At 36.3% G+C, this 288,358-nt stretch overlaps 15 protein-coding genes, 2 long non-coding RNA genes and 3 other non-coding genes across 37 annotated transcripts; 11 read left to right on the forward strand and 9 right to left on the reverse strand.

Moving 5' to 3' along the window:
• Window positions 1–311: 311 nt before the first annotated feature.
• Window positions 312–35,518, forward strand: LOC122526379. Its single transcript, XM_043649758.1, has 17 exons — window positions 312–393; window positions 3,211–3,240; window positions 5,109–5,211; window positions 6,973–7,192; window positions 16,985–17,108; window positions 20,373–20,462; window positions 25,378–25,497; window positions 26,897–27,066; window positions 27,200–27,393; window positions 27,577–27,609; window positions 28,059–28,177; window positions 28,262–28,452; window positions 28,532–28,719; window positions 28,798–30,885; window positions 30,983–31,086; window positions 31,178–31,386; window positions 34,781–35,518. The coding sequence occupies exons 1-17, from the start codon at window positions 327–329 to the stop codon at window positions 35,516–35,518; spliced, it is 4,788 nt and encodes a 1,595-aa protein (XP_043505693.1). The 5' UTR covers window positions 312–326.
• Window positions 35,519–57,356: 21,838 nt separating this feature from the next.
• LOC122526486 lies at window positions 57,357–133,269 on the forward strand. Of its 6 annotated transcripts, none has more exons than XM_043649916.1 (21): window positions 57,357–57,938; window positions 86,631–92,987; window positions 103,912–103,955; window positions 106,186–106,276; window positions 108,336–108,344; window positions 111,329–111,406; window positions 114,134–114,353; window positions 115,482–115,602; window positions 117,800–117,906; window positions 125,546–125,687; window positions 125,956–126,402; window positions 126,548–126,698; window positions 126,811–127,545; window positions 127,660–127,881; window positions 127,954–128,406; window positions 128,512–128,643; window positions 128,766–128,991; window positions 129,317–129,466; window positions 130,410–130,514; window positions 130,626–130,788; window positions 130,873–133,269. In XM_043649916.1, exons 2-21 carry the CDS (start codon window positions 87,189–87,191, stop codon window positions 131,168–131,170), a joined length of 9,693 nt encoding a protein of 3,230 aa, XP_043505851.1. In that variant the 5' UTR covers window positions 57,357–57,938; window positions 86,631–87,188; the 3' UTR covers window positions 131,171–133,269. The 6 variants fall into 6 exon arrangements, with proteins under 6 accessions (XP_043505851.1, XP_043505850.1, XP_043505853.1 ...); XM_043649915.1 differs by lacking the exon at window positions 117,800–117,906 and adding an exon at window positions 120,710–120,816; XM_043649918.1 differs by lacking the exon at window positions 117,800–117,906 and adding an exon at window positions 120,710–120,816 and having other exon boundaries at window positions 114,137–114,353.
• A 6,868-nt stretch (window positions 133,270–140,137) lies between these two features.
• Window positions 140,138–141,323, reverse strand: LOC122526487. The gene is made up of 2 exons (XR_006306076.1): window positions 140,504–141,323; window positions 140,138–140,299 (listed from the first exon to the last, which is right to left on the reverse strand). It is a non-coding gene; the product is annotated as an uncharacterized LOC122526487 (long non-coding RNA).
• An 805-nt stretch (window positions 141,324–142,128) lies between these two features.
• LOC122526490 (RNA polymerase II elongation factor Ell-like) lies at window positions 142,129–184,262 on the forward strand. The gene is made up of 10 exons (XM_043649922.1): window positions 142,129–142,471; window positions 155,826–155,873; window positions 180,328–180,452; window positions 180,650–180,766; window positions 181,313–181,564; window positions 181,660–181,730; window positions 181,846–182,055; window positions 182,131–183,268; window positions 183,353–183,530; window positions 183,650–184,262. The coding sequence occupies exons 1-10, from the start codon at window positions 142,337–142,339 to the stop codon at window positions 183,875–183,877; spliced, it is 2,502 nt and encodes an 833-aa protein (XP_043505857.1). The 5' UTR covers window positions 142,129–142,336; the 3' UTR covers window positions 183,878–184,262.
• Window positions 184,263–195,549: 11,287 nt separating this feature from the next.
• On the forward strand, window positions 195,550–197,007 carry LOC122526508 (hsp70-Hsp90 organizing protein 3-like). 3 transcript variants are annotated; one of them, XM_043649947.1, is made up of 6 exons: window positions 195,551–195,678; window positions 195,825–195,877; window positions 195,990–196,199; window positions 196,275–196,428; window positions 196,508–196,608; window positions 196,706–197,007. In XM_043649947.1, exons 2-6 carry the CDS (start codon window positions 195,854–195,856, stop codon window positions 196,949–196,951), a joined length of 735 nt encoding a protein of 244 aa, XP_043505882.1. In that variant the 5' UTR covers window positions 195,551–195,678; window positions 195,825–195,853; the 3' UTR covers window positions 196,952–197,007. The 3 variants fall into 3 exon arrangements, with proteins under 3 accessions (XP_043505883.1, XP_043505882.1, XP_043505881.1); XM_043649946.1 differs by having other exon boundaries at window positions 195,552–195,678; window positions 195,748–195,877; XM_043649948.1 differs by lacking the exon at window positions 195,825–195,877 and having other exon boundaries at window positions 195,550–195,678.
• Window positions 197,008–200,739: 3,732 nt separating this feature from the next.
• On the reverse strand, window positions 200,740–210,104 carry LOC122526510 (phosphofurin acidic cluster sorting protein 1). Of its 2 annotated transcripts, XM_043649949.1 has the most exons (12): window positions 209,804–210,104; window positions 207,424–207,727; window positions 207,040–207,327; window positions 206,773–206,872; window positions 206,485–206,640; window positions 204,928–205,035; window positions 202,864–203,132; window positions 202,571–202,776; window positions 202,145–202,492; window positions 201,648–202,051; window positions 201,306–201,422; window positions 200,740–201,212 (listed from the first exon to the last, which is right to left on the reverse strand). In XM_043649949.1, exons 1-12 carry the CDS (start codon window positions 209,905–209,907, stop codon window positions 201,079–201,081), a joined length of 2,538 nt encoding a protein of 845 aa, XP_043505884.1. In that variant the 5' UTR covers window positions 209,908–210,104; the 3' UTR covers window positions 200,740–201,078. The 2 variants fall into 2 exon arrangements, with proteins under 2 accessions (XP_043505884.1, XP_043505885.1); XM_043649950.1 differs by lacking the exon at window positions 204,928–205,035.
• An 82-nt stretch (window positions 210,105–210,186) lies between these two features.
• On the forward strand, window positions 210,187–210,787 carry LOC122526512. Its single transcript, XR_006306092.1, has 2 exons — window positions 210,187–210,595; window positions 210,701–210,787. It is a non-coding gene; the product is annotated as an uncharacterized LOC122526512 (long non-coding RNA).
• LOC122526511 (protein YIF1B) lies at window positions 210,688–212,347 on the reverse strand. 2 transcript variants are annotated; one of them, XM_043649953.1, is made up of 4 exons: window positions 212,073–212,347; window positions 211,764–211,852; window positions 211,354–211,647; window positions 210,688–211,258 (listed from the first exon to the last, which is right to left on the reverse strand). In XM_043649953.1, the coding sequence occupies exons 1-4, from the start codon at window positions 212,101–212,103 to the stop codon at window positions 210,728–210,730; spliced, it is 945 nt and encodes a 314-aa protein (XP_043505888.1). In that variant the 5' UTR covers window positions 212,104–212,347; the 3' UTR covers window positions 210,688–210,727. The 2 variants fall into 2 exon arrangements, with proteins under 2 accessions (XP_043505888.1, XP_043505886.1); XM_043649951.1 differs by having other exon boundaries at window positions 211,354–211,695; window positions 212,073–212,328.
• A 479-nt stretch (window positions 212,348–212,826) lies between these two features.
• Trnac-gca lies at window positions 212,827–212,898 on the reverse strand. The gene has a single exon. It is a non-coding gene; the product is annotated as a tRNA-Cys (tRNA).
• Window positions 212,899–214,895: 1,997 nt separating this feature from the next.
• LOC122526357 (ankycorbin) lies at window positions 214,896–222,802 on the forward strand. The gene is made up of 14 exons (XM_043649729.1): window positions 214,896–215,352; window positions 215,483–215,817; window positions 216,376–216,652; window positions 216,814–217,062; window positions 217,120–217,544; window positions 217,639–217,900; window positions 218,105–219,165; window positions 219,403–220,179; window positions 220,266–220,654; window positions 220,724–221,068; window positions 221,163–221,239; window positions 221,326–221,480; window positions 221,613–221,683; window positions 221,762–222,802. Exons 1-14 carry the CDS (start codon window positions 215,147–215,149, stop codon window positions 221,918–221,920), a joined length of 4,788 nt encoding a protein of 1,595 aa, XP_043505664.1. The 5' UTR covers window positions 214,896–215,146; the 3' UTR covers window positions 221,921–222,802.
• A 168-nt stretch (window positions 222,803–222,970) lies between these two features.
• LOC122526358 (cyclin-dependent kinase-like 4) lies at window positions 222,971–228,553 on the forward strand. Of its 5 annotated transcripts, none has more exons than XM_043649731.1 (6): window positions 222,971–223,334; window positions 225,744–225,933; window positions 226,598–226,945; window positions 227,079–227,345; window positions 227,474–227,853; window positions 228,037–228,553. In XM_043649731.1, the coding sequence occupies exons 1-5, from the start codon at window positions 223,267–223,269 to the stop codon at window positions 227,828–227,830; spliced, it is 1,230 nt and encodes a 409-aa protein (XP_043505666.1). In that variant the 5' UTR covers window positions 222,971–223,266; the 3' UTR covers window positions 227,831–227,853; window positions 228,037–228,553. The 5 variants fall into 5 exon arrangements, with proteins under 5 accessions (XP_043505666.1, XP_043505667.1, XP_043505665.1 ...); XM_043649732.1 differs by having other exon boundaries at window positions 228,042–228,553; XM_043649730.1 differs by having other exon boundaries at window positions 227,474–228,553.
• A 398-nt stretch (window positions 228,554–228,951) lies between these two features.
• On the forward strand, window positions 228,952–229,142 carry LOC122526623. The gene has a single exon (XR_006306128.1). It is a non-coding gene; the product is annotated as a U2 spliceosomal RNA (small nuclear RNA).
• A 1,172-nt stretch (window positions 229,143–230,314) lies between these two features.
• On the forward strand, window positions 230,315–230,505 carry LOC122526624. Its single transcript, XR_006306129.1, has one exon. It is a non-coding gene; the product is annotated as a U2 spliceosomal RNA (small nuclear RNA).
• Window positions 230,506–244,018: 13,513 nt separating this feature from the next.
• Window positions 244,019–249,367, reverse strand: LOC122526356 (cytosolic 10-formyltetrahydrofolate dehydrogenase). Its single transcript, XM_043649728.1, has 8 exons — window positions 249,125–249,367; window positions 248,219–248,277; window positions 247,645–247,786; window positions 247,250–247,484; window positions 246,028–246,704; window positions 245,452–245,866; window positions 244,710–245,368; window positions 244,019–244,628 (listed from the first exon to the last, which is right to left on the reverse strand). Exons 3-8 carry the CDS (start codon window positions 247,778–247,780, stop codon window positions 244,051–244,053), a joined length of 2,700 nt encoding a protein of 899 aa, XP_043505663.1. The 5' UTR covers window positions 247,781–247,786; window positions 248,219–248,277; window positions 249,125–249,367; the 3' UTR covers window positions 244,019–244,050.
• Window positions 249,368–250,654: 1,287 nt separating this feature from the next.
• LOC122526250 (protein Red) lies at window positions 250,655–252,711 on the reverse strand. 2 transcript variants are annotated; one of them, XM_043649541.1, is made up of 3 exons: window positions 252,620–252,711; window positions 252,006–252,519; window positions 250,655–251,916 (listed from the first exon to the last, which is right to left on the reverse strand). In XM_043649541.1, the coding sequence occupies exons 2-3, from the start codon at window positions 252,495–252,497 to the stop codon at window positions 250,855–250,857; spliced, it is 1,554 nt and encodes a 517-aa protein (XP_043505476.1). In that variant the 5' UTR covers window positions 252,498–252,519; window positions 252,620–252,711; the 3' UTR covers window positions 250,655–250,854. The 2 variants fall into 2 exon arrangements, with proteins under 2 accessions (XP_043505476.1, XP_043505478.1); XM_043649543.1 differs by having other exon boundaries at window positions 252,006–252,522; window positions 252,621–252,707.
• A 395-nt stretch (window positions 252,712–253,106) lies between these two features.
• On the reverse strand, window positions 253,107–255,025 carry LOC122526251 (N(4)-(Beta-N-acetylglucosaminyl)-L-asparaginase-like). The gene is made up of 5 exons (XM_043649544.1): window positions 254,616–255,025; window positions 254,377–254,533; window positions 254,066–254,291; window positions 253,639–253,949; window positions 253,107–253,539 (listed from the first exon to the last, which is right to left on the reverse strand). The coding sequence occupies exons 1-5, from the start codon at window positions 254,746–254,748 to the stop codon at window positions 253,272–253,274; spliced, it is 1,095 nt and encodes a 364-aa protein (XP_043505479.1). The 5' UTR covers window positions 254,749–255,025; the 3' UTR covers window positions 253,107–253,271.
• Window positions 255,026–255,461: 436 nt separating this feature from the next.
• LOC122526252 (thioredoxin-related transmembrane protein 2 homolog) lies at window positions 255,462–257,107 on the forward strand. Its single transcript, XM_043649545.1, has 5 exons — window positions 255,462–255,843; window positions 255,930–256,110; window positions 256,194–256,380; window positions 256,452–256,647; window positions 256,772–257,107. The coding sequence occupies exons 1-5, from the start codon at window positions 255,700–255,702 to the stop codon at window positions 256,868–256,870; spliced, it is 807 nt and encodes a 268-aa protein (XP_043505480.1). The 5' UTR covers window positions 255,462–255,699; the 3' UTR covers window positions 256,871–257,107.
• Window positions 256,886–262,277, reverse strand: LOC122526249 (probable ATP-dependent RNA helicase kurz). Of its 2 annotated transcripts, XM_043649540.1 has the most exons (17): window positions 262,026–262,276; window positions 261,757–261,936; window positions 261,391–261,678; window positions 260,909–261,332; window positions 260,587–260,822; window positions 260,161–260,512; window positions 259,824–260,055; window positions 259,554–259,743; window positions 259,249–259,481; window positions 258,933–259,156; window positions 258,624–258,869; window positions 258,325–258,514; window positions 258,118–258,255; window positions 257,852–258,055; window positions 257,521–257,739; window positions 257,342–257,439; window positions 256,886–257,267 (listed from the first exon to the last, which is right to left on the reverse strand). In XM_043649540.1, the coding sequence occupies exons 1-17, from the start codon at window positions 262,176–262,178 to the stop codon at window positions 257,191–257,193; spliced, it is 3,684 nt and encodes a 1,227-aa protein (XP_043505475.1). In that variant the 5' UTR covers window positions 262,179–262,276; the 3' UTR covers window positions 256,886–257,190. The 2 variants fall into 2 exon arrangements, with proteins under 2 accessions (XP_043505475.1, XP_043505474.1); XM_043649539.1 differs by having other exon boundaries at window positions 258,624–259,156; window positions 262,026–262,277.
• A 1,829-nt stretch (window positions 262,278–264,106) lies between these two features.
• Window positions 264,107–269,194, forward strand: LOC122526354 (bifunctional 3'-phosphoadenosine 5'-phosphosulfate synthase 2-like). Of its 3 annotated transcripts, XM_043649727.1 has the most exons (7): window positions 266,574–266,696; window positions 266,865–267,035; window positions 267,112–267,747; window positions 267,856–268,290; window positions 268,383–268,586; window positions 268,699–268,981; window positions 269,097–269,194. In XM_043649727.1, exons 1-7 carry the CDS (start codon window positions 266,649–266,651, stop codon window positions 269,192–269,194), a joined length of 1,875 nt encoding a protein of 624 aa, XP_043505662.1. In that variant the 5' UTR covers window positions 266,574–266,648. The 3 variants fall into 3 exon arrangements, with proteins under 3 accessions (XP_043505661.1, XP_043505660.1, XP_043505662.1); XM_043649726.1 differs by lacking the exons at window positions 266,574–266,696; window positions 269,097–269,194 and adding an exon at window positions 264,107–264,249 and having other exon boundaries at window positions 268,383–268,728; XM_043649725.1 differs by lacking the exons at window positions 266,574–266,696; window positions 269,097–269,194 and adding an exon at window positions 264,107–264,249 and having other exon boundaries at window positions 267,112–268,290; window positions 268,383–268,728.
• A 606-nt stretch (window positions 269,195–269,800) lies between these two features.
• On the reverse strand, window positions 269,801–279,189 carry LOC122526380 (NACHT domain- and WD repeat-containing protein 1). The gene is made up of 16 exons (XM_043649759.1): window positions 278,240–279,189; window positions 277,422–277,501; window positions 277,193–277,239; window positions 277,090–277,092; window positions 276,188–276,378; window positions 275,666–276,070; window positions 274,830–275,587; window positions 274,190–274,723; window positions 273,858–274,098; window positions 273,097–273,755; window positions 272,717–273,023; window positions 272,399–272,624; window positions 272,123–272,318; window positions 271,521–272,037; window positions 271,046–271,309; window positions 269,801–270,016 (listed from the first exon to the last, which is right to left on the reverse strand). Exons 1-16 carry the CDS (start codon window positions 278,346–278,348, stop codon window positions 270,003–270,005), a joined length of 4,551 nt encoding a protein of 1,516 aa, XP_043505694.1. The 5' UTR covers window positions 278,349–279,189; the 3' UTR covers window positions 269,801–270,002.
• Between the last annotated feature and the right edge of the window lie 9,169 nt (window positions 279,190–288,358).

Here is a 288,358-nt window from a genome sequence, read left to right on the forward strand (position 1 = left end):
ACGTCGACTGTATATGGCACTGCTGCTTTCTCGATTTTCCTTCGCTCTCTCATATTCTCGACTTTTCCATAACGTCAATTTTCTCTCCCCCTCTCTCTCTCTCTCTCTCTCTCCTTCTATCTCTTTCTTTCTTTCGTTTTCTCCCTCTTGGCTGAAACGTTAGTAGAAGAAAACTCGAGAGTGGAAAGTGAAAATCCCTCTCATTTTCTCGCAAAAGCAAAAGAGGGAGAGGGAGCAGAGTTCCTCGACAACATCTACTAGCATGCATTCGCGTAAAAACGTTGAGAAACAGGGTACAATGCAGAGCGTGTACGGTGGTAGGGTACATGCAAGGACAAGAAGTTCTCAGCTCGTATTCACACGTAGACGTCCATTGTCTCGACTTGTTCGAAGGTAAGAGAACGCAACTGAAGCGTTAAGGCTGACATCATTGTCATGTTTTTTTTTTTTCACCACCACCAACGCCACCACCACCACCACCACCACCTCTCTACTTTAGATGACGCCCATTTATTTATGTAACGCTTTCTCGCGAATTTCAAAGTGTATACTCTCGCAAAGTATTCTCGTTTTTCCATCGTATTATTTCTTTTCGAATCCATCCACGTTTCTTTTCTATCCGGAGTCGCAGGTACCGTTGACGTCACCACTTTGATTTTCAATCCCCATTCGCATGGCGGTCCCTTTTGTCTCCATATTCGACAACATCTCGCACTACGTTTCTCATTATTGTCTTTTGTACTTGACATTTTGAAGAAACACTTCTCAAAGTTATTCATCGAGCTCGTTTGCTATACTTTTTACTAGACGAATTGGAGAGAACGGCGCATTTGCTAGGTATCGTTAGATCAATAGGAGAATATAAACGACGCGTCTCCTATTCGATTTGTTAACTCGGCTGTATAACGATCGAGAGTTAAAAAAGAGATGAAATTTTTTTCTTACCTTTCTCGTTGGTGGTTGCATATTGGGTTTGAGTCGCGACTGGCCCACTGCCAAGGCCATAGATACCGAATGGCTTCTCATAAACATATACCTGTGTCTGTGGCCTTTCCCCCCTTCCTCCTGCGCGCGTAAATTCAAATTATTTTTAAGCGACCGATGTGAGCGTAATTAATTTGTAAAGAGCGAGGATAATGAAGTCGCGTTCACCTGTTGGCTCACCCTTCCTCTTTTCCTTAGGTCCGCTCGAATAGGAGTGCAAAATACATATTTGCGTTGCCAACGGGACCGAGTTACGTTCCTTTCGGTATGATTGTTGCTTTAACTCGGGTCTGGGTCAGTGACGTCATCGTTTTTAGGCCGTGTACTTAAAGTTTCGCAGCAGTTTCGTCCTTTTAAATATTTACACGGCGCCTGTGACCGAGTCGCAACCGTTTACAAGAAGATACCTTTCATCTTTATGCCTGTTGAAACTGCAGTTAAAACAATCGCTTAGAATCCTTATTTCCTCTTACAAGGGAAATGAATTTAGCTCGCAATAGAGAAACGGTTGCGATCTGCAATTTTTTTTCTTTTATTTTCACTCGCGCAAACTCGACTTTCATTCGATACGTATTTATTTTCTATAGGTAAAACTCTTCCGTCTATTTCTCGATCGTACCTTGAGAATTTTCATCATATCATAGTTGTGCCACGTGTAATTAAAAGACTATTTTAAGTTGCATACCATCCACCCACGGTAAAGTCAAGCTCGGGGCGAAGCCATTCCCGTGTCTCTTGCACTTAACCTTAGAGCCGAGCTATACTACTCCTTTTCACGTAGGGGACTTTTTCATATATCGAGTGGCATTTATTAGCACAGGTCATTGCTTCGGATCGCAGTCGGCCGTCGTTTAAAGAGATAGGTGTGCGCGCGCGCACGATTAAACTCCACCGTAACGGATTACGGTGTGTACGCTTGCTCCCGTATAGGGTGATACGCTACCATGACCTTTTCATTAATAAGAGAACGTTAAAAAAGAAAAAAATAATCCAAATAGCGTGTCGATTGATCCGTTTATTCGCGCTTTTACATCAAATCTTTATCAACTAAATTATTATCGACGATGCTCGTAGTTTACGTGATTACTAAAGATCAATTTAGAAATTTCTTTTTACTGACGGATCAACAAACGAACAAGAACAGATACTAGTTCGGTAAACATAAATCGTGTAAGGCGTGGATATACGAGGAACTACAACTTAACGTTCTCGACAAAGTCCGTTGGTTTCGTGAACGAAGACAAAATGCGCTCACCCCTAAGATACGGGAGCTTGTTTCACGTTGGATGAAAGTGTAGTACGTACCGCACAGTATGTTAATCGATAAGCTAAAGCTTGCAAATCCTTTCTACCCAGTTCGTATACAACGCGAACGAGAGTTCGTCATTGTTTGCGGTTTTTGACGTTTTTTTATACGTTCGGTCTACTGGGAGACATCGTTGAAGGAAAGTTGACTAACGTAATAATTGTAATTATGTGAAATGAGACGGTGATTCGGTTACGTGACACTTTGTTTGACTGTTCTACATTATCGGACATTATCTAATTAATCGTCTCCGAGGCACGTAGTGGTCGTATATTTTCCATCGTTGTCCGTTCTATAACTTCATTTGAATATTATCGGTCTTTAATCATGTTATTGCGTTCATACAGGTTACGCAGTCTTTGTAATTCGACGCAAAACGCTAGTATAAATCTCGACGTAAACGTAAATTCGTGCAGAATATATCGACGTTATCGTCTCTGTACTAATTCTCTTGTCTACATATACAGAATGGATTAGTAGTCAACATTTACCGTCTAAATTGAATGAAGTTGGTTGACTTTTAGTACGTTTACATCCGCGATCGAGGGAACAAGACGGTGGCGTTTCTCGATAAAATCTGTTAATTCCATCAAATCAATCGTCCCGTGCAAATAGACGGTGCTAACGGTTTATCGACATCGTCCGTTCAATCTATTATCAGAACGGTGCTGTTCTTTGACCGGCACCTATTCGACCTCTCAAAGAATACGATAATAATTGGGAGATCCTTTTTAAAAAAAAAAAAAAAAAACATAAAAGATACGATTTACTTTAAATAAAGACAAACTCGTCGTATCCTTGGAGCGAAGAATTGAATCGCGTTAGAAAATTTAGCGGCTTTTCTGATCATTAGTAAGATTTTGATTTGAAATATTTCTCCGGCCCCTCACCTCTATTTAACGTTTCGTTTTCTGTTGTAGTGAAGAAGGCGCGGTTTATCTGCGAGGAAGGTTCGTATCAACTGGTATAGAAGAGGAAGGCGAACACGCGAAGAAGAGAAAAAAAAAGAAAAGAAGAAGAAAGGGAGAAAAGGGTCGAACGTCAGATCTACCGACTCGTCGGCGGGGATCCTTTCCTCCTACCATTTAAACTTTCACGAGGGAAACGCAAATGTAAATCCAACCGAGCGTATTGGCGACCGACGATTGTCCCATAGAATTGGAATCGAAATGATACCTTCGTCAAGAAAAGTCCTTAGTTACGCTCCAATTCTGAGATCCGCGCAAAATTTGTTGCGCTCGGATTGGAATGCTTCCAAGTTAAAGGTTATGCGACTTCTCGAGCGGAATATCGCGATGTATAAACGCGTTTCCAGCAAAAAGAATTTGTCATTATTCGGCCAATGACGTGTGCCGACGAGTGGAGTCGCGATGGCGTCGCCAATTTTCAAAAATGTATTTTAAGATAACAAATATGTAGGTACGTTAAAATGTTCTTTACGAGTACGCGATTCGATTTTTATTTCCCTCGAGGCTCCTACGACGCTTTTCAATTTTCCATATCGACGCGTACAAACCTTGAGTCCTTTTTTATACTCTTTCATTCTTCTTTCTCATATTGTGTTTACCATCCGTTAACTCGAGCTTTAACAACGCATCTGCTCGTACGCGTCTATGTTAAGAGAACATTATTTCATCGCGCATAAAAGCACTACTGCATACAGGATTCGTTTTACTTATCGCGCTTTATCTTCTTTCTTGTTCGAAGAAACATACGCAAAAAAAAAGAAACATACGCGTATTATACTTTTATTCGATACACCTGACGAATCATTCTTTCCTAGATTAATGTCATACGTGGAATATATTATTGTCCGTTAGTTGATTAGAAATTAGAATTAATTATCATACATCTTAGCCGATGGTTCTTAATATTTCTCACTTATCTTATCATTTTAAAGCTTATGTGATAGAGATGATTTTTCGCGATCGTGCTTGCACATTAATTTTATCGATATACATATGTACATGTGCAATATATAAAAAAATAAAATTCTTAGAGGAGGACAGTAGATATTCGTTGATGAATTCGCGAAGAAGGTAAATTTGATTTTGTTCTTATTGAATCGAATTGAACGAGATATTGCCGTAACGTGTATTAGTGATTAAATTGCGTTCAAGAAAGTAAAGAGCTGAAGTGAAAGAGGAAAAAGGTCCTTTCAATAAATTACGTCTTTCTTGCGATGACAATTTCAGCGAAAAAAGGAAATAAATAAGTAATATTGCTAAGCGAAAACACATTTTTGTAAGCTTCTGATTTCGCTACAGTCAAAAGATCGTTTTACTCGAACATTTGTCGATTTAGTCGCGCGCACAATTCTTTCTTATTCATCATTCAGATTAAAGAAAGAGGATATAAAGAGATTTAAAAGAATATTTAAATTAGTAAAGAGGAACATATATCTCCTATGATGAAAACAAGAAATTACTCGTGCTTGCGTTTATAGAAAAAGTAGGCAAAGTTGTAAGTAAAGTTATAAAGTTATAAGAGATTAACTTTTTCGAGAGTTTGCCACCAAATAAAAACAGGAATAAGGAGATAAATCTTGGATGCATTTAGCGTATTTATGTATGAGTTCGTATTTATGATAGAACGAAACGAAAAAAGGGCCTACGATGGGGCTTGCGATGGGGCCTCGAGGGTGAGCATTTTTCGTGAGGGTAATCGAGGCAAATATTCTGCGTTTATCGAGCATGTAACCTTTAGCAAAGAAAGCATCTCTCGTGAAAGTGTAGCTACCGTTTGCTTACTCGTATCCTTATTGGCTTACGATGCGTCGGTGAATCATTGAACGGACGATTATCATTAACGATTACAGCGGAGGACTTCAATTCGTACGTAACGCTGAAACTGCAAAATGTAAAGTCAACGACAGTCACCGTGAAGGGGGCCAATCCAAGCTGGGAGCAAGATTTCTTATTGTGAGTACCATTTTGATTCTACGGATACTAGATACCTACTTCTATTACTATACTCTAATAGATATCGTTTCGTACGTAAAACGAAGTAGATGAATGCGAACGAAAGATGGTGGAGAAAAGCTGCGAATCGAGGTCAGACAGTGAGTTTAAGAGGGTTCGATTATTTTTAAACTTTCAATGAGGTCGTAGGCGAAGCGCGGAACCTCGCAAGAAAATCAATTTAAATTTAAAACGGTTGCTCGCGACCATTGTTGTAACTTTTTTCCACTTCCTTCCAAAACGTACCTACTTTTTTGCTCGATTATTTGTAAAATGTGGCTATTTCTTCGGTTATACATCAGTTTTTTTCCAGTATTATTGAGTTAAATCATTGACTGGGCGAAGCATTGGTATATATTAAGGTACCTATCGAAAAACAGAATGTTACTCGGCTATAAATATTATCGGTTTTTCAGGCGTTATTGAGTTCTCGTCTACAGGCTTGAAAAACGCCGTAAAATCGGGAATTTCGCGATCGACTAACGAGCCCCCTTAAGGGGTAAGCCGATTCAGTGCATCGATATATAAATAGATGCTTAGCTTCGTGCGACGAGATAGAGAGTACTTAGAATAGGTCGATTAGCAAGCACGATCTTGTCAGGTGCGTTTAAAGTATCTATTTCTTTCTTTCTTTTTTTTTCTTTTTTTTTACTTTTATTCACTTTTTTCACTTTTTCTCGCTTTTTTCGCTTACATGGTTTCAATGGGTTCGATTTAAAACGATCCGCTCGTTTCTATGCATCGTTAGCGTGATTCGAGCACGATCTACTTAACGTTTACAACGTTAAAACGCCAAAAAAAAGAGAGTGGATTAATTTCTTTCGCTTATTCGTAATTACCGAAATAACGCATAATCGTTCGTTAGTTTAAGCGTCGAAAAAAAGAATGTCCCAGGATCTATCCTGTTTGTGATCCGTTCTGATCTGTTATGTTCTGGATCTGTTATGGATTATGTTCTACATCTGTTCTACATCTGTTTTGCATCTTACCCGCTTCTGCTATGAATCGACTTCGCTCGAAAGGCCACCTGGAACAAGTGGCGAATGACGTCATCGATATTTCTACTCAGCTATAGTTCAAAATGTAACGGGTTGCCTTGTTACAAACTTTTAACCAATCGATCGATCGATACCCGTTTTTTCGTCAACGTTTTTCTTTATTTGTATTGCGCGCAGCAAATGAAATTCTTGCATCGAGAAATTCATTAGATTTTGAAATCATATTCGTAATAGTTATTTGTAGTATGTAGTAGTAGATCACTTAAATAGCCAATTCCGTCCATATCGACCAAATGCAAGTTCCCACGGGAACGTTTTTATCGTAAGGACTTGCGAAAGGGTTGCAGATCGTGTCGCTAAGAGATGAAAGACATTACAATCTCGAATCTTTTGGATAGCATGCTTTTGGCGCCACGCAAATCCTTAGATAGGAGCCAACAGATCTTTAACCTACTTTTCGTTCGATGCCACGCTTTTTATTCATTGGTTACATATATTTAACGTCTACCTATTTGTCTTAGTCGCGGAGAAAAAACATGATGCTTCTAACAACAAGGTGATCGATATAACGAAATGATTAATAATTTACGTTTACTCATAACTTCATTAAATAAAATGGTATATCTATAGATACACTTGTCTTCTTACGAGAACTCGTGTTTCTTTGCGAAAACGTGATTAGCCATTAAAATTTAATCTTGCAAAAATCCGTTTTGTTTTTCAGCGAAACAAACGATATGCACGCTGGCCTGCTAGTAGAAGTTTGGTGCAAGGGATTTCTCTGGGATCGTTTTCTCGGTTACTACTTCATCCCACTTTCAGAAGTGACCTACATGAACGAGGTAACGTCAAATAAGACTTTCGAGACATCGACGTTAAAGCAAGAGCAACGTGTATCGTCAGATAACAACAGCAACACACAACCACTCGACGACACTCCGACGGTACACTCAACACGATACATACACCATTCTTAATAAAGCATCCTTTTTCAATCGAACGTGCATGCGCGTAGGTGCTTTTACTTAAATTCAACATATTTTCACCTCTGAAAACATTCTCCCTTGATTATTAAACAATTAACGTTTGCTAAAAGGACTCAAAATCGAAATCGGCCAGTCGCTGTAGCATCAAATTTTCGCAACAATTTTCATCTCTTTGTAGAAAATGTTTGAGAAAATTTAAGATCACGACCATTATTTTAAGGAAACTTCTAAATCAGTCTTAATCTCTTTATCATTCGCTTTATCTAAGATTACGAAATATTTAAATCTTTTGCTTTCGTAAGTTCGATCGATCGTAGTAACGTAGCTATAAAAACTTGAAACTTGCGTAGACTTTCAACCGGTGCACGTACATTATCTGAATTAAAGGTGAGCCGTCTTTTCCAGCATGCAGTTTCATTTCACGCTTAAGACACGATTCTATTAAAAGCTTGAGAGTTGAAAAGCTTTTAAATAAATTCTCCTTAGTTCCATCGACCCTTTATTATCTCTCTCGAATATCTCTTTTAATAAGCCAATTATTTCTCGGTAAATTTTAACCGATATTCTTTTCGTACCGGTCCTATTATAATCAATAATTCAACTTTTATGTTGGCCTTTTTCTCGTATCATATGCATAGATTTTTTTCACGTCGATTTCGTTAAAATATACGCTAAATTATTATCGCGGTAAAGCTTTTCCTGTCAAACTTTTCAATCTCGCTTTTTAAACTCACTTTACAACGAGTAACATCGAAGCTTTGAAAAATTTCGGATAGACAGAAGAAACGCTAATTATTTGAGGAATACCTCGAAGAAGATTTTTCGCGAACATTTTTCTCTTCTCTTTTTTTTCTATTCCCGATTCCTGCACTGTTGTAAAATAAGGTAAGATATTCAAGTCGTACCACCGTCTGAATCGTACCTTCGACTAACGATCCTGATTTTTCAATCGTGCGATATTCATTGATTACGTTTGATTAATTTTATTTAAAAACTTGTAGATATTTCTAATTTGATTAAAATCAATGAAATCAAAAAGTTAAATGAAGTCATGAAAAATACGAAAGATTATTTCTTTATATATTAAATTACACATTTTATACGATCTTTTTTCTTACGGGGGTACGACTTGAGAAAGCTTACAATACACATTTTCCTATTTTCTCGATCATCTGGCCGGAGTTGGTAAACTAAAGAAAATTCGGCTAGTGTTTGCACGTCGAACGAACCGAAGCCAATTACCGTCCCGCTCGTTGACCGAAAGTGTCGTGGTTTTTGGGAATAGGAATTCGTTTGATAGACGCCTAGGTCGATCCAAGTCGGGAAACTATTTTTCCGATTAATTGTATTTTCCCCGAGCGTCGTTGTCCGGTGGAACGATCTATTACGCGCATATTTCGATCGATTTTCTCGACACCACCGGTCGAGTAACGAATGAAACAATTTCTCTGCACGTAGATCGTTGGTCGAAGATACCAATGGGGATAACGAATAATAAAACGAAAGAAAGAGAGAGAGAGAAAGGGAGAAGAAGAGGGGAAAGAGAATGAGAGAGATTGCAAAAGTAATTCGGCTAAGTGTTGCTTTTGTCACCAGGAATTGAAGTTTCCTCGATAAACGATACCGAAAAGTACTACAAGATGAAAGAATAAAGTACTACGTTCGTTGCTAGTACTTGTGACACCGTGAAAGACGAACGAAAGAGTATCATCGTACGAGGCTCTTTACCTCGAAACTCTTACGCGATAGTCCTTTAGATTATATCTTTCCGAAGTCGACCTTTCTTCCAGGCATTATCGACAAAACCTTCAACTTTTAGAAGCTCGGAAGATTCACGCGATCCGTACGACAAGTTACGATTTAACGCAATACCTTACGAGTTACGAGTTTTGACGAGGATGATCGATAACGCGATTATCGCAAATTCCTTTTTTCTTTTCATTTTCAAATTTTAATTTCATTCGAAAAGTAATACGACTCTGCTTATTTCCGATCGAAGAAAAACCGTGCGATCTCGTTTCTTTTTCTCGTTTTACTTTTTTTTTTCTCTCTGTTTCTCTTTCTCTTGGTTTCTTCTTTAGATGCAGCATATCATTTGAAGGTTCAACATTTCACGAATATTCCAAATCGTTTTAGACGCACATCGTTATCGATGTCCTAACGACATCTTTGACCTTCTCTTTTCACAATTCTCCAAGAAGTTTATCCGTTTAGACAATTTCATAATGACGTTACTTCACCCTCTTCCTCCTCTCCGGACTCCATCTTTATTCGTTTTACAATGCGTTAACGTTATATAGCACGAGCCGAACGTGAAACGCATCCCCCATCGTCTCTGATCCTTTTACGGATCGACGAGAATTTGCAGCCGCGTGACGGAAACAGAAGAATCCCGGTAATCTCAAGCTTACAAGATTGCCCATAATCGATTCTCGAGTTAGCTTCAGTTCTTGTTAATATCAAACTTTTATATCTTCCTTCTCCCTTTCGCATTTTTCGCCCTTTCGTATTATTAACCGTTCAAAATCTTGATCTAAATCGATCGTTTTCTCTAAACGATCAAGAACAAGCGATTTATAATTTATGCGAACGGATTTGCGAAAGATTAAATCATGGCTAAGATATATTTCATACTATTATTCTTTTCTTTTGCATATTTACATTTCGTAATAGGAGTCCGATGCCGTTTCGATGGCGGCCCAAATTACTTCCCTAATTTTCCCTTTTAATTCTTAATATTCTCATCGCGTGAGAGAGTGAAAAGATTGGAAGAGATTGAAAATAATATTTGTAGATCGCGTTGAAGGGGAGAAAAAAATGTGAAGATGGATCTCGATTTAATCGATAACTCGGTTCGTAAAGAAAAAAAAAAAAAACAAAAATAAAACGTAAGAAAAGTCTGTCCGCTCTTTTTCCCTTAACTTTTGCTCACTCCGCTCGCTTATAAAATGCCAATGTCGGGGAGAGGGAAGCGCAAATAAAAGTCCCTCGAAAAGTCAATATCGTTTCTTCGTAGAAGTTTGACGATTCCAAAGCTCGAACGGAGAGAGATGTCCAATACAAAAGGTGAGGGAATACATAAATCTATAAGTAACATGAAACTTGCCACCGCGGCCTCACCGTTCTTTCTTATACTTTATCTATGATATCATACGTTTCCATCTACTTCTTTTTATTAAAAAATGAGCCAAGGCTAAAGATAGAAAAGCTTTCCTGCTTATATTAAGCGAATTCCTCTTTTAGGTCTTTTTACAATTACAGACTTGAAATAACTTTGAGAAATATCGTTCGAGCTATCCAAGAACTCGATATCATAGTTTTTAATATCGAAAATAGAAACATATCTGGATATTTATTTAGGACTGCTAAGAGACTTCTTCAAAGAAGAAAGAAATGGGACGATAGGGTCAAAGTCTCTCTGTCTCTCTCTCTCTCTCTTTTTTCATCATTCCAAAGGTCCTCGAACCATCACAAACTGCCATAAATTCCTAAAAAGGATTTTGAAGCAGGTATTTTTGCATATTCTTTTTTTCGAACGTAGAAAGAAGATGTATTCGGCTGCATCGGCAAAATCTACCGATAAAAGTGACTGTTAGTTTGCAAAGGAGTTTAAAAATGATGACAAATTATGAGCACCTTTGTCGATGAATATCAAAAAATCGTCATAAACGTATTCCTTATAAACGGTCTGGTTCGATTGGATATGGATAAGAAACAAGTTTTGGTGTGAGAAAGAGGGAGAGAGAGAAAAGAACAGTAGTCGGTTTTTTTCTGCACGAATTGTAACAAGTAGGTACATCTTATCTTTTGACGAAGGGTCGTAGAAATTAAATAAGAGGGTGGTCTTTCTTCGTAGGGGTGAAATTCAGTCACGTCCGAGGGGCTAACCTTCTTTTTCTACACACACGAACATTCGTCCCCTCCTGCAGCCGTTCCGTTCCGTTCTCGTTTAACGTGTCCGAAAATTCCTCGCAATGAATTCATTCTAATCTTTCCTTTCCATCCGTTGGAAAAAAAAAAATCATAGTCATTAAGTATAGGTAAGAAGGTTTGCTTCATTAAAGTAAGATTACTTCTATAATTCTTTTCTGAACGAGTTTAAGCAAATATCGAAGAAATTTTCCGACGAGACAAATTGACGAGCAACGACGCTTTGAAATTTCCAATTCATCATCAACGATCCTAAATTTGCTCGATATAAAACTTCAATTTCGGAATAAAGTTAAAAACTATATAAGGATTTATCGGTAGGATCCTCTTATATAGTTTTAACTTCGTCCACGATATTCAGGTTGGTTGCATCGCCATCACTAGCAACAATCCCCCGATCTCTTTTCTGCTCGTGACGTCAGCTGGCACGCGGCCAACTCGGAACGCTCAATGAAACGGTCGTCGGGGAAGAAGCCAAGGCGACGCGGACGTAGTCGACGTGCTTTTACGATGCTATTATTTTGCGTGCGCACACGCGAACGGTCACCCGATCTTGTGGCAACGACCTTGATAGAGGACTTGGACGATATCGCATTTCTTCCGTCTATCGTTCCAAATGACTACCACCACCAACCATCAACCACCACCACTATCCTAGTTTTTCCTAGACAACAACGTAACATCCCTTTCTAGCATTCTTCCGACAAATAACTTTTTCACGAGCATGCATCGCTTGCTTTTGTTTTTCTTCGCATTTGCGCTTGAAACTATGCGATGCGAAGGATTGGTAGAAGAGTGCCCAAGAGAGAGAGGAAGGAAGGAAGAGTAGAACGATGAATCACGAGGCAAGCCATTCTTTCACGCTTCCAGACGGATCGATCGACCAATAGCGCGCACCAACATTGGGACGTATAAGCGGAGAGAATGAGACAAAGAGATAGAAATAAAAAAAGAAAAGAAATACATACATGGAATAGAGGAAGCCAAGTTACCCAGGAGGGAGCTAGCTAGCTTTCGTGCGCTGAGAAATTAAATAAAGTCCAAAAATATAATGGATAAAGTTATAGTAATCTTGATGAAATGGGTGTGGCGGAGTAGGTGCAAAAAAAAAAAAAACAAAAAAAAAAGAAAAATCAAAGAAAGGAAAATGGGAACGAGATCAGGTCGCTTTTCCTGTTGCGAGAACAATCTGGGTCAGGTCTGGCTTAAAATATTCACAAAGCCAACCGCGAGAGATCTACGCGAGTGGTTCGATTCACATTAGAAATACGCTGACTGTGATATGTCAAGTAACTCGAGTGGGGAATAACGCTGGGGTATCACCGTGAACTAACAGCACCGACAACGTACGCCAGTGTATTCCTCTCTTTCGGAATTTACGTGTGTCGAGAGATACACCGAAAGAAACAGTCATCCCTAATAGTAACACGCCTTGCCGTAGATTTTAGCAATTCCCTCTTCCACCCCCTCCGCCCTCCCTAAAATGTCAACAATTTTCCCTACGTTCCCTCCTACGACGTTTGCCGCAATCGTACGAATTTGAATTGAATTCGCCGTAACAACGATATGAATATCCTTGATTTCGGAAGAACGTCTTTCTAACCAAAATGAAAATCCTGCTTCCTCTGCGCTTTAATTCTATACATACTTCTCGATCTATTTTTTTTTTCTTTTCTTGACTTTTCATTTTGTCGACTTTTTCAAAGAACCACGATTTTTTTTTGTAAATCCTACTTTATTATATATACTTGGAACGAATTTTCTTTTCTAAACAAACTCGGTCACGATAATATTAGCAAAGTTGCATTTAATATTCGTTAATAATTCGGTAGTTTTGTTATCGAAAGTATAATATGTGTCGATCGACGATATAACTTTTTATTATTATTATATTATTTTCGTCGACTTTTTTCTCTTAAAAATAAGAAACGTCTCGAGAGAGAGAAAAAGCGAGAAAGAGAAAGAGAGAGAGAGAGCGTCACGTACGGAAGAGATCGACCTTCTTCTCGCCGTTTTAACACCGTCGAGAAGACTTACCTACCTAAATTTGCATTTTCATTACCGACTTAAAGCTCGCTCTCGAGAGTGGTCTTTCAATGGCTGCCGTCCTTTCTTTTGCTCGGCCAAAGATTTTGCCTACCCATTCTCTCGTCGTTAATCAGACAGGAATCGAGATTTAGCGAGGAAAAGCTCTTTAATTTTGGAAGTTGAAAGAAAGAAGAAGAAGAAGAAGAAAAAAGGACCATTGCGTAATGTTTCACGAATATCGATTTATTTTTGTTCCCGTTGACGATCTTCGAGGTAGTAGTTTTGGTGATAGCTTCGGTGGCAGGTTCGATCGAAAAATCATTTCTAACGCTAGACGAAAAGTTCTCTCTCCGTTCTGCTGACGATTCTGCTGACTACTATTCTAGTCGCGCATCACGGAGACTATAAAAAAGGTCCCGTCAGGATTGCACTCTTCGATCGATCCTACTCTACCATTTCCGTTCTATTATTTATCTTCCCCTTTTCTAGCGACTTCTCCGAAGTAAATCGTTGTTCGTTTGCCTTCCCTAACGTTGCGAATAGATGAAGAAAAATGAGAAAACGGGTGTAAGTATTATTTCTTCCATGAATAATCTGCAAGTGCGTCATTAGGTGCTTCGTTCTTTTGATATCGCGAATTCTCTCGTACGTAATCGTTATCCCCTTTTAGAAAAGCTTGCAATGCTATGATTTTTATAAGAGAAGAGTCTATTCGTTGTTCTAAGAAATTGATGAACGACCACGATATTTTGTTTCATCGAGAGCGAGAGAGAGAGAGAGAGAGGAAAGGGGGAAGATAGGCTGCTTTTATGACGACCTTCTTCTTCTTATAATTATATTCTCTCTCGTCATAGAAGGAAATAATCGCCATAGCACTCGTCCTTTTCGCGTGACAAATCCACGAGATATTCGTAATTATTTGCGAAGAGTATGACGAAGAATCATTGTGTTGTCGGATGTTTAATTGCGGGGGCGTCTTGCCTCATTCGCGAGTATTCAGCTTTTCCTTTTCTCTCTCTTTTCTTCGCTCTCTCTTTTCTTCGCTCTCTTGTTTGCTCTCTCTCTCTTTCTCTTTCTCTGCAAGTTTTCGTCTATCTCGTATTTCTTTTTTTGTCCTCGTACAATTTTATGAGATGGCGTGAGAAAGCCGAGCCAGCACGCGCTGCCTACGAGGAAGTTGTTGGAAAAAATCTTGAAAAGGGGTCGAAACGCGCGTGCGACAGAATGAAAGGCTGGGATTTATAGAGATGTTAATAATTGTGTCGTCTCGTGACTCGGTCGGATATTATCGACGTTTAACGTTTCTCACGCTAAAATGTCTATCGATCGGCACAATTTTTACCTTTCAATTCTTTACGTTATTTTCAACGAAAATATATACTCGAATTTGTTATATATATATCGAATTATATCAAATAAACACCCGAATTTGTTATATATATATAAAACAGAATACATATACTCTGACGCAAAGTAGGTTGAAAATATAAAATGAATTTGTTGATTAGTAAAAAAAGAAAAAATCAAGATTCATAGAAAAATGGTATATTTCGATGTACGAGATAGAAATGCAAATGACTTTCGTTTCGTTTATTTTCTTACGATGCATATCAAACGAGAGGGTAGTTGAAATTCTTGTTTTCTCTTGTTCTCTTTCCTATTCTTTCGTTCTTTCATCGATTCGCTTAGACTTTTCTATATATCTCTCTCTTTCTCTTTCTCTCTCTCTCTCTATCTCTCTCTCTCTCTTGTATGATGGAGACGATAATTGGGCTCGGTTGCATGGAGACGGATTGAAATCAGATGGGGGAGACCACACGTCACACCTATATCGCTAACTCAATTCACCTAGCTTGTAATAGGCTAGAATTAATTCCAACTCGAGCGGATCGACGAACATCCTCGATCGAATATTGCGAGTCCTCTTTAATTAGCGTTGCGCGTGTGATAAGAAAAACTTGAAATTGATAGTTTGGAAAAGTAATCGATCGATCAGAAACGTGGTTCTTTCCAATTGCGATTAATCGAAACTATTACGGATAATTTATCGTTTATTAGAAGGAAAAAACGAACGTGAGTTATCCTAGGAAGAAGCAATGAAGTTTTTCAGCGGTCTATTCGATTGTTAATCGTGTAAATAATTTCTTCTAATTTTCAATTCGGTCGTTTGCATCATCGTGCGCAAAACCCCTTTGTCGAAGTAAATATATATAATCCTATTGCCGTCTCTTCTTGGCACAGTGGTTCAATACGAAATTGGACGATCTTCGATAGCGAGGATGTAGTTAAAATCTTGATCTCCGTGTATCTCCAAGCTCGTTATTTTCTTCTTTCCATCTTATCGATCGTTGGAAACCATCGAGGATGTTACGATGCGATACCGCACCGACTAAAATTAAGGAAATTCCTTTTCAGAAGAAAATCCTTTGATTTATCCTAATTATCGTTATTCGCGGCTTAACTCCTATTTAAGCTTTTAACGTTTACGAGGTTGTTTTCAGTTTTTACGATTCGCCGTCTCTCTAACGAGCACGTCGTGGTCTATTTTCGTGATGGAATCGGATTAGTGGGGCAGAAATAATTGAAAGGAATTCATTAAGACGTCGAGTGCCCTCGTCGACGTACGATCGCGTGTTACGTCCGTCGGAAATAGTGAAAAGAGAGAAAATATTTTCTCTAGACGCCAGGGGGGGCTTTAGTACAGGGTACAACAGGTGCAAGCAGGCTCCTTAAAACGAAGGAAAAGCCTCGATCAACCTGATCTCGAGTTCCTCGCTTCGAGTTCTTTCAAGGACATCTATCTTTGACACTTTATACCACATCGTGGAATTATAATTTAGCGACCCTGACGCCCCTTCTACGATTTCTCATACGTGATCTCTCGACAGACGGAAATACGGGTCGAGTTCGTTTGAAGGTGCGACTTTGTTAATACCGTAAATAAAATAGTATCACTTTAATTGCGAATAAACTTAATGACGTATTAACGGGTTTTTACGCTTGTTCGATTATTCCTTACTTTTTACACTTTTCGAATGAAAAGCTATGCCTGCATGGTTGAGTTCTACATCGCACGAGATAATTTTTCTTTTTCATAGTTTTACATGAATTATCGCTCGAAGTTACTAGTAATATAGTAACAACTCATCCAAACTCGATCATTTTTTCGGAAGGAAAAGATCGCGTCGGACGACAGTAGGTAACGCGCTGACCTCCGATGCTAATGCAATAAGAGGAATTTTCGTCGAATGAATTACGGTGCGTTCCGAATAACTACTCCTCCGTTTACTCCTCCGCATCCAATTATTTACTCCTTTGTCGTATACGAATTAACTCGGCGAACACACGATGGTCGAAAAATGATGACGAACAAAATTAGGTACTCTAGTACTCTAAATATCTACATATGTATGAAAGGTCAACAGTATCGTAAATCAACAAGACGTTCTCTATTGTATTTGATCGGCTCGATGAATTATACTCGACGTAAAGCAAACAGTACGGTTATTCGCCACTCTGCATTGCGATCTACTGTAATCTCTTTAATTTTAAATAATAAGTTTTAAAGCTAGATTTCAGGATTAAAATATATATCTTTAAATATATCTGGCACGAATTGGATCATATATTTTTGGTCAAATTCCCATTGGAGTCACTTTAATCTAGTTTATTTTAAGATAAATTTAGTAACGCTTTCTAGCTTTTATATAATGGCGATAAGTTTATTCGTTATTTAGTAATCGTTGTTAATCGAATCTTGAATTTCTATCACTTTATACGTTCATTTTTCAGGAGGGCTCTGGACAGTGGGTCGCCTTGGATTCCGAGCTCGAAATGAGGGGTGCCGAAATCGTTGGCACAAAAAAGCCGACCGGTCACTCTCTTCTAATAGACTGTCGATTGGAGCGACCTTTCGGTGAGTCGAGTGTTTATCGTTGCTCTATAAAAAAGAAAAAGAAAAAGAAAAAAAAAAGAAAATAAAAGAAAAAAACTATCTCATTATACCTAATCACATAAGAGCGTGCTTTTATAATTGTATAATTTTATAGTTTCTTTTTTATCGCGAGATACACGTACGCGATTACACTCATAAACGTAACAAAATGATAATAATGATAAATAAAAACTCGAACGATTTCATTTATTCATTTGCGCGTGACAAACGACCCTTTGCAAATATGGTTGCCAAAAGTGTTCAACGAGACTTTGGAAAACGAGTCTCGGTTTTTACATATATATATGTATATCAGTTTAATTTCACGACCGTCAGACACGGGGATTTACTGAAATCGAAAGAGCGTAAAGATAATAAAAAATCAAATGGAGTAGATCTATCCAAGTTTGGAGAGTAAAGCTCGTAAATTCTAAGGATCATACGAAATTGGCTGGGAGATCGAAGACGGTTATAAGCTTCGAAGATTTCTATAATCGAAGCTATGATGAAAATACTAGCCATTTGATTCGTTTAAAAGATGGGGGAAAACATGCGTTAGAGGTTCGTAGTAGTCGATCGTGCGAAAGCCATCGGAGGAAGGAGAAAACACGGACTCCTCTTGCACGGGGACGAACTTTTAATTGAGTACGTCTAGAAACTTGTCGAGCTTTTGGCTCGACGCCTGACGGTGGTTCGTAGATTTCAAGCCGATGTACCTAGCATCCGCATGCCGCGTAGCTAGCTACGTGCTTCGAGAATTATTTCGACGTTTGGTACTTTGGAACCTGGCCGACAACGACCGAACCTTGCAAGCGAGACAGAGAAAGAGAGAATCCCGAGAAATAAGGAATGAATGAACCGGCAAGCTTTCTCGGTTAAACTTTTGATTCTGGCAGTAGACGTAACGGGAAGGGAAGCCTTCAAATCTGTTGAAGCGATTTCAAAGCACGTGCGATAAAAAAAGAAAGAAAGAGAAAACTATGTTTCTCAAGTAGGTTTTCTCTTATTCTTTTAATGATTACTTCATTTTTTCTCAAGCAGACATCCGCGCGATGATACACAGCCAGCACGGCGACAGGCTTTTCATGCGTTTATTCGAGGCTAGTATACGCGTTTTAGCGTTAGATCGTATACATGGGCGCGTTGTAGATGCATTATTCATGAACAACCGCGTATAACTGGCGAAATGTGCTAACTCATCGTTTTCCCTTCCGTTATCGATCGTTAATAACTTTTGCGTAATCGCTTCGAAGGCAGCAGGTTAAAATAAAGGATTTTCATAAATGCTTAGATTGCGATCGAATTAGTATATGGCAGCTCTAAACAGTTATTCAAAATTTGTCTTATTGGAAATAAAAACGACTGCCGTTTTCCTGGAATAAAAAGTTAAGAACTCAACGTTAGGCTCGAAAAAGTTATACTTTCGAGGAAGTACGACTTTTACCTTTTACCTACTAGCCGGTCATCGACACGACGATCGATATGTTATCGACCCTCTCGCTTCTCAGTTACAATCGAGCATGTTTCCGATAATTTCGTGATAAAAATGGACAAAATTTTCTTTCTTAGGACAACGTGACAGATTGACGTTAAACAAAAAATCCGGAGGGAGGTGGTAAACTGAACAGTAACGGGAATAAATATCGGAGCATCGATCGTGGGCTAGGTCGATGGGCTGGGAGGGGAGGGGTGGGAAGGGAACGGGATAAAACGGAACACGAAACCGTTTAAAGCACGGGCCGATTAGCCGAACGCGTTGACGCGAAAACTGTCCTTTTATCGCGAACGATTTTTCTCGATTCCCTTATATTTAAATCGTGCGCATAGTCTACGCGAGTTCCTTTTAAAGCAACGGTGCAAATTATTTTGTATCACGCGATGCTCCACTTGACCGTGTTGCGAAATGAGGGAAAAAAGGAGGCCGTTTATAATAAACCTAGGTGCAGGCTGCATCGCTCAATTCACCCCTCTCTACCTCCACCTCGCATTCCTTTCCCCTTCCCTTTCTTTTCAACTTCACCCTCGTTTTCTTTCTCTTTCTCTTTCTCTTCCTCTTTTCGTTTTTCCTTTTCCACTTTTGTCTTTCTCCCTTTTTCCCCTTTTCCTCGTTCCTTCCTCCTAACCCCCCTGTCTTTTTCTTCCAACCGCGTGTACTTTCATTTCACGTACACTTCCGGTTTCTCCATTACAAGCCGACGAGCAGCCTGCGTTTAATGGATTTTCATCGAGCGCTCCTCCCTTTCTTCGCCCGGTTTACTTTTCATTGACTTTGTTTTTAGGCCAACGTGTAAATAGAACATACCTCTTAAATTATATTTAAAGACCGTGCCCTTTGACCCTCGTCGGGCGTATAATATAATTTTCATATTGGTCGAACATGTTCCTTCGCGATATAAAAAGAAGATCGGATTTGGACTGAAAATGAAACGTAGTTGATGATGATCTATCCGAAGCCGATGTATTCCTATAGAATCAATATTTTCCTAGATACACGTGGAAAAGATTTATGACGTTCATCGGACGGCGAGCCGGTATTTTGAAGAAATCTCGATGGATTCATAAATATAAGTCAGATTTATCGAGCTGCATAACATTACGTCGACACGGGAACGCTTTATTTTCATGGCTATTTCTGAGTGCCGCGACAAGAAAAAAGGTCTTATTCCGACAGCTTTAAACATAAATCACAGCTCGGTAAATCAGAAAATTCTAAGGGAGCTCTTTCTCTCTCTCTTGTTCATCTCTATACGTGTGTCAGATAAGGTCTTTTGTCACGAAACTACTGACCGTCCTCGCGACGAGCCTCGTCTCGACCGCCTTTCCTTCCGATATACATACATGCATATGTAAGAAAAGAGACAAGAGCGCGAAAGTATACAAGATGTGTACCTATAGTCAAGATAAAGCTAGAGATAAGAAGATTTTAAAGATAATATCGCGAGATAGTTGGAACGTTTCGACTCGTCGTTTCGTCTCGTTAATGCGACCAGATCGACCGATCTGTATTTCTAAAAATGCATTTGCATCCTTTATTCGAACTTTAATCCAAACCTCGCGAGAAAAAGTCAGCTAAAACACTTTTGGCAATCGTTTAAACGCGAAAACCTACCAACATATACATACACATACGCACACGTAGAGTCGCGGAAAAGAAAATAATTGAAAAGAGATAGAAAACAAACACGATCGTTGAACGGATGAGAAAGATCGGGTCGTACCGTTTCTGATCAATATCTGACCAATCAGGAAGGTGCGATCGACGAACTGGATGGAAAGCCCTGCTAACGAGCGAAACAGCAATGCAGTTGCGAGCAGCTCGGCCCATGTGTGGCTCAGGTACCCTCGTCAAAATCCGCATTGATCTTGATCCATAGGATCTCTTCTGAATTTTTGGTTTTTGGGATTCCCCGTTGAATCGCAGGAACGCCGCGTGCGCTATTAAAAGCACCTCACGTTTTTCTTTCATCGTTCGTCGGATGCTTCGTTTTTTTCGTGAACTCGCGTCGATCGTATTTATATTATATTTATCATCCTCTTTTATCGAGAAATGCGAACGCTGAAGAGAAAAGAGCAAAATTCATCCAAAAAAAAAAAGAAAAAAACAAGAGAGAGAATATTTCGTGGAGACGCGATTTCACGATTGACGAAAGTATCCGCGCGTTGTTTGAACGTAATTAGCGATAATAACCCTCTTCTTGCTCGTCAGCCACTGCACCATAGTCTTTACATGTCGGTTTTCGTTTCTCTTTCTTTTATCCTCTCTTTCTCTTTGCGCCGTCGTCTTTAAGACGATGCAATAGGAGGAAGCTCGTGAACGACGAGGATCGATCGATTCGACGAATTATTACTTTTAGATAATAGACCCGAGATTTGTCATTTCGAGGTAATTAAGAAAATGGCTTTGAACTTAATTGACTCGAATGCTTTGTTCTAAGCTTTTCGGAGAGACTCGCGTTTCTTTTTTTTTTTTTTGCTATTTTCTTCGTTAAGCTAATTCGTTCGATCTTTTTTGGGTCGATTTGCGCGTGTTTCACGGCAGGTAAAGTGTAAAGTCACGCGAAGAAAACCTCTTTTCGATCCTATGCGATGGATTTAGCCACGATAAAAAAGATATTCTCAAATGTTTTCTCTTCTCGTCTAATCGATCGGTCCTCGTCATTTCGTGACCAAAAAAAAAAGTACATACAGAAAAAAGAAAAAGAAAAAGAAAAAAAAAACACAGAAATTGCATTGCATTATCACGAGAGCACGGGGGCGGCACCTCTTTCTCGGAATTCCGCTTTTTCGTTATCTTTCATTTGGATATTTTTAGAGAGAAAAAAAAAAGGAATGCGTCGATCGTTTGTAAATCAATGGCAAAAGGTGAGACGTTTTAACCTTTCGATGCCCTTCCATTCATATTTCCTCAAAGTACTTGAAAAGCAAGCGCGTAAGCTTCACCCAAGGACTTTCCTCGTGTTTTGTCCGTAAAAGAAAAAGTTCTTCCTCTATTGGACCTCGAGGGATAAAGAGGGGAGCATCGAATGCGCCAATAATCAGGTTTGCCGAGAGATTTTAGCGCTCGATAGCTAAAATGAAAGAAACGTTGGTGGAAGCCTTCGAAGCGGGGACACTGAGTGTTGCGTATAGAGAGAATTTTCCTTGTCTAACGAAAAGCACGTTATTCCGGTATGTTATCTCTTTCCTATAAATAATTCCATGTGTTATACTTCACATTCACGCCTGTATTTTTCGTCGAGTTACGTTATCTTCTATTTAACACGACAAATTTCTTCTATTCGTCACAATTTTTTCTTCCACCTTTTTCTTATTCAATCTCCAAACGCATCGTTCACACTTCCACATTCTCGTTTTTGACACAACTGCTATCGCCATTCTGGAATTCACTCGATTGGTTGTTATTAATTCGATACAATCGACCGAGGAGGAAAATTTCTCGAGTTTCTTATGTTTCGTCCTCGTCCGCTAATCTCCTTGCTCTCTCTCTCTCTCTCTCTCTCTTTCTCTCTTTCTCTCTCTCTCTCTTTTCTATTTGTCTATCTCTCTTATATTAAGCATACATTTTCCTCTTACAAGCGCACACATTATTCACTTTCGCAGCATACCACCATCGCACGTGCACGCAGTGGCGCGGCGATAGCATAAGAGGGGTGGGCTTTGCTGATTAAATCGCAAGCGAGAGATTCCTTTTGTTTTCTTTGTTCGAGGCTTATGACCATGATGATATTGCGTTAGAATGATGCGAGAGGGTACCTGCGGATATACATACAACCGAGCTATGGCTGCGACACTGTTATTTAAATGACTTATCTTGTCCGTAGTCGTCTCCTCTCCCCTCTCCCCCCCCAACCCTTCTATCAACCTCTTCTCCTTTTCGTCTTCTTTTATTTCGCATCAGACTGTGTGCTTTTCAATTATGATCTGTCATCATTAACGGCCGATAGTAAACGCCAATGATGTGTAATCGGTTAAATCGTCTTTACGTTAAAAGAAAAATGTCTTTCGCGATTTAGTTTTTGCTCTAATCGATTGCACCGACGTTGACAAACGTTGATGATTTTATTTTCCTTTTTCGGCGAATGAATGGGGATAGTATTTACGTTAGTTAGATCATTCATTTTATTTCTCAAAGCATGCGAAACGCATCGTGGAGTGTGTATTTCTGTTTTTCTATTTTTCTTTATTCCTTTCCGTTCACTTATGTATTTTATCTCACGCACCAGGAAAACTTTCGAAAAACAAATATAGTATATTACGAAACGATAACGCCGAAATATAGAAAATTGGTCGTACACGTTGATCGAAATCTTTCGACCATCTTTCATGGTCGATTAATCTTGTCGGAGGAAAAAATGTGTCGTCATAACCGTCAATAAATTTAGATATTTTTGATCGAAACAGATTATATATTACGCGTGTGTGGTATTAAAGATAAAACCTTTGTTACGTTGTTACGCAAAACGGAAGAGTTTCTTATGACAGAACCGCGAGTGGCAAGAAAATGAAAAGATTTCGCACCGAAATCGTTCGAGATAAGCGTTCCCTTTTCGCAGTTGGTCGTTTCCAATAAAATTGATCGCTTTTTTGCGACTAGCGAATGGAGAGTTGGAAGAATTTTCTTATTTTTAGCATTCGTTTCGATTCGAGAAAAAGCAAAGAAGTAGTAAATGATGACACTCGTTCGGAAAGATACGTCTCGTAGCGTTATTCGCGAATCGTAAAAATTGAACTTTGGGTAAAATTCGCCGCGGGCGAAATAGTTGGATATAAGAGACAAAGAGACAAAGAAAAAAGGGGCAAAATCGCGCGAAAACTCGTAGAAAGGGGCCGTCTTTCTTTTTCTATCTATCGTCTATAGAGTTGCTCGGTTTAGGTTCAAAAAAAGAACCACTATCGGGGTTCTGGCGGGCTTCCACTCAAGCTCGCCGTTACTCGTAACGATGTTTGTCAATATATCGATGAGCAGATGTTACCCGTTTGAGCATTATCGACGCGAGCAACGTTTATATATCGCATATATATATAAAACGTTTATATATCGGTCGAACGATTGTCGAATAGCAACGAATAGCGTCGAAAGACCAACGGGATTAGTGCTTACAAAATAATCTGAAGAAGAGAACAAAAAAAATAATAAAAAAAAAAAGAAGGGCTCGCGCGAAAAAGCACTAACCGATATTCCATCCCCCGAGTCGCGTTAGAGAGAAGAATTTAAGGGGGGGGAGAAGGGGGCGAACGAACGAGCTCGCGCGTGCGTGATACTTCGAGTGCAGCCGGCAGGTTTCTCTATCTCCTTAAAAAGACGTCACTGTTCGAGGGTTCCTACGTTCCAGCGGGGGAGAAACGGAAGAGAAACGGGAAGAAGAGAGAGAGAGAGAGCTTTGGAGAGGTAGTCGTGGAAGGGTTGAAACTCTCGTAGTCTCGCTCGAGAGTGGGGGAAAGCTCAAAGAAAAGAGCTACTCGTTTTCTTTCTGCTACCGAGACGATGATGAAGACGACGACGACGACGACGACGACGACTACGACGACGAAGGAGAAGACGTAGACATTGACTTGCTCTCTCTCCTCCGGGGGCTTGACCCTTTTTAGGTACGACCGCAGGGAGTTCCTTATTTTAATTGCATCCGAACCAAAGTTAGAAGCAACTACCGACAACGGGCAAGCACTCTCTCTCTCTCTCTCTCTCTCTTATTATGTGGGAGAACATGTGTGGGAGTAAGGGACAATCGCAGAAGGAGAACAACTAGACGAAAAGACGATGGTACGTGTCTTTGCGGCAAGGAGTCGTCGCTTCAGGCCGGAATGTAAAATATGTGGGTCAGGGTCGAACGACGAAAACGCTCCGAGTTCTTTTCCTTCTTTCCGGATCTAGCTTTTTAGATCGGACCGTAGAATGAGATATTACTTTTTGCTCTCACCGACGTTTCAAATTTTTGTTTACCTTCTTTTTTTTTTTTTACAAGTACACATCTTTATCGTATCGTAAACGAGAACAACAAGAAGCCGAATGCTTTTGCTCGTTCGCAATACGCGAATAGCGAATACGAATAAGATATAAGTTCCAGGTCGACAAATTTCTAGTCATTCATTCCGTGGGTTTTCTCGCAAATAATATCAAAGTACCAACGTCGAAATGGCAAATGCAACTTTCGCGGATTTTATGGATATTTTACCAACGACCCGTCGCGTCGTTGCATACGCATATCTATGCATATGTGTCCTTTCGACGAATCGACTAGTCGCGATTTTATCGAGGTCCGAACCCGACAGACGATGGCCCGCGATTCGAACGAGCGTCTGCCCTTTCCTTTGAACCCGAATTTGAAAATATATAGGCATATATACATATATATGTATATGTATATACATATACCTATGCTCGAGTTCAAAGTCGAGAATTCGTATCCTCGATCAATCTGTACGACCAATTTCGTTGGCGATATCGTTCGCAAGTAGCCATGAATAAATAACGAAAGAAAAAATCAATTGAAGAAAAAAGAAGGATCGATAAACGGTCCTCCCTCCTATCGCTAGCTCATTATCTAGAAGAGTAGATGCGGATTATGTGGTAGAGGAGTAGCGAATATCGATTACTTGACTTTTTTCTTCTTTCCTCTCGTTGTACGTACATATGTGTACTTGTATAGAGGACGTATGTACGACGTGTAAGACGGTACGGATGAAAGAGAAATTAGATATCGAGGCTCGCGCGATTAAACGTATCCCCAACCGATCTCTATCTTTTCGAAAGACCCGGAGAACACGGAAGCGGCCGATCTGCAGAGGAAACTGGAGATGCTGAACAACATGATGGACCAGGAAGCACGGGTCGAACAGGCACGCCGACAGATATTGTACAATATAGGCCACTGTAAGTATTCCCTGCCATTTCCCATCCAAAATTACATTTTAAGCAATCGCTCTCTTCTCTACGATGAGAGACTTTGTTCCGATCAATAGCTTCTTTCTCTTCTTCTTCTTCTTCTTCATCTTCATCTTCTTCTTCTTCTTTTTCTTCTTCTTCCTTGCATTCTTTCTCTTCTCGTCCGTTTGGCCCCCTTTTTTGAATGCTTTCGCGTCCGGAGCAGCACCCTTTGATTTTTGTCGCGACTTGATGGTCGTTGTTATCGCGTCTTGTAAATTTATTTTTAGAATCTAAAAACGCGCCGCCTAGGTTTAAGCCGTTAAAGTTTTACGTCGGTGCACTTCCAAAGCGAAAAATCAATTTGCCGTAGTCGAACGACGATTCGTTATTTTGCATTAACGCGCGTTATCAGCAGTCAGTGTTGACTCTCGACTAGTCTCGATATGATGGCTAGCCATCGTACACGAGTATGTAGAAACGAGTTATCGACCATGGAACGTGTTCGGAATCGTCGGTAACTTACCACTCCAAGCATCCTTTTTCCTTTACGTTCAAACATAAGGAAACGGATGGTAGAGGAATGAAACATTCATCTTCATTATTACCGTCCTAATTAACGTTTCTTCCATTTATCCGTTCGTCCGTCTAAATTAACGTTTTCCTTGGCGCCCATTCGAACTTAACGCATTCGTACATAAGTAACTAAGTACGTATTCCTGTCCGGTCGCTTGCTTATCTTCAATCATTTACCTAACGTAAGAGACAGAAGAAACGTTGTCATGTTCTCGCATGAATGTTCGCTATATTTACCTACTTCCTCCCCACTGCACGGCTTCACTTCTCGGACTCGTTCAATATTGACCAATTTCACTTGTGGAAAGTTGCAAATTATTGCGGCCAACTGCACCACCGACAAAGTTCTAATTACACTCGTGATTCGCTTAGGAAGCAAAGGGAGCACGAAATTACGATGGAGTTTGTTCTAATTATTGATTTAACGAAAATTCTATAATTTTATATTTTTTCTGACGCTAATGGCCATCAACCCGACGCCCAAATCGAGACGCGTTTCTTCGAACCAACGATTAACGCCACTCTTCCGTACAACGCGATTCATTGTCTTTATTCTTACCGAAATCGATCTGATTATCAGAAAAAAGTATTTGTGGGATTTTACGCGAACATATGCGAATCTATTCGCTCTAATAATTCTAACGAAAGGGAAGTATACGAACTCTTTCCACGTTTCGAAACATAAAAGACGAAACGCGAAAAGAGTCAAAAATCCTAGCAGTAAGGTGTGACACCTTTATCGAGTACACGTGTTTCATTGAGCGTTCAAAGGTACACTAAACCTCCATTCTATTCATTAGAATTCGTTGAATGACGTTTGTTTCGCTTTCAGCCGGTTATTCGGAGGATTCCGACTACACGTCGGACCTGAATTATCCAGTTGGCGGACAAGGGCCCAACAGCTCGGCCTCCCAGTTTCGTAGCGCTGCGAATCAATTGACTACTCCTCAGAGGTCTCTCGAAACCTCCAGAGAAAACAGTTACGAGAGGGACGATCATCAGGTAGCCATTGATCCGATTGATACGATACAAGTTACAAGTTGGCCAAACTACTCTCTATTCTATAAATTATTTCCAACGTTCTTTCAATATAGCACTTGGAAATATTTACTAGGAGGATATTCTTTATTGGCAGATTCCAACGACGGTTGGTGGACGATTAGCTAGCGGTAGTTATGGCGGTGGTTATGGGAGTCAAAGTCATAGTCCGAGATACGACGAGCCTTATCCCGAGGAAGGTCCGCCTCAGCGATATGCTCAACAGCATACTTCAGAATCTTCCGAGCCACTCTTCTACAATAGTAGACCGAGACATTATAAAGAATACAGGTATTTATAGCGCTTATATTTAATGTCTAACAAGTATTGAACTATTCGCAAAATACATTAATGAATAGGAATATCGACTGATCGATTTTAACACTATTCTATGCTACACTATAGATTTGGAATTAAGAATACTTATGTGCGTGTTTACAAAAATATCGTTTCTTATTTTTTTTCCTGATTCAGAAGACGGAAGCACACATGGGATTACGAGGACAGGTACGAAACGTATAAAGTCTGAAAAGTTCGTGAAAATCGTAGCGATCCCTCGAGTCATTTAGTCTATCTCATACCATCCAAGCGCGCATCTTCGTCGATCGAAATAACGGCCTCGGCAAATCAAATTCATCTCGTGACTCGGTTCATTACTACTCGGTTTGGATTATGCCTCGTGCCTCGTAGACCCGATTAGTTTGCATCTGCGATCGTTTATTTTGCTTTACCATATACCGATAGTTTGTTCCTTACCTCAACATTTCCTTCTACCTTAAGTAGAGCGAGGCGGGATTACAAAAAATTGCATGTGTTCCGATGAACGCACATACACGCGCGCGTCTACACCACGCCACACCACACCACATCCTTTTCAGCATCCGTCCGTCACGATCTACTCATCTATCGATTATACTTATGAATCAGTAGTTTATACTTTTGCTTGGTAATTTCAGTCAAGATGGTTGGTACAGCGAGGGCTACGATTATTATGGTACGCGGTTCGACGATACGAGAATCTATAGCGATACCGAGTACTATCCAAGTTCAACGACAACTACGTCGAGAAGAAGAGGTAAATTGATGCCCGAAACGAACCCTTAAGAAATACAAATAAAAAATGGCACTCGTTAAAATGTAATTATTCTATCCTACGCAGGTCCTCACAGACGGCCGTCGTTGGAAAGACAAACGACTCTCTATGACGATCATTCTTACTTTACCGATGGCTATAGCAGTGACGGTAGGACGAGCAAAATGAACGCCACTTATCCGGAATCTCAAACGGACATAAGGTATAGCGAGTACTACGACACTATCACGGGATACGTGTATCAAGACGAAAGGTGGGTCATTAGCAAACTCTCTTGGAATAAAGATTTTTAATCCTATTCATCTCTGGCTTCCTTCCTCTTTCAGATATGGTCAGGATGACGAGGACAGACAATGGGATAGCGGAGGGAAGTGGTACTTGGGCACGAGCACTTATTACGAGAATAAACGAAATAGGAAAACGCTCCCGCAAAGGCCTGCGTCGAGCATTGGCATTCATCGACCCGATTACAAGCCAACAGTCATCAGGCAACGTAGTTACGATTCGGATGAGGTGGAACATAGGTACTCAGCTAAACAGAGGGAGAGAAATAAAGCAAAAACGTCACGCTAATGTTTGTCCTTTTTCTTATTTTTCCAAAGCGGTCACATTCGTCGTAGAAAAGCACTGCAGCCGCAACAACGTCCAATGTCTCGGCAGGAAGGAACTGGTAAGAAACTACCTCCGACACCGACCAAACCGAGCAACGTCGTCGTTGGCCGTAAACTCGTCTCTCTACCTGCTACCCCGAGCAGGCAACTGCCAAAGACTAGAACGTCCTCCGAGGAAAGCTACTACAAGTATGACTACAACGAGGACTACAATTACGCTTATCGCAGTCAGGATAACTTGCCGCAAGACACTTCTTACTCCGTGAATTTGTACGCCACGCAGCAGGATGTTCTCGATCAGGCGCATATTTCTGGCAAAAATCGCTATACCGATATCAGCCAGGACAATCAATACGTGACCAGTTACGAGAGCCAGCTCGACGATCCGTACGCGTATCAGCAAGATTCGCAGACGCAAGATATCTACGATCAATCCTACGTGCAAAACTCGTATAAGGACGAGTATCAAGAATCGTACGTGCAAGACAAAAATGTAGATATTTATCAGAAAACGTACGAGGACACGATATATCCTGATGCGAGCCAAGCGAACGACCAATACACAGTTTTACCTAACGATCAGTATACGAATTTGTCGAACGATCAGTACGACAAGGGCCAGCAAGATATGATAATCGAAAATAATTATCCGGTTGAGAATTATGATCGGAATAACGTACAATATCAAGAGACATTTAGTCAAGATGAAATTTATCAAAAACAGTACGGCGATTACGTTCCTTCGAGCGTCTACGACCAGAATAACGTATCGAATACTTACAGTCAATATCAGCAGTACGACTCCGATTCTAATATCAACACATCTACAGATTATCAAAACACTTATCAAGATAATACACACAATGAAGTGCCTGTTACGAGTCAAAATAATTATCAGGATGCTTATATTAAGCAAGAACAAGACAATTATAGAAGTTACGATATTCCTTACACCAAAGAGGACACTGTATCGTCGACCTATCAGAATGATTATCAAAATCAATACGAAAATTATCAGGAGGAGCGATACGATGAAACATCTTATCCAGATTCTTACCAAGAATCCTATCAGGATTCTTATCACGACTCTTATGAGGAACGTTATAAAGAAAGTCCAGCGACTGTTACGGAAAGGAGGCAAAGCGAAGTACCCGAAGTTTCCGTAACTACGCCTAAGGGTCAGACTAAAACAAACGGTTATCCGTCTAGCGAATCGGAATATTTGTATTCTAATCAAGAAACCGAGCAAGTTTCGCAAGTAGGTGCGTCGAGGAGAAAGAAACTCGGTAAGCGCGAGGCCAGTCCACTTTTGCAACAAAACACGGATTCGCTGGAATCGAGGGATGACGAATTAAAGGATTCATTTGAAACAGCAATAAGTTCCGTCGAAAGTAGTCAACCTAGAAAAGCTTACAGCGAGTATTCAACCGCGGGAGATTCTAGTCCTGCGGCAGCCACTTTAGTTGATTCGCCTCAGAGTACGACGCAGCCACCTACAAGCATGGTCAATCACGTAGCGAGTGTAGAAAATCATGTTAGCAGTAGTAGTATTATCACAGTTACAGCGACAGTTCATTCAAGTTCAGCCACGGTAAACGGCAAACGATTTTCTCGAACGGAATCGTATCAGGAAGAAACGATCGAGGACGAGGAGCATCCTGAAATCATTCCTTCGGAACTTCAGAGAAAGGATTCTCAATTATCTTATCAGAGTCAAGTCAGTCAACATTCGAGTACTCATTCGCAGAAACCAAAACTCACGAGAGGCGATTCTTACGCCTCCGATCATTTCCCCGAAGAGTCATACGATAGAAGAGGATCTTACACTCAACCTGCCAGGAAAGATTCCGTTTCTTCGACCACGCAAGAAGCTTTCAAACCGCCCCTAACCAGAACCGATTCGTATCAAAGCAGAGGGTCTGGCTACGCGCAAAATTTCAGCGCTCCTCAGGCAATTTCCAGAGCTGAGAGTTATCAGAGAGGTTATTTCAAGGATCAAGCAACGATAGACGAGACCGAAATTACTTTGAGCAACCAGTTGAACGGAGAGTACAAAATGAGGGACGAAACCCTTGACAGGTTAATATTATTTACATATTTATTCGTTTAGTCTTTCTCAAAAACTGTCGTCGTCGTCGTCGTCGTCGTCATTTATTTTGACACACTTGTCATTCAGGTACGAACGCGGAGAGGAAGCAATGATTCGTAGCTCTCGAGAAAATTCATTGGTCGACACATACAAGACGACTCCACCATTGTCGCAAACGGAGAGTCCGCGCGGTTAGTAAGCCACGTAATAGGCTGATGGATTTCTATCCGTCATCTATCGGTTATCCATCAAGATTTCTATAAAAAGCTTATTTTATTCTAGGTAGTATAACGAAGCAAGCATCGTTGGAGGAGAGCGTTCAAATGGATACTCCGCCGCGAAGTCCACCAGAGCCACCACCGGACGAGGAACTTTTAGAGATGGTCGGTGCCGCGCCCGTTCCAACGCAACTCAAAGAACGACCGGAAATAAAGATGACGCCCCGACAACGCTGGCACTGGGCCTACAACAAGATCATCATACAATTGAACGTGAGTATTCGTTCCACCCTATGCGATCGCTCACCTGTGACCATCGACAAAATTTTGTTTAGAAAAATAATCTGGCCGTGAAGAATTTTTCAAAGGCCGTGTTAACGCTCGAGTTACACGTCAAAGTAACGCTTAACTTTAACGATGCGCGCACAGTTATCGAGTTATTTTTCAAAAGAATCGAACCAAAGTTTTTCTTCTTATTCGACGATAAGTCAAAGACGTTGCTTCAGCTCCTACTATGGTAATATTAATAGTATCAGAAATTTGTATCTCGTTAAAATACTTTCGCTTTTGATCGAACACCTCACGAGTACATCGACCTACGTGAGTCGACCTTCCGAAAAAGATGCGCTGCTGCTCGATATCGCCACCTCGTCGTCGGTAACCCGCATCTCTTTGACAGTCCTTCGCAGCCGCACAAAAGCAGCCTTGCCAATTGTTACCTTTCGAGAGAACTCATCAATTTGTCACGTATTCGCAGCCATAGGAATGGCGCATTCACTCTTTCTCTCTTTTTCTCTTCTCTCTCCTTGTGATTTATCGTTCGTGTACCTTTTCGTTCAAGGATGGAAGTTCACATCACGACTGTCGACCGGAATCTAACCGAACCGAGTCACGACCAATTGCTTGATTCGTGGTGCAACTATTGATCTAACATCCGTCTTAATAAATCTTCGAAAATTTCTTTCGTAAACAACCGAGTAGCCATTTTGTTATCTCAGTAGATTTATAAAAGTGGATCTACGATGGCCGACTGACTGTTTTAAGACGACCTTGAAGCTTTTATCGTATCAGACTGACTTTCGTTACTCGCACGGCGAATGAATAAAAAACGAACGAAGCGTTAAAAGGTCGAAGTCGTGTTAGTATATCGCAAAGAAGGGAGAAATAGGGTGGAGAGGAAGCGTCGGAGTTGCGTTGGTGACTCGTCACCTTGAAAATCTCTTGCGCTGGTTGAAGTCGCAGCTGTAGATTATATATAACGTTAGCTTACACGAAACTTCCATTAACGCAAGCATGTCGCCCGATTCTCCTCGCCCAATCGTGTCACCCAATACTATCACCCAATCTTCTCGCCCAATCGCGGTTCCCCCAGTACGCACCTGCTGCACTTTTGGATGCCGTAGCAGACAATGTACGTTTAAGAAACGCTATTGCTCGAGGGAAAATTTAAATGAACGAATTAAGGAGACAGGAATCGAAAGTGGCGAAGTAAATTAAGCTTAAGTTGCGCTTGCATGCCAAGGAGAAAGGAAGAAGGAGTAGGAGAAAGAAACAGGAAGCATCGCCAATTCTGTTTGTTTATCCGTTGTACCGGGAAATTGCGATGGCGAGGCAATTTTGTCAAATAATTACAATAACCGGACAATTTTCCCATCGACCCAGGACATCTATTTGAAATATGTAATTGGAAATTAATTTTATCGAATTTTCCAACATAATTATATCTTTTATATCGGTTATCACTAGATAATGATTTAACGAATCACTTCGCGATCAATATTAATCGATAATCCATTCGTTGCGATAGTCGTCGAAAGACCCATAACGATTAACATAAATCTCCATTAGCAATTAAATATTAAACCAAATTGTTAGGAAAGACTGTACGAAATAATTTATTCTCGAAATAATTTACAAGTTCTACCATTCGTTATATCGCTTACGTCCAACAACTTCCTTTAGTAGCTACGATATGAGATTTTATTGTACCTTTATCGCTATGATTCATTGCATTTCTGCGATATCGATACTTTTACAAAGTTTATAAATAATACTTCCCTTATTATATTAATTAAAAATTACCTTTACAATTATTAAATATTTGAAGAAATACGATAGGAGTTTTTAATTGAAAGTTTTTAATTGAATTATTGTTATTCTTCCGTTATTGCATCAGCTCAGAATCTTACTTCGCGTTTCTGAGTATCGCGTAGCTAAACGCCTTCCATTCTTTCCTCCGCATTTTTATTATTTCTGCAAAACGGCCGTTCGTATGCTTGACCGTGTCCCACTTTGCATTTTATTCAAATTCTCGAACGGTTCGTTCGTCGGTCCCTCCTCTCTTTCGAGATTCCGTTGAGAAAATGATAATTTACGTGCGTTCTCGATGGATCCATCATTTTTTTCGTACTTGGTACTCGCCGAAAAATACTCTCGAATTAAATAGCAATTTAACCTTGAAAAATTCTTTCTTCGTATTGTCCTTCCTCTTGTACATTTTTCCTCGGTGTGCCGATAAAAAGACCTCGTAAAAATATAATCTATGTAGGGCAAACGGTTCGTTCATATCATGCGTAATCGGAAGCCCGTATGATGATTGCGAGCTTGCGATTGCGATTGCTACGACGACGACGACGACGACGACGACGACGACGACGACGACGACGACGACTAGAAGAGAGCGACGACCAAACGAAGAGGATGACGAGTAGGATGACGATTACGAGCGATATCACCTTCACCGCAAGGTCTTCGCTTACCGTCATTCGGTTATCACGGCTAGCTCGTTCGCGCTTAGGGCAAAGCAAATCCGGTCTTCCTTCCAGTATCGAATCGTTTCTCCATACGTCGAGTTCGCAAGCGTAACATAGATCGGTCCATAAACATTCTAACAGTACTTTCCGCTCTGAAATGGATAGCAAAGCTTTCCCTTCTCGCGATCCTTCGACTTGATTAAGCACGAAAGGAGGCTAGGCGTTTCTATCGATCGTTATTAGGCTTTTATTAGACGGAAGTGTCGTCGACGGGCTGCAAAGAGTACATCTTCGCAGGGGGTCGTGTTAACTTAAGTGAAAATACCACTGAGAGGTCCATCACAGGCTAGTACCACCCTCCTTACCATTACGATACGATATCCTAAGCTCGCACACCGATCTATCAGCCTCATCGAGTCTCGTCGAAGTTCCCGACCAAGAAGGATCTCTTTAGTCTCGTCGCATCGAGGATTATTATCCTTTCGACCGAGAAACTCGAGCACCTAGTACTTTCAAACCTCTACGAGGCAACAAGTTGGCGTGGCTGAGAACGTTAACAACGGAACACGGAAACGTCGGCATTTAGAAACACTGCACTGTTTTTCAAGGAACTAAAGTATTTCCCTTTAAAGATGTCACTCGAAGAAACATTCTTAAGAAAGAGACATGTCAAAGGAAGCAAGGTAAAGAGAACGTTTTCTTGAAAAGAGCTTCGTCGAATCGAAATAAACAAAAGACTTTAGTTTGCTGGAAGAAAATAAAATTTGTCTCGTTAGATTTTCCGTCGTTTCTTCTCTGTTATATGATCGACGACAAATTCCTCCAGTTGCCATTGGAAGAACGATAACGACCGACCGGAAGGTCTGCGATTCGCGACTGGATGGCTCTTTATCGTTAAAAAGTAACGCTTAAAGGAAGAAAAAGAACAAGTCAAATCAGTGAAAATGGAGACTCGCGAGAAATCGACCGAGTGGGCATTGCTCTTTCCTTTGAAAGCGGGTCTCTTTGCCATGAAGTCTTCCTTATCCTCCAAGAGCGTTAATCGCGAGAAAGAGAAAATTGTGAAAGAAACAATATCATTGCCAAGAGCTAGGATTCGTCGTGGATCGTCCCTTTCCGATTTGGACAAACTTCAGAGCAAGTCGATTTTACCGGACGTCGTCAGATCAACGGAGAAGTGTTCAGAATCTCTCCCACATTCCCCGGCTCTCTCGAGAACGAATCTTCAGCTGTGCACCAGTCAGGTCAGAGGTAGCATCGGTGACCTGATGAACCTGAAAAAATATGGTGGCTCCAATTGGAGTGTTAGAAGCGAGAGTCTTGTCGCCAAAGCTGTACCGCTGAGTACCGTTACGCTCAGACATAGTCCTCAGTTCGAAGATGATGCGAACGATTTCGAGGACGAGCTCAAGGATGATTTTCAATTGAACGGGCAACCGCTTACTTGCGCTCAAAGGACTCAACGACTCAGCAAACTTATCAAGAAGCAACGTCAAATGATGGTCTTTAGTCCTAACGCTATCAAAAGGATGATCGTAAGTTTCGAAGAATTACATTTCTACGCGTGTCATTCGACGCTCGATGTCGATTATCTTACAATTTCTAATTTGCCCGTTAAATCCTTCCTCAATGGCTTTTTATCCTTCGCTTAACGCCTACTGTAATAATGATGCATCTCGTAAAGACGATTTGATATCTAATGAAATATGTCTGGTGAACAAGAGATGTGAATATACATTTACGTAATACCTGTTGTTTAGGGACCGAGCTTGACGTTTATACGAAGTTTATACCTACGGTCTTTTTATTGTCAGAAAATCTGCCAGCTTACGAGAGTAATCTTGTAAAATTAAAAAGCACACGAGCGATGATTTATCCTTTCTTTTTCTCTCTTTCGCGCTCATTTTGTAACCGCACTGAATAAATGGCAGATAGTATCAGCTATGCCCGAGTTGCGCTAAAAATCGTGCCCTTCGAGGAAAATGTAATTTCGCTCGGGAAAATAGGGATATTTGTAATATACCAGAAGAAAAATAAAACACAAGCGTTAACATATTTTCTAATTACGATAACGAGCCTCGTGCGATATTTCGAAATAATCTAATCTCGGTATTATAGGAAGGACATTACGTATCTTTCGCGTTAAACATTCACATGAAAGATAAGCGTGAAAATTCATGGAAATTTAATCATTTCGAATTGTTCCCAACGCAACTTAGACGAGCGTTTTTCGTCGTTGGCAAAATTCCTTTTATAATCGATTTCTCCCCGCACTTATGCTTCGATAACATCGACGTATTCGTTCTTTCCAATTATTATTTTCTTCTCGATCGGACCCCTCCCCCCTCCCCAAATGTTCGTACGTGCAAATAAACGATAAACGGTGTTACATCGATCTTATGATTTTCTCACGTGTTATTTCGAACGAGGAATATGTCGGAAAACTTGTCGTTGGCAGAATATGGTAGATAGTTCCGTACTTAACGAGACAAAAATAGTATTATCGACTGTCGTGAACTAGAGTCGAAGAAATGCCGAAAGACAAGTAGGAGTACAAGATATTATAGACTTTTGCTGTTTCCAACATCTCGTTAAACTTCAAATAAACTCCATATTTGCGGCAGTAGACACTTAGACTCGAGTTTAAATATTCATAGTATATTCAGTCAGCTTGCTTATTACTGTATAGAAGGTATTGTGTTTTATGATTAGTCTATCAACGCCTCACGTTCTCTCTCGGCAACATCACGCGTTTCTCAAACAATTTCATTTTCTGAAATTGTGTTTCCAAGGAGTTCGAATATTTTTCTCGCAATAATATATTTTTGTCTTTCTACAATAAATTCAAACTAACTTATTGATCTCCGCTCGTGTCATCGAGGTTGGAGCAAAAGAAACAAAGCGAAGCTTTTTTATTTTCCGAACTTTCGATATTTTTTCGATTCTTAAGAGATTCTCGGACTTATCTCTCGAGATAGTTACTTCTTTTTCTTGAACGATGAAAGCGATTGAGTATATCGTTTGAGTCTGTCGTCAGAGAAAAACCGTAAGAAAGTTGAAGAGAAAAAGAGTGTCGAATCTCGTGAAGCTTCCTTTCGAGCTCGAGTCTTCTAAGTACGCGGTTCATAAATGATTCGTTGGACACATCTCAGCTCGTAAAAGGTTGTCTCTCTCTTTTTCTCTCTCTCTCTCTCCCTCTCTCTCACTAAAATTTTCTATCGATCCAGCTTTGCAGAAAGTGATTTTTCTTTTTCTTTTTTCATGCTTCTCGAACATGAACAAATAATACAAAGTGTCTATGGTTTACGCATGATTTCTCGTATAAGAGATATAGAGCAAATCGTCGTATGCTCGGATTTTAGATGATCGTCTATGTTGAAGGATTTATAACGGTACGTTGATTTTTCTGCTCCGTTCTTCCTTCTTCTGGAAGCTATATATTTTTCAAACGACCAACCGTTCTTTCCTTTCATTTCCACTTTCCGCCTAGAGTTCCACTCGAAACGCCGTGAAAGTTCATAGTTAAATTCTTCCCCGATCGTAAAATGAAAACTGGAAAAGAAAAAATAGAGGAAAAGTCAGTGTGCCAAGAAAACGCCACTAGAATTACATTCTTCCAAATGCGAGTACTCCAGAGAAGAATTCCCTAAGTTACATCCGCTATACTTGCTACAGGATACCATTACAAATTTGCATATTTTTTTCAGGATCGTTTCTCCCGCTAAAATCATTTTTCATATTCTTTTTAGGAGATAAAAGGTATCTAAAATATTTGCTCGGTTTCACCGGTTTAACAGTATTCCGAGATTCCATAGCAACGTACATTTATAAATTTTCTCTATAAAAAAAAAAAAACACTGGATATGTTTTATTTATAGAGAATATTATTTTACTCGAACTTTACGTTCTCGTCATCCTCTACCTTATAAAGTGTTATTCCAATGTAAGAAAGCTACTCTGTAAGATATCCACGAAATAAGATACATCTATTTTCCTCAAAGAACATATCGGTTTTCGTGAGATGAAAGAAATCATACTTTATTTTTGGCTCCCAACGTACTTTTCTCCAAACATTTTGCTCTAGGTCTCCTTCGAGTCGTGATTTATCACAGTGAAACTGGTTGCGAGTAAACGCAAATACGGGTTGCGAGTAAAGCAAGATAAGAGAACCATGAAATATTATAACAACGAAGAAGGTGTTCGCCCTACGGTCTTTTCTATTTTTATTTTTTTTTTTTACTTGCATCCATTTTTGGTCTTTTTAGATAGATACTTTCACGAGACCCTCGTACCTATTTCTCGTCGATATTTTACGCTTTACAATTTTAATGTTTCCAATTTTAATGGTTAATCGAAAACTTGCTACATTTTCGTCATTCATTAACGGTCATATTAATTTATGACATTAACGCGAGAATTCAATGAAATGATACGAATTTTTATCCAATACATCACGACTTTTATGTCTTAGATCTTTTTATTTAAATCTATCTCGAAGAATATTTGTTTATTTAAATGAATTGTTACGAACGCGTATGCTCTCGTTTAATCTTTCTCCCTATTAAAAGAACATTTTCTCGTAGAAATTCAACGGAATCTCGAAACAAGGATAAAAATTAATTTCTCGTTGGGCAGGTTGGCCCGAATAATTTGTAACTATGACACCATTTTAAACGGTTGTGCATACTTACGCGACATTACTACACGTCCTTTTCGCTTTGCGACACCGGCGAAAGGTTTTTTTGCGTTTGGGCTTGCTTTTCCGCGATTAAAACGTCGAGTCAACGGCTACGAAACGCTACTTCCAGTGTCGTAAATACAAAAAAGAAAGGAAAAAAGAAAGGAAAAACGTTAAAGTGACGTTTCTCCATAGTCATGCATTTCTTTTCCGAATGTTGCGTGCAATTAACGGTTGCCATCTAGGAACAACGTGTGAAAAGAAAATAACATGAAAAGGGAAAGAGGAAGGGAATATTCGAATAGCAAGTTTTTTTGATTTCTATGTCAAGGATATTAAACAAAATAGTAAAAAGCATATAACCGCTGTAGAAATCATACGAATAAATCTGGACGATTCGTTCAACGTTCTACGATCGAAAATTGGATCTCAGAAAAATAGAGTTGAACGTTGATAATAGAGAGAAGACGTAATAGGTTCGCAGATAGTTTCCAAGAACCCCATTCTCATTGTCGCTATCTTAGTTTTCCGTGTGTTTATAGATACTCGGCATTCTCTCGCAAATATCTCTGTAGATTTTCTGCTCTTTCCGCGATTTTAGCCCTGAGGGATTAAACGCAGCTAGGCGAAACCCGAAAACGTTTGCTTTACCAAAGATTATGCGAGCTTGGAACGGAGCCAATCATACGGCCGTTCTAGGTTAAAGGAAAACGGTGTACATAAGGAAATTCATTGGATTTCCTTGCATTTCGCTTACGACCGTTTCCTTTTCCTCCTCTTCCTCTTCCTAACAGACGAACATTGTCTACCCCTTTCTGCATGCTACGGGCATTTCTTTTTGTTTCGAACGATTACGAAAACGACCCAATGTTAACTGCTACAGCGTGACCGTTCTAATTGCTAACCGTTCATTTTGGAAAGTATCTAAAAATAGTTGAGAAAAGGTAACCCGACGACGTGACGTTTTAAATAAAATGAGACCCCTCGACTCTAACTTTTTTTCTTCTACCATTACCTTCAATTCGTTCGTGCAGTTTTTCCCTTTACGAACATATCGATAAAATTAATAATTACTGCCCGTTCGATTTGTGTTTCTTCTTTTCTATCTAATCTTTTCTATTCTCGATAATCATACATTTCGAATAGATCGCGGATTGTATTTTAAAGATGAATAAGCAATGCTAGAACGTTTGCAATGGTATATAACGATGCAGCGATGCACCGATGCAGGATTGGTAATGAAATAAAAATACTTTCTCTGTCTATCTTTCCCTCTTTCTCCGTGTCTCTTTTTGTTGGTGTTCATGGAGCATTGTCTCGAATGCTCTATTCGCAGCATAACCGTAGCCTCGTCTCACGCTCCTGCAGACATTTTTGGCGTCACACTCAGGACTCATATTTATTCATGAGAAGCGACGAAATAATTAAACTCTTCAGCAGGCTTTTCTCTTGGCCGTCTTGTTTCTCCCTCTCTCGCACACATTGGCGCGCATTTACGAGCGCGTATTGTTGCACGCATGGCAGCACGTCTGAACGCGACTAATTGCAAATAATAGCCGGGCAGGTTCTTCCTGTCCATTCTACTATTCCTTCTCGTTCAACGCGCTCTCATTTTCTTCAAGACACCACTACGCGGCTTCCGACGGCCATAACTACTCTCCTTACATTTTACAACCATTCTATTTTTGTCTTTTTTATCCGAAACACGTTATACCGTGTTACATATTTTCTTAATGTATTTGTTTTTATTTGTTTCAGGTGAGTACTAAATCTTTCCATCGTCGACTCTATTTGTTTCTTTTTTTTTTATACGCGCATCGTAACCTTCGGCGAACGAGGACGTTGATCGCAGGTGAGTCTTATCGTTTATTTTTAATGCGCACGATGCTTCGTCTCTTAACTATAATTGCATAGGTAGAACACAATAGATTCGATGGCTTGGCGGCAAACAAAGTTTAACCGCCACGTGATATGCCACTCAACGTGCGACCTTCATCGATCGTAGCCTATCCAAATGAAGATAGCACGACGTACGTCGCCTTGCTCTCAGTTATCGCGATCGAGCATAATGTAAAGCAAAGCTTGACTCGAAACGTTCACGCGTTTCAATGAATACTTATACGTATACATAATACTTACTCACACGTGATTGGATACATATGTACATAGATTTAAGAGAATCGTAATTTCAAGTTAGTATAAGTAAGATATTCATCATTTCAGTTATTTATATATTCGTCGATAGAATAAGTATAAACAGCGTTAAATTAATCCTTGTTTACTTTTTTCTTCATAAACATGAGAAAAAAAGATGTAAGAAGGTAATGTTTCCATAAACACCTAGTAACCGAGCTATTTCATTTTTACGAGTTTACTTTTTATCTACGTAGAAAGACTGAATTCTCGAGCAACAATGGTAGCAACGAAGGCACCAATGAAGGTAGCGATAATGGCAGTCGAACGGGTGCGAAACACCTAACGACTGGAGATTTACATTTAACGCGCTTGTTGCGGTATTCCTGCTGCTAAATCGCCGTTAAATCGTGACCGGCTCGATTTACCCCCCGTTACGAATACCAAATACTCGATTCACATACCACGCACAACTAGGACGTATTTAGGTTAGTTGCTTTCTACCCTGTTTGTCTTACCACAGTTTACTTCCTCTTCTTCCTCTTATGAAATCTATTTTTTGTACCCTTATTTATCGGCTTGATTTAAAACGACCATCTTCCAACGATCCCTTTTCCTCTATTCGTAGTCCTGCTATGCGTAACCCTAAAGCGTCGAAGAATTTCGGTGGCACTCTCCATCCCAATGGATTTAACTCGCACCAAGGAAATCCAATTTCCGTTTTATCTAGCCACGTTTACGGCTGCGTTTCCGTTTCCGAAAGACAAATTACGACGACACATGGGATGTAGGTAGTTACGCTCTACACTCATATAAGCAAACATGCATGTCGATAACACTAAACCTACCGACACTCCGTGTATACCTATTCCTACCGTGAACGGTCGAATGACCGTTTTAGAAAAAGCATATATTTTCATATAGAATGAAATTTTAGTTAATTGAATAACGAATAATATACTTTCTTTTATTTACATATGAATAATGTACATTTTATGCGTTTTCACCGAATTTTTTACAAATTACAGGATGCAGTCATTTGACCGCACCTAGTGAGTTTAGTGATAAAAACATTCACGAATTTCTACGAATCGTTCGTTATCATAGTTATCGTCGTTGTCGTTATCGTTTCACTTTAAAATTAGTAATCCACGGACGTGAGATTAATTGGAACCCATTTAGAGTGAAACGCTTAATGTAATAAAGAGAAATAATATAAAAGAGTTTGCACAATGTCGTGAAGAGTCTAACGAGCTAGAAGAAATACGTAATATCGTTCGATCGAACGCTATTCGTTCTCGAGCCGAATCGTGCGGCTTTTTAAATTAACGAGGAAACCGCGAACCCTTTTTATTCGCTCGTTGCTGATTTGATAATCGCTATTCATTAGGTTAATTCGTTAATTCATAGCCATAAATCTGCCATTTCGTATACGTATACTCCTACACGCGTATACCTTTTGCTTGAGATATTTAACATTCGTGTCGCGAAGAACAAATATATTGGGTCGCAAGTCTGCGCTTTCAAGAGATCATTGCATTCGAACGAATTGAATCGGAAAACGAGCCGCGTTTCGAAATTCTCTACCCTCGATAATCGAGTTTTGCCGTAAAACGATTGATTGTGAGCCAATCTTTGAGAAGCGAATTTTCTCACCTCGCTTTCAAATTTACACAAAGAGTAACCGCGAGCTCGCTGTTTAATTCCTCCGGTTAAAATTTTTAAAACAAACTGCCGAATGATATTCTTTGGGATTTTTCAATCCAAATTTTGTGTTGATTAAATTCGCTCGATAAAGTTCGGTCTGCAAAAATCGACTCGATCGGACCGCGCGAAGGAAATGTTCATGACTCGAGCTAACCCAAGCTTATCCTCTAATTCGGCCCAAGTTTCTTCGGTGTTTCACGCTTCGTCGAAGAATCGGAATAGTTATAATGCGGAGACAAAGACGATAGACCGAAGAAAGTCCAACTCAGCGGAAACTCGTACGTTTAAACGTCTTTGTAAATTGTAACCAAGCGTGACTCGTACTTTATATAAATGATACGGTTGAATCATTGATCCTAATCGATGAGCTGTAAATTATGCAAATTCCTTTAAAGATATTCCATTGTATACGTATAGAAAATTGTATGAACGCAGATTCCTTCGCAACATAAGCTTGGATTAATTAAATAAAATTGAGCTAATAGAAATAGAAAAACTTTAATTGCTCGACAGGAAAAAGTCTTTCGGCATAAGAACCCTTTCTTTAAATATGATTACATGTAGTCAATGTGAATGTGATAGTATTACAGTGTTATTTAGAAATAAACAGAGATACTTATTCGCTGAGTAATCTTCGTCTCGATCGCGTCGACAAGACGTTTTTACGATGCAACAATGCTGATTCGTTATTCTTTCCAAAGAAAATGTATCCCCGAGGTCGTTTGGCAAGAGAGTAGAAAAAGAATGCTTTCAAAAACTGACCTAGTAAGAAGCTCACAACAACGGCGCTAAGACGGCTGGGGGTGTGGACGAAAAATTCCAGAAGAATTGACGCGAATATTTAGAATGAAAATGAAATGAATCCCCGTTAACAAATTTACTTAAAAACTAACTCGATGACAAAATTAAGAGTACGACAATCAAGAGAAAATTTGAATTTGTATTTAGTATCGCATTCATTTTGCTCATTTTTAAACCGTATCTCTCTCTTCTCTCTTCTGTTTTTCTTTGTACATATATTATATTTATCTATCCATCTCTATTCACTGGCACTCTTAGCGAGGCCACTTTTTTTTTGCTCGGTATTAATATTAATGCATCGTTTGGGGAAAGCGTAGTTTAATGCAGGCATCGCTGCATTTGCAAGTTTTCCACTGTATAATGGCCCCTTCGTCCTAACACGACGCGAACGGAACGCGATGCAAACGAAACGCAATGCAAATTCATGAATTTCGATTTCCATTTCGATCCCGTGCTTCGTTCGACGTTATTAGCCAAATTGTAGTTTTCATAATTTAATTTAGTTTTAGCGCGGACTTTAAAATGAGATCAAAATTCCTCCTTTATGTTTTTTCTTTTTTATTTAAAGTTTACATTTTTAGAACACCTTAAACGAGAAAGTCCACGGCGCGAACGGTGATTCCGCGTCAGGAAAAGAAAGTGATGAAAAATATAGAGATACCTGCTTCGTTGTTTTTTTTTCAGCGATCACGTCATCTTGCACTGTTTTTTTTTCTTTTTTTTCAAGCTGACGTCTCATATATCGCCGGTGTCGGGGCAGGTCCGTTATGACAAGTGGAAGTAACTTTGTCGGCTCTCACACTCGTGACAGAACGACGAGATTAGTTTCACGAACATAAGGTTTTCCGGTGACGGTCCGTTGAATTCCAAGAGATTTCAAAATTTTCGAAGAAAGAAAGAGAAGATGCACGACAAAATACAAAAAAAAGAAGAAAACTTTCGTGTCTAGGAATTATCATTCTTACATTTTTTTCCTTCTATTATTTTTCTCTTCATTTCTTTTATCGTTCTTGCACAAATACTTTTCATCTCGAAGACGATTAATTTAACTTGCCAACTGCCAATACGATTTATCAATACATTTCGTGATTCTGCTTATTTACGTGATTTATTTTCTTCTTGTAGACTTGTACCTTTGAAGAAATCGATAACTTCTTCTATTCCTGCCTTAATCAAAGACAGACCTCGAACAAGTTAAAGAGAAAAATGACAGAGATTTCTGATTGTATTTCGAAGAAAACGAAGACTAAAGAAAAATTCGTCTTCTTTAAAGCAGAAACAACCAATTGCTATAGAATTCCGTGTAGACTAAACGACGATGAAAAATTATTGGTTTTTCTTGTTGGAATGTTGTGGCAAACTTCCAACATTCCCAGATACGATTCGAAATTAAACTCGACGGAAAACAATGTAGTAAAGCTTTGATTTTTCTAAGGAATATCTAAAAAAAAACCGATTAATCTGACAAGAAGGAAGAAAGAAAGAAGATAACAATCGATATTGGAGTTTCAATTTTATATTTCTAATTCCTTCTTTCCTTTTACGTTAGATATTTTTCGCATAAGTACGCATAGAGAAAACGGTTCACCGTGCCGCGCACCGACAAAATTCTTTCCTCGAGAGACATCGTAGCAATCTGCCGCTGGTGGGTCGTCCAAGTTTAACCGAACGAAATGATGCTGCGTTTTTTTTCAAACGAATTCACAGGAACGTTTTTCGATAGAGATTCGCATTCAATCGAGGTCTTCTTCGACGGCATTTTTTTTAGAATACCCTTTGGTCTACGGCAATAATAATTGGTTCGGACGATTAGATGTGAAATTGGTTACACCATCTCTTGAGCAATGCGTCACTTACGTGCATTTTTCGTGCTCGTAGATAATTATCGCTTAAACTCATTATTTTGAATAGTGTTTCTTCCGTTCTGGATAGGCGCTGAAAAACAGGCATTGGAAGAAAGTGCAAGAAAAATCAAAGTTGCACATTCTCAATAACAATCAATGAAGCAAAGGACAGAGAGTTTCGTATTATCGATCTTCTCATCTAAGGAGAGCGCAACTGTGCTTTAAATTTTACACGTTCTCGCTCGTACACTTGTCGTTTTTCCATTGTTCGCCTCCTGTTCCTTCGCAAGTACTCATGTTGTCGCTTTTCCTCATTCTCTCTCTCTCTCTCTCTCTCTTTTGCTCTCCCTCTATTTCTTGCATTTCTCCTTCTTCCATCGGTGCGTCCTTTTTTTAGTATATTCTTTCGTACTCCTTCCTTTCTTACCCATCCCGCGTCTCACTTTCAACGAGGGCGAGAGATACTCCGCTTTCAAACGCTTTTAAGTGCTTTCCGTTGTAGGTCGAAATTCCCGAAAGTCTAGCCTAACGTATCTATCATACGTACATATGTGTATTGGCGTCTCCTTCAAGATTTTGATCCTTATATGTGACCGAAACTCTATATCGAACCGGATGTAACTTTTACTCGAGATAAAAGGCGAAAAGTATCACAAAAGCGTATCTCCGCTTCTTCGATTTATCCTTCTTACCCTTATCGAAAAAGCTCAAGAGTTGGCCATTTTCTCGTTTAACGTGATTCAAATGATACTCGATTTTGTTCCACTCGGGAATAATTATTGTCTATTTCTTCGTGTGTATGATTAATGGTGGAAGCAATGCGTTCGCAAAACGATACGACACAGTGCGCCGTACGATTTGTAGAAGCCCGATAACGACGCACGCTACAGTCTCGTATACATGTTGCTCCGTGACCTTTTGGCAAAGTTCCAAGCCACGAGTCGCCGGCCGGTCGTCGGCCAATCGAACCTCCCTCGAAAATCGATCCTGAGTTCACGAGTCGAGGATACATGCTCTAGACGTTTGTCTTCTTCCTCTCTTCTTCTCTCTAATCTCTATTCGGGAATTTTCATAGAAAATACAATCATCTTTGTAATGAGATTAAACGAGAAAATAATTTCATAATAATAATCGTTTTATAAATTCTTATGGATTCGTGTTCGAGAATAAACATTATTCTGGGATGCGAGTCCACTCCAAGTCAAACACTTAAATAGGCATTCGTGACGAGATTGGACGGTGGGCCCTGGATAGCTCAATGGTTAAAGAGCAGTCATTCGGAAAGAGGAAAATTCGTGTTCGAGTCCCGGTCCAGTCAGTAGTCCAACGGCCCCCAATTTTTTCACGAATCCTACATTATGTTCTATGTTATTTTACTCTTCTCTTTAAGAAAAAGGAAAACTATATAGCAATAAAAGTCTCACGAGCAATTATCGTCGTATTTTATTGATAGTTTATTATGTGTATAATGGAGACACAGCGGTGGACAAAATCGATCGATTTGGACCCTCGAGGAAAACCGTCCCATTCTTACTAATTGCTAGCGATTATTCTCCCAGTAGCTTGTTGCTTAATCGAATTATTGCTTGATTAAGCCGAGAAGGTCGAGAAGTTGCGATCGCAAGAGAACAACGAAGAGGTGTTGGTGCACATTCTCAGTTGTAACGATACAGATGCCAACTATCTAACGCGGGACAATTAGAATCGTCTCTCGTCTTTCCTCGTATCGCTGACAATTACGGAATTTAACGAGACTATACGTTCGCAATTTCATTTTCTCTACGACTGTTACTAATTCCTAAACGATCATCCTACTCTTTCACAGAACAACCGACGACGTCGCACACAGCTTTCTAATTTCACTTTAATCGTTTCTACTCAACGAAATTTGTTCTATCGCAATAAAATGTCGTTTTTAGGGGAGAAAACCAAATATTCGTCAATACTATCTCGAACTACTCTTAATACTTTAATGGATTCCTTTTATCAGAGAAAAGCTTAAATGGATATACTGGGTTGAATCGAGGATGAATTGCAAATCTCGTTCGTTTTTCGAAATAGTCTGCTTCTTTATTGATCCAAATTCCATTTATATTCTACTGTATTTTTAACGTACGAACTCTGATATAATATGATATAATAAAGGTTGAATATCGAAACGAGATAGAGAGAGAGAGAAAGAAAGAGAAATAGAATAATGAAAAAGGTCGAGAAGCATGCACGTCTCTGCGAGATACGCTAGAAAAACTTTTCGCATTTTCTCCTGGGGAACAAGACTTTCTTCTACCTTCTTTTTTTTTTTTTTTTCCATTTTAAGAACAGTTAATTCGCCTTCTACCATAATACACTGGCGCATACGTGCATCACGTGGCAAGAAACGCAGGGGCTCTCCCTTGCTGCTATCCAAACTCATGTCACCTCGAACTTAACTTTGTCTCCCATCCTCTTTTTTTCTTCTTTTTTTTTTCCTTTCCTCTCCTCTATTCCATATTCCCAGCTCTCAAACACAGACACACTTTTCTTTCTTACCAGCTACCTTCCACCCGTTCTTCTACTTTTTCTTCTTCTTTTTCTTCTTCTAAAATCTAGGCCGGCGAGGTTTATGCGCCAACCATCGTCCGATTCTTTCCTACCCCCGTTGCTGATATTCAAATGTTGTTTGCTCAAACCGCCAACAACGACGACGCCGACGACGACGACGAAAACGAACCATCGACGACTTTAATTTCGAATCCTTAATACTCTTAGCGACGAGAAACTACCGTTTTATTCCTCCATTTATTTTCCTTTCAACGAAAACAGCAGCTGCTTTTTTTTTATCCTCGTTGATCAAATTGACTCACATGATAACTTTAATTCAAAAGTAATTCAACTAGTTTTATACTTTACAACCGAGTAAAACGTTATTCTTATCTTTCCTTTATTTAATTTTAGTCTCCTTAAGGGAGACTAACGTTCCATGAGGGAATGCAACTGCATAAGGTAGTAGAAACTAATTATACCAATATCAGAGAGTGCATTAGTATAAAATTTCAGTTCATGGAATATGATACACCTACATCCTCCAAGGATTTTCTTTGAAACTAGGCAACTCCGTTGAGCCATTGATTATATTTTTTATTCATCTATGTTTCGCGTTCATCATCTGTAAAATGTTTTCAATTTTCTAACGAATCCTTGATAGTACTTTCACGAACGGATAAACGATTATATTGAACCACTGATAACGGATAACAGGCGTCGGCTGTTACTGACAGAGGCGGCTTGTCATTTGCTCGTAAATTAACCCTTTTGACCTACACACACGCACATACATTCTCTCTCTCTCTCTCTCTCTCTCTTTCTCTCTCTTTCTCTCTTTCTCTTTCTCATGCGCGCGCGCGCCCTATTCGATTGATCGAGCCAAACTTTCGTGAAAATGTCTGGTTATTACGGTGAATGTACTAAAGTCCAAAATTGTGATATGACGGAAATGATCGTTTGTTGATAAAAATTATTTAAAAGATTAGATTTCGGTCGTGATTTGTAACGTTGTTTGTTAATATTTACCAAGACAAACATAAGCGACTTCGGTTGGTCAAATTTACCAAAAAATAGTTTCATTCAGTTTCAATCGTATATTCGGTCAGTCGAACAAGCGTCAGTCGGTTGGTTGAAAAGGGTACGTACGTACGCTCGACGTAGCTACGCAAACAGTCCAGCTCAATACAAAGGAACATTTGAACATTTGAATATTTCAGGTGTAACGACACTTGAAAATGCAAACTTGGTAAACTATGATTCATAATAGATGTTGGACACAAAGAACATTGATAACGTTCACTCATGAATGAATAAAATAGGTAGTCAACCATTTACATTTGTCGGAGATCTTTCATTTTGAATTCACGGACGAAAACATACTTAGAAATCGAATTATGGCTTTAATTTTCTACGACAAGTATGCGTAAACGTTATCATCGTTCTCCGTTGCTTATTATAACGAGACTTATACGTGCGAAACACTAATGAGAAAGCTTTCGTATTTCGTTCAACTACTATTCGGGCATGAAAAATTACACGACTACTAAAAATTTCCTTCACAATATTCATTTCTTCTCGATTCTGTACGCGGGGTATACATATATATTATAATACTTTTAGCACGTTGCACATTATTAATTTTTTAATTAATAAGGATCGCGAATATAATATTATCTCCCATAAAATGTGATATTAATTAATATTTATAAATACTGATAAGCAGATTTTACTAATAATAAATAAGAGTATATCAACACACACACACACACACACCGTATATTCTACGATTTTCATGTGAAATAAAGAAAGTGGAAATGATAATTTGATATCCGGAAAAAATAAGGACAAATCAGTAATATCATCTTAATAGTAAAGAGTACTTGCTCGTATGCTTAATCATAGTTATCGTAGAACCAAACCACATGATAAGCCGCTACGCGTCGACCCTTCGTCATACTTTTCTCGATAAGAATCACCCTTCGCATTTATACGACACATCGCTCCTTCGTTGCTTCATGAAGAGTCAAGAGCTTTTTCTCTCTCACCTTCTCCCTCTTTTCATATCTTGTCGGCTTACAGTTTTCACGGAATGACGTTCCATAAATTTTTACAAGCAGTAAAACCTGAACTCGTTGTGACCTTCTTTCCTTCCCGCGATCCCACTAGGTCATTGCACGAACTTTTTCATCGATCAACGCGTTTTTCCTTTTATTCTTTTACATTGCTATACAAGTTAGATGCAACAATCCTTTACGTTCAAAGCTTTTTTTTCTTTTTTTTTTTCTCTCAAAACAACGCAAAAGTGTTTGTATTCGAAACAATCTTAGAAAAACTTTTACGAATCACGTAATTTTATCTATGAAATAAATATCTCATAAAAAAAAGATTGATAGATAGAGATAAAGATAAAGGAAAATAAACTACGAGTGTTTACTAAGAGAAGTACACGTAGAACAACGAAGACGCATCGTTTTCCCTTCGGATTATAACTTTAAACCTATTATCTTTAACTCGCTTCTGAAATCAGAACGAGACTCGACTCTAACCGTTTCTGGTTATATCCTCTGATACGAACAGTGGATCGCGCTTTAATTACAGAAACTTTCGGAACTCACGGACCATTGCACTCGTTTCTCTCTCTCTCTCTCTCTCTCTCTCTTTCTTTTTATTTTTTCCTTTCTCTCTTTCTCTCTAAAGCACCAGTAACTCTTTTGATTTTATCCGACTCTTTGGCCGTTCGTGGTGAAATGTATCGTAACGTAATGCTTTCTTTTATGCGTTGCTTTAAATCATATCAAGAAAGCCAAGGATTTTCTGAAAACGTTTGGATAATCGATAAATTCATAATTAACAATTTGCTTTCGACAAAATGGATTTTAAACAATGACTTTATGAAAGAATTTCGCGAGAAAAGCGGCGGGTGCTCTCGACTTGTAGAAGAGTAGAAAGTAAATAGATAAAAAAATTTGTTATAATTGAGAAAGTTGAAAAGACGGGAGAATAATGGGGATAAAGCAAAAGGGAAGAGAATTATAGGGAGTAAAATTATTCAAAATTGTTTAGAGAAAATTTAATTACTTTTCTACTGGTAGTGGGAGTTGGGACTTTAAACGATAATATAACAATAAATCGAAACCGAGTAGATTTAATACAAGAATATCGAAGACGCGAGGAAAAAAAGGTATGCGCGTCGTCGAGGGTTAATTTCGTAGTTTTGTCGCGGTTTCTCATAATGCGATCGAAATATTTTTACCCGTGAAAGAATTCGAAAATCGGCTTTAAAGTTTTATAATGCGATAATGCATCTTCCGCGGAGGAAGAACTTCAACTTTTCGGGTTTGTATTATTTCTTGCGGAGAGTGGAAAGTTTCCCCGTGCGTACCGTTACTCCAATGCGTACATCAAAATGTGAATAAAAATAAGAACGTCTCTGACTCGTACAGAATTTATATTTTCCATGTTGGAAAAGTGACAGGTGCGATTGCTAATATTAGTCGAACTTTAAGTTACATTCTCTCTTAACACGGATTATCGAGTAATGAGTTATCGAAGAGAAATTCTCGTCATGACGTTATAATTACACGCATCGAATCCCTTTGATCAAAATTTCCTTCCACGATCTTTGCTATCGTAACTTTACTTTATCCTCCAGGATTATTATTACCTCCGGACGAGAAAGAAAGAGAAAAAGTTTGTAAGAAACGGGCGAGTACTTATTTCTTAGACTCTTTTTAGACTAATAAGAAAAAAGTGTGGCTGTGGCCCAGGGGGGAGGGGGTGGGATGGGGAAGGGGTCGTTATTCTAATTTCGGTAACGATCCGTGCATGCACGCATGTGCAACGCGCATCCTGCTCGCTTAAACGAACATCTCCTTCGTGTCTCGTGCTTTCTACATCGTGCATCGTGCACCGTGCATCGTGCATCGTAGATCGTGCACGAACGAGTTTGCTACCATTTGCCATGCAACGTGTTCGCGATAGAGACTCGAGCACGCTGCGGGATGTCGCGGTAGTTGGGACAAATACGAACAAACAAAACAAATAAAAAGAGAGAAAAATATTAACCTACACAGTCCATTGTTTATTCTCCTTTCATCAATATCGTTTCATCGAGCAACTATATCGATCCAATCGCTTAAAAAAGATAAAGCTCTCCCTTCGTCCTATAGAAAAGTAAAATATTCTCAGCATTAATCGAACGATGCCTATATCTTTTTATTATATATCCTCTTCCATTTCTTTGGACAATCTACCACGCTCTCGTACGACCTTCTTTGTATTTTATTCTTCCTGAGCGTCATTCGGACCGATCCACGGGGAAGAAAAAAAATGAGCCCTTTCTCGGTTGTTCTATTGCTTCCGATTACGATCCCTGGCGTAATCGACGGATGGTCGTTCGAGGGTCACACCGAAAATAAATCGAAACGATAAATAGTTGTCTCTTCTCCATCAAGACGATTTGCGCGCGTTGCTTTTTCTTTCAAACAAATGACTTAGCATTACGGTGCATTAGTTATTTAATAGCTAACTCATTTAAACTGTATAAAATACATGCAAATATGATTAAAAATAAACAAACAACAAAAGCGTGAGATATTTGTCGTAGATATCATCCTTTGGCGGATCCGTGAGTAGAGAAGAAAGATAGGACATTTGATAGGACATCCGATAGGACATTCGATAGGACATTCTATAGGACACTCGATAGGGACATTCAGATTTGTGGAAGGAATTTTCATGAACTCACGTGCATCTCTTTTTGTCATGTAAATCTGATCGGGCAAAATAGTTAGAGGCGGCAACGCACCCCTTTTGCGATAGTCGTTCATGCGCGCACACATTCGCACCTTGGAAATAAATAGATATACAAAGAAGAGTAGCCGGGATGTACATATGTACACACATTGAGAGCGGCATAAAAAGTAGGCCAGCTCGAACAACCGTATGGAACCACTTTTAAAGATCTCAGCAAATAGAGATATTTCTAGTTGCATATGCCGATAATTCTCCGAGCATATAGATTAGTATGTTTTTTCATCAATACCATGGAAACACGATTTTACGCGATAGAGAGGCACGTTGTTTCTTCCGTATCTCACCTTCCAATGTTATCGCAGATCTCCCTACCGAGTAAGTAATTATTTTCCGATCGTGTGTAGGTTGTTTATTTCGAAAAAAAGAAAAAAAAAGAAAAAGATTATAGCAAAACGATTCGTTTGAAGAAAAATTACAACATTAACGTAATATGTACTCATACGAAGAAACTCGAGACCCGTAAGTCGACCGTTTAGAATAGCAAATAGGATATACTATAGTAATAGAGGCGGTCGAAGCACGTGCTAGAAAAACGTTTAGTTTCGGTAACACGGAAATACGATGCGTTCGAGTAATTGCAGTATATTTTTCAAATCGCATTATCGATATTTATGCAAATTGCTTTTATTTTATACTTCTATCTTATCCCGTATGGTTCTCAAAGCATTTTATAATGTTTAAAGGCTTTACCCTTGACGTTTTATAAATTCCTTCATAGAATTTATCCTTACACTGTAGTATTTATACCGACCGATATGCAATGCTTGCTCCGCCATCTTCCTTGAACTCAACCTCAAAGGTTACCTTCGGTGGCTAAGAGCGAGGAACGCTTCCACTTCCACTACTATCTGTCCCTTTCTCTGTCTCTCTCTCTCTCTCCTTCTCTCTGCCTGATTTTCTCGTTTCTTCGTCTACACCATCCTCCAGGAAAATCAATATAGAGTGCCGGGGGTATACGATGTGGTAGTTACTACCACTCTTTCCCTCCGATACGCTCAGATATACACGGTCCAACCAGCTCTCTTTTCCAACGACCTTCTACGTTCATATATTCCGTTTTCGTTTTCATTCTGGCGCTCGTTTCTTTCCCAACACAAATGATACTTTTCTTCGAAAAACGTGTATCCTCGAGAGAACGTGGAATATAGTCGTGTCGGTTTATCACGTGGAACCTAATCGGCCATCAACGGTGACCAGGCGATACTATGATTCGTTCATTCACAGTTTACGCTCTTGCCAATATCATTGAATGGATTATATACGTGACGAAAGCTACTAAGCTTTCTCTATCATTTTTGCGATCTCCAATCGGAGGGGAAAAGAGAGAGGGAGAGAGAGAGAGAGAGAGAGAGAAAAGACTCGTATTTCTCAAGAGACTCTTTTTATAGTGAGAAAACTTTTCTCTATAGCTGGAAAAGAAAATAGAAAAAAATATCTTCTTTTTTAATTATATTTAATAACTCTCGGACACAAGGAGTACTTTTTTATTATTATTAATGACAACCAAAATGTACAAATAGAAATGGGAAGATTATAAATGCTATTAATGGATTAATATAATAGATGTTTTCATATTTTCAACTATTCAAATTCGTCAAGCACGCGGTAGAATAGGTTGTCAGGAAAAGATTGTTTTTTTCTTTTTTTTTTACTATCATGAAAAGAACATTCTGCCTACTTAGCGCAGCTAGTACCGTCTACTATTAGTGGCAGCATCGAAACATTTAATGTTCGCGGGCTCTCTCGAGTTCTCGCTTCAACTATTCGTCCAAGCTAATGTACATTACTCGGATAATTTTTCGTTCGCGCTTTCCTCGTGAAACTGGAATAGCGCTCAGGAGAGACATGTAAAAGGAGGCTAAAGGAAGATCGGTACGGCACTGTGTCATGCGCTTTACCAACACGGCTGTCCGTGTTGCGACGTAAATTTCGCTGATGTCAATGAACCCTCGTGCGAAGCGAACAAATTATTTATTTATCCGCGAACGACCGACACACCGCGGTATCTCGTTATCTCTCGTTTATCGTTTATTATCTGCTATTTGTTTTCAAATCTGACCGAAAAAAATACCCTTTCAAATTAAACACGTTATTATATGAATTCTTTTCAATCATTATACTTTTTATTAGAGAAAGAGTAAAGAGATAATAATACAAATTTTCCATGATCGAATGATCGAATCGAATAGAGTGATAGAAGAAACAATAGGAAAGATCGTAGAAATCCAGGATGACTATAAGCACCGATACGGCCCTGGGTCATGCGCCATAGAGGGAAAGCCGAGAACGATGGTGGTGCGCTCTCGAAAGGTTGATCGGCCAGTGGGTGGGTTTGGCCAGGTACCCGTGCCCAATGGAACGAGAGAGAAGGAGAGAAAAATAGAGAGGGGTGGAAATACAAAAGGGAGCAAGAGGAAGAGAGAGAGAGAGAGAGAGAAAAGGGTGGAAACTCTTGAGGGGAGTCGTCCGATTGAGAGAGTGAGAGAGAGAGAGAGAGAGAGAGAGAAGGAGGGAGAGCAGAGTAGGCTAGTAGCGACGTACACGTTGTGCCAGCCGGCAGTAGAGAAAGCCGTGCTTGACGCGGCCTACACGGCTGGCCGTAGTAGTGCGTGCGTCTCCGAGCTTCCTCTTCCTCGTCCTCCTCTCCTACCTCCCTCATTCCTACTCCTTCTGCTTCAGGTCTTTACTTCTAGTTCTTTGCTTTTTCTTCTTCCTTTCTTATATTTCAAGGAGCGCGACGTTCGGTGGTGTTCTCTCGGTAAAAATTGCGCGCTCGCGCTCGCGCAAACCACAGGTTAGAGAAGGAGAGAGAGAGAGAGAGAGAGATGAATAAATGGGTAGAAAGAAAGGGTAAAGGGAGTGTAGGGGCAAAGAGGGCGGAAGCGTGCCGATTTCAGGCGCATGTGAGTGTGTGTACGTGTGTATGAGGGTGCGTGTGGCAAGCTCGCGTCACCGCTATACGGCACAGTGCTGCCGAACACGGTCGTAGTCATACGGACGTTGTCGTCCAAGTACGCGAAACACGCGCCGCATCGAGAACCGCGCGTTTTCGCGGAGAAATCGAGTGGAAAGAAAAAGAAAATATACCGGTATCTCGTCGACACTTGTTCCTCAGCATCCCGGTTACCGCTACTTCCAAAACAAAAAGCTTTTTTCTTGGTTTTTTTTTCTGTTTTCTTTTTTTCAACAAGATCAAGAAACTACCGCGAACGTTCGCGAGACGACTGGTGTGATACGAACTGTGGGAGAAGATAATCGATGAATGTTCGCGGACTACGATCGGAATCTCTCGCTAAATTAGGAAGCGAAAATTAGGCAACGTCCCCTTACTCGCTCGGAATGCTTCGGAATCTACGTGGAAACAGTCGGAATTCTACGCTCGCGAAGAGACCGTTCGTTTCCAGCGGCGAGGCCGAAATCGATCGAGTAGCGTGCTCCTCTGTCCTCCTGGAAACGTGGAAATGCCGAGGGAAAATATGTCGGGAAGGTCGGCGGCCGGTTATCGTAGCCGATTATCGTAGCCGGTTGCCGTTGCCGTTGCCGTTGCCGTTGACGTTGCCGTAGCTGGATCTTCCTACGCGCGATTTCTTCTTCGCGCGAATAACGATTACTCTTTTTCATCGGCTGACGCCTAACGGTTAAACGTGGCGCACTAGAATCCTTCAATTTCTGCTTTGAAAACAACTCGTTCTTCCCTTTTTGACCACTAATATTAATTAACGTTCGTTCGTTTCACTTTGCGGGAAGACAACGTGACGAAAATTCATCTCTCTTTTATCCACTTTCTTTATTCTTAATTTCCCCCCGATTTAACTAATCGGCTTTGTATGCACACACCAAGGGTTTCACAATTTTCTCTTTCTTTCACTCTCTCTCTCTCTCTCTCTTATTTTTTTCTTTGCTTTTCCCGATAAAAACTTATTACAAACAAAATCTGATCGTGAACTATCGACCGGGAATCGTACATGACTCTCATTGAGAAAGTGTCCATTGTCCGAATGATTAATCGTCCTTGGCACCAACGGGCCTCGAACTCGTCCGCTCTTGAACTTTGATAATCTCTAGGGAGAGCGTGTAAACGAATCGAAAATTTCTATAGTACGTTGAATAAAAATCAAGAAATAACTGGAGGCGACGAACGATCGAGTTTAAAATTTAGCGAACGTGATGTGCCTTGTAAACTTTGTTGCAAATAAATAATTGATAGAAAACAACTCGGAAAAAGAGAGAAAGATAGAGAGAGAGAGAGAGAGAGAAAGAGGGAAGAAGAAAAAGTTAGTGCGCGCGTCACGTGTTCTGTTTCACCGGAAACGTGATCCACCGGTGACGATTTAAACTTTTCCAGTGAGAAGCAACCTGCGAGAAGATATCGTTGCAACGAGAAGAAGAAAAAGCATAATAAAGTTTACGTGGACTTGAAAAATTTCTTTATTTTCTCTAACGTGGTAACAGCCGTCGTCGTCGACGATTCGCATCCTTCTATTATCATCGTTAATATCATTATCTTTCTTATTATTACCATTACTCGTGGTTCTTCTCTAAACGTGGATCATACCGTGTCGCGAAATCGCATTCACGGAAAGAAAGCTGGAAAAGAAGGAAGAAGAGACGTTCAAGTGGAAGAAACAGAAAGAAAAGAAGCGGCAAAGAAATCTTTCTTTCTCGTAAAAAGATGGATACTAGAGTGGAGGATAGTGGATATATCACGTGACATATCGACCCAAAAGCGAGAGGATTTAAATTGAATTTCATTCCAGGCGCACGCGAATTCGCGACGGTGTACGTGCATGTGAGAGCGCGCGAGCGCGTGCGCCTGTGTGTTTTATCGTGTGTTATCATTATCTACTCTTCGATGACCTAACGTGAAGAGGAGAGAAAGAGAGAATAAAAAGAAAAGGAAAATATATATATATATATATATATATACACATATGAAATATTATAGGCATACAAATTACATATATATATATATATATATATATATATATATATATACATACACTACTATACACACATCGTTTACCAAATGGTTTAAATCTCATGCGTGTTTCGGAGTGTAAACTCGAATATCTTTAGAATCTATATCAACGTTATTTGCGTATATGTGTATACGTATATATACGTGCGTACGATCGCGTCATCGGCTTTACGAAGAAAACTAAAGGAAAAAAGAATAGCCTGATTGATGATGATCAACGACCAAAACGAATTTTGTCAATTATACTATTAAATCGTTCGCTTCGACTTTCGACGTTCGATTATTGTATATGTTTTAAGCTGATTCCTCTTTATGGTCTCTGTTTGATCTACCTCTTATAGATAAAAAAAAAAAAAAATAAAAAAGGGAAAAAAAAAGAAACAAAGTGAAAAAAGGTGAAGGTACAAAGGAGAGAAAAAAGGAAACGTCGACAACGAAAGAGCGGTGAACGGCCTAAATATGAATATGCATATACGCGAGGTGCAGTGACTCGAGAAGCACGCTTGATGATAGTGTCGTACCTGTTTTAATTCATCGTTAATACATTCTTCTTCCGATAGGAAAGTAATATAATCTCTCGTGCCGTATCAGAGGTAAGAGCAACGATTTAATTAATATTAAGCGATTCCGGCGACGGTGCTGATCAATTTCCATGGTTCATCCTTCAGGATAGATTAAACTTCAGACTCGCCAAGAGTCTTCTCTAAAGTGTTTCGAGGCTCCTTCTGTGAATCACCTATCGAACACGGAATACGCTTCGATAGAATTTAACGTGTTTTGTTGTTTCGTTGTACGTATATCAAACACGTTGAAGATACTATCGAGTCGTCGTTCCTCGTTCCACTTCCATCCCATTTTCTTCAAGAGTGTAACGAAAACGCGTCGGAAAAACAATCTACACGATAACACTTTCCAATAGTTTTCGTATTTCGAATGTTAAGCCTTTCTAATGCTTACGCAACGTAATGAAGCTATATTTACCGATGTAAGAGATAAAAAAAATATACCAGATATCTGGTATCGCGGTAATGTGGTCCTTGGCGTTCGCGGAACAATTCAATTACGTAAAGTTCTCTTTCATTTGGTAAGAAGATACGCTTTTTTTTTTTAACGTTGCTGCGAATTCTTTAATTCAATTAAAATCTCTACCTGTTTATTCGATTAAGCCTTCATTTTCACGGCTAGTATCGGATTAGAGTATCGGACTAGTTACAGATATATCGATCCCGTGCGTTCAACACATTTATCTTTTTTTTTTACATTGTTCCACGCCTAGTGCAAGAGGCAAATAATACAGTGGACGATAACTCGTCGATGTATAGAAAAAAAATTACGAAACTCGGTCCATCTGTTTGTTCTATTTCGTTACACGGTTCGTTCCACATCGTTTCTTTCGTTCAAAAAACGAATATGACCTATTGTCGGGGGTCAAAAGCGATATTTCACTCTATCGTGTCTATCTTTTTATTTTTTCCTTGCTTTTCCTCTTTTCTCTCTGTTCTTTATTAAAAGACAAAGAAGAGAACGGAACGGGAAGAAAGGCGTACATAAGTATTTCCAACTGATTTAACTCGGTTCAATCGGAAACGAGAAAGCTTTCGAAGGGGACTCGTTTAATTCCTTTTATCGTCGAGCAACGTGTACCTACTCGAAGGATATAACGCTAGGATAAAAAAGAGAGAACGTAGCTTTGTACCATTACCAAGACTTCTTCGTTTAGATTCAAACTGAAAAAGATACTTACAATTAAGTATATTCGTTCTACGCGAATTCTCTTTTGAATATTTCCAGTTAATCCGAGTGGCAACAAAGGCAAATAAGAAATAATTATCCTCGTGTTTGCATTCGCCGACAGAATCTCTACTTTTTTTCTTTCATTAATCGTTAAGAATCTTGATCTCGTTCTCAGTATTTTCTTCCACTCGATTTGCCAGTTTATCAAATAAAATACAAATCCTCGAAATTTCATTTCTTGTCCAATCTTTTAACGGTTAGCGAGGTATCGTAGTAATTTAAACTCGCGTGACTTATGGCACCAATTGTTCTCGAGTCATGGCAGAAGTATCGCCAAGAATTCTTGCCTCGACGAAAAACGTGCCGATTCGTGCCAAAAACACTTGTTGGCATATTTTGCCTATTGCACGTTTACCACTGACTTATGCGTGCTCAAACGACTTTTCTCGAGCACATTTCTATAAGATAATTGGCAACGACAGAATCGCTCAACGATGGATCCCTCATTACCTTTGAAATAAATCATTAGCAATCGATTTATGACGCTTAACTCGAGTCTTTCCAAATGATTGACAAACGTTAGGAAAATGTAACGAAAATGTTTACCCTAATTACAAAAATGAGTGCAAATATTACTCGCCGAGTCTACAATCGATTGCGTCATTCTCGCGTAACCAAGCAAAAACATCGCACAATCCTTAAACTCTGAACCTTCCAGCTCATTATTTCGGCTCTCAATGATCGTTTTTGACTCTCTTTGTCAATAAAATTTATATTTCAAAAAGAGATAATCGATCGATAATTCGAACTTGCCACATTTTATTTTTCAACACTCCTCAATTACAATCTCATTTTCATTCTCTTTAAACTTACAGTATATTATTTCCCTACGTCAGCGTATACGAAGCAAATCAGATTTCTTCGAACGAATCACTTTCGTTCGTAAGGTCAGTTTTTTAGCCAATCGTTTTCGAAACGACCGTATATGGTAATTCGCGCGCAGTGCCAGGGAAAAGTGGATTAAAGCCCGGAGTTCGTGCGTGCAAGCAACGTGCGTCGCACAAAAGAACGAGAAAGCTTACTTTCTTGCGAAAACACAATTTCGAACGATTACGTTCTAAGGGGGAAGAAAAGAACGATACACTTAACGGATCATGGATTTGAACGATCTATTTCGATACGTCGAAATGCCTTCGAGCCCATTAAGATTGTAACTCGAATCTTTTTCTCGAAGACTATCATTTATCTTCGGAACATCAATGTCCGAGGGAAAAATTCTAGACGATAGAATTACGTTTGGTAATATTAGACTTTTTCTAGTCGCATAACGGGTTAATTCGTTACACTTTTCAACATGGAGCATGATTGTTCGCACTCGTATTTCATCCCTTTCCCTTGACTACTACTACTCTTCCCGAGTATTGACTCATTCGTCGAGCTGACTGAAAACGAAACTTAACTTCGTTGAGCTCGCTCGCTCGCTCGCTCGCCTCTGACCTCGAGTTTTAAATATTTGCAATCGATGCCACGATCTCGCGAGTCGTTGACTCCTCTTCCGGACCGACACTCGAGTCTGCCTCGACTCTCATCGAGTTTCAGCCCCTTTCTTCCTTACCCACCGGTCTATATTCTTTCTCTCTCTCTCTCACACACTCCCCCTCTCGTTCTTTTCTCTATCCAGTATTGGTTCTCGACTTTAGAGAAGCCTCATCCTGACGTCAGAGGCCGCTCGTTCTGAACGAGAACCGATACGATATCGCAACGGCGCAGCACGTCGCTCTCGTTACACATCAGACATCTAGTGAAAATTTTCACCAACGTCTCCTACTACTTCTCGATATCTTTCCCTCTACTTCTTCTCCTTTATACTGTTAAGGACGGCCGATCGATCATTTTATTTTCACATAGACCCGAAGAAGAACGTGATGGGACTCGGTCGATCCGATATCGAATACTCCTCCAACATACTTTTGTCTCTCTTCCTCCGAAAGATCTTCGAATCGTTTGCCAACTTTCGACAGACATCTCACATTTGATCTACGAATCGATAAGTTTAGAAATATTATATAATGGAAAATGTTTATACAGAAAGATTTGAAAACGAAATTTTTATGTTTTTTTCTTAAGAGGTTAAAGGTTTATTGTTTTACTTGCAAAGTTGCTATTAAAATTTATTGATCCGTAAGGAAAAAATGTCTTCAATTTCTTAAACGTTCGACTCGACGTAACGAGGATCGAATTTAATGAAACGTCGGACTCTTAAAGCCGGCTGACGTAAAACTGAACCATTTTAATTTTAGCATTTTCCGTATATTGTACTACCTTAATTTCAGTTAGATTTATAATTTACCAAAAAGAGAGGAAGAGGATTTAATTTGTCGTTGTAAAATCGATCTTGGTATCATAATATATTTATATCTAATTGTAAGAAAAAAGATTAATCGTTAAACCCATTCGTATAGAAATTTTGGTATCATTCGTCAGCCCTTATCGATCTCTCGACCGTGATACAAGAGACCCATCATTCATGACGTTTCCATTATTATTTTGATCGTTGCTCGGATAGGAAAAACGACGCGCGAGAAAATGAGAATTGGATCTTACAGGATTGACGTTTTAAGAAGGTCGCGTTGTTAATAATGAGAAAAAATTGAACGATGATTAAAATCGCAAACGGGCAAATTTGATTGATTAATAATGGCAGCGTCGAACGTTAAAAAAGAAAAGGACAAAAAATGGGGAAAGCTTTCGAGCATGCTCTCGAATCTTCGAGCAAATTCCACAAACGCTTCTAGTTCTTTTTTTTTTCTCCCTTTCTATGGAAGGCTAGATTCGTTGGCTTTACCTTTTAATCGCAGCTTTTCACGAAAACATGCCGTTATTGTTATCGTAAGCGTACGAGAGCAGTACCTCCGGTATCTCATTGACAATAGAATGAATGAGAATGTAAATAGAAAAAACAAATGGAAAGATGGAAAAAGAGATCTGAATTCAGTAGGACTTTATTCACATACAATAGTTTTGTCGTCTCTTGTTTTTTCTTCCAGCCCATCTCCAGCCTTGTTTTACCGCAAAAATGTCTCTTTTTCGTAGACCCACCCATTATACTTCCATACTTCCCGGTCCCATATACCCATACTTCCCGGTCAGCGTGCCTTCTTCTCACTCACCAACGACATCCTCTCTCTATTCGAGCAGCTTGCTCGCGCCTCTCGTCCCTGCTACTATCGTCTTGCTTTTTTACTACCCTTACAAACAATAGTACCTACGCAAAGCAGACTCGAAGATCAAAGGGAAGCGTCACGCGTTCTATCGTGTATGTTTGCAGATTGTATTCTTGCTCTTCATCTTCTTTCTCTCTCTCTCTCTCTCTTTTAACTTTTCAACTTGCACCCGTTTTTTCTTACCCTTTCTCCTTCCCTCTTCCCTTTCCTCTTTCTCTCTCTAGCCAGATTTACAAGTACGTTCGCGTCAAACGATACGCGGAGAAACATTGGCACAGGGAGAACAAGAGAAAGAGAGAGTAGAACGTATTATGCGCGCATAATCGAAAAACGAGAGATACGAGGGTAAGTGTGTCGTACGATGAAATGCGAATAACTCTTCCAAGTTATCGAAGTCATTGTTCGTGGGTATATGCTCTAAATGCAACGACAAATGATCGCGATGACAACGATTGGCTTCTGCGCCAATATATTGTCTACTTGCATCTAAGCGTGTTTATCTTTATAATTCTCTCGAATTACATGTTTTTTTTTTAGTCTTTTTCTTGAAACAATTTGTATGCGGGTTATTACATTCGTGCATTTTTTAGACAAACGTTTAGTATATTCTTTGGAAAAGTGGAAGCATGCACCCACGATATACATATGTGTACATATGAGACTAGTTAGCAAAGCGCAAACGTGACAAACGACGTAATCAATTCGTTCGGGAATACAATACGCGTCGTTCGTTATTTTACACTGGTCCGAATACAAATACCGGTACACCTTGTTCCTTATAACCTTCTCTGTAATTAACTGACGCTCGTGTTAGCACATTATGAGCTTTGCTAGATCCCTCGTTAATTATTTTACACTGTCTCCATTTTCAACAAACGGTGTATTAGAAAGCAACGTACTTACAATTAGTTAAGATTGTTTTTATCGTTTCACGACATCGTGCTAACGTCCCAATGATATAAATCGTATTATTACGGGTAGAATATAATTATTAAAGATTGTAAATAGTAATATTAATTAGAATATAATCTCTTATTTTACAGAGAAACTAATTAGTCAATTTATTAGAATCATTCGAAACCCTCGATACAGAAACATATTCTATATATATATTTTTACGTGATAAAATCTTCAAACAGGGATTATAGAAATATTTTCGCGCTTGAAGTAGTCGATATCGAGGATTCTTTCGTGTCAATCGTGAAAGAGTTAATGGTCCATACGAAGACTATATAGGAAAGAAAACGAGAAAAGGAGAAAAATATAAAACGAGAGAGAGAGAGAACGGTCTGCGCGTCGACATAGCACTTCGCGATAGAAAATCCCATCTTAGGGTTTTCTACAGACACTTTGTCGACAATACTTGTCGCGTCTGGCGAAGAAGTCGTAGCGATAAGAGGATCACAAGCGAGTTTCATCGATACGACTTTACTTACCGTACCTGGCGTAACGTGGTATACATAGGTGTACTTGTGTGAACGGTTCCTAAAGGACGCGTGAAAAGTCAAGCTGAAAATTTATATGTGCAATTTCCAGTGATGCTTGTACCGTCGGCACCGAGAATCCGACCTCGTTTCGGACCACTGACCAACGCCGTAAGAACGTCTTTTTACTGTTGGTATAGTATTTTATCCAGCTTCCATATAATTTATTACCATCATTGTTTTCGATCGGGTAAACGCCTATCCTCGCGAAAGTTAGGCGAAAAGGATACGGAAGAATAGAAGAATACGACTTTTTTTGTGGACTGGCCAATATTATTTTTATCAAACATTTTATATAAAAAAAAAAAAACACATACACCCTATCGAATTTTCTATCGACGAGATAAAAAATTACGATTATTTGGAATATAACGTGAAATTATTAATACGAGAACTAATGAGGTGGTCTCTTCGCATACTATATTTAGGAAACGTCTACCTCTGCTATCGTTTTTAATAAAACACATGCTACGGTTTGTATACGCATTATGAAATATTAACGGACTGACGCTAGGATTCGTCCGTGTATCAAATACAATCCCGAGGGAAAATGGAAACAAAATTTCTTTGATGTGTCGGATAATTGTAGCCTTTGTCAAGAAGATTACATACGACCGTAATCTTTCTCAAAGGGAAACCTTTATTGGAGAAGTCAACGACCGTACGATTTCTAACGCGTACAATATCCTATTTGGCCTATCGTACGTGATAAATCCTATATCCGTACATACTCGTACATACTCGTATGTATATCCATTTGATAGCCGGCCTTTGGCTACAACATTTTCTCTCTCTCTTCTTTCTGACATTTTTATTTTCGAAAAAAAGAGAGATACGTACTTTTTCATCCATCTCAATTCCGTACGTTTCCTTTTTTGCCTTCTTATCCGTCCTCCTATCCTCGTTCGAGGGCACTTCCACGTAAACACAAACCTCCCTTTGATAGTCTATAATTCAAGATAATCGCTAGGCAGAATAATTACACATACTTTATGCTTTGTTAATCGAACGTTACGAAGAGGTATATACGTGTACATGTATTATTCCTATACTATATCTATACCTACTATAGTAGTAATCTACAATAGACTATATATGAACGTGTAGATAGAGAGACGTTGGAGCAATCGCTGCGTTTTTCGACAAATTGAAATCAGCTCTCGTGGCCTCGTCGTTGGTTCGTATTACGCGTCGATCACGATTTATGGATGATCGATTGAAATTCGATACTCGCTGAGCGTAGTTGTGTCGCTGTCTACCATCGAGTCCGAAAGACCGAACGATAAAACGAAACCTTTCATTTTTCTTTCCAACTGATCTTATTTTTACGAAATTTGATGAGACAAGAGTATTACGGTATATCGTAAAATATTATATACCTACCGAATATAGATACATATACATATATGTAAATTGGATTCGAATTACGATCCATTGGCAACGTGACTAAAGCTTTTTTATTTGATAGCTATATTAAAGTTCCAGCCAACGTTGGGTAACTTCTTTTTTGGAACACGTTGTAAATTATGTCAAATGAAAATACGTAATAACGTCGTGATACTTCTTTCTTTCATGAAGACGTCGTTATTCTTCGTTCGTTGTTAGGAACATTGTTTGCACCACTGTCGAACAATTTAAAGCCGATAATATTTCTTTCTCTATCTCATTTTCTTCATTTCCCCTCTAACGTTATTACTTCCACCTCGAGAATTCCTTTAATCGTTTCTATTATTCTTATTTAATCGACAAGATATTTCCTTTTCGAAACATTTCAGATAAATTTGCGAATTAAACGGGAAATCTTCGATAACGTTGCTTTTAAAAAGGCACGAAAATTCGGTCAGTTTTTCTATCAAATTTTTATCTTCGTAAACGTCGATTGGATCGAAAAGGAAACAACGATTCGCTAATTTTCTAAATATTTTTGCGACTATATTTATTCAGGCGGAGAGGGACGATTACATCCGACGTGCGAGATATATCAATCGACGGAAATGCGTATAGAAATGCAAATAAATTCTCGCTTAGCGTCGAAAGCGTTGAGGATTCGATTGTTAACGGAATTATATTCGTCACGCAGAATTGCGGAAAAAATGTCAACACGAGTTCTCGCGAGCGAGTTCTCGTTTCCCATTCGATGCCAACGGCTTTAATAACGACTGACTTTCGATTAAGCTGCAAAAATTCATCTCTCCATAAGCCCGAGCTTCTCTATACGCGTGTGTGTGTGTGTGTATATATATATAAAGAATACTCTTTACGACTCAGAATCACGAAAAAATGATGCGAATTTACGGCTAATCGGTACGATTAACGACTGACTTGATCTAGGGAATTTATACGTTACACAGTTATCAATTGAATGTTATTTCAATGGGTTTACGTTGAAAAATAAAACTCATATAATATAATACGCTATATCTCGAACAATTCGTTGTAACAAATCTTTTTAGTATACAATCGATTAATCTATCGGAGACAAAACACCTCCCCTTTTTCTGTTATCTTTCTTTCTTTCTTTTCTTTTCACAAAAATTGTAAAACTATATTAAAAGAAAACTCAGAAGCGGAAATAAAAGAAATCTAGTGTAAAGAAATGCTATAGAGATAAATTTCAAATAGGTAATACTTTTACCATGATCGAATAGTTATTCTATCGGGAGTTTACTCTCGTTACTCGAGGATTCCGGGGGCGTTTCGTGAAGGTTTCATTATTATCCGGAATCGTAAAGGAGGATGCTATCCGTCGTCCTGCCTTTCCAAGATTCTCTCGTAAAACTCTTCTCCATTTATTGGATGGAATTAACGAGTGAGAAAATTAAATGATTGCCACGTTCGAGAACTCGAAGAATTCTTACTTTTTCGTAATATATTGAAAAGAGGAAGCCGAGAAAGAATTTTTATTTACATTTTTTGTTAGAATTCGTAGAAATACGTGGACTAAGTAGCTTCGCAAAAGCCAAAGAATAACAAAATTTTACTTACTTTTCTATCAAAACTTGTAGGAAGGAAAATAGTTGGTTCTATCCTAATCTGATTAAAAGGGGGAAAACATCGAATTGGAAAATATAAAATAAACAGTAAAAGCTCGCGTCTAGCTGGTATGGGATCGTACAAATAATTGGATTAATTATTTTATTTAATGATAGAACATTCGACAAAATTATTCGGCCAAGAATTTATCAAAACTGATTAGCGCTAAATAAGCTATTTGTTTTCAACATTACTTTTAATTCCCGTGGTAAGAGAGAGAGAGAGAGATTTGATACAAATTTGTGTAATTGGTACGTCCAATTAATCATGAGATATAAATGGCTTATTCGCGACATCAGGTTACACGAATCGTTGGAAATAATTTTTTAAAAGATATTATAAGAGCAGAAAAGGGGGGAGTGAGTGAAAAAGAAAGAGAATTTATAAAACTTTTAATAATTTACGACTTCTTAACTAACTTTCAGCGTAATTAATATTTCAATAAATTTTCCGACAATACCGATAAGTATTACTCCTTCATCATCATTCTCATCGTTAATTCGCATCATTATTTTTGTCCAGAACGAACTAACATTCACGTTTTCGCGCAACACGCTTCGAGATTGCGTCCTTTAAAGGAAAATCTCTCGGATAGGCGGATATAGATTTGATATAAAATTTGATTAAAGATTCATCTTAGTTAGATATATATAAAGCCAGACAAACGACGCGATATTTCTTCCCATCAACTTATTCCACTTAAATAGAAGGCCTATCGGAATCCAGATTAAATGACAAAGAGTAAGAGAGAGAGAGAGGTAAGAGAAAAAGGATTAACGAGATCTTTTGAGTGTCATCCTTATTCCCTCGCGTATAAGAAGGAATGCGAGTTATTTAACCGTTGATCGATCGCTTTGGAAAGAATTTTACTCGAAAAGAATTCGCATTGTCGTTCTACCTTTAAACTCGTCGATTTGCTAACTTTATCGGCCGACAATCAGATCGGTTCGTGACTAAATCATAGAGTTTAATTTAGCGTTTTCTCGGTACGTTCGACACAAAGCTAAGAAAGACTTGAACGAGGCGACAAGATGAGAGATAAGCAGAAAGGAATCTTTAGATATACTATCTAGAAAACACCTAACGCTTTCGTCCGTTCTGTCATTCTCTTCTCTCCGTCGCCTTTAATTGTTCACGGTAATCAAAAGAGCTTCTTCTTTGAACACTTTTCGTTCAATTGGACTCCCTCTATCTTTTCCTCGTTTCATTACGCATCCAATCAAATTATCCCACGCTAATAGGGCGTTTCTATTTCAAATAATAATTGTCAACGTGAATCTTCTCAATTGCGGATATACCTTCGTTATTTTCTCGTTTTCACCAAAGAATCAGTACTGTCTTTTACGAGACAAATTGACGATAAACCGATATCTCCTCTCTCCGGAGATTCTACTATTAATCAAACGAAAAGCATCTTCGTGTATCGCGTGTTCTCGTGCACCAAAGAAGAAACGGGATTAAAAAGATGAAGAAAGAACTAACCGTAAAATACGGAAAGAAGGAAAATTGAAAAACGTAAAGTTCTTATGGTTCGGTCATTACGTTTACCGGCTTACACACTGTTTTATTCTCTTTATTAATACTTTTTCTCTCTTGCTCGTATCATCACCGTATTCTCTTCTCGTCCTCCTCTTGTCTCGAAGGATGCAAGATTCGCCTCGTTTCTTCGTAGCTTCTTCATTCGGAAACGTTGCTTCTGCTCGTTTTCCGAGTGACGCGAGCACGAGCAAAGCCTTGACTTCTCCTGAGCGTTACTCTTTCATATTCCCAAGACATAGAGGGATATCAAACTTTTCGAGTACTCGCCGAGTGAATAATTTAAATATACTCGGTGGTACTTGGTAAGAAAGTTAACTCTTCTCAGGGAGTTTCTACCTTTCACATAGTTTATCCCGTTATAATACGTTTTTCAAACAATAACGCGACTACATTCGTCATCCTTATTGCGTCACTTTTGTTCCGTTTTTCACCTTCGAGTACTTACCTACCTACTCGAACGTCTTCTGTTCTTGTCCCATTTCTTTTTCCCCAACTCCGATCGATGATTTCGATTTCAATCGAGCAATCAATTCGCAGGGCTACGAAAGTTTCCAAGCTCTCGTCAGTTTTTGCGACGCAGGTAGAAGCAATCGGACGAAGAAAGTTGCAAGTTTTTTCTTGACCAGTCCGGAGGACGCGTCTTAATCCATTTTCCATCGATCGGCGGAATAAACTTGCATGCAATGGCAAATATTTACATTTCCTGTCAAACTAACTCTTTCTTCTTTCTATTCTATTATATATCTGCTATCGTTTACAACGACCCAACGATCGCAATTTGAATGACTTTTCTCATTGAACTTTTTTTCAAGTTGTGTATACAAATAGAACGAATGCACACATATTCTCAGACGAATCGATAATCTTATCAATAGTTTAGCGAAGTTCGCGTAGAACGAGGCCGGCATCGTTTCTCGTTGCACTTTCACGCGACTACACCAACAAGATAATAAATTATTAATTGTTTCGAAGAGTAGGTACTCGATGTGCACCACGAGGAACGCCTTTCGTGTCAAATAAAAGCAGAAAACAGGCCACCTATGTTACACGTTACGTTAACGCTAAATTCGCGTTATTATCATTTTTTAATGATTCCAACGTAAAGAAACAAACTTGCCGATATAAACGTAGATCGAAGATTTTCATTAAAGACAAAAATTGGAAATATCTTTCGTGCTGAGTCCCTGGCGCGATTCATAGCGAAATATCACTAATGGATCCTTTCGTGTTTGCTAATGCGACAAAAATGCACGGAACGAGGACGTAAGGGAAAGGAAAGATTTCCCTTGCGGTTTTTTTAACGCCTCGCTACTTCCTATTTCGAGCATATAAATACTAGGGCGTATATCGGTGTGCGTGACAAAAAGTATGTAAATGTGAACAAACCTTGATGTTCTACGGTGCAATTTACGCAAGGCTGCGCGACTTTTATTTTTAAAAACATTTTTATACGCGGATTTGTCTTAGGATGTTATCTCGTAAACCGATAAATATCGCGGTAATACGAGGTGGTGGTCTCTCGTTTGCTTCATTGCCTATCTTTTTTAAAAAATTAAAAGATTCATTTATTTCCACAGATTTACTCGACACTTTTTCCTCATCCAGTTTTTATATTAAAAGCCTCTGGCGTTATTTTCCTATATCTTATATACAAAAGGTAATGCGTATCTTGGATGAAAATAAAACATACTCGACGTAAACTAGAAAACTCGTCGTCCTGTTGTTATCGTCAGTACACATCTAACCGTCACTGCGTCGCTCGGTTGAATGCAAACAAGGTCTCAATGCATGCTACGTTAACGCAGGTATAGCGAAAACACTGACAAAAATGAAGCTAATACCACGGCATTACGGTTCGATCTTGTTCTGTTTACTTATTCGTCCTCTCTCTCTCTCTCTCTCTCTCTCTTTATTTTGCCATTCTCAATGAGCCATAATAGACTATTACTCGTCTAACGAAGCAACAACTCTCTTGACACAATTACTCCTGACCAGGGATTCTTCTTCAGGTTCGAGCCAATCGCAGCAAATTTCCTAATAAACCGTAAACGGTGCAGCATCGTTCGATTCTGCATTATCTTTCATCGTTCGACTTCGATAAAGCTATCAGTGAGACTATGTATAAATAATTATCATGATTTGTAGATTCTTTTCAAATTTTTCATACCGAAAGAGGAGTTATTGTAGAAATAGTCATAGTTTCACGGATCAAACGACTGCTGCTTTGACCTGCTTCGAGTTCAAGTATTTTCCTCTTGTCCGGTCAGATCTTTCAATTATCTTAATTGCTTATATTTAAACTCGCCCACAAGAATCCAGAAGCTTTTCGTTAGGCAGCCATTTCGCTTTATCGAATGTTTTGTTGAAATTGTAATTGTTTCGATATGCCTATTTAAAGAATCAGTCAGAGTAACTGTGGGAATATATATAGGAAGTATAGTAGGACTCAATTTCAAGTAGATTTTATCGATAATCAATTTGAAATATGTTACATCAGGACCAATTAAAATAATAAATGATGCTTGAAAATACAATTTCAATTGTCCATTGTTATTTCACTAATACAACGTCAAGACCAGAGTCGTTAACATCTTTATATCCAACATTAACAATTCTTTTATCATTTACATTTTATAAGCTACATTTTCTTTGATCGAAATATCGACGAAAGTTGGTCATAAGAAAGAGATTCGATTAAACACGGAAGAGACGTGGTGGAAAGCGAGGACAGGCTGCTGATGCAAAGTTAACTTTACTTAAGGTTTCTATTTAAACAGATACAACGGAACCCCGCGTAAGTGCAGACAAGGTTTTACGAGTAGAACTTTGCGAAGAGAGAGACCTTTGAAGTATCGGATATGTAGAACGAGCTTCGATACATCGGGAAAGTTAAATCTTCGCCAAGTGTAAGAATAAATATTGATTTTTAACGGTCCTGGACCGTTAATATAACCAAGTAAGATCAATTTATGAAAGGTCATTTCGTCCATCCGTAGAAAATGGAAGCGAAAAACGAAGATGTTCATTTGTTCACGACGAATCAAACTTTTATTCTCTCCGTCTATTCGTAGAGACAATTTATCCTTAAGAGAGTACTTTTAATAGCAATATTAATATTTCATTGATTCCGTAGAGGCCGACCAATTGACTTTTATGAATTGTAAAATAGGTTGCCGGGAGTCGGTTAATAATATCGCACTCCTGGATAGATACATTTATACTTGCATACAAAGCTAGGTAAGTATACACTTTGGATTCTACGTCGACGTGCAAGGAAATCCAAATCGTTCCGCATTCAGACGTTGCCGATAAAAACCGAAGCACGAATTTCATCCAATGAGACGTGCATTCATTTATCGTTTGTAGTTGAATTTGTCGATGAAAAATTGCTTCCGATATATCGAAGCTTTAACCGCAAATTATTGATCTTCTCGACTTCGGTCGACATCGATTTTCATCTTACTTCGAGAGTTGAAACGTTTCGAGTGTAGAACGGTGACCACCACCAACAGTGATAGATAACCAATAGAAACCGTCCTATGTGCTTATGGAAGAGAAAATTATGGAACGCGTTTAAAATTTTTATCGCACGTTCTATCAACCGATCTCTCGATTCTTCAAACGTGCAATTAAACCGCACATTTTATTTTTTCAAATTTCGTTATAACTATTAAATTAATAAAGAACCATTTATCGTGGGCAAATGAAAAACGATAGATCGTCGCGAGCATTACCGTTTATTCGAATTTTATAGAGACCCAGCCATAAAAAAGGGTAGAGAAAAAGGAGAAAAACGCGAGAGCTTTCAGCGTCGACTCTTTTACAACGATTTCTTGCAAATTATGTCCCGGAGATAGCAGGCTGCTTTCGGAAATGAAGTGAAACGATCATGCAGGACCGGTAGCGGCGTAAATCATGATCCTCGGAGGAACTTGTTCCAATATTCTCGTGCATAACTCGGCCACGTAAAGCCGCATGATCCGCATCCCCACTCGACGCTTCTCCGCTTCTATCTATCCACCTAGCTATCCTTCTAGCTTAGGCCATAAACCTTGTTCCTTGGTACCTCGTGTCTCGCGTGATTGCTTTTGTACGATGCGTGTTTCGGAACGCATTCGACGATCAAACTGGGAAATCTGTAGGACGAAGCGTATCGCGTAATCGTTCTTGTCTCGACGAGACACCCGTCCGTGATGTTAAAATTCACTTCGCGCTTAAATATGCTAAATTCATCGACTTGCCTCGATAACAACGAAACGAGTCAAAACTAAATGAAAATCTTTACGAAGTTCGGCATACTTTAATCGGCATTATAATCTCGTTGGGAAAAGTGTATCGAAGCAAATTGAGTTTACTTTGATTAAACAAACAGATTTTGCAGAAAGATATGAAATTTGATAGATTCGCTTTAAAATTCGACATTTCATACGAACCAACCAATATAACGATAGTCGAACGGTCGCTTATCATTCTTGCTCAATGATATGTAATATTCTTTGAAACGATTTAAACTCGCATATAGAAGTTAATAAATTTAGTATCTATCGACGAAGCAAACGCGCCGTGCCTCTGACCCTCGAGATTTCAAACCCGCGCACCTTCGAATCGCATAAAGTATTTCTGATAGTAAATGACGTGAGTCGCACCTTCGCTATAAACGGCTTACTAGAATCGTAGTTGAGTTAGCAGACTACATCCTACTCAATTAAGGAACAAGGCTATTCGCGTAATCGCTCTTCCAGGGAATCGATCAAGAGAATGAACGGACGCGGTTATTTTTACTCATGCCAAAAATCGCGTGTTCGACATCAACGGAGATAGAATATTGATTATTTCTTATCGACCGGCCGTACGACTTCCGAACTCGCTCAAATTATAATTTTACTTTTTTATTCGTATACATATGTATGCATGCGAATTCGAACGAATCGCGTGCTGCTTCGTAGATCGGAAAAAAAGTAACGAAACCTCCCTCCCGTTCCTTCTTTTTTCTTCGTTAATTTGTCGCGTCAACGTTTTAGAAATTCACTCGTTAGTAGTTACGTGCAAAATTTTATCGGCACATTTCTTTTGCATCACGTTAAATAACTTCTTTTCGTTTGACCTGAAAAACAAGTCTTTCGTGATAATTGATATTTGAGTTATATATTTACGATATAAAAGTGTCTTTCTAAAGATCCCTAGTTTAGCCGAAAAAAATTCTTCGTATAATTTGCCTCCAAGTCCGCACATTCTCTCAAGTTGTACGAAATCAGGGATACCGAGTTATATCGCCTACGGGCTCTTCATTATTCTGCCGGCCATTCATATAATTTTCTTCGAGAAGCGTCAGCACGTGGCAAGTTGCGAGACTCGCTTCGTTCACTTTGACCGATCATTCGAGCTCACAATTAGTATATGAAAGGAAAGCTTGTGTGTGTGTGTATATATATATATATGTGTGTGCGCGCACGTGTATGTAACTACGCTTATAGCGACTGCATAGATTATTTATAGTTATATACGAAGCTATATTCGTGCTGTGATTCGCGTAAGGCTCTCGTTTCTTCATTGAACCGCAAAGCGGCCTTTTGCTACCCGGAAATGAATATAGCCGAGTATCGCCTAGCAGAATGAGAGAGAACGAGGAAGGATAACGAACAAACTAACTCGTTATGCTAATTAACGAAAGCAGACCGACTCTTGTGGGTTTGGTGCGCAATTTGGTACGCCTTCTCCACTTCCGCTTGATTCCGATCAGCCGATAAAGTCAGCTGAAATACACAATGGATTCTCGCCCTCTCCTTGCTCCCCTTCCTATATGTACACTCGCCTGACCTCTATTCTATCATTTCTAATTCTTGCGATGTAAATTGAATGAATAACGCTTTGTATTCTTCTCGGAAGTTGTTTGCTGAAAAGTAACTATAACTTTTCCTCAAATTTAAATTGTTGCGTTATTAAAAAAGATGACTGACGCTACGCGTACGTGTCCCAAATCCCGAAAATGTTGGATAAATTTGAAAACGTAGTTTAATTTTTATGAAAATTAACAAATTGTCAAAAGTTTCGAGAGTCGCTGATTATGAGTCTGATATTATTTTTCTGAAAAACATAATGGAACATTTCTTGTTCATTTATTGAGTAAAGCTTTATGAACTATTTCAACTTAAACTTTATTAACAATTTAAGAAAATATTTTTCATACCGCATTGGCAAAAAATATACTCTTTATTAATAATTACATTTGTTATTTACGTAAATTTTTAAACACATAGTTAAATAGTATTTAATATCAGGCGAGGATTCCATATTTGTGTGTTGAAATCGGACAAATATTAACAATTAACAAATATTAAACGTATTTAAAACGAGCGTAATTTTGGGGGTGCAGCGAGTCGCAAATGCGATGCTCTCGACGATCATGTTTCAACTATAATTTACAGGTTAAGCATTTATCCATAATAAAATGATTGGTAATGACGCTTCAAGGGTTTAAAAATAGTAAAAAAAGTTTTTTGGGAGAATTTCACGCACGTTTTGGAAATTTGGAATCAGGCCGCAACGGTTGGTCTATTTAAACGATGTCATCCGAATGCTCCGATGTTCGTTACGAGTAAATTGAAAAAACAAACAAATTGGTTCCTGCGGTTTCTCGTGTAGCGTCATATTTTGTCCCGCTATATTTCTGTACACTTTTGCCGTGCTTTTATTATTTCTCTCTCTGAATAATGATTCATCAAATTAGATTTTTCATAGATAAAGAACAGGTATGTGCATAAAGTGTCTTTCTCTTTAAAGCATCAATTTAATGAACTCGATGAAATTACCGTCGCTATTCTATTAACTCTATTGTTATGGAAATTCAAATAAATATGAATAGCTAAATCGGCGATCGCGTAGAAACGATAGGAATTTTCGTTTAGTCGATTTTGCAGGACGATAGCTTTATTTGTTTCAGGATTTTGATTATATATTTTGACAGGCAAAAACGATCGAAAAATCATCATGCGATAACTTGATACTTTTCTATCTGACGTAGAAACAATTGTTTCATTTTTTTAACTTGTCTTTGAATCGACATTAATAAATCTTATTTAAATAAGAACAAATTGCAAATGGTTTCCTCTTGGAATTTGGTAATTTCGAGAAACCACTCTTAAATCCGGCCGTTCGTCTGAGAATAAGAGGTGAAAAGTTTCCTTCTGTGAGCAAAGCGAAGCACTCTCGCTACGGTATCCTACTATATTCCATAAGGGGGAAGGAAGCGAAGGAATTTGGATAATCTTGCGGAAGCTCTGACGGTTCCTCAAACTTTCCTAAATTTACTTTGACGATAGTGAAATAATAGCGGCAATGAGGGAGGTTTTAAGTCAAGAAAAATGGATTAAGGACGATGCTCGGCAAGTATATAGATAGGTAGATAGATAGATAAAGAGTGAGAGAGACAGGGAGAGGGAAAAAAGGAAAAGAAAAACTGTTTCGTATGGAACGACTAGGAGAGCGGCTTCGTCGAGCTTTGTAAAGCTCTCGCCACGATTTATCGTGTTTCGTGCCTCGTCGTTTATGCACCCTCGCAATGCCGCATGCGTCATCGTTTTCCACCCTCGTGTCTCAAACGAGTCGTCTAATCTCTCTCCTGTTGGACTTTCTCGCGACAAATACGTCGTCGCGTCGTCGTGTCTTTTCAAATTTTTCGCAAGCTCGCATTTTCCCATATCAGAGGTCTCGAGTCGACTGTTTTTGCATAGAAACGATTTTTCTTCGAATTAATGCGCTTTATTTGAACTCTCTATTTCAAATTATTATATTATTATCCAAGGATTTATTTCCCCGCAACAAATATCAATTTCCAGTGATCTGCCATTTTTATAAAAACGGGAACTAGAGAACTAGAACTAATAACTACCACGCGAATCTTGGAAGAAATTTAAGTTTCCTCGCTTGAAGTGTTTTAAGGCCGTGGTATTAAATAAAGTTCGAGTATTACGAATGCAAATTTTAAACATAGAGATATCGTAGCGATGAAGATTATTTCATTATCTGCGATTCGCTCTATTTCAATTTAACTCCGCTTTATCTCTATTTTATTCCATTTTTGTCCATTATTGATTGATCCGTCTCCTTTATTAATTATTCTAACGATCTCCAGTATTTGCAGTATACAATAAACGTTTATTTCTCGTACCGACTTCAACTTAATTTTTATTTTTTTTTATCTCTCGATCTTATATAAAACAACTTTCATCGCAAAAAGAAAAACTTAGAAGATCCAATTTCCCTTCCATTTTTACCATCAACTTACGCATTTTATTTGTTAATATTTTAAATAATTCTCACAAAAGAGACGATTAGAATTCTTAAACGTAATTATATTTATACCGAAAAATATCATCAGCGGAGCACGCTTTTAACGAGACAAGCAACTTTTTCAATTTTATCCAAAGATACATTAAGTGACCCGTAATTTTTCGCCTGCCAGAATATTTTCCGGAAAGAAAGCTTCCTGTCGTAGAATTGGTCACGATTAGTTATATCAACCCACGAGTAAAACGACCTTACTTCTCTTTTCAACGTGGAAAGATGATCTGTATGGCAGTTTTCTCGTATTAAATAACTCAGCTGGTATGAAAGTCTTTTTTGTATTACATTAATTGCCAAATGCTTTACTTGTTTCTCTTTCCCTCTGTCTCTCTAAATTCCAATAAATCTCTCGATCATATAAAACGTAAAAATGACTCCTCTGATCATAAATGAGAGATCGAAAGAGAGTAAGGAAGATAAATGAGGAGGAAAACTATGAGGTCGCAAGGGAGAAACCAGACTAATTGCGACATTCTTGATCGAAAAAAGGCTGATGCTATTTTTCATTCAGAAAAGATAAAAAGAAAAAACTGACTGGTTAATTCAATTTCCTCTAGGGAAATAATTGCGAGGACGTACCTACTACTCTTCGAGTATGTATTTTATAATAAACAGGTATCCCTGTGGTCGAGGATAATTGAATCGGACCGCGAGCACTTTGAACACGCGTTATATACCTGCATACACGAGTATTTACGCCTTAACCTATCGGAGGAAGCTCTTCTTTTTTTTTTTTTTTTTAAAGCGCATTAACTTTTTTTTTATAATCCTTTGTAGAAAAATCTAATTCATAATCTAGATAGAAAAAAGTTTTTTTTTTTTTTTAAACCATATGTTTATTGCTTTGAACCAATACTACTATACTACTATTATAGAACTATTATACTTTTATTTATTATTGACTATTTTCTTTTAACATTTATCTATACATTACATTGTACTATACTGTAATTAATGGCCTTTAGGGAGCCTAGGCTCTAGGGTCAATAAAATATTATTAAATAAATAAATAAAATAAAAAAAAGTTGTGACCGGGGCTCGAGCCGGAGACCTCGCGAATCGGACCTCGCGAATCGGACTTCGCGAATTGATCGAATTGATAGCAGAGGGCAAAAATGTTATTTTAAATTAATCGCAATTCAACCGAGATTGCTGGAACGTTGCGCGCGTGTTAACGATTTTTCCAAGGGCGAAAACACACGGCCGATCGATGAGAAAGCGGCACTCGCTCGTTATAATACCCTTTCCATTGGCATCCCCTTTTTCAGAGCGCGTTTAATCGCACGTAATATCGTACTTCCACCCTTGCCTTAATGTCGCGTGTACTCTACGTTGGTAAGAACAACGAGGAGGAGCCGCGAAACAACCACGAGACAGAACGAAACATCATCCACTTTTATCTCGAAATATATGTTACGAACGAAAAGAAGAATTATACTTTTTTATTTTATTGTTAGGCAAAAAAAAAGGAAAAATGATAAGAACGATCCACGATTGTTACAGTTGAAAGAAGGATTCTTCGCTAAGCATCCCGGAGCATTTTGTAATCTTTCACGAGTCTTCAAATGTACCTAAGAGATTTTCAGAGAAACACGAAAGCTTGCTTTTGTTATCTGTGTGTGCGTGTGTATGTATATCTCACATCAAACCGAATTAGGTCGAATATAGAAGATTTAGGAGTCTTTGAAAAAGACAACGGACGATAGAAGAAACATATTCCAATTTTTATATTCTTTCTTATGGTGGTCGTTTTATGGCATATTTCATCATTGTATTAATAGCGAACCTATCGAGTGCTCTCTTACTTATTTATAATTTAAGCTCGGCCGGTGGATACAATGAAAAATTGAAGTTGTCAAATGGAAAAAGGAACGTTACGTTTGCCTATTATTTTTTTTTTTCCAAATGACCTATTCTAACCCTCTATCTCTTTCTCTCTCTATTTATTTATACAGCGAGGAGAGTTTTGCGTGCGGGTAATTATCAAAGGACAAACGAACGAGCCCGTTCGTAATCTCGTATCAGTCGTGCGCATGCGCGCAAAAAACTAACAATAAGATAAATCGATCGATCTTATGCGCTGCTACGAGCACGCATAATTCTATTGAAAAACTAATCATTTTCCCACCTATCTCTCAATAACAACTCTTTTCGAACTTTTGTGTTTATAGTTATCAATTTTCATTGAATCTAATCGAAGGAATTAACTCGAGAACGTGATAAAATTGACGATGACTCGCTGAAGTTTAAAAAATATTCGAGGCTCGTATCAGTCAAGTAGGATTCCCCCTCCCGTGACTCCGATCCCAAAGAATCCTTGAATCTTTTCCCACAGGGGGATATCGACCGTGTAACCACTTTTTTCATCCCTCGAAGTATCACCCGTCGATCCTTTGATCCACCTTATTTGCATCCTCCCCACGCCTAATGATCCTACGGACCTTACTTTCAACTTCGGTAATTTGCGAAGAAAAAAGAAAGACTTTCTCTCATTCTCTAATTCGTACTTAGAAGAGATTACAAAACTTTTTTCAAAATAATACAGTCCAAGGTATTTTATTTTCCTTATTCATTGTTCCCGATCGATTGAGGTTTTTTAATCGTAAAACATCGCGCTCGTTTCCTCGTTTGGTCTCTTGGTGCACGCGAATCGTTCCGTGAAGTCGTTCGTTTATCGATCAGATATCAAATGGACGAATTTTACTCGTCAATTATATCGTAAATGAATGTTGGGTCGCGGTTTGTCCTAATACCGAGAATGGTTTAAAAAGTCTTCAGTCTAACAAACGACAAGGGGTTGGAAAGTTCCAAATTTAAGACACGAAGATGGGTTGACAAATTTTCAGCATTATGGTCTTCCACACTAAGTTAGACTAAAAGTTTTCGACCCTACCCTCGTGTTAGAGGGTAGAACTTTTCAACTCCTCTTGTGTGTTACGCTCAAGACTTTTCAACCCATCGTTGTTTATTACTGGTATATAAGAATTCATGTGAAACACCTTCCTTCGTTTTCTTGGAAACGGTTGAGTATTGGCTTGTACGATGTATCGTCCTAATAGACCTCTACAATTGCATAAAATTTAAAAACAAAAAATCAGCGTATTTAACAAGGTTATATATAGAACTCTTGTTAATCGAAATGTTTTCTTCAATTGCGAAAGAAAATCTGTAACTAGCGATTTAACTTTTTTTTTCTTTTGCTCTTTTCCAAGGAAAGAATGATTTCTATTGGTTTCGTTAAATCTCTAGAAAAGCTTGAAAACTTTGCTATCTACATCGCACATTAAAAAAGAGATTATCGAGGGATTAGTAGAATCGTAGCACAGATTTTAAGAATTTTCCTCAGTATAGGAAATGTCCAAAAGTATCGATATTGTATCGAAGCTGGAATTAATCGCGAAAAGGAAGGGAAACCGTTGTTGCTTCCATCGAGTTGGCCCTTTGCGACTACTTTCGTTTTGCGAAGAGAATTATTGATTTCGAATCGGAATCAGGTAGACGCTATCTCTTTCGACTTGGTAGCTTCATTTCTTGATCAGTCGCGGCTATCGGTGGGCTATCACTTTTGCATTCGTTACGAAAATGCTCGCGCATTCGCCGTATTTTCAACAAGCTCGGATTACTCCAAACCAAGTCCCTTTATTTCGGTTGCTTTTATCTCGAAATTCGTCTGGCCGCTTTTCAACTATGAAGTCCGTCTCGAATCCTTTGCTTTCCGATGTACGATTTTCATTTCACATATTTTCATCGAATCTCTGCATAAATATGTATATAACGTATTCAAATTCTTAACAATAATAATATGTATTTTTTATACAATCCTTCGTGAAATAAAAAAGAAGAGAAGAGAGCCCAAAATAGGAGAAACAAATCTATCCGGAAGAAGCATTTGAGTGGGAAAAGAAAAAAAGGAAATAAAGAGATCGATGCGATAACTCGGACTTTATTTATTTCAATGTGCGATGATTCGAAAGGGGGAGAGAAAAAGAGATAGAGATCGAACGGATAAAATGGTAATGCGAATTAAACACGCTCGAAGAAATGAATGAAAATCTTTAACTAACTCGGTTAACGTAGTCTACGTTTCACATATTCCCTCGTACTTCCTGCAGGCCAAAACCTCCCTTCAACTATTTCCGAGGGGATGAAAAGCGAGGCGAGGGACTAGGGTTACGTGCGGCCAACAGAAAAAGGGTAGGAAAAGTGGAGATAGTTGAAAAGGGAGGAGAAAGAGGAGAAGGAGGAGAAGGAGGAGGTGGAGGAGGGACAGATTCGAGCAACCGCTCGCGTAGAAGAGAGAGAAGGGAGGATCGAAATATTTGCTTTCTACTTTGGAAGCATGAGAGCGGCCGAAGCTTCGGAAATACCAAAGTAAAAGAAAGAAGGATTTGCTAAAAAGAAAAAGATAGAGAGAGAGAGAGAGAGGAAAGCAAGTTCACTCATGGTTTCGGAAGGCCGCCTGAATATTGATCCCCGGTAGGAGTGAAAGCGCCTTCTCAAAGCTTAGCCCGGACGAATTCACGCTTTCAGATGTCCCCTCTTTCGTGCTTTTGATATTAACCAACGACTTTATAATAGTATCTATCCATTAGTAGTTTTTCATCGTGTACTGTTAACTTTTAAGAAAATATTCCCACCGAAAAATAATTCTCTTTGCTTTAGCTTAAATGTTTCACGAATAGTAATTTAATAACAACGGACGATTCACCGAACATTCGCATTATTTTGCTGACATATTCTTGAATAGAGATCGGATTAATATATCTTTTTCTTCTCGTGAAGATAAAATAATAAAGAAAGATCCGTGCGAATAAATTTCGTTAATTCGATGTCGGTCATAGAAAATCATCCATCATTGTTAACGTTGTCATAGTCGTAAAACACGACTGGTAACAACGTAGGACGCATAACTGTACGTCATAGTTAACCTAATTACGTCAAAGACCGTAGGAATCTGCGAGCGTGTATCCTATCACATGTCCTACCATGTTTGCGTCTTCATTCCCCATATTCGCACCCTCTTTCAAGATTAGGATTGAAAAAAAAAACATTTTTCTCTCTCCCTTTTTTCTTTTTTCTTATTTTTCTGCTTCGTTCGCTGAATAGTGGTATAAAATTCCAAAGGATATTGACTCCTCGTAGATCTCTTTTCTGTTGAAATATCGGTCGTCGTTCTCTTCGATAGGAAACTACGAGGAGAAACGAAATAGAAAAGAAACGCTACAAAGTGAGTAGCGACGTTTACGAGATCTTCAAGTTTATGACTTTTTCAAGACGCTCATGGGGAAACCATGTCGTACATATTCTATCAAGGTTACAGATCGAGAAAGACATTGTCTTCTTCTTTTCCTTTTTCTTATTCTTCGTCTTCAAGATTGTACAACGTATCTGACGAAAAAACTTCTTCCATTCGTCATCTATTTTATTTCTGTTATATTATCGTACAGTGTTAAAATTCGTTATAACGTTATTGTCCTTTTTCCTAACGATAATATTAAGATTAAAGTAGGGAAATTTTGATCGATAAACAAAGAAACTTGAGGACAAATTTTAAAAAGAATTATAATGTATCATTTTACTTTATCCTAAAGATATCCATCAACTTCCCCGTTGAGAGACGGTAAACTAATCCCATTTATGCATCGCTATTGTATTTTCCGTGGTGCTTCTCAATTCGAACTGTATTCAAGATGACGAGGGGTCAAGATGAAAATCCCTTGTCCGCAATTTAATTCAGAGTTGATTCTATTCATCGGAACAAAACCACCGTGTTGTCCGAATTAGTGCAATCCCTTCCAAGGAAAACTATCCAAAGTGAAATATACGTAACTACATTTTATTTATAATTGGATATACGTATATTCTCCTTTTCAATGTATAATCTTTTTCACTGAGATGTTATCAAGAGGAATGAGAAAAATGCGAGACAAAATTTTCTCTTTAGGGTATACCTTGATCTCGCGGAGAGTATCTTTACCAAATGAAATCGATTATTTTTGGCTGATAACGAGAGAAGACTTTCCTAATCGTTCGAAAGATAAATCGAGAAAAGATGCTATCGATGATAGATGAGATACTAAAATGAAATAGAAGCTACGAAGAAGCGAGCAAAATTACTACCAACATCTTATAACTTTGTTCGTCGTTCTTTTTTTTTTTTCATAAACTAAAAAAAGAAGTGACCCGATTATAGAACTCCCGAGCAAAGTGTCGAAACAATTAGTTTTTTATTCTTTACTAGTTGGAAGTGTTACTAGACCGGCCGCTTCATAGACTCTAGAAAGATCGAACGAGAAGACGTCTCGTAATTCAATCTTTCCAATACACGTCGCTATGCGATCCTTCTTTCTCGAGGATCAATTTCTCGTGCCGTCGAAGCTTGATTTATGACGAGCATGCCGAAGATTGCGAAATTTAACATATCGTACGAACGGTGTCTGGGAAAAGCTAATTAACGAGGAAAAGTTTGCAAAGTTCGTTAATCGATCACGCGCCTTTATAATAGGACCGCAACGTTATAGTAATTACCCGTAGTAATATAGATATTTGCGCTAATCGAGATCATTTATCAACAAGCATTACTATGTTGGAACATCTCACAAAAGTAATTAATTCATAGAAGAGGATATTCGTGCATTGAGAGTATTACGAATCGAATATCTAGGAAGGAAAGAAGAAGCTGGATAAGCTTGGACGAAAGACATTTTCAAGATTTATTGTCGAGAAGCCGATCCGCATTTCTTTTTTAACAAAATCTACGAAAAAGATGAAACTTCTTGCACCTCGTCCTGAGACCGCTCGAGAACGCTTTAGAACGATATGGCCGAGAGGATTCGGAAACATCGATAAAACATCTATCATATTTCCCGAGAAAAACTTCCGTTTGGATATTTTATTAAGAAAAGATTTCTCTTTGAGACTACGTTTTACGTGCGACGAACTAGTTTTATAATAATATTAATTTATCAATCGTCCCCTCTCTGAAATATCTAATTTATCGACTTCGAGAACAAAATTTCGTATTCTCGTCTACGTTCTTTTCGTAATTCACACTTGATCATTCTTTTTTTCTTTCAAAATAAAACCAATTTTCACATTTTTTTAACGGCGAACATTTTCGTTTTAACCGGCCGACCACGTTCGATTCCGTATTATTTTTATCTAACGAGAATTTTAATCGAATTAATAACGAATCAGAAACAGAAATAATGACATTTCCGATAAGCCGTGTTTTATCGTTTGAACGTTGATCGAGCACTGTAAACTCGACAGAGATTTGTTGGTACCTAGACGCATTATTGCAAAAGAACGAGCTGTAGTAATTAGTATTCAACGATCCGAATATGCTTCTCTATCTTTCTTTCTGTATCATTAAAACGTTCAAATATACAATGACAAAAGCGAATATTATTTGTCAAAGCCAAAGGAATCCCCGATGCCATCCGCATTCTGTGGTTCACTTCTGACGCGACTGTGCGATTATCGTCGAAAGATTTTCCAACGAATTAGATTTTTTTCGATAAATTGCTGCGCTATAAACGCTTATCTTTTCGCGGGCATATGAAGATATGAATGCGTATGTAAATATTAGAAACATAAATAAATACATATGCTAGAGCATAGATCAATATGATTTACCATTTGACAATATCTTTCTATTGCGTTTCATTAACTCTCGAATAATTAGCAGCTTACGGATATATAGATACTCTAATCGGATATTTACGAATACATTCCATCGGCTTCTACTGCTCGTTTGAGCGAGTTTAATCCTTATCTCAGCTCGTGCATTTCGACAATATCGAAATACGTTAAACAACGCTAAAAAAGTTCAAACTTTCCGCATACCCACCGCATACCAGAAATATCCTTGTTTTTTCTCGCATCGATCGAATATTCGAGTACAAGAGTGAATGAGAAAATAAAAATAAGTTGATGAGCGAAATTCGATATTAATAATAATATAAAATAATTAGAGAGAGGAGAGAGAGAGAGAGAGATTTATATTGTATTTTCTAACGTGTCACTCCACTAAATGATAGTTTAACGTGCCGACCAACGAAACCTGTTGCTAAAATCTTAACAATCGATATCGTCGGTTCGTCAGTTCACCACGAACGAAAATATTACAGACTCTATCTTTTCCCCTATTTCTGTCAGGTTTTCGCATAGGCAAATGATATCAAATCATTCAAAGAAAATAGTTTTGATTGTTTCGAATGAATCATTACCAAAAATCAAAACGAAAAAATCCTGGAAAGTTATCACATTTATTTTCACGGATATAACGTATTTTTTTCTCTACGACTTCTTTTTCTATCTCTCTCCCACACCTACCTTTTTCTATGGAGCACACTTTTGCCGTACATTGAATTATTTTTCATACGAGTCTCAAAGGAGAAATTTGCCTCTGCAAACGTTAACGTAAAAAGGAAAAGGAAAGAATTCTAGTGTCTTCTTAACAGAGTTGTTCTTTATTCTCTGTAGTATCTATAAAAAGTTTGTTCAATTTTATCATCATTCAAAGATCATGTTAACGTGCTTAACGCAAAGGGACCTATTTATTTTAATGTTTTTTATTAAACCAATCGGAAATTGGCGATCTCTGCTTAATCGAGACCACAAGTGTTTTTTTCTTTTACAAAATCATAAAATCAGCTTTACGATAAATTCGATTTCCTCGTTCCCATTGGCAAAGTTTACCTCTTGCAGAAAAAGTCATGAAAAAACTTGAAAAGCGGAAGCAAAAGTCGAGGCATATATTAAAAGACTTTGTCGGAAGGGTTTGGCAATAAAAATGCGAATCGGAAAAGGTAAACGCTTTAGAGGTTATTTCGGCATTGTCACGAAATTTCTCGTCAACTTTCTTTAACAGGCGTAGATATTTTTCGCGAACTCTTCTTAATAGATTTTTTCCCCGTTTTCAAACTGACCCGTTCGCATACATCTTCTCAAAAAATGCATTTCATATGTGATTGAAATCATAAGTCGAAGGAGACTATCGGGAGAGTACCTTGTTACGTTCTCAAATGCGAAAAGACGTTGATCCTTGTCGACTTTTAACGGAAAAAGCCTTAAGCTTTAAAACCAGCTTAAAATCTGAAAGGAAAATCGATCGAAAGGAGTACTCGAAACATTTCATTTTCTCGTTCCATTTTCGCTCTTGAACTTACGGGAGAATAGTTATTTTATAGAAAAAATAAAAAAGTCGTTAATTTCCATGAGTATCGGTTAGTTTCAGTAATTTATCTCGGTAGCACAAACACGGAGAAATTACTTCTGCGATATTGTTCGAATGTAATCGTATAAACGCGACTTCTCTCTACATTTCCACTCTGAAAATGACTATTAATCTTACGTAAGAAGAAATATTCTCGACAGTTGTCAGAATTATTCGCTAGATTCTAATCTCGAATCGTCTCGTTGGAGAATCTCAAGACTCTTCATTAATGGCAGATGCGATCACGTAACGCGGGATTATCTTCGGAGAAGACGGCACACGATGCAGCTGGGAATTAATTAAAACGCACGAACCCGGCTATCGGGTGGCCTTCGTGGAGTCGTGTCCTCCGGGCCGTGTCCTCCGAGCCGTGGCCTCCGGGCCGTGGCCTCCGGTACGCGAACGGCGGTAGGATCGATGGCTACGTTGCGTTACATTTGTGTTACCTTCGCTTCTCTTACATTTTCCTTGTCCTTTCCTTCAACTCCATTATACAGCATAGAATTTTGTTTACCCGCGCCAAATGAAAATAAGTTTACAAGGATTCTAATATCTTTCTGATCAATTTCCACGCGTAATTTCATCTCTTGTCCTATACGTTGGAAATATGAATTTGATTAAATCCGCAGGAACCATGGAAATTGTCAGCATCGTTGCGGTATGCGATAATACCGTGACGAAGCACGCATCTTGTTTTTCTTTTTGCAGATTTCCAAGGGCAACATGACCGCTCGGAACTGCTTCCAAAGTGCCATTTGCAGAATATCGCGCGATATCGAGCTTTCCATCGGAGCTAGGCCCGATGCCTTCCACGTATCGCACGCGATTTGTTGTAGTGTCTAAGAACAGTGACGGACAGTACTTTGTGCTCGAAGAAAAAGTCATCGGACGATTGAAGATAAAAGTGATTAGCGATGATGCGAGATGGACACGTTGGTGGATATGGGGAAGCTCATGAAAAAGTACATTCCTGTGAATCGACTAAAGTACGAAACGTCGTGTTCCGTTCTGAACCGTACTTCGAGCTATTTTAATTCGATTCGAGAGGACGGAACAAAATAAAGAAAATAACGATGGATTGCCTGAGGAGACTATGCGGACTTACATCGAAAAGCATCGCGAAAATTATGAAAGCTTAGGATCGTGATAAGGTTGGAAAGAAAATTTGAGGAAAAATCAAGGAAGAAAAGCAACGGAGAATATACACACGCAAAATTATAGAAAATAAAATAAGAAGAAAAAAAGAAAGAAAGATAAAAATCAAAAATGGAATCCACAAAGTTGGGCGGAGCTGCGCCGACCAGCCCGAGGGCGCACTCGCCTGCTTTACCGAGCTATTGTACCAACTCAGACGGTAACATCGATTACATTATCGGCGATTATATGGAGAGATTGGGTACGAGGCTTAATATTCTCGAGACAGAATTGAAATACGCGTGGAGGGCACTGGATTTACTCAGTCAGGAGTACATAAAGATGTGGGAGAGATTGGAAAAATTGGAAGGGCTTTTGTACGAGCAACAGACGGTGATCAGTCAGCTGATAGAGTTTTACACGAACGGCAGTGGTCAGGAGAACGGCACCGAGGTCGTCGAAGGGACGTTGGCCGACGAGCAAGATTCGGTCGGCGAGTTGGACGCTATCGCGAAGAGTTTGAACGCTGCGATAGGGATGGAGGAGACAAGCGCTTTGAGGGAGAAGCTGACGCAGCAGGAATTGGCGAGAATGCACGGACTAACGCAGGACAGCGCGACCGCGAATGCCGTGGTTACGGACATGCACAGGAACGTAAGAAATTTGGAGACTCTCGAGACGCTCGAGGAGGAGGAGGGCAACATACCGGACGAAGCCTTCTATCGTAGTCTCAACAACGCCTACAGAGAGGATTTGATCTGTGGCGATACTTCGAGGCCTACCTCGCAACTCGGTATGATCTGGGAGGAGGCCGAGGACGAGGATATTAACGGTAAAAAAGAAAGCGAGATCGCTTACTACGAAAAGAGCTCACCGAAAGAAAAGAAAACGGAGGAGTCGTCGTCCGCGCAACAAAGTAAAGAAGAGATTCAAGCCTCGGTTACAAAGAAGGAAGACGAAGCCGACGAGGACGAGGGTGAGGTTTTTAGCGCGGCCGATTACAAAAGCTATCGAGGCAATACTCCTTGCGTCAGCGAACAAGACCTCGCTCAACTCTCCAGGCTGAGCTCGATCGACCAGGTAGCTTTGGAGAAGCTTCACGAGCTCGACAGATTGACCAGCAAATTGCAAAAGGATTCTCAAAATCTCATTGAACTGCAATCGCGATTAATAGAATCACCGAAACGCCGATACTCTTCGGAGGCCGAGGCGAAGTTGGCCGAGGAAGCGAGTAGCATAGACGAGCAATTGAGAAAGATCTATGCGGAAACGGACGTCGATAGTTGGACCTTTTCGAAGAGTCCCGGATCAACGGGCAGATCTTTGTCGAGGGTCAGCACCGATAGCGGGCTGGCGACCGACGGTGATTTTACCGCAAGATCCATCTCACCGAGATTAAGTTCCACTTCTAGGAGCAATCTGGATTCCATTTCGACCACTTACACGCCTCCTAGATTAGGATACACTTCGGCGGTTCTAGAGAAGAGTCCCGAGCCGGTTATCCAGTTGCCCATCGACGTGGGTAACTTTGCCAAAGGTTATGCGGAGAATAAAGAGCTGACCGATTTAATGGCCGAAAGTTTCGCGGCGGTGACTTGTGCCTCACCCACCATTTACAGTACCACCACTGACAAGGCTCCATCGCCGACGCTCTCGGTCGGTAGCGTACACAGCGTCCACAGCGTCCACAGCGTTCACAGCGTCCACAGCGTCCAAAGTATCCGAACCAGGCAAGACGGCTATTTTGGAAGCGCTGCTCGATTAAACTTGGACTTTCAAGAGAGTAGAACTCCGCCGAGTCCATCGCCGAGTTCACCACCGCCTCCGGCGCCGCGAGATTCGACCGAACCCTTCTTAATGCCTACAGCGACGGAGGAGAGAGAAGCCGAGGCGAAAAGACCCCAAAGTCCTGGAAGTTTCTTGAGGAATGCCGAAAAATTGGTGTCCCTCGATCAGGGTAGGCTCAGCCCGCGTACTCCTCATTCTCCTAAATCTCCAAGAGTATCGCCCAAGCATATAACGAAAACGGTCAATGCGGCCAACATTGTTGCTACTAAATCCGATTCCGGTCTATCTTCGATGAGCGGATGGAGCAGCTTGGACAAGTCGCCGAGTTCTCCGAAAAATTCGATCGCTAAAGCTTTGACTTCCTATTCGGTCGATCACACGAGAACGACCCTAACAGCCTCGTCAGTGCAGCCAGCGAGAACTTCTAGTCCGATACCACCTCTTCCGGAAAGTACGAGCGCCGCCGTCATCACGCAGGAGCCTCTTTACGACACTCCGGAGGGTAGAGACGCGTTCGCCACAGCCGCGGTCCCCGCAACTGCTCATTCTTCTTATTCGACGACGACGATTAATCACTCTCCCTATACTTACGCGTCATCGATGAAATCACCGGCGGCAGCGGCGGCCACCAAGGACGACTACAATTTAGTTCCTCCTCCAGCGCCAGGCACCTCCACCTGTCAAAGTCCAAAGAAACGAACCCGTCAACAAACGGCTCTTCAACATAGCCTTCAGCATACTCTTCAACATGGCCTTCAGCATGCTTACGATTCCGTACCCTCGGCTACCGTTATGGATTACGTTTATAGATCGGAACAACCCGCCATTTATTCTGTAGCTGGCAGTAATCGTCAACAAGTCATAACGAGCGTCTATACCAGCGGCTCCGGGAACTATGGCTTTAAAGTAACGGGCTATTATCCGGATACCGTCGGTCAATATGCTGGCTACCCAGAAAGTTACAACGCTTTGCAGTATCCCGAGGCAAGCGGAATAACGGGCCATATAAAGAAACCATTAAGAGGCTCCTATGTCGCGGACGCGACGAGCAACCAGGAGGGATATAAAGCAGCGATGTATCGTACCATGTTTCCCACAGGAAACATCACGGATGCATTGTCCTATTACCCTACCAGCGCAAGTTTACCGCGCACAGAGAACAACGAGAGTTCCTGGATAAACTCGATGGAAGAACAAATTCCCCACGATTCGACCTCCTCCAGCATCAGATCTCTTACCTCGGATGGTAGTTACGCTCAAAGTCCTTACACGGACCGAAGGTATCCGCAACCACCGGCCTATCAAGCGCACCAACAGTATCATCACACTTACGCGAATCAAAGTTATCCGCAAGTAGTTGGTTATCAGCAACAACAGTATCAACCTTACGGGCAAAGACTGATGAGCGGCACTGAATGCGCACAACTTACGGACGGCTATCAGAGACAATGGCAACGGGAGCACCAATACATCCAGGAACACGAAAATGCAAGAATACCAATAGAGCAACAACAGCAACAGCAGCAACAACAGCAGCAGCAACAGCAGCAGAGCGAATATTACGATGCCTCGAACGTGATAGTATCTCAGTCCGGTTACATCAGCATTTCTTCGAATTTGAAAGATCACGAGGTCGATGGCGCAAAATTAACGAAGAAAATTCGACGCGGTACTTCTCTAAAAAACGCGATGAGCTCCATGAGCAATTGGCTGCCCGATCTTCATCTGAGCAAAAGACACCGGAGTCAATCTTTACCCGGTGGAGTCCGAAGAGAAGATCTAGACGGATCTCAGGAGAATCAACAGAAACTTCCATCCGAAATAAACGCTGGCAGAGGCCGAGGCAGAACGCAGGCACCGAGGAAAAAGAAAAAGCACACTCTGGTATCGACCGTTTCTGGTATTCTTCAAAAAGCTAAGCGGCGAACTCATCATTCGCAATCACTATCGGATCCTGAACAATCGGAGACCGAATGGAGCAGTGGTAGACAAAGCGGACTTTCGGAAGACGAAGACAGCGTGATGTCCGACGTTAATCAAGAACTACCATTTTTTGCAAAAGTAAAAACGTCTAGTACAAAACGGAAACCATCGCAGCAACCGATTACGGCACAGCAGCAGCAGCAGCAGCAACAACAACAACAACAGCAACAACAACAACAACAATCGGCCCAACTAATGCAGCAGCAGCAACAAGCTTTGCAACAGCAGCAAGCTCTGCAACAGCAACAAGCTCTGCAACAGCAACAAGTTTTGCAGCAGCAACAAGTTCTGCAACAGCAACAAGTTCAACAGCAGCAACAAGTTCTACAGCAGCAGCAAACGTTACAACAGCAGCAAGCTTTGCAACAACAAAACCTTCAGCAACAGCAACAGCAACAGCAACAGGCTCTGCACCAACAAATTCAACAGCACCAAGAACAATTGCAACAACAAGCCGCGCAAGATGGCTGGGCGAAGGAGAAGGAACAAAGAAGGGTCGACTCGATCGAATACGAAACGAACGAGCAGATGATGGCCATGGAGGAGGAGGGCAAGAGCACTGGCTCGGGATCAGGTGGGTCGTCCATCTTTCAAACGGTCGGCGACATAAAACGATCGACCGGTAGCTCGGACGAAGCACCGAACGAGAAGGCGCCCAAACTTCCGCCGGTAACCATAATGGGCGGTGCTAGCATGGAATTCGCGGTGTCGAGAGCACTCGGCAAATATCGTCAGCGACAATCCTCGACGGTGTCGGACGACCAGCCGTCGATGGACGAAAACGCGAGCGAAAAGAAGTCCGACGAGGGGACCAACGGACAATCGTTGGAGCCGAGTTTCGAATATCCCGAGGACCTCTCGGAAAAGAGCGAGAAGAGCGAAAAGTCGGGCAGCGCGCGTTTACCCGAACTGGTGACGAGTTTGTCGGAAGAAGCTCCTCCGTCGGAAGGCAGTCCGTCGACGTCGAGCGCGAGGGGATTCATTCAGAGCGCTCCTACTCGATTTCTACCTCGACATCAACAATCCCTCGAGATACCTTGGGGAGGCGGTCGTTCCGCCGAGGACGAAGACAACAGAAGCACGCATTCTTATAGAAGTACCTCGAGAGTTTCGTCGAGACGACAGAGCACCGAGGACTCGATCGATTCCGAGGACGAGTGGTATTGTTACGAGTTGCGTAAACTCGAGGAACTAGAAATGCAATCGCAAATGGATATGGAAATGAGCGAGGTCTTGGTGGAGGAAGCCGAAGAGCGCGAACCCTATCAACCGGACGACACCGTTAAGGAAAGGATGTCCTGCGTGCTGAAGGAACTCAAAATGAAAGCCGTTGCGAGGCCTAAAATCGAATCGAAGGAAGAGAAAGACAATTTGAGAGGTGGCAAAATGAACGGTACCGTTGGCAAGGAACGTCGCACGGAGGAAGTCGTTGAAAGATACCCGAGAGACGAGAGACCCATTCCTAAGAGGAAATCTGCCGAGAGTATAGAAGCTGTGTTCGCTCGAGTGACCGATTACCATACTTGGGCGCACGAAGAGGAGGCGAGAAAGGAGAGGGCAGTTCCGTCTCCGAGGACCGAGGACGGTTCCTCCTCCGGCGAGACATCCGGTCCGGATAGTCCGGGACGATCGATCGACGATGACGAGATCGAAGACGAGGAGGAGGAGGAGGAGGAAGAAGAGGAAGAGGCAGAAAGACAAAAGGTTCGGGAGGAAAATGAGGTGGCGATAGAGAGCTTGGAGGAGGAGAGGGACGAACACGAGAGAGAATTGTCTAGGGATCTCGAGGAAGAACAATTCAGACGAAGAAGCAGCGGTGGTGGATCCACCGTGCGACAAGGCGATAAGATTCATCGAATGAGCGAATCCCTCTCTCACGAGGGTAAAGTCGTTTTAGGTCTCGATGGCGAGACCTTGGAAGAAGTTATCGGAGTTGCCGAGGCCGATACGAACCTAAGCCTACCCAAGATCAAAATCGACTCCTCTTCTTGCGCCGGTACCGCCGACAGCGCGCTCTTGAAAGAGGGCCAGGTTAGTCCTGGCCCACCTGGCTCCAAGTGGAAACTCTTAAAAACGCTGAAGGAACGTAAGGAGGAGAAACTCAAGGAGATCGAGGAAGCTTCCAAAGAAGCTGCGACCATTCCTCAGGGACCCACGGCGGTGAGTATAATGATCAAGTGAGGACACGAAAATCTCTGTAAAGCGTACTCGAGATTCGGGAGCTGGGTCAAGTCCTAATCTTTTTCTCCGTACCTATGGAAACTTTACTTTTGCAAGTTTAGTTTTCCAACTCACAATCAGATCTCACTTTCATATACCATAAGAAAGAAGAACAAAATATAACAAAAATATAAACGAGCTTATAAGAACCAACAAACACTTTTTATACTCTCTATACTTCCGTCAATGTAAAAGAAAAGAAAGAAAAAAAAAGAAAGCAACAAAAAGTGAAAGAACAAAGCGGTACTCGTCCGGGCGATATGTAACGATCATTTCTTACGATATCTTCAACTATATTCACACTTCGAATTCGGTTAACGAGGACAGCAGCAATCGCGAGTACCTTTTTCGTATTCGTTTATACCAACGTATCTCTACACTTTTCAAACTTTTCGATTGTTCGTTTTTTCGCGCATTTGGTATTTACTGCGCGAGGCATTATCTATCTACCTCGAGTATCGAGTACGCTGCACGTCCGTAAAGGATATATCTAGACGATAAGAGAGATCTACGAGTTTAAGGCTTATCTTAAGGCCGCGTCATAGGGCTCTGATGACGCCCGCGTATCCAGTCAATACTTATTGTTAATGATGCAATACGCGAAATGCGAGTCAAGCTTTGCTATTTGCTAACCTTAAGTAGTAAAGGTTATACCGTCAACCAGCGAGAAAAGAAAATATGTGAAAAATGCGATGGAGCATATTTCGTGCTAATTACGCATCTATCTTTGTCAATTCGAGTGTAACACCACTAACGCTTGTCTACAAAATATTCCTAAGAAGGTAAAATCTAAGAAGAAAAGCAGAATATAAATCGTCGTTGGATACCAGTTCCGGTATTCCGAATCGATGAATCATCGAGTCACTCGCCGAAAAACCATCTCCCGAGGAAACTCACCTAATATGTATATCTTATAATTAGAGATTATTTAGATGGTGCTTTACTAATTGATAAGCTTTTAAGGTATTAATATCGAACAAGTAAGAAGGGAATAGAAAGAGGTTCGACTGCCTGCGCGATATGCATTGCAACGCGAGAAAGAGGTGCTCCGATAAATGCTAGAGATAGAAAGATACATATATCTATTGCAATCACGTGAAAAAAGGTGTCCGACGAAAAACTATGATATTGGCTAAACGCGACAAAAGCTTAACGTATCGTATACATATATATTCGACTCGCATGACTGTTCATAAATAGTATTAGTTCCTATAGTATTTCGAGACTACTTTACGGCTTAAACGATGAATACCTAGAGCGAGCAACTTTTGCAGACTCGGCCAGGTGTATTAATACAAATTCTAATGAGAAAGATATTCATATTTTGTGGCCTACCACTTCTCTAAATTCGATAACTTTCGAAGCGTCCAAAATAACGAATAATCTCTTAAGTGTTCATCGTATAGACAAACGCGCATCTAATTATGTGCATTATAAGTCATATCTACTTCTCCGTATCTATAGATATCACATTATCCGTATCGAGAGAACATTTCTAATAGATTATTTATGGTAAAAGAAATCAAAGATAGTGTAGATGAGCCAAGAAGGAGCGACCTTTATCTCTCCTAACGAACTTCAAGTCAATCTTGGAAAAATACGTATACGATGTCCAACCGTTCTCTATTCGATCGGACAAGGATTCGATAACTCGAAACGTGCCATGTAATATTAAAAAAAAAAAAAAATAAGAACAAATAAACAAAAAGAGAAGAAAATAAGGAAAGAAATGAACTTTCGTAAAATGGAAAAAATTCATACATGTAGATCGCGCAGGCACGACTAACAACGTCATTTCATGCACATCGTTCGTTAAAATCACGTACACGTATGTGTTTACATATCCTTATGTATACGTACGCGTACTTAATATCGTAATTACGTTAAACCAAAAAAGCTCAAGACGCCTAACTGTTTACAGCTATACTCTCAAGATATCCGGCGACGATCAAACGAAACGAAACAAATCGTTCATCGATTGGTCGCAACCCGTTAAAGTAGACTGTAAAAGGATAATCGCTTGATTCCACTTCCATTGGATCATCCATGTATGTACGCCGAAAGTTCTATCTTCGTTGTATCGTTAATGGAACGTGGCTCATAACGCGAATTGACACAAAATTGTATATCATGTCTGTTGAAACTAACAGGATCAGAATATATAGGAAGGCAAGTAAAATAATATATTCGAGGATACATTTACGATAGTATTATAAAGCGTAGTTTATTAAGGAAGTTTTGTTCATCTATGTATGTAGAACTATATAAAACGAACAAACGATGAATCTAATTACTATTTGACTACCACTTTTGGACGGTTGAAACACGAACACATATGGACAACCCTGACGAACGCGCACATACACACCGACCATTATTGTCTCTTTGTCCGAAAGTTTAGCGAGAAATCCACGACGACGGTTAGTTTGCTTCGCTTAACGAAGTTAGTTTCTCGAAATATTCTCCAATGAAATATTTCGAAAAAAACAAAGGGGAAAAAAACACGACCAAGGACGATTCGGCGCACTTAACTATGCCTTCCACGTTATCGCGTATTCCGTTTTATCGAGCACGAAAGGAGACGACGATTCATTCGTCATCCTATCGAGCAAAACTTTAGCTAGCAAAAAAATTACGCTGCGATTCTCATCGATCGCTTTTCTAAAATTTGCATTTTTCTTTTTCTTCCATCGTTTCTTCCATCAGAATTGCGAATATTTTTTATCGCGTCCTCATCAAGCTAGTATTTTTAGCGACTTATATTAACGACAGAAAAAATCGCGATAACGAAAACTTCCTAGCGTTATTTTTCTTCTTTTTTTTTTCCTTCTTCTTCTTCTTCTTCTTCTTCTACTTTTTTCAACGCAAATTTCGAGAAAGTCGCGTCGTATTTTAATTTTGTATTTCTTTTTCTTTTCCATATATTATAATATTATAATATGTATATGTATACGCGACTATACGCTATACACACGTCATGTACACGTCCAGTATTATATGCTTCCGTATTTCTAGACTTGTGCAAGTCTATCGTATTCTCTAATCGAGTCTAGCAAATAATTAATGTGCATAACTTTGGTGTTTAGATTTAGGCGGTTTCGGGGTTTCATCGCGCCTTTCAATACGGTTAACGATATCAAGAGGGACTTAACGATGAGCCTAGCAAAAGAACTTTTAGGTGCTCCTAAGAGCGAGGAAAAGAAACTATGTCAATTGGAGGGAAAAAGTAAATACCTTGCGTAGAAGGAAGAATAATTGGAAGAACGATAAAGGATAAATTGGGCACCGAATACGGCGAATATGAGAAAGGGCAGTTGCTCGTAAAATATAAATAAGAATTTCGCGGTAAGAAATGAGATCCTGCGATGTCCGTTCTTAAGAAATATTAATTCCTACTTATACTTATACTTCTTTCAAAATCCGACATCAAAGAGACTACTTTATTTCTCTTTTCTAAGCCACAATTTCCAAGCTCGGAAGAACAAATATATTTCGTAGAAAGACAAAGATCGAAGGAATAATGTGATAAAGGATAACGATTTATTTCTACGATTACTTCTATCTTTGCGTCCTCGTTTCGAAATTCGAATTTTTTGAAATAAAATACGACAAGAGTTTTTCATCGGCATTCGGAATCGTTTACGCTCGTTATCTTTTTACAATGATCAATTATTAATCTAAAGGACGATCATCTTGCTTGCGGTTTGAAATTTTTTCTTGTTTATTCAAAACAGAAACTCTCGCTCGCTCTCGCCATTCTTCTTCTTCTTCCGTTCAATGAAAATTTTCGAATCGTTCGTGTCGTATCGTTTCGAGAGAATCGTGCAATATCTGCAAAGAATCGCGTAAGCCAGCTGGCTTATCGGCTTTTATTATCGAGGAAAAACGTAATTATCTGAATCGCTTAACCAATTCCTCTCTAATCTGTCACACCCACATATATATTTTCTAACGCTGTAACTTTGCTTAAACTGCATAAATTTGCAAATATTATAAATTTCCGTGAAAGGAGAAATGTCAGAAATTTTCCAACGATGTAATCAATGAACGAAGAAAAGTATTCCTTTTTCCGAGAAAACGAAAAACTGATTCTCGTTACTTTCAATTTGTAACGATGTGAAACATAAAACTCGCAATATTTTTTTTTACGTACGAGTCATTAATAATTCCAAATTGAATTCAAATCTTTTTACGCGACTAGTATAAATTTGTATTTATTCAAAAAATAGAATTACAAAATCTGAAATAAAGAATGAATAAGAATAACGAATTTTTGATAGGATCTATCGCGAATGAAAGCGTAGAAATGAATTTTAATTGGACAACGCTACTTTATAAGATTTTTTCCTGAACTGTCTCGAGAGATTGAAAACTTTGTTCGACTCGGTGCTCCGTGATTCCGCATAAATCGATCGTGGCGATGAAATTATTTCGCGTATAGAAGGGTGTACAAGGGTAGAGATGAAGAGAGGGCGAGAGAGAGAGAGAGGGCGAGAGAAAGAGATATTAGGAGGAAGTGGTGAGTAAAGCGCTGGACGATCGAGACGTAATATGATTTACTCTCGAGGATCCTCGAAACGAGGCCGCAGCAAACTCCAGACCAATTCTGTACCATTTCTCACTTTTATATAAAACGGGAATAAAAACACGTGACTGGTTACTCGTCGCGTTCTTGCGCGCCCCATGCGGCGTTAAAGTATATTATATAAATAAACGAATAATATATATAAATATATATATAAATATATATTATAAAAATACAATTATAAGTACGATCGCAACGATCGATTAATCGATATTATACATGTACCTATATTGTGTCACGGTGTTAAATCGTAAGTGTCTATACACGCGCGCACTCTATACATTTGAATAACACGTGATCGCTTTCGAATTTCAATGAAACATTCTAAAATCGGATAATAACACGGAGTAGAAGATTCTTCGATTTATCTCAAATTAATCGTTTCAAAAACGATAAGCTTTCTTTATAGTCGTTATATCTACAAAAATGCGCGCGTGCGCACAGAAACACATTCACATATATACACGCACACACGTACGCATACACGTACTTGTAGAACGTACGCACGCGAGCCTTTACTACTCATTTCTCAAAAAATACAAATTGTATACTTGTATGCTCGCGGTATGCACATTCACGCGTACAAATGATATGTATACATAATCTATTAACAATACGATATCACATCGACGAATCATTTCTCATTTCATCGACGCTTTTACATGCTCTTTCGGACGACTGCGTTTTTACGAACGCATCGTCGTACATTCAAAAATACACATCTATACATATAATGTAATAGTATATATATATAAATATATAATATATTACATTTAACTGTATCGGATATATCGTAATCTATGCGGTAGTTTTGTGTCAATTAATACTATAATGAAGGAACGTTAAGTCATGTTTTTTGAAGCGAAGAGAAACAAATAAACGTAGATAATTAAGCTTAAGTGTGATAATTAAAGCAAGAAGGGAAGAAGTTTTTTGTGATAAGGGAGACGTTTCTTCTCGACGTCTCGCGCATTCTCGTATTTTCATAAATCGTTACTTTTCTATTTATTTTGTTTGCTACACTGTTATGCTTTCCAAATCTTCTTCGCAATTTTCTTTGATAAGAATCTCTCGAGCGACGTTGAAACATCGATGCAATATATCGGAGAATATCTATAATATTCGATAAGTATGATTATCCTTCGGCGAGTTCTAATACACGGACGTCTCCGTAAGTTTCTACTCGACCCGGTGGTGTTTTCCGATTACGCGTTTGAAAAATCGAAAGAGCGGCTTCATTTAAACCAGCTTATCCATCGCTAGATCGAGCAGAGAATTTTCGATATCGGACTCTTGGCTGACCGTCGGCAACGTGTACGTGCCTTTCGAAGGATAATAAAATGATAGATCGGCCGATCCGTCATATCGCTTATTTGCAACGTTCATTTGGTCTCGGGAATACCTTGAGAAATTCGCTAAACCATTTTCTCGATCGTTGTTTTTCTGACTCGAGAAATCGATTTATTCTCTTCTTCTTCTCTCTCTCTCTCTCTTTCTCTCTTTTTTCTGCTCTCTCTTTTACGTATTGCATTGATAGGTAACGCGTTAGAGTATCTCAAAGCGGATAAAGTTCTCGTATCTTATTGCCATCGTCTTCTCGATCTTGTTGTACACAGCATCCTATTCCAGATCTGTAACCAGTAGCAACAGGATCGAAGAATAAGAGTATTCTCTATCTATCTCTCTCTCTGCGCGGTGCACAAATTTATTCAACCGCATACATATATCCTACTTGAAGACAATGAACCTCGAGAAACTCAATATCTGAGTTTTCATCTCTGCGGAATGGCATCCTTCCGAGGAGAATTTTTTTCCCCAACCTCTCGAAAATAAACGGAAAGAAAAGAAAAAAGAGAGGAAGGGGTGGGGGGGAGAACGAGAGCGAACACAACGCGTTAACAGGATGATTCGAAGAATAGAAAAGAGAGAAGCGTAAATTTGCATTTCCATTTCGCGAGACAGGTGGTTCGTTCGATCAAAGTAGGACGGACCTACGCTTGAGAGAACTTCTTAATCGAGGAAGCCGCAAGCGCACTGCAGCACTGCTCTTTGGTCCTTAACGCATTTGGCAGAAGGTCAAATGTATTAAAATCCTTGACGTTCTAGGACGCGTCGAAGCTAATACTAACCGCACGAATAATCCGATATATATATTATATACATATATATATGTGTGTGTCCTATATATCGGATATTTCCTTTCAAAGAGTTTCAATAAACGTCGCTCGTATTTTCGCGCCCATTCATTCACTTTTCTCATTTTCCATTTGGTTTTATTGTTAAAACGAATTTAAAGAATAATCTGGAAAATAATCTGTCGCGATATCTTAAAAATAAGTTTAACGGAGATACGAGGAAAGCGAGACGATCGAGCGAACGTTGAAGATTAGGTTGTACGCCGAACGGATTTATAATCGACTGCTAGCACTATTAGGCGCACATCATGCTAAATATCATCACGCATTACGGCTAAACATATCATTCGCAAAAATTGCGCACGCATAAGCTCCACAATCTATACATACACGATGTTCAAATTTATCACACAAAAACACATCAAATATCTACGTGTAATTAAACGCATCGACGGCCCGTCACGCTCGACTTACCAAGCCTATTTCAATTAAATTCAATTATTAGAATTTAGCAATTTTCAACGTATATTTGATATGACGAATAAATTCGTGACGAATCCTAGGCATATCAAGTCTCGAACTCGAACGATTTCTCGCAAAAACGTAAAGCACGAAAAATATCGTTCGCCCGATGGTATTCGAACGTGTCAGCTTCGAGTTAATCTCATGATCGTTCGATTTTCTCGTAAAGAAACTGGAAGATATTTCGTTTAAGTAAAAGTTAGTCCCGATCATTCTTCGTTCGACGTTGTCGATAAGAAACGAGCTTCCAGCTTCCGTCTTTGATAAGAAAACGCTATAAGTAGTATAGTGAACGCTATCCGAGCTAAGCTAACCGAACTCGGACTCTTCTCGTTTCTTTGCGAAAACCCGCATGCTTTTCTCCAACTTCTTTTCGAACTCGATTCCCGGAAATTTTCATCCATTCTCGAAACTTTCACCTTTTACGACTGACCCTCCTTCTTTGGAAAAGAAATTTAATAACTCCGATAAGAAGGAATTCTGAGCGCTACGCGAGACCCAACCCGAGTTCGAAGCATTTTTATCGAGAGAGAGAAACGCTTTAAAATCGACCTACATATCAGATATATATCTTATGCGTCAAAAAAAAATATATGCAAAGTTTATATATGCACGTTGCATACTATATGTATACGGTAGTCGAGCGAGCAAACTTCGTACTTGTCACGAACGCAACGAATTCGAAACAAGCAAAACAATTATTTGTACACGTAATTTGCGTAAACGTAGGGCAGGTAAGCGAACGTACGACGACCGACCGACCAACCAACCAACCAACGAGCTTTTGCCGTTGACGTCCTCGGTTCTCTCCTTCCTTCGTCCTGCACGCGAGATCCTTTTTTTGTCTCTTTTATATATCACAAATGCAATTGAGGTCCCGATGTTCGTTTGATTTTCGATATATTTATCTCCGTTTTCCAAGAGAGGACGTGCGATCTCGACGAAAAACGAAGGACCGAGTGACCGATAACATCCTTATCGCATTTTCATATCATAGATATCTTCGTACCATTAAATGTCGTTCGTATCATTCGATTCAAGAAAGAGTGGAATCTTTCCTTTCGATCGGTGTAACACAGTAATAAAAAACTACTCAATGAAAAGAAAAGAAAAGAAAAGAAAGAAAAAAAAAATATGCAACTCATCGATTTCGCGATTAGCGCGAGCATCGAAGCGACGATTAGCGTATAAGCGAAAATAAAAAGGTAATACGTTGTTAAGGCCTAATAGATAAACTGACGATAATGTCGTTAGACGATAACGAAAAAAAGCAAGCGAGTAAGTAATTAAATACATCGTGTTTTTGTTGTCTATTTCAGTTGTACATTTGCTCGCCTTCGAGCGCGTCTCCGCTTTCCTTTCTTCCTCAAAAAAAAAAGAAAAAAAGAAAAGAAAAAGGTGAAACACCGCGCGAGCGAGTGTCTTTATTCAATTAAAACTACCGTGATATATGAGTTAATCGTAAAGAGAAGCTTTTCGCGACCTTTTTAACCGCCATCCGTGTTACGACGAAAAAGCAAATCGTTGCACGCATTGCCCCACCAAATTATTCCCCAACTCGCGTTTTCTTTCATATTTTTTCCCACACTTTCCGCACTATTTCGTTTTAATCGAATTACAAGAAAAATATTACATCATTCTCTTGAAAAATTAAAACGTTTGTTCAAGGATCCGACAATTCGAAAATAAACTCTTGTGGAATGCGAGCGCTTCCAAGCCAAACACTTAAATAGGCATTCGCGAGGAAATTGAATGGTGGGCCCTGGGTAGCTCAATTGGTTAAAGAGCAGTCGCCCGGAAAGCGGAAGATCCCGGGTTCGAGTCCCGGTCCAGTCAGTCAGTCCAACGGCCCAATTTTTTTCACGAATCCTACACCCTTTAATCGTTTCCGTTTGCTTTCTTTTGCGAAGAGAGAGAAAAAAAAGAGAGACGCACTCGATGGCGGCCCCCACATTGTGGTTAAATGTTCAAGAAAAAGATAAAAATATTCTGGTGTTACTAAGGCTTCTTCTAGCGAGAAAAGATACTCATCCCTTACCGCAAGACTGTCCCAGATGGAGTGAGAGACAAAGATAGAAATAGGTAGGGAAAGAAAAAAGAAAGAGAGAGTGAGAATGTGACCGAGAGAAAGCGAGAGAGAGAGAGAGAGAGAGAGTGAGAATGAGAGAATGAAAAGAAGAAACGCTATCGAGGTAGGAGGGACAAAGATACCTGCGGCTCTCTAAAAATACTTATTAACACTTGTTACGCGCTATCGATAAGTTTATATCGTATCTCTATCATGACAAAAACTTTACGAGTATTATACGTGATATTACATTTATACGGGCTGTTACGCGCTGTCTCTAAGGACAAACGCAAAGAGAAGAAAAAGTAACTTCCATTTCTCTCTTCCGCGCGAGAAGGACGACAAAGCAAGTGGAAAAGGACGAGAGATGACGACGAGGAGGAGGAAGAGGAGGAGGAGGAGGAGGTACTTTGCTAAACGATACAGAGAAGACAAAATTCGTGCGTTTTTCATTTATATTCTCCGGAGATAAATTCAAGAAGCTATTACAATTTGGAAAGAACAAAATATCTTATGAGAAGATAGAGGAAGAAGGAAGGAAACTCGAAAGAGATAGATATTGGGTGAGAAAATCTTGAACAGCCAGAAGCGATTATTAAACAACGAGAAACGGCCGTGTGGCATTTTCCAATCGATTTTCAATCGGGTTCTTGATTAATGGAGCAGAATCGAAGAAAAAGCAGAGACTACGTTTAAGAAAAAGTGCTTATCCGTGGTACAAGAAAGGGATTAAGATAAATGCTGGCTCATCCGTGTGCTCTAGGGACGGGTATTTCGCGTTTACTCGTCTTAAGTATAGGAAGAACGCGATCGTTCGAAGCGTCGAGAGAAAACGAGCAAAAGTAGTCGCTGAGAAAGTAGAAGAAGCGTACGAAAAAGTCATCGTAATCCGTTGCGCGACGTCATGGAATTGGATGATGACGAAGGAAGAAGAAGAAGAAGATAATGCGCAAGTTCGCACGAAAAATCTCTCTTATTTTTTACCCTTTCAACCTTTTTTTTTTCTTTCGCTCGTTGGTACTAGCTATTACGGTGGTATGACTTTTAAGACGGACTTTTTAGCAAGTTTCTTTCCTCTTCCTTCTTCATATTATTATTGTTGTTACGAGCATCTCTCTTTTTCCCAACTTTGAGAACTCGGATCAGCGCTTTTTCTTTCGAAAAGTCTTTTCGAGCGAAGCATCGTGCGTGTGCGGCCACGGAACGACTCGACTTTTCGAGATTTCCTTCTTCGAATTTGCCACAGGGGAGAGCGGGATTTTCCCTCGCTGCGGAAAAACCAAGAGTTTGTTCTTCTCTTTATATATCCACGTGAATTATACCCTAAAGGATCTTCTCGTTCCATCCGCGGAGTTTCAAAACTCTTTCCGTGGCGGCACGTTTTCAAAGACTGTATTATCCTATTTTTTCCAAAGCAAGGAAGAATAAAAAAGATTCGAACGCCTGCGTCATCGTCGTTCGCGCGACCGACATACGCGCGCGCGCCTTCTCTATTTCGTTTTTCAAAATGTTACTAGGCTTGTTTTTAATAAAAATTGTTTTTTTGTTTGTTAGAACGGAAGCGGACCAGGAGGCGAATCTGGTGGACGAGCTAACGGGTATGTATCTTTTAATTATCCCTTGTATTTCCAAATGACCCATTGTTTCGCTGATTTTTTTTCACTGATTTTCCGAACTAACTTGCCAAAATATCGAGTGTCCTGATCGATCGTCAAATGTGATCATTGCGCGACTAGATTTAGCCAATTTAAAGTACTTATGCGTCATTAAAGGCAGCCAAGGAACCTCTCGAAGGTCGTTAAAACGATATAATCGAAGGGTCGTCGTTGTCGCGATATCATCGTATCATCTTAAGAGGTAGGAAGCCCTTACATCGGCACGCCACGAGAAAGGGAGCAAACTAGGACTCTCTATAAGTTTCTTTTCTACTCGGACACATCGAACACCGAGGGAATGTTGAAGAAGGTCGAGGAGAAAAGTGCTTTTTAATTGTTGCAAACTGCTCGAGGTGAATCGTTTAGGGATCTTGAGACAATCAATAGCGCTCTCGATTTAAAGAGGATCTCTTCACTAGGACATCTTTACGCTCAAATATCTCTCAATTTTCAAAGTCTTCCAATTTATTCTCATTTCGATACACGAATGTCAAAAACAAGGTAAAAACATATTTAAACCCGTAAAAAGGAGAAAAAAAAAGACGAACTCTTTCACTTATATCCATTATTTTGTACCGATGCGATTTACTTTTTCAAAGTTAACCAATCTTCTAACCAAACAACAATCGGCCATCAAATCTTCTTCTATTTTCCTATTCCACATCGATTTAAATTCTACAAAATTTAATCAAACAGCGTGTAATCTTCTCCGTTGCGTAAGAGCTTTCCGTTTACGTTAGATAGATGAGGATTAATAGAGAGAGAGAAGGAGAGACAGACAAATAAGCAGACAGACAGAGATAGAGAATGAGAAAAACTACGTAGTAGGCGTAAACTATCTCAAAATGATGGATCGTACGTACCATAATGCTTAAATGTTGGGAAACGTTTTTACTCCAACAAATTGCCCTAAAAATTTATACGATCCAAGATCCAATTCGAGAAAGAAAGAAATGAGGTCAGTTGAAGGAAATATTTCGAAGCGAAGTAAAATGAATAGGGGATCTTTTTTATTGTTTTCATTTTCATTTGCTTACGCTGAAATTAAAAGATTTAAAATGTAACAACTACAATAATTAATAGGACGTGTCCTTGTTAGGATCAACAAATACGTAGGTGTACTTACACATATAAGTGTGTAAATAGATACCCTTTGTTAGTAAAAATGCTCGGTAAAGAATACGCCCGGCTTGAGAAACAAAAGATTTTTCCTAACAATAAATGAAGTAGTTTTTTTATTAATTGCTGCATATCATTTAATAATTTTCAACTTGAAATTTAGATTTCTCCTTCAGAGACCCTTCCTTAATTACTTCATATTTCATAATTGTATTTCAGGACCAAACGTTTCGTTGTACCAATTACTTGTGTTATAAAATTTCACGGGAAAAGGGTAATTAGAAAAAAATGAATAAAAGGATTACTTAAAAGTTACATAAAATAAGGAGAAAGAGTGGTTATATTCGAGGAGGTTTTTCATCGTATACTCGAGATTCTTCGAAAAATTATTCTCAAAAAAACAGGGACAAATGTTTCGGTCGTGGGAATTAGCAATACGTGTAATTCGAAAGTTTAATTACTTTTAAATCCATTGGATCTACTTCTCATCTGATTCAAAGCAAAAAAATGATGAAATAATTCAATGAATTTTTTAATTGTAATACGACGATTAAGTTATTGAAAATTATTTAAATTTTAATCACATTGCTGATAATTATTCAAACGTTTAAAGAAGATCTTATGATTTGAAAAATAATTAAAAACCAATAAATTGGTAATATTCATCTTTTTACTCTCCCTTTTTACGAGCGTTAACACCTTCTGGTAACGCGTTTCTCTAACGAATTTATTCTTTCATCAAATAAATCTGTGCTTTTTAATATTTTCATTTAAAATAGTGATCAAAATAGACAACCGACGAATCAACGAATGTTTATCATAATATTCGAAAGTAGTCAAATTATCAACAATTTCTCGAACAAATTTATTCCATTGCAAAATAAAATTCATTCTTTTTATATCATCGTCGTAAAACTTAATCGACGAATCATTATTCACCGTGTTAAAAAATAACTTTTTCTTGAATGTCTAATTTCTATCGTTATTTTTTTCATGGAAATAATAAACATCATCTAATATGAATTAATTCTATCTTTGTAATACTTTGTTACAGGCATCCGGGCGATAATCCTTTCTACAGCAACATTGACAGTATGCCGGATATTCGGCCGCGACGGAAGTCAATACCATTGGTCTCCGAGCTGGTAGGTAGTCGAAAGCCACATTACCGTTATTCCGTCATTGTTTTAACAATTCCCGTATCTCTTGATACACCATATAAATCCATAAATGTATTATTCTAGGCATATAAGTACACTTCGTACACGCAAGCATAGCTATATGTACATCTCCTGAATCGTCCGCGTTTATCGAACATTTTTGACTCGACCACTGAAATCAAAATGTTAATTAAAAACGTTGTCGTCGTCGTCGTTTTCCTCCCTTTTCCTTTCAATCGGTGAAAGAACGAGAAATAGCGGAAACCAAACACGTCACTTTCTCATCCTCGAGTTAATTACTCGTTCGATTTGTTTGAATTAATTTGACTGATTAATTGGAAAGATCGAGCCTTTTTTAGGATGTACGAATGAGCGAAATTTATGATAACGGTTTACTAGAGTCTCAAAATTCGTATTTATTTCTACGACAATTCATTTCTTCGCGTCTTTTAGTGTTATCTTTCCTCCTCAAGTTCTTCCCACCTATCTCGGCGACGACGACTAAGTGAACCATAATACGGACTTGTCGTAAATTCAATTTTGTTTACAGCCAATTTACCTACAAGGCTACCTTACGAATAAATCGTTCTTAACGAATTTCAAAAATAAAATAGAATTAATCTCGAACTAGCCTCGAAGGTAATTCGTAATTCATACAATGGTACATGTTCCGTCCCAATCTAATTACATGTGTTTGCGTTTCAGTATTACATCGTCTGGTTAATAACTTAAAAGTACCTTTAATTAAAAGGCGTTAGGATAAAATAAGAGAATCGTTAGACATCGAAAGAAAAGCAATGCATTAGAAAATGTAGGAATTGTATCCTTAATTGAAGTTTCAAAGGAATCGCGGATCGATCGACAGTGCCTAAAAAAGGACACATTTGAAATTCGTATTAATGACGAAAACGGGAACGGGAACGGGAACGGGAACGGGAAAGAGAACAAGACCGGAAACGAGAACATCCCGTCGATATTCGTTTTTTCCCTTTTACTTATTTTCTTTTAATCGGACCATTATTCGATGGCGTTTTACAGACTTGACCGACTTTTATTAGCGACGCGTCCAAAAATCAATTTGATCGTAAATATCAGAGGAGAGCTGGTTAAATGTGCGTTCTAAAAAATTTCATGCATCGTCTTTCGATTTATCCGCGGTAAGTCAAAAAATTGATAAGAAAGAAATAATTTAGATAGAGGAGAATTCGTAATATTTGTGGAGGATCATCGTTCCAAAGTCAAGTTTAACGAGATGAGATGTTAAAATCGTTCTTCAAATGATTGAGTAATTAAATTCACACTCTTCCTTTCGAAATCCCTTCAGGGCACCTTAGTTTCCCGAGCCCGTTGTCTGTGTCCCTGTATGTTCGGTGTCGACAATTTCTATCTGATTGTTGTGTCTAACGTTACCTCGCCAAACGGAGAACGGACACGTCGATTGAATTAAACCGATCATCACAACGACGAACCTCTTCAAATTATCGGAGTTTGACGGATTGTTCGTCTCAATCATCAAACAAATTTAACGATATTTATTACAAAAATAACGTAATAATAAAAGAAACAAATAGACTACGTCAAATCCAATGTCATATTCCGATAATTTACCGTAATCGAAAAGAAAAAATAGTCCAACCAAATGAATTCTTTATTAACTTACAATCTGCTTTAAACGTTTATGCAAATATCTTGTTTCTCAATTGGATTCGATTTCTAATGGGCTATCATTTCTCAAAGTTACGCGTTACGATTACGCGTGTCCGTTAAACATTGTCTCTGTGCCTCTAGTGTGTCTAACTTTTGAACTATCTATTCTTATCTCGTTGGAGAGAATAAAAAAAAAAAAAAAAGAAAAAAAGAGAAGAAAAAATATAATAAAATCAAAGAAAATAATAAAATAGAGGTAAATAATACACATACTAACCAGCATATAATGCTATTTTCTTTGTTTGTTCTCTGTGGCGCCCATTGTTGTATCCACCTGAACACCTGAAAAAACTAAACCACTCACTGAAAAAAAACCTCTCAAAAACTCTACCTCCAGGTCTTGAAGGTACTAATTAAATGCCTCCTTAGCGAACTTAACTTAATTAAAAAAAAAGGCTTGCTTGGATGTTGCATGCGATTGCTCGTCGTTTCGACATTTTTCTTTCTTTGTGTTTTTAAATCCTTGCTTTGCTTGAGAAATAATTCTCTGTTTTCGTGCCTTTGATTTTGAACGACAGTCGTTTCAATAGTCCGTACCGAAAGCAACGTCTTTTCATTAGACATTTGATTCATTTCGCTATGTTAATAGTAATCAAAGAAAATAAAACAAATTGTCAACGGTTAAATTAGAAACCGTGTAGCAGCACGTTACGTTCGTTAATCGCAATACCGCGCCGTGAGTGAGCACATTTAATCGAGGTCGATGCTTGGGGTACGGGCCACAGCCGACTTTCATATGAATATGCATCGTAATAATAAAGAATATAAATGTAGCTTGCACGCAGCAGATGATTCGATGCTTTTCGTGTGTAATAGCGCAATACGTCAAGAAAAGGGGCGGTGGGAGGGAGAGGGGGGGGTGGGGGTAAGAGGAAAATGCAGTGTCTCGCGATAAACGTTGTATCACTCCTGCCATTAACACCAGTAACCTAAATTTCTGAAATTATCCTTACTTTTTTATTTTATTTCTAATCACCAGCACCCTGGGATACCTGACAAGATTAGTCTTTATTGGCGCAAAATTTATTTTCATCGTTCGTTCCACGAGCGAGAGCGTATCTCGGAAGAATTTTGCCTTTAGCTAAATACCATCGAAGATTAAAGTCAATAAATAATCGTAAGATTATTCGTTCTCTCTCGTGGAAAAATCGATACCGATGCTTTCTCACGCTTTACTTTTGATGTTCGTCTCTATGCATGCACTACGTACATACCTGAGCAATATATTTTCGCTTATTGTTAGTCGTTGCAGTCACGTATTGCATGCACATAAGAGAACAAATTAGATGGACGTAGTCGTAATCGAGCAAAATATATAGTTGGTCATAATTAACGACAAAATAGCACGTACATAGGAGATACGGCTAGATTATATTTAACAAAAATATTTATATAAACGAACGAAATAAAAGAAAAATCCCTTTTTATTTAGGTTACTAACTCGAATAACAAAAAAAAAGGATTAGAAATTGACTCTATGCGTCGATAAATGAAATAAAGACGAACGTCGCAGTTATTTAAAAAAAAACAAAAAAAAACAAAAACAAACAAAAAAAAACGGCGCCCCGTGCAAAAAGTACGTAAGCACGCTTATAATTATACACGTTAGGAAACGCCATATAGAGTAGAGAAGATCGAAAACCGCGATACAATATGAACGGTAAAGCGAAATTAGTGCAGAGCATTAGAGTACGAATTGCGGATAAGAGAAAAACAGTAGCGCATGCACCGTGCACGGGGCCCCGTACATAATATCTTAATTGAAATCTACGCGGAACCGCAAATCTCCGCGTGCCACACCTACCAGGCACCTATAAGCTAATTGGATTAGATTTTCATCATAGAGATATACTCTATCCCCCCCCCTTTCTCTCTTCACTTGATATCTTTCTTCCTCTTTCTCTCCTTCCCCCCTTTCTCTCTCTCTCTCTCTCTCTCTGTTGCTATCTATTTTTTCTATTTTTCATCGTTCGATCCATCTTTAATTCGTATACCTTTTATTTCCATTTTTCTCGCGGTCGAGCTGTGCGTATAATTCTCTCCTTTTATTTTGATTTTATTCATACATTCTCTCCTTATATATATATTTGACGAGCCCTTATTTTCTTTTTCTCTCTCGTTTTTTATTTAACCTTCTTAAACATTCTGCTACTCACGGTACACGTAAATGTAAATATGCGAATATGTTTCAAAAAAATAAAACAATATAAATGATATCCATTAGGAGACTCCTCGGAAAATTGTTAAAACACCGAGACATTTTCTATATACGAAGGAAACAATTTGTCTATTTCCACAATATCTCTATTCAACTTCATCAATAATTCAAGGATATATATATTTTGTTTTTCGAAAACCGTGAAAACGCGAGCCAGCAGAAAATTTAGAGAGCATTCGTTTTAAATCTCGAAACTTTCATGAAAGATCGATCGTTTGACGACTCTCGAGTAAAAAAAAAAAGAGAAAAAGTTATCTCGACGTCATTTACATACGAGCTTTGTTCTATTTTTCGCATGGTGCGCTCACATATCTATGTACCTATCCACGAATACGAAAGAGAGGAGAAATAAATATCGAGGAGTCTCTCTCTCTCTCTCTCTCTCTTTCACGCCTTTATTTTTTCTTATTTTCGTAAAATACGGCATAAGAATCATTAAAGCACGGCTCTCCAAAGAGATCCATGTACATACAACAAAGACATATTTTTTCATTCGTTGTAAATAACATCATCTGTTCGGCTAGAATTAGATTTATTAAATACATAATATTTGGCACGGCAGAACGATTTTATTTTGCACCTTCTTATGATTAATCGAGACTATGGCAGCAAGTTTTACATCTACACACACACACACACACATGCATACAATTTTTATCTTCGTATTATTAGAATTAAATAAATTTCTATAATTCTTGTAAAATATTTCGATATATTATCTCTGTAAAAATTTGAATCATTCGATTTCTTCACAATTTTTGATAGTTTTCTTTTAATCACCGATAATTATCTCTTACCATTGTACGTATCAGCAAGTATTTTTGTACGATACCACGATAAAATGTTTTTCGTGTGTTAGCGCTCTTTAAGAGAGCTTACTTTTTTCACTACTTTCTTTTCAATCGTTTACGTTTTTCTCGTCTCCTATGTTTCGTTCATATTTCTCTCTCACTTTCTCTCTCTCTTTCTTTCTCTATCTCTATTTCTTCTTTTCTACTCTCTTTCATTCTGTCTGACTTTTTATTTCCGCTCTTTCTCCCTGTCTATACAATGGAAAGACCGGAAGGCATTAAAGCTGAATCAGATCCACATTAATTTTGATCTTTTCTCAGACAATGGCGGCGACGAAGAGGAACGCCGCAGGGCTCACATCCGCGGTGCCCAGGGCTACGCTGAACGACGAGGAACTGGTAAGGACTCGTACTTTAGACGATCTACCTCGAGACATCATCGTCATCCTTCTCGTATCGATGTAACGAAGAAAAAGGGTAAAGGAAAAATAGAAGGAATAAAGTTAAGGAAATATCGGTGGGCAGAGTCGCGAAAAGGTTCGCTCTCGTTTCATTAGAACGAACGTTTTCGTAGGCTCCTGCAATTAAACTTGGTTTATTAGATTACAGTTGTCTTAACAAACGTTCGAAGAATCATTCAAATCCATAGAATCGCGAACGCGCGTGCGCTATGAAGAAGGGAGCTCGTTTTTAATGAAAAAAGTTCATACTTTTACGAGCTGATATTATACGATATATTTTTCTTACAATCGAATCCGGTCCAGATCGTTAGAGAGGATCAAAATCAGTTACTCTTGTTGTTGTCTGTCTTTACCAATTGATCCATTTTTTTTCTGACAAATCCGATTGGAAATTGATTGACGATCGATTGGATCTAAATTTCCCTCGATACTCGATACTCGCATTATCATCGCCGATGATTATGAATTTTCTTGAAGTATCTTACATTTAGGAAGAAAGTATTGGAAGAGTAAGTTTATTGTCGCGGCTGGATTCGTAGCAGCACGCCATCATTTTAACGCGTTTGAAACTTTTCGCTATTAATTTCGCGACGTCACACGGCGACGCGTCGTTTCCCCCTTTAAGATATTAAGAATTAATTTAACACTCTGTAATCTATCTTTTCTTTCTTTTTTCATACGAACCGCTGCAATTTTATCCTCATTTCCACGCTATTTTCTTTCACGTAAGTCTGGCCCAAGCCTACTCTTTTTCTCAATTTCTTTCGATCTTTTATATACTATCTTTCTCTAAATACGAGCCACCCCATATCAGAAGTTCCCTTTTGCGCTATAAACTTGATGCCGGTGGCAAGCGTGTAGCGAAATAGAAAAACAAATGTTAGCGTGCTAGGACGAGCATCCTGAGTATATAATATAATACATACATACATATATATATGTATATATATATGTATATGTTTATATCTTAATCGCAATAGATTCGCACGCGACCATAATTTTCGGGCGCAGTAATACACGCGTGTACATAGACGCGAATTTAGAGTGACGCGAATCGAGCGTCGAAAGATTCAAATACGGGGAAGTAAAACGCGTGTCTCCGTTCTAATTGAAAAACTTCCAAATATAAACCCTATACACGAGTTATCGAAATAATTAACAATTAGGCTAGTCCGCTAGGGCTCTTTGATTTTTTTCTCTCTTCGGATGTTCCTTCCTACGATATTCCTACTAATAGTTCGAGTATTTAAACTTAATTAGATATTTTTCTACGTTGCATTATAAGATGTTAATAGAAAAGAAAAGAGAGATAAGAAAGTAGGAAGGAACATCCTTGGCTCCGTGCGATAGTCCTATAGTGGTGCTTCTTAGCAGATCGATGCTTTAACCCTGCTCTATCCAATATATATATATATATACATAGTATATACATATATACATATATATCCTTATATGCTACATATAAAAAGATATATACGGGATACGGAGAAAACGTGTTCTCTTCTATTCTTTTTTTCTTCTTCTCTCTTTCCCCCTGGCGAAGTTCTTGCGCAGGACCCTTTTAAAAGAGAACAGAGAGAAGGGAAGAAAAGAGACAAATAAAAAGGGAAGGACCTCCTCTTTTCCGATCGCTCGCCTAACCTTCTGCCTGAAATAGAAAACAAAAAAGATACGTTGTTTTTCTTTCTCGCACAAAAAATGTTACATTGTCCGATAGATAGCAAAGAAAGATACCAACGACGAGTAGAAATGTATTTTTCCCTTTTTATTATTATTATTTTTATTTTATTATTATTATTATTATTATTATTATTATTATTATTATTATTTTTATTTTTATCTCTACCGATAATATTTATGGAGACACGTTTGATCATGGTCTTTGTACAGAAAAAGAAAAAAAAAACTGCAAATGTAAAAACTAGGAAATCGCAGGCACGATTCGAGAAGCTCAATTTTTAGTGGATTTGCGTGCACATCGACAATAGAACGCGAGAGTAGATCGTACGTGTGGATGTGTGCAGATCGAGCTGTACGATCCTGCATGGAGAATTAGGAAAGTGATTTCGTGCAAAAAAAGACGAATAAATCCGAGAGCGATTCCGAAAGAGCGAGGTCGAGCTTTTTTTCGGAAATATCTTATTTTAAATTAACGATCATTAGGATGCAATCTAAACGGCCTCACTTTTTCGACAAATCGCAAACGATAGAGTACGAATGTTGACTCTTGGACTCTTCTTTTGATTCTCAAATCGATCGAAAAAAATCTTTTCCGCGAAATATCTAAATATGAAAGTTATCAAAATTAATGGATGAAAAAGCTTGCATCGAGAGATCTGAAAAGACCTTTTATCTGTTTCACCTGTATCCTATTCCCCCCTCCCCTCCCCCTCTTTCTCTCTCTCTCGATGAAAGACGCATTCGCAATAGTACATAAATAAAAGATCTTTCTCGAATGAAGGAAGGGTTCAAGTGTTTCTAAGTGCATCGAGTGGCTGGTCGAATGCATCCAATTCCAAAATCCGATTGAAAAAAGTCCCAACTTGGCAGATTCCATTCTCCTCTATCATTCAAAGCTCCTACCTTATCCTATACCTCGGTATCTATCTCGGTACCTTCGAGAAGCACGCTTTAACAACGATACGACCATGCTGAAACCCCGCAGAAGATGCACGTCTACAAGAAAACGCTGCAAGCGATGATCTACCCGATCTCGTCGACGACGCCTCACAATTTCGTCACCTGGACTGCAACCTCACCGACTTACTGCTACGAATGCGAGGGTCTTCTCTGGGGTATTGCGCGTCAGGGCGTTCGATGCATGGAATGCGGCGTAAAGTGTCACGAAAAGTGCAAGGATTTGCTTAACGCTGACTGCTTGCAAAGTAAGTTTATCTCTAGAATATTATTTGTAATTGTTGAAATAGGTGTCTTAGGAAATTTGGACGGATTAGAAAATCTTGTTGAACGTTATTTTGCTGACGAAGTCCCAATGAAAGGGACGAAACGTACAAGAAGATTTTCTAAACCGTCCAAATTTCCTAAGACACCTATTTTAATAATTTTATTTTCTGGACAAGATAAAAACCAATGAAATTATTTGTAATCTAGCATCATTTCTAGATAAGAATCTCGATCGAGACTTTTATTTCCAATTTTGTAAACGCTATTTTCTCGAAAACTAAATTTGTCCTCCCTCTCTTTTTCTTCATATTTCTGTTTTTTTATTTTTGCCGATATCAATCGCACGTTAAACGTCTGATTAACGATCGATGCGAATAATTTCCGTCGTATTGCAAGCGTTGCAATACTTTTATCAAAAACGTTTCACGATTCGAAAAGCGCCTTAGCAAACGCTCCCAACGAGCTCGCACCGGAAAATTAAAGCTTTTGAAAAATGTTTGAAGCACGAAAAGCGTTCGCTCGGAAAAGTGCGCGAATGCGTCCAGAACTCGCGGGTGCGTCCCTTTGAGAGGATTGTGGATAGAAAAAATATTAAATCCAACTCGAAATTTGCAAGAGAATTATTATTGCTAAAGCTACCGAGAGATAAGGGGAAAGTGTAAAGACAATTTTCATTGAAATTCGTATCGGTATTTCAAGTTTCTTACAAATCGTGATTTTTCGATACGTTTCCGATATCGTCGAGTAGGAAACTTTTTTGATTCATTGTCAGCAAAATATAAGACTCTTCTTCTCTGGTCACGAAAAAAGAAGCATCGTAACTGTAAATGTTCCACTTATTTGTCTATGCTTGACGTAGACGTGGACGTCGAAAAATTGAACGCGAATATCACACTGTGACGCGTCAAACTCACGGAATTCAATAATCGTGGTTCATCTATTCCACCGTAGAAAAAAAGACAAAGAATGAGAAATGGCTTAACGACTAATTAAAGATAAGGTACGATCAATCGCAAAGAAGGAATCGAGAATGAAGTAATTAAAATTCGGCTCGGAAATTTAGTAGTCATGCGCAACTACGTATCTTCTTCCACATTTTATTTTTACAGGAGCCGCGGAAAAGAGCTCGAAGCACGGGGCGGAGGATAAAGCGAATAGCATAATCACAGCAATGAAGGAAAGGATGAAGCAGAGGGAGATGGAAAAACCAGAAATCTTCGAGCTCATCCGGTGAGTCCTATCTATCCGCTTTTTCATCCTCCATTTTGATTTTATTCCTTTTTCTCCTTTACTTTCCTTCCTCCCTTTTCTTTTTCTTCCAATCTCTGACACAGCACGGCTGCAAGGCCAAAGTAAAATCCAAAGTTGATTTCCACCGAACCGATTGGTTCGCGTCTTCGTCGTCTACGTCTACGTTATTCGTCTTCTATGGAACAATCAACGACATTTATCGTCGAAATGCATTTTAAGTGATAAATTGTCGCGAGTATTTTTCAGACGATCAATGAGAAGAATTGAAATGTTAAATTAGAGAAAGTTCGAAATCAGGTTACAGTCCCGCGCGTCCAAATTTCCATTTTGACTCGAAATCGCGGCCGAATGGGCGTTGCATTTTCTCGAACATAACATCGAATAAAACGTTGCGGTGCGATACGCGTATTCCGTCGGACGTATTGCTGTTGGTTACGTCAAAAGGAGTTTCATTCGGCAAACATCGTTCGCACAAATATAAACAGCTCGTGCTTTCCTAAAGAGCATTGCGTCGAGAGAACGTAGATACATTTTCTTTTTTCTTCCTTTGTTCAAATTCGCATTTACATTTGCGCTTGCTTTCGATCGATAATTTCCGAAGTCTCAATTCAAATCGAACGCTTACAGCTCAAAGATTTACTCGACTAATGTACTACTGTTAGTGTCGGTACGCGTTGACGAAGCAACTTTATCGAGAAGCAATATTCAGTTGGTAACGTATGGAGGAAATTTAAGCTTTTGCCTGTTATTAAGCCTACGATCATCGATCGATCTGTCGCTTACAACATCCAATTATAAACACACGCTCCCGTTAACAGTGTCGCTTAAAGGGCTCACGCGTGTGCTAATGATATAATATGATAACGACAATCCCTATCGTTAATTAATAACAAATATTAGAAATTCTATAGCACCATCGGTGCGATAAAAATCACTCGAACTCGCGCAATCGGACTGATTTTCCTTTAAACGTTCTTAATAATCGATACATTTATTTCGGATTATTCGATGATAAAAAGAAAATTTATTCTCAACGTTCCATCGACGATGAAAACGAACGAAGACGAACGAAGACGAACGAAGACAAGGAGATCAATCGAGAGATCGACCAACAGATATCCAGTGAAAATCATCGTAAACAAATTGCTTCGCGTAATTTTTTCTTTTTCTTTTAGAGGCCGTTCTCGTCTTATCTTCTATCTTGTCTAATTTCCAAAAAAACTAACGAAATAAGGATAAGAAATCTAAGGTTGCATTTCGAGAGACGCGCGTCAACCAGCTACGTTTCATTTCGAAAAAAGCTCATCGGTATTATCCTCGTTAACGCGTATTATTTCATCGATGAGCAAAGTCCCGTGCTAATTATGAGCTCGCATGACACCTACTTTTGTCTATTTTTCCAAAAATACCTACTTGAGATACCTGCAAAGGAGAGAAAGCGCGAATGCTCGACTTTCTTTACGGTAAATCATTAAAAAATGCCAAGGTAACGAGGCGGTTTCGTTTTATACATATTCAAGTCTTTTCTCTTTCTCTCTCTTTCACTTTCTTTCTCGCTCTTTGAGACGAGCAAATGGGGAAAAACCTGAACGAGCCAAAGTATATAAACTTGGAAAGCTTTTACGAAACCCTCTCTCTCTCTCTCTCTCTCTGTTTCCCTCTTCAAGTCTGCGGTCTGTTTTCTTTCGAGAAAGCTATAGTATTTATATACTCCCGTAAAACGACAACTTTTAAGAAGGCAAGCCGAAAGAAAGAGAAAGAATATTCTTTCGCGTGCAGACAAAGGAGATAAAGTGAGAAAGGGGGAGGGGAGGGGAGAGGAGGGGGGGGCTTTAGCAGAATAAGAAAAAAAAAGGGTGAAAGGGAGAGATAAAATTTCAATCCTATCCTATCCAAAAGAAAACAAGTTTTGGATAAAGCATACCCTCGTGAGATTTTTTTAGCGAGATCAAGCTCTTCTTCGGACATTTTTCTCAAAAACTCGTAAACTAATCGACTTTCGTACACACACGCACGCACGCACACTTTTATTTTCGAATAAAAGCGCGACTCTCGAAATATCGCGCTCGCGAAAATAATAAGAATAAAGAGAAAAAAGGAGAAACGATGTTAGATAAGACGAGACCGAGTCCGTTGACACAGCCCAGTTGTGAAAGAGAGTCTCGTCGGAGTTTAGGTCAGTCTTTGGGATCGAGGATGTTGCACACCAGGGCCACATGTCAGCGGTGAAGCAGTCAGTTCTGGATGGTACCAGCAAATGGTCGGCGAAGATCGCCATTACAGGTTTGTGACCAGCTCTCCTCGTCGTGAGCTAAACGACGAAATGGCGAAGCGAGAAACGCGTCGGCTCGACCTCTACACTACGCCTACAAATATTTATTTATATACATGTATACATATTTATATAAATGCCTATGTGTCTATATGTTCGTATCTATATGTATATATATATATATATACGTACATATATATATATATTGTTTTGTTTCGATATCGTTATCCTTTCTTATATTTTTGTTACACGCACACTGTCATTATTTATTATTATCTGATTGTTTATTATTATTATTATCGTTGTTATCGTTTTGTCATCAGATGTCTGGCGATAAACCCACCTCTGCCGCGCGGCTGCTGCGCTCTGTCATACCGATTGTGCCTTTAATATATATTATACACCCTATATTTTATATATATATATATATATATATATATGCCTACGTATAGCGATAGATGTGTCACAACCACGAGACGATTGTTCCTCTCCGAACATTCCCACGCTATCAACGAAAAGTTTTAGTCCATGATACGAAGCTTAAATAATCCTTTCAAATTCAATACGTCGAAAGAAAAGAAAGGAACGATCGTAAACTTAGTTATCATACTATTTCTGTCGCGTACATACTTAAGTATGTAAAATACTACGTATAGAAGGCGAGATTTGATGACCGTAATTACCTATAACAACTTTGAAAAAATGAATATCGTATAAAATGCTCAATTTTATTCCGAAAACGTTTAATTGAAAAACCAACGAATATGAAATACGAATATTTGGTTTGGTAATGCTGAAATCGACTCAAGCTCTATACGTAGTCGTACTTCTAGCTAGGTGCATTCCGGCATGCAGTCGCTATACAGTGTCATCGTCTACGACCTACCTTTTGTCGCCTGGATATGCAACGATTTTGTACGCTGGCCATTAGTGCGCACCATTAATTGAACGTTTCCTCAGAACCACCCTTCGCGATCATCTACCCGTTACCGGTGACCCAACGACGACGTACCTAACTCCACCCCAATATCAACTTTCTTTTCTTCTCCAGTCTTCTTTTCTCTTCCTCCTTCCTATGAAATGATTCCTATGAAATGATTCCTATGAAATGATTAGCTTAACGTTAATGTTTGTCTCTCCGAAGATAAGATTAATCTCAAGTTTGTATCCTTTCGTTCATTTATATGTCGCGGAAAACAATATAATTTTATTCGTCTCGGTTGAAGCTAAAATCTCGAGGGATTGCGAGACTACAATGCCAGTTGCCGTTCTCTCGTATTCCGTGTTCAAGAGACGAGACCCGTGCGAACAAAGCGTATTAATATTCTAAGCAACACGTCTCGCGAATATCTAATATATTTCAGACTCACTCGGAAAGCTCGTAATCATCCGTGTCAAAGAGACCGTTTTGATACCGTTCATGATCGATCGAACTATTCCTATGGGCCGAAGGAGAAATTTCGCTAACGAACAGATGCTACCAAATCGTGACTTCAATTTCAAATTGTTTTCTTCAAAGGATGTAAATCTATCCGAGAGTTACATCGCGTTGTAGCTATTATCGAAATATTATTAGGAAATAGTGTAACGAGGAAGTCATTAAGATTTGAGAATCGTCACACCGAGACGTTGCTGTTGGGTCATCGCACGCCCAACGACCTGGCAATCTAATCGAAAATCTATTAACCTCGGGCGGCAACTTGTTGTTACCCGCGTAAATATATACGAGTTGTATAGTACATACATACATAGGTAGCATGTACCGTTTCCATTGTCATAGGAAAGCATTCTAGCGAACGGAACAAGCCAAAATGTAAATGTTGTCAAGTTAATATTAATATAGATGCAACGCGTTTATCTAACCTCGAATAGAGAAAGGAGTTATATCCTTAATTGAAAAGGAAACGTTTGTTAAAGTTTGAAGTTGGCGATGCGCCACCGATACGGCGCAACAAGTTTTCTTATTTCAGGCCGTCTCGGTCAAACTCAAAGCGGATGTAAATTCAACGATCCCACCCTACTAACAGGTGGCACGCTCGGCGGGTCTGGCGGCTTAGATTCCTTCTCGGTCTGCACGCGATCCATCGATTTTTCTTTACTCGCGTAAACCCAACGATCGTTCCGCTAAGTGCACTTCATTCTTCGCCAATTCGTAACTGTCTACGAACAATTGGATTTTCCTATTCCAATTTCCTTTATCCCACATATTCCCCCATTAATTTCATCCGATAGCCTAGCTTCCTTTCGAGAAAGAGAACATCTCCGAACGCTGGTTGCTCGAGGATAAGCGTCACCTACTTACATGCACACGTATATATAGAATACTTCGGCTAGCTATAGAAAGGATTGCAAGGGCCAGACCTGGCAGGGAAAGAAACATAAGCCGATTCAAATGTGCGCTACGAAATGCTGTTACTGTTGCTGCTGTCGCTGCTGCTGTCGCTGCTGCTGTTGCCGCTGCTGCTTTCGCTTTACGAGCTCCTACCGAAACTTCGAAACGTCACTTACAATGGTATACGTTCGAACGAATCGTCGCCGCTGCTGGAGGACTTTGGGATGATTATCGAGGAGTCTCTGGGCCAATAACAACGGCCGACATGTCTTCCATCGTCCTTCGCTAGCCTCTCAAAATATTTATCTTTTTTTCTCTTTCTTTCTTTCTTTCTTTCTTTCTTTCTTCCTTTACTTTTTTCTACATCTAGGGAAAAGGGTTGACGTCTAAATGATAACGTACAAGAAAAATAAAGTAACACGAATGAGGTATGAGAGGTTGTCGAAGGACGAGGCGTTTACGAGGACATTGTCTTCTTTCAGCACGACGTTTTCAGTCGACCCGGATACCCACATAGACAGTCTCGAACAGGCCGAACAGATCGTCCTTGAGGGTACCAGCAAGTGGTCCTGCAAGATCGCCATCACAGGTGACAACACGATACTAATATCTTAAAACTTTTTCACGGTCACGAACTCGATCGAGATCGATCGGAGTCATCACCTTGACTGATCTTTTCTACTTTTTATCCATCACACGACACGAAACACACGCTTCAACACGCCCGGATTTCGTAACTCGGTTGACAAAGAAAGAGCCGATATCAACCGATAAGAATGACCTTACTTCGATATAAAAAATATCTTTCGACCGAGCGTACTTAGTAGTGCAGTACATGCAACCCTTTTTATTCGACTTTGATAGCTGCCATTCTCGCATTTTCCAAGTGGCGCCGTAGAAAATTTCGTATTCCATCGCTAGCAGCACTCTTCTTCTCAAGTAAATTCGCAATCTTTCCCAAATCTTGGTAGACGCGTAGAAAATCTTATTACACGTAGAATTTTAACGATCGCTCGAAAATTGATCGCCAACGAACAACACGATTATCTTTCACGATTAACCTTCAACTTTGACTTTTTTTTTTCGTCAAAAACGTAAACGTTTTCTACGGGCTAGTAATAACATACGAACTTTTATTTTTCCGCACACACGATTCTCGCGTAATCGGATATTCGATTAAATGCGAGACGATACTCGTGAAAGGTATTTTTCTTGGATGAGAAACGGACGTGCCATTTTTTCATCCGTTAAATATGTATTCTAGCTCAGAAAAACCACGGCGATAATTTTCCTCTGTCTCTTTCTCTCTCTCTCTCTCTATTTTTCCATTTTCACGTCTACTACGAGAAGAAGAAAAAGAGAGACACGCGTCGGAAGGTCTTCAAAGTTCGAACAGACGTATCCAACGTACGAAATGTCAAGAAATATCTCGGAGCAACGATATGCAACTTGTCGAAAGGAGGAAAGGAAAAAAAGCAGAGTCTGACCAGACAGGAAATCGAAAAAGCACGAACACCGATCTATGTAATCTACCAGTCTCAGACATTTTTTGCAAGTTGAAAAAAAAAAAAAATGATAAGAGAACGTTCGGATAAAAAAAAAAAAACCCAGGAGAAATAATTGAAACATAAGAATCGTAATGCGAATATATGTAGGATGGAAAAATGAAATGACAAATCTTTAAAAAAGAAAATTAAACGGATGAAAGAATTTTCCCTTGCGGCTTCTCGCGGTAACATAAAGGATAACGAATAGAAGGAAATGTGTATTCATGGCGCGTAATTAATGCACCCGTATAATGAATACTACCGTACCGTGTATGCCATAGTTTACAACGTTTCACATAATTAACAGATGATATGAAACTCATGTTTACGGGCTGATACGTTCCTTTTCCCAATTCCGTCAATAATTGCGTGTATCTGTTATCTCAAATCATTGTTTCAAATATAAAGTTATTGGATAGTTTCCTTACTCGGAATAAACGAATAGTTCACATTTGATCTCTGTTTCAATACTTCTTTAAAACGCATGATTACGAATTGAAATTTTCATGCATAGTTCTATCCTAGACAGGAATTTACGACGCATCAAAGCTGAATATAAATTCTGGAATTTTCGCTGTAAAACGTTACGACGAGCGGTATTAAAATCCCGAAGAGAAATCGTAAACTAGAAACTGTTGTAGAAAAGTAAAGAAATCAGGTCGGAAACAAAACAAGAGATACAAAAATTCCAAGGGAAAGGAATTGAATTTCCTTATTGCATAACCTTGTGTATACGCGTAACTTTGTAGAAAACATCATCTCACACGTCTCGTCTATCTATAGAAACGAGTACGAGCCCGGGTAGAGAAATACAAAAATTCCTGTAATATGAGTCGGAGTCGAAGAGCAAAAAAAGGAAAAGAAAGAGGTAATTTAGGAATGATACACCTTTCAAGTCTTTTGTACGTGAGCCTCGCCTATAGAAATTCTCGAAACTCAAGGGAATCGATTTTTCAAAAAACGTATTTATCTTTAACGATAAGTCTTAGAGAAATGAAGGACAAAATAAATGAAAATCCAAAAAAGGTAGTAAGTAAACGAAAGAAAATAGGAAGGAAATAAGCTCAGGAGCGTTTAACGGTCACCTCGCAACAATTATTGGCAATTAGACGTATATACCAAGGTACGACTGAGAAAAGACGGGGAAAGAAAAATGGGAGAGAGAAGGAAAGGGTGGAAAGAGAAAGAAAAAGGGAAGGAACGATCATTAGAGTAATTGCTACCTCGTGGCAAAGCAGGTCAACAGGTTTTTCTCTTCTTTCTTTTCCACCTCTCATTGTCAATTTTATGCCTCTTTATTTCCATTTTTTTTTTCTTCATATTTTTCTCTCTTATTTCGATGGTTCCCACAAACGATGGAACTACGAACGTATTTTGAAAAAATTCGCTTATGCGCAGCGCGCAACGCGACGTTTCGCGGAGGAGCAAAATGGAGATAATATCAGACAGCGCAATTTCCATTTCCGCCCTAATAATCAAATCCCTTGACTCATGTGACGCGAATTAAAATTCTTACGATCCAACTAAGAATTGAAGTCAAAAGAACAAATGTGTGTGAAAGAGGTGAAGAGGAGAGAAGCAAAGGAAGAAAGAAAAACTGATTACGACCGAATAAACAGGTTGCATTGAAAATAGAGAAAGGTTCACAGGGTTGATGTTAATGTACGGCTATGCAGAGATGCGAATAAAGAAAAATACAAATGCTGAAAGAATATTTATTTGTGAGCGAGTAAGATAGCGAAACGAAGTGTACTATCCTAGCCAGTGGATATTTCCTACCCATTTATGCATTCCATTTTGTAAAGCACGGACCGTGGTCTTTCCAAGGACGGAGAAGATTAAAACGATGTTGCAATAAGAAATATCTTCCCGATGTCCTGTTGGAAGCTCGAATTCGTGGCAATGCTGTAATCGTAGAAAGATGAAAAAATAATCGATAGAACTTGAGACAAGAAAATCGAATGAAACGAAATTTGGCCCTATTTTTGTCATAATAAATAAATGGAGATGAATAAATATTGCAAATAACAATCGCATAAGAAACAAGTTGAGCGAATTTGGTAGCAGCGAAATATTCTGAACACTCGACGAACCGTCGATTTCCATCGTAACCAAATCGATCAAAGAAAAACGTTCAAAAGACAACACACGAAAGACGAATATCTAATAATCACCTTTTCCTTTCATTTGGTATTTATTCCTATTTCGAGTCGACAGAATTTAGACGAAATTTCGAGAACGGAGATGGAAATCTGAACTAGTTGGAGGTTGAAATGAGATTTCAGTTCTCGAAGATTACCTACTAGAAAATCTTTCGTTTTTATTATTAACGCGAGCAAGGACTATCGTTTGAAGACTAACGAATGTTTTACGATACCTGTTGGATGCGATAAAGCGAGCATACGCGGGCACAAACGACGACATACATAGTACTCTGTGGATCAACGCGGTGACTCGGCGATTAGGCTTGAAGGCTTAGGTTCATCGAGGACAAGGTTCATTGAGGAGAGGAAGCATCGGCGACCGTCCCTCCTTCTTGCGTCGGCGCAGCGCAAAAACGAAAAGCGAAGAGTTTGTAGCATGGGGCATGTGTGTCTGTCCATCTGTACGAAATACAGCACGTTATTATACTTATTATCGTTGCACAATTCTATTGATAAATATATTATAATGTTTATCTGTATCACAGGCGTATACCTAATACATCGATTTAATAACTTATGTTAGATATGACACGTGTCTACTTAAAATTCACGCCGAGCTTATGCACGCTTCAAAGATGTTGCCTGTCACAGATGTTGAACATCGAATGTCCAATCTTGTTTCTTGTGGAGTCTTTAGCAATGCATGTATCTCGATATCGTGCGTCTATGATTTGTGTGCGTTTCACAACAGAATAATACGTCGTATAAAATGTAGACAAATGTATTACTAATGAACATTTCCATTCGTCGATACCCGTCATGCTCCGTGCCTGACTATATTATTTTCGTACTTTTACGTATCGAGAAGATAAAATTCTGACTAAAAGTTAGAAAATACCTTGATGCTTTGATACGAGTCGCGTAACTATAGGATTCCTTTGGAAAATCGGTCAACTTTCGAGACAAGTCGCTAAAGTAGAACCCCAAAGAACCCCGTCGTTGTTCTATGCTTTAACGTTATGAATAAAAGATCTCGCATCGTATTTTTACGCGTGGATTATTATTTAGTCAAAGAGTTTGTAGAAAGATAAAGCATTTCTTAAGGTAAGAATTTGGAAGCTTGTCGCCGTTTTCCGATCGAATTCTTTTACGGGCAAAGATTAGACGGATAAAGGGGAACGCGGTCGCGGCGCGGCGCGGCGTTTGGTAAATAGCCGATGGATTTTATACAAAGAGATATACGTGCTACATAGAAAGAAAAACAGTTGAACTGGAAAGAAAGGTTTGTAAAGAAAGGTCTTTTAGAACGGTAAGGAATGGCAAGCATCAAAGTACCTTTCTACGCGGAATCTTGTCCTAGAAACTCACGCTCCCAGCATATTCTTCTTTTGCTTTCGATGACTTTTCTACTCTTTTCGAAAGATCGCGCGGGTCAATCATATTCTTTTCTTTTTTTTTCGAATCGAGAAAAATCAAGGAAAATCGAATAAAACGGTCGTAGGTATTGCCATATAGGTGTAACTATTGTACTAAAGGGGTATTTGAAAATCGTTCGTCGCGAATTAAAGCCACGATACTTGTGCCCATATTCGCCCCTATTAATAAGATTTTTCCTGCATCTTCCCAGTGATCTGCGCTCAGGGATTGATCGCTAAGGATAAGAGCGGTACATCAGACCCGTACGTCACAGTTCAGGTCGGTAAGGTGAAGAAACGAACGAGAACGATGCCGCGCGAACTCAATCCGGTCTGGCACGAAAAGTTTTACTTGTAAGTATAAATCATACTAAAGCACATCGACCTTTCGAGAGGGGTCATAATAAATTGCTTACAGGATCGTGACACGCGATCGAATCCCTTAAACTTTGATAACCGGCTAAGGTGTTGTCACATCAAAATTTATTTATGCACGTTACAAAGTCGGTCAACCTTTAATAGCTAGATCTCACGTATTATTACGTAATCGTCAATTTATATAAAATCGTTGAAAGGCTATAAAAGATCGATCAAACCTAATCGAGTTTGTCAATTTTTGCAGCGAGTGTCACAATTCATCCGATCGAATAAAGGTTCGCGTCTGGGACGAGGACAACGATTTGAAATCTAAGCTGCGTCAGAAACTTACGCGTGAAAGCGACGATTTTCTTGGACAAACGATCATCGAGGTGAGAACTCTCAGCGGTGAAATGGACGTCTGGTACAACCTGGAAAAGAGGACGGACAAGAGCGCGGTATCCGGTGCCATCAGGTTGCATATAAGCGTAGAAATCAAAGGCGAGGAAAAAGTAGCTCCGTATCACGTGCAATACACCTGCCTGCACGAAAACCTCTTTCATAGTCTCTGCGAGGAGAACGCCGGAATGGTTAGCCTACCACAGGCAAAAGGCGAGGATGCCTGGAAGGTATACTTTGATCCACCTGGCGAAGAACTCGTCGACGAGTTCGCCATGCGATACGGCATCGAGAGCATCTACCAGGCTATGACGTGAGTCTTTTACGAACCGATCACTTTCGACCCCTTTATCTATCACAAAAAACTTATCTACTTTCCCAACTGTTTATTCAACCACAAACGATTTTTTGACCCATTCGACGCTAATTCATTTATGTACTTACCATTTGCATTTCAGACATTTCCACTGCCTCTCGACAAAGTACCTGTGCCCGGGGGTCCCCGCGGTAATGTCGACCCTCTTGGCCAACATAAACGCCTATTATGCTCATACGACAGCTAGCTCGGCGGTTTCCGCCAGCGATAGATTCGCTGCTAGTAATTTTGGGGTAAGTATTTCTGTTCGTCTCCGTAACAGAATCTAAATTTTATCCATTAGGATTTGTAAGCTTCGGAATAAAGAGTAAACGTGTTAACGAGTTAACGATTGTTCGTTCGCAGAAAGAAAAATTCGTTAAATTGCTGGACCAGCTTCACAATTCCTTGAGGATCGATCTCTCGTCGTACAGAAATAACTTCCCAGCTTCGAGTCAGGAGAAACTGATGGATCTAAAAAGCACGGTCGACCTTCTCACGAGCATTACGTTCTTCCGTATGAAGGTGCAGGAATTATCGAGCCCACCTCGAGCGAGCACCGTCGTCAAGGATTGCGTGAAAGCTTGCCTGCGTTCGACCTATCAGTTCCTCTTCGAACATTGCTACGAGCTCTATAGCAGAGAATTCCAGGCTGATCCGAACGAACCGAAGAAGGATCCGGAGGATCACGGACCCCGACGGGACTCTCTCGACTTTTGGCACAAGCTCATCGCTCTGATCGTTTCGGTGATCGAGGAGGACAAGAACAGCTATGCGCCCGTGTTAAACCAATTCCCCCAGGAGTTGAACATCGGTCAACTATCGGCGGCCACCATGTGGTCTTTGTTCGCAGTCGACATGAAGTACGCCCTGGAGGATCACGAGCAGCATAGACTGTGCAAGTCCTCGGCCTATATGAACCTTCACTTTAAGGTCAAGTGGTTGTACACGAATTATGTCAAAGACGTGCCACCTTACAAAGGTGCCGTACCGGAATATCCCGCCTGGTTCGAGCCGTTCGTCATGCAATGGCTCAACGAAAACGACGACGTATCCTTGGAATACTTACACGGTGCCTTCACTAGAGACAAAAAGGATGGGGTGAGTGCGTCGATAAAACCATTGATAGAACAACAATCGATGGCTTATTTTAAAACGGTCTAACATATCCGCGCTAACGAATAACGTTCTTCTTTACGTTCTTCTTCTACACAGTTCCAAAAGAGCAGCGAACACGCTCTCTTCAGCGTATCGGTCGTCGACGTGTTCACGCAGCTCACCCAGTGCTTCGACGTCGTCTCGAAACTCGAGTGTCCTGATCCGGAGATTTGGAAGAGGTACATGAAGAGATTCGCAAAGACTATAGTCAAGGTTCTGGTAGCTTACGCTGACATTGTCAAAATGGAGTTTCCCAGTCACTTGAAGGAGGAACGAATCGTGAGTGTTTGCAAGAAAAAAAACGGGAAAGGTTAAAAACGCCTACTAAATATTTCACTCGACAAATTTCAGGCTTGCATCCTTATGAACAATATCCAACAACTGCGAGTGCAACTCGAAAAGATGTTCGAGTCGATGGGCGGCGAGAAGCTGGAGGAGGACGCAGCAGAGATCTTGAAGGAACTTCAGCAGCAGCTCAATAGCGCTTTGGACGACCTGGCGATGCTTTTTGCAAAGAGTCTCGAGCCACGTATAACTGCCTCGGTCCGAGAACTGGGAGATCTCCTTTTGGCCATCAAGGGTGGTGGTCAGGTGAACTTGTCTCAAGCGCAACAAAGAAACAATGTCGCTGTAGAAGCCGACGAGGTGTTAAGGCCTCTAATGGTTCTCCTCGATGGAAGTCTTTCCCTCTATGCCGAATCCTGCGAGAAGACTGTACTCAAGAGACTGTTAAAAGAACTTTGGAAGATTGTCATGAGAATCCTCGAAAAGACTGTCGTCTTACCACCCATGACCGACAAAAGCGTACGTTTTTTTAACAAACGTTTTTTTAATTAATTTCAATTGAATCAGTTTATGTATTACAATCTCGCAAAGATTTTTCTAATCAATGGGAAATATCTTTTATAGATGATGTTCAAGAACTTAACGGATAACGCGAAGAATCTCGCAGCGAATGCCAAGATAGAAGACATGTCCAAGTTGTTTAAGAATCACATGGCTGGAAAGCCGGATGTCAAGAACGCTCTAAGCGGAGTCATGGTAATGCGTCATTTCGTGATAATTCGCCGATAATTTTCTACTTGTCACTTTCTATTAGCCATTGTTTATTTGAAATATTGTATAATAGAATTAACTAAAGGCGCGTTCCTTTTCTTTCTTAGGATATCTCGAAAGAGGTGGAAAAGAATCTTTCGCCAAAGCAATGCGCAGTACTGGATGTCGCTCTCGATACCATCAAGCAATATTTCCATGCCGGCGGGAATGGTCTGAAAAAAGCCTTCCTCGAAAAGTCTTCGGAATTACAGAGTCTTAGATACGCTCTCAGTCTGTACACACAGACAACGGACACTCTCATCAAAACCTTCGTCACGTCTCAAGTCAATCAAGGTAGGTGAACCACTCCCACATTTTTCCCCCGACGAGGGGAAATAAAAAAAGTGATCGAACAACTAACAAATCGGTCGCTTTGGGAGAATATTCAAATCGAGGTGCAACTATGCTCTTAGCAAGATAAAACAAACTACAGTTTCCGCTATTTTTATGGTCTTTTGTTTTTTGTTTTCTTTTCTTGTTCACTTCTCCTCTTTCGAAAATGTTGACAAAAAAAAACAGCGCGTTTAGTAACGTAACTAGTAGGACGTTTTGGGGGAACGTATATGCGCGCGATATCCGTTCGATTGACAAGAAGGTTAAATGAAAATTGTCGGGACAGTGCCGCTGAACGATGCGTCAACGCTACGTCAGCGTCAGCGTTCGATGAGCAGCGAAAGAGGTGACGAAGGGGAAGGAGCCGAGGGTATGGAAAGCCTCGAGGAACCCCTTCGCCAAAGCAAGCCCTCTCTCCGTCGAGAGAGTCGTCAAGGTACACCAAGAGCACGACGCAACCCTTAGACCGGAAGTTGCAAAGCTAACTTCGGTTACACGCTTCCTTTCGATTTCTTCCGAATCTAGACGCTCGACCATTACAAGATATAATCATTCTGTCTGTTGCGACGTCATCGTTCTTCGAGACGATCTTGTTTTTTTTTTTTTACTTTCTTTTTCTATAGATTTTTGGACATTTGAAAAAAATCTCTTGCTCGAAGACGTTTCGACAGACAACAGTAAATAGCGCTGTGTCGGAGTAGTGCCGCTAAAAATATCACTACGGCTGCTAGCGCTGATTTAATTCATACATCACGAAATACACACGCATACACAAAAATAGAGAAATTAGATCGTTCGTTAGGAAGCTTTTCAAACATCTTAGTTAGCATCGATCAACCCACACTCACTCGAAATTCTTCTCTAAGAAAACAAGATTTATATGCATTTTCTCGCTATCTCGCAAAAAACAAAACAAAAAAACACCGAGAAACGATAGAATGGGGGAGACGCAAAGACGCGAAGAGTCTTCTAGCGTGCACGAAGGATACTCCTATGATAGATAGACACTAATGTTTTTCTTTAGACGTTGGGAAACGAAGGAAAAAGTAGGCCAACCGATCGTCTCTTCCGTTATTTTCATTTGAAAACCCACTGACGGAATTTGGATTCTCCGTTATCGTGAAATTTTCTATTTTTATTGCTATTCTAATGGAAAGGCCTTAACATAAACTTGCTTCGTCTCCTCAATGCAAGAAAAATAAGTAATTGCATATCGGTAGAGCATGTTGATTTGCTCTCTAGATATAGAAGGAAAAAATAGAAATTTAGAAATGGCCACGTTTGTATGATACTTTTCATCGGCTAGAATTCATTACTTTTCTTACTTTTAACACGAGTAGAAGAAGAGTATAAGAAACAACTGATTTAACCTTGTCAAGTTCCAGAAACAGCTGGCACAGACGAGGGTTCCGTTGGAGAAGTTAGCATCCAAGTGGACCTATTCACTCATCCTGGAACCGGCGATCAAAAGGTCACGGTGAAAGGTAACCTGTCTTTTTCCTATATTTACACTTTTTTATTCAAATTGATAAGCGTATTTGAAAGAGAACGTAAAAGAAGGAAGCGCGATTAATCGATTCGTTGTTGATTTTCAGTCGTTGCTGCAAACGATCTGAAATGGCAATTAGCTACGGGAATGTTTAGGCCATACGTCGAAGTCAATCTGATCGGTCCACACCTAACCGGCAAAAAGAGGAAACAATCGACCAAATCGAAGAGCAATAATTGGTCGCCGCAATTCAACGAAAGTTTTGACTTGTAAGTATCGAGAGAAAAAAATGATGAATGAAAAAGAAATATAAACAAAGTATATAAACTAATACATATGATTGATTCGAACAGCATGATCGGTAACGAGCAGCAACAACTGGACTTTTACGAGCTTCATATTTGCGTGAAGGATTATTGCTTCGCTCGAGAGGATAGATTGGTCGGCGTGGCGGTGATGCAAGTGAAGGACATCGTCGAAGAAGGTTCCTGCGCGTGCTGGCTATCGCTCGGCAAACGAATACAAATGGACGAGACCGGCTGGACAATTTTGCGAATTCTCTCGCAGAGGAACAACGACGAGATAGCGAAAGAATTTGTGAAGCTTAAGAGCGACATCAGGCAGGAAACGCCGCTTCCAAATCCCACCTGAGACGGCGAACCGTCGACACACTAAACTCGACAGCGATGCGATACGTCCTTTGAGCTTGGAAAGAGCTCCGAGGTCTGCCGATGGTGGACAAGTTTTTGCCTGACGATGGAGAAGCAAGAAGATAAACAAAGGAAGGAAGGAAGGAACAAGGAAAGAACAAAAATAGAGTTCACACTTTGGTGCCAACAACAACAACAACAACAACAACAACAACAACAACAGCAATATCGACGACTAGAAATCCCTGCTGAAAAAAAGAGGCGAACGCACGAGAACCGATCGACTCTAAGGGCGCAGCGGCGATTCCGATTGCTGCTCAAAGCGCTCATTTTCGCGGACGACCGATCGAATCTCTTCCGCTTTGATATTTTAAGGAATCGACGAGAGCAACGATTCGTTGCTGCTCCTCTTCCTTCGTGCGAAAGAGATCCGAACGACGCCCCGTTTCTTCTCCCTTTTTTACGAGTCACACGTGCTACATATACACCACACGCCCACCCGTGCACACATACAGACACACGCATAGACATATACACATTCACGGAGTTAAGTGTTATCGCCCACAAAATACAGAGCTCGACCAACGTTCTTTCGGCTCGTCGAAAAGAAAATATATCTAATACCAAGGACGATTTCTGCCGTCCTTTTTGGAAATTCTTAAACTACGAGCTTGACCGAGACTGAAATTGCCCCGACGACGACGACGACGATGACGAAGACGATGACGAAGACGAACAACGCTATTATAAAACGATATCTAGAAAAGCGAACGTCATCAAGGCGAAAGAAGGAATCCAAGTATTCCTTATTTTTTTCGCCGTGTATCGCGAGAAAAGAGAAAATAGTACGTACGAATCGGCAAGAGTGGAAACAGTGAAAACAGTGCTGCCAGTATGCAATATATTTGCTAAATATTCGTTATGTAAATGGGAGCAAGGAAAAAAGAGAAAAGGAGAAAAAGAGAGCATAAGAAAAGATATGGGGAAAAGACTAAAAGACTGAAGATGAGCGCGTGGACGGACAAATGAACACATTAATATGAAATAAGGTGACAAACGATGGGGAAGCATCATGAAGAAACTGATAAAGATTAGGTTAAGAAAGTTTCGAAGGAAGGAAATATATGCGAAAAGCGATATTCCGCGCTCATAAAGACACGAAAACCTTTAGGCCGTTTGTTCGGATGGACGAGAGTTTACTGTAGATAAACGTGAAAACATATTGTTGACGAAGAAGAATTTTTCTAACACAACTATTTAAATGTAGCATTGCGTACGACCAATGGGCGCGCCCTGACGTCAATCATGGCGTGCCATTAGTAATAAAAACTTAGGCATTGTAATGTATAAAGTACCTACGTTGTTATTCGTAAGGGTAACAAAAGAGTCAAAGGAGAACACAAAAAAAAAAGAAAAAAAAAAAAGATAAGTCGGCGAGAGACTGCATCGTTAGGGTTTAACCACGTCGAGATCCACGAGTTGTCTTCGAGAGCTAGCTTCGAGTTTATCTCTACGAGCGAACGAGCGCTCGTCGATACGAAAAACTCTCTCGTTATTTATTCATAGTAGTATACAGCAGCAGTAGGCGAAAACGTTCTTAATGATACTCGTAGCTTCGATTTTTCTCGAAATATTAAGTACTACTTAAACAAAAATAAAACAAAAAAAAAAAAGGAGAGACGAGGTGCTTTTTTATGCGAACTAAAGACTTTAAAAGACGGATATGCGCGCGCGGGTTCGAAATCGAACAAAGTCGCGTCTTTCTGTTTGGAAGTCCGCTCGCTTCTCATCCTCGTGTATCGACTATTCTCTTCGACTTTCTCTCTCTATCTCTATCTCTCTCCCCCTCTCTCTCTCTCTTTCTTGAAAATCTTTTACGTAATAAAAGAAAAAAGTAATGCACTTTGTGCGGCGGAAAAGTTCGCTCTTAGAGATATCGGAATGAAAAGAGCAGAAATGAGCCTTTCTTCGCTCGAAGCTTCTCCGTTGGGATCTGACGTGTGCGATTATTGAAAAAAAGAGGTAGAGAAGAAGAGACACAATGATAACCACATCGTCCAGCCTGTGCGGATCGGACAGGTATAATAAAGGTAAAATAAAGAAAAACAATTTGAGAGATTACGACACCGATTATAATTGAAAAAGTTTCTACTTACGTAGTTACGTCTAGATACATATACTTACGTATTGTGTATAGTGTCTAAAAGAAAACGCTGAATTCGTAGCTGCGAGGCTGGGTTTGTACGAGGAATGTATGGAAATAGGTAGTTGCGTACGCGCGTTTCTATATGCGTGAATAATTCTTACGTGACCGTGGCTCACGTCTAAAGCATATTTGATGCGCACTTGTTCACATCCAAGGATCGTTTCTTTACAAGGAACGAGCGTGTAACCATCCACAAGCTTTGAAAACGGCGACCGTCGAACCGAACTACGTTGACGCGTTGAAAGAGAGGACTCGTCAATCCAAAACACGGAGTAATCATTTCTTTATCGTCCACGATTCTCCGAGCAAACTAAATTATTCCAGGTTCATTCCTCTTTCTTATCCTTTTCTTCTGTATCCTGTTGTTATTTTCATCTTAGAACTCTCTAGCGTATCGAATCATTCATCTAAATCTCTTTCAAAGCTTTATATCTAACGAATATTATCAAATGTTCTTTTTTTACTACGTACTTTGCTTTCCCTAATTAAGATTCCTTAGTAAGAGACTAACCTCGTAGAACATTCCCGAGATACATGCAAATATTACTTACCCGTTCCTTTTTTTCGTTTACCTGAACTCAAAACGCCGTTCAAAATAAAGAGATCAAAATCGAAGAACGTAGGAAATAAAAATAGACGGGATATGACTAACTGAAGAGAGTCGACGAAGTAGCCCGTTCATTTGACAATAAGACTTGACAATTAGTATATTAATAACGTTTAAAGTGTTAACATAGTAAAATAAGGAAGTACACTAACCAGCCAATCTCGAGAAAAAAGTCTAGTTTTCTAGACAGTAGCACTCTTGTACTACCGTCCAAAATTCGATCCCGCGTACATGTTGATATATTTTTTTTTAAATATTATCAAAATAATTTTTTAATGCATTCTATTTTATATAATAGTTAAATTAAAGTACAAATTTAATATTTTCATTATCATTTTTTTTTAACTATCATCTCCAATCCTTTAAAAATTAAAAAAAAGTAAAATTATCTCATACGCTTGGTATGTTTGAAAACTTTCCGAAGAAAGAGAAATCTCTTCAAATGTAAACGAAGTATATTTTTCAACAAATCTTCTTAAAAAAACCTTATTCTTGCGAACAATCGTCATTTATTAATAATGCGAAACATGAAAATATTACTTATTTTTTATGCTTTTATGATCTCACAATAATGATCGTATAAAATTGTTAATTTTGAAACTTATAGGAAAATATGTATGTACATATCTGACCGCGTAAAAGAATATCAATCAATTCCGAGTAAATTGAGGTAAATTAGGCGCGTAAAATAAATATTCGTGTAAAAAAAAGTGCCGAGTAAATTGAGGAACGGGTGTATATAAAGAAGGATAAAAACTTGAAAGGAATTTTTCTCAAAATTAGTAATCCTAATTGCTAGTGCGCCTTTATATATTCCAATATGTTAACACGTTAAAGGTATACTATTAATAAACGAACAATATAAGTTTTATCCTGAACTGGGCGGACTACTTCGTAAAGTCTTCTTATAAAAACGAAAGACGGACCAACGATCTCATCAAACCATCCTTCCTTTCCAAATATATCACTATTTTCTTCGCCGCCTAACTAACTGCGTACTAATTAGAATAAAAGAAAGAAAAAAAAAAGATAGGCCGATCGACACCGCCGATTCGATGAGGGAAATATCGAAAGAGTATTAAAAAGAAATGGTAGGAAGTGATTTAGGAGTTTTTTTCGTCGATATCGAGCAGCTTAACTTTTCCTCCTTCTCTCCGCTTGGATTAATATCTCGTAAGCTTAAAATATCTCGTACATTCTGTGATACTTGTCCCTTAAATAATGCGTACACGTTACGCGTGTATATCTAATACATTCCTTCACACTCTTACATACATACATACATACATACATATTCACTCTCTACGATCTACAAACACATATACGCACGAACACGTAGAAGAAGGATGAAAAAATAATACACGCAACCAGCTATTCCAATAGTTGCAATATTTTTCTCTTTTTAAAGAACATTCCGAGCAGATTTATACTCTCTGTAATCGTTTAACGTCTGAAAATAATAGTCTCGAGTCGAATTGATAATTGAGAAAATGCAAATCGCAATAATCGAACGTAACCTCGATTAATTCACCGTGAACAGGGACCGCGATGAAGGAAAAAGTCAAAGAAACGAAGCAAGTACGAATAGAAATTCGAGTTAGGAGTACGAGTAAGATGACGGCACACCGATCTGAATCTGGAACGCAAAAGTTTCATGCTTTCGCGCTTAATCGGTGCGATTAACAACGTCTTTCCATCTTACAAAAGTAAAAAAGGAAAAATTAAGGGCTATATAATTAGTCCCTAATTTTTACTTTTTTCTTTTCGCTATTTTTCCTCTTTTTCTTTTTTTTTTTTTTTCCGTTCGACAGAAGGAAGGACAGAAGGAAACCTCGCACGAATGTTCACGTTGGACTTTTGCGTTCCGATCGCTGGCAAAGGCGCAGAACCAAATATCGAGCCAGACTTTAGAGATCGTTCAAAGCTATCGAAAGCGCATAGACAGGGAATACTGAAGAATTGAAAGAAGCCGTTTAAGATGAAACGATACAAATTTAAAAAAAAAAAGAAAAAAAAAAAGATATACACAACTGTTGACAATACTATGCTTGAAAAAAAATCGTATGACGCGTATGTAATGTACCTAACGAATATTATTAAAAAAGAAAACAAGAAAAAAAGCAAAAAAAAAAAAAGAAAAAGAAAAAGTATTAAACAAAAAAGAGATGGAGTTTCTATGCTTCGCGAGTAAAGGGAAGAGAAAAAAGGGAAAACAAATAAAAAATGGATATGGCGTATATAAGGGGCGACCTTGTTATTTATAGCAAGGAATAAGCGTAAATCCGTGCGTATATACGGATGACTACGTGTCTTATTACGTAAAAAAGGATGTCTAATCGAACAAAAAGATACGTCGTCGTTTTCGTCGTACCGCGGAAAGCATTGATAACCGCCATCGTTGTTATCAAACTTTTTTTCATGCGTAGGATGAGAAACGCCGGTGCGTAGCCTGCGAATACAAAGGTAAACCTAAAGCAATTATATCCGATTCAAACACGCACATTAAACACAAAATTTGTTGAGCGAATTAAGAAGAGAGAAAGAGATTGAAAGCGAGAACGAGAGGAAGAGAGAGGGGGAGAGGGAGATATATATAGAGAGAGAAAAGGAGATTATTATTACATATATCAAAATCCCGATCTTTGTTAATAATAAATGTTCAACTTTTTCATTCGCGTTTACTCGCATTACAGAGTTACATTCTTATTAATTTGTTAACATCGGGACGAAAAGCTTAATTCTTCGAGAAACATCGAAAATGAACGTCAAGTTTTAGCTTCTTCCCGATTTCGTCCCGTCCAAGCGATATTCTCTTTCTCTTTTCTATAAATCGTATCATCGGTGATAAATGAAGCTCATATCTTTCCTCTCGCATCATAACCTGCATTGTACATAAATGCCGCGTATATAGATAGGCGATAAATAGACGAATGATTTTCCGCGTAGCGTCCTCATCGCAAGAAAAAAAAATAAAACAGAGAAAGAGAATATGAGATAGGTAGAAACGAACGGATCAAGAGTAACACGTCGTAAGAATGTCTATCGTTGCGTTACGATTGGATTTTTAAGAAGGTCGAGTCGACGAATAGACGTTCGCTTTAAATAACGGTAAAATTATTTAGGAGATAAAAAAAGAAGATTCGTTTATCAAACGATATAAATACATTCGTGTGTCGACTTTAAAAGCAACTATCAGTTTCGAAAAATCGTTTGAAAAATTCGCGTCATATGTACACCTATATATTTATATAACTCAGAGATACAAATTTAAGCGCGAACACGAAAGGTTTTCTCAAAATCGCGATCGTCGTTTTTGACCGTATGCCTTGTAACATATTTTACAGGAAAAGAAAGATAACTTATTACGTGATTTGTACATATATAAGAATATGCCATCGTGCGATGACGAACCAGAAATGACAATGTTACAATGAGTGTGATCCTTTATGTGTAAAGATAAAAAAATGATAGAAAAAAAATAAAAGAAAAAAAAAAGGATAAATGATAGCATAAAAAGCGAAAAGAATCTAAAGATTGAATTAAAGCGAGAGAAAGAGAAAGGCGAAAATACGCTGATGTTTCGATCATAACGTTGTGTTTCATATCATAAACAAAATATAATATATCGTTATTTGTTACAAAAATATTACAAATTGCGAAAGAGAGAGAGAGAGAGAGAGAGAGAGAGAGGGGAACGAGGATTCGAGAGGAGTCGAAATTAATAGAACGAGGAAGAAACGATGAGGACGAGAGTATCGATCGCATGACCAACAAATCTAGTCACTGGTAAATATATATAAAGTCGGTGCGATCGATACCCTAGACGTGGGTGCGTCTATTGAACTCGCTAGGTCTTATCACCTTTATATTTTCTTTTCTCGATGGTACTGATAATGAAAGAAAAATAAATTAAAACGAATTTCGCGAGAAGTTGAAAAAGTAGGGCAAAGAATCGCAGCGCAATGGATCAAGCGAGGGTTGCATCTTAACACACAGATCATTATGTCTTGGCTTCTCTCTTCCTCCTATCTAAACCATCCTATTTAAATCCCCACGTTCAATCAACCGACACATCCTTCAACTATCCGTAATTTCATTTCCATATCAACGCAAGTACGCGTGCACGTGTAAGATACTAGCGCATTTATCGGCCATACCAATCACAGATAAATATATTGCACATACGATTGCACATATTATTATACATACCACTCCACTGTACATACATACGTATAAAACATGATCGTGATATTGTACGTCATAAGTCATAACCGAGCCGTTACCTCGCGCAATCCTACAAAGTCGAAAATTCATGAGGCTTATATTTGGGAAAAGAAACGCGAGTGAGAATCGTGGAGAACGAAGAAGTTTTTGAAAAAACTATTCGATTTTCCAGCTCTCTCTCTCTCTCGAAAAAAATACATATAATCTCAATATGTCTCAGCTCGCATTCGTATACTCAAGCATATCGGTGTATCGTCGTTACTTGTGCCACACTGCGTGTTCTCTCTTTTTCCAATCCATATTCTTCGTTATTCTTTTCACTTCTGTTACTTTATAATATTGACAAAAAGAACATATCTTTGTAAGCTTAGCAAAAAGATAAACGAAAAAAAAAGGTCTAAATATCGAGATGTTTTGCACGCGTTCATTCGAATCTCCGAGAAGATGCCGCGAGGATATCGTAATCATCTTCTCCGAACAACGAGAGAAAAAGAGAGAGATAATAGACAGAGCGAATGTTATCCGTGCTTCTCTGTTAGAGACTTTTTTAAGGATATACCACCAGAGGTGCCATCGATTCTCGCGAGTGTATGGTAGAAGAAGGTGTATGTCGACGACGACGACGAAGACGACGACGACGACAATTACATTAATGGAGTCTCGAAGGAAATAAGAAAATACAAAGCTTCTTCGTACATACATACCTTTCTCGATTATTTTTTCGTTAATTTACCTTGATCGCGAGAAACGGCTTTCTTCTAACGGCATACACTTACATTTATCCTGCCCGATACGAATTTCTGTAATAACGAAGAAAATAATAAACGCGCTTTCGCGAGCAACAAAAAGAATATCAGAAAGAAGCATATAAGCGATACGTACGTACGTTTACATCGTGTGTATGTGTGTGTGTGTGTGTTTGTGCGCGCGCGCGCGTGTGTATATATAAATATATATATATAAAGAGAGAAATATGCAGGGTTTCTTGTAGCTGGTGGTACAGGCGAGCATGGGGTGATTCCACGTGAAAAATTAAGTCAAATATGTAGATGACAATTTTTCATATAAGGCTTCGCGTTGTAAAAAAATAAGTTTGAAAATTTGTGGAATACGCATACACTTGACTGAGCTTGCGAACCTAGAAACTAAAAACCTTGTTCGATAAACATAAGAATAGAACCGATACAAGAGATATCATCATATTGACAATGTTTGCATTAATGTTTAGAAGCACAAAGTTAGCGCTCTCTGAAATATTTAAGAGTAAGATAATAAAATCCTTCGAACTGAAACTAAATCAAGTGCACGAGTACTTGACAAATTTTCAAACTTATTTTGTTTCAAAACAAAGTCTTACATAAACAAATTTTATTCTACACATTTTATTTAGTTTCTCATGTAGAATCATCCTTTGCTCTCCGCCAATTACAGGATACCTTATATATAAACAAGAACGTATAAGATATATATATATATATACACACACACGATGAACTTCATTTCAAATTTTTCTCCTGTTGTCCGTTCGCACAGTTTTCTCGTTCCTCATTTGTGTAAAATGTACCATATCCAAAGGGTGCTCTTAAATGGATAGCGGAACAAAAATGATTTGCGTCATAAGGCGATAAATAATAAGGTGAAAAGAAACAGAATGGTTTTCTTATTGGAAATGGGCTGCCTCGAAGGAAGGTAATCCAAAGATTCTAATAAATCATTAAAACTTACTAGTCTGAATGCTTTTTTCCTTCTTTATGTACATTTCTTTTCTTTCAATCCTTACCTGTACGATTACAATGACTTCTACATATATCGTGTCCATGTTTCCATAACGATGATTCTGATTATCGGTTAGAGTAAAAGTAACGAAAGAAAAAAAGAAAGAAAGAAAGAAATAAAAGCTTTAGATCTTTCGATATAAGATCAAAGAAATATAAACTACTTGAATCTTCTTTATTAAATCATTACACTTCTATATAATCCGTATAACTGTTCTAGAGAGGTAAGTATACGAATTGTACGATCAAATATTGATCATAAATGACATCTCTTTTACTCATTCTTTTAGCTTACTATAGGGAATCAGTTCTTCTTGCCTAAAAAAGAAATGCAAAATTTAAATAAAATACAAATTTAATAAACAAATGAGATGGTAAGTAAATTAATTTAAATTTCAAAAAGCATGTTTCTTAACTCTATTATAAACAAATTTTCTTTATAATATTTATTTCGATTAAACATAAATTAATCTTAAAGATGAAATATATTTAAAGAACATAATATGACATAATTGTATTTACCCTTTCATCTGTTGGCCATCTTGATTGATCAGAAGGTACATAATTACTCTGATAACCTTTCGACACAATGTGTGCCATATAAATTATCCAAGTTAGTCCTGCCACTCTGGCCAAAAAAGTCATTGTCGGTTTAACAAAATACTCGATAAAACAAATGAGAAATTTTATCCGAGGAAAGAGATACACAAGTTAAACGAATATACATCGATTAAAGGTTAACTTTAGATAGACTGGAAATTTAAAGATACTATAATTCCTAAATAAATTCCCTAAGAGGTTACTAGCGATTCGCTGATTGGTCGAATCGAAAGGAGCTACGAGATGGCGCTAGGTGTGCATGTGGATCGAGAAGGAAATCGACTTAATGCTCTTAGTCGAACATTATTCAAGACCGCGTGAGAACGGTAAGGTCGCCAGGCTATCAGTTCGCTTACTTAATACTTGTGATTGGCCGACGGCTCTCCCGCAATCCCCACCTACTAGGTGGCAGTTCGAAAGTGTAGTTGTGTAGTTTGTCAAGACGAAAGGACGGGCGCTGCTCTCTCTTTCCTTCTTTATTTCCCCATTTCCCATAAGTCTTAACCGCTACGAGAAAATCTTCAAATGTTATATCGGTGCATTAATATGTGACGTTTAAAAGAAAAGAAGGCCAAGGGAACGTGCGAAAGGGTGGTTACGCGCGGTTCTTAATCACTTTTCAAGTGTGGGAGAAAATCTTTGCAGGAGGAGGTGGAAAGCCGAACACGAGATTGACGACGACACCGACGACGAAGACGAAGACGAAGACGAAGACGGTGACGACGACGGTGACGAAGACGAAGACGACGACGACGACAACGACGACGATAACGACAACGACGACGACAACGACAACGACGTTTGAGGTGTTGGAGAGAGAAAGAAAGAGAGAGAAAGAGGAAAAGCAGTGGTGGAAAGATCGTTCGTCGAGAGGCCGTCGAAAGGCTCTGGCGAGAGATTAAGGAGAGACGAAAAGAAGAAGGAGAAAAACGACACAGCAAGTCGAGAAAAGAGGTGTCGTATTATAAACTATAGAGGACGAGAACGAAGAAACTAAAGAAGCCAAAATTTGTCTGCTTTTGGAAAAACGTAGAAGGAAGATACAAACGAAGACTCGTAACGTATCGCCAAAAGGCTCGACCGAAGACGCACGGAGACGTACGAAGAGCAACCGATTGAAGGAAAAGAAGCGTGGACAATACAGTAAGAGGGTGAAGACGACAGGGACAACGACAATCGAAGACGTGCGCGTGTTAGGTTATTCCTCGTTCATTAAGATAAATCATTAGTGATTTTTCGTTATTAACGGAAATATAACCTAAAAACGGAAGGAAAAGTTGGAGAAAAGACACGTATTCACGGATATAGGTAGAAGGATCTCTCTTTCTTTCTATCCATATCTTTATCCCAAAGAGGAAAACGAAGGCGAAGTCGTCACGGTGATCGAGAGTTCCGGGTGCGAAGATAGTTTCCTCGCGATCACGGAATTGTTCTCTGCTTACTTCTTCACTCTCTCGTTCTGACGTTCCGAAGCACGAGATTAAAAGGAGAAAAAAGAGAGAGAGAAAGAGACAGAGAGGAAGAGAGAGAGAGAGAGAAGAGAGAGAGACAGAGAGACAGAAGAGAGAGAGACAGAGAGACAGACAGAGATAGAGTGAACGAAAGAAAGAGAGAGAGAGAACGAAGAGGACGTCAGCTGTGTATGCGCTTTTACAACGAAGGGGACGACGTGTATGTGATACTGTGCGGGGAGAGAGAGCGCAAACGAGAAGGAAAGAAAGAGAGAGATAGCAGCCACTGCCGAGAGATAGAGAAATGGCGGCGCTGGTGGCAGGTGTCCAGTATGGTTTGTCGTCGTCGCAAAACAATCTTCCCGAGAATAAATCGCTCATATTTGTGAAGCTCACGGATTCGGCGCAACGTGCCATCGAAGATTTTCTTCGAAATGAGGTGAGTTTGATCTTTTCCAAAATTGGTGTTATTCTAGCTTCCATTCGTTGGGCTGACTTTACTGCTGTTTCCAAACGCACATATACGTCCACAGTAGCAGTAGCTAACAGCAGCAGCAGCAAACTCGTGTTCGTGTGTGTGCACTCGCGCGCACATCAGCGCCACGCAAGCTCGTGCGTTATGTGCTCGTTTACGTCGAGTTTCGTGCGAACTTGCGTGGGTGGGGGCCTGCGTGCGTGCGTGCGTGCGTGCATGCGTGTATGCATGCGTGTTTAACATTTGCGTCCGTGTGCATACGATCTCGTGGCTGGAAAAGCTGTGTCGTAACGGATACGCACGTTTCTACGCACGATATTAATCAAAACCATATGTATTTCGAATATAGGAAAAAACTCAAATTTATTTCGGACGGAGAGTTATCTGATCGAACCCAGCTTTTGACTAGCGAAATGAACTAACGATAACACTCCTGTCATCGAAAGGTCTCAAGGCGAGAGCAAGATTTTCAACTCTCGACATTTCTAACCGTATGCTTTGACAACTGCGATTACTACGTTACGTAACCCTTTGAGAGTACTCGACGCACTCGCCAGACCACACGGATTGCCTTCTTTTTTTCTTTCCTTTCTTCTTTTTTGTTTTTTCCTTTTTTTGGCTTCTTTGCTCGATAGATCGAGCATAGTAACCATCTTTACGTAATACATATTTTACCTTGTTTTACGGGTTTTTTTTTTGCTTTTTAAGATAAAGAAATGCTACAGATGTTTCGCCTGTCGCTGTTGAAAATTAGAACACATGCCCGGTTACTTTCGGAACGCACAATAAAATGCACAATAAAAATGCACAATAGATTTTCCTACGCATATGTTCTGCTTAGCCTTCTGTCTCTCTCTCTCTCTTTCTTTTTCTTGAATTTCATTTATCGAAACTATTGTTCGAAAAGATTTCTCGCAGCTTGGGTTCAATCTTTAGAATTTTAGGAATTTAGGGAAAATGTAGAGAAAGTAAAAATTCTTTGTTGTATATCAAAGGAAACGTATAGACAGATGATTCATCGTCTTGCCAGTCGTCACTATTAACGATCATCATTTTTACGGTCTTCTATTTACAGAAATATATATGCATATTGTATATTGTATATGTGTATCTATGTATCTATGTATTTAGATAGGAAAATCTTAAAATAGGATTTTTCTTCGTGCATAGCAGCAAAGTGGCTTTAAACGAAGAAAGATGAAGAAAAGAGAAGGGACAGCTTAAAACTCTCGAATGGTGACATTGTAGAACGGTTCTCCTCGAGGTATCGCCGAGGCAACGCTGAAAATAGCCACGTCGGTGGTCGTGCGGCCTTTAAAAGACGTCATGTCGTGTTTTTGTCTGCACTTTTGTTCACGCTTTTACCTGCGCTTTTGTTTCCACTTTATATACTTTTATACCTTTATTTATTATTCCTTTTTTTTTTTTTTTTCGGAATTTTTCAAATTTTTATTTCAATTCCAATAGTTGGACGAATAGCACGAAACTAAACGTGCAAGAGAGAGAGAAGAGAGAGAGAGAAAGAGAAACGTTGAGGCACAAAACGACGGTCACTCTCATCGACGAACGTTACGCTAGATGTGAATTTTTTAACGTCATCAGACCCCCCCTCTCTCCCCCTTTTCCTTCTCAACTCTCTCGGACGAGATTCGAAAGTAGAATTGTCGCGATACATTTCGACGATAGACTTTGTTTATCGAAAGATTTATACCACAAATCCTATCGAGTTCTCGATACAACCTAACAACAACAACCTCTTCTTCTACAGCTACATTTTCTTAATCATTGCTTTTCTTTTTTTACCTTTACTCGCTGTTTGAAAGCAACGTAAAATCGATAATAGCGAACGTTGACTTTTCTTGCTAAATATTGACATGTTTTTTACTTGTTTTTTTTTTTTTTCATATACTTTGCACAAGCTATGGGCAAGCTGCGTGATTCATACTACGATCATTTTATTGAAGAAAATTACGAGTCTTTTGTGAAAGTTAAATACATATGTACTTATATATGTCGCGTTACGCATTTATAAGCGTTTTTTAATGAGAAGAAATTTGGTAGAGATAATTTAATAAAACTTTCAATATTTTTTTAGGCACGTAGTGTCGTTCTTCTCTATAATATTTTAAGCATCTTTTGTATAGATATATAATGGCTAAGGAAAAGGTCTTTTCCGGAAATACCTTTTTTCCTTTTTTCCTTTTCTCTACCTGAAAAATCGTTTCTTTGATTATCGCTTTTGTCCCCCCCCCCCCCGATTGTCGAAAACGAAACGAAACGAAATTATTTTCCGATGAGTCACATTTTTAAATATCAGGAAAAATAGGATATCGGAACTTGCAGAACATTCTGCTCGCTCTCTCTCTCTGTCTCTCTCTTTCTCTTTCTCTCTCAGTCGTGTTAAAACGTAAGAAAAACTTGTTTTGCCGAAGAATCGATTTTTCGTTCGACGACCCTTTACGAAACAGCTTCCTGGGTCTCTCTAAATTTTGATCGAAACAATTGCGCTTGGAAACGGCTTGGCGAATTTTAAACAAAAAGGTAGATAACAGTTTATCTTCGAGCTGTACGAAATTGCGAGATTAGATCGCTAAATAATGTTTGCTTGATTTTAATTGAAAAACAATTTGAACTTGCTTTTCATACTTAATACATACTCTTTTTTTTTCTATTTCTCTTTTTCACCCTTTTTGCTGCTCTTCCTAACGTGTTAAACGTATATATTTTCGTCCCTTAGTCGACCTACATTATACGATTAGAAGATAAATTGATCGAAAGAGCTCGTTGATGGTGATTGGTGCGTTTTATTTTTCTTTTTCTTTTTCTTTTTTTTTTTTTCGTGAACGACATCCAGCAAGCAGCGCTATATTACGTAGCAGAAAAAAAAGAACATTATTTATTTGTGATAAACATAAGCAACAAATATATGAAGATAACATTTAATTAGATACGACGTTTAAGCTCGTTATCGCGAAGGGCTAATAAATGTGAACGAAATAAAAGGCAAGAGAGCTTTTAGAAAAAATTTAGACGAAATAGAAAAAATAGAAAAAATTTAGACGAAAAAAAAAAAAATTCAGGCTTGTAATTGTGTAATTATTCAAAGGTTATATTTTCTTTAGATATATATTTTAAACTTCGGATCGACACTGACCAGCGATGTTAATAAAATTCAGAAAAGAATAGTCACGATTTAGAAAATTGAGAATATGCATCGTTTGTCGTACAAAGACCTTTTGCGGTTTGAAAAAACATCCAGGATACACGTCATCAATACGACAGGATACGCGAAATGAATCAATATTTTTTCCTCGTTAAACCACAGAGTTAGTCCGTTCTTTTTATTTCTTTATAAGTTATATATAATACTTTAAGCTATTGTTAAAAATCAAAGGAAACGATGAAAGATTTCAAGAAGGTTTTTTTTTTTTTAAAAGAAAACTATTTCAGACTACGTTCCAAAGAGTTTGGAATTCCAATCCAGAATATTTTTGTACCCGAGGGAGAATCAGCTGTTAGGAAAGAAGAATCTAAACTTCTTCCCCTTGAACGACACAACTGTTGCTTCAAATTTGAATAAGAATTCGGAATTATATATCATCGACCATAGACGATCTTTTATTTTTCATTAATGTTTTAAATATAATTTGTTTGGAATCTTATTAGCGCGTTTGTACGTATCAGTCCTTTTTTATTGGTTAGCCTTGGAGAGGGGATACAGGTGCAAGCAAGAGTAAATAAGGTAACGATCCTACTCTGTGAACCTCGAGAACGTGAAAGGTGTGGGGATATAAGCGAACATACCGTTTCTCTCCCCTCTCCCTCAAGTCCCCTCGGAGGCCTACTGAGAAAAAGGACTGTAGGAAGGTCAATTCGAAAAAGGTTTACCATAGTCGGCCTAATCCTCAATAGCCATTGGCTATAAACTAAACTTTATTCTATGCATTGACGAAAGTTTATTTTACGATGCAGGATTTTTTAGCTCGTGATAAATAATAGAATCTGGAGAAGAAATCAATTCGCTTTGTCGATCGAATAATAAATTGAAAGGACGCAAATTGAAAGCCAATTTTTCGAGCTTATTTTCACTAGAGATAAATTTACATAAATTTAGGAGATTACTCGTACAATCTTTTCTGTAAATCCTTATATCTAGGCACTTCTGTAAAAGTTCATTTTACTATATGTTGTGCGATACATTGTGCGTCTCCGATCCCACATAAATAACCAACTTTACCGTTAACAAGCCGCGACGCAACACCCGTAACCATGGCAATAATTAGGGATCGTTAATTGCTTCCTTTCGTGTTCTTTCTACGATCAAATTCTTCGTTGAATTAGCTTGCTAACTATCGAAAACGTAATACGAGAACTTTGTCCCTGAATTTTATTTCTTGGCATCAAAGCGTAAACGCAGTTAGGTTTTGCATTGCTCTTTCTCTATCATTCCTAGAATCTACTCATCGTTCTGATATTCTCTAAAATAAAAAAAATAAAAAAAAAAGATCCTTCGTTTAATTGGCGACTTACGTGCACTCGAGATATATTCGATTTACGGCACGGCGCGGTATAAATTATGCCAAGTGAAAGTGAATGCCGCGATAAATCAAGAAAGCCGATACCGAAGAGAGAGCCTTACGATTCGTAACTTACCAAGGTAGAAAAAAAGTATTAAGTAAAAAAAGAAGAAAACAATAAAAAAAAAAAGAAGAAAAGAAAAAAGAAAGTTAAAAAAGGAACGTAAAATATCAATTCACATTTTATCAATCTGGTACTAAATGTTTTTTTTTTTTAGTAACGGCAGCAGAGCTTACGAATAGGACGAAGGGTGTCTCGACAGAATATTTTCACGTTTTGCCTTCGTTCGTGTTGCCTGCCACCGCTTTTTCAAAGGATTCTCGATTATAGGAAAGTTTTTCCTATACTATTCAAAGTTCTCCCGATTTCTACAATTATCTCTACGATTATTAAGTACTAAACATAAGATTGTAAAAAGTTTAATAAACAAAATAGAGAAATTAGGTAGAAATAGTAGATTTCTCACCGAGTAAAGAAATCAAAGGTTAATATAACAATATAAGATATTTCTCGCTTACGATTTTCATCGGTGTTTAATTCTTAACGATCCAAAAATATTTAAAGTTTACTTACCGCTAATTCCGACCTATTTTTCATACGAAAAGAAATTATGTACTAATTATGTATTTTTTAATCAAAATATTGCTTTTGAAAATGTAGACTTTAACATAATTTAAGCTGTATTCGTTGATAATGTACCAGTAAGATTTGCCGCGATATAAACGACCTTGCATTAATTAGGTCATTAAACTTTTCGTTGTGGAACGCTCAGAAACGAAATGCATTCTGAGTAGCCGACGTAACAATCGTGAGTGTGCATTATTGGGAAATTGTTGATAACAAATGAACATAACGTTAAATGGCTAATTACCTGAGGGCACTGTTCGCAGGTAAAGATTGAAAAGGTTAAGGGTTGAAAGGTAGCGATTCGTATTGGTTTATCAGCCACGATACAGACGAGTACAGTTTGATAAAGTAACAAAGATAACAGATAAATAGTAAATTTTAGGATTATGATAAAATTTCTCCCATAGATTGAGTCAAGTTAACGCATCTTCCTTTCTCCTTTTAAAGTTAAAATGTGCAATTATTCCAGGCAACGTTAGATTCTCACTCGAATTAAATCGACGTGCATATGTATCGAAGGAAAACAAATTAGATAGAAAACTTGAGATTTCTCTTACAACACTCGACTCGTGTGTCGGCTATTTTTGAAGAAATAAAAATGATGGTAAGGGATGATGGTTCAACGACGCAAATGGGGCTCCTCCTTCTTCCCCTTGTCTCCCTTTTCGTTTCTTTCCTCGTCATCCTTACGCGATGCGTTTTCTAATAATCGTTTGAACGAGTGCTGCAAGAATGACCCAAACCGAGTTTTAGTTAGTTCCACGTTATAAATTTGGTCGATGAAGTAATAATACTCCGCTTTCTAATAATAATATACCGTGAATCACATCCGTGAGCAACGCGACGAGGCTTCCGTTTGTGCTTACAGGTATGTATGTCACGACTTACCGTTTTATGATCTAACGTACAAATTCCTCCCTACGCGAATTTACGAACATTTATAAACGTACAATTTTCAATTATTTTCAATCGTCCCGGAAAAAGTATCTTCGAGGAGCGCGTCTATTTATTATCGATCGTAATGATCGCTAAAACCCGACGTAATCGTACAAATATTGCAAAATAAAGATAGAAATCTAACGGTAAGGAGATATATAACGAAAGAACATGCAGAAAATCGTACGAACCGAGCCCAAGCGATGAAGGCTGACAAGGATAATGAGAGAGAGAAAGTACATTTAGATATAATTTAAAAGGCATTTTTTTTTTCTTTTTTTTTTCTATCGACAATCCTCGTGTGTCGTGTTCTCGCGATGTAGTCGTTAAAGAAAGGCCACATTCTTAGCTTCCAACGACGGATAAAAAGATAGAAGAGCGAGAGAAAGGTAGAGGTCGAGTTAGATAAAATGGGACGTGTTATTCGCTTGGTCACCCTGGTCATCGCTAATCATGCTCCACTATGAAATTACTGAGGAATAGTAAAGAATAGTGAAATCTGAGATTATGCAACTTACTGTCGAATCTCTCTCTCTCTCTTTCCCCTTCCCTTCCCCGAATATCGATCACCACCTTAATTTCATGATTACCTAACATAATTCGAGCTCCATCGAGTATCCCGGGACAAAATTGCCACTCTATTTGAGATATACATATATATATATATTAGTAATAAGAAGAAAATATTAATCGTATTCGAGTAAAGTCATCTAATCGGTTGGATTTTCCTCTCGCGAGGAAATTTCCAACAAAGATTTTATCGAGTAAATGGAAAAACTGTTGGAACGATTAATGAGAGGATTATTTGCCAAGTTTATCCTTTAAAAGATATGATAACTCGAAAAGAAGAAACTAAGACAAATTTGAATGTTGATTTTGTCGATTAAAGTGACCAATCGGAACGCGCTGATCAAAACGCCGATCGCGTCTTCTCTGACTTGACGAAAAAAGATCCGCGAAAGTGGAGTGTGCCGTTAATGTGCCGAGAGGAGTCTCGTTTCGTGGCTAAAGGCTTTCTCCGCGAGGAAGGCCTTTGATGTTGCGAGTAAGAAATAGAAAGAGAGAGAGAGAGAGAGAAACGTCCTTTCTCTTGAAAGGACGTCTGTCTCTTCGACTTTGTTCGAAGGTCGTTGCACTCGGTCAAGATCTGCGAGAACGTGTCGTCGTCGTCTAATAATTCCTACAAAATCTTCCCTTTTTTTGTTGTTGCTCGATACTAATATCGACAAAATTAGCCATTTTTTTGGCTTACGAGATTCGAAACAAGCTATGCGTCTCGAACAGTAAAAATGCTCCGATTTATACCGTGCTTTTTAACAGTCGATTTAAACTAACGTTATTTCTCCCTCTCTTTCTCTTTTTACCTTTCTCTTTTTCCTCCCTTCTGTGAATAACTTTCAGTTATCTACAATGACGTCAAACGCTATGTAATCTTACGAAAACGATTTCGTAAATGTATCTTGCATTGTAATATCGAGCATCTCGAAGATAGGTTTTTTTACAGTTATTTTGTACAACTTTGTATTTACATTGTAAAATAGAATATTTCATTGTAAGGGCAATGGCTATCGAGACACCTATCTATCCCACATAGTTATATTACGGTGTATATTATACGCATAGAGGATATTTCGTAACGAACAAAATACAACTCGTCTAATCGTAAGATGAATCAATTTTTGTAAAATTTCAAGGAAAAATAAACGTTCACAATAGGAACTGAAATACAAGTTTGGTTATATCTGGTGCTTCTATCGATCCTCGCTTCCGGCTTTCGATAAAAACGAGTCTTCGGCATGCTCCGGTTGATTTCTTCCGAGATGAATCACGTAAATGCTTGGGTCCTTAACCGAGTATCGTGTTACAACCGATTGATCGGATCAACTGAAAATGACTAGCCTCGTACACGATGAAAACAGTTCACGTGAAAGTTGACATTTTGTAAAATGTTTTCCGTGTTAAATTTGAAGCTATCGATATAAGGCAGGCTATTGGTTTAAGAGATTACTTGTGTCAAGATAACCGGAGCTATCATCCACAGTCTTCGATGACAAACAGGAGGATAAACAAAATATACATATTCTATATTTTTTCTTACTTTTTACTTCATCTTTCTTCCTTTTTCCTTCTTCCTTCTTCCTTCAATTATCTTTGAATTCTTATCGATGCGAGTGATATTTCCTCAAAACCATCACTTGCCAAAAACGTTAAATCAAATGTATTTTGTTTGAACGAATTTGAAACTGAAAATACTTGTTATATTTTCCTCCTAAAATTTAATCGAGAAAATATTCACTATATTATAAATAACTTACTTCGGTGGCTTCGTAAAGAATTAAAAAATATCCAATCTGTGTATTTCTTTATAACGAAGCTACCCAACTTCTATATCGTTATTTTCCACCGAAATTACTTTAAAGAAATTATTCTATTGTTCAAGTATTAGAAGTGCACATATCTTACGATGCGTCTAATCGCATATTAGAGTCAGGACTATTACTTCGTCGTCCTCGCGGATTTGTTATCGTCATAGATCTTCCACCATAGGGTGGAAACCGCAAGAACAGCCGTCTCTCTTTCTAGGAGAATCGATAATGCTAGCTAGTCTCCTTCTCCCTCCTCCTCCTCTTTTTCCTTATATTCTTTCAATCTTCTCGGTTGCACGAGAACGCGTATTAGAGATACCTTATCCTTTGTCACGGTCCTCGAGCTATCTTCTTCCGACGAACTCGACAAATTATCCTCGCGTCGTCTTTCTCCGATTTATTTTCTTTATACTGTCCTTCCGTCAAAAGCTTTTCTACATTTAATGAAATTGCATTCGTCTCCCATATCGTTGCAAACTTTTGCGTCAGAATTGCGTTTCAATTGCGAGAAGCACGAACGATAATTAAACATTGTAAATGTTTAATCTATGATCGATCAAAAGAGAGTAATTTTTTTTTTCTTGCGCAACGATAGAATCTCACGGCACGGACCAATCAGCGTGCATAACCACAAGTTAATTGGAAGTTGGCTGCATCGCGACTTTGGAATTGTAGTTTTCTCGAACGAAGTACATTGTGTAGATCTCTCTCTCTCTTTCTCTGATGTCTGGAAAGTTTGGTGAAATTGAGGGCGAACGTCTCCTCGCTGCTTTACCTCCTCTCAGACATATAAAAAAGGAACGTGATAAAAGGGAAAAAGAGGGAGAGAGAACGGTCGCGTTTCTTTCTATTTGTCCAAACTAGTTTTGGTAACACCAGTTTCCAGTGAATTAATTCAACGAGCACTTAAAAAGCGTTAGGGTGTGTTATAGAAAGAGAGAGAGAGATATTTTATACGGTATAATTTGGTGGGAATATCTTACAGCAATGGCATTGTATCGCATAACTGTACTACGTTGATTGCGACAAAAAATATAAAAGATCAAAAGAAAAAAAGAACAACAATGAACGCGTATAATATCTTCATCGTCCATCATCGTCCTAGGAAAGTTTTTTTGAATTGAAGAAACTTAGTATATTTTATATTAAAAACCCTCTAAATATTACGGTTAATCGAAAATTTGGATATAATTGATATTCCCTGTGAAAAGCTTCGGTGAAAAAAATTAGACGGTGAATACCGGTGCTCGAGCACAGGAGGCTCGAAGCACGGGGCTTGAATACACTATCAGGATTATATCTCCGGCCCTTTCTCCTTCCATCGTCTATCCGTTTTCCCTTTTCAACAAACATGTAAAAGCCGTTAATTACCGTTACCGTGCTTTGCCACGAAACTTAAATAACTTTCGCGAACGGTCATCGACATATTAAACGAGGGATATTTTATTTTGAAAGTTTCAAATTAAAATACTTTCAGGAAACGATGCGTGCGGCCTAACTCCAGACCGTCCGAACAAATTGATTATTGTAATCTCTCTTTCCCTCTCTCCCTCTTCCTCTTGTACACGATGAAAGTATATAGAGAGATTCGTATCACCGTATAGAGATGAAAGTTTCTTTATCTCTATCATTAGATTTCGGCTTAAACTTTATTTGAAAGTTCGATTTTCTAGCACGAGGACAGTCAAGAGGTCTAGAAGATCGTAGTTGATTCGCGTTGCTGCCTCCCTGTGATGATATTGATTGAGCGAGAAAGGATTGCCTTTGGCGAGTCTCTCGTGCAACACCTACTACTCGAAAGCAGCATTGCGGATTTTCTCCAAAGACGAGAACAATGAGCTTCGTTAGGGTGCTAGCTCGCTCGCTCGCGCTCTTTCTTTCTCCATTCTTCTACACTTTCCACAGGATCGATGCTTCTACTACCTTTCCGTGTCTCTATTTCTAACGTTCTCCAAAAGAATAAATGAAAATTTGTCTTGCCATTGACACGACGCTATTCAATGTATAATAAAATAAAGAAACGTTAAAGAAAGAAAGAGTAATCTAGAGAGAAAATATCATTCTTCTTTCTAGGGTAGCGATAAGCACGACCCTCTCGCATAGTTTTTTTTATCTTTCATTACTCTGGTTACTCTGATTGAGCATAAAAACGTAGATTATTCGAAGAGGAAGTCGCGACGAAGATTGGCCGGTTTTACTGGAGGAAAAAAAATAATCACGAGCTGCCATATGTTGTTAGATAGTCCATCGTCGTGTTTTTCTCAACGCACATGCGTCTACTCGCGTCGCGTAAGCGCCAGCGTAAGATACAACAGCAAAGGCGCGGTTGGTGGTTCATTGGACGAGAAAAGGAAGGACTCTCGTGGCAGCTCGCCTTCTCTGACCTAGAAATCGATCGATATCGATTGCTCGAGTCTCGCTCGTTCATTTCTCTCTCTCTCTTTCTCCCTCTGCACACGAAAAGGTTAAGGGAAAATAACTTATTATAGGGAGAATTTTGGATGGGAATATGCTAAGTGCAGGATATGTCATATTTGATCCTTTTTCATTTGCTTTTGAACGTTACTGCTGACAGCAACCGTTGCGGTCTTAGGTTGCGGTCATATCTTGATCCTCGGTCATCGAATATACACGTGGAGGAGGAAGAACGTCGCAGTTCTACCCATTCTCAAGTTGACGCGCGTCTTTGATAGCGCGTGACCGCATTAGTAGGTGGCTAGAACCAGATAGATAAGATAAGCCGCATCTGTTTATTTATACCTATACCGATGAATGTCAATTAATAGGATTTCTAGGTGTAAATTTAAAGAAGAGAGGAAAAAGTGGGTTAGTTTTTTGTAAAACTAAGTTGGCGGTGCGCGGCGCCTCCTCCTGCGGTGCAGGAGCGAATATCTGAGATGCATACGTCGCGAAACGGAATGTGGATTTCAGGCGTTCTCAAAGGCGGCTTACGTAGACGCTCCTACACGCTTAGGAACGTATATTGTTCAAGTTAAACGTACTCTTACTTACATACGTATAGGCGAGAGAAGTTAAGGCGACGCGAAGGGAGACAGCGAACGAACGGTTCGAGTTCGCCGTCCGAGAGAAAGTGAACCAGTTGGCGGCGTTGCCGAATATCTCAGCTTCTCTGCGAGCAACCGGCTCGATGAAATCCACATACCACGAATTGGCAACGACGCGTCTCGAGTTTTGCGCGATTATGTCTCGCGTCGAGCGATTAATCGACTCACTCGCGAGCAATTTTTGGCGGGTGGCTCGCGCTTCGCGACGAAGTTTCCTCTCTCTTCCTCTCTCTCTCTCTTTCTCTCTCCTAGCCCAAATTCAATACGATTTAAATGCGTTTAATTGTCATCGTGCATTCCTCATTATTCATTGTCAATAAGGAATCGCGAAGCATCGATCCTGACAAGGATCAAATGAACTCGCTTTTCTTCGCTTCGAATGAATTTGTTTTGCGTCTATATCATCCCTACCGTAAATATATTACACTATGCTCGAAGCCTTGTCCGAGAAATTGAAAGATTGTCCGCGAGCAATGCAAATTCTCCACTAAACTAATCATCCTTCGTATAATCGGGATAATTAAGATTCTAATGAATTCCAACATCGAGAGAAAGCATACCAGTAACCGGTAACGCGCGATTACTCGCTAAGCTCGCATTTACGAAACAAGACGTTAAACCAGCGAACGTTCTCTAAATCCTTTCTTCGATTTGTTTCTACTTTCTTCCCTCGTCGACTTGTTCGTCAATTCCTCGCAATTAGATTTCTCTGAGCATTCCCTCCCTTCCTTCCTTCCTCCTGTATTTTTTTTTTGTCGTTCGCGGTCCCACGATGAAAAAATTATCCTCGATACGTCCGTCGGTGAAAGCAATAATCGAACCATCCTCGCGAATCATTTTTTTTCTTTCTTTCCTTCTTTCTTTTTGCTATAAGTAACCTCGGAAAAACCCTCTCCATCTCGCACCTATCTCGTATCTATCCTTGGATAGGATCAAAAGATGGAAGATGGAATTTCTTGTTGTCCTCATCGTGTGCAGATCGTCTTTCGTCTCGTTTGCAGCACCGCTCTGGTCAGAAGTAATGCGAAGCTCTTACCAGCGGGACTTTCCCTTTCCCCCGAACGATCCATCGTCCGTCCATTCGACCATTCGCTTGCCACAGAGCCTACAAATTCTCTCTCAACGCAGAATCATATGCAAGTCCAAGAGTATATGTGTGATATGATATGTGAACTCGCTCGCACGAAGGAAGGCTGCTTTGATTTCTCTATCGAGTTTTGTATCTCGACGGTGCCAAATTATCTCACCGATAAGACTTCAATTTTCATGCAAAGTTAACTGCGCTTGCGCTCGAACTATTACGTAAGAAATTACCTAACGACGCGGTTCTGCAGGGTCGCGTGCAGGGGTGCGATTTTTTGTCATTGTTACTCAACAACAATTAATTACTATTTTCTTTTCCCTTGAACCTTACCCACGCCAACTTTCGAGCCAATTTTTCATACGTCGCACATTTGTCCCAAATCCTGAAAACGTTTGCGAGATAAAAAAAGAGTTTTGGGGACGGTCCGGGTTTTAATCCGTGAAATATGTTTAACAAATCCTGTAACGTTTTTATCAACCATTTTTTATGGATAATAATCAACAATCTTGACGCAACTCTAAAATACTAATTGTCAACAAAATTAAACTACATCTTCTTATGTATCGTGCGTTTTCGGGATTTGGGGCAATCATTTTTCTCTTCATCCGAAAATAGACTATTCCATACATTCAATAAATATTCTTTTTCTTTATTTGTTTCAGAATAAGACCAGCCAGAACCCTACGATACAGTTCCTAGGAAACGAAGGAGTGAGTACAATGGATTTTGTTAGTCTCTCTACGTATTGAAACTTACCTTTTCGTATAATCGAATCTTTCCATTATTTTCTTATTTCTTACTATTATTGCACGCGCAACTAGAAAACCTATTCTACGTAAGATGGAAAATCGTTGAAGATGCACGAGTCGTACATGTAAAATGTATGAAGCGAAAAATGTGCTTTACGTTACGAATCGTCAAAATCACCATCGCTCTCTCGACAACGATTTTCTCGTCAGTCATTCGATATGCGCGTGTTTTCACGAATGCTTCTTCGTACGCATAGGTACACAGGACGTTGACAACAACCTTTAAACATTCGCGTGGGCATACGCGTACGAAAATTGCTCGATCAAATGCGATTCGATTCGTTCTTCGTGGAACGATGCACGTGCTGCTACATCTCCTTTTCGCGCAAACGCCAAAAACTGTACAATATAGATATTTAATCTTATTAATTGAAAATATTGTTCTTGTTAAAAATTAATTTCGTCGTCGTAAACGCCGAGTAACGCAACGCGCAGTTAAGGTTCCTCGGTGAAGGCGATCGAGGTCGTTCGCGCAAGGTTGTACGCCGTTTTCTTTCCTTCCTTGCCTCTCTGATAGCTGTTATTGCCAATTCCTCTCGAAGCTTCCTCAAATTTACGTTACACTAATGGTACGTAACGTATCTTGGCATATTCTTCCCATTCTATGAAAATCCCACCCCGATTAACAAACGTGACGGTTAAATGACATATGTCTGTACCATTGGATATCATAATTCAATTCTCCACATTTCAATTCTAGAAAGAATTGGTTAGAAATCGTCGTCCCAAAAATACGTATCGTGCGTTGGAAATTCGGGGCTGATTGACCTCTCTCCTCTTCCACTTTTTGCTCCTCCTTTTTCTCCTCTTCGTAGATTCTTCCTCGCCTCTTCCTCTCGAGTCTCGCGTTCCTTTTTTGGGTGTGGCCGTTTCTTTCTAATGCGTTCTAATACGTTTCCTTTCGAGTCGACGAACTATCTAGATACACAAAGTTCAAGAAATTGGTAAAATAAACAATTTGTTCGAACATTTTATCAAAGACGGAGGATCGATCGACAGGAAAAACTAAGATAAGATAGATTCGTTCGAAAGACCACATCCGCCGCCCCTTCGCTCAGCGACCTTTCAGCCTAGACTTGGACAAGTTGACCTTTAATCTCGTAACTGGCAACGTTGCCACCTTAGGACCGCGCACGCTCAGTACTCTAAGCGAAAGAGCTTGAGCGACGTTAATACGAATTGAATTTATGAGTGTGCGAGAGAGCCCGTATGTCTCTCTTAGGATCCATAGAAATTAGTTGAAAGGACAAACAGGAGGAAAGAAGAACGTTTCGATAACTAGCTTTAAATCGTAGTTATTATAATCCTCGCTCTAATCAAAGTATCATTCATCTCATCTTCCGCGATTCGTGTCGATAAAAAAAAAAGGGCATTTATTTTCGCTAGCCATCCACGTATGTTTATCGCAAAGTCGATGCGCGTACAAGCGTGAAAACTCGTTAGATCTCTTGACGCGCAGGTGCACGCACAGGAGTCCTGGTGGTGGGTTAACAATCATTTCTATTGTCCGATATGGTTGATAGATGGTAGGGTAAGTAAGCTTCATACGTGTATATTATGTACAATGGATTTGATTGAACGCGCGCGCGCACATTCTCTTAGCAGTCGGGAGAACTCTAGTTTGAAAGTACGTCATAAACATTATCTGCTTGCTCTTCGCTAGCACGCGGCACTCTCGAAATCTCTTTTGTGCTTGTGATTCGTTGTCAACGTTTAACAACGATAGCCCTTACGGATAAACGGCTTTCATACTTGCATATTTCATTCGCGATAAATCCCAACCACTCGCACTCTTTTTACAAACTTTACAATCGTCTTAGAAGAAGTTCCATAATGACGATAATTCAAATTACTTTCTTGAAAAAAAAAAGACACTTTATATTGTTTGATTATTTTATAAAAGAAAACAATCCAAAGTAGTCTTAAGTTATCGTTCACCTCTTTGACTCGACAATGAATCAACATTTCTGCTGCCTCCTCTCTTCGAACTAGGATCTTTAAGTTAGGAAGAAAAACGGGCAAAATGATTTCAGTAAAATTTGCTCATTCAACCAACAAAGATCATCTGCTTATTATACAACCAATAATCCCCCTCCTCGAATACGATTGGAAGCTCTTAGAACCAATAATTCTATCTGTTATGTTATATCTTCCTTTCTTTCGGCTTTTAGGACTAATTAAAATAAAAAGAGAAAGTGGCAGGACGGAAGAAAATTGTAAGGACACTTTACAGATAAGATTTGAATATGACTGGCCAATTCCGTGCTTTGTATTTAATACCTGCAACTGTAGAGCTCATATGCATGCGCGGACCTCGTGCTGCATATGGCTACATATTTAGATCTTTTAATGTAGTTAACTTTTCTTATGTGTGTTAGTGTGTAAGCGGAATGGTGCGCGCACGCGCTTACTTTCGCATTGTTGCCTTTCACTCACATCAAACGATACTTACCGACAACCGTCCGTTTTACGCGAGCCTTTATCCGTAGCTTTATCCACGCTTTATTCGTGCCGCTGCTATCGTATTTTACCATCCATCTCTCTTTCTCTCTCTCCCATTATTGGCAAATCTATCTTGGTGCGGGGGAGTAGTGCTTGCGAAAGTTCTATCAAAGTAGAAAGAACAAAAAAGTTGGAAAATCACATTTTTTGACGCAATTCGGTAATATTAATTATATCAACATTAATTGTACAGCAGAGGGAAAGGAAGACATTTGAATAGGTTGTTAAACTTTTTCCTTCCTCTTTTCTCTTCTCTTTCAAATAAGACTCGAATCGTAGATTATTATTACGGCATAGTTCGTTGTGGACTCTTCTCGTTACTCGCGTACCTCTCTTCAGCAGCAATGACCAACACAAAACATCGCTCTTTTGCTGTAACAGTTACTTTTTACGCGTGACCCACTTCCAACAGCCATTCCAACAGTCGAATCCTAAGCAACTCGACTACAAGTGGGTCGCGAACGATCCGAGAATCATCGCGAGCCCTCAAGGTCGTTCGAAGGTCGCGAAACTCGCGAGCCCTCAAGGTTCGTTTACGACCCAATCCGACGACCCAATCCGACGACCCGACCCGATCCAAGCCGAATTATTCTTCAAATTCGTCAGCGAATTCTAATCGACAGCGTGTCGGTCGGTCGACATTGAGGATCGATCGGACACAGTATTGCAAGATTTGCCGGATGTGATGTCCTCGAAAGGAGATGCATCGTCCCTATTGGCCGGCCGATAAAATAAGATTTTTACTGCGACGCGACACGCGTCTGGCGAAACTGGTTCCAAAGACCTTTGCCAGATCTACTCTTTCCCCTCTTTTCTTTTGCTTCGTACCAAGATCCTTTCGAAGACTAACTTGTCTTTCCCTTCCAACTAGAAGCTGGAATAATAAACGAAAGAAAAAAATCAGTAAAATATATTACAAATTTTTTTATTACGTATGTTCAAATGTTTTTATCGTTAGAATCTATTGTCGAAGGAATAGCAGAAGCTTAAAAATGCTCCTTTTTACGTGCCGTACGCCGTCGAGATTACCTTCCGCTTCGATTACACTCGCTAATCGAACAGCAATTAGACGTAATGTATTATAATTAGCGATTCACTCGTACAAGTACCATTTGCAAGAATCTGAAACTACTGTTATATGTTACAGGCGGATCCCTTTAGCGAGTTTCAACGTGAAAAATAAATAAACCGGATTGCCAGGAGTGATCTTTTTCCTTATATTTTACGGCTGAAAAGCGAAGGATGCTTGTCCTTGAATAGGGAAAGTGAGAGAAGGCGCGACTTTGAACGGATTATTACCGAGGATCGATAGTTGCGCTTGTCCTTACTTCTTTCCTTTATTCAAAGTAATATTCCGAGGTAATGATTCGAGGTAGTAAAACGTGAAACCGCCCTTTTGAATTTAGGACGATCGATCGACGTCGGTTGTAATAGCGTGCAAATCCGCGACCAATCGAAATCACTGGATTGCTGTTATCCGTAAACGTTCGGTCGCACCGTTACCAATCAAATCTGCTAATTTTGTTAATCTATTTTCAATTAGATTACCATTTTATACCTTGCATATGTACCCATAATTATGAAAGTGGTCTAAGCCAAAATTAACAAAAAAAATAAGTTTATTAGTTATTTCATAGCACATTATTATAATCCACACTTATGTGTGCATGTGTATCAAATGATCGGAAGATACGTGGAAAGAATATTCGTTCTAATAGTCGTCCTAATAGTCGTTTCTATTTTCCAAGGACGCTTCGTAGCTAGTATCCCAGGTCAGGAACCTATAAATTCCTCTTTCTCCTTCTTCTACCACGACGATGCTTTTAAACGAAGCCCTTCCCTTGGACGCGCGAGAACCTACGTTTCGACTACTCTTTGCGTATACATTCAAGTGAGAATAATTAGGCGGAAGATCCTTAGATCGTGCAAACACATCATCAAAATACGTAAATTGAAGTATGGGTGCCCTCGAGGGATAGATTTTTCATCCTAAATTTTTCTCGGCGAATTTTACCCTCGATTGTCTCATGTTTTACAAAAGAAATTGAAAATTAAAAATTATAGAACAACTCATCAGCATTGTTCATAAATTTGCTCTTCTAAGTGTGGGTCCAATCTTGCTTTCTAATCGTATTTATTCTTTGTCAGTGATGTATTTACGACGATACGACGATATCGATAAATTTATATAATCGAGACGATAATGCGTGTTTATGTTGTGTACATTTTGTATTAGCTGCTTCCATCATTAGCAACATCTTATCGCCAAATAACAACGGCTTGAAATAATAATCGCAAAAGTATAATTAATAAAGTGGAAAATTTGATGTAAACGATATCAAACTTTATTACAATTATCGAAAAAAGGCAGGGACACAGTCTAGTCCAGTGATTTTCAAACTGTGTACCACAGAACCTTCAGGTTCCGCGTATCATTTTCAAAGGATCCACGAATCGTTGTTTGGAAAATATTGTTACATTCATAAGTGTTCCATGAAACGATAAAGTTTGAAGATCACTGGTCTAGACGATCGATAGTAATTTATACGGTCCTTTCACGCCCTTCCATTGATCACAATTAGGGTCGCTCTACGCGTATATTTGCGGTGCTTCGTTTCTCACTCGACTCGTTTATTAACAACGCGATATTTCTGTTCTTTTAGGAAAGGCGGCTGCCAGAAATCCAAATAAGCTGCAAAAATCGATTCTATCATTTGAAATAGAAGAATCGTTAAACCTCCTCGAGTTGAGATAACAGATTCTCTCTCTTCTTACCAAACCTATCTATCTATCTATCTATCTATCTATCTATCTCTGTCAAAATACCGTTAAAAGACTCGATAAGTATATCGTTCCAACGGCCCATCTAACCCATAAAAAATAGACGAAACTTATTGAAGAACGGTATACGGTGACGTAACGCTCGTGGCTTTTTTCAAACGATCTAATAGCGGTTGCAACGACCCTAATAGCTTCTTTCTCCAAGTTAGAAAACTCCTTCGAGTTAAGTATTTCTAATAATGAAATATTAAGCATTAAGTATTAGAAAAGGTAGAGGAAAGATAGATGGGAATAGGTTCTCGCTTTCAAAGTCCTCGAGCGAAATTTGTGCAAGGTCGTAAAGTCTTCTCCTCTTTCTCCTCCTCCTCCTCCTCCTCCTCCTGGTTCGGTGCGAACGATTTAGACCGGAAATTCCGGAGGCGATCGTGCGAGCGTCGATCGTTCGCACGCACACGCGCACTCCGATCATTCTCTCACTTCTCTCTCTCTCTCTCTCTCTCGCTCTCTCGCTTTTCTTTCTATCTAGTTTCCATTCATAGCGTAACCTACGCGCTTCTCTCTTTTTAACTACGAGGCATTTCCTTCTTCCTTCTTCTTCTAGCTCTCGGCTGCAACGATGCGATTACTGAAATTCCGAATTCATTTGCGGCGAATGACTTTCACTTTGCTCACGCGACGACACGTGTCCTACTCATTATTTCTCATGGGCCTTAACGACAAATTACCACGGAATTATATTTGAATTTCTCCATTTCTCGAATAATCTCCTGTCACGCTCGATGAATTTCAACGTGGCCAACGACGCGCTTATCGAATAAAACCCCCCAAAAAAAAAAACAAACGCGAAACAATGAAGCGCTAAAACTTGACGTATCCTTTCGAATTTAATTGATGCCGAGTTAAGGTGAGATAAGGACAGGGAAGAAAATAGTATGTCAGTGGGTTAAGAAACTCATGCATAGCTCTTTTTTTCTCTCTCTCGAGTACAAGTGGGAAGATAGATTATCTCGCGTCGTTTAACTTTAAAAACATTTGCGTAAGCTGAGCAACCAACAGCAGCAAGAACTCGCGTACGTTTCGATGCTTGCGATAAGAGACCTTGAAGCAATCTCTTCCTGGAGATGCGGAAAACGAGAGAGCTCGTCGAGTCTTTAATTATTTTGTCGAATTCCTTAGCGTACCAACCTTATCGAAAAATGTAGAAACACAAACTTGTATATCAAAGTTTATCGGATCGCGCGTGTTCTACCTTTCGTATGATATTTTTATTGCTCAATATTGCCAACGTAGCAACGTGCTCGAACGAAACAACAACGATGGCGACACAGCCGCGAGAACAACGTCGCTTTGTTTTCAACGATTTAATCCTTTATTACTCGATTAAACTTTTGCAACGCGTTTATATTCCCTTTATTATTCCATCCACTTCATCTATTCCTATTTTACAATAAAAATCATTCGATATTTTTATACGATACAGGTGATTAATCGCGAAGATTCATTTCATTTGAACCCTTTGCACTCGAGGCCTTTTTCGCTTGCTCGAACCAGCAACTCGAGACAATTTCGGCCAAATTAAGTAGACATTTTACAGGTACTTTAAAAACATTTATAAACAAACAAGCGTATAGAAATAATAAAATATCATCAGTTTATTCATTTATATGTCGAAAAAAACAAACTTTGATAAATACTACACTCTAATTAGTTTTGTTGAGTTTCGAGTGCAAAGGGTTAAAACTTGTTAGTCGTCGAATGAAAGATTTTCGCAGTTATTCGATATTTCGTGGCCATTTGTGTATTGTTTGTACAATCATTAAGCTTTTCTCCTTCGATGAATCAATTTTTTGAACCCGTCACAATGATCTATTACCTTTTAATACTTGCTTCCTGTCATCCTCTCCCTTATTTCAAAGAACATTTCTTTTAACGGACAAAGAAATTGATAAAAAAAAAAAAAGAATGTCGAATTAGGAAGAACCGGGAAAAGGGTTGAATCATATTTGCTCGTAAAATGGGGGACATTTATACTACGTATAAACAGGAAAAGAGAACGAAGCCAATGATTAATTATTATACGATGTACGAGGAGAAGACGAGGACTTCGTCCAAGCTCCTTTATGTAAACCTTGAGCCTAGATCCGGATTCTTGAGTAGCGACGCGAGAACGAGTGAGAGGGGGTGGGGCGGGGAGAGGGGGGCAACGGGACGGGAGATAACGCGACGCGTGCACCGAGGCAAAGAGAAAAGAAAGAAAGAGAGGAGAAGGGAGAGAACACTTCTATTCGATGGAAGGGGTTGGCCGAAAAGGGGACAAGAGGAAGGTGAAATATCATGCGGAATCCACCGCACACACACTTTTAGATCGACCACGAGGGAAAAGCCAAGCACGTCGGCGAAAGTGTTCTTGCTATTGTCGATGATCACTCCGTTAGAGGGGAAGAGAGGAAGAAAGAGAAAGAAAAGAGAACGAATTTAATGGCGGGTCACGTAGAAAAAATGTAAAGAGAAGAAGGGGTATGGGCAACGGATACCTTTCGATTCTCGATTTTAACAGATATCCACCAAACGCCTGTTTGAGAAGAGAAAAATATATATTAAGTATATGGAGGGCAGCTTACTAGAAGTCATTAAAAACGATGAACATTGCATCGCTTGATTGAGAAATTAAATAACTACGCTATGACAACATGAGAACCGTTTTTTTTTTTTTTTCTAAAATATAATTATTTGCATAATCATTCGTTCCCTCGATGGGGCGTCGAGATAAAAAAGAAAAACTAGATAATAATCGAAATGTCGACGAAGTGTTTTTTAGGGGAAAAAAAAAAAAATAAAAAGAAAGAAAAATAGTGTCACGTTGGAGAGAACGCGAGGATTTTTCGTGCCGTGTCTTGTGTATCGGTCGGGCGGCGTTCGTCGTCCGTCGTGCATCGATAAAAATGACCTCGTTTCTGTCAAACGGAGATTAAGTAACTATGTTCCAAGCAGCAGCGCGTTATACTTCCTTTCACTGACAGAATCGCGCCTACGAGAGCGCGGCGCACGGCATCTATGCCTTCAACTTTGCTAATACTCGCTTCTATGTCTTACCAACAACCCTGCTTCGTACACATCTATTTTTATTACTTAACATTACTTTTACTTTGTACATTGTTCAATTATCTTCCATTTATATTTCGTTACCTTAGTCGGTCTGATTTCTTAATAAAAAAAAAAGATGGACGGTGAGGTAAGATGGCGGCAAAACGTATGGCGAATTAAAAATAAGACAACATTTTGTCTCTTTCGTCCCTCCTATTTCATTGGTATTATCTCGTTCTTGTACTTTGCAATGGTAGTCTCAATCTTATTCTCCTTCTCTCTCTCTCTCTCTCCTTTCACGATACCAAAGGTATGTAGGCTGTGCCACATCCTTGCCCGGAAACCGTTACATTGCTGGCTTTACACTGAATGGAGCTCGCCATACCGTTTGTTTCCCATACACGAATTTCCTTCGCTACCTTCGTCGTTACCAAGTTGGGCGGAATTTCTTATAGGGCACGGATTCGGCAACTCGTCGGGTCGCATCGCGTTTCAAGGACACACACACACACATACACACATTGAGAATTCTTTCCGTCAAAGATACCACCACCTCCTCGAGGCTTGGAATTCGTCCTTGCCGTTTACCTCGAGCTAACTTTTTCCGAGATGACGTAAGAAAATTTGTCCAGCTTTTAATAATTCTTGATCGAATCGTAGAGAAGAAAACAAAATGATTGTTCGAATATCTTATTAATTATTAACGAGTTAAGATTAATAAATAATCTTTGTAAGAAAGATGTGTGTGATAGAGTTTGGTGGCCCGCGTATCAAGTCTTGGATTATGGGGAATTATTCGCATTCGAGGAAAGTGCAATCTTCGTCCTTGAGATCATCTTCGACATCCGCTTTCTATTCTTTTCTATATTTGGCCTTCTATTATTTTTTTATTTTTATTTTTATTCGATTAAACAAAGCTTACGATTTTAGCATGAAATCGATGATGATGCGCGAAAAGGGTCACGAAAAAAGATACGTCGTCGTGCACGAAGATCAAAGTACGATGAAATTGCAAGAGTAAAAAAGCGGAATGAATGAATGGATGAGAAAAGATATAAAGAAAGGGTGAAAAAGAAAGAGACCGAGGGAGAGAAAGAGGTTTGCTGCAGTTAAAAACACCGCCGGTGTGCATCTGATGAAACGTCGACGCCACGTCTATGCGAGATATGTTAATCACATATGTTTCCCTGTCTTCTTGCTTGTCTTTTGATTTGCAATAAAAAATAAATTATCATCTAAGCAACATTATCTATATAATAAATGTTGTAGACAAGTTCTCTCTCTCTTGGTGCTGCTTACCAATGGAAGATACGAGATACGAGTTTTTCGAGTTTTTTACGAATATCGATTATATCAACGATACGTTAGTATTAATTTAATGCTACGCTGAAAATAATAAATCTCTTTGGAAGAAAAAGAGGAAACATTTTTTTATTATATCTTTCGGCGCATTTTTTTCAGATGATGTATTTTTATACAAATCGAAACGAAAAATGCATAACAAACTTTTCCTCGAATATTTCTCATATTTACTTAACAAAAGCACGTTTTCATCGCAGAACTGAGAGAACCGTCTTTCGTATTTTATATGTTTTCAAAATAACTCGGACATTTGTCAGAAATGTTTCAATTACGTAAAATAAGGAATGTCGTGTTACACCTTAAGGATACACCTCAAGGATATACCTCGAATCGAAGCTTAATTATCAATGCGATGATCGTTATTGTTACAAATAAGCGACTTTCTGGAGATATTTCAGAGATGAACATGAGACCCCTGTCTACTTTCCACAGCCTCCTCTTCCCTTGGTTCGTCTTTTGATCGGCGAAACTACATGGAAGTGGGCCGAGAATTATTTATACGTCGCTCGACACAGCTGATCTTTCTCTCTCTCTTATCCTTCTCTTTCTTTCTTTCTTTCTTTCTCTTTGCCCCCGTATTTTTGTGCGTCTAGGCGTGGAGCCAGCGGAGAACCGCGAAAAGATGAAAGGAAAGAGATATTGAAATATAAACGAACGGAACAAAAATTCAAATCCTCGTGGATATTTATTATCGGAAATTTGTCGAATAAAAAGACGAGCATTACGCGAGAAAACAATGAGAAAAATGAAAGATAAGTTAAGATTTATACGGTTACATATTTCCTTCGCGTAATCATCATCTACGCAAATAACCAAGTCGCGAACGAAGAAAAATAGTTTTGAGTTTGAGAGGTGAAAAAAGTGAAATGTTGCTCAATACTTTTCATGATGTTCATCAAAAGAAGACTTTTGGCATATTCTTTGTTAAAGTAAAAGCATAAAACACAAAATATCGTCAAAATTAACGAAGAAAATCTTACTTTTCGTAACTCTCTTTCTCTTACCTAGTTCTTTTTTTTTTACTAATACGTACGGGACACCTTGGCCGCACCCGGTAACTTAACATTTACATTTAAATTGCTTTTTTGTCATTGAAAACTTTAATTGGTGTTGTGAAGAGAGAGGGGAGGGGGAAGAAGCTCCGCGACAATCGAGATATGTTTCGAAAAAGAATCGTCGAGCTTATATTTTTTTTTTCTTTGCGGTTTACGCCGAAAGTCGCGACGGTAGCAAATATTTTTCCTTTACCTCCTCCTCCTCTTTTCCGTATTCGCGATCAATCACGGTTCGTCGATCGTCTCGAAAGTGGACACATTCGAGCGTGTCCCAGAGACCGGTTCGATTCCTGCTTGTCTCGTGAAAGAAGCATAGAGAGAGAAAGAGGGAGAGAGAGAGGGAGGGAGAGAATAACTCGTACAAATTTCCATTTCGAAGGGCTTCCTTTCGTTGGCTAGCAGTGACGTCAAGCCAGGATGCGTGGGATTACGTCTAAATTGCGTCGGAACCTTCGCGTTCATTCTTGCGCAACAGCAAAGAACAGCCTATTGAACATTCCGATTCAATCACGGTAAGGCAAGGCAATCGTTCCATCATTTTACTTCGATAAACGCGATATTGTCCTACTTGTCCTACTTGCCTCCAAACTCTCTTTTCCTCTAATAATAAAACCTTTCGAAATCAGAAAGACAATGTCGAATCTTATGTTAGCCATCTTATGTTAGACAGTCGTAAAATGATGAAAAAAGTATCAATTGTATCCTCCGAATCAGCAATCGAAAGAAGCTCTTGCACCTCCGATTCCTTTTCTAATGCGATAACGACTTTCAATGTCAGTAGGTCGCGTATAACGACATTTAAAAAGCTCTACTTTGAAGTGTCTCGTCGTTGAGCCAGCATACATACTCCTCCTAGAGTAGCGTTTCTTTGGCTTCTTCTCTTCTCTTTACTCCGATATTAAGTTCTTATTTGTCGTTATTCTTTGGTTACTCGTGACATATCGTGAACATCGGTTTCGTCTTAGGAAGGGAAATGCAAGAATTCGTCTGGTTAGGTCTCATTGAAAATCCAAGGAATCCATCGCAGCACGTTGCGGTGGTCGCGCACCGAGAGCCTAAGCGGCTCGGCGTGCCTGCCGGCGCTATGTAGGTTACTATCGCAACGGTCTTCCGTGCCTCCTCCTCTCCCTCCCCCTCCTCCTCCCCCCTTACCTCACTTGGGCTGCCTTTAAGAAGGTCGTTTACGGCACAACCCGAATCCACTTTTCTCTTTGCTTTTCTTCGCTTCCCCTACCCTTCCCTTGTCTTATCTTCTTTCTGCGCTCGAATCCCGTATCATCAACAAAGAAGAAACAGTCATACTTGTTCTTCTTCTTCTTCTTATTCGGAAAAGACTTTTGATAAATTGCTGCTTCGTGATCTTCTCTCTCTTTCTTTACTTCTTCTCGATAATATTCTCAAAGTTGGAATTAATCGAGCGATAATAAGTAACGGGGGAATTACGTTCGCGTCGTAAAATCTTGGAAAGAAATAGATATTAAATGAATCAAACAATAATCGTCGAGTCAGCAAGAAAAACCTAATAAACAGAATATAATATTATATTTATTTGTAATGTACATAAAATAGTGAATATGAGTTCAATTTTTGGTTTGACGTCTTAGACACGTCATCCGCTCCTAGGGAAAAAAAGTGAATGACGTGTCTCAGACGTCAAATGTACCCAAGAAGTTAATAACGTTTAATAAACGTTTAATAATTAATTTAATTCCAATTAAAGCTTGTTATATGGCGCCATTTGTAATTTAGAGTTCATTAAAAAAACATTTCTCATACCGTCTCCCGTATAAATATATTTTCTATTATCAACTACATTTATTATTTCTGTAAATTTTTAAAAACGTTATTCAATTTTACTTACTTTCAGATTAAGATTGCATATTTATATATTGAATTGTGACCAATATTAACTGCAGTATGAGCATGTAAAGAGATCATAATTTTAGGTACGCAGCAAGTCACAAATGCGAGCGCTTGATGCTCACGTTTCAATCGGTAATTTACAGCTGTGCATAAACGTTTATCCATAAGAAATAGTTAGAAAAGACGCTATGGGGTCCACTAAACATATTCCTATAGTTAGTTAAAAGTCTCCTCAAAGAAAAGTTGTTTCGTGGACTTTTTTTCCAGGTTTTCAGGATTTGGCCAGACTGTGTGTGACGTGCGCACCCGCGAGCTTGCCCGAGAGCTTGCCCGAGAGCTCGCCTCTGTTGGTGGGGTAAGCCGAGCTATGCCACGTGATCGTCGCTCGCGGGTATATAAAGCCATGCGATTCGAGCTGGAATCAGCCACTCGCCGCGGCTGGCTCTGAAGCGCTTCGATCGATCGATATGTCGTTGCTGTTGCGCTTTACCTCACAATTTTATCTGGCGCCTTCTTTCTCGTAATTTAAGCAAAAAGAGAGAGAGAGAGTGCGTGTGGGAGGGAAAGAGGAGGAGAGGAGAAGGAGAAGAGAAGAGTAAAGAAAAGAAAAGAAAAGAAAACGAAGCTATAAGAACGCATATATTATGCATGCATATTCGAATTGTGAAAAAGAGTAAAAGAAGTAGATAAAAAAACAACATCGTAGAGGAAAAAAACCGTTTTGATATTCGATAACAACGGAAAGAGAAAGAAAGGAAAAAGAGGAGGAAATAATAAAGGAGAAAGGCACGTGCAAGCGTGATCAATGACTTGGGAAATGTCACGTGCACGACTTGCTTGGGGTAGGTCACAGAAATCGACGACCTCTAGAGGAGTGACGTAGGAAGCACGCTCTCGTCCTCTTCTAATTCGATACTATACCACCAGCATCGAGTCGTTATATACCTACCGTGGTAGTCGTCGTCATCGTCGTCATCATCATCATCATCAGTGACAACACTTTTATCGCTCTAGTAACCGACGACGTTTCGGTTACGTCTCTGTAGTCGTCAAAGAGACGTCAAACCAACGGATATTTACAATTAGAGTCGGCTCTACTCTCGAGGAAAAGTACACAAAAATACATATGGATTTACGTATATAAATATATAAATAATATATACGGGTAATCGATGGGAAATAAGCAGCAAAATCGTTCATTGATGCGTCATTTGACGTCCTCAAGAATTTTTGGGCGTGGTTCGCCAAACAAAAGAGAACAACCCACGTTGGACCATCGGTCCGGATTCTTACATCGTGGCTCCCTTATTCAAGTATAACGGGAAAAAAAAGAACGGAAAGTGAGATTCTTATCATTAGAAGATATACGTAAATACCCATGTTACGTGTTAGGTGGGAGTTCATCGGGAGGAAAGTAGCAGTCGTAACGGAGACGCGCATCGATCCAAGGTCCGCAAGTGAGCTCTTGCCTTCGCCTGCTTTTCTTTTTCCTCTCTTCCTTTCTCATTCAAGGTGATTTCGAGAGCTGCTCACTAAATAAGAGTTAAAAAACGAAAGACGAGCACGCATTTTTACTATAATACGTAGTCATTGGCGTTCGTAACCTTATTTGCTTGAAAAAGAGAGAATTTTTGGAAAGTCAAACTACAAAGAGGCGCACTTAAATTTTCAGATAAAAAAAAAAAGATGTCCTAGAATTGATCAAAACTCTGACTCGTCGCGAATAATAATAAAAGTAGGTGTTGCGTAGGAGAGGAAATCGTCCGATTTATTCCAGTTAAATCCTGCATTTTATTTTGACTTGGCTTAAAATTGCTCATCGTAGGGGTCGCTTTTCTTTTCGTACATTAACCTAGCGAAATTCATTCTTGTTCCCTATCCAAAAGGAAGTATTATCCTATCCGTACGTCGTCAAAATGAAAGGCGTATCTGCTCTTTACTTTCAAATTGAATCAAAGATTTTCATCTATCGAAAATAATGATCGTCGGAAAGAAAATGATAGTTGGAAACGGAGAAGGAAAGTTCTACGGGCAATTTCTAGAACGTCGTCCGAGCACGTTTGCCGATCTTCGATGTCGCCGAGGTCGGTCTCGGTGAAGAAAACGAAAGAGAGAAGACTGGCTCCATGACTCTATCCGTTCATCTCGATGGATGTGTTATAAGGACGCTTCACGCTCTCTAGACGCTTCACGTTCGTCTTCTGTGCGGGAGAGTAATCTAAGCGGGAGAGAGCTGCTGCCTGCTTCTCTATTTTTCTCTTTTATTCTAACGGCAAAAGACACCACCTCTACTTAGGCCATTCTGAGAAATCCGATCGTAATTACTTCCGACTCGGTGAGAGATCTTTTACGGGATCACCGAGAAAACGGAAATTCACTTTCTTTACCTTGGCACCGATGCTTTGCTTGTGCTACGATACTTTTCTCTCTTCTCCCTCTCTTTATTTCTCTCTCAAGCGTCTAATATCTTTTGATACATTTCTTCTTTTACAATTTTCTATATAGACGACTAATTAAAACCGTAATAGCTTTACATTCTTCTTTTCCACGAGATAACATCGGAAAGTTCTTCGTGTTCGTTTAAATGGATTAACATAGATGAATTCTTTCTCTGTCTCTCTTTATATATATATTAATGTAAGAATGATGCAATTGCTTGCTTTTCAACAACGCAATTAAGACAAGGCTTATGTACGTATGGCGAGATATACGGCGTTTTCACAATCAGGTAAAAAAAAAAAAGAGATCTCTTTAGATGCTTTTAATGAGCACCATTCGGGGACGGAAAGTTTTATGTAAAAACTCGTCCAATTTTCAAAGTGCTTTATCTTGACAACGGCGTGGCGCGTATGGTCTCGAATGGTGGATTCGATTGTAGGAACGAGCATGGAATAACAAGAGAAATCCTTCTTCCACGGTGACAAAAACAACGCAATCGAAAATCAACGTAACCGTCAGAGAGATAGAAGGGATAGAGAGAGCTTTGACATTTAAATAGATTTTTATTTTCACTGCGTAAACGCCTACTACGAGTGGGGCAGCCTTCAACACCGGATTCAGCTTCGGTTTCGATTTCTTATTTTTCTTCTTCTTCTTCTTCTTCCCTTTTTTTCGACGACCTTATTATTCGCGTTATTTCGCGTTACGTTATTCCGTGAGGTCGTCCGTATGCTTAGTTAGACTTTTTCGTTCATCTTTTATTAGAAAATCATTGAATCAGCCAAATTTCGAATTCGAGTAGAAGCCATTCATTTATTCGATTTCACAAGAGTTTTCGAATATAAATACGCAATCGTGCACGAGTGCTCGAGAAAAGAGAGAATTTCATCCTCGATTTAGAAAGCGTCGAAAATATTCTTAAAAATAAAGAATCTTTTTCTTTTGTCTTAGCGAATCTCTCCGATAAAATTTGTTTCAAGGTTAAGGTGAGCCAATAGCGATAAGCAGCAACATTTCCAATTCGAGACGTACATCTTTGATTGTTCTCTCTGAACGAAAATATACGTATCCATATACATATATTCATATGTAAGATTTACAGTCGGGGAAATCTCTGGAGTAATGGATAAACAGCTTGTATAATAAACACGAGCCTTTTAGATTTGCGTTCCTTTCGTTCGTTGTACTAACCGATAACGTCTGCGCGTTCTAATAATAGTGGAATCGCGATAACGCCATCTTGTCATTGTCGTAGAGGTGTCGTCCCATGTATTGTTCCATCTATATTGATCCAAAGAGAGATAGGAGAGAAAAGAAAGGTAAAACGAAAGAAATATATTATTTGATATAACGTATGATCATACAAGATTAATACTCGATCTGCCGACAGTTTATGTATACTTTCTATATCGTAACTGGTCAAATAACTGGTCTTTAACAAAAATAATTTCCTCTTTTTTTTGCAGTTAGATATAATAATAAATTTGCGTGTGATAATAACTTTTAAATAACGATTAAAACTCTACTTATAATTACAATCGAGTCGTGCAGTGAAATGAACTAAATCAATAACATTGAATCCAGAACATTAATTCCCAAATTCAAAACTAATCATTTAATCGATCGTGATAGGTTTAGTGTCCAAAATAAGTAGGAAGCATAATTACAAAACAAATATATTTATTACTAAATATAAGTTTGAAGAGCGATAAGACATTTCTCTCACACAATCATACGCATTATCCAAGTGATTCGCATGCGCGTTCGATCTTGAGAGTGCGTTGCCAAGCGTGCTCCTCTCCCTTTCTCCCTCTCCCTCCCTCTCTCTCTCTCCCCTCTTTCTCTCGATAAAGAAAGATTTTAAACTATTTCTTTATTGTCTTCATTTTTATCTTGTTATTGGTCGTGTTTTTTACGTCTAATGTAAAAAAACATTTACCACTACGTCATCGACAAATAATTTTTATCGATGGACCGCGTTCAAAGTCGACGGAGACCAATTTGAATTCTTGGAAAATAGAAAAGTCGTTGGAAAAAAAAAATGGCTACAACGGACTTGATGGAAATTGAATTGCAAAAACTGCAACCGATACGCGAAGAACGTCGAAAGAAAACGAGAAAAGGCTTGAAATGTTTTTCGTTTCTTTTTTTTTTTTTTTAGACTTTCTCCTCCGATTAAATTAGATTCTTTAATTTCTTCTTTCTTTTTTAAAAACCTCCTCGTCGATAAAAAGCATCTTTCCTTAAACAACAAATTCGACGACCATTTTGTTTTTCTTGAGACATTACTAAAATTTCTCGAGAGGGGTGGGGAGAATACAAAGCGACGTTAACACGTCACGAATAGGTTCGTGGATCCAACGGATGTTCTCTCGCTTCGACGTGATTAAATTCGATCGAAGAATCGAATAAGTAAAATACAAAGTGCTTCGAAAGATAAGATATACGAGGTATTTTAAGTTAAAACGCATTGGCGTCAAATTTTCATTCGACCTTTGATTTTGTCCACCTATGTATATATATATTTTTCGGCTTCTCGCGTTCGTTCTCGGTATTGGGTCTGGATCGCAACTACAAAACTTTATTTTTTCAGGCAGCAATCGAGAAAAGAAAAGGTAGAGGAGAAGGAATGGAAAATTTAGAAGAAGCTTCTTGTATATTTGATTTCTTTAACATTTATTCGTTATAGTACCTAACAAAAAACGAACGCTCGCTTATAAAATATTCTTGCGCTAAAAATATTGTTCCAAAGTTTCTTTTTTGTTTTTTCTTCTTTTTTTTCTTTCTTTTATCAGAAACTTGTTATTTCAGACTGACAATGAAATTACCTTCTCGTTATCGGCTTAACACGAAACAAGTTCTCATTATTGTTTTTATATTTCTTACTTTTTAAGCTCAACTCTTTCCCTCTCCCTCTATCGTTTTATCTCTTTACTCAACGTTTATTCTTTCGTGGTTCTCATTGTCAAAGTGATGAAATGAAGCCCGTAATAATAACATCGGTAAGAGATGCCACTGTTCTTTATCAAATCAATACATATACATCATCAAAGTATGTCCATATGTTTCGTAATGTCTATCGAACGAAACGACTACAATTAGATTTTTCATTGTTTTCTTATTTCTCGCGTGAATTTGAGTTTTTTTACCGTTTAGCATTTGCATTGCGTTCGATGCCAACAAAGGACACGCCTAATTCGGACTATCGTATCGCATGTAATACTCGTTATAACCTACTGACATACTACTTCACGAGAAAACAAGCAAGCAAGCAAGCAAGCCATCCAATTAAATTTGCTCTCGAATTTCGATTAGCTTCTTTCTCGCCGAATCCTCTGTGCGCTTGCTTCTTCTAATCTTCCAAATGATATTTTTTCTTTATTTCATTAGCGTAAGTAAAAGGCACACATACACGATTGAGGAAAAATAAATACAGATTCCTACACTCGACGTATGAAAAGCGATTAAAAATGAGGAATACTTGGAAAGTGCACAATAAGCAGTAAGAAAATGTTTCATTTTTGGAATGAATGAAAATGAGTAATCTTGATGGTTTTGGAACGTGAGGTTTGTGGGAGGGTTGGCACGTACGATACGATGGGATTGATGAGTCAGAAAAGTATTATTTATAGTTTCTCTGTTTCTTTCTCCGTTTGTATGTCTCTCAACAACGATTTCTCTTTCGTTCGTTGCAAGTGAATCACGGACGAACCGAACAAGTCATTCAGGGAGCAAATATAGCCTCCTCTAACGTTAACGCCATCCCTCGGTACTTTCTTCTTCCCTTCCTCTTGTCTTTCTTATTTTTCTATTTGGACGTTTACTCAAATATCTCTGATGTTAATGGCAAATTGAGCATTCATAGTGATAAAATCTGTGAAAGATAATCGACGACGTGCTTGGATCAAGGCCCCCGTCGACTCGATCTCCGATGACATTTCCATAATCGATACCAAGGACGTCGAGCGCGTCGGAATAATAATCGTTTGGTGGTAGTGGTGCGCGTGCGTGGGCGATACGTACTCTTTAGCGCGATAGGAATAAATTGTCGTTCGATAAATCTTACTCTCGAGACTGGTGGCGGTAACGAAACAAGTTATTAACGTCGCGTTACGCTTTATTTAATACTCTGCAGAGAATATAGACTAGTATCTATAGGGGTTCTATCTCATTTATGGATGCAGCTTTTCTATAGGGGTCAGGATTTTTACCTTTCACGAAAAAAAAACCAACGATCTACGAAGCTGACAGAAGACAATTAACGCCTTTCGATCAAAAAGTTTCTCAAAGTTGCGCTAATTCAACGTAGATTTCTTACCACCATGATACACATTTCGATTAGCAACAATGTCTAACGAGCGCAGAATTTTATTTCGAGTTGAAACGCTTACTCGTCTTTAAAGAATTTGGCTCGACGCTAGGCAGAGGGGAATGAATTTATAGTCGTTCCTTCATTGCCTGATTATATGCGTATTCTTCTTTCTTTTTGCCAATATTTTTAGCTCGCTCAAGGGTAGAGTAAGGTGGACTAGTAAACGTTTCTCGAAGACGCGTGGATAGCGTTAGGTAATTCGTGGCCGAGATATCAGGGGGGTCTAGGTCTTTTCCAGATCAGGAATACTAATTTCCTTGATGACGAAGACTTTTGGAAATGGAACGCGTGTTCCGAAACGAAAGTGACGAGCCACCACTCTTCTCAGCAGTTTCTTTTCATTTTCAACAACTTCGTGGGTCGAACTTTCTAAAAACAAAGTCATTAACGCGTTTGCATTTGCATTGCTCAATCATCGGATATTTGATCGATTGGGAACAACAATCAACGCGATTTAATCAGATATTTTTTAATTGGACTACCAATGCGAAGGTGCAAAATATGATGAAATAAACGATTAATCCTTTATTATAAAAATCGGCCCGCCATTTTCAACGTGGATCGTTTTACGTATTGCCGCCGTTGTTAAACTTGAGAATTTCCATCGAGTTCGATTTCAACGAAGCTCGGATTACGTCACTTTTCAAAGGAGGGGAAAAACGTGTGGCGAAGGCTACAATTATAATCATAAAGCCTGCTTGGTTATCGGTTATCCTTTCACCTCCGATCGTTAACCCGAAATCGGAGAACGAAAAGGCGTCTCTCGAGCGCGTTAGAAAGGGATCGCCGTCGCCGCCATCCCCGGTTTCGTAACAACCTCGGCTATTGCGCGAGAATAATGAAATATTTTTCCTAATTAAAGGAAGGTGAGGGAAGAAACGATCGCCGATGCGCGACCAAGAATTTCGCGATCGGATCACGAAAAAAGCTTCCCCCCCCCCCGACAACCACTTACGCGGTGGCGGGAAGCCCCTTTCTAGCTGCTATCGCTAAGAATTTTAACGAAAGAAACTAAATATTTCAATGCCGTCGTGCACGTTAACGGAATTTCCCAAATGTGCTCATAATTATGAAAGTTGTCTAAGTCATATGTTTCTGGTTTCGAGATATTTTAAGGATTACATTTGAACATTAAATGAATTCTATATAATATTCCCTCCCTAAATTTCCATCCCTCAATTTGCCCGGAATTGATTCATGCGATATTATTTTACGCGGTTCACATATGTACATACATATTTTCCTATAAGTTTTTAAATTGATAATTTTATACGGTCAGTATTGTGAGATCGGTTCGTGGAACGCGTGACGCAGAAAGAAACTTTGTTTCGTCAAGCCCGCACAAGGCTTACACAAGAAATCCTAGAATAGAAAATATGGAGAAAGCATTGATGATTTGGATAAACGATAACACAATAAAATTCACCATTAATAGTTTTATAATTAAAGAAAAGGAATTTACAATTTAATTTAAGAAAAAGAAATTATCAAAAATATATACACGGATAGGTTGAAAAGTTTTATACTTTATGATTTTTCATGCCGTATATTAGGCTAAAAGTTTTTAACCATTCTTTTGTGTTAGGCTCAAAACTTTTCAGCCCACCTAAATATATTTTTTATATAATTTATGTAAAATTAAATAAAAATTATATAAAATATATATTTTATATAATTTTCTTTTTTTTTTCCTAATTAAACTATAAAAATTTTAGTTTTTCACCTAGCATAAAAAGAACTGGTATATAAGAATGCATGTGAAAATTCTCCCTTCGTTTTCTTCGAAATGGTTTAGTATTGTGTCTTACCGTTTGCATAGTCTATAGTCCTAACAGACCCGTACAACTCTGCAGAGTTTAAAAAAAAAAATCAGTTTTTGAAAGGTTTGGTAGTCCTTTTATAAGTGTCTCGATTTAAAGGGTTATCGTGTCGCGGTGCATTTGATTTTCTGGCTGCAATCAAGCGCAACGTCACTTTCACTTAGCACGCGTTTGCGATTTATTTTCCATTGCTACTTTGCCCGCAAATCGAACGAACCTTCGCGATGGAAAAGTTTAATCAACAATCAGTGAATTTCTTGTTCGTTCAGGTTTGGTCAATAATAAAAATGAAATAAATATATTATCATTTAAAAATAAGTGTCGGCGCATAATGATTACTTGCGTCATTGAGAAATAACTTTCATCGTTGACACTCCTAAAATCGAACTCGAGGCTGATCCAGTTATCGTCCCTCTCTACAAACGGAAGAGAACGTACAGATAAACAATAAAAATCGGCGAAGCGAAAAGAACAGTCATTTTCGTAATTGTAATCTTGCTCATGCGCGAGGACTCAGTGTTATCTACTCGATATACCTATGCGCAGCAAGTAAAAATGACCTTGTGCCAAATGCCGTTTCATCCCAAATCGAGGACAACCGTGCTGCGCTCTCGAATGCCGTTCGAGAACCGTTCGAGAACCGTTCGAGTTTTCTTCTGCTTCTCTCTCCCTCCCCCGTAGAATTTTATATCAGGATAACGTCAAATGCGGGTGTACGAATTTCAAAAGATGTAACCACCTTTCTCGACTTCTCGACCCTTTGCGGACGCGGCGCATAGAAACCGCTGTCGCGAAAGTTGTTTCAAATTACCAGGCCACATTTCGACATTGTCGCTCGTACCACCACCACTCGAAGATATCAAATTTCGAATAAATGTACGCGCGCAGAGATTTCCAATTTTAATTATCTTTAGATGTAAATATCTCGAGAATAAATGATAGAAATGATAATCTCAAGGAGGACCTTTCCAATAATCTTGTAATCTCGTAAAAATATAACCTTTAGAAAAAATTCTTTCAATCGTTACATTTTCCTCTTGCAATAGATAGCGCAGTTTTTTCATTTGAAACTTCTTAATTCGATTTTAAACAAAAAAGATATTTAGATAATCTCATTTAGCTGAGACGTAGTCCGTAAAGAGTTAATTATTCTTATCCATTTTCATATTTGTTTGGCCAACTTTGATATGAGCCCCCTAGTATTGTATTCTCTCCTCATAATCGTCACACGTCGTGTCGCCGCAGCTGTATCAAGAACTGTATAAAGAAGACAAACGACAATTCAAGCAAATTTTCAATGTCCAAAGGGGAAGAGTCAATGGACCACCGAAAGAGAGGGCAAGAGGGGCTGAAAAGTATGACGCAAGCAGATGACGAAAGCCCGATTGAGATGATATACGAAGCTATATGTTATACATACTACCATAAATATTTGACATCGAGTGTAAACTACAAGGTTTCCCTTCTACTCTTCCTTTTTTTTCTTTTTTACCATAAACAACGATCTGCGGTTCGCCCAACGTGCTCTTACAATTAGATTTATTTCGTAAATTCGATGGTGTTCCAGAAAAAAGAAGCACTATTCGCAGAGCAGCTAAGAGCTCTTAACGTGGCGAGCGGCCAATGAAGAAAGTTCTCCTTCTTGGGAATTAAAGAAATCTATTTTTTACCAAACGATTCGAAGCTCTAGGTTTATTTATTCATGCCAATTTTCGTTAGGAGTCGGTTCCCTAAAACTAAAAGCAAATAAAACTACTGCGTCCATGTTTTCCTATTCAAATTCGTACGTTTCTCGAGTTAGAGTTAGTTTCCCAACTGACGATAAATAAAATGGGATCCTTTGCTTTTATTAGGAATTTGAACGGGTTGTTTTCTAGGCGGCGCGACGGCGCTAACTCGTTCACGAAAATGTCACGTATGCGTCTCTCAACTGTTACGGCCTTTACGACAGAAATAATTCGAAGCTGGCACGGGAAGAAGAGTAAGCAAGTGGGCGTTCTCGTCACTTTGACAATCGTGACCACTCGCGAATGTACTTTAGTAAGCAACCGAGTATCTTTTACTTCGATCGAAAATAAATTCAAATCTTCGATAGCTTCGCGACGATAATCCCGATCTCTCGCAGTTCAGTCAATTCGGAAAGTGGAAATACGCGTGCTGCTGCGCAGTGAAATTGAAACGAGCGCTCGCTCCCTTCGAGGAACTTTCATATCGCCTTCTGGTACGATTCGACCTTTCGTCCTTTCATTTAAAAGATACCGTTCGACGAGAGGGAGACCTCTTTTCCTCCTTCTCTTGGCCTCGACACGTTCATTCCCGTCAGAGAAGCTCGAATATCGAGCTTACTTTCTCTCTCCACCACCACCACCCCCTTCCCCTTCCTCTTCCCTCTCTCTCGCTTCCTCTAGATTCTTCAAATTAGTAAGAACTTTTCAACACTCTTTTATCGATCCTTCTATGGGGGGGTAGACTTTACACAAAGGAATTAATTTGCCATTAGTTTGCATCAGAGTTTACTCTCTTCTCTTTTTCATACGCGCTCGCTTTTGGACAATGTAAAAAGGGAAACGGAAAGAATGAAAAAAATATCTTCAGTCGTAATTTCTAAAATGTCAGGAGCCAGTACCGACTCCTACAGTTCTTTAGACAGGACATGAGTTTGAGGAGGTAGAAAGGAAGGAGAGAAGAGAAAGGAAAGATGAGGGAAATAGAGGCCTCGTACGATCAGTTTTTGCGAAATCGTTGCTCGATCCGAGCTCACCTAAGAAATGAAAGAGAGAGAGAGAAATTGACTTTCGAAGAAATTGGAACCAACGCGAAAAAAGAAAGAGATTTCTTTATTATTTACAATAAGAATACAAAAAATAAATTTAATGAATATCGATGCTAAAAATTCTCTTCTAGTAGGACTCGTGTTTCTTACGTTTAGGCCGTAAAGCGTATTATCATACGTTTCATACTTTGTTATAGTGCAAGGGCTTAAACGCGGAAAGGAGAAAAAAATAAAATAATCTTTCGTCATTTCCATTGCACTAAACGAAAATTGACATATTTTTACTTGTTCTTTTTTATTTCAGCAACTGTCATTTCCATCCACGCAATCTAGCCATGGCTCGGCAGGTTTCACCTTCAGCCTATCCGGCAACCAAGATATTGAAGGACCTCAGGGTGGCTTCGAGTGCATTCAACAAACAGGTCCAACGTTAGTATTATTTTGTAATTATTTTCCTTTTCTCGAAAATTTATTTGTAAATTGTATCAGTGTTAATAGCATGATCCTCAAAGTACAGTAAAAACAGATCGTTCAATGCGTCAATTAAAAATGTAAACTGGAAAAGAACAAAACTCTTTTTTTAAACGTATGTATGCCTGCTATCACAATTATTTTTCTTCACCCAGGAGCCTGGAAAGCCTCGGAGCACTGCCATATAAAATGCGAATACAAGCGAATGACGACGTCTACGAGACAACTAGGCATCGAATGGCGGTGGCAGAAGAAAATAATAAGAATAAATGGTAAGTAGTTAACGTAAATAATCAACAACAACAACAACAACAAAAAATACGAAATTGATCTACAAACGATTTCAAATGAACGTTAGAAACAAATTTGAAAATTGAACTTAACGAAAGTATATCATTTTTACGAGAAAGAAAAATATCTTTGGATTATTTATAATATTTGCTAGATTCTTGAAGCCAGTGATATTTCTCGTGTTTTGCTAGAATAAAAAAGAAAAGGAAGAACAATGAAATTAATCGTAAGCCGTATTTACGCGAAACGCGATGGCTAATTTCTTTAACGAAGGAACCACGGTCAAGGCTAAAAGTGCCTCACAAGTGCAACTTAGTTACGACTGAATCCCCGATCGAGTCCCTCCCATCCCCCAACTCTTTCCCTTAAGAAAGCCAAATGCTTTATCGCGACATGGTGGTACGGTTCACGCGAGAACATATCGCATAACTAAAAATCGTACAATACTGCGTCCCAGGGGAAGGGAAGTGAATATACTCTTCTTGATCATTACATACAATTAATTAGTTGTTTTTGATCATTTTTAGCACCAGGGTGATCAAAGCAAATGGACCGGATATTGGCCGAAAAGTAAAAGTTAAAAGTACCGTTCATAAAACGGTACCACCGGTATCGAACAATGCGAGATATCGAGAATCATCAAACGTTCCGCCATCGTCTACAGGTGGTAATCAATCAAGAGTATCTTGCACCTACAAAATGACTCCTGTCAATAATCATCCGATTGTTCGTAATCAACCTGAGAAAAAGATTTCCGACATCATGCGAAGACCACTCAAGTACGCTTCTTCTTTTCCAGATAAATAACATTAAATGTTTTCATTTATAGTAATACCGTTCTAACGCTTCCTTTCTTTTCATTTTTATTGTGCAGAGAACGTCTGATACACCTCCTCGCTTTGCGTCCATATAAGAAGCCCGAGTTATACGATCGCATCAACAAAGGTAAGAAAAAGATACTAAGCATCAATCGTCATCATTATTTCTCTCTCTCTCTCTCTCTCTTTCTCTCTTCCTCTCTCTCTCTCCCTTTCTCTCTCTCTATCTCTTTCTATTTTAGAAGGAATCAAGGATCGTGAACGTAGTAGCGTGACAACGATCCTAAAACAGGTGGCCTTTATGCGGGACAACACGTTTCATCTGCAAAGGTACTTTTGGAACGAAGTTCAGGAAGATTGGCCATATTATACGGACCAAGATAAAGCTATGTTGAAGAGGAGGAAACCTCAGAACCTTACACCACCTGGTTCCAGCGATGGTGGATCTAGTGGTACATAGCTGAATCCTATGTTTTATTTTATTGAATCTCTATGTACCTGATTATAAACCATTGTATTAAATGTAGGTAGCGGACAGTCACCGAACTCCGTTCATCCTGGTTCGCCACCAGCAATAACGGCGCCTCCGCCAAATCTTCTTAACAAGATGCCTGGCTATTATCAGGGTAACGATGGCCTTCCGACAAAAAAACCACGGATATCGCATTATAAAAAACCTGAACCTAGCTCAAATGCATCCTCTTCTTTGTCTTCCACTTCTTCCAAAGCCAATGAGAGTGGAAGGACGACAGGTAGTGGTGTTAGTGGTGGTGTCGCTGTTGGTATCGGTGGTGGTGGTGGTGGCGGCGGTGTCGGTAGTGGTAGTGGCAGTGGTAGTGGTGGTGGTGGAAGTGCCAGTGTAAGTACTAGCGGTAATGCTAGTTTATATGATGTTTGGGATCAGAGACAACAACAACAACAGCAGCATCATCAACAACGTGAACGCCGTACCGATTATAGGGCTGAAAGAACATCAAACAGTGAAGTGTTACGAAGTGGCGGAAATTACGGCAACGGCAAAACTTGTCCAATGGCAGCAAGCAATAGCAGCGGTGCGAACAATCAAAGCGACGCCGGTATTTCGAGCAGCGAGAGTAATGCCGCGAACGTCAACATCGTCAGTCATAATTCTCATAATAGTATAACTCATAGTAATTCAATGTGCAACAATCGCAACCATCATGGGGCTGGTGGTGGTGGTGGTGGTGGTGGTGGTGGTGGTGCCAGCGGTCAAAATATTAATAAATCAATCCCAGGTAGTAATGAAAACAGCATTGGTTCAAGTGTAGATCATCTTGCGCGCAACGTGACTAATTCCACGAGCAGTGTCGCTGTGGGTGGAGTTAGTGCCGGTGCTGGTGGTGGTAGCAATAGTACTAGCGGTGGTTACAGTGCTACATCAAACGGTATAATCAACGAACGAAGAGACAGAAACGATCGGATTCGCAGCGATAGAGAACGAGAATCGCGTCAAAGGAACAGTGCCAGCCACAGTAGTACCTCCCTTTCTTCTTCCATCACAGATCACAATCTTGTGTATCCTTCTGACTTAACCTCGGCGCAGTTGAACGATAACACCGACGATAACATCGTCACGACATCAACGTACATCGTCAATTCACCGGAAAGTCGCAACCTTCCCAATAATAACCTTAGTTACCTCGTGTAAGTTACTTACCACATAACCTTTTTTCCTTCTTTCGATCTGACAGATTGATGGTCTTATCGCAAAATTTGCTTTTGTAACAGGGATTATACGACAATATGCAGCTTGGAACAGAGACGAAAATATAGAACTGATTTTAACCAGGACTACGAAGAATATAAAAAGTTGCACGCTGAAGTGGAGATTGTCTCTGAGCGTTTCCAACAATTGGAGGACCGTCTGAAGGAAGAGCAAGCGACGGGAAATATAGAAAGATGGAAGGTAAATATTTGGAACATTAAAAGTATAGTTTTGCATTAAGTTCTCTACTAAATTCTACAAAGTCATCATTTATTCTTCGTTTATTTTTCGTCTCCCACTGATATTTTGAATCTTTTCAGGAAATCAGCAAAATTATTCTTATGGAATACGTGCAAACGAAGAGAGATCCGATACAACAACAGAAAAAACGTCGCTTCCTATATTTGCACGAAAAGTTGAGCCATATAAAGAGACTGGTCGCTGAATACGATTCACGAAATAGTAGTAGCGGAAGCATGTTAATCACGTCGAGGATGCCCAACCACAATATGGGTGATACGGGCGAAATGGATAGTACGCATTACTGACATACAATGAAAAGGCCGGCTTTTTTTGACTACGTCTGTTCTCGATTGTCGGTACGTTACAGTCGCGACTCGGTTGTCGCAGAATTTGAATTTTCTCGGCAAAGTTGCAAGGCTGATCTTCTTAACGGTCCTTATGGTTCCTGGATTAATAATCGCCGAAAAATTACACTAAACTAAAGTAAACTAAACTGAATGGAGGTTGCGCGACTCGAAAACGAACGCCATTCGACCAATCTTCCTGCCGTATTATGACTTACGAGATATCGATAGGAAAATGCGTTTCCAATTTTATTCTCCAATAGGTGACCCGACAAACGTTGTCCTGTCTTACGTTAGCTGTGAATATTCAATTTGAGCTAATAAAAAAAAAATTATTTCAAAAGCATATTGTTTATTGTAACGCTTTTTGATACACAACATTTTTAGTTTTATTTTCTGGCGCGTAAATAAATAATGTTGATGGTTGTCCGACACGGGAACAGGCGACATGCAATTGGCCATGTGAACGTAACATCTCTACTTTGTTGATTTCGCTTTCATCGATTCCGTTCAACTTTATTTCGCGCTTTGCATCGCTCGTCAGTTTGACTTGCTCGTTTATGTCTTTGACTTGCATCATTGCGAGTTCTGCGATCTAAGTCGGTATGTCTAATTGGTGGCATTTTGAAGAACCAAAATTTAATTGAAAATATAAAATTAACTCCCTTAGTTTTCTGTATAACCATGTATTATACCACGTGTTAGTCTATTCACAAAAAACGAGATTCACGGAAAAACGCTCGCCACACGCGTAAATCCACGGCAAAGTTACCCGCATTACCCTCCCCCCCCACCAACTTCTGTAAACATACTCACTTCTTTCGTTAAGATTTTTCAAATTTTTAAATTTTGTGAGAGATTTTCTTAATTTTTCTTTCCGTAAGAACCTTCTACGAAGTATTAGAAAACTTAAAAAAAAAAGAATAAGTGAAATCGGTAAAGTCGTTCTCAAGTTATAGCGTGACCAAGGGAAACAGGGATTCATTTTTATGATATACATTATATATGTGGGATGCGAGCGCCTCTAAGCCAAACACTTAAATAGGCGTTCGTGAAGAGATTGGACGGTGGGCCCTGGATAGCTCAATGGTTAAAGAGCAGTCGCCCGGAAAGCGGAAGATCCGGGTTCGAGTCCCGGTCCAGTCAGTCCAACGGCCCAATTTTTTCACGAATCCTACATATAGATTGTTTGACTTTCTCTATTTGCGTTCAGAAAAAAACGTGTGACGAGTGTACATGATCAAACTGGCGTTTTAAATTCGACCAATGCTAGCTTCTCGGTTTAACTCGATTTATCGCTGATTATAGAACACGAAAAGGCTGACGACAATCGGTACGTTTAAAAGGCAAAGATAAAAATAAAATGAAAAAAAGGAGAAAAATAATATTAATAAAATAAAAAAAGGGAGGGAAAGAAAAAGAGGATCGGCTAACACCGAAACGGCCAGGGAGAAGATCTCTCCAAATGCGCGCGTAAATTGCGAAAAGAAAGAGGGTAAATAAGATAAGTTAATATATAAGTATAAGTATAAGTATATATGTATGGAGTCCAAAGGTTTTCGTCGTCGTCGTCGTCGTCGTCGTTGCCGTCGTTGCAATCACCGGCACTACAGCCGCAGCTGCATTGTTTTTTATGACCACGACACGGACTTGGAAAAGTAAAACAGTAATGGGCTAAAGAAGAAACAAGGGGAGGGGGTGGAGGTGTGGAAGAGAAAAAGAAATAAAACATAGTTTTTACTTTAATCAAGTTACTTACCGTGCACACACGTCTTAGTGTGTGTTGTCCATTTTAGATAGATTAAAGAGAAACAAAAAATAAATCTGAAACCGTGGGAAAAAAGAAGAGGGTTCAAGAGGTACCAGGGGTAATCACGTGCCAAGCCTTTTCTAAAATTCCTATTCCATCTTTCTATCAAAAGGAAATGAAAGAAAAAATGGACATAAAAACAAGCTGGGGGGACATTGCTTACGAACTGTAGCATGGAAATCTCCTAGTATTCGTATACTTTTACATTATAACTTATATGCTTGTATTTTCTTTAGGACTGATCGATAAATATTAGACGGAATGAGGAAAAGAGAAAGAAAGAAGGCGACAAAGAGGAGAAGGGGAGAGAGAGAGAGAGAAAGAGAGAAAGCATTCGTATGCTTGCTCTGTTGCTATGTGTCTTTGCAAAAAGGAGAGAGAAAGAAAAAGCATGAGAATCGTCGAGATGATTTGCCGTAAACAATCCGATTGTATCATGCACGTCGTACATGAAAAGCATATTTTAAGTATCGTGCATAGAAAAAAACAGCATTTTTCCTTAGGCAAATCATAATATAATCAAAGCTTATTGTGATTGCTTAAAGTTACAGAATTTATCTTATAGTATATCTTTTACGATTACCTCCGATATATAATGCATTTTATCTTATTAATACGATACGTGTCCATGATTTAGACAATTTCTTTCACGTTCATATTAAACTGTCTTCGTATTATTATTGTTAAAATTTATCCAAATTTCTTCTTTGATTAAATTTTGATACTATTAATGTTTTATTACAAATAATTATTTTAATCGTTTTTGAATTAGGCGAAAAATATGTTATTACTTTTTCTCCTTACTTTATGAACCTGTTTTTATGATATTGCAATGAATGACATATATAGCAAAAGACGCAATTAGTATGTAAAATGAGTCTCACATAAATACGAGCGACAATTGTATATTAATTCTTTCCCATTTAAATTTAAGATATACCTGGCAAGATACTTTAGTTGTTTATCTATTACAACTTATCTTATTGTATTGCACTCTTTTATTCTTTGTATATGAAATATAAAAGACAAAAGAATAATTCGGACCCTTAATTCATAAAATTAGGGTTTCTAAACGAGTCATTTATCGAGCAAAAATAATTCCGACCAAAGGTTTATCTTCGTTTACAATCATTAGGATAGGAAGGAGTTAATAATCGACGATTGTTTCTTGTTACTCATCGTATTCTTCGTTTTTATGTGACCAAACCGTCCTTCAAAAGCTCCAGGAACAAAAAATTATTGAGTAAACATTTATTACATATATATATGATAATTGTGTGAGTACGATTATAATTTCTCGTATGTTGCTTTTGTCCTACGAAAGAACAGGAAGAGAGGAAACCGAAAAATAAGAAGCTGTCTGTGCAAAAATCTACAGTCGCTTTTTTCCTCCACTTCCAAATACACCGATTTTACTTTAGTAATACGAGTATATTTAATTGTCTCTTCTGTTAGTTAGTTGGACCATTTCCTTCGAACGTTTCCAAGTAATAACCTTGCCTTGCCTTGCATTGCATTTTCTTTATCGCCTTATCCTCGCCTTATCCTCGCCTTGTTATCACTGTCTTCCTTCATTTAAACATTAGACTGACATTCCCTTTTTTCCGATCATCTTGGTTCCTTCTTTTGATGGAAGTAGAAAAAGAAGAATAATCTTCTAATAACGGTTCGAAAAATCTTTTTGTATTTAAGAGAAAAGATGCCGACATCGCTCGTAGCACCCATTCATATCGTAAAAGTACATTCGTGGAAAGAAACGAATTAGCTCCGCTTTATTGTGCACATACACGCGCACACCTATATACACGCAGAGTCAAATAGATGCGCGTTCTAGCGGAAACAGGACACGGAATCAATCACGACGCATAAATGATTCTCCCATGATAGGAATATGTCAAATGGAAATTATTACAATTTCTTGTGCTGTGTTGCGTTGCTATGTTTAGATGATCTACGAATTTGGGTTAAATCTGCAAATAATTTACTTGATTTCACTTTTCATTTTAATCCGTGATTTTATTTATTCGTTAATTTTATTACGTATACTTTTAGCATAATTAGCAAAGAATTTGAATTTAAAGTTTATCTTTGTCTTGTTTGTATATCCTGGTTTTTGTTTATGTATTATTTTCTCTACTAAAAAGCAAAGAAAAAACATTTGTATTGATTATTACTTAAAAGATTCACATTTTAACATCTCGTGTAACAACAATCGATCATAGTTCGATAAAGAGAATACCATTGTTTGGCGAATTATTAGCCATACATAAATACACAAGACTAACTACCATCCGATAAAGAAAATACCTTAATGCCAATAGAATATCGTATGGCACAGCTTTGACGAGAAAACATTAACATTAATTTCTTGCAACAAGAATCAGGAGAAGAAACACGATATGATATACATATATATCATAAACTATTTTTATATATGTTACCGAAATAGTGGAAAATAAGGCAATGTCAGCAATACCCCAGCATTGTCCTCAATGCAAAAACATTTTTCAACAAAGTCGGAAATGTAACCCACGCATAAAAACCCGCACACAAAAATTCGCGGAACAGTCAAGGTGTTTAATTATTTAACAAAAGAATTTATTTTTTACTATGTTCTTCCAATTGATTTTTAATAGAATGCAGGTATACAAAATTTCGTTCTAAATCCGCTTATCTTCCGATACAATAAGAAACAAAAAAAACAGATTTTCCATGGCAATTTCTATGAATATCGGTCTAAACGTAATATAATCTTCTACTACGAAGTAAGTTAAACGTAAGTTCCAATGTCTATAAGTTCCAAAGTTTATAAGCTCCATGCTCTCTTTCGTGTGTTTGATTGCGGGGGTGGGGGCAGGGTTATATGTCCTGTTGTCCGATAACATATTCTTTTCAATATTGCCTAAATAGCATTTGATATTCTATAGAATGTCTAAGTCTGTAAAAATTCTTCTGTTTCCTACATTGTCAAAAAACGCTTTGCATTAAGGACAATGCCGGGGTATTGCTAACATTGCCTGATTTTCCACTATTCCGGTAACATATACAAGCGTACGCATTTCTTGTAGATATGAAACTGAAAACGTGTGTGTGTTCGCAAGATAAAACAAAAAAAATATAAAAACTAAAAAGAAAAAAAAAGATCAGAACTTTATAGGTTGTAATTAAAGGTAAAAAGGAATTGGGGGGGGGGGTTAATATATTTCATTGTTATATGTAAATTGGATGTTACACAGCTATTTGTAGATATTTAGGAGTTCTGTTTTCTTTCTTCGTTTTTAAAATGCATTTAAAAATGTAATAAAAATAATATGAAATATTAATTTCTGCGTTTTTTTACTTCTTAACACTCTCCGTTCTTGTTGCCAAAATGTCGATATAGTCGAAATTCTAATCGTCGATTAAAATTCGATATTGCTCTGTTAATCCTTTCACATCGTTCACATGCTGTGTCATACATATCGAATTTTGTGCTATGACAGACTCGAAGGCTGATATATCATCTGTGTATAACGATCAGCAAGATTTTGTAGTTACCAAGTTGTACCATTCAGTGATTCTTTGTAAATATTATTGTAATTAATACTTTTATTCGCTCAAGATAATTTTTCTGATAGATATGCATACATATATATATATATATATAAAATAAGAGGCATTTTTATAATTTCTTTTTTTTTTCTCTCTTCCTCCTTCTCTTCCCTCTTCCTTTTTTATCTTTTTCTTTCCCTTCTTCTGTAAATATATAGACGCATACACGCATATATTGTATATGCATACGTATACATATATTAAGTATATAAAAACTAACTACGAGAGAGACGAAGAATAATTGATTTATAATCTATGAAAAAAAAGAGATAATCGGTGCCAAAAGGGGCGATCATCTTAGAGAATCATTCGGTAGAGTAAAGAATAATATAGATTTTGTATACGCTATTTATGAAAAGATAAAGAAGCACGACCAACGGAAAGATTAATAAGTTCCTCTTACTAATAGCTATCCATAACTTTATCGTGTAAATTCATTAGACTTGCGATTAGATAATTATTGTTGCTTTTTGTTATCGCGAACGTACAGTTTGAGAAAGTGTAAATTTATTTAACGTTGACAAAAAATCAATAAACTATTTCTTTCTTGGAAACGTTTATCACGTTTTTTGTGTTCCCTATGGACATTTTTTTTTTTCTTCTATCCTAGTAAATTCTTCCGATTTCTCATATTTTTTAAGTGTGAAAATTACAGTATGTATGTGCAATTGCGAATATTCGTCAGCTCTTATTTGCTTAACGATTGTTTCGCTAAAACAAACTAATGCCTTTAAAAAGAATCAAAACTTATTATAAGGTTGAAATAATTTCATTGAATTATAAATTTAAACATTTTATCCTCTCTTTCTTCCTTTCTCTCCCTCTTTCTCTCTCTCTCTCTCTCTTTCTGTTTCCCTTTCTTTTTCATTTACACAATAGTAAAGAAGAGTACCACACGTGAAAAACACAAAGAGAGAGTAAAATTGTAAAATTTGTTGTTTTTTCTTACATTAGTCATTTATTAATAAACTTGAATCAAAATGTAAACCGTAAATGGTCTGACGTTAACTCACAAGTCGTTTATTTTCGTTTTATAGTTAGAAACAATCATCGATGTTTCCTGCGAACATTTGTGCTTGAAATTCTTGTCACAATGTATTAGATCATTAAGTATGAAACGTCTGATTACTCCAATGACTTTCTGTTCGAAATCGATATAACGACATACATATATATGTAATAATCGATATTAACGACAAACAAAGAAAAAAAGAAACAAAGATGATTTGCAAATTCGCGTCAGAATTCTTTTCACAAAGTGTATAAAGTGTCTTATAATGTAAAAAAAAAAGTTAAAAAGAGAAAGAATAAAAGAAAATGTAAAATAATATTACGATACGCTAAATACTGCCTAAATAGTATCTCGTTATCAGTGTTGAAGTATCGTTGAGTGATTATAGTTGAATAGATTTAATACAAGCGAAAGTAACATCGATGAGAAAATATACAAATCCTATTGGTATCTACATTTTTGGCATTTTTGATCTTCTTTCTCTGTCCCTTTATTCTACATTTTCTCTTTATCCCTTTCTTTTCCACTATTTTCTAGCATCTAACGTAAGACTCATAATATATATCTATGTAATTTATCCGTTGAAAGAGATGAAAAAATCCAAGTGTGCCAATTGTAATGAAGCGTGAATAAATGACTATAGATACTGTATATACATACACTGTATACACATACATCTGACGTGCATTATTTCATACGCGAAAATTAAGGACGCATCAACAAAGGTTGTAAACGAGGAAGGAAGTTCGAATGAAATGATGTTTCTGGGCCGAATTGGCTTAGTCGAAGAGCTAATTAAAATAAAAAAAAAACAAAAGAAAACGAAGAAAACTCGAGCTTCTTCCTTCGAATGACGTAAGCGCCGCACCGTATAATAATCTAAAATATAAACGAGCGTAAAGGAGCGTAAAATTTAAAAATAACTTTGTATAAGAATAATATATATCGCGTAGATTTTAAATCAAGTAACTGTTACATAGGTAGGCATAATCAATATTTATCAATCTTTTTTTCGTATTTGTCATCTTTCTCCTTTCTACGCTCGTTGGACATTCTTCTTTCCTCCCTTCTTCTTACGCCCTTTTTCAAGCCGTTCCTTATTTTCTTATTTCATAGATTTATCTTTCGTCCAATACGCACACGATTTAAAACGTTGATCAATGGATCTATTAAACGTCTGAAATAAATTCAAATGAACGATGATGGAAAACTTTAGACGATATCTAATCGAGATGTTTTTCTATCATTATTATAAGTAGTCATTTTTATTTTTCATATCTTCGTTTCTCAAACGACAGACGTACTTGAGCCCTTGACACGTTTTACTTTTCCTAAAAAAAAACTGGAATATGAGCAAATGAAAGAAAAAGAGAGAAATATATCTAATACGAGTATGTCTCCTTTTTGTATCGCGTGTACTATACTTTTTGACTGTGATGCTAGAAATTTTGTTATACATAAGAATTCCTCGTATATATTTCGTTAATTTCGTGTTCATTTCGTTCGAGATCAAGTATGAGTGTGATCGAATATTGAATCGACAAAAAAAAAAAAGGGAATGCACAGAAAAGAAAGAAAAAAAGAAAAAATCAACCAATATTGCTCTATCTTTCTCTCCGCTAATGTCATCATCTTTGCGAGATCGCGCAAATTCATCTGAAATCATCGTAATTGCGGGATTAGCCAATTGTAAATGTTGACAATTGTGTGAGAAAGAGAAAGAGAGAGAGAAAAGAAATAAAAGAGAATCGACGTGACAGTTATTATTATTACATATATGCATATATCATAATTGTTATTGGAATGTAGGTTAGTAAACAATTAACTAATAAAGATATATAGTTGAAAAAGTTCTTGGAGTAATGTTAAGAGCAAGGACGTTAAGATGATAGTGAAGCAAAGATCAGATTCACCTGCTAATCTTTCATCATCGTCATTGTATAAATTTGGAATAAATAGAGCGCTTAAAATTGATACAAAAATTTTATATCTGGAATTGATAAGAATCAACTGAAGAACTTAGAAACTCTTTAAATAAAGCTGCAATCAGTTTAACGAGATTAGAAGGAACGTGTCTAAATGATTGTGTTTTACGATATTTATTATTAACATTTTTTAATTAGATGTCTCACCATAATCAGAATATTATTTCATTTCTTTGAATCAAATCTATTCAATCAAGTTCTTCCTGGCTAATTCTTGTATATCTCTTTCGTATGATCTCTCTTTAACTGCACGTATATATGTGAACGAACGTCCGACCCTTAATGGGCCGGTTGTTCGTTTGTATGACCCTTTTATGGATCGCTAATAATGAAAAGGTTAAAAAAAAATATTACATTTTTTTAATTTGTTATTGCTTAGTAGATATATACGTATATAATCAAATGTATATATATATAATATACATTGTTTTTTTAGATGAACATTATAGATGAAAGGTTAATAACTTGAAAACAACAATTCTTAGAATAAACTATGATTTAATCTTCTAATTTAATTTCTATTCGCACAATATAAAGACGAAAGGAATATTTTCTTTTACCCCTCTGACATTAGAAAAATCGGGAATCTTCGGCCTTGTAACTAATGTTTTTGATATGGGTGTTCCCTGATTGAATGAGTCACAAATAACGATATCAAACAGGGTTATAGAATTTACGTCTAACGCGATGAAGTTTAGACGAAAGAGAACCAGAATTTTCACATCTATTTCTGTGTTTTTTCTTTCCTCTGTTCTTTCTTTTCTCTTCTTTCCTATTTTTCGACGTTTCAATAGAAAATATTAAAGTATTTTTGATGTTATCCTGTATAAGTATATAAACAATGCATCCATGATTCTTTTATCGACGACGACTATCACCTTAACAAAGGCTCGTATATTCATTATAATATAGTTGATATTTACAATTATTACCTATACATTTATAGCGAGCAAATGTATTATATATATATATATATTATATTCACTAATTACGAGTATACAAAACAAAAGAGATATGAATAAAGAGGAATTATATTGTTGACAAAGTAGAGCCGACTGTTTTCGACTCGCTAAAAACGTCTTTGAGGAGGAGCAGTGAACTTAGATTTTTTGGCTTTTGTATCTCCTTTCTCTTTCTTACAATTGCTTTTCTTCTCTATATCTTTTTTAATTAGAAAAAAGATTCCTTCGTTTTAACTAACGATGATGCGTTTACATCATACAAGTCCTACTTTTTATATTTTACAATTAATTTATTTAATACAAGTCTTATTGATGATTATTTACGCAAGAAAAATAAAAGTAAGAGAGAGAAAGAATGCATTTCATAAGTGATTTATTACGAAATCGTTGAAGAAAGCTAAGTGAATTTGTGCCTACGAAAGAAAGAAAATAAGATATCCCGAGGTGAACGTAGTCGATAATCGATATTGTCTCGCCTTTTCACCTTTTTCCGTTTTTTCTTATTGCCAGTTGATAACACGCGCTTGAAATTATCGCTCCTTGCGTGCTTTTATTTTATATGGGAGTCGTGCATGTTACGCCAAAGTATCGAACGATTAGTCACATAAAAAAAAGAAGAAAAGAGATAGAGAAGGAGAAAATTTACAATTGTGCTACGATTATAATAACTTGAATACGACCAATGATTGTTATGTTGATAATGTGCTTAAACGGAGAAGTATTGTATAAAATAGAATATATTTTAAGCGTAAATCGAACAAGAGAATAAAAATTCACATTAAAGTTGATGGTAATGAATTACGCTTCTTAATGTGGTTCATGCATAGAAAATGGAAAAAAAAGAAAAAAAAAAACAATAGATAAATTAAGCCTATATTATTTATTTACTTTTATTTACACCACAAGCATGTGATGTTCCAATCGGGTTAATTTTGTCCTTAATTTTTTCTTCCAAAAAAGGCGAAAGGAAAAGAGTGTTAAAATGGTGGACGATCAGCGACATTAAAATATCGATAGTATCAAATCGTCCCAGATGATTTCCGTCCCGAGATGGGCAATAATTGCGTCGACGCGCTGGAGAAGATAAGATACTTTCTTCTATCTTTCGTTTTGTCTTATTGAAACGAAAAAAAAAAAAAATAAAAACAAAAATGAACGAGTAATAATAAAAATAAAAATAATAGATAAAAAAAAAATATCTCTCTCTCTCTCTCTCAATCCATCCGTCGTGTATCTCCAGCCGCGTTGTTTTTCAAAAATGTGCTTGATTCTTTTTTTCTTGTCGCTCGTCATTTCTCATTTTCCTCTAAAAATCTCATCACGGTTTAAATTTCCTTTTTACTTTAGACCGTGGAAGATAAACGGAACGAATCGAAAAGTTCCATCCAAAGGGATAAGGGCGTGCGTTCGATATGGTCCTAGAGCAACTCATCGAAACTTGCCAGTTTTGTTGCATTGTAATATACAAGGCACGATGTAGCTTCAAAACAAATAAAAAAGTAAATATATTAGCAAGAAAAATCAACACGATGCGCGCTATCAAATGAGATCTATCTATAAATTATGAATTAACGCATAAGTTGCGCGGCTATTTGAAAAAGTTTCACAAGATATCGATGTATGTATATATTTTAAGTTTGTATTATAACTCTCCCTACTTAATTTGTATAAAACAGAAAATATCATTAAAACGATGAACAAAAATAAATAGATACCTTTTTCATCACACTAACCCATTATTAAAAATCGAAATACTTCCTTGAATTTTGTCTTGTCCTGTTGCTATCGATGTAAATTTTAAATCGATAGCAATACCCAGAATAGGATTCACATAATTTATAGAATTTAATTCCAAATCTCGCTCGTTTGGATGCTATGAATTGTATGTCAAGGAGTTAATTGAATGAAACAGTGGCATGAGTCCAATTGTTGCGTGGAATAATGAATCAAGTCCAAAATATTGGACTTACGCCGCTATAGCAAAAACTTTTACGGGGTCATTCATTCAAAGTAGCAGTAAATTGAATTAATAAATATATAGCAAGCATTCAAAGGATTTTCTATTTCTATAGCAAACTAATTTTTCCAAATTTTGAACTTGGGCCATTTGCCAAGGAGGTTTATATAAGGAGCTTTTATAAACTTATTCATTTTACTAATTATTGTAAGTACGTATACACATTTTTATATTATCTGTAGATAATACAATATTAGATACTTGACTTCTACTACTGTAAAATAGGCGCATGCGCACCATATTTGTCATATGAGGAAAGAAAGAAGATATAATGGTAGGCGATACACTATATAGGTTATACGGTAATGCGATAGATCGCAAGGGATAAGAGTGGTGCACTACGTGGATATGCCATAACGTGGTCGTCTTGCGCATGACTGCACCGGTAAGTATACACGACCAAACGATTCTCATCTTCTCTCATCTTTATTATTTTTATTCAACTTTTAATAAGGAGAATGTTGTCGGTCTCTAAGACAATGATATATAACGTACGATAATCCCAATCTTATGAGAGAATTTGTACTTTAGAAGTTAGGTCTCATCTAAACATACACAAAATGTCAAACTCTCGAGAGCCCGAGGTGAGTTATAAGAAATTTTATTATTATAATCTGCTTTTACTGTACATTTTGTCGTATGTTTTAAGAAAAAGAAGTCAGACAGTTTATCCAGGTATCAACTTTTAACTTTTAGGTACAAAATTTAAAGGAACTAGGAAATGCCTGTGTTAAAGAACAAAAATATGAAGAGGCTATGTTTCATTACACTCATGCGATCAAATTGGATCCACAAAATTATTCTCTCTACAGCAACCGTTCCTTCGTCTTTTTAAAGATGCAGCAATATCATTTTGCGATGGAAGACGCTCTAATGACTATACAATTAAAACCTGACTGGACAAAAGTAAATAAGAAAGGACAAAATATGAAATTAATTTATGCTTGTATTCTTTAAGATGAATCAATGCTTTTGTTTTAGGGTTATTTTAGGAAAGCCGAAGTTGAATCTCGTACTTTCCGTTTTAGTGAAGCTCTACAATCTTACAACAAAGCACTGTCATTACAACCAAATGAACCTGGAATTTTAAAAGCAATTAATAGAGCATCTACAATGCTAATGAAGGATAGAAGAGGTAATGCATTTAATACTCTGACTATTTTCTTTGATTGTTTAATGAGTTAATTAATAAATTATAGTACATTACATTCCAGCCGATCAACAAATCCCATGGCTCGGCGCAGGAGTTGGTATCATTCTTGGTGTAATAGTCGTTATAGCAGATTATGTATTTACTAACAAGCCTACATTGACGGTAAGATACAAAGTATTTTGAACATGTCAAAAAGGAAGTTGAAATCCTATATGGAATGCAAAAAGGAATGTAATTATTTTTCTCCTATAAATTGTAGCACCCATTATTGATGGCCTTATTGACTATTTCAATTGCAATGCTAGGATTTTGTATTGCAAAAGGATTTCGTTATTTTGTTAAATGTCAAAGGAAATCGTTGCTTGAACCACCAATAGATCTTTATCCTGAAAGCAACAAGGACAAGTTTGAGAATAACGAAGCTGATAAAGAAAATGAACAAGAGAAACATCCAAAATATAGTAAAGCTTTAGCTAGACAAAGGTTCAAAAAAGGAAAATCGTAGTGCGTTTCATTAACAAATTTTCATTCTTGTTGCATTTTTATATTTTAATCGAAAACTTATTGTCTATTTACATGTTAAATTTGATTTATTTATTTACTCTGATTATTTTACAAATGAAATATTCACATACACATTTGCACTTATTATGCTATCGATAATAAGTGTAAACACCGGTAAATTTTGATAAACGTTCATAAATTAAAAACAATATAATCTCAGTTTTTCGATAATGCAATTTTTATATACACTTTCGGAATCATACATATTGAATATTTATCCCAAATTAGTATAATACAACGAATGTTTTCTTTTTTTTTTGAGGGCGTAAGTATTTAGGTAATTATGCCAATTATTACATTTCTACTTATTTTCTATATATCTCTTTCATATATTTTAACTTTGCAATAGTACTCACTTATATAAACAAACTAATTGCATATAGCTGGATTTAGCCTTAAATCAATAAAATATTACATGAAGGGAGATTATACGTACGTCCAATACAATTTTTATCGACATTATATATTATATTAACAAGACCACAAGAATTAAAATTAAACCGACTGTCGCAATATTATCGTGCATAACATCGATGTAAGAACTAATTAATGATGAAATATGCGAAAGGAAAATTAATCTAAATGTTTTTATTCACCGTGTATATTCAAACAAATTTTCTACCTGAACATAATCTTATAAATAAAGATACGATAGTGAACAAAAAATAACGAGAGAAAAATAATTATCTTATGATAAGGTCACAATTTCGAACGTCTAACAGTTACTTTTGGAAATCACACAAATCACGATAGTGATTTGATCACGCTAAGATGATAAACTTCGCATGGAAAATTATATTTAAAACATCCACATTTTTTTCTCTCTTGTGCCCATTATTTACATACATATGTATATACGATTACACATATATTTCTACCCTTACTTGCACCATACGTGCATATGCGTTTTTGGAAAAAATGTATATAAAATATTTTACACACAACTTTACGATATAACTATGATGTCAGACATTTATTGATTTCAACATTTGACAATCTTATAACGAATTTTTCCAATATAAATGAAAATATAATCAACATGAAAAAAATGTTAAAATATTAATCACTTTCCTGTAAGGTGTTTGTCAGTTGTTTTTATTATATATATATTATAAAGTACTACCATCTGAAAAATATTGTCGTATTAAATTAAAATAACGTAGGCTCATCTAGTTAGACTTTTTTAAACTATCATCTATATCCCTGTGAAATAATAGCATAAGATTGATTAGAATAAAAAATGGCGAGTCATGTTTATTAATTCAATTACTTGTGCACTTGTGTATATATCATCAGACCATAAGCTGGTAATACAAATTTTATCATTATAACTCATAAAATAATATAGATCAATACGATATTGTATTATAATTAGATTTTATATTAAAATCATTATAAAAAAGAAAGACAAAACATTATGAGTACAATCATTCATTTACAATTAGTAATAGTATTTTGGAAGAAAAAATAAATGAAAAAAGTTTACATTTTTATTAAATACTAAGAGTTTCTGCCTTTTTATTTATTCGAATATTAAGAATCTATGCTATATATGCAACATTATAAATACTCAACTTGTACATGGTGATATACGAGTATGGAAATACTTATAATAATATACGAGGTATACATTTTTTTATATGATTATTTGGCATTTGCTTATTTATAAAAGTGCATGTAGAATAATAATATAATTCACATGTTTTTAAATAAAACATTTAACCAGCTACTAAAATGAAACATTTTTTGTGAAAGAAATGAATGGATATGCAGTAATACTATTTCTTATGATTATAATTGTTAGATACATGATATAGATGAACAATAAAATTATTTACTTAAAATATTTCAGCATATTTGAAAACTGTTGATAAACAACTCAACATATATGTATGCATGGTCATAGTCCGTCAAAAGCAAATTTTATCAAACATTTGTACGTCTTATGATAATAAATATCTTATAAAATGATTGAAACACACATACGTCAATTTCCCTAAATTTTGATATATTGATTGGAATGAACACATATCATTCAGCATTGCTCTTCATTAATTTAACTTTAGTAGTACTATTATTCCTAAAAATGCAGAAAAAATACTCATTTCCTAATCACACCATTGAAATTTACAAATACACATTTATACATATACTTATTAATAAATAACCGTATAGACCAGCAAATAATATGAAAGCATGTTAAGGAATTAATTATTTTTTACTTTAGCAAGAGGTAATCATTACCGATCTTCCTATCGTCACACTTGTCATAAAGTAACATGTAGGATAGAATCTTTTTATAAATTGGATAGGCATCCAATTAGGTTGGCATTAGGCAGTCAAGGTGACACATATGTATATATGTTGCACAAACAGTTACATTTTTATTTTTACTTTTTATCGTTTTATCAAAGAAGAAAAAAGTTAGAAAATAAAATATATATATATATATATATTATTAATGTGTATGTTATCTCTGTCTTTTAAAAGATAACATTCACATTATTTAAAGAAATATTAATACTAATTTTTCATTCTTTTCGTATTTACAGTATCCTTGCTAAAGAGGTATCGAATTTTACAAACAAGTTTTACACGAATATCGTTAAAAAATGACAGAAATACAAAAACAATATTTTTTACATTTGGCCAAGCTACAACTTTTATCAGTATGTAATATTTTCAAGATGATGATCATGACAATAGTAATAATAATATTTATAATAATTCCTGCAGTAGTAGTAGTGGGAGTAGCAATAGTAGAAATAGTAAAAGTAGTAGAAGCAGCAATAGCAGCAGTACTAACAGCAACAACAATAGCAGCAGAAGTAATAATAGTAACAATAGCAGTAGTTGTAATAGCAATAGCAGCAGCAGTAGCAGCAGCAGCAGTAGTGGTAGTAAAGGCAACAATAGTAATTATAATTACTAATCTTGATTAGTTACTACTGTTATTGTAACGGAACTTTCCCTATATTTACGATATATTTTTAAATAAAAATATCCGAAAATAGAGTATTTTCTAGATCAAAAATTATAAATTACAAACTATAAATATAAAATATACCTTCCAAACGATGCTAAAATAATAAATTGTTAATCTTATAAAGAAATTAATGCAAATATTAGCTGGTTATTCTTTAAAGAAATAAATTATTATCAATTAAAATAGGATATATATAATACTTAACACATAAACATATTTTATGGCACAATGTATGAACATAAAGTTTTTCATTATTATTACAGTGGAAGTTAAGTTTAAAATTGTCTAACATATAGTAAGAAACTTAATAGTTTAAATGGAACGTGTCTATTAATATTAAACTTTTCCCAACATTTGTTTACATTGACAATATTTTTGTAAGTAGCATCTTATTCTTCTGAAATAAGGATTTAGCTAGATATATAGTAGCTTTATAATTAATATAATCAATACTATGTGCATCTTTCGGATTTCTCAGTTGTATACAAAGTCTATACAATAACATGTTAAGGAATTGGTGAATAAATTATACATTAAAATTGCACTTTCCCATATTTATGAATTAATATCAATAATGAAAATTATTAAATGAACATTTGTAATTAAAATTGATTTCTCATTAGGTATGAATATACTATATTATACGAATATGCGAAAAAATAGAAATGATAATATATGATTTATATGCAATTAGGAAATAAAAAATATATTATGTGTAGAAATTAATTCAGTTAGTAATGTCATCTTGTTAACTAGTAGTTTTTATTTTGATTAATAGTCATACGTTTTATAACTATAAGTGTTGGTAATTAAACGTTATAAATAACAGGCGATTATTTACATTCAAACTAGAGTTATAAATAATTTAATATCCAGGCATCGAATTAATTTCTACATCTAATAATTATTCGTAAATGATAATAGTTAATCTCTCTGATAATAACGAGGCAGTTCCAAGAATTTGCTGGTTATATTGATATTGCATATTTCTACTAATTAAGCACAGTCTCAATGTTACCCCATCATGGAATATTAAATACACAAATTTAAGGAAATTTAATTAATCATAAAAGGGACAGATTTCATACAGGGTTCAAAACTTGTGGCTGAGGAGTATAATCAAAGAGGGCTAGAGGGAAGGTCTTGATGTGCGTTTGCCACTGCGCCGATAGTTGGAAAAATTTCACACTGTACCATTCAGTACCATCGATGCTCACTAAAGTAAAAAAAAATCCATAATGCAGTAACTTATGATATCATACATTAAATATTAAACAATAAAACGAAGTTTTTAAGTTAAAATTCTTACCTCTCAATGGAATGTTATGAGTTTTCGCCGAACATATCAAACGCGTAACACCATCTACAGTTTGACTTTTCGGTTCATTCTCTTTTTCTTTCTCTTTCTTTTTTCCTAATCTCATTACTATTAACAAAAAATGTATTTAATTTGAATACTATAAATACCGATATATTTAAGATATGTAAAATTATTGTTTAGATAATATTATTAGATTACTGTAGATATTACTATATACTAATGATAGTATAATAATTGCAAAACTCGTAACACGTAATATACCGAATTGTAAATACTTTATTAACTTATGTTAAAGAATAATAATTGTTGTCATTAACATCAAGTACTTACTTTTCTGTTTCTTCTCTTTGGTCGTATAATTCATAGATAGATGATGACCCGGAGCTTCTCCTAACGGCGGAAGTCTTTGCACGTGTAACACCCTAAAAGCTTGCCTCAGCGTATTCTTGCCTTTTTCTCCTTGAGTTTGTTTGCTCCAATAATCCAATTGCAATTCCACAGGTTCCCAACCTTCTCTGATGGGTTGGCCTACATTAGGACTACTAGGTGGGGTCAATCTACCAGAAGGTGGAATTGTCATCGATAATCCCGGAGGAGGTAAAGACGGAGGAGAACCGGACATAGTAACATTACTTTCTTCAAGATCGACCGACGTGGAAGAACTACTGTCAGGACATCCAACCCGAACGTCATTTACAAATGGAATAAATATTTGACTACTGTCATCGGTTTCTCTATAATAAGATTATTTCAATTAAAACTTGATGTTTATTTGCATTTATTTATAAAAACAAGTGACACGTATTTTATACTTAAAGAGATATTACCTATATGTTACCATTGCTTCTGCGATCGGCAATGGTAAAGTTGTATTAGTTGCAGCTACGTATTCGGATACTCTAGCCGCACCTTCGCTCGCACCCCCGCCTTCTCTTTCAAGTAATTCTTTCCATTCGTCGCCGAAAAGGACTGAATATTTGGCATCCACGGATGATAGGTATTTAGACAAAGTATTAGAGCCAAGAGGTACCACCAAAAACCTTAAATAATTTTGCCAATCGGGAGGTTTGAAGCTCAATAATTCTACATAATGTCGTAATACTGCATTTACAAAACTATCTCCACCAGCGATTACGACCTTTATCGGAGAAGGCGGCTTGGCAGAACTGTTACAACTATAATAAGAACAGTAGTAATGTCAATTTATTCCATTGTCTCCATGAGAAAATATTTCGAATAAAATTAGTAATTACAATTTTTGTATCCTTGTTACCAGACACGTGAATGTGGCGCGTATATCCGCAGGGGAAGCAGTAGTAAGTACTTTGTGATTTCTTTCTTGAAGTCTTGCGGCAAGTACAGCACCTCCTGGGTCTGCTAAGGAAATCAGAGATACAGCTTCCGGTAAACTGTCATCCGGCAAGACGCGACTCAACTGTTCGACTAGGACTTTCCTCGGCTGTCATTACGAAAAATCTTATCATCATTGATATTACATATTTACATATACATGTAACATAGCATTATTGAAAAAATGTCCAAGTACCTCTGAACTACTAGAGTCACCGGATGGCTTTAAGTCGACGCTGAGACTGTGTTTTTTAGATTTACTGCTACCAGGTGTTCCACGATCACGAGTAAAAAGTCTACTTCTCCTGTCGGAACTTTCGTTTTTATTCGGTTGTTCTGATTTCGGTGGAGATCCGGCGACGATACTTGGCGGATCATTAGCTTCATGATCGGTCCAATTTTCGGGATGAGAATCGCTGTCTGCCCTCCTTGAACTATCATCACTCTGTCTGTCGACGCCTCGTTCTGTAACATAATCATGTTACTTTCCACTAGTCTTATAAAATTGTTACAATATTATACTGTAGATTATTAACAATTTATTTCAATGATAATAGATAAGAGAAAAAAGTGAATATTTAATCCATTTACGTAAACTACATCGCGATCGTCGACAATAATATTAATAATTAGTAACGATGTGAGATTTACCTGAGAGAGCGAGAGAGAAAATGAGAGAGTGTGTGTGTGTAAGAGAGAGAGAGAGAGAGAGAAAGTGAGAGAATGAGTGATAGAAAGAGAAAAAGAGGAAGAGAGAAAGATAAATTTGTCTATATGCACAGGATCTGTTTAATAAGATTACTTTTGCATATATTCAGTTATGTATATATATGTATATATATATATATACATATTACAAAATCCATACATATTCGAACTGTCTTTCGTAAATTATTATTGCCTAAAAAATATGTATGTTGTTATAGTAAAATTATCACGCTCGAGCAGGGTTGATTACTGAAAAGTAGTATAACATCAATTAAATGATTGATAGAAATGAATAGAAAAATTGATAATATCAGAAATATATACGTACGTAAGTAGACAGATATAGAGGACCGATGGACACGATTAAAGTATGTACGTAAGAATTATGTGTAAAAGATTGAAAGAGAAAGAGAGAGAAAGAGAAAGAGAGAGAAAGAGAGAGAGAGAGAGAAAGACTAAGAATGGAAAGACCAATAAAAATTACTAGATGCATTCAGGCAAACCTGTTAAATCATTAAAGAAGAAGACAATTAAACTATTAATGTATATTTAGAGCAAATAAAAAGAAGGACAAAACAGAACAACTTTAAAATCGTTGTATTATTACAAAAAAAACCCTCAGAGAAATTTGATTTACTACAGGGAAATGAAATGCTACGCATTTATTCTTCTTAAACCGTACATAATCTTTACTATTTACGTAGTTTACTGTACGAATTTACAAATTTCTATGAGAGTAAAATAACAAATATAATATAATAGATGTAACAAAGACTGAAAAATGTATCGTTTCGGCACGCTAAAAAAATTAATTTTTGTTATTTATTATATATTATTTAATTTATAATTATTAATTTTATTACTTGCGTAATAATGTTTATTTCTTAATAAAGTTTATATTGTTAGCAAAAAGTAAATTCACACTCCCTATAATACAAATGCATTTTTTTTTTTTAATTATATTTTCTATAAAATTATTATAAAATACTCTAGAAAAAGTAAAAAAAAAAAATGTATTAAGCTTACTTCACAATAACGAAAAAAAGAAATAAGAAAAATAAGAAAAAGAAAGGTAAAGATCCTTGTTAGCACTGTCGAGATGAGATATAGATATCGGCGACATCAGAGATACACTCAGCACTGCTATTGTAGACTACTACACTACTCCAGTCAAAGAAATACGTATCCATGTGAAATTTCAATCCGCATTTTTCCGCGAACGGCTGAATATCTACGCCAAGTTTAAAGGCACAATGAACTTTCTCATGGAGTACTACAAGTGTGCAAAACTTGAAAAAAATCTGAGGTGTGGCTCACTGACCGTCTCTTTGTTAGTTAAAGTTTATTCAGATCATTAAGCTATAGATATTACATACTTGATACTAATGACAATACATTTTTTCTTTCTTTTCATGCTGAATTTATATAAAAACATGCTGTTCTTTTGAAAAGTAAAGTAAATATATATGCAAGTACATGTACATTACTCGCATATAAAATTTCACTCACTGATATTATTGTATCTGTTATATCGAATTTTCACGTTACATACCTGATGGTATATGTCCAATATGCTGCTTGTCTTTGGCTGGTTGACTTCCAATGTAGTGATGATTTACGGTACTCATTGTGTTGTTGTCAGCTTCCCCTCTTGTTACTACTACCGAATTGTAACATGCAACAGTGCAAAGCCAACCGACCAAATCTTGACTTAGTTAAAAATTTCCAGATCCAGATATAGATGATCGATTTTATATCATAGTTTGTACAACATAATATATTTTGGAAGTCCACAAAATCAAATACATTCTCGAACCCTTGTACGTAGATGTACGTAAGTAGAATTTCCAACGTCTATACGTACATGTATTATACGTTGATGCTTATATGACTTGCGTGCAATCTGATCTTCTGTAATAATTCAATGTGTGAAAATAAAAACTAAAGCAAAATGCGTTGAGCAAATGATTGATTCCAAAAATATGAATGCACATTAATAGTATATTAAAAATAAAATAAGCCATCCCTTCTGAAAGGATCTCTATCATATTTATTTGTATATAATAAATTATCATGCAGCATAGATAACTATAACGAAAATATGACATTTATAAATTATAAGAATAAAAGATATAGATTATGATCTTCCTGATAAATCAAACTAGTCATATGTGTATAGTAGTAATAGAAGAAATAACATTATCCACTCTCTCTTGATACGGTAGATATGTAATGATGTATATGCGTGGTTAATGTAATGCATTTAGGTAATATAAATGGCATCTTACACTTTGTTTACATTGTTCATTTTTAAGTCCTGAATCAAGTATGAAAAACATATATAAAATAGTCCTGCTTCTACTTTCGATGTTGTTAACAACGTATATACGTATGCAGCAGTACATAAGATAATATGTATACACAAAAAACATACTACAATATATAAAGAAAATAATTCATGTCTATACATGCTCATGATATTAATTTCGTTTATAAAAACTTTATCAATATTAATACATTCAACAACATTGTATATTTCTTATGACGTCGCATTTTTTTTGTTTAAATTTATTTTCTGCTGATTCCACGATATTTTCTGATAATTCACAATAAAAAATGTACTTTTGGAATACGATGTTAACAGAACTTGTAGGGAAATTTTGTTAATTATTTTCTTATAGTTTTTTTTAACTCACATAAATGGAATAATTTATAAGAAAAGCGCTTTTCGTAAAATAAACAAAAATTTGCAACTTGAAGCATTAACAAATAACACATGTTTTAGATAGAGCACAATATGATCCTTACCGTGTTAGATGTATTGGATATTAGAGAGAGATATGCCAATAATGGAATATTGCAATTTTATAATATTAAAACGCGTTAATGAAAAATACTTTTTCTGTGATAGCAACCAAAGTACATAATACAAAGAATGGAATGATTCAAAACGTGTTTTCTACAGGCTAAAGAGAAATAGAAGAATTAAGGATGGGATAAAGCAGAGAGGGAGAGAGAAAGAGAGAAGAGAGAAGAGAGAGAAATGGCATGAATGGTAGAAAAAAAGGAGATATAAAGGAAAAATAAAATGAAAGACGTCGAGTTTTACCTGAATGTGGAGGTGTTAAAAGAGATCGACTGGAACTGAAAAAAGGCCGTAGCGAAGGCTTTGGTGTACTACTGACGGACATAGTATCCAATTCTGGACCACTGTCCGACAAATCTTCGAGTTCGTCGAATAGCTCTTCAATCTCCATATCGCCGCCTGAGAATAGTAATTAACGCGATACGATTACGTACAAAATCTAGTACATACAGCTTCGATTATCTTGGTCCCAGTTTATGATCGGCCGAATATAAGGGCCGAAGGAAGCATTATCATCGAGTATGCATATACCTGAAAGCTTTTGTCCAATTTCTTCTTGATCGTGATCCAAATCTTCGGACACTCTGAACCTCTTCAAAAGGGCTATAAATTTTTGTTTGAGATTTCTTTGCTGTAAAATACAAGAAACAGCACAATTTAGAATCGTGTAGTCGCTTCTCAAGATTTAAAATAGATGGGTAGATCGATAAATAGATATATAGATAGATAGAAAGATAGATATTTAAATAGATAAATAGAAAAAAAGTAATTTTAATCAAAGAAAGAAGTTTTACGCACTCTGGCATTGGTGGGGATTTTTCCTCGACTTTTTCGTCTATGTACTTCCAGGGTTGGCTCACTATCACTACCCTCTGCTTCAGCCTCCGAACTGAATTCTTCTTCTTCGTCACTATATTCTGGACACAATCTCTCATTTGGATCATTGATAAGTCTTTTATCATGATCGACTGGTTGAGAACTTAATGCTATGACACTAACACGTGCCAGAGCCACCGAATGTCCACCGTACTTTTCTGCTTTGTCGGATATCAATTCTAATTCAAGATCCATTTGTTTCTGTAACACCTACAACTCTTTCTCTTTATTTATGCTCAATAAACATAAAATGCAAACAATAAGCATAAAACTTTACAAAGATGTGTAATGTATAATACAACTTACCTGAGCCATGTTAATTACCCCCTCAGCGAGAGTTTTATATCCGAGCATTGTGCGATTTTTATAACGTTTTCTTCTTTGCAATAATATTAATAGTTTATTGCCATCTCTCTTGAGAAAATGTGGATATTGGAGTGCGAATTGTAATTCTAACTCAGTGTCTAACATACCTCCAGTTGGTATAATCATTTCATTAGAACGCAGCGTTCTTTTGGAACTTTGCATCTTTACAGCAATTATGATGGACGTCAAATCAGAACCCAAAGGCCGAAGTATAACCAGACGCGTTAACGTCAAGGAACATAATCTGTAATACACATGTGTATTTAAAAATTTGAAAGAAGCACCATTTATATGTACTTTCTGACGATATTCACATCACATTCGATAATTGGCATAATAAATATTTTTACACCCGCATGTAAATACGTATATAAGTACTATATACTTACGTACGTAAATATGTATGTGGAAATTCGTTTCTTGACGATAAAAATTGCAAAAAATTTGTTTGAGCTTAGCTGAATTTTTTCGGCGCCTAAATTTTTCATTAAAAAATTCATAACTCGTAAACTATTAGTCGTAAAGAAATTGGATTCTGCTCATTCGATTCGCTATTCTTTTCTCTAAATTTCATATGCAGCATGTCTCGACTACTTTTTATAAGTTTAAGAGATATTTTAATCTAAAGCTACTTGCAAAATGGCTATTTTGAAACAATTGAATTTTCGCGATTTTCTTTTTGTAAAAATGATCTACATATTTTTCTGAGTATTTAAAAAGAAATTTTCAATTTGACCATTTTTTTTAGAAGTCGTAAACAAACTCTGTATTTTTTCTTGGCCAACAGGGCTACTTTTCTAGGCATTGGCCACAATGCCAAACGGTTTTTGGCAACGTAGGAAACAGAAGAATCGTTATCTATATCTTTTGTTCCTTATTATAGTGGCAGAAAATAAAATAAAACCTTCTTTCAGAATATACAAAACAGTTATTCTACCGATACTCCTTTATGGATGCGAGGCATGGTCACTTACCGAAAAGAAATTTAGGGTATTCGAGAACAAAATACTTTGCAAAATCTTCGGCACAAAACTCGATGAGGAAACGGGCGAATGGAGAAAATTACACAACGTGGAATTGCGTATATTGTATAATAGACCGGACATTATGACTGTCATAAAATCACGCCAATTAGGGTGGGCTGGCCACTTGGCGCGTATGGGTGAGGAACGATACCGCGTATAAAATACTTACTGGTATACCCAATAGGAAAAGACCATTGGGTAGACCAAGGAGTAAATGGGAGGACAATATTAGGAGGGATATTAAGGAATAGGATATGAGAATCGCGCTCAGGAACGAGCCACATTAAACGAAATGTTTCCCAATTATTGGATTGGAAATGGAGATGAAAGTATTGAATTTCTGCAAAGATCACCGGATTTGACGTCCTTGGATTTATTCTTATTTGTACTTGAAAAATACTGTAGAAATGCTATAAAGATATATGTATCTCAATATGCTTTTGTGTTCGATGGTATCTCTTTTATAATGAATAAAACATCTATAAACTTTGCTATTTATATGATTGTTGTTAATTTGGAAGTGAAATATTATTTTTAATAAATGAAAATTCTATGGATATACGTTAAAATAATAAAATAAATTTCGAGGATCCTATGAACCTATATAGCTCATAATTTGTTGTCTAGAAGCTGTTATGAGTCCTCAAAAAATATTAAAAATTTAGATCAATCGGTTTAGTCAATCCTAAGAAAAATATTTTTTTCTGCCTTTCGGATATTTGGCTTTTTTTCAAAAATCAATTGAGTTAGGGATCTGAAACTTTCAGGATCTTATTATTTTATTAGTACCTTCATATCTTTTAAGTATCATTAAATTATCTCTCGAGGGCAAATTCAGTATGCTTATACCCGTATGGCCTTCCATCGAATGCCCATTGACGTTTTGATACATGTGAAAAATCTGTTGACGAATGACAGATAGCATCCTTCCGAACGTGCTATACATGCTACAGTCTTCGCGTTATTACTCGTGCTTTGCAATGCGATAATATATCGATGTGTCATGAGAAAATCATCGAGAAATTATCGAGATATTGTTGAGAAAAGTCGACGTACGTCTTTGTAGAAATATTAGAGAATATAAAAGAAAATTTCTTATTGTTATTCGGTATAAAACATATAAGAATTGTCATAAAGAAGAAAAAAGAAAGAAAAAGAGAAAAAGAAAGAAGGGGAGAGAGAGGAAGAAAGAGCACCTCGCATTCAGAGTGACGCGTCGACTTTGGCTAAATATACGCTCGATGCATCTAACAACCGACGAAATAAAAGGACGAGAGTAGGTTTGATTTGATTACCTTGGTATGCAATTCGGTGGGGTACGATCAACTTCCCAAGTAGCAAAAAGTTTCATTGGAACTGGTCGAGACGTCGGTGCTGTTGCCTTCATCCTCTCCGCCATTTTTGGCCCGTTGGCCACCACAAGAAAAAATCAGCAACAAACACCAATACTATACCGCAGCTTGCGGCTGACTAATTCGATCTATCTCGATTGTAGCGCCATAAACTGCGAGATTGCAGAAGCGCGCTACAAATATCTGTTCTTTAAACTAGTAGGCTAAATCAGTTTTAGAATATACTTCTTGTCATACAACGCCCTTTTACGCGATCCTCTCTACAAGCTTTTCTACTCTGATCATAGATCGAACTGTGGCCGTCACGCCAAAGTTTGGCGCCACCGGCACTCTTACCGTCACGCCTCTGGTGGCGAAAACTGATAACTAAGAAAACCCCACGTATATGAATAACCACTGCTATTCGCTCTCCAACCACCGAGCGAGACACACGCATACTTACTAGCAGTGACTAAAGACGTGAACACTAGTTCCTACTTTCGTTTTCCTTTGTTATAATTGTTAAGTTTGTCATATATTTTGTAAGTCTTTTTTGATACGTTCAAAAATAAAAATATTCATATAATATTTTTCCCTAGTGAATTAATTATTTTTAATATTGTTGAACACGCTACAGTTAAATACCTACTATTGCCCACTGGTGATCAAAATTCGAAGAATGTAGCATTAATTCATCATGAATGTTACTTTATGAAATAAATTTTATTTGATTAATCAAATTGTTCCTTTAAAAAGGTAAATATATAAATATCTTTAGCAATATCATATCCGTAAAATTTTTATTAGAAAAATGTATAATCGATATATTATAATAAATATACATTTTATTTATTTTTAAAGGGATAGCTTTGTACTTGAAATGTTTATTTATATTAAATGGTAAGACAGCCACCACATCAATAAAGGTTGAATAATTGCTACAAAAAATATAAAGTAAAGTCTTCTTCTATTACCTGTTGCTGTGTATGAAATCTGACCCTGCGGAATAACTCTTAATTTCAAAGATCTCATGAGAAAAAATGCTAATGTTGCACTAAAATATAACAATGCTGCATAATAGCCAAATTTTTTAAACGGTAATGAGCTCAATAGAGCTGCATTTATACCAACATATTTATATCCGCAATAAGCCAGCAGATCCAAAGTGGCCAAGCTTGTTTCGATATTCATTACATATAAACTGACAGTATGAACTATTAGTTCCATTATACCCCAAGCTAGTACAGAACTAGCTAATATACTAAGTTGTTCAGGGCTGAAACGTTCTTGCGCACCTAAAACCAAACCAGCTAGTACCACATATGTTAAAAATGACATCATTGGGATATACATGTCCGGTGCATTCTTTTCATAACGTGGTTGCATGGGTACATCTTGTTCGTATTTTACAGTCCAGTCCTGTTAATGGTATTAAATTCATTTAATACGTTTTACAATTATACATTAACCAATTAATTAAATATTCCTTATCTCTAAATGATCTTAAATCTTACTTTGTGAGTGAATGGGAAGAACAAAATTGCAAGTTTTCCAAAGACATAATTAGTATCCACAGCAAAATAATATTTTAATGCTCTAACTGGCACATATTTTTCAAAATGTTGCCTTCCTGATCCTACCAATGCAGTTCCATATTGTACAGCCATATCGGTAACAACAGGCTGCGACAATATTTGAGCTGCAAACTGAGAATTGGAGTAGTTCTCTGTGTGATCTTCATTACGTGTTGGATAGTGTTGCATTGGCATTGGCATTGGGTTAAATCCGCTTGGAGATGGAGCTTGTTCCTGGATATTGAAAATATATTCCGATGACAAGCCATTGTTTGTAGGTACCTTGTTTAAACATAGTAATCAACATTACATATGATATATAAAGAGCGCTGTATAATTTATATTTTTACCTGCTGATTGTATATATACGAATTGTCTACCATTGGCATAGGGCGTGCTGACAGGCCAGCCGATGGATCTAATAATCTCTTTGTCTTACCTATTTAATAACATTTGTTTTCATATAAAAGAGTAATGATACTTAATATAGAACTTAAAGTAACATAACCTCCGCTACTTCATTCATTTCTTCTAAATGAATTGCGAATAAGGTACCACAAAAAAGAATTAAGAGAATACACTCTTATCAATTGATGGGATATTTCACGGGAGAATTTATTTTGATTTTCATTAATTTTGTTCATTCGGTTGTTACTTACCACGGCGTGCACCTGATTGGCTATAATTCATGTTTTATTTTATAGTTTAGCAGATAGTATGATCTTTTACGATAAATTGTTAACTTTCTATTTTAGGTGCGTTTATTCGAATTAATATTAGTTTAAAAATCTAGAATACAAGACACTTCAACACGTCACCATACTTCGACGTTCTCTAGTTATACGGTCTCTCACTACGGATGTCAGTACCACCAACACAATTTTTATGCTTCTGTCATGTGACTAGTGACAACAATAGTGACGTCCAATAATGCATTTTTTTTTATCAGATGATTATTCTAAATGAGTTATATCTACTATACAGGTGCAACATTTCATCATATCATCATTTCTTTTCTTTCCAATGTCTCATATCGATTAATTCTAGAGTAAACCAATCGTCACTATTGTAAGTTTAAATTCGCATTTATAAAATATCTTTTTGTATCACAAAATGTTTACCAAAATTGTACATTATGCATTCATATTATATAGTATTGTATATTGTACGATACATATATAGTATTACAAATATATGCAATTCACAAACAATTATGATAAGATATTATTTATCATAATTATAAACGAGATTTTTCTTCTCTTTTGGTTTTGGAAAGAAGAAAAAAATAACAAATACGTGCCAAATACATATTAAAAGAAAATAGTTATATTTTTGGGTTTTAAATATTAAAATATTAAGACTTTTATCTCAATTAATTTTAATAATTAACAAGAGAAAAAAAATTTTGAATTGAGGGGGCACCCGGGTTTGAACCGGGGACCTCTCGATCTGCAGTCGAATGCTCTACCACTGAGCTATACCCCCAACGTTACTTCGAAGCTTTCTAAAATACGTAGATAAACAGAAGTTTTATGAAAGAAATATAAATGGGTTTAAAAATAGATGTGGACCATTATCATTGAAATCAATTGTTTAATTATCATTAGGAAAAGTATTCAAGAGTACATTGAGAAACTAATCACGGGCTCCTATATTTTAATAATATGAGCGAGTCTTGTTGTTGCGCTACTGTAGTAAAGAGTAACTAAGCAACCCCTGAATTAGTTGGAAGTCTAACAGAGGAATCAGCGCGTTAGTACGTATCGTACAGTAGTAAGGTGTGTTTCTCACTTTCGTGAAAAACAATCCGCGTGGTTGAATGTAATTGTATTTCTATCATAAGATTCAAATTTCGAATTCGCGCCTTTTTTTAAGTCACGATGAATTCAGAGGATGTATGACATATTATTTTATTAAGTAAGTTTTGAATTTCTCTAAAATATGAAACACAAAAATCATGTCTCTAAGAAATTTACGTTTACTATGCATTTACATCTACATCTACATTTACATTCTATATGTATAGTTTATATTAATAAGATTATTTTAAAAAATAATCATCTTTCCTAACGATAGATAACCAATGAAATTAAATACTTGAAATCGAAATTATAAGCTTTCAATTGATATCAAACAATTTACATAGATGTGTATCAATGTCATATCTGTAATATCCAATATTCATGTCAAAAATAATAACCATGAAAGATTGAAGATTATTTTGTAAGCGTAATATCATTGCGCACACGAGTAATCTCGCACAAATTATGTGATAATATGATAAACAATTTTTAACGGGTGATTCAGTATCACGAATAGTGAAGGTCTCAAGAAATTATTAACGGTATAATAACGATTGACGTGCTGCACACTGAATCAACGAAATAACGATTTTCAGTCACCCTCACGTTATGGCACGCGCGCACGTGGGTTCTTGTACGTGCAACATATGTATGTATGCCTGCATGGATGTGTTTATGTATGTATATATGTATGTATATGTATATGTATTTACTCAACAAGAACGCATGCCACTGTGCTGATTTTTACAAGAGTTATGCATTAGCAAAGAAAAACCAAACCTTCTGCATTACCTTTCATTCTATTCTACCTTACCTTTCATTAAAATGAAATAAATTAAATATTGGTATAGGTGGTACCATTTAGAATATATATATACGCGAAGAAATAATTAATGGGACGAATCATTAAACGATTGTCTATTTTCAATGAAAATCTATATAATACGTTAGATGCGATAATCGTTATCGATCCATCAATATTCTTTCATACTTGTACATAACGTGACATAGAACTTATTTTAAGAATTATTGTATTTGAGAGATAGAAAATGTTAACGATACCGACATGTAGCATTCGCTAATATTCTATTTTTAATTATAATTATGGTCATGTCATTATGAAATAATTATAATGATTACTAATTTATTATAGTATTATAGTATTTAGCATCTGAAATGTGAAATAATCTATTGTAAGATAATAGAATTAAACACGTGGCGACCTTGCCGTGAGATTTTCCACTATGGTTCTTTATTGGTGCTAAATGTTGTGACGTTTGGTTTCTATGGTATCGAGTGACCTGGTCAGTCTACCACGTGGTCAGTAATCAAACTTTAAATTTGGGCTAGACCCTAGTGATCTAGATGTAACGATAGTAGATCGCTTGTCGTTCCTCGGATCGCTTCTACAAAGCATCATTATCGTAGACTCGAATTACTTGTTGAGATATGTAGTTGCTTCAATGATCATGATATATGAAATTATTTTCTTATTATTTAAAACTAATCCTCATAATACATTTTTCGATTGATATCGATTACGACGTGAGTTATTATTTATACACATGTATAAGCACATCACGCCTTAATTTTACGCTAATTATTATATTTAAAACATAAGGATAGATAAATTCGCTAAATAATAAAAAGTAAAGGAGAAATAACAACGTGTGTAACTTACGTGTGTAGTACAGGTAAAGAGAAAACATTAAATAGGAGTGAATTATACATCAACGATTCAGTCATCAGCATTATATCTTTTTAAGAAGGTGAGAGAAATTCATCCAACTACTTCTTTTAAACGTCGACCCACATTCTGGGCGGCGAGACCGGACGGATTTTCTTCCACACAATGAGTTCGATCCGACTACAAGGCAGAAGATGTTCTTACTCGAGGTTGTATTAGTCGAAAAACGGTGTCGAAGACGGGCATGGACACTAAGACTCCACCTATACCTTTGAAGCATCCAGAGAAGGTTCAAGCAAAGAAGCAGGAACGTGTAGCTGATCTGTTTCTGCCACCATTGATACCTTCTACGAATCTCCGACAAAAACCAAAACCTGTCGTAAATTCATGGTCGTATGACGTCAATTACCCTACATGCCATTCAAATCATCATAAGAAGAGACCTTACAGGTAATGTCTCGACTAGATTTATAACTCTTCTGTCCTTTTTTATTTCTTTTTATTCTATTTTATTTGTGTACACGGAAACAAAATTTTAACAAAATATGAAAATTATCCAAAGAAATGGCTACTTTCGTAGAGTATTGCAAATTGGCGCCACACCTCTGATGCACGCTTGCCAGCAGGCCGACAGACACAAAGTCTTGAGATTATTGAAGGAACAAGAGGAGAGCATCTGTTATAGAGATCGAACGTTAAGAAGTGCACTTCATTACTGTATGGATGCTGGGACGGGTGGTGCCGTTGCATCAGCGGCACCAGAATTGGTTAATGCTCCCGATGCCGAGGGACATACACCTCTTCATCTCGCAGTCATTGCCGGCGATACTCAGTTGGTAGCTGTTTTGTTAGCGAATGGCGCCGACGTTAATGCCAAAGATTTGGAAGGTCACAGCGTTCTTCATTGGGCCACTGGTAGGGGTCTCAGCAAGATGCATTTTATAAAGTCTCGTTAGGCTAACGAAAACCATAAAAGACATTTTTATATTAAATCATTCCGATTAAAAGATATTTATAATATTTTCCTAAAAGAAAAAACGGCTTTTTTTAGATATAAGTTTCTATCCATTGAACAGATTGTTGATGTATTATAACTAGCCGATGTTCATTAAGAAATAAATTATTGTTATATTTTTAAATTTCATAAAAAGTATGAAAAAGTAGGAAAATATAGAAAATATACATGAGTCAAGTTGACGTAATGAGTCAGTGGGTCGACTACTATAAGGTGACGTAATTCTAAGCATAAAAGCAACACGCAAGACAATATAAGACGATATAAAGATCGTGGCTATGATTGACCTTACCGATAAATATTCGGTTATCGGATTTAGTTATAGTTATCGGACGAGCTATCGGGCGAGCTATCGGGCAAGTTACACAGAGCTATGTCGAACTACACCGAACTAGTATGCGATATAAATAGATATTTCGTAGATAGAGCTTTTCTATAAATTGTTGACGTTTTTCTAGTTTGCGGAGAAGCGGAATGCGTACGTCTGATCTTAGCTGCGGGCGCTAGGCCTTCAACACCAGATCTCCGCGGAGGCTCGCCTCTCCATTACGCAGCGCAATGTTGCGGTGCCGCAGTGACTGCCGAACTTGCGGTTCCAAAGAAAGTTGGTTTAAAGGTATTACAAACTCTTATAGAATTTGGCGCTGACGTTAATGCGAAGGACGAAGATGGACGACAGGCAATCTTATGGGCGGCTAGTGCCGGTAGCGTGGAAGCAGTTTTAGCTTTGGCAAGGTAATTAATATGTCCTAACTAATTTGGCATGTAGATACATATACATATGTATATATCTATTCATCTACTATATAAGGGAAAATTGAAAGGGAGGGAAAATATTCCAAGATAATGGATAGATAGCTAGTAGATAACCTTGTCGATGTCGATAAACGATAAAGGGTCGGGGGAGCTGCGGCCGCTGGAGCGTCGGATAAAGACGGTTTAACGGCGCTTCATTGCGCCGCGTCGAGAGGTCATGCGAGATGCGTCGAGGCGTTAATTAATTTGTGCGGATCCCAGCCCGATCATGTAGATGATAATGGTTGTTCCGCTCTACACTATGCCGCTACGCTCGGTCACGCCGACGCTACGGCCTTGATTCTTAAATTAGGAGCTGATCCAAATCGACAAGATCGAAAGGGTAGAACGTAAGTTGGAATCATTTCTCTTACGTCTATTCAAGTTAGTAAAAAAATATGTTTTAGGCCAGCCCTATGTGCAGCAGCTAAGGGTCAATTGGAAACGTTAAAAATCTTAGCGCAGCACGGTGGTTCATTGCATGCTAGAACGGTACGAGGTACAGGGGTTGCTCACGAGGCCGTGGCTTCCGGAAGAATCGAACTCCTCAAATGGTTGGCTAAAAAGCGTCCGAGTACGTTGGATATCGTTACGCAAGACGGTAAGACGCCTCTTCATGTAGCAGCACTTCATGGTCATTTGGATGCTTGCAAGGTGCTTTTGGATCATGGTGCAAGAATAAATGCGATTCTAAGGACTAACAAGGGGAACATGATGACCGCTTTGGATGCTGCTCTTTATAGAGGCCACAGAGATTGTGCTAAATTGATTCAAATGCACGGTGGAACTACTGCTCAACGATTAAAAGATCGCAGGTGTACGCCTGGGAAGGGTTAGCTCAATTCTAGAATATCTCGAATGTCCATAAATTCAAGGGTATGGCTCACTTATTTGAAGCCTTTTCAATGAAATCCTTTGTCTTTCAGTTTTTTCTGCAAAATTTCGAGTTGACCGTACTGAGAGTGGCACAGATTCAGAAGATAGTTCTCCAAAATGGGATCACGCACGCAAGGCACCGCGTGTCTATTACGAGGAACGATGGATCGAAAAAAGAACACGAAAGAAAGGAAATTCCAAGAATTTATTGCGACGAGACAGTCGAAGTTTCAGCGAAGAAGAAATTCGGCTATCTAAGAAGGCGTCTTCGAGAAAAGAATGTCAGCAACGAAGCAGAAGCGAGTCTGCGAGGTATGCATTTTCTTCGACGACAAATTCGATTCGATTCGATTTCAAGATTTTCGTTAATGGTTATTTAGTATATATGTGAAATTGTATTACAAACAAAAACATATGTATAAATTATCTTATAAACTACTCAACGATATAGAATGTAATTATAAGTATTATGATTGTACCCTTCTTTTCGCATACGATTGTACATGATGTTTTTAGATACGACGAGAATGACACGACTACTGATGAAAAGTTAGCACGAAAAGGAAGAAAAAGACGACTTAGAGCAAGATCTAAGGACGATTATAGCGATTCATCTATAAATTATAGCGATGATAGCTTCCAAGAAGATTTAGGGAAGAACGGAACGGTAAGAACGTTTCTTCTTCAGCGCAAGCTCGGAAGGCGGAGATCAAAATGTCGCGCAGATAAGAATAAAAAGAGATCGAAGTCGGAGATCGAAGCAAGTCGAGCCAATCGGAAGAATTTACGATCGGAAACAAAGAGCGATCAAGACGAGCACAGTGGTACCGACGACAGTTTAGAAGTAATCGTCGTGAGAACGTCCGTTGAGAAGAAAAAATGTGAAAAGATTGTATCCGGAGGAAAAGCACAGAAATCGAAAGAAAATTCGAAAGATATTAGAACAAGAGGATCTCGTAAACGCAATTTGAGACGGAAATCAGAATCCTGTGTATCGACAACATCCGATAAATTATCCGATAAGTCGTTCGATAAAGCATCCGAAAAGGTATCCGAGAAGGATGTCAGCTCTAAATCAAAATTACGTTCAGACAAGAAAGAAATAGAGGAAGAAGAGTATAAAAATGTCGTTGATGTTGACGATGACCAAGTCGCGTCAAAGTCATCCACATCAGAGGATAAGGCAATGTCCTTCGTAGAAAAACGCTATCATCATAGAGACGTGACCGATAGTACGAGCCACGAAACCGTCGAACGAGTTTTAGTTACGGCGATGGTCCACAAAGATCAAGGACCGGATACTCCGAAGTCTACGATGGAAACTTCGAAGGAAGTCACTTTTGAAGATGTTTTGGAAAAAGAGATATCTGATAAGAATTGTGAAGAATTGAAAAATAATGTGGACGATGTTCATGCGAAATCCGATCAACTATCTGACTCGTTGGTAATGAAAGCTAAAGATCTAAAGGAGGATCTCCAAAATATAAAATGTGAGGCTGAAGATAGGAATGAAGATAGAGTAAACGAAGGGAATAATGATAATGAGAAGGTAGTAAGAGATGTCGAAGCGGTTGAAGGTAAGGCCTTAAGCTATTAATATTTACAATAAATTCATGTATTATTTTGCATCTCGACAATTAAGCACAATTTTTCTTCATTCAAGTCGAAATTACCCATTCTATCTAGAAAACTCGGATATTCAAAGAACACGATGATCACTTTAATTAGATCAAGAGAGCCAGTCCATATCCTACTTTGTATAAACTAAAAATGTTATAATCTTAGCCTCGTTTTCTATAGAAACCATTCACTAGGTAGGTTGTGCGCATTCCAAGTAAAAAAACCCGAAAGCACTTCATTGGATTCTCAGGAAGAGGGACGTCTGCATTCGGGACTGGATCAACGAGAGGAGAGTTCTCAAAAAGATATTTTTTTATCGAAAAATGAAGAAAGCGATGAAATAATTCTTGCCACTTCGCCAAGCGCTCCGAAAAATATTGCAAGCTGCATGGATTCAGCTAACGATAGTGTGGCTTCAGAATTAGATTCGCATGCTCATACATCGAAAGAATCGCTTAGAGAAGAGATGCCAACTTTGGCGTTAGAAAAACTTTCAAAAGTAGAAAAAGAGGAAGAGAGATCGGAAGATGTAATCGAGACGATAGGTTCGAAAAATGGTACATTACAAAAGGATGTCGAAGAATCGTGCAAAGGGGGCATTATCATCGATGAGTTTGGCTTAACGAATAAAAAATCGTTTAAAATTCAACAAGAGAAACGTCAGAATGAAGCATCGTCTCCTTCTTTCGATGCGACTTATAACAATGACTTCTTCGAGGATAAGGAACAAGTAGATTCCGCACGTGGCAAATCTGTTGATTTATCCTCAGATTCTAGAGATTCAGTATTGATACGAGAAGATGAGAATGACTTTTCGAGAATGAATACACCAGTCCTCGCTAAGAGTAGTACCGTTCTCGAAGTCAAATTCGATGAACATAAAACTGCAAGAGAACCTAACAAAGTCAGGATTGTCAAAAAAATAGACGCAAATAATACTGTGAACGAGGACAAATCTTTCTTAAGTAAAGGTAAACGCGGACAGATTTTAGTTGTCTAATATTAAGTTTTTTAATACAAAGAAAATAAATGAATATTGTGTCGTTATATTTGTCAGACGTCAAGAATTTTTCGCCGACAGCAACAAGACGTTCAAGATATTCAAAAGATTCGACCGGAAAGCAGAAAAAAGAAGCTGAGTGTCCCCTGACCGTAACAAAAACATTGAACAGGACTAAAAATTTATTTGATAAATCTGAAGAACGTTCTCTCGATCGCAGTGCCATAGTTGCCGTTATCGAGAGTCCGGAATGGTATGAAGAAGATGAAGAAATCGAGAAGGAAATTAGAAAAGTAATCAGAGAAGATGGCGAACGTGATACAAGACAAGAAGAAAATAACGAAATGGGCGTTATCAGAGTTTTGCCGAGTACTAGCGAGAAAGAGACTTACAGAAATTTAGACGCAGGTACATCCAAAACTTCGACTATCGTTACTTTACCTCAGGTAAGTTAACACTCTTGCTTTACTTTATACGATGAAATCATATGAACGTAATAATGTTCCTATTATCAGGTTCAGAGAAAACTTTGCACGTACTCGGAAAAGATACCTAAGATTCCATCGGAAAATCAACGTTTTCAACAGTGTACGAAACAGTGTCGTCGTGATAGTGGGGGTAGAGATAGTGGTATAGAACCAAGTCCGAGAGTTTCTAAAATACCAAAGAGAAGGAACATGGTCGAATATTCAAAGCTGGAAAAACATCAGCCGCTCAATGTAGATACAGTCACGAGAGACGTTCAAATTAATTTGCGTCGTTACCATTTAGAAAGGAAGATCTTTTTTCAATTGATGGAACTTAAGAGATTGCAGATTAGGCATGGTAGAGCTAATGAACAAGTTTTGATTAAAAGACAGGTAAGAAGATAGGATTGGAAAATAGAAAAATTGACATTTCCTCGATATTTTAGATAGCGTTTATGCGCTACAACATCATCGAAATAATTTTTAGGTCGAATCATTTCATAAAGCTGGCATGACCGGTCCAACCCTTGGCGTTGCTAAATATGATCAACCATTTACATTCAGGTTTTCAGTATTTCCAATCCTATTAACACAATAAGATAAAAAATTAAAAATTTTGTACATTTTATTTTATCATTCATACTCGACAGACATTTCGAAGCTTTCTTATACGAACAATTGAGGAAACTACAAAGGAGACCGGCCACACCAAATTTTTGTACAGATGCAAAATATTGTACCCAGAGAACTCATCGGTGTCATCATGCTACAACTGCTTATACTTCAGTACCTGTTTATACTTATAGTAAGTTATGTTGTGGTATTCATTTGTTAAAAGTACTTACATACCTAATTGTAAGTACATGATTAAATGCAACTTATGGTAATTCATTAAATGTTTGACCTTACGAATTTTGATAATAGACGATGATTGCAGTTGGCGGAGAGGCACAAGAACGAGTGGATCACTTTCCAAAAATAGAGACTCGTGGGAGAGGACAAATGACGGTAAGTGGACATCGTGTCTAATCTTCTGCTATATCTTTATTAAAGAGAAACAAATAGTATTGATTTGCTTTAACAAAGGTGGAAGTAACTCACGGTGACGAAAAACAAGTTATCGCTCTACCAACTGAAAGGCTAGATTGCACCAAAAGATATTTTGTTACTTTTACCGTTAGAGGAGAAAGTCAAGGGACAACGAAATCGTCTCATTCTATGAAACGAAGTGCTAAGAGTGTTTAAAACGTTCACTATATATTTAATATCATGTACATATATTGTATATGATATGGGTAATGTATATTTTTCTGGCATTTTATAGAATGCTCACGTAAAACGGGCAATGTGTATAATAAGCAAGTATTTCACAGGTTGCCCCGTTATTTTATATAATGCATAAAGGGTTTCGAAAAATCTATAAAATATGCCTCAGTGAGAAGTATTTAGAGCAGGGGAAGGGTAGCGGAAAAAATCTGAAGCTATTGTACGTGAAATAAATCATGGAAAGTTAAATCCTCCTACTGTGTTCTAAACACAGCCAATTGAAGCACATTTTATAGATTGACCGAAACCTTCTGGGCATTCTGTAAAATGCCCGCAGTAATACATTGCCCGTAACATATATATGACTGTTTGTATAAGTGATGTCTTGTCTTATCAATGTACTTATCTGTGTACTTATTTGTTAACTTCATATTTTAACGTGTTACTTTTTTTTCTTTTCCTTTCTTTTAAAAGAAAAACTGAAATATCGAGATTTGTTATATAAAAAATATTATTATTTATTCTATTATAGTATGGTTTTAATTTTCAAGTATTAATGCAAACTGCCAGACGAAATTCCAACATACAGAGGCCAACGCGAAACAAATATTTATGATTAAAATGTTAGTATAAATTTTATACGATATACATAAATACATATAGATATGTAAGTATTCTTGACAATTAATTGTCAAGAGAAGGGTATGAAACAATTCATATTTTAAGCAGAATTATGTATAATTCGATTATCGGTTTTTCTAATAGATATAAGTTCAATTATTTGCAATTAAATTAGTGATGTAATGTAAGAGTAACATAAATTACATATAGTTCATTAATAAAAATGAATTTTCAGAACTATACTGTTAGTATAATTGATCGTATAAAACTAAACTTTTTACATTGGAATACTTTTTTTAAATCAATGATATCGTCCACTTTCCAAATTAAAAATCTAGTGTAATAATACGATTTATTTCATTCTATTCGAAAGTATAGCATTTTAATGGTTGCCGATATAATCGGTTATATATAGACCACAAAGGATATGTTGATGTTGCGTGCCATTTAAGCACGAATAGAATTTTTGTTACGGAATATCGATTTCCAGGAATGACGTAGTTAGTAAACGTATGAATGTTGTCCCGACCAAGTAACCCGGTGTAACGTATGCTATCGGTTTTTGATAGTTTATAGAAAAATTCGATGCAGTCAATAATGTCGACGCGTTTTGGGTTGCATTTTAAACGAACTTCAAGGGTATTAATAATATCAGATTAAAAAGACATCATTCGCGAATCTAACGTCTTGTGAGTGGCTTTCGCATGGAGAAATGGCTTCAAGATAGTACTCTTTGGCTTTTTGGTAGTACGCTTCCATTGCTACCAAGAAGGTAAATATTCCCAAGGTTGCGTCTATAACTACAATGCGCTATGATGCATAGAAATGTCCATTTCATATTGTTACACGTACTTACAATATACATACGTATGACCTATGCGTGTTTACTTATATATTAACGTATGTGCGCATATATCGTGATGTTTTATATAACTAGTATTATACCTTGATCGATTTTTTCATACATATGTGTTCATACATATATCGAAAGCATACAAAATAATTATGCAAATGATTAATTATTGTAACCACAAAGAACAATAGTTGCCGAAGTTTATTTTTTTTAAACGTAACATTTTTGCATTAATTTTTTTAAGTATTAGTTACCTATTCACATATAGAATATAAAAATATTTTTTATAAATGTTTTTCACGAGTATTTTTTTGTCAAAGTCATTACTTCACACAACTATTATTATTACGAAAAATATTGTTATGCGTATGTGGTATCACATTTTTTGACTATTTTTTGTTTCATCGTTACGCGTGGGATAGCGAAAAGAAATATTTTTCCCCTTTTTCATGGTCATGGACTCAAGATAGGAGTAACTGTAGTATATTATCGATCGTCAATAATCGTATGTTCAACGACAAGAACATGTAAAGCAACATTTCTACACATTAGTATTGTTCAGTATGTTTAGTGGAAAGGAGGGCGTTACGATCGAACTCAATGAACACTATTTTGGGCTTATTGTACGTAAACAAATTCAAATATTACTTTTGTTCAATTAATTGTTAGTTATAACTATTATCTGACAATATTACGATTTTTTTATTTATGTATAATATATATTTTATATTATATAATATTACGAGGATGCCACAGAAAAAAATATATTTTATTGCACGCGAATATATGTATATTGTAATAGATATAATATTCTCGAAATTTTAGGAAAATTTAAGGTGTCTTTTTATTTAATTCAAAATATAACGACTATGTATTATTTCATATTACTCGATGAACCTATGAAATCGTCATTTGTCTTTTCAAGCAGTCCAAGATATTTTTTTATGATCGATAGCGTGACATTATAAGAACATATCTAACCTTTCGCAAATAATGACGGCCCATCGTCCGATTTCGTTTACATGTAACAATAGTACAATACCATTACAATTAGAAAATTATTAAGATTTTTCAGTTTAAATTAATATACTTATTGAATACTTCTCATTAAATTTATTATGAAATTGTTTGATATTATTGATATATTTACGTTAACAACATCGAGATGGGTAACGATTTGAAATTTGCTAATTATAGACAGTTTATACCATTATGGTAAGTTTGCAAATTTTTCATTCATTAGTATACATAAAATTCTTTTCTCTTTTTACACACATATGCACGCGCACGCGCATATACAAAAGTTGTTACGATCCGCGAACAAGCTACTGCTTGGATATCATCACATAAAATACAGGAAGAATTATTAACAGTCTTTCATATTATTATTTAAAGTATTGTACTTTTATAAAAAAAAAAAAGCTTCGCGCAGCCGTAATATTGGAGAATATGGATTTACTAATCTAAGGTGAGATCTTTCCAATATTAACGACTTTCCTAGGTACGATTCTTTTTTAAATTGTAAACATCAAATTTAATTTTTCTTTCCTTTGTTCGTACTTCTTTTTTGTATTTTTTTTTTTTTAATGTATCATAACTATCATACTTTCACATCATTCGTATGATAAAATCAACATCCTTGAAGAAAAGAGCGCATGCGTCTTGTGCCGTCCAATGGATAAAATCAAAGAGCTTGGGGAGTTTGACCCTTGGTCAGCAGCGAAAATGTAGACAGTGCAGTTTGCATTGTTCACCAACGTAACATGCTTTTTGCTCAACAGTTTACGTCCTTGCCATGTCTTGCCAAATATAAGAAGTGCGTATCAGTATTGCGATCTCACAATCACTATATTGTAATACCTATATATGTATGGATAGATATGCCTAAATGCCTATGAAATTTATGACTGTGATTGAAGAAATTGTTTGTATTTAGATAAAATTAAAATTAAAAAATATTTATTAATAAATTATGCATTAGATGTAATAGTAGGAAAAACTGAAATTTGAATTTAAGAATGTTTTGAGTTTGATCACTTTAGTATAGTAAATAGATATTTTTCTATATTAACGTTCTTTTATATAATTCCTATTTTCGTAACATTTGTTATATTACTTAAAATAATATCACACGTATGTATAGATTACTCTATGGTAAGTGGGAAAAATTTGAAAAGCTATGATTGACGCGACGTAAAAATAGATATAAAAACTAGAAGACGTAAAGATATAAAAACAGTTTTTAAATTATTACATTTACTCTAATTTCTTCCTTTTTTTTTCTTATTATCAAAGATAAAATAAGATATTACGTTTTATTACAAACAGGTCTCGGGCACCAAGCAAAGCAATGGAGCGTTATGAACGATTGGCACGTCTTGGAGAAGGTAGTTACGGAGTTGTCTTCCAGTGTCGAGATCGACATACGGGAAAGTTGGTAGCCGTCAAAAAATTTCAGCAAACAGAGGACGATCCTCTTATACGAAAAATTGCACTTCGAGAGATACGCTTGCTTAAGGTCAGTCTTTTGATCTTTACTATTATTGTAAGAATGGGGTAAGAATATTATTGTACATATGTGAGTACATACATACACAAAAAATCTACATACATGTATTCGTACGATAGTAATAGATCTTATTTTCAACATTTCAAATAGCAAGACGATCTTCACTTTTATAAGTGTTGAACGCTCACAAAAATTAGATGTCTTATTCATGAAGAATAAGAACGGCATTTGAATAAATATGGAAATGAATAAACGCTAACTATGATATAAATAAAATGGTCAGCGGTCAATACCGCGTTGGTCAATATGTTGGGGAGCGTGTTCTGGCGTACTTGTATACAAAGAACCGCTCGCAAGCGTCGGTCATTGCTCTTACATTGTTTCAGAACGTTTCAGTTTTTTGAGAAAATATTTTTCATGCACGATTTTTTTAATTCATTATAATTATGATTTTCCTTTATCGGTATAAATTAGTATTTAATTTCTATATTTTTTTATTGTTATTGTTCTTTCGTCATTTATTTTTTTTTTTTATTTTATATAATATTTAATCTAATTAAATTTCTCTATTATTCTTAGACGCGCATTCTAAGAAATGAATTTTCCATTCAATGTTACGTTAACGTTATTTGTAGGAATTCATGAAAATCATATCTATTCTTTTTCTCTGCAGAATTTAAAACACCCAAATTTGGTAAACCTCTTGGAAGTATTCAGACGAAAAAGAAAGTTACATTTAGTATTTGAATATTGCGAACATACACTTTTAAATGAAATGGAGAAATTTCCGCATGGTTGTCCCGACCTCATGATCAAACAGCTCACGTGGCAAATTCTTCAAGGCATTGCCTATTGTCACCGACTTGGTTGCGTTCACAGAGATGTTAAACCAGAGAATATTTTAATTACGGCGGAGGGCGTTGTTAAGCTTTGTGATTTTGGATTTGCACGAATGCTTAGTCCCGGTGAAAATTACACGGAATATGTTGCAACGAGATGGTATAGAGCACCAGAATTACTGGTATGTTAAACAAAAACAAATTTCAAATCTTTAAATAAATATTCATAAAGATCTCTCGCAATGTTATCTTTTTAAAAACGATTAAAACATATTAGAACTAGTTTTTGGGAACTTTTTGGCTTTTCTTTAATAGGTTGGAGATACTCAATATGGAACTCCTGTAGATGTTTGGGCAATAGGGTGCGTATTTGCCGAATTAATTCGAGGAGAGGCGCTATGGCCTGGAAAATCGGATGTGGATCAACTTTATTTAATAAGAAGAACTGTAGGCGACTTATTACCAAGACACATAGCTATATTTCAGCAAAACGAATTCTTTGCTGGTATAACGCTTCCATCACCGCAAACGCTTGTACGGTTTAAAGACATTTTCCCTGATAGACCGAATACGCACCTACAGGTAATATTTATAATCACAATGCTATTATGTTTATCTGAATCGTAAATCGTTTTTCTAAACGTGACTATATCATGCAGTGTATTTTATTTTTCTAACATAAAATATATATTTTTCATGTTCATTGATAGATTGATTTTATGGAAAAATGCTTGGACAAAGATCCGAATGTAAGGTTGACGTGTGAACAACTACTGCAGCATGAATACTTCGAAAATTTTCATTTTAAAATTCCTGATGTGGAATTAGAAGAATTCGAGAAACTCAAAAAGTACAGAGATCGCTCGAGACTTAGTCAAATAAACAATCACGTTGTTGAAGACCATGGATACCGAACCGATAATTCAAGATACAATCAAATGCTATTACCGCAACTACCTCAAATGAACACTATCGTGCATGGTCAAAATGACAATCGGCCTAAAAGCACGACCATGCACCATCAGCAAGGCTTTGATCATTTGCCTACGATAAGAGGCTGCAATTAATATTCACCGTATTACATTGTAAGGTACATATATTTACTTGTGGTGCGTTAAATATATATATTAATATATTATACATACATATACATTCTTCCGTTTCTATTTGAAAGAATCAATGGTTATTATAATTAATATTATTTTATGAAACATTTTTTCTCTAATATATTTAATCATAAATATATTTAAATATTACACTTTTCTTTTTCTAGAATAGGTTCCATTCTGATATGGGTAATATGTATGCAAAAACTACCGCGTAAGTTAGAACGTGTAGCTTAACACATTTTTTATGAGACAATAAACATAAAATTTGATATCATTTGGCAAATGATGTTACACACTATCTATGATTTAGTCAGGAATAATGTCTTTCTTTTTTAACGAATGGTAACTGATAAATTAATAACATAAAAATGAAACTGTAATATTTATTATATATTATTTTTATGACATGCGAAATTAAAAACCGGAATGATACTTTATTAAATTCTTTTCATTTTTTCGATATATCTCGCTTCTCTGTGCATACAACATGCACTTATTAAAGATCAATACAGTTAATAATAGTATAAAAAAGAGTCTTTAGCCTTAGATCTCACCTCCAGGGTCACATTCAAAGGTTTTAATTTTTAAGGAACGAAAGGATACAATGAATGCGTCGAGTGCGAATGTTTTTATCGATTGCGACTGCTATTTGGCAGGAAATAAAGAAGCATAATGAATTTATAAAAGTTATTTAAAAATCGATCCTTACAAAAATCTTCAAAATCTTCGATACATTCTACAAATATTTTAAGTAAGGATATTTTTCTTTCCATTATTTTTAATAATTATATTTTACAATTTCATATTTTAATAATTTTATTCCTTTTATAGTTGATACATTAATAAAGTAACTTACATTGAAATAATAATTATTATAATTAAATACAAAAGTATAATGAAAAGAAAAAAATTCTGTTAATTAATAAAAGGTATAAAGGGACGAAACACACAAATACACAGCAGTTAGCGCCACATCGGACCACTAGGAAAATCACCGAATGCCACCAGATGTCGCACAATACTTGCAATCATTTTCCTACATAGAACAGGATAATAACGAAACGAAAATTAAGTCCAGTATCGCTTCTCGGCCTATGGCTAAGATCAAAGTGTAGTATCTGTTCTTATCAGCTTAATATCTGATACGCAATTCATAGAATTGCCAGAATATTAGCTAGATTTTTGAAACTTGGTGGAATTTCGGAGCTTGCTTCGAGTCTGCCGCGGGTTGAGCCGGTCTTGCAGTACTGCCGGATTCAGCCCAACAATATATATTCTAAAAACAATTAACTTCGATCTTTAAATATTAATCTAAGTCACGTTGATATAAATAGTGCATATTCTTATCGATAGAAACGCCTTTAAAAATTGATAGTGCATTTGTAGATAACTGTATAAATAATTGCACAGCTATAACCATATCTACTCTTATAAACAGAATTTCTACTAGAGATTTTTGAACCAAGAATGAAAAAAAAACTGACGCTCTATGGGATAGTGTAGTGGTTTACTTCTAAGTAACATAATAATTTTTGGCATTTTACCGAAAAATTTTAGTTTGTTTACTGAAGTTGTATATACATCTTAATTTTGCAATATCTCGGAGAAACTAATACCACAATATTCATGATAGTTGCTATACACCATCAACATTAAATAACAAAATAAAATGTTGTGCAAACTATTTACAGTAGAAGCAGACGAGATCTTTTTTTCCAATTGAAATTATTTGTGCTTTGTTGGTGTTTACCAAATAAAAAATTGTGTATATTTTAATTCTGAGTTTGAATATCAATATTATTTTCTTGCATTTCAAATATCATTTTGTAACTTTTCTTTATGATACAGTTCTGTTACTTTGAAGTAATAATGGCATATAAGGAACATTTCTGTATATTTAGGATAAGGCTTTTGTGTTCTGTTAAATTGTCAGAACAAGTTGAGGAATTTGTCGCAACGAATAATTTCTGACCATGTTTATCAGTTCCAAACAAATTTTTTTTATTAATAAAAATAATTCGGCTCATAGAGGTTAATTCGTGATTAATAATATACGTTATGCGAATATTTCAAGAATAAATGATTATTTCTATTATTTCTTATTACAAAAGTCAGGAATATCACGTCGATTTATAAACTATTAAAAATATTCGATTTTCTAATGTACTTAAAACAACAAAACACGTATATATTAATATTTGTTCCGGTTTCAATGTTACCCCTTACCATTGATATATTTAACCTATAATAAAAATTTAATGCTGTTTTCTACAGAAAATAAAGTGCTGATGCTCTGAAAGCGACGAAACACACAAATACAAAGCAGTTAGCGCCACATCGGACCACTAGGAAAATCATCGAATGCCACCAGATGTCGCACAATACTTGCAATCATTTTCTTACATAGAACAGGATAATAACGAAACGAAAATTAAGTCCAGTATCGCTTCTCGGCCTATGGCTAAGATCAAAGTGTAGTATCTGTTCTTATCAGCTTAATATCTGATACGCAATTCATAGAATTGCCAGAATATTAGCTAGATTTTTGAAACTTGGTGGAATTTCGGAGCTTGCTTCGAGTCTGCCGCGGGTTGAGCCGGTCTTGCAGTACTGCCGGATTCAGCCCAACAATATATATACTAAAAACAATCGTGATAGATCTTTAAATAATTGAATAAAATTACATTGATTAAATTGCATGTTATAAATCGATAGAAAATTGAGAAAGAATGATAGAGACTAAAGGAAATTAATAAAATAAAACTGGAAATAGGGACGTTTCGAAACAATATCTTAATCTTGTGACATTTCAGAATGTTGGTAGTCATGAAAAGATTAACGATTTAATTAAATTAGCTTTCAAAAAACTTTTTCATATTAATATCGTATCCTTATTCCTTTCGCCTTGGTTCCTTTTCATAATCAATTTCATCTCTATATAGAACCTTATAATGCTTTTTAATAACTTTTATGTATTTACAGATAACCTGGTGGGAGTAGTCCAAATTTATTGAAATTAAAGTTGCGGATATATAAAAGAGAAATTGCATTGGTTCATTCATTTTATTTTTACATTGCTAGAAGGATATTTTTTTTCACAGGTTTTTTTTTTAAATCACAGTTGCAATGGATAGATAATAGGCTCTTTCTTTCTGGAAAATCTAAAAATTGTTTAGAGAAATGTACTTTCTTTTTTCATTTACATATACGTTACTAAATGCCATAAAAAGTAATTTAATTTTTACATTTTACATCTTTAATACATAATTACATCTTTATAGTGTAGTCTTATTTAAACAATTGCATAAAAATTGCATAGATACTAGCATCAAATGCATTAATGAACTTTTCTTATGTTACAGCTAAATTTTATCCTCAAAGTATTCACTGCGCAGGAACATTAAAATAATTACATAAAAAATAAAAGAATATTAAAACGAGAATGTTATAATGTTAAATTTTATTGATTAAGTAGATTATTTTCTTTTATACACATGCGCAACTTTCGGAAAGTCACATAAACAACTTTTAATATAAGAATTTTCATAGAAGAGAAAGTGCCAGTTTCAAGGTGAATTTCGAGGAAGACGGTTGACAGAACATATAATCCGAGCTTTTTAACAAAAATAGACGCTTGCATCGATTAATTAACAATTATTTTATTATTTTAATGAATTCTTATTATAATTAAGATTGTTTAAACGCATATATATTTATTTAAACATTACCTAACTTTTGACATACTTTAAATATTAATTAATTTCGATTTTATGTTTTATTAGATGAAAATTTTACCCCTTCCCTCCGAAGTCAACACTGCGCAGGAACATTAAAACAAATATACCTTTGGTTAAAAAATTATATAAAATTAATAGAAATGCTAAAATCAGAGCGTTTACACCTTAATTTCTATTTATTTAAAATAAAATTCTCGTTACACACATGCGCAACGTTCGGAAAATCAAATAAACAACTTTTAATAAAAGTATTTACCTAGAAGACAAAGGCCCATTTCAACGGTGAATTTCGAAGAGGAGGGATCACAGAACATATACTCTGTGTATTTTAAGCAACAATAGACAATTGCATCGATTAATTAACAATTATTTAAATGCACTAATGCACTCTCTTTATGTTACAGCAGAATTTTATCCTCGAAGTCATCACTGCGCAGAAGCATTAAAATAATTAATTAAGATTGATAAAAATACGAAAATCATAACGTTTTATTCTTAAATTTTATTAAATAGGTTTATTATTCTTTTTATACACATGATTAACGTTCGGAAGGTCTTGTAAACAACTTTCACCAAAAAAACTTTAACAGAGGATAATTACTCAGATCAACGGTGAATTTCGAGGAGGAGGGATCACAGAACATATACTCCGAGTTTTTAAGCAACAATAGACGCTTGCATCGATTAATTAACAATTATTTTAATGCACTAATGCACTCTCTTAATATTTCAGATTATTTAGACACATATATGTACTAGTATAGATATTACATACTTAATAACATATTATAAATATTTAATAATTTCGATCTGATATTTTATTAGATGAAAATTTTACCCCACCTCCTCGAAGTCATCGCTGCGCAAGAACGTAACAACAAATGTACATTAGTTTAAACAATTATACAAAAAATAAAAGAATATTAAAATGAGAGCGTTATAATATTAAATTTTATTGATTAATTTTATTGATTTTCTTTTATACACATGCGCAATTTTCGGAAAGTCACATAAACAACTTTCACCAAAAAAACTTTAACAGAGGATAATTACTCAGATCAACGGTGAATTTCGAGGAGGAGGGATCACAGAACATATACTCCGAGTTTTTAGACAACAATAGAAGCTTGCATCGATTAATTAACAATTATTTTAATATTTTAATGAATTCTTATTATAATTTAGATTGTTTAAACGCATATTTATTTATTTAAACATTACCTAACTTTTGACGTACTTTAAATATTAATTAATTTCGATTTTATGTTTTAATAGATGAAAATTTTGCCCCTTCCCTCCGAAGTCATCACTGCGCAAGAACGTAACAAAAAATGTACATTAGTTTAAACAATTATACAAAAAATAAAAGAATATTAAAATGAGAGCGTTATAATATTAAATTTTATTGATTAATTTTATTGATTTTCTTTTATACACATGCGCAATTTTCGGAAAGTCACATAAACAACTTTCACCAAAAAAACTTCAACAGAGGATAATTACTCAGATCAACGGTGAATTTCGAGGAGGAGGGATCACAGAACATATACTCCGAGATTTTAGACAACAATAGAAGCTTGCATCGATTAATTAACAATTATTTTAATATTTTAATGAATTCTTATTATAATTAAGATTGTTTAAACGCATATTTATATTTAAACATTACCTAACTTTTGACGTACTTTAAATATTAATTAATTTCGATTTTATGTTTTAATAGATGAAAATTTTGCCCCTTCCCTCCAAAGTCATCACTGCGCAAGAACGTAACAAAAAATGTACATTAGTTTAAACAATTATACAAAAAATAAAAGAATATTAAAATGAGAACGTTATAATATTAAATTTTATTGATTAATTTTATTGATTTTCTTTTATACACATGCGCAATTTTCGAAAAGTCACATAAACAACTTTCACCAAAAAAACTTCAACAGAGGATAATTACTCAGATCAACGGTGAATTTCGAGGAGGAGGGATCACAGAACATATACTCCGAGATTTTAGACAACAATAGACGCTTGCATCGATTAATTAACAATTATTTTAATATTTTAATGAATTCTTATTATAATTAAGATTGTTTAAACGCATATTATATATTTAAACATTACCTAACTTTTGACGTACTTTAAATATTAATTAATTTCGATTTTATGTTTTAATAGATGAAAATTTTGCCCCTTCCCTCCGAAGTCATCACTGCGCAAGAACGTAACAAAAATGTACATTAGTTTAAACAATTATACAAAAAATAAAAGAATATTAAAATGAGAACGTTATAATATTAAATTTTATTGATTAATTTTATTGATTTTCTTTTATACACATGCGCAATTTTCGAAAAGTCACATAAACAACTTTCACCAAAAAAACTTCAACAGAGGATAATTACTCAGATCAACGGTGAATTTCGAGGAGGAGGGATCACAGAACATATACTCCGAGATTTTAGACAACAATAGAAGCTTGCATCGATTAATTAACAATTATTTTAATATTTTAATGAATTCTTATTATAATTAAGATTGTTTAAACGCATATTTATATATTTAAACATTACCTAACTTTTGACGTACTTTAAATATTAATTAATTTCGATTTTATGTTTTAATAGATGAAAATTTTGCACCTTCCCTCCAAAGTCATCACTGCGCAAGAACGTAACAAAAAATGTACATTAGTTTAAACAATTATACAAAAAATAAAAGAATATTAAAATGAGAACGTTATAATATTAAATTTTATTGATTAATTTTATTGATTTTCTTTTATACACATGCGCAATTTTCGGAAAGTCACATAAACAACTTTCACCAAAAAAACTTTAACAGAGGATAATTACTCAGATTAACGGTGGATTTCGAGGAGGAGGGATCACAGAACATATACTCCGAGTATTTTAAGCAACAATAGACAATTGCATCGATTAATTAACAATTATTTTAATATTCTAATACACTCTACTTATATTTGAGACTAGTTTAAACGCATATACATTATTTTTAACATTGCATACCTATTAAAGTAATTCGAATAGAAAATAATTTTCATACGTTATTAATTTATGATTTTTCTATATGACTGTCTTTACTTACTGTCGTGTTAAAATCGATTTGTATTACTGGCAAATCAAATTTAATGAATATTTATTTAAATTTGGGTCTTCGGAAGCGGTTACCTCCTCGTGGTTAGACCCGGGCAATGGTGTTTTACTTTCAGTATAATGTTTAACATATTTTATATGTTATACATTCCATTGCAAGTAAAACCCAGCTAAAGACCGCTTACCATAAACATTGTAATGATAATTAGTTTCTTTCATTTTCCTAATTAATATCATATTACAATTCATTACATTGTTTTCCCTTTAATACTACCTTCATATTATATCCCACATTAAAATACTCGATTTATTTTCTAGGAACACTAATCTTGTGCATTCTTTCAGACGTTTTTGACGTGCAGTGCGGACGGTAAAGCACGTCTCGGTCGCGTTCGCGTTCGCGTTCGCGATAAAAAACTATTTTATAGTTTTTTATTTTCGTTACCGTCCACCCATCGTCATCCTAAGGGTAGGAGACCCATCGGGCATTCATCACTGAAGATTAAAAGTAAGTATAATTTTTCTATGAAATATTTTCTATGATAAATTTTCAATAGTTTTTGATTATTACGAAGATATTAATCGTTCTTTTTCATTTTCTGTTTCAGAACATCATTGCAATCGAGCGCGTAGGCAATGAGGTACTCGAGTGTTTGCATCGTTAAACAAAAATCGGAAATTTTTCGGGTAAAGAAACTCCGATAGTTTCTTTTATTCGGTTTACACGTGTGCCATCGTCATCCTAAAGGTAGGAGACCCATCAGGCATTCATCACTGAAGATAAAAGGTAAATTAATTTTTTTATTAAACATTTCTTTAATAATTATTTATAATTTTTGAACGATTTCAATGATTCTAATAGTTATTTTTTCTTTTTCTTTTCCAGAAGGCTAAGTGTTTGTGTTAGTGCTTGATATTTGAACTGCGTGCAATGCAGTTGTAAAATTAGAATCAGTGTCGTGGTCGCGATAAGAAACACATAAGTTTCTGATTTTCGTTGGGACCGTCTACGGCATCGTCATCTTAAGGGTAGGAGACCCATCGGGCATTCATCAATCAAGATAGAAGGTAAATTAATTTTTCTATTAAACATTTCTTTAATAATTACTTATAATTTTTTACATGATAACAATGATTCTAATCGTTTTGTTCTTTTTTCTGTTTTCAGAGAGGTAAGCGAGTGTTAGTGTTTGATTTTTGAACTGCCCGCAATGCAGTTGTAAAAATTAGAGTCAGTGTTTGTGCGAATAATTAAAAAATACAATTTTTATCGCGAAGTAGAGTCAGTGTTTGTTCGAATAATTAAAATAAAATTTTTATCGCGAAGTAGAGTCATGTTTGTTCGAATAATTAAAATAAAATTTTGATCGCGAAGTAGAGTCAGTGTTTGTTCGAATAATTAAAATAAAATTTTTATCGCGAAGTAGAGTCAGTGTTTGTTCGAATAATTAAAATACAATTTTGATCGCGGAGTAGAGTCAGTGCATTCGGTCATCGTCATCCTAAGGGTAGGAGACCCATCGTGCATTCATCACTGAAGATTAAAGTAAGTATATTTTCTATGAAACATATTCTATGATAAATTTTCAATAGTTTTTGATTACGACGACGATATTAATCGTTCTTTTTCATTTTCTGTTTCAGAACGTCATTGCAATCGTGCGCGAAGCAATGTAACGGGAGTGTTTGATCGTTTTAATATAATTAAAATCACGGATTAGAAGCACGATCGTCGTTAATTAAAATTCGGTCGCGTTTCGCGTTCGTGTTCGCGTTCGCGTTCGCGTTATTTTTGAGATTTATATATTAAATTAACTGCGAGCAATGCAGTTAATTGCATTAGAGTTTGTTCGTATAAAATTATAGTTTTTTAATTTTAAAACAGTCGTACAGACTGTTCGCGAAGTAGAGTCAGTGAAGTGCATCAGTGAAGTGACCGCCTATCGGGAGTGAAATTTTTGTGTTTGCATTGACTGCGTGCAATGCAGTCTTTGAATTAGATTGTAGAATCAGTGTTTGTACGAATAATTAAAGTAACATTTTAATCGCGAAGTAGAGTCAGTGACCGGGCGTAAATTAAATTCGAATCATACGCGTATGTAGAGTCAGTGTTGTTCGCCGTATAATAAAAATTTCGGTTTCGCGATAAGAAACTTTTTTATAGTTTCTTATATTCGTTTACCGCGATATTAGAGTCACGGGAGTGCGAGGAAAAGTGCATCGAGGATTCTCCCATGGGTCTGATGGACGAGGGATGCAGCTGGACCATTTGCTACGAAGTAGGAGTGTTTTGGAGCCACCGCAGAACTTCTAATGCTATCTGTTCATATTGCATACATGCGTCATTTTATTTTAAAATGCCACATATATGTAATATAACATTTAGCAGGTCGTGAGTAAAATTTAAAGTCCCTCCGGTGCTCAATCATGCCGAGGATGAAAGGTCCCAATCGGCACGAGTTACTGGTTGTAATTATTCCAAAAAATTATTGACGAGCACATGAGTGATTTCAAAAAAGGATTAGTCCTTTTTTGAAATTGCTCATGAAAATTGTATATTTTATTGTATGTTATATTATTAGTTCAGGATAGGTCTTCTTGTCTCATCGGTTAAATTCATTTAATTAACAGTGCAATTAATTAATGCACTTTTCTTTTTTATTACGTGTTTCGTTCGCGTTTAGTAGTGGTGAAATCGAGTATTAATTTACTCGATTTCGTCCAATAAAGCATGTAATAAATGTCTTACATGCATTGCTTCGTACTTAGTTTATTTAATCGCGATTTTATTTTTCGATATAATCAAAAAATGAGCAAGAAGACAAACCCATTCGCGGCGGATAGACTCTGGCTATTAAGTGGTGGCTCAAAGCCCAGTTCTTTCATTAGAACAGCCATTTAACGAAAGAGTCGTCCGAGATTTTTATTATTTTTTTTAAATTCTTAAAATCTTTTTAAAAGTCATTATAAATGACTTGTAGAGTCATAGCCCGCTTAGATTAATGAGAGAACATTTTTATATATTAATCAAATCTTAGATTAGGATTTTCAGCAATTAATTTACTAATCCCCGTTTCTCCCCCCTATACTTTCTGCGTTCTCATTTATGCGTGTGCCCAGGTGTTACACGTATGGGTGAGAAACGGTTAGTATGGTTTTAGTTTTAAGTTTTTCCCCCATTGGCGTCTGTCATTGTGCTAGTGATTGCACGGTGTACATTGCACATGTGTGTGCGGTTAGGAATGTGCATTGTACATCGTTTCGCGATACGTAATACCGCGTTATTATTTTTTAAAGTTATTGAATAAAAATAACTTGTAGAGTCACGCGTACGATACGAAATTTTCTTTTTTAACAATCGTTTTGCATAGTAGAGTTACCGCATTTATTTGTGGAAACTATATACTCGTATATAACTAGTATGCAATATATACTAGTTTATACTTGTATTTTTGCATTAGTCATTTATGCAATAATCACTAGCCTTGACAGACGATTACAGCAATTGGTACGTACTCCCATAAATTTAGAAAACGCGTTTGAACTAGGGTGTCGGAGGTGCCCCGGGGCATGCTCTCTAGTTTAGGCTTTTGCACCCTGGTGGTATGTGTGAGAACCGTGGAGTGTGTGGGTGGGTATGCATGTGTATTTTTTTGAGCGAATGTGAAACTTTAATTATAAGTAGGTAGGACCCCGGAATGGCACGTGGCATACTTGCACTTTTCAGTGCGAGTCCCCACCTCCGGGTTTTATACGGAATTGTCACAAAATTATATCTTTTATTCTATCTTGCTTGACTTGTAAATCTTTTTTGTGACAATTCTGTAATATGTATTATGTATCATGATTCAAAGGGATTTGCAACCATTTAAAAATTCATTTCTATTTCGATTGTATCTCGAACGAGATAGAGTCGAAATCAAATCCGCAAAACCTTTGATGAATTGATACTTAGTTTTAAGTATTATAACTAGCACTTCGCACTATCGCGATTTAGTCTTTGAAATGTTTCATATAATTCAATATAAAGAATAATTTAAATAAAAATATTGCAAAGAAATGCATTGCATTTTTAGTATTATTTTTATTTCAATTCGATTATATTACTCGATAGTAAAAGTGCGAAGTGTTATTAGGTCATCGATTAGCATAATTAACTGCTCGGACATTCGATTAAATGTGCTCGTGTAATATGTGCACAGTCGATGAACTTTTAAGTTCGTTGATTGTCCACGAGCTAGGATAGCTAACGGGAAACGCGAATGCATTTTGTAATAATTAATAAATAGAGTCACCCCCTAACGAACATCGGAATTATTTGCATAAGATGTATGATGAAAGAAAATAAATGGAATTATTTCATATATATATTGTAATGTGAAATGTATTTCATTTATATTAGTGTAATAAGCAGTTGAGAGTAATTGGGTGAAAATGTCTTGAAGTCGTTTCTAAATTGTACGACCATAATTTGGCATATTATAACGGTTTGGTATTAGAATAGAATCGATACTTTACATGGTTAATAATATTCCTTTCGGCGATGAGATATCTCTCGACCAAAAGGTAATAATTATTTTCAATGTAAAAAGCTCAGGATGTTTTACTAATCACATTTTTCTTTTCAGGGTTGTGTTAGGTCGGTTAGGTTTTTTTTTATTATATAGAATCAGGGACGATTCTAATTCTATATCATTAATCGTTGTAATATGCCAAATTATGCGAATACTTTTTGGAACGATTGACGTTTTTGGTCAAAGATTCTTTTCATGCTCGCACGTAGGGAATGTCCGACAGTAGGCTTGAAGAAAGAAGAGGCTAAAAGCCGAAGAGGCCCCCACTTAATTGTGGCTCAAGAGGGCAACTACAGACTTAATGAGTTATTTTCAAGTTCGACAGCATGGTTGAATCTTGAAAATAGTCGTTGGTCATTTGATATTTTTATTGTTTTATTTTTTTGTTTTGCTCGTCAATAATTTATAATGGTTATTAAGAATGGTAATAATTAAAATAGTTTTCTTTTGTTACAGGTGACCATCGTTGGATTTGCCATACCACCCACCAAATACGAACATAATTTTTCCTAAAAATAAATCGAGTATTAAGAAAATTTAATTTTATAAATGATATTTCATTTAAAAGATAGAAAATACTTTAAAATCATGATAGAGTACAATACCATTCCCGAATTCCCGCCCCAATATCATTTTTTTAATTTCCTATTACACACAATTTCCCCACTTTTCATTCTTCATTTCATTCGTAGAAACTAATTATCTTATAATGTTTTTTAATGTCTCTTTTATTGTTTTAGGTATTAAGATTTAATCAATTATTATATTATGTATTGAATTAATTTGCATTTTATTTTGTTTCAGGATGTGATTAATTTCAATCTATTTGTAAGTATTGGATTTTGATCTAGAAAAGGAATATGCTTTCGATGCATTCATTGGTTCTTCGCAAATCTAAACTAATCTTTCTGTTTTCTGTTTCAGGTTCGTTTCCAGTATTTTTTTTAATGGGTAGCGGGTAGATTCTTTCTTTCCGAAGAAAGGTCTACTTCAGGGATGCGACCCTGCCCACGCGAGCCTTGATTCTATCTTACTCCCAAGGATAGAATCATGTCCTTACCTAAAATTCCACCCACACCAAACGATCCTTTTTTAAATATTTTATTGGCAGGATTTCTTCTTCTTCCATACGTCTTTGTTTTGTTTGTTGCAGGACATAGGAGGAGGACCAGCCAAAGACCAGCCGACGACCAGCCGAGGACCACAAGAGGACTTAATAATAATAAAGTATAGTGTAAAGTTATTATTTGTATAATAAAATGTAAAATTAATGTATAATTAAATGTATAATTTTAATCTATTTATTCTTCTCCCCGTAGCATCGCAAGCGTGTGATAATTATTTTTAGTGTATTTTTTTTGTTCGTAGGTTTCATGGAACGACCCATAATTGCATACTTTTTCTATTTTTTACTTTATTTTATTTAGATTTAAAATTATTATTTATGAAATACACAGAAAATGTAATTTTTATATGCATTCATCGAAATTATATTGAAGTGTGTTAGTTTTTAATTAAAATCATCGATGTTTCTTAAATTCTTTTCAGATGCATTCCTAGTTTTATGTTAGTGTGAGAAAAATCATTGTTAATGCACTTCTGTCTTTTTACAGATACCATGGATCAGTACAAATTTTTATAGATACCATGGATCATTCATTGCATATATGCAAATCTAAAATAATCTTTTCTTTTTCTTTTCCAGGTTCGTTTTCAGTCCCACTTTTCTTCTTCTTCCCTAACCCTTTGTTTTTTTTTGTTGCAGGTTCAATAGGAGGAGGACCAGAGGAGAACCAGACTAGAACTTAGTTATAATAAAATATTAATGTGTAATTTAATGTTTAATTTTATTTGTTAATTCTTCTCCCCTTAGCATCGCACTCTTGTGATAATTATTTTTAATGTATTTTCAATATATTTTTAATGTATTTTCAATATATTTTTAATGTATTTTATTAATATATAGGTACTAAGTTATTTCGATTTTATTGATGTTTAACACCCCGTTTATCATTTTGTTATATGGTTTTAAAACTTTTCTCTTAATTCTCGATAATAATTGCAAGGATTTCCCTTCTCGGAACTTTCATTTTCAATGGTTTCGACTTATGTCGTCGGATGGGGACATCTTCAGGATGCACATCCCGGGTCTTCAGAAGCGGTTACCTCCTCGTGGTTAGACCTGGGCAATGGTATTTTACTTTCAGTATAATGTTTAACATATTTTATATGTTATGCATTCCATTGCAAGTAAAATCTAGCCAAAGACCGCTTGCCATAAGCATTATAATTGTAATTAGTTTCTTTTAACTTCCCAATTAATACCATATTCTTTTACCCCTTTCCTTAGTTCCTTCTATCCATTTAATATACAGAAACTAATTACTTTATAATGTTTCTTTAATAATTCTTATATTTTTACAGGTATTCCTTACCTTTAATTTCCCCCACCAACCATCATACCTTCCCTATTTCTTTCACTTTCTTTCTTTTCCTTTATATCAAGTATGCTCACATGAATTAGCATGCATTCACGTGAGTTTAATTAACTTTTGAGGTGGAACAACTTTTAGATTTGTTTTTTATTCGCGATTTGATATGCATAAAATATGCATTTAGCATAGGGACCGAAGCGACACCAAGTCGATTCGGTCGCTATCCGTTAGTCAGGCCTCACCGGTCCTGCAGTTGGCACTATGGTCGGTCGACTTGTGAAGCCTAGGTCCCTCGTAATATATAATATTAAGATGCGTTGTTTTTTATTCGCGATTTGATATGCATAAAGTATGCATTTAGCATAGGGACCGAAGCGACACGCGTTGGCGATTCGGTCACTATCCGTTAGTCAGGCCTCAACCGTCTGCTGTTAGAGTAATGGTCGATCGTCGCGTGAAGCCTAGGTTTCTCGTAAAAAAAATTAGAGTCAGTGGATTAGTCCGATCGGGGGGAAACCACTTAAAACAAAAATCGTGAAAAGTTCCACCTTAAAAGTTCTACTTTTCCCTATCCTTTTCCGATTCCTTTTAATATTTTCTTTGCAGGATGAACTATGATGCCAAATTTCGTCCAAGAGAAGGAGGAAGCGAACCCAAAGAGGACTAAGTTATGGTAAACGGTAGTAGAATATAATTATTTTTATAAGTAAATGAACTTTTTTAATTCGTTTATTGTTTCAGATAACCATTCTGTCCAAGAGGAAGGGGAACAGGATTAGAAGATGACCAGAAGTGGACTAAGTTATGGTAAATGGTAGTAAAAATAATTATTTCTATAAGTAAATGAATGTTTTTAATCAGTTTATTGTTTCATATAACCATTCCGTCCAAGAGGAAGGGGTAGTGGAGTAGAAGAGGACCAGAAGAGTGACCATAAGAGGACAGAGTAATGGTAAACGGTATTATAAAATAATTATTTCTCAATATAAATGAAGTATTTTAATCCATTTATTGTTTTTCTTGTAGAATTGCACATGTATAATAGTTATTTTTAATGTATTTTCTTTATTTTACAGATGCCATGGGTCAACCAAAAATTATATACATTTATTTTTATTATACTATATTTTAGGTAGATTAAAAATTATTAAATATAAAATGTTCGTAACTTGTAATTTCCGTATGTGCATATATTGAAATTATACTAAAGTGTATTGATTTTTAATAAAATCATTGATGTTACTTGAATTTTATTCAGATGCACTCCTCGTTTTCATCTTCTTATTCAGTTTTCAAACTTTTCTCTTCATTTTCGATAATAATTCTAAGGATTTTCCGAATATAACTCTTAGGGTGGAGCCTAAGAGTGGGGCTCATTAAAAAACGTTCTCGGGGCTTTCATTTTCTATGGTTTCGATTTAATTCGGATGGGGACATCTTCAGGATGCACATCCCGGGTCTTCAGAAGCGGTTACCTCCTCGTGGTTAGACCTGGGCAATGGTATTTTACTTTCAGTATAATGTTTAACATATTTTATATGTTATGCATTCCATTGCAAGTAAAATCTAGCCAAAGACCGCTTGCCTTAAGCATTATAATTGTAATTAGTTTCTTTTAACTTTCCAATTGACATCATATTCCTTTACCCCTTTCCTTAGTTCCTTCTATCTATTTAATATACAGAAACTAATTACTTTATAATACTTAATTATAACTTTTATACCAACAATATACAATTTCTTCGATTAATTAACAATTATTTTATGTATATCTTCTTCTTTAATGCATTTTACTTATATTTAAGATTGTTTAAACCAAAATATATTTTTTTCAATATCTGATCGAAATTATTTAATATTCCAAGTATATTAATAGATGTGTATTTTTAAACAAATATTTTGTTGTATTATTCTTATTTTAATGAGTATTTAACTAATTTTAAATTCGACTCGAAAACGATATAATGCATGGCATATTAACAAAAATAGAGCACGCTTATCTTCCAATAAAAAACGATGTTGACAGTATCTAGGATTTTGAAAGAGGCTGTACGAGGTTCAAAGTATATGATATATATGTTTATATATCACACATGTGTGTGAACAATTTCGCACGTAATTTTCATTAGAAATATCAAGATACAACATAATGAACTGAAATAAGAAGAATATATTTAGACGATTATTTTATATGATAAATTAATATGATAAAAAATATGTAGTTATGAATTTAAAACAATATGATTCTATGAAGTTAAAGGAAAAATACAAAGATCGTATAAAACATTCGTGGCTTATAACATTATTTATTACGTAGTAAACCTAATACTCGATCGTTACGGTTTTTGTTTTGAGATATTCGTTGAGTGCTTCTTGCCCAAGATCCTTTCCAAATCCTGACATTTTGAAACCACCGAAAGGTGCTGCTACGTCTGTTTTATTGTAAGTATTTATGAATACAGTACCAGCTTCGATTTTTTCAGCAAATCTCAATGCTTTAGCAATATCTTTAGTTAGTACTCCAGATGCCAAACCATATTCTGTATTATTAGCCCTTCTTATTACATCGTCCATATTTTTAGAACTAAATTTAGAAATCACCATAATAGGACCAAAGGATTCTTCCTTTGCAATATACATATGATCTTCAACATTGGTAAAAATCGTCGGTTCGAAATACCATCCCGGACGATCTATACGTTTACCGCCATAAACCAACGTAGCACCTTCGTCGATCCCATATTTAACGTATTCTAGAAGCTTGTTGAGATGATTTTTATGATTTTGTGGCCCATGAGTCGTACTTCGATCCAAGGGATTACCTATCGACATCTTCTTCGTTTCTTCGATTATTCTTTTAATAAACTCATCGTGAATAGTTTCTTCAATGAAAATTCGGCCTATATAACAAAATAAAAAGAAATTGATTAAATGGCAATGTGAACACAAAATATATCATTTCATAACTTTTATATACGTACCAGCGGCAATACAATTTTCACCCTTGTTAAAAAATACACTGCTCATTCCTATTTTCACTGCCTGTTGAAGATCAGCATCCTCGAATATGACTAAAGGACTTTTACCACCAAGTTCTAACGAGACCTTCTTCAAATTACTTTCGGCACAAGATCTCATAATCGTTTTACCAATTTCCGTGGAACCAGTGAAACCAAGCTTTCTGATAAGCGGATGATTAACTATAGCGTTACCAGTTACGGAACCGTTACCTGGAACAATGTTTATAACACCAGGAGGAATACCAGCTTGTGCACTAAGTTCAGCAAATTTTAACGCTGTCAATGGCGAAGCTTGAGCTGGTTTCATCACGACCGTGTTACCGGCTGCCAAGCAAGCTGCCATTTTCCACGAGAGCATCATCAAAGGATAATTCCATGGCGTTACTAAACCACAAACCCCTATCGGTTCCTTTCGCGTAAATGTCAAATTTCTATTCGGTCTGGCATGAGATATTGGTATAGTTGAGCCCTGTATCTTATCGCACCAACCAGCAAAATATTTCCAAGTTTCTATGGACATGCCAACGTGTGTCTTTAAGGCTAATGTGTAGACTGCACCAGAATCTAACGTTTCTATGGTTGCCAATTCTTCTTTATGTTTTTCCATCAGATCAGCCAATCTAAAGAAAATTGTATTCGTTAAAAAAAAAAACTTCTTATAGAAATATTTAACAATAATTTGAATAACTCGATGAACACTAACTTAAACAATAATTCTCCACGTTCCCTAGCACTAATTTTACTCCATTCGCCTTCCTCGAAAGCTTTTTTCGCAGCTTTCACTGCACGATCAATGTCTTCTACCGATGCACTCTCTACTTTACAAATAACACTCTCGTCGTGTGGATTAATCGTATCGATCGGTTTATTCTGTCCATTAACAAATTCTCCGTTTATGAAAAGTTGTTTTGGGAACTTCAGATCCATGTTATTTACTCGTATTTCTACGGCATCGTATTTAATATCTTTAGCTGCTGCATTACCGCGTGTCGTCAAAATAACAGTTCCTAAGAATTGCATGAAAACGGGGGCCATGAAGACGTGGATATTTTGCAAACTCACTCCTAAATTATCTTTGACTTCTTCGACTAATCTAACGACGTCCATACTTTTGCCACCTAGACAAAACAAATTATTAATTTATCGATTATTATCAAAAGTTCATAAGTTCTATCAATTTCCGGTAAAATACATTAATAAATTTCGATTATCTAATCTTATAGTATTACTTCATACTGAAATAAAAAAGGAAAAAAACAAAGAAATAACGATAATCTACCAGAAACGAAAAAATCCGTATCATCTTCGATGTCCATGTTGAGTATGCCTTTCCAAATTCGTCTTAAAACATCTTTACTCTTCAATTCTTCCTCCGTCAATTCCACCATATTGTTCTCCTCACTTTGACCATATTTACTAGCGTGAATGGTTCTAGTACCAATCTTGATCCTTTCGACGTTAACAAAATTACCGTCGACTGTTTCGATCAATAGACCACCATCGTGAATTCTTCCTATTCGATCATCAACGTTGATTTCGCTTTCGACTTTGGGTAAAGTTCCATTCCATAAAGTAGAACCATACAAACGTACTTCTTCGTTGTTAATGAAAGTCCATGCACCTGGTGTACTATCAAGGCCACGAATAAAATTGTGAATTTTCTTTGCGGGTTTCGACCAATCAATCTTTTGAAGTTCTTTTTTATTTAACAGAGGATCATAAGTTGCACCTTTTTCTGTTTGCGGTATAACAGGGGCAGTACCTTTCGCTACTAAATTAACGGCTTCGACCATAGCTTTGATACCATCAGGATACAAATAATTATTATACAAAGTATCCAAGGTATCGTTTGATTCTATTTTATATGATTTCTGAAGTAATATCGGTCCCGTGTCGAGACCATCGTCAGCCCAAAATACTGAGAATCCTGCTGTCTCGTCGCCTTCTATCAAAGTCCTATTAAAACATTGATAATTATATTATATTCTATTATGAATTGTCGACGTTATCGTATTTTTTTTTTTGTTTATTCATTTGAAATATCAAGTCTCATGGAATAAGTCATTGAACGCAATCAGCTAATAAAAAATGTATGCCTCTGATATAATTATCTAACATTAAGTCAGCCCACATATACGCGAGAAAGTAGTCAAGAGAAAGAAACGATTTCGCCACAATCTGAACCAAACCGGTTCTACTATACTATATAAATTCTCTACTTTAAACTTCGATCTTTTATTCAATGTAAAGAATTTATAAATTTAAAAGAGCACTCTCTTAGAAATTGTTTATAGATTTAATTTAGACAAAAAAAAAAATATGCGATAATTTATTGCAAAAAATAAATAGTGTAAAAGAGATTCATCGTGCATTATTTTTATCTATTTCATTGCATCAGAAAATTAACAGATCGAATTAAATATTGTTTCTTACATAATTATTATATCTTATCGAAAAATTATCTTGTTCAAAAAGTTAGAAGAAAAAGATTGTACTATTACCAATTGATAGCACTCGCTCCTCGATGTCTAGGTAATAATGACGGATGATAACATATGCTACGATGACGAGGATGATTGATGACTTCCATCGGTATGAATTGACTGCAAAAGGGTAGTACGTTTAGATCAACGTCGATACTTTTATATGTATTGAGTACTTCTGGTAGGGGTACACCCTTATTTCTCCAGGATTTAATTTTAAAAACAGGCGTGTTATCAACCTTTGCTGCGATGGCTATAATTATAATAAAAAAAAAGAAAAAGAAAATAGAAAAATTAAAAAATACATTTTTCCTTATAAACTGATAATTCTGCATAGTCATTTTGTGTATCACAGAATGCAAGTAAAATGTTTTTAAGATTGAAAAATAATTAGAACAAATCTTATATTATACCCAATGGATCCTCTCGATTTCCTTTGTCAGGTATAGTAAAAACTCCAGTAATTTGATGACCATTTTGTCGTAACAATTTGTAAACTTCAGCTGCGAACGGACTCTGACCGATAATCGCTACCTTAAGTTGTGCCATCGTCGCCTATATTCGCAAACAATTGTTTACATTTAAACGATAATGGAATTTCTTTGTCAGAGATATCGATTGTTTTAAAAAATGAAACGTTTATATCTTTTTATATTACATACAACGATATACGATTACAATGCTTAAGTTTGACGACAGATAAATTAGAAGCAATGGATCTAACAATAAGATTTAAATGACATGCTCATTTATTACATATTGTTATCTTAGATTTCAAGTAGCATTTGAGTTAAGGCTTACTCATTAAATACTTTTATATTTGTCTCTTTTGTACGAGTCAATTAAAATAAATATATCGATTAAATGATACGATTATTTCAATCATGCTCGATTATGCAGTCTTTGTTAGTTTTGTGATAAAAATCAAGCGTGCGAATGTTATCCATTTCCTTGTATTTTTTTAATACCTTAAACCAAAATACATACCTATTTATCTACAGCGCGGTATAAGATTGAGAGATGTTTTGATAGTACGTTTATGCAAGCTGCAAAAAGTAATGGTACATTTGTTTGGTTTATTTTAATTAATTAATTAATTAATTAAGGAGGAAAGCCTACTATACTATTATTTGCAATAGCATTACACATTTATAACTTTTTAAAAAAGTATATATTTACACATGTGCATATTAGTGTAATTAGTTGGGTATCTATAAAATAAATAAAAATAAATATAGTGAAATCAGGCTATTATAATCACGTATAATATTATCAATCGATTATGATAACAATGATCAATTGATCTCAGTTCTATATAATATTAATTAAAAATAATCCATCTATTAAAATCACACTTTGGTTATTGTTATCAATTGCGGCGATTAAATTTTAAAAATACGATTAGAATTTTTAGCCAATTCATACTAAATGGACCTCTTCTTCAAAACTTTCTTTTAATCGTAAAATTGATTTTATCTTTTGTCTTAGTACATGATAAAAATTCATAGAACAGTTGTTTATAAAAATAAAGTAGCACAAATATTTAAAGTTGTATTAAATAAATAATTTGCGATAAATTCAAAGTGTAGAATTGTCATAATTAATTGTAATAATTGGAGTTTAATCATGAAAATTGTATATTTTCCGTTTATTATTATCAGTCAGTTATTCTAATCAAAAATTCCACATTCAAAGTCATCATAATAAACAAATTTCACTATATCACTCATTTCTACTATATTTGGGAACAAATAATACATATTTTCTCGTCGCTAGTAAATTAATCATAAATAAATCAATAAATTATTGTAAAAATTATTCACAATTTCGCAAAATAAAATGTCAATTTAACAAGAAAATTATATACAAAATAAGATTAAAAAATCGACTTACGGTATTTACAAATGTACGCCAAAAGCGAAGATTTGCGAAAGTTAACATTGGACCGATCTCTTATACAAAAATATTGATTTATACATTTAATTACAAATAATTGATAAATCTAAATGAAATAAATTGATCGTTGAAACTACTTCAAATTCGTTTTACACTCGTACCCACGTAAGAGATCAAGCTCCCATTCGTTGCAACGTTAAACTGATTCAAATGGAAAAACGAACAAGGTTTATATAAGCCGTCGATATCGCTCTCCGAGAGGGTCAAGAACTGCATGTATTCCTTCTTGATTTCCTTTAAATGATACAATATACTTTATCAAAAGAGACACGTTTTACATAGAATTTTTACGTATTAGTAAGAAAATGATGTATCGATGGATATAACGGAGAATGACATATTAATTGTAATAACGTGTTAATCTACGTCTTTATACGCTTACGAAATTAATCTTTAAGATTACATGAAAGACAAAAGGAAAATATCTGTAATAAAATAAACAAATTTATAAATAATAATAAGCAAGCGCGTGTGTTATACGTGTACAAAAATTAAAGGATTTGCAAAATTGTATGTAACTTTTATTCGAAACGTTTATTTCACGTTTGATTGGATTTCTTTGAAATATTTATATTTTATTTGATCGTCGAATTTTTATCAATCGCAAATTTCTTGTTAAATGAAATTTTGAAATAAAATAGTTTCGAGAAAAATACTTTATATTTTTATTTAATGTGTGACGTTGATTATTTTTTTAAATACTACTGAAAGAGATTTATGTAATGTTGGATATATGTAGTCATTTAAATGATACATGAACTTATCTATGATTTCTTTTATTTTTTTTAATGAATTAATCTTCATAAAACTCTTTTGTCGTTATTAGTTCAAGTATTATCAACTGAAACTGGAATATTCTAGTTTTTTAAAAAGATTTCTTAGTATCTATTGGACATAAATCAACAAATTGTAAGTTGTTTGCAAAGTGTACGTCTAACAGTTTAAGGTCAAAAGCTTTTTAAATCTCATTTCATAATTTGATAATTTTTACGAATTGTTAGAGAAAGATAATTCCCCTCATTTTTGTCGGGTTATTCATAAGGCAATTCTAAATAAAAATACTACTAAAGATATTTATTTATGTTTATTATAAAATACAAGATAACATAATTTTATTCATATTTAAAAGTATTAATATATATATATATATATATATACACAGTCAAGATATTCTACTTATGTTTAATACAATTTGTAAAAATAATGTACAATTAAACAATTAATTTGGAGCAATAATTAATACATATATGTATATATATATTCATACATATTTTTTTTTTCACGGTAATTTAAATACATATACTTTATTATATATACAGTTCAAATAATATTTGGTATTGTAAATGTGTGGAAAAATGTATTTCTGGCTTAATTTCTCTCTCCAAGTTCTAAGGGTGAACATTTTTAATTTAATATGATATAATAATTCTAACGAAAACCTATTTTTTTTAATTTAAATTTTTTTTAAATTTATATTACTGAGCACCAGCCCCGCGTTAATGCGGGCTTCAGAGTCTATCACTTGAACACCGGTCTCGCGATTTTTTGTTTGTTTTCTTTCGATTTTGTTTTTATTTTTCATTTCTGTTAAATTATACGCGATGAATATTCAATCAAAATATCTACACTATTTTTGCATTCAAAAGTATATAATCATTAAAGAATATTTAATATCTCGGTACTTTAAATTCCGGGCCTCCTTCCAAATTAGTAGCTGGTTTTCTTTTATTCATAATATTTTGAATTTTCTGCCATTCACGATCTAATTCTGCTTTTTCATTCTTTTCTTTATTATATTTCCTAGTTCTTCTGCCATCTGCCATTTTTACTCCATATTGGAAAGCTGCTTTTGGCAGTGCTTCTTTATTATTCATATATTCGCTATATTCTTCCGGTGTATCAAAATCCCATCTACCAATAGGACCTTTTTTATTGCCCAAATCCATTTTTGTATAATCCACTTCATCATCAGAGTCATCTATAGCATCCTGCATTTCGTCCAAACCTGGATAACACTCTGCATAACCTTCAGGTTCAGCAGCCAATTTATTAAGAAGCGCTCCCTTCTTAGGTACATTAGTTTCAATAATTTGAGGCAAAGTACTTGGCAATTGTGGAGTATTTGCTTTATCATCTGTATCTATATTATTCTCTGGCTTATCAAAGTATGAACCTTTCTTTTTATCTCGATGCTGTATGCTATCTTTTCTTCCAATAGCAGGAACATAATCACCAATATCCCCATATATACTTTCATCCTGAGGTCTTGGTGGAAGATCCATATCATTTGTATCATCAGCTCTGGAACGACCATCCTTATTTTTCTTACCTTTCTTTCCATGTCGGTTACCTTGTCTTAGGTATGATAAAATTTGTGCCAACTTATTTATTACTATATCATTAGTCGTCAATGTTGGCGTATTCTCCACAGTAGGAACATCCGCTTTACTTCTAATTAATGTCGTCGGAATATCTACATCAGCATTTTCATCATCCAATTCTATAACATATGCCATTCGTCCCGGTGTAAAAAGTTCATTCCTTTCTATTTGTTTTGACTTCATGGTCAAAATAGTTTTATAAATATTGCGACCAATTTTAGTTTTAAATTGCATTTCGTCTTCCTTTTTCTCTGGTTCTTTCTTCTCTTTTATTTTTTCTTTTGGCTTTACTAACTTTTCCATTTCCTGTTCTTGTTCGTGTTCTTTAGCTTCTATCTCACTACGTACCTATTGACAAATAAATAATTATTTTTATTTTGCAATGAAAATATAATCATCCCTGATAAACTCATTAATTCATAATTAATTATAATTACCTTTTGTAAAAGGGCATAATCTAATCCTTTTACTAAATGAGTATGTTCCATGTCACCACCTAAGAATTTAGATTGTTGAATCATTTGTCTTCTACGTTCTGCTGCATCCATGCCTGATTTTAAATCAGGAGCAACAGCACGATATGCGCTTGCACTATTCATAGGATCTTCTGCTTGATAATCTTGATTAGTTCCATCTCTACGCTCTCTTGCTCTGTCTCTATATTTTTCAGCCAACTCTGCCATTTTATCTTCCTCTTGTTTCTTAAGTTTGGCATAAAAGCTCTTCTTTTTTCTACGTAACTCTGCTCTACTACCTCCGGTAACAATAGGTGTTTGCGCTGTCTTAGCACTAGCATCTCGAGCTGTGCCTGGAACTGATGCTGGTGTAGCTGAAGGAGCAGCTGCTCTTGGTGTCATCAATAATTTTCGAAAATCGTCATTCGTTAAACGAACTGACATACTTATATCTTCCTCCATGGTTTCTGGCATTTTTAGTAGATTTGTTTCTAACCTAAAATTTAAAGTTTGATATATTAATATCATATATATATATATATAACACATCTTATTGTGTAATTTATTAATATTATTATTTCTTTATATTATATTACCTTTAGATATCAATAAAAATTTCAAAATTTATATTAATACAAATAATATTAGGTACAACAATAGGTAATCACTGCTAAAGCACTGTTGGTCCTTTACGTGATCTACGCATGCGCAAAACATGATGCTATTACCAACTAAATGTATACTATAAAAAAAAAACAAAAAATACAAATTACATAAAATATGAGCTTTTTTACTGTAGTAAATTTATTTTTTATTAGTAAACAATATTTTAGTAGAAATACACATTAGTAGAAAATTACACCATAACATAATCACCAATCAGAACGCTATAACGAGCAAACACGCGCATCTTCTACCAATCTCGTCATCGGATAAAATGGTACGATTATTTAAAAAGAAGAAAAGTTAAATCAATTTGCTACTATAAATAATAGAATTTTATTATTTTATTAATTGCTTTATTTTTCTAATAAAACAAAATAGCTGTCGAAAAAAAATATGGAAAATTAATTATCCATTGTATGAATTACCATAAAGTCTATTCTCAATTCTTTTATTTAGCAGTAAAAAATAATTTAAACGAATGGAAATTAACTCCTCGAAATTTGATATATTTTAATGTTTAACTATTAAAAATATTTTTGTTTATAACTTTAGCAGAAAACTTTACATATCATTAAAAAGACATTAACAAACATTATTGTCAGTACCACTAACGCAATATGTTTCTTTTACACAAGGTACAGTTAATAATTTAGGTTCTCCAAATTCAAGATTGCTAACATAAAATGGAAAAAAAGGGATGCCATTACATGCTGCTCCAAATTGTCCATCCTTATTTAATGCAATAACTCCACCAGTAAAGTTAGGATAATGCTCTGCTATTCTACTTATAGCTGTTTTAGCTGCTTCTGTTGGTGTGGCACCACGGCGCATTTCTTCTACTGCGAGAAAACTATTAAAAATAAAAACAAAAATTATAAAAATACAATAACACATTAGACAACTTATCATTGCATTTTATTAATGATTCAATATACAATTTGTATAATACCTAGGTAAGAACCGCATCATAATATCTCCATCACCGGTACCAGAAGCTGCACCAACTTGTTGATCAGCATATGCACCTGCACCTGGTATGGGAGAGTCCCCAATGCGACCAGGAATTTTGTGTCTTGCACCATTGGTGGAAGTTCCAGCAGCTATATGTCCATTTTTATCTATTGCTATGACTCCTATCGTATCATGATTTTCTTCATTGGAATACGATACTTCTTGATGATTTTCTTGTTCCACAAATGTATCCATAACATTAATTCGTTTGTAAGGACCACAAGTAGTTCTTGGATTTGGTACAACATTCTAAACAAGATTGTATAAATGACTTAAAAATAGACCTTTGTTACAAAATATTACGTTTAATGAATAAGATATTTTCCAAATCTGTGATTACTGGTATAATGCAAAAAGTAAGATACCTTCCAAAAATTCGGTTGACATTGATTGTCTTTCCATTTTTTCCACATATCTTTAGATTCTGCAGTTTCTAAAGATTCTGATTTAAATCCCATTTGTATAGCAAAATCTGTAGCTAGACTTCCACCGAGCAGTGAATGTTCTGTATGTTCTAACACTTTACGAGCAACAGATATAGCACCTTTAACATTTCTTAATCCTCCAACCCCACCCACATCCATTTTGACCCTATTACCATCCATATAGAGCATGTCAAAATATATAGAAAATAAAATATAAATTAAATAATAAAGAAATATATTAATAATTATACCCATCCATGATCATAGCATCCAATGTTGTTTCTCCTGACTCATCTGGACTACCACCATAACCCACAGTTTTGCGACATTGCATTTCTTCGCATAAAGAACAGCTAGCTTCTATAGCATCTATAGCACTTTTTCCTTCATTATTTAAAACATCCCATGCTTAAAAAGAAAATAATTAATTTATGAGTTATATACATAAATAGATTTTATTCATTTTTAATTAAATTATTCAAAAATATACCTTTTTGCGTAGCTTCTTTATAATCCCAAGTTATAACTACCAAAGGAATACCTTTACTGTCATCCGCTAATATGTATGAAAAAAATAAAAATAAAAGGATGAAAATTGGAGTAATATGCTTGATAGAATACATTTTGAAATTATTGATTACAGACTAAACTCAATCACTCTGCAGTCATCTTTTATAGTACTTGATCTTTGACCATTAAAAAAATGATGGCATTAAAAATTTCAAGTATAATACTGATATTATGTTATAATATTAGTATTGAAGTAACAAATGATAGCTTATAGCTGTCAATGACCTGCAATCAATAATAACTAGTAAATAACTTTCTGAGATTATCTCTGCAGTTGCATGTATATACGTATGTTGCAGTAATATTATTACTATATTATATATATAATCTTATATATCAAAAAATATACGCAATAGTAAAAATAAATATAAATTCAAATAAAAAAGATTTCCACCATTTTTTATCTATTATCTAATTATACTTTAATCCTATAAAGTGTGTATTTATTTTAATACTTTTTATCAATAGTGTTAAATTACATATAAAATAAATATTAAATAAGATGATAATAATAATAAAATAAAGTTTAATGATACAATTGAAATCAAACAATAGGCGCGTTTTTTAAACTGACTTATCATATATTGATCGATAATAAATATTTTATGAAAATAAATGAGATATATAAAATGTTAACGAATAATTTCAATATTTATTTTTAATTCTGATAACATTTTCATAAGTTTGATTTTTCAAAAGATAAGAAGATCATTGTCGATAATTTTACAATCGATATAGAACAAATAGGTCAAAAATCTCGATATAACTCTCATATAATTTCTGACCATTTAACAAAAACTGTGATAATAATCTATAAAGATATGTGCCTAATTTGTGAAGTTAAAGTTAATTGATAATAGATAAACTTATGCATCATCATTATAATTGATTATAATTACAAAATACGTTAACCCAAAGTTATTAATAATCGAATGTTACTTTTTACAATTATAACCTAAAATTTGTATTACTATTATTTTATTTTCATTCCCCCTGTCATAACGATGTCTTTTAAGAAGGATTTAAAGTTACTTTTACGTCCATATTATTTAATTAATATTATTCTTAGTGTCTCTTATATTTTTACTAAAAGACTTCCTTTCATTTGTCATTATATATTTGCACAATCAGAGTGTGAACTTGATGGAGTAAGTAATAATTAATTTTTTATTAATAATAAGAAAATTATAATTATAATATATCATATAAAACTTCATTTCATACAAATTTTCAGAAAGAAACAGAAATTCTGTTTTTCCTCATGATAGTAATAATGATTAGGACACGAAAAACTGGAAGCGTAACTATGATCAATTATTTATCATCCAGTTTTGTTTACACTAAGGTTGCCAATTTGGTTTTATGGTTTTATGCTGATATACGCATGGGAATTTTATTTGCAATTATTTTCATCCGTATGTATCGATGAACAAATATAAAAAATTTCTCTTATTCTTGCTGGATTAAAAAACGTATCATAATATAAGTGTATTTACAGTATGTGGTTTAATACTGCCTGAACCTACATATCAAGGACCAGAAAATATTATTTATTTGCGTGGTGCAAGTGGATTGCAAGAAGAGTTAATACGAGATACTAAAATAGTTTGGGTTGTAGCATTCTATACTGCATGGAATCCAGCTTGTGTTAACTTTGCTCCAATCTTTTCTGAACTTTCAGCAGAGTGAGTATACTCTGAATATACAAATATTTTTATATATATAAATATATTAAAAACAAGATCATATGATACAGATATGCTTTGGACAATTTGAAATTTGGTAAAGTAGATATAGGAAGATATCCTGATGCAGGTGTTAAATATCATATTAGTGATGCTAGTACCAGCAAACAGTTGCCTACTGTGATACTATTTAAAGATGGAAAGGAAATAGAAAGAAGACCACATGCTGATCATAAGGGCAAACTCGTTAAATTTCTTTTTTCTATGGTATATATTAATTAAATTTAATTCCTAATAATCTATATATAAAAGTATAATAATTACAATGCATGCTTTTACATTATCATAATCTTGTTTCTATTTTTTTATAATAAGAATATTACTTTTTTAGGATAACGTAAAAGCAGCATTTGATCTTAACAATGTCTATAGAGAATGTAAGAAGAATCATACTAAAAGAAAAGAAAAGAAAGCAATAAAGGCTGAGTAATACTATTTAAATATATAATAGTATGAGATAGTAAACTTTATTAGAAATGGTTTCTACTATGTAGAAAATCATTCAATATAATCTTCATAAACCAAAGCTTAGCTCAAAATAAATTTCAAAGCTCTGTAAATACTTCCATTAGATTCATTATCTTTATAAGAAATTTTGGTAACAGTCGAGTTTACTGTTATATTTTTAGTGTTAATCTGTTATATATAAATTTTCTTTGAATGCAAATATCAATTATCGATTGCTTTTTAATAATACTTATACATACTCATATGTCACATATTTACATGTTTACAAATAGACAATATAAATTATATTGGTGGCCATAGTAAAGATATTTCGGAATGTATCGATTCTGGTAACCACTTCTGATAAGCAGATAAAAGGACTAGAAAAAAATATAATTAATATATGAAAATTAAATTTGAATAATCAATACTGTTAAGACATATATATACTTACAAGTTTTATCTTTATTCCAAACATCTATTAATTTACATTTTGACATAATTCCTTCTGATATTAAAGCTTTTGTTATTGCTTCTGTACGTGGTAATAATCTAAAAGACAATTTTTTTTTTTTTAATAATTTATGATATTAATGAATTGTAACATTTTCAAGACAATATTCAAAAACATACTTAGCCCAGGATTTATTTACGCTGGCTGGTGTAGATAACAACGAAGGTACAAATTTTTTTAATTTTGAACACACTTCACCATTTAAAAAAAATCTTGCAAACCATTTTACTCCTTCTACATTCATTGGATGCTCTATTTCCATCATTGGTAATTGCCAACCAGCTCGACCAAATGTACCTGTTATGTGACACAGAACTTTTCCGGATTCAATGTCATATCTAAATTAAAATCATATTTTAGTAAATAAATTATCAATAACTTATTACAAATTATAGAAGTCTTTGATACACATAACTATTAAAAATAACGTCATGAGAATATAATACTGACCTCGGGGAAGGTTCCATCAGAGGTTCACTTAATGTACATAAGGTTGGAGCAAACTTTGGTAGCCATTCTGGTTCTATTGCAGTTACACCACGCATATATAATTTATTAGTTTCATATATTTCTTGATAAATAACCCATTCTGGACTTGTCTTTCGAAGAACACATGATGAATACATAAATACAGGATCTTCCATTTCTGCAGTTCTGAAAATGAATGTATTATATTAGTACAGTACAATAAAAAACATAATTTTTGTTATACTTACTTATAAGCATGTTTCCATTTTGCTTTATCTTGATCTTCAACCTCTTCTGAAGATACTTTCCGTGCGACTTGATCTGCCATACCAGCAAGAACTATTTGACGTAGCAATTTTGCTTGTATATCCGTAGGAGGAGACATGCTGTATCAAACGAACAAAACTATAGAAAAAACTTGCCTCAGTTACATTTGGCTTTCAAATAGTATTTACCTTGGATCAATAATAAGATTTACGCTTGGCACATTTAGGTTTATCTCATTAGTCAATTGCTGTCGGAGTTTTTTAATTTCTATAATTGCTTTATGACGCAAACCATTTTCATCGCAGAAAGATATAAGCTTTCCTTTAGACCCTGCATATTCAGCTGCTCCAATTGCTTTTATCAAAATCATTGGATCGCCTTTATAATTAAATAACATATATTATATTAAAATAAATATATTAAAGGATAAACATGTGTATATTGCTATTAATTTGTTAGATACAAGATTATTTGATAATATACATACCAAGAAGTAAACTATTGCCAATTCCAGCCCAAATACGTCGTGTTTGCAACCACTTATTTTTAAATTTACCCTCCATGTTAAGACCTTCTATTAATACTTCTTGAACAGAAAGAGCTGCGACCATACAAATTGTATATTGCAATAGATTATGTTGATGTGACAATGCTAACATTTTTCCATATCGTGGAGCAACTGGAAATGCTGCTATGCTACGTCCAAGTGGAGTTACTTTTGCATTAAATGTATCTAAAATATGATTAAAATTGTTAATGAAAATGAACATAACAAGCAAAATCATGATCTTTTTACCTTCTTGGTAGAGAGAAGATCGTTCTAGAGCACCTAGAGTTAGAAGACGTGTTTCAGCAGTTTTTAATTGTAAAGGATCTGGTGCAGTTGGAAATGGAAAATTAACGACTTTATTAATATTCATAACTTTCATTTGTAAAACTAAATCATCAACTGGTTTTCTTTGAATCTCAGACACACTAAATTTTGGAAATTGGTCATTGAAAACTGCAGAAGAATACAATCTAAAAAAAAAATGATAATAAAAAAGGTATATTCATAAATGTGTCAAGTATTATACATCGTTAATAAACCAGAATAAATATCATCGTGTTACCTGTAACAATGGCCAGGTCCTGTTCTGCCAGATCTACCTGCACGCTGATTTGCAGCAGCTTTACTCGTATAACAGATATGATACGTACTCACGCCAGTAACTTTATCATACATTCTCATTTTGCAACGACCACAATCAATGACATATTTTATATTGGGTATTGTCAATGAAGTTTCTGCCACGTTCGTTGATACTACACATAAACGACAGTTTTCTGGAGGTTTTTCAAAAACCTGTACAAAACATTTCTTGTTTAATTTAACTATTCGAATAATATTGCATAATTACTAAAAGTTTATATGTACCCTGGCTTGTTTATAACTAGGGAGTAGAGAATAAAGTGGTAGAACCCACAATGGTTGTGCATTTGATAATCCTTTTAAAAGAACAGCATCATCATCTTCGCTTTCACCTTCATCTAAATTGCTTTCCTCATCTCCATCTTCAATATCAACAATATCTTCATGCGTATCGTCCATAGGCACTATCGAATAGCTATAAAATTATTTCAAAGAATTTTTTCATAACTCTTCAAAATTAAATATGTGAAAATAAAAGTTTATATATGTACATACTTATCTAGATCAATACGTGGTAAATTAAGAGATTGCTTTTTATGTTTTTGCTTATCTCGTTTTATTGCTTCCTTGTCATCAAAGTCATCCTCTGAATTTTCTTCATCATGATCACTTTTATTTGTTTCTTCGTTTTTTTCAACCTTTTGTGTTTCTAACATATTAATTTGACCTTTTTTAAATGGAAATGCTTTACGTAACTTACGTACAACTAAATTCACTTCTTGCTGGCCTATATTTTTTAAATAATATATTATTATGAAAATATTTCAAATATATTATTGAAATATTAAGAAAATATATATTTTTAACTTATATATCAAATATATGAAAATACCTGTCAAAAATATAAGAATGCCTCCCTCCGGTAAACGTGTGTGAATTTTTATTGCTTTTTTTAATGCATCATTGACGTAATCATCGTTAGTTCTTTTATTAAAATGTATTGTTACAGGAAATTGTCTCGATTCCACTGTAATAACTGGGGGTTTAACTTTAAATAATTTCGAATTATCAACAAATTCTTCAACGCATAATGTTGCTGACATAATAATAAGCTTCAATGGATCTTTTCTTTTATTACGCAGTGGCACAATACGAGACAATAATCCTATTAATATATCAGTATAAACACTTCGTTCATGTGCTTCGTCCAAAATTATTACTGAGTACTTTGTCAACAGAAAATCCTATAAAAAAAAAATGTATATACATATTATATTTTAATTTGTTATAATATAATGAAATATGTGGCATTACATACACTTTGTATTTCTTTTAATAACACTCCATCCGTCATAAATTTAATTTTTGTTTCTGGTGTAACGTTTCCTTCAAAACGTATAAGATACGAAACTTCCTTTTCAGAAAGATTCATTTCTTCTGCTACTCGTTTACTCATAGACATTGCTGCTACTCTCCTAGGTTCTGTTATACCAATTAATTTATTCCTTGCATAACCTGCTTCATACAGAAATTGTGGCACCTGTGTTGTTTTACCTATAATCAATTGTTTGAATTAATATTCCACATACAATAATTGTTTATTCCAATTATAATATTTATTAATAGTTTTATGTACATACCACTACCCGTTTCTCCAGTAATTATCACTACTGAATTTTCATTAATAGTTTCTACGATAACTTGTTCATCTCCTACAACCGGTAATTTTAATCTAGCTGCTTGAATTTCTTCTTTTCTATTTAACGTAACAAAAACTGCAGGTGTTTTAGTTACGTTGCTTTTAGCTATAGTATTTTGAGATGCTTTTACTTTTAATTGTGCATCCGGTAAAGTCTTTTCATGTTCACTTTCAATGGATTTGATTTCTTCCAAATTAATATTTTTTTCTTCCGATTTGTTCCTTTGTTCTTCTTCTTCCTCTTCTTTTTTAATAAGATTCGTTTCATTCGTAATATCAATTTCATTTTTCTGTTGTTTACATTCTAGGTCATTGTCGTTTTCACATTCATTAACACTGCACTCGGATTCACTTTCGCTAGATTCCTAAAATAAATTATACTTTACTATATTTATTCATATTAATACCACATTTATAACTTACATCGAATCCAATAACGTTCGGATCTGAGTTAGAGAACTTTTGTTCTATGTTGTTAAGTATAGACAATCTTTTTCTTTTTGCACCTTTAATCGTGTTTAATTTAGATTCTGTATTATTTATAGCACACTCATCATCGATTGGATTAATTAAAGTTTCTACAGTAGGTGCGTTTAATTCTCTAAAGTGACGTTTTAATCCTTTTGTTTGAACTGAAGCCAAGGAAACATATTTCTTTAATTCTTCTTCCGGGGCTTGTACTTCAGCTAATTTTTCTAGTAACGTTGATCTCTGTTTAAAACGTACAAAGTGTATATAGAATTAGCACGTGTTTAACGATAAGATTTTCATTTATTCTTTCTAACTTACTTGTAATTTTTTTTGTTTCTTTTCTACTATTTTTTCTAATTGCTTTCTACGTTTTTTAGATAATATACGTGTTACTGGTATTTTCTTTTCCTTATTTTTAGTATTCCTTTTTTGATTTGGTAATACCAGAGCATTACATTTATCATAATTATCTTCTCTATGTTGTATATCTAAAGGTATCTGTAAACAAAATTGAAAATATTTGTAATATTGTTAAAAAAGAAAAAAGTAATGAAGAAAATTATTCTTCTAATTATAAATAAAAATACCTTTTTGGTTTCAGTATTATCTATCTCAATTTCAGAGACATTTCTTGCTTTCCAATTGTACCTTTTTTTCCCCATTTTATAAATATTTAACTCTACTTTTAACCACTTTGAATAATTATTACATAAATGACTGAACGAGTAATTATTTAACATAAACAATAGTATAAAATCAATGCCAGCATTGAACGTTTCATTACCCACGTGCTATAATGTTGTATGGTATACCAAATGTTATACCAAAGAATATAGAAATACAATAACAACTCACAAGTCCAGTTTTCGCATAACGAAAATCATCTTAGTTAGTACCGACACCACCAGAGGGCGAGAGTAGGTACTTAACGTGATAATGGTACAATACTATCAAAGAAGGTAGAAATCTACTATTGCGCACTGGTGGTCTCGTTAGTAACTAAAATGAAACTGGGTAGATAAAACAGGAAACATGTGAGCTTCTATGTACTTCTGTATTCGAGGTTCGAATAATTCGATACTAGATGGTATTCCAAGTATCGATAATCGATCGAAATGCATTATTGCATTATGCATACATTTAAAAATTACAGCATTACGATCTATAAATTAGATTTAGAGATCTATAAATTAAATGAAAATACTTGTAAAACCATCGTATCATTCTTTAAATAATAAAAAACTAATTATCTTTCAATTAATTATATAAATAAACAGTATTAAAAAGTAAATATAATTTGTAATGACGGGAAAATATAGAAGATAACTTGATTTTGAAATTTGTTATCCGTGTGATTTGTTTTAGATCAATGTCGCTTCTAGCCATAAAGATTTTTTTGTCTCGACATTTGAATTGAAAAAAATGACATGGAAACGATTTTCTATATCATTGAAAAATAATTTATAGTTTCGTCGTTTATAATTACAACTTTCTATATGATGCAACGCCTGCGCATTTAGTTCCGCATCCAAATCGATGTTACATTACGTTAAACATCACTTATTAAGCCTCATGCTAGTATTTTTGACCTCTTTAAGATATAATGTAATCAAAGTATAATCCTATTGAATTACCATGTGATGTAGCAAATCAAGAAGAATTATACTTCAAGAAATAGATATTTTCTATACGAGGAGACGAAGTGGAGAGACTGTTGCGTATCGTTTTATTTTACAAATGTATAAGTAATAAGAAATTAATATTCATAAAAAATAAGATTAAGAAAAGCTTTCATCTTCCGAAATAATTTATTTTTATTCTAATACGTTTTAAATTTCGAAAGAAATGATAAAAAAAAGTTGACCATAACGTGTTTTCATCAATATGTTTGCTTCTGAGCAATCGTTGGCTTATCGAATAGACCGCACAAACGGATAATGAAATCTGATAACCTTTCGCCACGTTTTATTATATAAAATTCATTTGTATAATATCAATGTTAGACTTTTATTTCTATTACTATCGCGTCGAAGAATGCAATGATCTTTCAAAATAGCTGACTTGTAAAGTACGAAGTTTCTATGAAACGTGTAAAAAAAAAAAAGAAAAAGGAAAAAAAAAAGAAAAAGAAAAAACTAGAAACAAAACGAAAAGAGGCTAATACTTCTGCAAAGCCATCGATACTTCTACTTTTCAATTTTTTGTTGCCATTAGTTATGGAAACAATTACGATACTTTAGCTCCGGTGGTCACCTGCAGTTCAAACTTTCAAAAAGTTATATCTCCGTTGACCTCGAGTTTTTCCATAAACTTTGTTTTTCGACAAAAAAAAAAAAAATAGGTAATGATAATAAAAAGAAAATCGGCGTACTACCAAGGACTTTTTTTCCCCCCACCCAAAGCATCGCTTCGTCTTACTGCCCTATAACCATAATATATGGAAAGCACACATGTGTAATTCATTCTATAACATAGCATAACAGTCGCTGCTTCTATCTTGTTCTATTCGTCGTTCTGTTATTTCGATAGTTTCGTACTCGACTATCCCGTGAATTATTAGAAAACTTTTTCTATTAAAAAGAAAAAAAAAAAATAAAACAAATACGCTGCTATACAATCCTAAGTAATTTCTTTTTAAATCATTAATTATTTATTAATTGCGTCGACAAAAAAAAGAGAGACGAAAGAAATATTTAATCGAACGTTTGTAATTTAACTTACATAAATACATCGGAAACGAATTTGTTTTTCGAACTAATGGAAATATTGAAAAAAATGGAATGTAATCTTACTAATGGTGTAAAAAAAAGGGTAAGTTTTCGTTCGTCACCTGCATATGTACATCAAATCTAATTTTCGATATCATATCTCGATTTATTAGATCTTATGGTAATTTTATTTACGATATTATTCTATTTTCATTGACAAAAGTTTATATTTTTTCTTTATTAAATTAATATTCGTTTTTAATATACCTTTCTGTTAATAAGATAATGAATTTGGTTAATTCACAGAATTAACATACTCGTAGTCATACTCAAATCATACTCTATATACGCAGTACTTTTATAAAAAGCGTATTCTAACTGATACGTGTTTCATTGTTACTTCTTTTTATCATGACAAGTTTTTATTTTAACTATCTCTCAAGGACGAAGCATATAATATTACATATATAACTTATTGTAGCAGTATTTAATCTTTAATAATATCACTCAATTATGTATTTTTTCAAATTGGATACATAACGAAATATAACATGACAGGTCTTGCGCAATTTAAGATATATTTAAAATTACATAATTGCTCAGAAATCCCCCAAATAATCTTATTGTTCCGCGTTTGAAAAAATTATCATTTATATATTCAAAATATCATCGTCGTCGTATGTTTTTCCCCAATAAAAATTAAAGCGAAAATAACTCGTGAAGATTATTTCGTGCTAAATAATTCTCTAAAGATATAATAAATTCAAATAAAAATCACCAAGCTTATAAACATTTTTATTATTTTCTTTTTATATTTTAATCATATCCTTTTTTTCTTTTTTTTTTTTGATTATTCAGGATTTGCATTTTTTAGTGTAATGTTTTGAAAAAAGGAAAAATTTTGTGAAAACTTTTAACTATTTTATAAATAAAAGAGCACGTGTCCTATTTTAGATTAGAGATTTAAAAGCATGAACGGCTAATTAGTCTGATAATAAGACTGTATAACAATTACCGACATGCATTCGAATAGTTTTCCTTTGAAATCAATAGCAAAACGTTTTTGACCAAGTCGTATACTAAACTGTACCTGCATTGTTGCAATAATCATTCGAGATAACACACGTGGTTTGTCGGATATTTTTTACTTATTATTTTTCAGATTAATTTTAGAATTAATATTACGTAATAATCAACTTCAAAAACAGACGGATGAAAATAATACTTAGAATTCAATCTATTTATTATATAATTGTATTAATTAAAAATAATTGATCTCTTAATAACACATTCGACACAATTTATAATACATATTTTAATAAATTATCACCGAACACATATTTAATGGAAATTCCTGTTCAAGTTAAATTATTATTAAATATTAATTAATACAATTTATGTTAAAAACAATGTTCTGGTGGTCATTTATTTTTCGTTCATCTAAAATTAAAAATATTTCATGCTCAATTTCAATAATTAATAAAATAATGTGAACGTATAATATATCACCGAACACATATTTAATGGAAATTCCTGTTCAAGTTAAATTATTATTAAATATTAATTAATACAATTTATGTTAAATAACAATGTTCTGGGTGTCATTTATTTTTTGTTCATCTAAAATTAAAAATATTTTTCATTGCTCAATTTCAATAATTAATAAAATAAATGTGAACGTGTAATAAATTTTGTGCACAATATAATTAAATCGTTTGCGATTGCATATTGTATAAAAAATAATTTGATAAAAAATGTAAATTTTATTTCATTTAATTGCTTAGAGTTCTGAGAATTTATCATTTTGGAGGTCAATGATATCAGACAAGAACTGGTTCCTTTGTTGTTGGCATTACTAGCGATGAAAGTCACTTTCTTTTAACTTTCTCGCGAACATGCCACCAGTCTTATTCCATGCTTAACACGGAATGCAATTCGTAAGCAATTTATATACGACTAATCGTCGTATTTTTGTCAGTGTGTTTTATTATTACGAGGTGTGACTTGTACAAGTTGTTATATAAAAACAATCAAAATATATTTTGTGAAATAACTTTTGAAAAGTTTGTCAAAGAAATAATCGTTAAATTAAATAGTTTACAAAATTTTCTTATTGTTCCAACTGCATCTGCAATTAGTGACACGAAAATTATACATGCAATGAGAAAAAAGAAACTATTTTCAATCGTTTATTTTGATTTCAAATAATTATGTCATATTTATGTTACATGACAAAAGTATAATCAAACATATCGAGTTTAATTGAATAATAATAAAGAATAAAAGATTAATCAATAACGAAAACTTATCGTACGCGAGATAATCAATAACCAATTGAACTTTAATATTTGTTTACTAATAAAACAAAAATACGTTATATAATAAACTCAGATATTAATCATTCTTACGATAATATCAACACGCAAATATCATATTTTAACAAGTTAGTTCCGTCAAAGAATTTAAGACTAATACTTCGATAAGAATTTTGTTTATCGAATAATGGGATTTCTTCGACAAAAAACGGAAAATCAAAACTCTGCGAGACAGGTAATAAATGAACTATTCGCAAAAATTCTTTAAAGTTAATAAACAAAATTAATAAACATTAGAAAGACGTGCCTAGTTCGTATCTTGACTTTTTTTTAAATGAAAAAATTGAAATATTAAATATAGGAAATATAGGTATTATAGGAATAAGGTTTAATATTTTTACAGACATTCGCGACAAATGTAACATCTCAAGCTCATCATGTATCAAGAGCTAAACGTGGCCAAGCTGTTGGTACTATTCGTGGTTTTCGTGGATGTACGATATGGATGACTGGACTTTCTGGAGCTGGAAAAACTTCCATATCGTTCAAATTAGAAGAATTTCTTGTATCCCAGGTAGAGTATTGAGTATTATTAATTAGATTTTTATTTATCATGAGATTTACCATTGCAATATTTAATTATATTACAGGGTATACCAGCTTACGGTTTGGATGGGGATAACGTTCGGACCGGTTTAAATCGAAATTTGGGTTTTAGCAAAGAGGATCGCGAAGAAAATGTTAGACGAGTTGCCGAAGTAGCCAAATTGTTTGCCGATGCTGGTGTAATTACTTTGTGTAGTTTCGTGTCACCTTTCGAGGAGGATAGAAGGATGGCAAGAAAAATTCACGAAAATTCGGAGCTACCGTTCTTTGAGATATTCGTTGACGCGTCATTGAAAATTTGCGAGGCACGAGACGTTAAAGGTCTTTACAAGAAAGCTAGATCTGGTATCATCAAGGGTTTTACCGGTATCGATCAAAAATACGAAATACCAATGAAACCTGATTTCGTTGTTAACACGGAAAATTCAACGGTAGAGGAATCTACCGCCAAGGTTATCGAATTTCTTGAAAATCTTTCCATCATACCAAAGATGTACGGATTGGGAAGACCGGTCGATGAATTATTTGTTCCCGAATCGATGATCGATGACGTTAAAATGGAGGCACAATATTTACAAGCGATTGAAAATAACGAAATCGATTTGCAATGGATTCAAGTTCTCGCCGAAGGTTGGGCAGCTCCGCTTAAAGGATTTATGACGGAGGAACAATATTTGCAAGTAAATGTTCCTTTCCTTTTGAATATCTTTTTTCTTCTCTCTCTCTCTTCTTGTTATACTTCTCCAATATCCGTGCGAGAAAATAAAGAAATCTCGTTAACGTTTCAGGCTCAACATTTCAATTGCTTAACGGAAAATGGCGTTCAAATAAATCAGTCAATTACGATAGTTCTCGCTGTTAGTACTATCGACAAGGAACGCTGCGAGAACGTCAAATCTTTAACCTTGAAATACAATGGAAAAAGTATCGCGATTCTTAGGAATCCGGAATTTTATTTTCATCGTAAGGAAGAACGTTGTTCGAGAGAATTCGGCACGAATGATCTCGGTCATCCTTACGTCAAAATGATACACGAATCAGGAGATTGGTTGTTAGGCGGTGAACTCGAGGTACTCGAAAAAATACGATGGAACGATGGTCTTGACCAATATAGATTGACTCCTAATGAGATCAGAGAAAAATGTCGTCAGATCGGGGCGGATGCAGTATTCGCTTTTCAGCTACGAAATCCTATACACGATGGGCATGCCCTTCTTATGCAGGTAACAAATGATATATTATTTGCATAAGGTTTTCATGGTGTGTTTCATGTTAAATTTATAAAGTATCAAACATAAGAATGATATTTTTAAAGGACACAAGAAAACGTTTGCTAGAACGTAATTACCGTAAACCAGTTCTTCTTTTGCATCCTTTGGGTGGCTGGACGAAAGATGACGATGTACCTTTGCCTGTTAGAATAAAACAACACCAAGCTGTTCTAGAAGATGGTATCTTACACGAGGATACGATTTTAGCTATATTCCCTAGTCCCATGTTATATGCAGGACCAACAGAAGTAAGAATAAAATTTGATTGATAAATTTAATAACGCGTTGCAAGTAAACTTATACTATATTCATATATTTCAAATTGTTTTTTATCGTTTTAAATGATATTTATTTCCATAGGTACAATGGCATGCCAAAGGTAGACTAATCGCTGGCGCTAATTTTTATATAGTTGGCAGAGATCCTGCCGGTATACCACATCCGAATAAAAACGCTACACCCGATGGTAATTTATATGACAGTACGCATGGTGCTAAAGTACTTTCGATGGCACCTGGTCTTCAAAATCTTGAGATTATACCTTTCCGAGTAGCAGCTTACGATATAAAAGAACAAAAAATGGCCTTTTATGATCACAAAAGACAAAATGATTTTATATTTATTTCAGGAACGAAAATGAGAGGTAAAATGTTTGAATATTTTACATCTGTTAAATAAACGAATACATAAGCAATGTTAATTAGATAATGGAGGATAAGATTTCTCTTAAATTAAATATTTGTTATTGTTTACATTAGCTTTAGCGAAGTCTGGAGAAAATCCACCTGAAGGTTTTATGACACCGAAAGCATGGAAAATCTTATCAGAATACTATCAACGAATAAGCAATAAATAATAACTTGTCGATCAATCGGACTATTAGATATAATTTAGATAATATTTTTTACGTATTTATACGATTTAATAGCATAATACGATACTGCTATTAAAAAGCCAGTATAATTATTTATTTAATAACGAAAGATTTAATGTAAATGAAATTCTAGATTAACAAAGATCACTATGGTTTCTAATGTATAGTTATATATATATATAATCATTCGAATCTATATTTTTATAGAAAAACAAGAAATCATTTTGTAAGAATCTTATTGATAGAAAATAAAAATTAATATATATATATTTTTTTTTATAAAAAGAAAGAAATATATAAAATATATATTATTTATAATAAAATATAATATACGTGTGTGTCTTTTATCGATACTTACGAATCCGTAAATATATTTGTTACTACTACAATCACATCTTATAGATTTTCAGTAACGAAGGAAGAAAAATGTATATATAAATAATTAACTTTCGTTTTATAGAAAAATATGAAAATAACGAATATATATATATATTGTAAATAACGTATTAAGAAAATAATGATTCTTATCATTTTATGGGAGAATAATTAAAAGTCGTTGATTATTTGGAAATAAAATCAATGAATGAGTTTTACGTTTTCCCACCTTTTTCTAATATCTATCGACTTGGGGTACCTTTATTTAATTTTTATTAAAGGTACGGACACAGAGTATTCTTAACGTAAAATATACTTGATAGTTGAAGGATGAAAGAATATGGTAGGTGTATAGTTTTTCAGCTAAAGTCTCTTTATCCTAGATAATAGTCCATCTCCTTCAAAGGAATTCATTTTAATCTGGAAGATCTGTAATAGAGTGTCCACAAATATCTAAATACATGTTTTATATTGTTTAGATATATATATATTATTATAGCCAAGGAAAATCATTTGCCTAAGCATTCGCAAACATTTAAACATAAAAAAATATTCTCACTTTAACTATTATACGATTTTTAATAACGGAACAAAATAAAATCTAAATATTTATCTAATTCATGCTAATATTTCAATGATCTCTAATAAAAATATAATATCTGCAACAGAAATTTTGCAATCAATATTGCATCATGCAGGATGACATACAATTTTACTAATCACAATAATTAAACGATTACAATTTACAAACTATAAATAACTTAATATGTATCACTATTTAATTAAACAAACAATTAAAATGTCCTATCCGTGTGTGTGTGTGTTTCTTTTTTTTTTATTACGATATTAAAATTAATTTCACGTTTAAACAAAACAGATCTTTTCGAATAATAATGCAATCATCAAAATTATCTAATATTTCCGAAATACTTTCGGTATAAAAATTTAATTGTAATCTATACAAAAGAAAAAGAAAATTAATATAAATATATTTTTAATTCTCGCACAACATTTTATCCTACAAATATATATATCTATATATATTTTATATACGAACATTTATAACGTACGCGTATTTAAATCTGAAGAAAAAAAAAATAAAACGCGCATTATTCTTCGTTTAGATAAAGACGACACGTTACTTAAATGAATTGGAAGACAAATTTGGTATTCAGTGTTGGCATAATATCAACAAGTGCAATATTTAAGAGTTAGCACTATTATCACGCGTATCATTACGATATATCTTTAATAAATATATTCAAAATATATCACCACTCTAATGACACGTGAAAGCATTACTATAATGCAATAATCAAGCATTAATCTATCATATTGTTCAAACTATAATGAAGGCGATAAATACTACATAACTATGCGACAATAAAATCTAATGGAATTTAACAAGAAATAATTAAAAATGTAATTAGGAGGCGATGCACGACATTGCACGCCTACCTTCTTCTTCGGAGTCGGATATTCGAGTTGTTTGAAGTGAACTTTGTTTAGACAAAGTTCTTAAACCACGTGGTCTTGGCGGCGGAGATTGTTTGTTCCAAATAGCTTCCAACTGATCGAAATGTTGAGACTGAGCCAATGCTGCTTGTTCTGGACCTAAGCCTGGTTGAGAACCAGCTAATCCAGCTTTACTAATTTCCTCCATAGAAGCACTAACACTGAATCGTCGTTTCAATCTTTCTTCGACAGTTGATACCGTTATACCTTAATATACATAATCAAAAATCCAATCTATGTAGGATATTTATTCAATTTAGATATGTAGATAACAATTATTAGGCTTGCTCGCAAAATTCGTGCCGATTTATGTTTTTTTTTTTTTTTTAATACACAATGTATATACTTTTCTCTCAGAATAGGCACAAATTTTGTAGGCAACCTTAAAAAAAAAAAAAAAGAAAATAAAATAACTTACCTGTCGTAAGATGACCGTACTTGCGTTGCCACGTATACGTATCCAAAGAAACCTCTTTTTTCAATAATCTTCTAGCAGGACGTTTAGGACCGGGTGGTCGTAAATCTCTCGGAGCAACGTACGGTGGAAGTTTAACATATTGAGCTGGTGTATTATACAGACAAAGAATGGGCATGCATTTGTGTTCTAATAAGTGCACTGCTAATCTCGAACAATCGGTAGACATCTCAACACCAAGTATTGGTACATGAAGCATAATAGAATTTAAAGCAGTGCCTTTCTTCGTATCCCAAACTATCAAACTCTTATCCTCGCTACCGGAAACTGCCAGAATACCATCGCCGGACAATCTGACACAGGTTACATAACCGAGATGACCAGTTAGAGTATGCAAATCTGCTCCTGTGTTTATATCCCATACTATCAAATTAGCGTCACGAGAACCAGACACGACGATAGATTTGTCAAGTATTGCTACAGCCACGCAAGTTACGTGATCGGTGTGACCCACCAACACCTGTAAAATAATAATCACTATAATAGATTTGATAAAGAAAAATCAACTTATCGTGCATCGAGTATATCTTTGACGTTTCATTGACCTGTGATAATTTTCCCCCGGCAAGTTGCCACACCTTAAGACTCATATCTCTAGAACCGGTAATAAGAGATTGTGAATCAGGTGTTACTACTAAACACGTAATATCTTGTGAATGAGAAACTTGATGCTTCTCTTCTGGACCAGCTCCCAAACTTATTATTCGAACTTGATTGTCCCCGGTACCGCAAACCGCAAATCTAAGATAATACAAATTCATTGAAATATTCAAAAACAATCGTTATTTTATTCTAACGATATTAGAATTCTATCGTAATACCTCATGTCAGCGGCAATGGCAAAACATCGTCCTGGACCACAAACAGATTGAATCAAAGTTCCACTATCTGCTGCCCATACTCTAATAATTCCAGCTCTGTCAGAGCTGACAACTCTTCTACCATCTAACATAGCTATGACAGAAGTAACAGTTGCTTGATGTCTAAACGTAGCTACAACAAGGCCCAATGTTAATCCCCAAACCCGTACCGTTTTATCTTCCGAACCTAGAACAACAAAATTTCTTCTTATTCTTCTCTATTTCTGTTTTATATTTATCAAGGATTTACATTGTCAATATAATCGATTGATATTTTACCCGACGCTACAAATAATCCAGAGGGAGAAAATGTGATACACGTAACGCTTGCTATATGACCTTCTAACGTTGACATTAATTCATGGGTATTTAATTGCCACAAATTGACTAATGAATCGACACCACCCGTAACTGCCATCGCACCATCCCTAGATATATCTAAACAGGATATAGGTGAAGTGTGCGTTTGAAGTGATTCTTGTTTCCCAAGCTTTAGTGGTTTTGAAGGAGCTTCTTCTCCTCGAAAACTCCAATAAGTTACGCGTCCTCCTCCAGCAGTTATAAGGAAATCATCTTTTTCGGTAACCTATATAATACGTCGAGTTTCTTTGAATTAGTTCATTCTATATATTTGTATATCATCAAAGATTTCTAGTTACCTTAACAGACGTAACATCTGCAGAAGGATTAGCAGGTAGGGTTTTGATGAGTCTACCACTGTGTATATCGAAAACGGAAACTCTGCCTTCTATACCACCAGCAATGGCTCTTCTACAATCTCTGGCAAGACATAAACTTCTAACAGGACCTTGATGACCTCTTAATGTATGTATTTCTGTCCCAGTAGCTAATGATCTTAAATAAAGTTTCTGATCTTCGCAAGCAGCCAACAAGAATACAGAATCAGTTGATACATCGAGATTGGCTACAGGAGAAGGTAACGATATGTTTTTGAGAAGAGTAAAATTTTCTAAAGACCATAAGCAGACTTTTCCATCTGTCGAGCCAGATACAAGAACTTCTCCGGCTGAATCTACACGTATTGCAGTAACGGGTCCTCTGTGATGATCAATTTTCACTAATACATTTCCAGTGAGTAAATTAGTTGCAATGATACTCGAATCTTCCCCGCCACTTACAATAAGCGAATTATTTATAACTGTCGTTAACGTAAGAACGGGTGCTATGTGTTCACAAATTCGTCGTTTCAATGATAATTCCTTCATATCCCAAACGATAATGGAAGTGTCTTCGGAACCAGTTAATAGATATTGAGATTGTTGAGTAATCGCTAAACATGATATCGGACTAGAATGACCTAAAGTATAATATTTATTATTAAATCGTTCATAAATCATTGTGTCTCAGAAATCTGATTAAAAATATACAAAAATGATAGATAGTGTGAAATAATTGATACCTTTAAAAGTGTGTACTAGCTGACCAGACATTACGTGCCAGAGTTGAGCATCTCCTTGCGGTGGAACAACCACAACATGTTGACCCGATGGTGCAGCTTCGACTAAACGGACACCTTGTGGGCAAGACAAAGCACGAATTTGAAGAGGTAGAGGAGGTTGAAGCCAACCATTTAAAGGAACTAAAAGAGGTGCGGTAAAACCATCGCACCATGCCATTGCTGCCATAACCATTCTGCTTACCTTTCGTACGTACAAATTAATTGAATTAAATTGCGAAAGATTTTGAAATTAAATATAAAAATACAAAGAAAAAAATAGAAAAATCTCTTACAAGATCTCCGCCGTCGTCCGCTACCGGTCTTAACCAACAAATAAGTTGTGCTCCGAGTTGAAGCGGATCTCTGGTTAATACGTCGCTAGATTTTCTAACAGCGTAATATACCAATTCCAAATCCCTTTCCAAAAGATATCTTCTCGCGTGTTCGAGTACGCATCGCAGATAGCTAACGGAAATCATTTGTACGCCAGCTAAAAGAAAATCAAAAGCACAGACGGCCAATCTTTTGAGTTTGTCAACATCGCCAGCTCGTAGCAAATGAAGCCAGGCTTCTTCAACGTGCCGTAGGGTATACGTGATATCCTGTGATTGTGGTGCGCTCTGAAAAGGTGTCTCTTTTGCTGGCGGTTCTATAGGAACCTGCGGTGATTTCTCCTCGCTATCCTCGGTTTCTTCGGCAAAAAATAAATTCGCCAATTCGGCGTGACACGTTCTCGATACGTCTTGATCCGAAAGATATTTCTTTCGAGCGATTTCACGACTCAACCAACGCCAGCCGAACATTAATCTGCCGCTCATTACTCGTACCTTTATTACGCGAATATATTATATATAATATGTAATGTAAGAAAATCAAATTCGTATATATATTACAATAAAATAACATCATTATAAATTGAATAATTTTACCAACCCTTAATAAAGGTGCCAAAGTTCTACGAACCAGACACCACGTTGCGAAATTATATTGTCCCAATGTTAATGATAATGGATCTTCTCCTCCGGTTGGCATTATTAATTCGAGAATCTCTGTTTCCGAGAGACCGTATTCCGCGCAAGCTAAAAGCGAACCGATTTTATTTGCCGCTCTTGGACCGACGAGTTTTTCCAGATTATCCAAAGCCAACTCCACGTCCGGTAGATTGCATCGTTTGTCGGATAGCTCGATAAGTATTTCGCTGCTTTTGAGTCTCTCTTTTTGTAATGGCGTCAGTCGTAATGCTTCCGGCGGTACCGTAGTAGTTGCTATGAAATGTACACCCTGGGGTAAGTTTAATGGCAACCACGATAAAGCAGCCACAATATCGCATTCCAATGGATGAAGGCGATGCAGATCGTCAACCATAACGATTAATTGTTCCGACAAAGGTTGCGTTTCAATGCCACGCATTATTTGACTAAACCAATTATTCAAATACAAAGGATCGAATGAAGCATCCAGTGGAAGATTACCGTCGTTGTTACCCGACAAGAAACCGATGTGCTCGCACAAAATTCGTAAAAGTTCTAAACTGTAAGCCGATTTTGGGGTCGACGTACACAATCGTACAATTCTCAATGTCGGTTTGCCGAACCATTCTGGTACACTTTCACATATTCTAGCGAGTATCGAAGATTTTCCAGAAGCCTTCGAACCCCATATTAAAATAGGACCGTGTTTTTGATCCATTCCTAAAAGCAAATTTGCGATAATAAATTTGATTATTGGTTTTTATGAATTCCCCCTATTTGAATTTGATCCAAACTTACCGGATATCAAAAGCTTTTTTATACGAGTGATAGGTTCGTCATACTCTTCGGCAGGTTTGATTTCGCGCAACAACGATAAGTGTGCCATACTTTCGGCGTAAACCTCCTGTACCATTTTCTTTCGACTTTTGATCTCCGGATCGATCTCTATTGACGCGTTTGCTAAATTTTGTAATCTATCTACGACGAATCGTCTAAATTTATTCAAGTAATTGTCATGGGTGTCGTTGTCCGAGTCTATGCCGTCGGGTTTATAGTCAACTTCAAGGTGAATCACATTTTCATCTGGTAAACACGATTTTATGTGTGATCGGAAACTCATAGCACCGGGACTGACCTTCGGAACATCTTTACCAGTCCAATCTCTACTAATAGCCATTATTCCATTCCCGTCTTCGTCAAGATCTACGCAAAAGTTATTCGCAGATATACCACCAGTTTTTGTTTTCTCTATTTATCTCAAATAACAACAAAATAATGTATAATTTCTCGTTAAAGATAAAAAATACAAGATGAATTTACTTAGGCCGTAATCCAATTGTCGTTCCGTTGTACTCTTCAACACGTTTTGAATTTCCTTATTGTCCGGTTGCTCGAGGATAACCGATTCAGCTGCGATTCTTAATATTGTCCTCAAATTCGATTCCTGAGTCGATTGCCAATCATCTTGTGCCGTTTCCACACTATCGGGGTCAGCATGCAAGGCATCGATTCATCTTATCTTGCGGTCACATTCGAACCAGTCAAGTTAAATTAAATCAAGACGTATCCTAACTCTAATAAGGTTGACGTCGAATCGAACTGATAACTGACGTGTAACGTAATCATTTTGACGAACGCGATTTAAACGATTTTTATATCCAATGTTCTTTTTATGTATTCAAACGATTGTGATTTAAAAGAGCTATGATAAAATAAAAAAGATAAGACAAATCTTTGTGAAATATAGGGATCTTTCATTATCATTGTCCTATAAAATAAGCTACCGTCACAACCTCAAAGCTTTTAGTTTAGCTTATAAATATGCATGCAACTTTGATCAACTTTTGAGTTAGCATATCAGTTTGTATTGGACGCGAGGGTTTTACGGAGGAGGGGTGACACTACTTAATTAAATTTTTTGTCAACATATTCTCTTCCTTTTCACGTGAGATAGAAAACAATATTTTGTATGAATGTAAAATTAGTTTAGAAAGTACCGTTAAAAAATAAGGTTATAACTTCGAGGGACAAAAAAATCCAATCAAATCAAACGGAGAATGATTACGAATATATATATTGTCCCGTCGGTTACAGCTATTATTTCTTTTTGTTTTTCTCTTTGTATACGGATAAAACTAGAATTTTTGTAGAATTCGAAGTGAAAGAGATTGCGAAAGGTATACACAATCAACGGTGGAAGTAAATTGCGGTCGGAAACTTACAATCTGAATAAAAAGTTAAAATAGACTAAAAAAAATGTTTATGTAAAACGTCTCTACGGACACATAGTTTTTCTTTTCTTTTTTTCTTTTTTTCTAGAAAAACTGTATCTGGTCTTTATTGGTTCCATATTGCATGTCAACCAATAATACCTGGACAGCAAAAGCATTATAATTAATCTCATACATTTCGCGTATTCAAATGTAATCTGTTAATAGCATTTACACGGTAGATGGAAAATATTTCAAGCTGGCAATTTATTGTTGTAATATAACAAGTGTACTCGTGCGTGCATAATCTGGTCAAAATTAGTGTTAATCGTGCGATAATTTACCTCAATTCCCATATCATCGTAAATCGATTGCAGTTCTGGACCCACCACCTCCAATAATTGTTTCCTCTCTACTGAGAATTCTAAATTATATTTAATTATTATTTTCTTATCGCATTATTTATTTTCAAATGTTGCGAACAATAACTACGAATTTTCGTTTTAAATTTTCGTGGTTTCTTTTTCTCTTTTTTTTTTTTTTTCATATAATACTAATTTACTTGTTATATTCGAAAGAGAAGGAAAAAAAAGAAATATATAAAATGAATCTCGTGAAAAAGGATGAGAGAAACCGATAGGCAAATATGGGGATGTGTGTATCGGTCATGCGATCTTAAAAAAAATGTAACGTGAGAAATACCGAGCAAAGAAAGACGTTTGTACAGAGCAAACAATTCAATTAGATTAGATTGGAACGTTTCGGTGTTTTCTCAAACGATACTCTTATCACTGGAGAATTCAAGTCTAATTATATTAGTTTAGTGATTTAGCGGTTTCCACCTGTAGCGAATACCTTTCCATTTCAATCGGCCCTTTCTATATACGTTTACACTTTAATTCAACGATCGAGATTGTAAGATTTCTGATTTTCTCTTAACTGAATTAATAACGTTATTTATATTTCGGGTAATTAATATTACAATGTACATTTTTTTTTTTAATAATATTAATACAAATAAAAATATAGATTACAGTATAACAATCTCTCTTTAAATGAAACATAATATTTTTTTCTTTAGAAAGATGAATAAATTTCGTCGAACCGATTAAAAGAGAACTAAAGAAAAAATATATTTTAAATAATGAAATATAATTCTTACCATCCCTTTCGCCAGCAATAAATATCTTGATAAGCCTAGGAGCAGGTAGATGAGGTGGTGGTAAACCACCCTTGACCACTCCGGCAATAAGTTCAACCTCGAGATTCATACTGATGATAGGAATTTTTCTTTTTCTTTTTTTCTTTCTTTCTTTCTTTCTTTCTTTATATCTTTCCGTAAATAAATATCACGATCAGGTTTAACGCATTAGAGATACACATTAATTATTATAAATAATAAATTGTATATATTTCATAGTTGCCAAATATTGAAATACGTAGTTTTTGAAGAAAACTCGAATTTCGCAGTAAGATATAAGAGAAGAACTTTTTCACTTTTCGCTTGAAAAACGTCGTTTATTCTCACCGTGTGCTTCGACACATTTACCTCTTCTTTGCCATCCGAAACTTTTTCTGCTTTTTTTCCTTTACTTTTTTTTTTTCTTTTTTGTAAACTCACTTTTAATTCCCCTCTCTCTCTCTCTTTTCGTTTTTTCTTCTTTTACTGTTGGATAAATTGACGCGCTTTGAAAGTGTGGACGTACCGAATAGAAACTCCCTTTTCCCTAGATCGACACTCGAGATCTTTTACTGTTGGATAAATTGACGCGCTTTGAAAGTGTGGACGTACCGAATAGAAACTCCCTTTTCCCTAGATCGACACTCGAGAGACTTTCTTTTTTTACTAACTATATATATGTGCCCTTTTGCCTACTCCCTTTTCCTTTCCCCATATTTTCCCGTTCCACGACACAAACACGATGCTTCTTCTTCTTCTTCTCCTTTTTTTCCTTAATTCTTTTGGTTCTTTATCACGGTAACTTTCAGACTCCGGATCACTTGGCTCAAATAGGTACGAGAGTAGACTTTTTTTTTTTTATATATGCTTATTTATATAATAATATATCCTGTTACTATTGTTCAACAACGTTCAAATAGAATAGATTATCTCTTTCTGCTTTCTTTTTGGACAGTGATTTATGTGTGTACGCGTCTATGTTTTAGTGTGTTTGCTTTTTCTTTCTTTCTCTCTCTTTGTTTCCTCTCTTTATTGTTTAACAATTAACTTTCGATAAAGATTTATGCAATAGTGTACGTGTATACATATAGATATTTATATATATATTTTTTTAATGCACACAATAATCATTATTATTTCGCACATTATATTATATTATAAATTATAATATAGATCCGACTTAATTATTTTCTAATTAGGTAACTTTGTTCATCTAGGATTGTCTTCGCTTCTGGTCGTACGTTTTGTAATGTTTTACATTAAACTTTTTTTATTTTTTTATTCTGTTTTTTTTCTTTTTTTTTTTATCGTGGCAATTAGGCGAATTACTTTTTCTTACGTTGGTCACCTATTGTTATTTTTGTTGGTTGTTTTCTTCTCTTCTTGAATTTTTTGTTCGTGTCTTCTACACTTTAATTCGAATGAAAGATTCGTCGTGTCTCCTTATATTTTTTTTTTCTCTCAAATGAAATATTTGGTTTTTCTTTTACTACTACTATTACTACTCTTCGTTTTTCTTTTCTTTTTTTTTTTCCCAAATAATCGCGTTGAAATTAATCTCGTTGACATCTATAAACGTAACGGTGCCTCATACGTTCTAATGGCCGTGTCGTATGGATCCACATGAATTTCCATCGTTATCCTTTGTTAATTTATCCTTGGAGATTTGAATTGGACAACGTCATTAGAACCGCAAAAAGGTAGGGGGGTTGGCCCCGTTCCGATAATGCATAATAAAAATTTTACAGCGGTAAACAAATCGTATACGAAATTATGTGAGATACAAATGAAATTAATACAAATGAGAATATAAATTGGAATGGAAATATTAAAAGACGATATTAAGAGGAAACAGAGGTACCTCATATTCGTAACAAGAAATAATTTTTCCCGTTTTTCCCGTAGAATTCAACAAAGAAGAATTCAGCATTTCAGTAAAAAAAACTTTTTTTGGCGAGAAAAGTAAGAAATAAAGACTAAGATGAATTTTTTACTGTACCTAATTAAACGTACTTCTTTCGCTCTCTTTTCTTTCTTTTTTTTTTTTCATTTTTTTGAAGATTCGCAACGTGAACTAAACGTGAAGTTTAATATTTCTCTTTGAAGAAATGTACGAATTCTCGGATGATTTGAAAACAAATAATAAAAATGACGTTATTTAATAATTACTCGTATAATATTTTACTTTAAACGAGAGAAACCGTATCGTTTAGATAAGTCAGCATAATTGTAAGGGATAAAAAAAAAGAGGCTTATAATCGTTAATAAAGAATAGATATTATAATCGACAGCGTGACCTAATTCGTAAGACGAGGCGGTAAGATTATTATCGACATGAAGGATGGAAAAGTAGATAAGACGAAAAAAAAAGAAAAAAAGAAAAAAAGGTCTAAAAGAAGAAGTAGGAAGAAAGAAAGACGAAGAAAAATGGAAGAAAATCCTCGAGATACCTTGTGTAATGTAATATCTACTATCTTGAATATTTATATAGAATATCTCTCGCGATTGATGATGGTATGTTTAAATTTAAAAGTAAAAAAAAAGAAAAAAAAAGAAATAGAAAAGAAAACATGATATAACACCGTTGACAAAACTAAGAAATACCATAAGAATAATTACGAATTATTAACGTTCGATAATTAGTTATCTTTTATCAAACGTGAAATATCAAAACCGATGGTGATTATTACCAATCGAAAAAAAGGAATTTAATGAAAAATTTATTTATCTAGTTGGTATTCTTCGTTTCAAATTGCACAAAGCTATTTACTCATATATATATAACCCATGTACGATTAAAAACAAAGTTTTATCAAAAAATATATCCCATAATACTTTTATTACGAGTTTAATATGAAATATGATTTACGATAGATTTCGATATTATCGTCAAATAATATCAATCGATCCAATTTCATATTTTTCACCCTACGAGACGTGTTTCTAAAAGCCAAGACCGTGAACCAAAATTACGACTTTAAGTTTTTAATAACCGTCAGTTAATAATATCACATTGATGTTCTTCGTATAATATGATTTTTATTAAATTCATTACAAAAGAATTTCGTTCATCGCAGTTTCCTAAATTCAATATCCCAAGATTATCTCGAGTAGATATAATATATTTTCATTATTTTAATTAGTATTCTGTTAAACAAAATACGATAGTAGCTCTAGATCTCGAAATTTCATAACTGGTAATTAAACGAGTACGATATTAAACGAACATTCGATATTACGAAATTTCTATCCCCTCCCTCATCCCCCTTGATCACTCTCTCTCTCTCTCTCTCCCTCTCACGCTCTGTTTCGCTTTCTTGGCACATTTTCATGACATAGTTTTCCAAAGGGGGAGTTTCTACGAGTTGAAGGATCCAATGCTTCCTCTGCCTGCCATCATTTCTCTTGATTTCTTTTTTTACCTCTATATCTTTATCCTTATCTTTATCTTTTTTTTTTCTTCTTATTCCTATATTCCTCTCTGGCAAAATGTCTTTTTTTTTTTTTTATCTCGATAATATTCCCCAACGAATAAAGATTCGAGAAAGAATAATAAAAAAAAGAAAAAAAGAAATTCGCTGTATCATTAAATCGCACAATGACAATAAGTTACACCATTATATATCCGTAATAGAATCAAATTTAAATAGAAATAAGAAGAAGAAAAATGTAATCGACTAAGAAGTAAAACGAACGGGTGTCTCGAAAAATTCTAGAGGGATTAAATGAACGGGAGAAAATCGTGGAATGTAAAACCGAGGGGTTGTTCTAGGGTAACTAACTTAAATAATTTAGTCTCCCCCTTACTTTCCCTTATTCGTCTTTTATTTTCTAACACCACGACTCGGAGAAATATCATTTGACAGTTCGTACTAATATTAATTAACAAATCTGCAGGTGTTGTTCTTATAATCAATGAATTATTATTATTATTATTTATTTTAATTATGGATCGATATTAAACTAGAAAAATTCTTGTTCTATTCTATCGAGAAAAGAATCAACGAATTCCGATAGGTAAGGATATTAAAAACGTATCTTATCAGATAATAGAAATTTTTCTTCATTTCCTGTATCATCTGCTGAATTTTCTCACTTCGTTGATACCCCATTGGAAGACGTTAATTTTACGTAAGAGATACGTAAAGGAAACCATGGAAAAAGCAAAATCTTCTCTTTTTCATCCGATTAACATGAAAAAGTAATAAATGGTAAAAATATTTTCTAACTATAAATAAGACGATTTCCAATTCCAAAGACGCTTATATATCTCTCTACGAGAACGTGTTTTCTCTTCTTTCTTTTTTTTTTTTTTCTTTTTTATTTCTTCGCAAAAGTCTGCGGAGATTTTTCTTTTGCAACGAGCAAGAGACGAATAATACATGAATCATTTAAATTCTTGCTGATAAGGAATAATATTTATAATCTTTTAGATCGATCGAAGTAAGATAATTTTAAATCGTTTTGTTTAAATGATCATTTTTCCTTCTATTTTTTTACGAAGTAGATTTTTTTTCTTTCTTTCTTTTTCCTTAATACCTCGCGTGCTTCAATAATATAATGCTCGTTTCTACATCCAGTGAATTATAGAATACGACTATAGGTTTAATAATTAATAAGAATTTGGAATTCGTAAAGCGTATACGTAAACGTACCTATATAAATTTGGAAAGAAAATATATTCTTTTTGCGTCATCGATCAAGTCTCAATCCCATTGTATTTACCTAACGAAACTTTTTCTATTCGAGCAGCAAATATTTGTTGCTTTCTTTTCTTTCTGTTTCTTTATTTCTTGAACCACGGGGAAATAATGCATGACCTAGCTGCAATAGATGTAATAATGCACACAGCAACGAGAACGTACAACTCATCAGACTTTTTGTTCATAAAATAAAAAAGATAAAAAAATATATATACTTAGAAAATATTAATATAATAGTGTAATAATACTAATAATATAAATAATAATAAATAATACTAATATATAATAATATAATAATACTATAAATATAATAATACTAAATAATATAAATAATACTAATAATATAAATAATACTAATAATATAAATAATAGTGTAAAGATATTACTCTCATCGATATAATAAACGAACTATGACTTGACATTGTTCGCATGTGTGCGGATAATATTAAAACGATTGTAAAATATATTCGAAATGTGTTGTATGATTCGTAAAATGTACTCGTTCTTTTTTTATCGAGTACTTTTTTTTCTTTTTCTACATCTCGTCCAATTTCCTAATTCTTATTCGAAAACTTGAAGGAAATCCTCAAGTAAACATTGGATTTATGTTAATACACAAAGAGGAGAGACTGAATTATACTTTACAATGAAAGCCGCTCGCTTTATCGATATTCGTTGCGCGACGTAACCTCGTCAAAAAAAATAACATTCTTCTTTTTCTCTTTTTCTTTCTCCCCTATCTTTTTTCTTTTTTTCTTCTTTCTTGGATAACGTGAGAAAAAAGAGAAAAAAAAAATAATAAATTCAAATATTTGAACAAAATAATGGCTAATCATTTGAAATCAATGATAAACAATTATCGAGAGAAATAAACGATAAAAGTGGTTTACAAGTTATATAAATAAATTCGAAATGGAAAAAAGATACAATAAAAAACCATTCGCATATATTTATTTATTCCTTTATTTCAAATCTAACTACTATAAATCGATTGTAATCGTATCGATAAATTGACAATGAATAAACCCAGAAAATTTGTTCTCTACTATCCATCCCATGGGGAATTGTTATCGGTTTTGATTGTATTTGACTGCAACGATTCAACGCGATTGAATCTAACTGAAAAGAAATTTAATCAATGAAAACCAAACGCGAAACGATATTACGAAAGTACGGTGTAGAGGATTAAAGTATTCCGTATGGTTAAAATATGAAAATACTTTTCTATTTTTTTTTTCCCCCGCGAATATATCAGAAAATAAAAAAATAAAATACGAATATTCCAAAATAAAATACGAAGATTTTTCTGTAAAAAATATTAAATTTGTCAAAAACATTTTTTCGTTTATTTAAAACAAACTTTTCCGTTCGATCTCAATTGCCATTCGTAAATTTAGTATTCGAAATGAAAATAAACTAATTACTTTGGTATACAAAGATAAAGAAGAGAAAAATAAAAGAAAAATAGAATAATATATTTTAGAAAAAAGTAAACGTAATGTTTAAAATTCGTTTAACGACGAGATACTCTCGCACGGATAGATCGAGAAATATGATGACCCTTTTAAGAAAATTAAAAAAGGAAAGAAAAAGATAAATAATAAATTAAAAAATAAAATAAAATAAAATATAGGAAAAAAAATCTCTTTCCTCGACTTACACATTTATTTCTTAGAGAGATGAGAACACTTTTTAATATTATTTAAAAAAATGTACGAATATCAAAGAACGCTAGGATACATTCCAATAAATCCGAGTAACATTTCGTGTCCGTGTTTCTCTTCCTCTTATCCTCTTTTACCTCTCTCTCTCTCTCAACAAAATCCTGCAGGCGGCCTTCTTGTCCTGTGAACCGATTTGTAAAGGGGAAAAAAAAGAAGAATTTCTTTTTTTACCAAAGAGAAAAGAAACGAGATGATAAAATCCCCCCGTGTATCGTTGAATGGTGAAGAACCACCACCAATCGGTCCTTTTATACGTACTGATGGTGTTTCTAGGTAGAAACGAAAAAGGTCATAGATCGTATATCTATTGCGTACGTATCTGCATTTACTTGGATGATCGATAACACCGAAACGTTTCAGGAAATGTTCGCAGCTACGGGTTCAGAGCCATGGTACTCGATCTTTTCTCGGTGAGAGCACGTTCTCGAAAATGACAGGATCGTGGTTCAAGTAGAACCTTTAAACGAGAAACCTCCACCCAGAGAGGCTAGCTAGGAGGATATCGATTAAAAATATCCCATTAAATGCGAATTCGTCCTTTGGTAAAGCTTTAATTTGCTTTTCATACGAAAATCAATAAATCTTCATACAAATTTCCCTCCCCCCTCCGTACCCCCTTTCCAATTCATAGGAGATATCTCATTAGAAAACTCAGATTCCTGAATTCAATTCTCTGGTTTCGGGACGCTTAAGACCGAGTTTCTCATCGATCGCAAATATATATATATATATATATATATATATTATATATATGTATTTGTAACCATGTATGTATTAGTGTAATATACGTATATTACAATTGGGTTTATCAAAGCCATGGTAAAATTTAATAGCGCGTGTATTCGAAATAATTAACGCTTCTGTTAGGAAGGACTTGGTTGTTCGATCGATTGACGTTGATACGAAGGAGGAATACAAGAGACTTTCGAATATAGTTCACAGGAACGAACGGCCTTGCACGAAGTATACGAAAGAGAAACGATGAAAACGTTTCCCCTTTTGTCGTGTCGTTATCTGAAATATGTCGGATAGACGAGTATTTGGTTTTTTATTTTTATCAATTATCAGCAAAAAATGAGAAAATACTTGGACAATGATTTTTCTTCCTTGACGTAATAATAATAATAATAATAATAATAATAATACGAAATAATATAAAAATAGTTTTAATGTTTCCTTTCTTTTCTTTTCTTTTTTTACTTTTTTCCATTCTACCTTATCGTTCTTCTCCCCATACATTTTTATTTATGAATAAGTTAAAATTTAGTATTCTCGAAGAGAGAATAATTTCGACATAGGTTTTCTCTTTATTTTTTCTTTTCTTTCTTTCTTTGTTCCTTCCTTTTTTCGAGGGTAAAGAAAACGGTAGTATCGGTAACCACCGCGTAGAAATATTTGCTCGTGCGTGAATAGTATTCCGATCGTAAATAGAACGATAACGGCTAGCGTATATATAAACCCCTGCATCCGCTTTGTATTTCGTCCTTTGTACAAAATCCTCTCCTTCCTATCCAACGTTCTCCAATCTATGTTATTTCTTAGTAAGAAGGTATCCATGGTATCCGCATGAAAGTTTCTCTTTTATATTTGACACGAAATAAGAAAGAGGTATAGTAAGGAAACAAGGAAAATTATATTGCTACTCAAGTTGAATAGGAAAACGGGCAAGAGTCGGATAACGGAGAAAAATATACGTATGGATTGATAAGAATACGATCCGAGATAGTAAAAGAAAAATGTATTCTAGAAAATTGTCAAGTTGGATAATATAAGATAAAATAAATCATGAAAAATAACTATATCTATTCTCGCGAGACTTTTTAACTAACAATGTAAAAAGAAGAAGAAAAAAAAATAAAAATTCTAAGAACGCGTTCTACGTTACGTGTAGTAGAATGTTGAACCCAAATAGAATATGTTACAAGTGTAAGCCAAATATTTGCTGACTGAGTTATTGGCTAGTCGAGATATTGAGTATTCGTAGTATGGTATTTCAAATAAATAAAAAATACTTCCCTCTTGATGGGAACAGAGAGAAGGACAACGTTAATAAAAAAAAAATACGAATAAGAGACAAATAGATAGCCTCCTCGAAGTCATCACTGCGCAGGAACATTAAAACAAATGTACCTTTGGTTAAACAATTATATAAAAATGAAAAAAAAAAACAAACAAATCTCTATTTCTTACGATATTTCGATAACTGTTACTCGTCGCAATTATATGCACGACTTCTTTTTTTTTTTAAAGAAATGTAAGATCGATAATTATGGAACACAACAATATTCGAATTTTATTGCAGACGAATTACCTCGTTTTATTGGTATTGGTAGTGGTAGTAGTTAAAATAACCGTACTTATTTGCCAAACCAATACATTAAATATTGTACAGACTCAATCAAGTTTTCAATTTCAACAAATGACACGTGCGGCTTATGGTAATTAAAGTATGAAATAAATTCTTTGGTTTGGATTTGATCAACATATTTTAGAAATCTTTGGGCAAGGTTCTAAAGAAGTTTTCACTTCAAATAAAAAAAAGAAGAGAAAACCTTGTAAAAGAAAAATGGAAACGCGACGAAACGAAACATTGATGTGTTACTACGATATCGCGGTTGAATGGATATATTTGCGTAATCAAAAGGATGGATGGGCCCCTACCGGTTCATACATATTCGTATGCTCGGCCGCGATATGTGTACGTCGGATCAATGAATTTTACGAGGTCAAACGGATGAGGAGGTTGTATCGAGAAAGCAGAATTGTTGTAGCGTCGGTTAAGATCAGAAGACTGGTTTACTGGTTAGTTCGAGAGAATGAGAAATCATTCTCTGTAAAAGTATGAGAGAGACAATCATACGATGGGCGCGATGATCACGAATTTTTCTCCTTTTTTCCATTAACTTTCTTTCCGACGTTCGTTGAATGATTTTAATTTTATCCAATCTTATACGATGAAAAAAAGAAAACCCCTATTTTTTAAAATATAATTTAATATAATTTCGGTCTTTCCAATGTTCCAAGCGAATTGGTATAATATTCAATACTAAAAAGTATCTCGAATTCGGATCTATCTCGTTGTAAGAATATACCAAATTCTTCTAAAAAGAACTTCTAATAAATCTAATCCTTTAACGTGTATATATATAGAAGGGATATCTCAGAGAAGAAGTAAATAAAGAAACTGGAGTTACTTACTCCACTTTGAAAGGATTTTTAAAGTACCATTACATTCTTTTTCTGCGAGGAAAGAAACAGAAGTAAGCTTGTTGTGTTGAAAGAAACAAGTAATGGTAGGTACTAGCTCTAGCATCGGTTGCAACTCCACATAAGAAATTGCAGGTCAAGTTTCCTAGCGTCTCTTCAACTTTTCCTCTCTCTCTCTCTCTGTTTTTTTTTCCTTTCTTCTCTCTCATGCGGTTTCTCTCATTCGCTAAGCACCCATTTCTCGAGTTTTTTCAGTTTCGCCTCTACGGCGGAAAGTGGAACTCGCAGTTTACGATCAGTCAGGTCGAGGATGAGGGTGGCAGTGGCGGGGACGGGGACGGGGGCGGGGGTGGATTTTCTCCAGGAGTTTATACACGCTCGGCAAGAGTAGTAGGAGATTGTTGAAGGAGTAGGAGTAAAAGTAAAGACAAGGGTAGGTGGTAGTAGGGAGCAACACGTGGCTAGGG

The sequence above is a fragment of the Polistes fuscatus genome, unplaced genomic scaffold (assembly GCF_010416935.1).
Source record: "Polistes fuscatus isolate 324 unplaced genomic scaffold, CU_Pfus_HIC Scaffold11, whole genome shotgun sequence".
In the NCBI taxonomy this organism is placed as follows: domain Eukaryota; kingdom Metazoa; phylum Arthropoda; class Insecta; order Hymenoptera; family Vespidae; genus Polistes; species Polistes fuscatus.

Excerpts from the sequence above, each read along its gene's own strand:
- LOC122526250 (XM_043649541.1), bottom strand. The coding sequence starts at position 252,497 with ATGCCAGAAACCATGGAGGAAGATATAAGTATGTCAGTTCGTTTAACG. Across the intron at positions 251,917-252,005 it reads ATTATGCCCTTTTACAAAAG|GTACGTAGTGAGATAGAAGC; the intron begins GTAATTATAATT and ends ATTTGTCAATAG.
- LOC122526510 (XM_043649949.1), bottom strand. The coding sequence starts at position 209,907 with ATGGCGGAGAGGATGAAGGCAACAGCACCGACGTCTCGACCAGTTCCA. Across the intron at positions 203,133-204,927 it reads TATTGGACATATACCATCAG|AACGAGGCGTCGACAGACAG; the intron begins GTATGTAACGTG and ends ATTATGTTACAG. Across the intron at positions 201,213-201,305 it reads TCATAACATTCCATTGAGAG|TGAGCATCGATGGTACTGAA; the intron begins GTAAGAATTTTA and ends TTTTTACTTTAG.
- LOC122526490 (XM_043649922.1), top strand. The coding sequence starts at position 142,337 with ATGGCGGCGCTGGTGGCAGGTGTCCAGTATGGTTTGTCGTCGTCGCAA. Across the intron at positions 180,453-180,649 it reads ATTCAACAAACAGGTCCAAC|GAGCCTGGAAAGCCTCGGAG; the intron begins GTTAGTATTATT and ends TTCTTCACCCAG. Across the intron at positions 181,731-181,845 it reads ATACGATCGCATCAACAAAG|AAGGAATCAAGGATCGTGAA; the intron begins GTAAGAAAAAGA and ends TTTCTATTTTAG.
- LOC122526358 (XM_043649730.1), top strand. The coding sequence starts at position 223,267 with ATGGAGAAATGGCTTCAAGATAGTACTCTTTGGCTTTTTGGTAGTACG. Across the intron at positions 225,934-226,597 it reads GAGAGATACGCTTGCTTAAG|AATTTAAAACACCCAAATTT; the intron begins GTCAGTCTTTTG and ends TTTTCTCTGCAG. Across the intron at positions 227,346-227,473 it reads GACCGAATACGCACCTACAG|ATTGATTTTATGGAAAAATG; the intron begins GTAATATTTATA and ends GTTCATTGATAG.
- LOC122526356 (XM_043649728.1), bottom strand. The coding sequence starts at position 247,780 with ATGGCACAACTTAAGGTAGCGATTATCGGTCAGAGTCCGTTCGCAGCT. Across the intron at positions 246,705-247,249 it reads GGAGCGAGTGCTATCAATTG|GACTTTGATAGAAGGCGACG; the intron begins GTAATAGTACAA and ends ATGTTTTAATAG. Across the intron at positions 244,629-244,709 it reads TGAAAATTGTATTGCCGCTG|GCCGAATTTTCATTGAAGAA; the intron begins GTACGTATATAA and ends TTTGTTATATAG.
- LOC122526379 (XM_043649758.1), top strand. The coding sequence starts at position 327 with ATGCAAGGACAAGAAGTTCTCAGCTCGTATTCACACGTAGACGTCCAT. Across the intron at positions 3,241-5,108 it reads GCGGTTTATCTGCGAGGAAG|CGGAGGACTTCAATTCGTAC; the intron begins GTTCGTATCAAC and ends TAACGATTACAG. Across the intron at positions 27,394-27,576 it reads AGACATTATAAAGAATACAG|AAGACGGAAGCACACATGGG; the intron begins GTATTTATAGCG and ends TTCCTGATTCAG.
- LOC122526486 (XM_043649916.1), top strand. The coding sequence starts at position 87,189 with ATGGAATCCACAAAGTTGGGCGGAGCTGCGCCGACCAGCCCGAGGGCG. Across the intron at positions 115,603-117,799 it reads GAAATCTTCGAGCTCATCCG|GTCAGTCTTTGGGATCGAGG; the intron begins GTGAGTCCTATC and ends GTCGGAGTTTAG. Across the intron at positions 128,407-128,511 it reads CACCCATGACCGACAAAAGC|ATGATGTTCAAGAACTTAAC; the intron begins GTACGTTTTTTT and ends TATCTTTTATAG.
- LOC122526354 (XM_043649727.1), top strand. The coding sequence starts at position 266,649 with ATGGGATTTCTTCGACAAAAAACGGAAAATCAAAACTCTGCGAGACAG. Across the intron at positions 266,697-266,864 it reads ATCAAAACTCTGCGAGACAG|ACATTCGCGACAAATGTAAC; the intron begins GTAATAAATGAA and ends ATATTTTTACAG. Across the intron at positions 268,587-268,698 it reads TATATGCAGGACCAACAGAA|GTACAATGGCATGCCAAAGG; the intron begins GTAAGAATAAAA and ends TTATTTCCATAG.
- LOC122526511 (XM_043649951.1), bottom strand. The coding sequence starts at position 212,103 with ATGAATTATAGCCAATCAGGTGCACGCCGTG. Across the intron at positions 211,696-211,763 it reads CGTATATATACAATCAGCAG|GTACCTACAAACAATGGCTT; the intron begins GTAAAAATATAA and ends TGTTTAAACAAG. Across the intron at positions 211,259-211,353 it reads TCTTCCCATTCACTCACAAA|GACTGGACTGTAAAATACGA; the intron begins GTAAGATTTAAG and ends TACCATTAACAG.
- LOC122526249 (XM_043649539.1), bottom strand. The coding sequence starts at position 262,178 with ATGTTAAATAATTACTCGTTCAGTCATTTATGTAATAATTATTCAAAG. Across the intron at positions 261,333-261,390 it reads CGAACGTTATTGGATTCGAT|GAATCTAGCGAAAGTGAATC; the intron begins GTAAGTTATAAA and ends AATTTATTTTAG. Across the intron at positions 260,056-260,160 it reads CATTCTTATATTTTTGACAG|GCCAGCAAGAAGTGAATTTA; the intron begins GTATTTTCATAT and ends TAAAAAATATAG.
- LOC122526251 (XM_043649544.1), bottom strand. The coding sequence starts at position 254,748 with ATGTATTCTATCAAGCATATTACTCCAATTTTCATCCTTTTATTTTTA. Across the intron at positions 254,534-254,615 it reads TAAAGAAGCTACGCAAAAAG|CATGGGATGTTTTAAATAAT; the intron begins GTATATTTTTGA and ends TTTCTTTTTAAG. Across the intron at positions 253,950-254,065 it reads GTCAACCGAATTTTTGGAAG|AATGTTGTACCAAATCCAAG; the intron begins GTATCTTACTTT and ends AATCTTGTTTAG.
- LOC122526508 (XM_043649947.1), top strand. The coding sequence starts at position 195,854 with ATGTCAAACTCTCGAGAGCCCGAG. Across the intron at positions 196,200-196,274 it reads TAAAACCTGACTGGACAAAA|GGTTATTTTAGGAAAGCCGA; the intron begins GTAAATAAGAAA and ends CTTTTGTTTTAG. Across the intron at positions 196,609-196,705 it reads CTAACAAGCCTACATTGACG|CACCCATTATTGATGGCCTT; the intron begins GTAAGATACAAA and ends TATAAATTGTAG.
- LOC122526380 (XM_043649759.1), bottom strand. The coding sequence starts at position 278,348 with ATGAATCTCGAGGTTGAACTTATTGCCGGAGTGGTCAAGGGTGGTTTA. Across the intron at positions 277,502-278,239 it reads TATTGCTGGCGAAAGGGATG|AATTCTCAGTAGAGAGGAAA; the intron begins GTAAGAATTATA and ends AATATAATTTAG. Across the intron at positions 274,099-274,189 it reads CGGACGACGGCGGAGATCTT|GTAAGCAGAATGGTTATGGC; the intron begins GTAAGAGATTTT and ends TACGTACGAAAG.
- LOC122526252 (XM_043649545.1), top strand. The coding sequence starts at position 255,700 with ATGTCTTTTAAGAAGGATTTAAAGTTACTTTTACGTCCATATTATTTA. Across the intron at positions 256,111-256,193 it reads ATTTGCAATTATTTTCATCC|TATGTGGTTTAATACTGCCT; the intron begins GTATGTATCGAT and ends GTGTATTTACAG. Across the intron at positions 256,381-256,451 it reads TTTTCTGAACTTTCAGCAGA|ATATGCTTTGGACAATTTGA; the intron begins GTGAGTATACTC and ends CATATGATACAG.
- LOC122526357 (XM_043649729.1), top strand. The coding sequence starts at position 215,147 with ATGGACACTAAGACTCCACCTATACCTTTGAAGCATCCAGAGAAGGTT. Across the intron at positions 220,655-220,723 it reads CTATCGTTACTTTACCTCAG|GTTCAGAGAAAACTTTGCAC; the intron begins GTAAGTTAACAC and ends TCCTATTATCAG. Across the intron at positions 221,481-221,612 it reads AGTACCTGTTTATACTTATA|TTGGCGGAGAGGCACAAGAA; the intron begins GTAAGTTATGTT and ends CGATGATTGCAG.